The sequence below is a fragment of the Myodes glareolus genome, chromosome 26, assembly GCF_982192425.1.
Source record: "Myodes glareolus chromosome 26, mMyoGla1.1, whole genome shotgun sequence".
NCBI lineage: Eukaryota > Metazoa > Chordata > Mammalia > Rodentia > Cricetidae > Myodes > Myodes glareolus.
The window spans coordinates 23296864-23552482 of NC_142051.1; the positions used below are offsets into that span (position 1 = coordinate 23296864).

The 255619-nt window shown below is 40.0% G+C and overlaps 1 protein-coding gene across 6 annotated transcripts; it reads right to left on the reverse strand.

Annotated features, from left to right (window-relative positions):
- Positions 1–33726: 33726 nt before the first annotated feature.
- Ppp1r12a (protein phosphatase 1 regulatory subunit 12A) lies at positions 33727–147329 on the reverse strand. 6 transcript variants are annotated; one of them, XM_085683378.2, is made up of 26 exons: positions 146879–147329; positions 108125–108255; positions 94438–94556; positions 82831–82990; positions 79549–79693; positions 73938–74012; positions 73254–73342; positions 72946–73103; positions 70869–70993; positions 64578–64691; positions 63991–64206; positions 63414–63508; positions 63049–63153; positions 62070–62234; positions 61517–61693; positions 54176–54266; positions 52683–52883; positions 52291–52462; positions 51247–51368; positions 49290–49355; positions 46682–46698; positions 44937–45072; positions 44137–44241; positions 41651–41698; positions 39340–39390; positions 33727–36136 (listed from the first exon to the last, which is right to left on the reverse strand). In XM_085683378.2, the coding sequence occupies exons 1-26, from the start codon at positions 147113–147115 to the stop codon at positions 36050–36052; spliced, it is 3207 nt and encodes a 1068-aa protein (XP_085539504.1). In that variant the 5' UTR covers positions 147116–147329; the 3' UTR covers positions 33727–36049. The 6 variants fall into 6 exon arrangements, with proteins under 6 accessions (XP_085539504.1, XP_085539503.1, XP_085539502.1 ...); XM_085683377.2 differs by lacking the exon at positions 64578–64691 and adding an exon at positions 40113–40143 and having other exon boundaries at positions 146879–147328; XM_085683376.2 differs by lacking the exon at positions 64578–64691 and having other exon boundaries at positions 62070–62198; positions 146879–147328.
- Between the last annotated feature and the right edge of the window lie 108290 nt (positions 147330–255619).

Here is a 255619-nt window from a genome sequence, read left to right on the forward strand (position 1 = left end):
GTGTGCTAGCTTATGCTGGGTCCTGTAGCCTTGGGAACGGATTCCCACCGGGAGCTAGTTGCGCCCAGCCTGTTCTCTTTGGCAAAAATTAAAGTTCCCTGCATGTGAGAGCCAGGGACTGAGTTTTAAAATATTCTAAGCGGTCTCTAGTGTAGTGTCATTTAATCCTGGTGCCTAGTCTCTTTATGAAATTTAGCAGCTGATTTGCCCATTGGCCTCCAGCTCTGAATCAGACCTTTTGGCATCCATATTTCTAAACATCAAGCTTAAAGCTGGCATTGAGGATGGGGTGAGGCCATGAGCTCCCAGGGCAAGGGCCAGGGATGGGAGGCCTTCCCACCCCCACTAGAAAGCTCCGTTTTGTAGCTTTACCTCTTAAGCTTTTTCTACATAGTAATTCTGCCTCAAAAGCCTCCATTTTCTTCCATTGTTTCTCTAAACTGGCTGGGGTTTTGTTTTAGGTTTGTTGTGATTGTTGTTTTCTTCTGTTTGCTCTGAGACAGGCTCTCTTTATGTGGCTCTCCTGGAACTCACCATGTCGAGCAGGTTGGCCTTGAATTTACAGAGGTCCACCTGCCTCTGCCTCCCAAAGGTGAAAATTAAAGGTGGAAATTAAATTACAACCCACCATGCCCTGCTAAGCCAGCAATTTTTTAATAAAATGATCTTTTTTTATTTTATGTGCATTAGTGTTTTGCCTGCATGTATGTCTGTGTAAGGGTGTTAAATCCCCTAGAACTGGAGTTACAGACAATTGTGAGCTGCTATGTAGGTGCTGGAAATTGAACCTGGTCCTCTGGAAGAACAGTCAGAGCTCTTAATTGCTGAGCCATTTCTCCAGCCCCTTAAATCAGAAATTTTTAATGTTAGTTTTGAATGTACAGTGTATGTATGTATGTTGCCCAATATTCAAAGCTACCTGGGGAAAGTGGGGGGGGTAAGGGGATTCTCCTTCTGATGGCTGGTTAGATTTTTCTGTTGTCTCACCCAAGACACCCAGTGAGCCAGCCACTTTTCAATGAATCTTCTCAGAGACTCTCAGGATGGGTCTACATGTGCAAACCCAGAATTCATGTGTGTATTTACATACTTTGCGCATAAGTTTTTACACAAAGAATAGATTGACAACGAACTTTGCTTTTTTTTTTTTTTTTTTACCTAATTTAGATTCTGGGGCTCTTTCATCTTGATTCTTTCTGTATTCATTTGATAAGTTCTTCTGTAGTACAGCCACATGCCAGATGTTCAAAGGTAGTGAAGATTCAGTATTGGACAAAATCCTCAAAATGTCTGCTTGCACACAGCGTACATCCCAACAGAGGGGTGTAGGGAAGACAGACAAAAGATAAACTGTTGAAGCCCGACGGTGGTGGCGCAGCCCTTTAATCCCAGCACTCAGGAGGCAGAGGCAGGTGGATCTCTGTGATTCTGAGGCCAGCATGGTCTACAGAGCAAGTTCCAGGACAGACTCCAAAGCCACACAGAGAAACCCTGTCTCAAAATTCAAAAAGATACCCTGTGAAATATGTGGACAAATATCAAATGGTGATGAGGGAATTTTAGGGATAAAAATTTCACTTTATTGCTCTGAACAGCTCATTGATTAATGGAGGACCCTGATCAGTAATGCAATTGTCAAGCATCAATAATAGGAAGAGATGCAATACCCATGTTGCCAGTAGCATGCTAACCTTTCGGCCCTTAACTGGCCCCAAACTGCTCAAATCGAGCCTACCAATACTCAAAGTACCCTGCCGAGAAAAATTGCCCCAAGATTGTGCAAAGACTTTTGTTTTCATCCCCCCACCCCAATGCCCTAAAAATAATAGATGTTAAACAATCTGTTGAGTGAGTGATTGTTGGGTAATTAGCCTGCCCAGTGTGGTTTTCTATCAGCGAAATATGGCAGCGTCTGTGGACTAAATGATGGGTTTTAGGCAGTCTGGCATACACACCCACTTTTTTTTTTTTAATTTTTTTAGTTCATGAATGTGGGTAGTTTCAAAATGTCCTATTGCTACCAAAATATCATGTTTATAAACTGCTGAAAATTGGATTTATGCTGAAACTCTATCAACCATTATGGTTAAAATTTATTCTAGCCTCTGCAATTTCACTTTTTTTTTCCCCTTTGAAAACATCGCAAAGGCAAGACACACTTCTTAAATCTGTTATTTATTAACAGCACACATGCTGAGCTAAGGACATTTCTAATGCCCCAAATCGCTGACTTTCAGATGTTTTGGTCTCTGTTTGACTCGTCTTTGAAGTTTCAGTGGCGGGGTAAAGAACTGCATGCATGTGACATTGTATGCTACACGTGATAGGATAAGACAGAAAAGTTTAATTGTCTGGAAAAGATTATTCCAAACCAGCCCTTTCAGTTTAATTCTCCAACTTGTAGGTGGTTATTATAGATGACCCATCACAAATAAAAGGGGTTCATCCTACAAATAATAGTGAATCCTCTGGGGCTATTTTTCAGACAGTTGTGAGATGCCATGTGGGTGCTGGGAATTGAACTTGGGTCCTCAGGAAGAGCAGTCAGTGCTCTTAACCGCTGAGCCATTTCTTCAGCCCCGATACCTAGCTTTTACAGGAGTGTTTAGGATCTGAACTCAGGTCCTCGTACCAACTGAGTCATCCCCCACCCCCAGACTTAGGATTCAGTTTTGCATTAACCTTCTGAATCCTTCTCAAGGGTCAAGCAAGTGCTAGGTCTGTAAGTCTATTCCTGACTCTGTTTCCTAGGCTTTTTAGCCCAGCTGCTGCAAAGACCATCTGCAGATACCGCTTGGTTCCTACAGTTCTTCTAGAAATAAATTATAGCCCTGTGATAAGGCCCACGGTGCTTAAAGAAATAAGTTGTCCATGTTCCAGTCAACACCCGGCAACAGCTCTCAGAATGAAGCATGGATAATAGGGTTTTGTGTTTGTTTTTGGTTTTTGCCTTTTTGGTGTACGTGTGTGTGTGTGTGTGTGTGTGTGTGTGTGTGTGTGTGTGTGCTTCTAGATGGATCAGAGGTTACTCTCTCACATTTTATAAGGCAATGGCCAGTGTTCTGGGCTCCTTCTGGTTGCCGGGGAGAGCTGTGTATTCAGCGTCTGTCTGGTGGGGAAGATTCAGTGAAAGGAAATGCGAAAATGAGAAAGAAAAGAAGCCACGGAAGCAATTAAAGGCTCAGTTTGAACCCTCACCAACTACAACAGCAGATTCAGCGATCTGCCAGTTCAGACTGACTGCCTCCTCTCTCTCTCTCTCTCTCTCTCTCTCTCTCTCTCTCTCTCTCTCTCTCTCTCGTTTCTTCCTAGCTCATGTTCCATGGTATGCGTTGCCCTAAAACTTCAGAAGAAAGAAGATCTGAATGACTTTATGGTCACAATTCAGTATCGCTTTCCTCCAGAGGGTGATCCTTACAAAGTTCTAGCTACTCTATGGGTCAGAGGTATCAACTATTTATGTGATAAGAAATACATTTTATAAGTTATCTTATTTACTCATGTGGTTTTGATAATGCTTACCATAACTATATGTTGTACATTATGGTATTTTTTCTGCCATTAATCAATCCTAGACGCCCCCATTCCACCAAACCCAGTTACAAAATTGACAGTTGTGATGTGCCCAGTGGATTTCCTAACTCTCTGAATTGTGAAACGCTTGATCAGTATCTCTCAGACTTTAATATGCATGCAAAGAGCTGAGGGATCCTGTTTAATATGCAAAGCCTGGGCTGGAGCGTCTCAGGGGTAAAGCGCAGGTTGAGCAAACATGGGGCCTTGCCTTCCACCCCCAGCAGAAACCAAACAGCCACAATCAAATCCCCACCGCCCTTCTATATCCCTCATGGTTGATGACACCCCTCTTGTCCAAACCTGATTGTCTTCTCTGAAAACTGTTCCTCTTCCCAAAGGATGTTAAACCTAAGGTATCGCCATGTGAACAATACACTACAGAAAAGGAAAAAAAAAACCAACAATATTGTCAATGAAGCAGACAAACCACCATGCAGAAGATGTCCTCGAGTCTGGGCATGTAGTAAAACCTCGAAAAAGAAGGACTACTTGGAATTGATGAAACTTGTGTTGCTAGCGCTGTGTATCTAGTCAGAATCCCAGAAGCCAGGGTCATACTGGCTGCCCCCCCTGAAACTCTCAGATCTTATCTACTGCTGCCTTATCTCCCAGTTTGAAAATTCTTATCTGTTCTAGCCAGGGTCGGTCCTTTGATGTGTAAGTGGTCTTCTACATAAAAGTTTAAAAAAAAATTCAGAATGGGCCATAAGAGGTTGAGTCTATAGTTGTCCCAAACACCCCCAACTCCCCAAACCTTTTACTTCCCTCCCCGTTTAAATTTTTCCCTCCACAGTATATTTCCTCGTGACTTTCATTTTATCTGTGTTTTACTATCCCCTCTCCACGCAATGCCCTTTCTACTTCCCGTGTACAAAAAGAGAGACAGAAGAGAGTGGCCCTGCATAGCTAGATAGTGCTGATTCCAGAAGCAATGTGCTAATAAACAGAACTCTAAGACCTAGGTGTGGGATATCTCTGCAGGAGTCGGTCAGGGAGGCCCCAGATCTCCCCCCCCCCAAACAATACAGGCTTTTACTTGTCCTCCAGAATTAGAGAATTGCTGAAGGGAACACACTCTTAGGTTGTGAGATATAGAAAAAGTGAGGTGGAACAGAACTGGGAACATCCAACCTGTTGGCTAGCGGTCAAAGTCAAGGAAGGTGCTATACAGGTTTCTGGAGTATAAAAGATCCCATGGAGCTTACCTCTCTGTGAACTCTATGAGGTCTGTTCCACGGAAGGGAACCCATGCCTGGAATTGCAAGCCTATTTAACAACCATGTCTGAGGAGGTTAGAGGCCCAAGTGGGGTAAGTAAATTCACAAAGCATAGAACTGTTCTCTAAATATGTATTTTATCAACTAACTACTTCCTAAATATGTATGTTGATACGCACAGGCAAAGACTGCTCTCAGCTTCCTTCAGACTCAGGGCTATGCAAGATGCCAAGAATAACCGATAGCTGAAGACTTAGCCATAACAGGATGCTTACAATACTGCTTCTAAGGCTCAGGGAACATTACAGACGGGGGAACAAGACACATGTAAGATTGGAAGAGAGGGTTAAGGGCTCTGAAATGCCATCTTCTAGCCTTGACAAAACCATTGCTCTTGTTGGTTGTTTTGGTTCTTTGTTCTTTATTCTTTGGGGGCCCCACCACCCAGCCCCCACATACTCACACACATGGAATATTATTCTTTCTTATGAATGCCTGGTCTTAGCTTGGCTTGTTTCTTGTCAGCTTTTCGTAGTTTATCTGTCTATCTTTTGCCTCTAGGCTTTTACCTTTCTCTATTTCTGGATATCTTTTTTATCTTTTTGTTCCCTCTACTCCCTGTCTGGGTGTGTGTCTGGCCCCTTCCTTTTTCACTCCTTGCTTCTCCTTCCCAGGTTTCTCTTCCTATTTATTCTCTCTGCCTGCCAGCCCCGGCTGTCCTTTCTCCTGCCTTGCTATTGACCATTCAGCTCTTTATCAGACCAATCAGACATTTTAGACAGGCAGAGTAACACAGCCTCACAGAGTTAAACAAACGCAACATGAAAGAATGCGACACATCTATCTTTGCATCATTAAACAATTATTCTCCAGCATAAACAAATGTAACACATCTTAAAATAATATTCTACAACACATTGCAACCGTGAGCTGATAATCGTGTTTATCTTTTCTCATCTTTGTTTCCTTATCAGGGTTGGGTAACAGATACAGAATTGCATTCTGTCGTGGCTTCTCCTTCTGCCTCTTCTGCCCTGGAAACATCACATATACTTTAAGACTCAACCCAAATATTGATTCTCCAAATACACCCTTTCTCTGATGTTCTTCATGTCCACTGCCCAAGGACCGATTGCTACTCTCTGCACTTAGCCTTTACCATACTTTATAATTGCTAGCATTTCTTCACTATGAGCCACACGTCTAAGTCGTCATTCCCTTTGGCATATAGCGTTGGGCCTGATACATGAGAAGGCCCTTAGCAAATGTTTGCCAAGTGTATCAGTAAGTCATGGGGATATGAAAAAGAACCTTAGTAAATATAGGAGATAAAAAGGTTATGAAATATATATCACCTCACCTTTGAAGAGCAAAGGAGTCATGGCCAAAGGAGAATCTTGGTCTCCCATGTTCTTCAGCCCCCAGAGTAAGTTTAACGGTGAGGGGTAGGGCCCCAGTTCAAGAAGCAATCAGCTAATTGTTCTCCTTGGAAATTGTTCTTTGAATTCATCGAAGGCCAACACAGATCTTCTTTCTTTTTCACTGTCCATTTTTCTGTATGCTAGTATCTCATAGAGGGCCAGCATCTTGTAGGTATAAATACACACTGATTTATAAATGTTGAAAAGAGAAATGTACTTTGGAAAATTTCTATTTTTTTTAACCTGGGGTTTATTTCTTCCAAACCCAAATATAAACAGGGAAATCAGGGAAATCAAACTCAGTCTCTAAAGCGCTGATCCGCTGTGTCCTAATGCTATTACAAGATAAATATTGCTGGGTGAGAATGGCAGAGGCAGAGGCAGAGGCAGGTGGATCTCTGAGTTCAAGGCCAGCCTGGTTTACAGAGAGAGTTCTAGGACAGCCAAGGCTGCAAAGAGAAACCCTGTCTCAGAGAAAAGAACAAAATAAAAAAAAAATACAACAAACAAACCCAAGATAAATATCGCTACAAACAAACACAGTGATATTTAAAAAACAGCAAGTGAAAGATAGCAATAGAGGCCTACATTAGAAGGGAGGCGGGGCCAAATGTCTTACTCTTCTGTGATATTACTTTTTGTATGTAACATAAGCCTCTGAGTTTTGAAAGATTTGACCAATAAGAGATCACTGGACACCTATTTAAGAAGTTAAGGATGGTAGGAAAAGACAAATATTTACATGAAACTATAAACACTTGCCATTGCATTTTAAAAACGTCTGAGTGTTAACACAATTTCCTATAGATCAACCTAACTGCACAAAGTAAGGTGAAATGCAGGGAGGTCTGACTAAAACGGATGGTTTATGCACACCATCTTCCTGCTCTGAAGGACTCCAGGAAATGAAGCCAAGCCCCGAGCATCCTCAGCATCTGCCAGAGACTCCACAACACACTAGTTGAAGGTAGAAGCCTTTTAAGAGTGTAAAGTTTTAACTTACAAATAAACTTAAATATATTTATACCATATAGCATGTTGTTGTTGTTGTTGTTTTAAAGATTTTTTTTATTATGTACACAGTGTTCAGCCTCCATGGATGCCTGCAGGTCTGAAGAGGGCACCAGATCTCATTACAGATGGTTGTGAGCCACCGTGTGGTTGCTGGGAATTGAAGTCAGGACCTCCGGAAGAGCAGTCAGTGCTCTTAACCTCTGAGCCATCTCTCCAGCCCTCGCATGTTGTTTTGAAGGAAATATATCTACTGTGGAATGACTAAGTAGAGACAGTTACCATGGGTAAAGTCACATACTTATCATGGGGTAGGGGCGGAAATACTTCAAATCGCCTGTCTTAGCAATTTTCAAGAGTACAATCTGCTGTCCTCACACAAGGGATCCTGTGAACTTATTCTGCCTATCTAGCTGAATTTTGTGTCTTTTGACTAACATCCCATATTTTTGTTGCTCTTGTTTTCAAGAAGTGTCTCACTGGGATAAATAAATAAATAAATGGTCTCAGTATGTAGCCCCAACTGCCCTCGAACTCATTATATAGATCAGGCTGGCCTTGAACTCATAGAGATCTGCTTGCCTCTGCCCCCCCAAGTGCTGGGATTAAAGATGTGCACCACTACAACTTGACTTACATTTTGACTCCAAGATGATAGCCCTCAATCAGAATGCTCTTCGGGGATGTCTTTCGAACAGTAAGAAAAGACCAAGCAAATGTATTTGCTAAGATATACCCAGAACTTGGAGTAGAGATATAAACAGAATATGAACCACAAATGACCAGACTCAACAGTTTTTCAGCATCCGAGAAGTATTCACCTAGAAAGACACAGCGGGAGGTCCGAAAGAAGGATGGATTGGAGGATGGGATCACAGCTGTCAATTTGATGAACGGAAAGGACAACATCTGTGGTCACAGGCGAGGTGCATGTCTGTACCTTGAAATGATAGAAATTGATACACCACCTTGTGACACCTCACTGGCCAAGAATGCGTTTTCCCCGGAGCCTCCAGGGCTTTGAGGCTTTGAAGCCACATGAAGCATTTCATTGTCTTGTGATTCATAATGCTGGCCCAGCAGACATCACATGCAATTAGAGAACAGGGCCTGTTTCCCTACATCAGAGGCATGGAGGAGCAAGAAGGTGGGTGATCCAGGTGGCTGCTACCCAGAGGTGCCTCCCACAAGCATTTGCTTTGATGACAAAGAAAGAAGTCAGTATGGCAGAGTTATAATGCCACTTTTTGATCTTACACAGAATGAGTTCCCACCCAGAACCTAGTTTAGTGTACTTTAAATCTCACTCGTTAAAATAGGCCTACTTCCTACTACATTAATCACTGAAAACATCTACCACACGGTAAAAGACAAAACCATGTTTAACAATGTTCATAGGATTTAGGGACTCAAGGGATAACATTTACTACTTAGGATGAGGCCATTAAGTCTTTTTACTTCATCAGAGGTACTTGTACAATAACGATTACTTACCCACCTGATCTCCTTTTTTCTAATTTATTTGTTTTCTGTGCATTGGTGTTTTGCCTGCAGGTCTGTCTGTGTGAGTGTGTTAGATCCCCTGAGCTGGAGTTACAAGCAGTTGTAAGCTGATATGTGGGTGCTGGGGATTGAATTCAGGACCTCTGGAAGAGCAGCCAGAGCTCTTAAGCACCAAGCCACCTCTCCAGCCCTTACAACTTCATCTTAACTAATGACTTCATTTTTGTTCTCCTTAGTAGGGAGAGACTATTATCTCAAAGATGGGATTAAAAAGAACAGAAATACGACATATTTCTGAGAAGACAAAATGGACAGAGTTTACTCATCCTACTGACTATAATCCCAAACCCAATGTCATCTACACAACAAACTAAACAGACTCAGAAAGACCAGTTGTGGTGGTGTGGGGGGATGGGATGGGTAGACCAGTTAGACTGTGGGACTCAAAAGCTATCATAGCAGCAAAGTCCGCAAGTTTTCTTCTTGTTTCGTGGATCTCAGATTGTATGGCACACTTATTGGGCACACTGGCACACTTATTCCATTGGCGCCGACCATTCACTTCAAACAAAGAAACAAACAAAAAGACTGCTTTTCCCAACTGCAGGAGCAGGAGAGGAACAGCCTAGAAAGGTGGACACACCTTGGAACTCATGAAACACCACAGGGGGAGACAAAGTGTCTCTACTCCTGTCAGACAAGGAAGAGCCAAATGGAAACCGAAATTCCGTCTTCCTCAGGCTAACCGGCAGCACCTCAGAGCTCCCAACAGCATGGGGTAAGAGAAATCGAGCTGGGATTTAGGACTTGCTTTCCCCATTTGGCAGCAGTGAGCAGTGAGGTACCTGCCCCTCCCACTATGGTGGTGTTCCAGAAGGCCTGCTAGGGCGGGGCAAGCTCCTCACTGCTGCCTAGAGAAACAAGACCTACAAGGAGGAGGAGTTGCGGCTTTGAGCTATTTCCCAGGTGCTGTACCCCACCTGCCAGGTGAGGGCTGGCAGCTGTTGGCTCGCTCTTTCTTTTTTATTCCGATCCGGGTGTTCCTGGTTCTTTGTATGACTGTTAATTGTGTTGTCGTTGGAGTGAGGGCGTTTGGACTATTGGGTTGTTTCAGCTAGCTTCACTGGTACTGTTCTAGAAAGGGAAGATGGGTCATGGCATACAGTTCAATGAACTGTTACAAACATACTTGAAACAAACAAACATTGCTAGAAACGAAGTTTTTTTTTTGGGGGGGAATAGAAGCTATGAGAAAGAATCAAATGGAAATTTTAAAACAAGGTAAGAGAGAGTCCTGAGATGAACTCATCTTCTAACAGGTGAATGCGAAACACAAAATGTAACGTGAGGGCTGGCTGTTCTCATCACCCCGCCTCTACTTCCTGTCTGGTTGACCCACCTATACTCCTGCCTGGCCAATCAGCGTTTTATTAAAATATAATTGACAGAATACAGATAATTCTCCCACACCAACAAAAGAATCAGTTGAGCAGTGGTGGCGCACGCCTTTAATTCCAGAACTTGGGAGGCAGAGGCAGGTGAACTTCTGTGAGTTCGAGGCCACCCTGGTCTACAGAGAGAGTGTGAGTATCAGGACAGGCTCCAAAGCTACACAGAGAAACTCTGTCTCAAACAAAACCAACCAACCAACCAAACAACAACAACAAAAAGATGAATCAGTGAAGTTAGAACAACAGAAATTGTCTAATCTGGGGGTCTGGAGAGATAACTTAGCAGTTAAGAGCACCGACTGCTCTCCCAGAGGATCTGGGTTCAATTCCCAGCACCCAAATGATAGCTCACAACTGTTTGTAACTCCCATACCAGGGCATCCTCACACAGACACACATGCCCATAAAATAAAAATAAATAAATCTCAGATAAAAAAAAAGAAAGAAAAGGAATTGTCTAATCTGAACAGCAGAAAAAGTAGACCAAAAAAATAGACCCAGAACTGTGGGGACCCAAGCGGTTCAAGAAAAAGATTTAACATTTATGCCTTCTGATTTCCAGACTGAGAACATACAAAAACAAACAAACAAACAAACAACAACAACACAAAATAAATCTTCTGGCTTAGCCCCAGATAGCTAAAGGTTACTCAAAGAAACCAGAGAAACTGCTTCTAACCTCTCAGTGCAGATGTGCAGAGAGAAACAGGTGAAGACAACCCAGAGAGTCCTGGGGACTCAGCAGATTTTGCCAAGAAATGCTCTGACAGGTAAAAGATACCATCTGGAAAAGAGAAACTTCCACCAGATGGACTGTCCAAGCTGAATAAGGAATGCTATGATCTGAAAATGGAGGACTACCGACAAACTCAGGGAGGTAAGCAGGAAAGGGGCTCAGGCCTCTCTCTACAAAACCTCTTGATTCTGTGTGTTCTGTACAGAATTCTACTCTGGGATGAAATCCACCAGTCTGGAATTTCTCCTGAGGAACTGGCTAAAGACCTCGGGGAGATGTGGAACTCACAGGACACTGAGAAGTGGCCACACGTTACAGAGGCAAAGAGGTGCGAGAAGGACCATTGGATGGTGTAACCAAAGCTGCGTGGAGCGGACACTGAATGAGGAATGAACATGGGGCAGCGGGAGGAAGAAGAATCCTATATACCTATCTGCAAAGGAAGGAAGAGAGGACAAAAGGCAGGCAGGCAGGCAGGCAGGCAGGCATGCAGGCAGGCAAGAAAACCAGCATCTCCCCAGTGCGATAAAAGACATAAACCTACAGATTCCAGAAGTTAAGACAATGAAAAGGAAGATAAACCTAAAAGAATCCAAGAGGATATAGCGGAGTTAACTAAACTTCTGAAAGTGGAAGACAGAAAAAGTCTTCAAAAACCAAACCTAGAGGGGCTGGAGAGATGGCTCAGAGGTTAAGAGCATTGCCTGCTCTTCCAAAGGTCCTGAGTTCAATTCCCAGCAACCACATGGTGGCTCACAACCATCTGTAATGAGGTCTGGTGCCCTCTTCTGGCCTGCAGACATACACACAGACAGAATATTGTATACATAATAAATAAATATTTAAAAAAAACCTAGAAATGACATAGCATTTCCATTCCTAGTATAGCAGTTAAACAACTGAGGTGACCGTTGACCGTGCATCTGTCATTAGGAATCCCAGGGTGGGAGAGGTCTAAGGAAGTGTTGTGATGCTTTTTAAGTGGCAATGGGAAATACTTACTGACTCAGAATCTGGCACAAGGTACCCTATAGACATGAAAGGAAAGCATCAAGAGAATTGGCTGCCGATAGAACCCTTAGAGCAATGACGGACTTGACTTATAACAGTTATAATAAAAAGCTGGGCGGTGGTGGCGCACACCTTTAATCCCAGCACTCAGGAGGCAGAGGCAGGCGGATCTCTGCAAGTTTGAGGACAGACTGGTCTACAGGAGCTAGTTCCAGGACAGGCTCCAAAGCTACAGAGAAATCCTTCTTGAAAAACCAAACCAAACAAATAAACAAACAAAGTTGTAGTAAAGGAGAGACTATATGCCGAGGCCAGATGGCAAGAGCATCATTTTGGCAGTCAAAACTGGAAGAGAGCTGGGAGACTTGTGGCATACCCCTTTAAACCCCTTAACCCCAGCACTCAGGGAGGCAGAGGTGGGAGGATCTCTGAGTTTGAGATAAGCCTGGTCTACAGAGTGAGTTCTAGAACAGCCAGGGCTACGCAGAGAGAAACCTTGTGTCGAAAAACAAAACAAACAAAAATCCGAACCCCCAAACAAACAGAAAACGCACAGAGACACAGAAAGCCAATGCAGACACAAGGAAGACACAGCCTGAGTTCCATTTCCCAGTGGGATGGGATGGGGTAGAAGCCACAGTCACAAGGTAAACCTGGAGTGGACGAGCAGTCTTGGTGGTAACAGGCTGACAGTCCTATCAACAGAAAAGAAAGCCAGTTCTCACCAGCCTCAGCTCACAAACCGAGATGTCTAATGTTAGAGACTCTCCTGTGTGTTAGGCTTCTGTTGGAGGAAAAACCCACAGCATCATTTCCGGTATCAGAGTGCTACAGCCAGGCACCATCTTGAGAGGAGATTATGCTGGGGAACTGGAAACAAGGAGAAAAGTCACAGATCAGTAGCCGATGACACGATACCATGATGCACCAGGGCAAGGGAGCCACGAGATGCAGTCATAGAAAGAGCAAGCCTTGGAGGTAGACGGGTGGAAAATATAAGCATCAGAGAGCAGGAACGTCAAAGGTGTGGTGGATTCACCCGTGGGCTCCTGTGGAGACTGAGTACCGAGAACACAGCCTGCTATTGTTTGGTTTTCGGTTATTTCCCTGCCATGTGTGTTTCTGAGTCTGCTGCTCTATGGGACAGAGAGCATAGATCCTAGGTTTAACAGTGGTGCTTCCTACCTGGGAGGTTCTGAATGCACCAGAATGGTACTAAGCCCCTTGGTTCTCTCCTTTCAGCGCACAAGTTAGGTCTCTATTTGTGGCCCCTATTCCTTGGGACACAATCAGAGGGCTCTCTTCTCCTTCAGTTGGTTGTGTGATGCACTTGGGTATGCACACTGGGGTCTCTCGAGTAAAAGTGAACATGCCTAACCCACAGGCCACAAAACCGACTTGAACAAGCAGTGCCGGTCCACAAAGAAGACAGGCTTCTAAAGTGAATGCAGTTCTGATCCCGGCAATGTGCATTGACCATACAGCATACACCGGCAACCCATGGGGGCAGAGACACACTGTAATAGAACTTAGACATGGCCTGCTTCTCAACCCTTCTTCAACCCAATTCCTGATTTGTCTCTTCCTTTTTGTACTGTTTTACTGTATTTCTGAGTTGCATTGTATTATTTCAACACCCTTTGTTTTTACATGTATTCCTTTTCTTGCTTTTATCTAATTTCCTTCCATACTTTTTCTTTTTATGAATATGATTTTATTTTGGTGCCGGTGCTGCCCCAGCGGTTTGTTCTCTCCTGGGAACTGAGTCCTCAAGAAAAATCCCGTCACTCAGAAAATGCCTACATATGTCTAGAAAAGAGATGCATCACAACAGAGGCACAAATCACAGCATAGAAATAAAAATATGAAAAATAAGTCAGCCTGACTTTTCAACAGTTCCTAACTCTTCAATATCCAAAACTATAGAATGATTCAAATGTTATATGAAAACTTTCAGCATCTAGATTTAAAATGATCATTGACCTTAATTAAGATGATTCAGATAAACAGTTGAATTAAATAAAGAAGTCAGTTCAAGACTTGGATGAGAAATTCAACAGAGAAATACATTTTCTAGGTGAAAAAAATCACACATACACACAAGTGAAACTGAAAAGCTCAATAAACAAAAACGCAACAGGTAGACAAAACAATACGAGGGAATGAAGACAAGGGACACAAATTCTTCATGTAGCAATAATGAAAAGAAACATGACTAGTCCATTCGTGACTTCTGGCTCACATTTAAGAGACTGAACCTGCAAACGCAGATCTGTTACAGAGGAGGGAACTAACATACAGACTAAAGGCATAGAAAACGCACTCATTGAAGTTACAGTACAGAACTTCGTGGCTCGAAGGAAAGTAAGTAATGGGCAACCAAGTGCAAGAGGTGTTCAGAGCACAAGGCAGGCATGACCAGAGAAGTCCCTTTTCTGCATCATCTGATACTAAATGCCAGGAACGGAGAAGAACAGATGAAGCAGGCTACATCAGAAGTGCCAGATACCGCCAAAGGGATTTATCATGATAGAAGTAGACGTCATTACAAGGATACAGGAGGTCACAGGGCTATGCACTTTAAGACCAGAAAGAAAATAATTATTAGTGAAGATTAATATATACAGCATTCATCTTCAAAACTAAAGGAGAAATAAAGACCTTCCATGTTAAGTGTAGAGTAAAACAATCATGTGTGCCGTGCAATGTGGCTGTGCACAGGCATGTGCGTGAGCACATGGGATAAGCAAATGGAAACAGTACACGTGTATGAGAAATGTAAGTTCATTTCTATGGTTAACTCCCGTAGTCCCAGCCTTTCATTTTTATCGATCAAAGGAAGAGGGAAACGGTGACCTGTGGAAGAGGCTGAGGTCGTTGGCAGTGGTTCAAGAACAGAGCAAGCGCCCTTTATTCCCAGGCCCACGGGCTCTTTCTTTTCACTACTGGTCACGGTGGTTTTATATTTTTATTGATTTCCCATGATTTTAAGTTTTTAAGGGTCTCCTTAAGCATCTAGTGATTTGCCAAGTAACGCTGTTGTCCGTTGCGTAAGGCACGCTCTAATCCAATCTTGCTTATCAGATGCGTAGAAAGAGCGGCCCGGTTGAGAACAGTGGTCTCGAGTCTGGCTTTTCACAGGTGGACACAATGTAGACGAAATGTGAGTCTTAAATCGCCTTGGGCAAGCACAGACTGGGAAAAGCCTGTTGGCACCACCTAGTGGCGTAACTGAGAGGTAAGACCCTTCGTAGCCTTCAAACATTCATCCGGGCTCTCAGGCACTTTACTTCTATAGAGCCGCAGGTTTTAAAACATGCCTTTTTCTAATTAAGGGACTGACTTTTGGCTCAGCTATAACCTTATCTCTCTTCATTAAAATATTTCTTTTTGCCTGAATAAGAAATTAATTGTAGTCATAACACAGAGTCTGCAAGATGGCTCAGTGGATAAAAACACTTGCTGAGCAAGCCTGACAGTCTATGTTTGATCTCTGGAACCTGCATAAATGTTGAAGGAGAAAACAGACCCTGCAAAGATGCTCTCTGAACCTCCACATGCATGTGTCACATGTCCCTCCTAACACACACACACACACACACACACACACACACACACACAAATAATAAACAAAACAAAAAAATTTAAAAATTAAATTTAAACCATTTATTTGTTACACTTAATTCTTAGACCAAAATAGCAAGTTCTTATTGTACTGTATGGTTCGTGTAAAATTAATCACTGAGTTTCATGTACTTAAATCTACTAAGTTTTTTTTTTTTTTTTTTTTAAAAAAAAAAAAAAGAACTCACCTCTCTGCTCCAGATTTCTTTACTGAATTGGGCATTATTCTGTGAAAACATATTTGTGGTTCTATTGACTCTATCTAATACGGAAGGATCTGCAATTAGCATTAAGGGCACAATTTAATACTTTGAAGTGTCTTATGTATGTATATTTCTCACAGTGAAATAGCCTTTGCCCTAACATCAAAGAAATTATCTGATCAGAACAAACCTATCACTCCAGCTATTGAACACTCAAGTACTTAATTACATGTACATTCTCACCACCTAACGACTGTGTTTCTCTCATGAGGGGCCATGAAGGGTGTGAATCATAAAATAATTTGTTTGCTCAAGGTGTTATTAACTGTGGAAAACTGCTGGGCTTTAAAACCGGCCCACTGATCCCAGCTATTTCCAGACCGAGTATGGTGAGTAAGAACTCTAGCGCACAGACAATCCTGAGCCGACAGGGAGAGGGGACGGGAGCTTGACCGGTCTGCGCAGGGAGCCGAGATGAACAGGCTCCAAAAAGCGGCCGTGGCGGGGAACAGAGCAAGTACCAGGAAGAAACAAGCTAAGGTTTAGGAAAACAAGATGGCACTGTGGCAAAAGGGAGGGCTAGGTTGATGTTGGACCAGGCTGGACAGGTGTGACTGACACCTGTCACAATCAAGGGAAGACGAATTCAAGGGGGACCTGTTTAAAAATTCCAACCGGACGCTCATGATCTGAGTTTGATCCCCGAAGCACATGGGGGAGAGAACTGAATCTTGAAATATGTCCCCTGATCGCCACACAGATGCCACAGCAAGCATTGCCCCCTCGTACAGAAGTAAATTAATGACTTTCAACTTATGAAAATCATTAAGCTTGGGGGCTGGAGAGATGGCTCAGTGGTTAAGAGCATTGCCTGCTCTTCCAAAGGCCCTGAGTTCAATTCCCGGCAACCACATGGTGGCTCACAACCACCTGCAATGAGATTTGGCGCCCTCTTCTGGCCTGCAGGCATACACACAGACAGAATATTGTATACATAATAAATAAATATTAAAAAAAAAGAAAATCATTAAGCGTTCAGTTGTCCCATTCTTATCTCATGAGTGTCTCTCTAGATAGACAATGTATCATTTTACGTAGTCATGGCTGTCCTGAAGCTCTCTATGTACACCAGACTGACTTTGAACTCACAGAGATCTACCTGCCTTTGACTTCCCCGTGTTGGGGTCAAAAATGTGCACTACCATGCCTGGCTCATGACTAAGTTTTTAAACAATCAGGTAGAGGCATGTTTTTCAGCGTGGTAACTCAAGAGTTACTACAAAAACGTATGGATACGGCTTTTTCCCAGTGTTCTGGGATCAGAGATGAAGTCGAATACCTTAGTATCATTCATCAATCACACCAAGAATACTAAGTTCTTTGTGTCAATCTTCACCAACAACTTGCAGGCTTGCCATCTTTACAAAAGAGAGGACAGCGCGAAAGAATCCTCAGGATTATTATAATTATTTTTAAATATAATCCTGGCTGCTCTGGAACTCACTATGTGGACCATGCTGTACTTGAACTCAGAGATCTGCCTGCCTCTGTCTTCCAAGTGCTGGGATTAAAGGTGTGTATCACCATGCCTGGCTATCCTCAGAATTCTTTAGCTTGACAGGTGCAAACTGAACATTAAAGAGAAGAGGGGGAAAAAGTGGGCTCTGGAGGATATGCATAGGAGGACTTTCCCACTGGTTTCTTGAAGCTTCACAAAGCAGGGTGAACAATATATTGGACACTGTTTAGACCTGGCATTTTGGGTGTTTTGTTTTGGTGCTGGGGGTCAAATTCAGGGCTGGTGTATGATAGGCAAGAGTTGTCACTGTAGCTAGCCAACTGCATGGCTGATGCCTTGCTCCCGTCAGTTCACGAGTTCTGTTTCTTCTTCTGGAAGGTGGTGATTCTTTGGTTTCCTATAGTCACTGAGAGAATTGAACATATGCTGTACACAGAGTGGTTACCACGCCTGTCTGACAGGAGATACCAAGAACAGTTCCTTCCTTAATCCTCGTGAGTCAACATACCAGACATGCTTACTGAAGCAGCCGGTCCAGGCCTCTGAGTTCTTTCCCACACTTTGGTTTTTATATGTTCATTGCTTTGGAAAAAAAAAAAAAACCACAAGTTTTTTTCCTCCCAAAACAGCTTTCATATAAAATTCTTATTACCCAGAGAATCTATTATTATGTATAATTATAACAAGTGGCTTTTGTGCCAGTGGTGCATATTTTTAAATCTAATAATTACATGACAGGGAAACTTACTTGTTCCATGTCGAGTTGAACTTGCAAATTTCTTAGTTTGGAGCCAATGTCATAGAATTCTCTAAGTATGTAAGTTACAAAAATAACACTTCTATCTTTAGGCTCAGAATCAAATGTAAAATGGGGGTTCTAAAGATATTTGTATACCAGGACCCAAGAATATATTCCTGTTCCTATTAACATTTGCAAAGATAAAAATAAATAAACCACTTTTTTTTTTAAAAAAGGGGGGAGGGGGAGGAGAGATGTCTCAGTGGTTAAGAGCCCTGACTGTTCTTCCAGAGGACCTGGGTTCAATTCCCAGCAACCACATGGCAGCTGCCAACTGTCTGTGACTCCAGCATCTGACACCTTCACACAGACATGCCTGCAGGCCGAACACAGATGCACATAAAAAAATTTTGCAAAGGTGTGTGAGTGCAAGTGACAGTTACTAATGGTTTTACTCCAGATTCAGAACCCTGTCTAGTGTAATTATTGCGACAAGCCCCAAAACATAAAGTGCTTTCAAGAGCAAAAAGCGCGTAGTTCAAGGATCTGTGTGTCGAATATCACTTCTCACCTTTGGGAGATGAATGAGTCTTTCATAGCAGATATTCTGCATTATCAGTTATTCACAATGCAATTCATAACAGTGGCAAAATTACAGTTATGAAGTGGCAATGAAATAATGTTATTGTTGGGAGTCACCACAATGTGAGGGACTGTATTAAAGGGTCACCGTGTTAGGAAGTTGAGAATCACTGGTATAGAATATGCTTACATTGGTAGTTCCTTCTGACAGACACCCATGTAATACTGTGTTGATGAGCTTCATAAAAATAAAAGAAGCTGGTGTATTGTTAAATGGCAAGCTACGTGGGCATATATAAAGAAACAACACAATGTAATTTCTTAAAAACATTTAAAATGTGAAGTACTAGCTTTAGATAAAAATAGTACCTAAGTGTATCTATTGAAAGTATATATAGCTTTGCCATTTCAAATTTATTTCCCTTATTAAGCTATGAATGGATTTTTGTGTTCTTCTCCTAAATAAATACTTTTAAAAAAATTAGGCCTGCCATTTTGAGCACTTTGTGTGTGTGCTTCCTGTTAGCTAAACTCCTTTTGTCTGTTGATACTCACCTAACGTTGCTCTGCTTATTCAAACACTCAGTATTGGGCATTGCGGTGGCTTGAATAGGAATCCCCACAGGTTCGTGTATTTGAATGCTTGGCCTTAGGAGGTGTGGCCTTGTTGGAAGGATTGCGTCATTGGAGTGGGCTTTATGCTTTCAAAAACCTAAGCTAGACCCGTACCTTCTCTCTTCCCGTTGCCTGCATCTGAATGTAGAACTCTCAGCTGCCTCTCCAGTAGCATGTCTGCCTGTGTGCCACCCCGCTTCCTGCCACGCTGGTAATGCTCTAAACTTCTAGCTGCCAGCCAGCCCCAATGAATTATTTTCCTTTATACGAGTTGCTGTGGTCATGGTGTCTCTTCTAGCAATAGAACACTGGCTAAGGCAGGCATGTCTCACAATATGGAAAGTTTGGGGTTGCCTGTTTCTGGCATGTTCACCGAAGCCAACGAGCCAGGAGGAAGAGCTGGGAGGAAGCCACGTTCCTTAACTGCAGCACAGTTAAGGCGCTCTTTCGCTGCTCTCTTCCCAGCTCAGGGGACAAACAGTGTGAGCGCAGGAACTTCCATATGTCGGACCGGAGAGAGGACGAGTCTAGGGAAGAACCCCAGTTTCAACCACTGACACATGCAAGGGATTTCTGAGGCAATGAAAACGCAGAGGGTTTTAAATTGTTTTTATCTTCTTTTTTTCTCTGTATTTTTAATTAATTTTTTTCATTTATTTTACATACACGACAGTTTCCCCTCCCTCCTCTCCTCCCATTCCCTCACCCACCTCCAATCTACCCCCCTCCCACCTGGCACCCCCCGTCCCCCATCCACTCCTCCACAATCTCTGGTCAGAAAGAGGCAGGCCTCCCATGGACTTGAACAGAGAGGCAGGGCCAACCTCCTCCTCCTGGATCAAGGCTGTGAAGGCAACCCAGCATGGGGGAATGGGGTCCCAAAAGCCAGCTCAAGCACCACGGACAGATTCTGAACCCGCCGTTAGGAGCCCCACAGACAGACGGAGCTACACAATTGTCACACACATGCAGAGGGCCCAGGTCGGTCCTACGCAGGCTCCCTAGATGTTGGTCTGGAGTCGGAGAGCGCCCAGGAGCTCAGCTCAGCTGTCTCTGTGGGCTCCCCTCTCATGGCCTTTATTTTCATGTTCAACCGTTTACTCTCATACAATGCGCTGTGGCCATATTCACTGCCCACCCCGCTCTCTCTCATCTCCCGTTCATATTCGCTAACCCCTTCTCCCCAGTTAGCTCTCCTTCTAGCCCCCCCCCCCCCCATGTCCTTCCCTCTGCCTCCCTTCTGCCCCCTTCTTTCCAGGCCCCGTGCAGGCTGTTGCAGCTGCTGCGTGTTCTTGGTTGCAGCAGCAGACCATATCACATGTAGAAGAAAGTACCCCAACACGCTTACCCCCCGTCATTTCATCTCCTTCCATCTCCCCTTCCACCATGCTCCCTGGACCTCAGAAGTGGTGACACAGATGTCCTATTTGAGACAAACACTCAGAAGTCGCTTATTCTCAGCACTTTGCTTTGCCATGTTTTCCTCTTTGATCATTTGTCCATGGCCCGTGAAGCTTCTGCTGCAAGAATTTGCTTTGACATGCTGGCTCATTGGCAGACAATCTCTCTGGTCTGTTAAGTGAGGCACACGAAAAGCTTCCTGTCTCTGTCTCCCAAGTGCTAAGACTAAAAGCTTGTTATGAGCATGCCCAGTTTTATGCAGCTCTGGGGATGGATCCTGGGGTCTTGAATATGTCAGGCAAGCATGCTATTAATTGCGCTAGACTTCTACTCTCTTGAATTTCTTTTTATATCACCACAGCCAATATTACATCTGCTACTTGTTAGTGTTAGATCCCTTTGACTAGGATATGAGTTTTGCTACCAAAAGTCATGGCTTTAATTTGTGTACTCACATTACCATTAATGCCTAGATATAGAAGGTGTCTTAACTTGTGTTCCCATTGCTGGGAAGAGGCCCAGTGGCAATGGCGACTCTGGGGAGGAGCTGAGAGGTCTCCGTTTGGATTCACAGGCAGCAGGAAGAGAGCATGAGCCACTGGGCCTGGCTTGAACTTCTGAAACCTCAAAGCCTACCCTCCTCCTTTGCCATACTTCCTCCAACAAGGCCACACCTCCTAATAGTGCCACTCCCCATGAGCCTATGGGGGGCGTTTTTATTCAAACCAGCACAGAATGTTTCAATTAGATATCAGGAGAAGGAAGAAACCAGCCAGGGGCCAGCTGGTGGAGGACTTTGAAGACTATGCCCAAGTTCGCACAATACTGTCTAGTCCCATCAGTACTCATTTCTGAGTTGATATTCTCCAGGAATTCTTTTTAACCTTTCCTTCTCTAAGAGAGACGTATTAAAATACTTAACCTAGGGCTGGAGAGATGGCTCAGAGGTTAAGAGCATTGCCTGTTCTTCCAAAGGTCCTGAGTTCAATTCCCAGCAACCACATGGTGGCTCACAACCATCTGTAATGGGGTCTGGTACCCTCTTCTAGCCTGCAGACATACACACAGACAGAATATTGTATACATAATAAATAAATAAATATTTTTAAAAAATAAAATACTTAACCTAGGAGAAAAAAACAAAGGAAACCAAGAGATACTCATTAAATCAACAAATATTTATCAAGTACCTATTTTTGCCAGCTTCTGGAAATACACCAAAGACCACCAGGACTGGTGTGTGCTCACAGGGCTCATGGTGGAGCAGGGAGAAGACAGTGAAGCACCAGCGGCAAGTCAAGGGAGAAGAGGCAGGCTGTGTTAGAGGCTGGGATGCTTGGGCAGATACTTAAGAGGTGAGTCAGGCATGCACAAAGGGAAAGGGAAGGGCTAACAAGGAAATGAAGGGCAAAGGGAACCGAACAAAGGTGCTTCACTGGGCTGGACCTCTAGATACTCTGTCTTCTGGGTGCTTATAAACAAGGTGGCAAGAGACATTATGGATATTTGAGGTCATTAAGGAGGGTGTGCGCCTCTGGGGAAAAGACCGCTGGTTACACTGGAGACTGTAGGTCTCTTAAAAAGGAGACAAAAGCTAAGGAATGTGGGCTCATATGGCCTGCAGGTCCTCAGGGAGCCGGCAGGATGCAAGTGGGGCACGAGAAGAGCCTCGCTGAGACTCGCAAACCGGCGGCCCAGTAATGAGGTGGAAACCTAAAACAAGGACAGGGAGTGAGGGGGGTTGGTGCCCGAAGAGGCTCTTGAAGATTAACCTGGAGAATTTATCTTGATCTTGAAGATGATTTAGAGACAATGAAAACAAAATGTCAGAAAATGACCTACCGCATGGCAAATTTATTGAGGAAGCACCGTGGACAAAGCCTCTGCGTTCACGGAAGCTGCACAAAGAGAAGACACGTGGTCGGACACCTAGGCAGGAAAGCTAGCTCACCCCGAAGGACGCCCAGAGACGCATTTTGAATGGACCAAGGCAGAAGGTTTTACACAGTGTGTGAAAGCAGTAAAAGAATTGGGATTTCTTCTTTACTTTCCCACTCTTGAGTCTACACTGGAAAGACGCTCCAAAGACTTCAAAAGATTCTGCGTTCTCTGCAGCTGAACTTTGCATGTGCACATATGTGGTATATGATGTGGGAGCGTTTGTGTGTGCCTAGGGAGGCCAACAGTGAGCTCTGGGGAATCCATCCGTCTCCATCCCCCTGTCCCGTGGATATCAGATGCTTGCTTCCATGCCCGGCATATATGTGGGTGCTGGGGATCCAAACTCAGCTCCTAATTCCTGTCCAGCAAGCACTTTCCTCTCCCCAGTGAGTCTTTCAGGTTTTAAAACATTTCATTTGTTTACAAAGAATTTGTAATGATCAGAATTACTGAAAACACAGTCCCTCCGAGCTTCCCCTTGGCGTTTCACGTGTAGCTTAGCTAACCCACTCACAAGCTACGCGATAATAACAGCAACAATAATAAATTGTAACAACAGTGAATTAGAAAGCAGCCTGTAAGAATTTGTTACACGAAGGAATAGTTTGCTGGTTATTTATTTTAATAAAGTGAAGCAGACTCTGGGCTTTCTGATTATAATGTTCTTCCTATTGTTTTTAATTCTAATGTGCTTTCCTGACCAGCTAAGGGAAAAAGGGAGCGGGGAAGGCGCTCACCACAGGCATCAAGGGAATGTCTCAGGATCTACAGTTTAGCCTTCCTAGGCCTGAGGCTACCACACTGAAAACATTGGAATGTGAAAGTCATCCGTTTTGTGTGTTCCAGGGAACAATATTTTAGAGCTACCGCCTTCAGTAGTCATCTCCAAACCCCCTCAGTTACCCCCTTTCCTTCTTTTATGTTCCTCTCTGAGTCACATCTAAACGTACACACAGTAGAGTTATTTGTACATTATATCCATTTCAATGTACTGCTAATTTGGAAATTTAAAACAGTAAAATTATAAAGAGAATACGCTCAGTTCTCTATGCGTTTACTCCACAAGGATGTTAGCAGTCACTTGAGGCTGACCGCCTCTGTATAGGGTAGAGCTTGTTTCTTTATAATTCTCCAACACCTCTCCACCCTTCCATGGTCATCCTGTTCTTTGGGTCAACAGCTGACCCAAAGATGACTCACATCTTCCACGGACACGCCTTTTACTTTGCCTTGCACCCATCCTACAATACAGAACACCTTTTCCTCTGTGCTAACTCTTATCTGTCAAAATAAAGTGTTTAGTTAACACACACACACACACACACACACACACACATGCACGCACGCACACACAGAAAATAAAAGAAAAATATTACCTACAAAGTGATTCCTATTCTTCTCTGCTTTTTCTTGTTTTGAAATAAATGGAGGAAACTTTTTTATGGCATATCATGTGATCGTTGATATATGTGTACATTGAATAATGTTTAAATCAGTGTAAAGAGACTTATCTTCCCAAACATTGTCCACTTCCTTATAGTTAAAACACTTCTGCCAGTAATGTGAACTCTGTAGGGCGTTGTTATCTGTGCCTGTCCTACTGTAGGCATTTAATAGATGGCCTTTATCATATTGAGGAAGTTTTCTATAACCTGAGTGTGCTCAAAGTTTTAGACTGTGAATGGTCTCTGCATTACATTAAGTGCTCTTTCTTTAAAAAAATTTTAAAAGGTTTATTTTATTCAATGTGTATGTTTTGCCTGCATGTATCACTGTGTAGCATGTGTGTGCCTGGTACCTGCAGGGGCCAGAAGAGTGTGTCGGATCCCCTGGAACTGGAGTCAAGGATGGTTGTGAGCCACCATGTGGATGTTGGAAACCAAACCTGGATCCTCTGCAAGAACAAGTGCTCTTAACCACTGAGCCAGCCCATTAATACTTTTTCTGCATCTATGGATACGCTCACATAGCTCTCCTCCCTTTGTTAACACAGCAAACCGTTGCTTTTCACACGTAAACCAACTTTTCTGCCCCGGTATAAACTGCACTTGATCATCACTCAGGCTGATTTCTCATTTTTATCTATTGGCTTGGTAATGGGGCCAATCATCTCTGCACTCGTCTTCCTGAGGGATACGGACTGCACAGAAGCCAGCATCTTGCTGCCTGAAGACTTTCTGTAAAATTTGTACATTTTTTTTTTGGTAGAATACACTATGGAAATTATCTAGGTCTTAATATTTCTGGAGTCATATCTCTTTTAAAGACTGACCAAAAGGTATATACAGTGTTAACAGGATTTCAGACATCTATTTGTGCAGTTTTATCGAGGATTCTACTTGGCCCAAAGAGAACTAGGTGCGGGATTTGGAAGACAGAAATAAACAACAGCTAACACGCTGACCACCGCTGTGGTTATAGCTGGAGACACAGTTGCTGAGCTGGTCCCTTCTAATCTACTCAACTTCATGTACGCTCCCTAACTGCAGGGCAGGGGGTACAGCTCTAACCCCAGACTCACTGGACAAAGTACCATACTTTCCACGCTCTTTGGGAAGTTAACTTTGGGAGCTAAGAATGCCTGGCTGGGTGCTTCCCGACAAGCTCATTTGGCAAACTATTTATTTGTATTTGTATATACTTAGCAAACTGGATTTATTTGTATATGTATATACTTAGCAAACTGGATTTATTTGTATATGTATATATTTGGCAAACTGGATTTATTTGTATATGTATATATTTGGCATTGAAACGGCAGGCTCATTACTTCAGTGCAGGACTACTCTGTATGGTCAGCGCCTGCTTCAGCTTCTCTCACACTTGTGAAAAGTATTGTCACTACAACAAATTCCTTATTCCGCAGGTGAGTTTAGCTTCCATGATGATATCCGATACGAATAAAATTCCATGTCCTGTGTTTTTTTTTCTGCATTCTTTTCTGCGTTGAGTCTGGTGTAATCTCTTTGTATGACCTGTACACTTTTTTGCGGTTGAATTCTGGACAGGTGTATAAAACGTGCAATAATGCTAGGCTGACAAGTGAGGATGCTGCTATTTCTTTCACAATGATTATTTTTGTACTTCTGGCAGGGAGAAAGGGCAGAGCTGAACCATCTTTTTTTTTTTAATTATTTATTTATTTATTATGTATACAATATTTTGTCTGTGTGTATGCCTGCAGGCCAGAAGAGGGCACCAGACCTCATTACAGATGGTTGTGAGCCACCATGTGGTTGCTGGGAATTGAACTCAGGACCTTTGGAAGAGCAGGCAATGCTCTTAACCTCTGAGCCATCTCTCCAGCCCCCGAGCTGAACCATCTTACTACTGTTGAGGACTGAGCTAACCTCAGACAGTAATGACAGCTTATTGCATTTCAGGTTTGGGTGTTTCTTCTAATATGGAGCCTCTGGGATCCAGACTCAAAGCCCAGAGTTCCTTACTGTAGACAGGTGTTTTGAATCTGCTGCCCTGTTTATCAGGCTTCCCTAATCTTTGATCAGCTGGCAAAGGTCTTTGGGAAAGCAGTGCCGAATGCTGGTCTCTTTGGGATCCTGCTCTCTCTAGGCCTCCTAGGCAAATCTCGGCCACAAGGACAAATCTCTAACTGTATGAAGGAAGTCACTTGAAATGAGAGAGAGAAAGGGGACGGGAGACTGAGGTGACACTCTGTAGATGGGATCCTGACAAAGGGCAGGATGCCCCCCCACCCGAGCATCCGCCTCCCACTGCAGCCTCACCTGTGACTAATATACTAATGCCTTGGCCAAAAAAAAAAAAAAAAACTCCTTAATTCTTTTTTTTCCTAACATTTTTATTGATTCTCCAGGAATTTCACATCATGTACCATGATTATACTCACTTTCCAGTCCTGCCATGTCTATCTCCCAACCATAGTGACCTCCCCGCCCCTCCGAAAAAAGTAAAAAATAAGATCCAATTTATGTTGCCTGTATACTCCCTGGAGCACGGTTAATCTCTGAGGCCTGCCCCTCATCAGCACTGAGTCCTCCCACCCCATCCCCACCCGACAGAAGCCTGCAGAAGCCGTCAGCTGTGGAGACTACAGCTCAGTCTCCCCACCACACTTTTCAAGAGTTCTGGTGATGGCTTCCCATCTAGGCTGTTGCCTCTTTTGGGGGGTACGGTGGTCACAGAAGTCTTCCATATCCCTCCTCAACTGTGCGTCTGTCATCATCGATATCACAGCAAACGTCAGTTCCTTGTTTTTCGTCAGTGTTTTCTCTCTAACTCTCAGTTCTACTTCAGCTCGAATTATTTAGATTTGAAACCCAAGGTCAGCAGGTCTTACATTTTAGCTTGCTACAGAATCCTTTGGGAGAACCTGCTGAAGACAGTTAGGTTGTCTTCACTTTCTCACGCAAATACAATGGCAATACAGAATACCATCAGCAGTGATCCCATTATTTGGATCTGCCATTCTATTCCTGACGAATTCCTACATAATGCTGATACTGTTGGTCTCTGAATACCTAGTAGAGAATTACTAATCTAGACTCATATGCTGATAAGACCTTTTAAGATACACCCTCACCTCGATCCAAGGTGGTTATCTATGGTGCCCTGCAGTGATGAGAAAGATAGTCTGACAGATCCCAAAGCAGCAGTTCGGGTATCCTTGCTGGCGGTCAGGTCTGCCGCAGCAGTTCTGGTTTCTGGTTATCACAGACATTTGCTGGAAGCCACGTGACCGAAACTGAGCAGCACCTGGTTGGGAAAACTGGCCTGCCAACTTATCTCCCTCCCCAATCTCTGCCACAAGCCCTTAAAAGCCTCCGACTAGCAGTTCAATGGCACCCACTCCCTGGAGACAGCTCCTGCCACCCAGGAGCATAGCCGCCTCTCTCTCTTAAGTTCCTGCCTAAGAATTTAATAAACTTTCTAAAACTCACTAAAGTTTCATTCTTGAGATTTTGGGGGAGAAAAGCAGCCTACAGCCACTGATCGGAGTCCTTCCTGGCAGGCGAGTTTTCCAGAAACGGCCCTGTCTTCTGCCACTAAACTCGGCAATCCTAGGAAATCCATCCATAAACCATGGAGAGAAGGAAGTAATATTTTAGATTAGAACAGGGGGCTGTCCCCCAGGATGAGGCTCTTAAGACAATGCAGGAAGCTTGAATCTTACAGGAAAGGAACGGTTATGTTGGATTGTTCAATGCTCAGTCTGCAAGAGACCTTAGTTCTAGGTTACTGCCTCGGCACCCAAGTCCTAAGTTTTCTCTCTTAGTTTAGAAAACCTTTCCTCAGATCAGGCAGGCTACATCTTGTCTCATCAAATGAATGGGATGCTGTTTAGCTCTCTATCCGGAATGAAAAGACCCTTTCTGTTCTGTCGCTCTGGCACTGACTGGATTTGTCTGGGAGTTCTTTGGGAAGGATGTGAGAGGACGGAATGCATGATGCTTTAAACGACTGCCCATGAGTCAACATTTGATATCTGCATCGCCCAATCTCCTGTTGGCGATTAACACTGCACACCTACACTATAAGCCCTTGTAACTTAAATTTTGGAACTCTGTTTCAATTCTGAAGAGACAAGTGACATTAGCATCCAGTAGGTTTCCAACTTTGGTGCCCGAACTAGCAGCATGGGCACAACCCAGGGACTTGATGCAAATGCAAAACCCCCAATCAGGGCTGGAATTGCGACTGAATAGGTTTGCTAGCAGCTTAAACTGCGCCTACTGGAAAGGAAGGGGTAAGATAAGACAACCACTTCTGCGTGAAGAAGGTGACCACTACACACACACACACACACACACACACACACACACACACACACACGGGCCAGTGCTAACGTATCTGTTGGAACTGCGTCATACACACATGGAAACATGCTAGTCCAGATTTGCAGAGCAGGAACACATGCTCTGCACATAACTGATAAAATCACACAAGAGCAGCTGAGGAAGTGGCTCAGGGGCTGAGAGTACCGGCTGTGCCAGCAGGAGGACCTGAGTTTGACTCCCCGGGCCCTGTTGGGGATTATTATTTTCAGGTGGGACTTTTGTTTACACTGCATTGTTTACCTCTGAGAAGCTGTGTTACCGTGCCTGTCTAAAACACCTGATGGTCCCAATAAAGCGATGAATGGTCAATAGCGAGGCAGGAGCAAGGATGGGCAGGGCTGGGAGGCAGACAGTATAGAGAAAGGAGGAATCTGGGAGGAGAGGGCATCAGGGGCCAGACACCCAGCTACACAGCGAGCTATGGAGTACGAAGTAAAGAATGGTAGACAGAAATAGAGAAAGATAAAAGCCCAGAGGTAAAAGGTAGTTGGGATAATTTAAGGAAAGTTGGCAAGAAACAAGCCAAGCTAAGGGCAGGCATTCATACCTAAGAATAAGTCTCTGTATGTGATTTATTTGGGAGCTGGGTGTTGCTGGTACCCCTTCCCCACAGCAAAAAGAGTAAACCATCACATAACAAGCCCCCATAGAAAAAGTTGGACATGCCTTCACACCAGCACCATAAGACAGAAACCCAGTCTCCACGCTCACACTGCAAACTTCTGGCTCAGTGATAGACTGTCTCAAAGTAGTGACAAGGGAGACAGAGGAAGACACTCACAGGATGTCCTGGCCTGGTCTCTGTATGGGCACACATCCACATTCACATGTGTGCAACACATACCAAATCCACACAAAAAAACCAATGTGAATCAGGATTATAGATCAATGCGAAAAACTAAGAACTGGCAAGCTCTTCTCTACTTGTAATAATCACGCTCTCCCATCTGTGTAGTGTTGGAGGCTGCGTCCTGGGTCTCACACATGCTGAGCACCTCTTCCCCTCTAGCTTCTCATTTCTGGCTCGGTTGCTGGGTCCACTGGATTAAGTGCTCACTAGGAGGCTCACGCTCGGGTTTCCTAGACTATTACTCTTACCAATTGGCAACCTATAACTCAACATTTTATTACAAATCAGCTTTCCAATTTTGAGTTAAAAAGTACAAATCCTTAGGGGAATGTATATTAGCTAGGCAGACTGTAGACCAGGTTTTCTGGAAGCGAGCAGGATTCTAGTGCAAGTTTAGCAGCAATGCATGTGAGTCTAGGTGTGAGCCTGCTGTCTCCTCGCGCCGTTGTCTCACCTCTGTGACTCGATCGGTCTGACTGTTTCTCAGTACTGAAGACACATGCACCTTAAGGCCATGGTGTCTGCTTTCTCGGTCTGGAAATGCTCTTCTCTCAGAAACCAGAAGGTTTTTCTTTGTTTGTTTTTTCTCCATCTTTCTTGAGACTATAATTTTAGCTGCATTCTCAATGAGGTTGTTTCCTGACTACTTGCCCCACCGATTATAAAAATCTCTTATTTTGCTGTTTATTTCCAAAGTTAACCATACTTCTAAAATGGCATATGCTTCTTGTCATTCTGCTTCCCCAGGTAGGGCTTTACTTTTGTCCACCGATGCTAGCATGTATCCTCACCATGCAGGTTAGTGCTTGGCATGTAAGTATCAACAAGAGATTACTAAATGACTGGAACAAAGTCTGCAAAAAACAGCATATGTATTTTTATTTATCCTTTGCAGCTTTGGGGCCAGTCTCTGAGGCTTTGGACAAGCTAGGCAAGCATTGTACTGTTCGGTTACACTCCCAGACCAGCAGTTTCTACCCAATAGCTTATATACATTTAACAGCATTCTTAAAAACCTAGATGCCACCGTGGAGGGTATAAGTCACTGACAAAGCATTTAATGTATGTCAAGTCCTTGATTGGCTCCCCAGAACTGGAAACACACACACTATAGATGCAAGCCAATATTTTTTCTCCCATGAAACTTATGTATCATAACCAAATTATTTAGCTTTCACTTCCCTTAAAGCATTTTTATTTGTCTTCACCATGTATGTTTGTGTTTCTTGTTTTTCTTCCAATGTGGGATCAAGGGATCCAGCTAAGCCAGCTCTACCACCTCCTTCTTAAAATGTCCACGAAGTACCTACTGTGTGTCAGGCACTATCCAAGAAGCACCTACTGTATGTCAGACACTATGCTAAATGTCGAGATTTCAGTTCAGAGAAAAGTAAACAAAACAACCTTAAAAGAGAGAGAGAGAGGTTTAAAGCATGGCACAAAGAAAAATACTAAGATATAGCCCCCCCCTCTTTCTGCTCTTGTCCCAGTAAAGCAATGATTTGGTATCAGAGGTGCAATAAAGCAGACAGTGCAGGGTAGGAATGAGGTGGGCGGGATGTAAGCATCAGACAGAGAAGAGAGCACAGGCTAGGATTCCTAGGCAGGAGGTTACTGTGGGACAGTCTGACTGGAAGACTAACAACCCAGATGACCCCAGGATATTTTCAGCAGCATATGAAACTGAAAGGCAACTAAGCCTTTTGAGAAGCCTAAATTCACACTACAAACTTATCTAAAATAGGAAATAATGGATAGCATTTTTTTTTCTTTCTCTTGAGACAGGGTCTGTGTAGTTCCAGCTGGTCTGGAAACTCACTATATAGACAAGGCTGGCCTCGAACTCACAGAGATCCACCTGCCTCTGCATCTTGGATGTTGGGACTAAAGGTGTGCACCAACATGAGTGGTTAATGATGAAATATTAGTAACACAGGAGAGCCCATACTGCCCGCTGTGCCAGTTTGCATAAAGCAGCTATAAAAGCCTGGTACTATTCCTCGTGCATCTCTGGTGATAGCAAGCAACTGGGGTCATAAGTAAACTCACAGAGGCAGCAGGTCGGTGTTCTTGGAGTTCTTTAGGACAGATGTGGCAGCACGGGCACAGGTGCACTCTTCTTTGCAATGATGTTCAAGGAAGTCCTTGAAATTCATCTTTTCTTTCTCTTACTAGTCTCAGAGCAAAGAATGAGAGGCTCATGGTATATCATTTCAAAGTTCTCTTCCAATATATTCTAGTCAGACACAGTAGCCATCAAACCCCCTCGCACTACACGATATCTGACACTGACATTTATCATGGGAAGCTGGAATCCTCACCTTGAGCTGACTGAATTTAGAGATCCATTATGTCAAAGGGATGCACGTCAGTTCCCCTTTAAGTTTTGCAAAAGTGTTGGGACAGATTTTAGTGTTCAGTCCAAATTTGACCTGCTTAAATTGCTCTATTCTTAGATTTTATAAACACAGAAGTCAAGTTGTGAAAACTTCAAATGCATGTGTGTTCATGTGTGCACTTGCCTGCGTGTGGCCAGAGGACAATCTAAGAATCCTCAAGAATGTCACACACTTCTGCAAGACGGTCTTTCTGGCCTGAAGCTCATCCATTGGCTTAGACTGGTTGGCCACGGATCTTCCTGTCCCCACCTCTCCAGCTGAGATGAGGTAAATGGTATCATGCCCGGCTTTTGACATGGGGTCTCAAGATGGAACTAAGGCCCTCATACCTGTGAGGCCAAAGCTTTAACTACTGACCCATCTTCCTGGCCCGTACGTGTAATTATTGAGAGACATTAAAATACTAACTTATACTGTGAGGCTCTCACAGTACTTGTTTCACTGTTGGACAAGGTAGTAACACACCTAAACTTTGTACTACATTGGAAAATAAATGTAACACAGTTATTAAAGAGTACAGCCCAGGCAGATCTGCCCAGGAATGCTGTCAATCTAACTATGGCAGAGCAAGCGAAGGGGTCATGTTGTTGTCCAACGCAGCCTTGTAGAAGCTGGTTCTGAGTATGATTGGAGGGAGGCACTCTTCTATGAGCTTATAGAAATGCGCTCTCTCTTTCTCTCTCTCTCGTTTTTGGAGACAAGGTTTCTCTGTGTAACAGTCCTGGCTGTCCTGGAACTTGCTTCACAGACCAGACTGACCTTGAACTCACTGCTGCCTGTCTCTGCCTCTCAAGTTAGAGCATCAGAACACATCAATTAACAACACCCCACTTTCCCAATTGGTTTATTCCTGTATTACAAAAACAAAATCTTGTGCTTCTGGACTTTGGGTTCTCTGTCTACACACACACACACACACACACACACACACACACACACACACACACACGAGTTTAGCACTTTGCAGCCTGGTTATTTTGTAGGCAAAACAAACCAACATACCATTTGTTCTTTACTCAAGAGAAAAGGAGCTGCCATTTATATAGAAATTAGACAGCGATGCTTTCCAAAGCCAAGATATGGACTTAGTACTGAAACACAGTAGATTCCATTCTAAACCTAGTATTTTTGTGTAGGGCTGTTTTTCTGCATGCTATCCTGGGTACACGTGCACTCAGAAGACACACTCACAGAGCATCACAGAAAAGACTGAGTACCAGCTATCTTTTTTGTCTTTGTACTAGAGATTTTCTCTAAGACGGGACTGGTGGATAAAAGAGCTCAAAGCCCTTGCTCTGTATTCTGTCTCAGGGCAAAGAACACCCACAAAGCTCCATGGCTTTTAGCACATTTTTCTCCTGTAACAGATCCCGTGAGTTCTGGAAGACTAAATGGCAATACAATTTATTTTCTTGTTTGCTTATTTGAGTCAGGGTCTCATGTAGCATAGGCTGGCTTCAAACCTGTTGTGTACCTAAGAAAGATCTTGAATACTTGGCTCTTCCAGCCTCCTACGTCCAATTGCTGTGATTATAGGTATATGCCACCATGCCCAGCAATGAAAATAAAACTTCAGGTAAAAGAATAAAGAAGCCTAATGGATGAGCAAAACTTCACTTTACTTCTCATAGGAATATTCCTATGCGTTTCCTCTTGGTTTTCAAGATATCTGTGTATGAAATGTTTTTCTTCTTTTAGAAAGTTGAGAGCAATACAGATAATTCCGTGAACACAAATAGGAAAGTACTGGAAATCTGGAGAATAGAACTGAGTACTGTGTTAACTACAGGCTTACTTTACGTCCCCTACTTAAAGGTTCACATGAGAAATTAAAAATACACCTCAACCACTCTTAGCTCTACTGGTAGACTGAAACTTGGACAAATCTAAGTTGGAAAATAATGTAATGGTAAAGGGAAAAATTTTAAATTCCAGTGAAATAATATCTTCGTGCATGTTCTTAAGCCTGAGTTTACGACTAAGAAAAAAGCAGAAGCTGAATTTGTAGACACTGCAAATGTTTATGGAAATGAAATCTCATGCTACAAAGAAACTATCTTGAGTCTCAGTTACCATTATTTTTAGCCATTTGCCATAAAAAACTAGTTTTCAGATTCTGCATATAGATAGCTTTATGTAAAATACATAAACATTTGTCCAAATTGGTACACAGATTGCATAAATATGGCCATTAAGATCGCATTTACAGATGAGCATGTACATTGCTGTGCAAATTATCACAATATTACAATTTCAAAAATTATTCAAACTGGTATCCAAGTAAAGCAATTAGTGAAAAAATACCCATGCAGAATTTAAATATCTCAGAACAAAATTTAAACTGTTTTCATTAAAAGTTCACACATTTAAAATAGGTTTATTCATTTTATTTGTATATGTCAAAATACATTTTTTATTTCCAAAATAGTGGGTTTTGCAACTAGTTTCATGCAGAAACAAGGTCTGCTCAATACTACCAATAAAGTCAATATAGCACAGTAGCTGTTCAATTTTAGATACAAAGAATAAATAACCTAAATACAAAACACTAAAATATTAGAAACATGTATTGAATCATTCTTCACAGGCATCCAAACTTCACAAATAAAAACCACAGCATGCCTAACTGTTGTGCACCCAGAACGCATTGCAGTCACTCAAACTGATCAATTATCTGTGTGTTTTACCTCCTCATTAGACCATGAAATAATCTGTATTCAGACCCCACCATTCATACAGTTCAAATATAACCAAAAATAAAATCCTCACACCTATCCTTGTACCTTTAAGATCAAGAATCCTGAGCTTGGTAGTAAGAGTATTAACCTTATATCTTCATAAAACCAATCAAGAGAGAGAGCTTTACAAGTCTACTTACCAAACACCCTTCCCCAGCCCAAAGTCATCTAAAATAGGCAGTAGAACACAATGACCTTTTAAAATGAAGGGGTACAAATTCACATTTAATATAGTATACAATACACTCAATAATACAGTCAGCTACTATAAGCTTTACAATGTACAATTTATTCAAATGGCTGAACTGTTCAGTGGTTAAGGAGACAGTTATGTGCCAGGAAGATGTAATATTTTTTGCATGGTTTAATGAAAATATAAAAGTTATTTGTCCAAATAAAAGTCATTTTCATCATGGACTTGGTTTTGCTTATTTTTTTTTTCCTTTAAAAAAAGGCCACTGAAATGTATAAAATGGTCTGAACAATGACGATGGTATCAAAGCGGATGCCTCTTCACATGGCGGTAACAGTGCACTTACCATTAATCACAGACTAAGTCTGCAAATGATTTCATAGCACTACTTTGGCTAGCACAACAGTTTTAGACAGCACTCAGATAAACATAGGGATGTGAAATGGGAAGCAATTACCTTATGCAACTTTAATATGTTTGAATACTACCGAATGAAAACAAAAGTCAAAGCACTTTACAGTAGAAAAACTTGTAAAGATAGGGCTCCATAAACCGTGTCACTTTTAAGATCCTGATATCCCACTGTTAGCAAGTTCTGTTTTAGACACCATTATGGAGTAGCCTACTTTGCATTAGCAGACATTTGAACTAAGAAAATAGTCAAGCATGCCATGTGGTGGTCTAAAAAAAATCAAAACAATACACTTATTTATATATACAGCATCACTCAGTACCTGCTAAAATGAATGTGAAGATTACAGAATCTAACATCTTATACTACAATAAAAAAGAAAACAAAAGTGACCAATGAAGGCAGAAGATAGGACTTTAAAGCATTCATCTAGGAAATAAATGCATATTGCACCAACAGGGAAAGCAGATGGCCCACCGAGCAATTCAGTTCCAGGTGGGAGGCAACACATCAGCCTAACGCGTGACAAGAAGCTCCAAAGAGCAAGTTTTTTTTCTGTCAAATGAAAAGGGTGTAGACACAGAGAGACTCTGCCACATGAAGAGCTAGAAGGAAAAGGTACAAACCCAAACACAGATGTAAAGCAAAAAATTAAATATTGAGAAACTAGAAACTGTGGCACATCAAAAAAAAAAAACAAAACAACGAAACTGTTCAATAACTGTCTTCTGTGAGAGCGGAAAGTTTTGTTGACACAAAAGTATTTATGTACAACTAAGGCTTACTGGTTAAATATCTGAGGCATATCTGGCCTTGAACACTTTCTTTATTTGCTGGAGCTGTAAACAAGTTTTTTCAGTCATTGGAAAAAAAGATTCTTCTCAGCAGCTGCTTTTAACATGAAACAATGGTCTTGATAACCAAGGGGGTGGGGCAGAAAATTTAACGAAACAAAACTCCTAGATAAGAGGGCATTTGGCAGGATGTGGGAAAATGACAGTCTCCAGGGGATCTTTCAGGCGTCCTGTGACTGCCAACATGGTCCACTGGGGAGGATGTGCAAGTCCCGCTGTTGCTTGGTTCTGTCCTCCAGACTACTTGGAAAGTTTGCTTATAACTCTGATCAAGGCCCCATTCTCATCCTTTAGCCTCTGGTTGTCTGCTTTTAAGTCTGGTAACATCTATGAAGAAAAGAGAAAGGAGTTCCATTTAAATAGAAAAGGCAAAGCAGCGCTCTTCACGAATGTTATGACGTCACCACAAAACAAATGGTCAAGCTTGTCAGTTCTATGTATTCCTAATGTCTACAACATATACTATGAAGGAAAAACATTGTTTGTGAATCTAATTAGTCTAACAAATGATGGAATGAAATTTTATCTCTCAAAATGATCAACTTCTACTAAACTACTTGACTTTATGACTCACAAGCACACATTAGAGCAGCCGTGAAATGAAGCCTGTTTTTTGTTAGGATACGATCTAAGAGTGAGTCCTTTACATAACTCCTATCAACACCGAAATCAAGGCCTTTTGCTCTGAAGTCAGACAATGCTACCACTCCAAAAATGACCAGCTTAACTAGGGAATTGTGAGCATTCATTCTGAACTATTAAAATTCCTTAAGCAACTCATCGATAGGACCCAAGTCTGATGACCTAAGACAGTGTCTGATCCTAGGGAGGCACTCATTAAATAGAAATAATCAAGGTAAGTAGAGTAGTTTATGCTTAAAAGTGTGCTATACAGACACACTTAAGGAGAGGGTGGGAATGTTAGAAATTACATTAACTTTCTTTTAAAAAAATTATTTATTTTATGTGCCTTGGTGTTTTTGCCTGCATGTGTGTTTGTGTGAAGGTGTTGGAAATCCTGGAGTTGCAATTACAGACAGTGGTGAGCTGTCATGTGGGTGCTAGAAATTGAACCCAGGTCCTCTGAAGAGCAGCCAGCTCCTTACATTAACTTTCTAAGGGTAACTAAACTAAAACTTTATGTACTTTGAAATGGAACAGTTTTTATTTTGGATATTAAAAAAATGTATTTTCCAAAATATTTAATTCTCTCTTCAGTTTTCAGAATGTGCCGCGACGCTGGAACATTAGAAGAACACTAGAAGAACAACTGGAACTTGTAAAGCTATTCAACAAAGGCGCCTCTGCGAAGAGTGAAGTTTACAGGGGGCCACAGCTCAGTATTCGGAAACAAAGCGGAGAGCCAGTGGCTGACACTGACTGTAACAGACAGTGGGTGAGGATAGAGGACAATGGCTCTGAGCGCAGACAATGCTATTGAGAAAGGCAGAAAAAGTAGGCTCGATGTTCAGCTTAAAATGTAGTTAGATGGTACTCTGATTATGCTTCACTATAAATATTACATATACCTAAACTACTTTTGAAGTGAAAAAAATCTGAATTAGCTTGACAAAGGACAGACAAGTCTTTTAATTTCTAAATCATTCCCTAATTTTACTGTGGCTTATCAGTTGCAATATACAATTAGTAATAATTTTAATGTTCTGAGAAAGCATGCATAATTAAACAGTTATATATGTGATAAGCTCCAGACACATGGTATTAATTTGTAGTTGTGAGCTTTTACAAAAACACGCTTACTAACATGAAAACACCTGCCTGGCTCTACCAAGGAGAAATGGTGAAACTATAGATTATAGGTTCACAGACTGCAGCTGCCTATAGAACCTGAGCGCTTGGCTACCACTCTGGTCAAGGCCCTATTCTCAGTCAGCAGCCTCTCATTTAACTCTCTCAGAGGTTCAATTTGGTTTATGTGGTGCAGGTTCTGCAGGAATCAGAACATAAAGAAATAGGAATAAAAAATAAGAAAATACTCTAGAGGACAATAAGAACATATAGAATCCCACAAAATGAACAACAAAAATGAAATCTTAAAGAAATACTCCAATGCATTTAGAAAGGCAAACAATTTACTCCTAGAATTCCACATCAAGCTAAGCAGTACATAAACAAAATCCAAGAGATTTGTTTCTACTTCTCAAAGCTACTTAAAAATAATAGTTTGATTAAAAACAAATCCAGTGAAATGTTTAGACCTAAAATTTTAATTTCATGAGCATAATTCTGATGTGATAAAGATATCTTATAAAAGACAATGTGGTAACGGTTAATCAATTAACTACACCATTTTGTCCCTTCAGAGTTCAACATTCAAAACAATTGATGCCTCTGTCTGTCACAATCTCAGGTTAATACTGAAGATGAACGTAGGACCTCTAGGACTGTCAAGCTGTGTCCCCAGCCTCAGTAACTTTTACTTTTAAACGAGATTTTATTTTTTTATCACCTTCTATAGTTTACCATCCAAAAAAATAGTGAACGACATATAGAAATGAGCAGAACTAATAAACCTCGCTTCTTATGTAACCACTTTTTTTTTTTTTAAAATACCTGAACATCAGAAGTACCATACAAACTGATTAGCAGTTCCAAACTCATGGCTGCCAGATGAAGTGGCGCATACCTTTAATCCCAGCACTTGGGAGGCAGACATAGGCGGATCTCTGTGAGCTCAAAGCCAGCCTGGTTTACAGAATGAGTTCCAGGACAGTCACTAGATAGCCAGAGGAGACCTCATCTTCTTAAAAAAAAAAAACAAAGTAAAACAAACAAAGCAACCCACGGTCACAAAGATGGCCCTGTCAGTGTCAGTGGGTCAGAGACAAAACAAGGAAACCTGAGTGTAAGAGGGAGAGAGCCTTGGTAGGGAGGACTGAAGTAAGAGAAGGGGGCAGATGAGAGTAAGCAGGATGAATTATATATAGCCATAAAACTCTCAAGAAAAAATTTCGTAGAATTTTTTTTAAAATTTATTTATTTATATATAGTATATAGTATTCTGAGCACCAGATCTCGTTACAGATGGGTGTGAGTCACCATGTGGTTGCTGGGAATTGAACTCAGGACCTCTGGAACAGCAGTCAGTTCTCTTAACCTCTGAGCCATCTCTCCAGCCCCCTCATAGAAATTATAATAAGAAAATGATCTTGGCCTTGGAAGATGGCTCAGTGGGTAAAAGTGCTTGCCTTCAAGCCTGAGTTTTCGCTTGAGTTCAACCCCCAGGATGCACATGGAGGAGGGAAAGAAAGGACTCCCAAAAGAGATCCTCTGTTGTCAGCACTCATGCATGGCACATGTATCCACACAATATAAACATAGGATAAATAAATAAATGTGAAAACTATAACAATGTTTCAGGTTTTACTTCCTCTTCTAGAATAGTAAAACCTTGACTTAGGAAGAGAAACATGATATCGAGAATTTACAAATTGGATCATCAGAATTGAGACCAGGAACAGCAGAAGAGCAAGGTTAACAAGGCTGAAATGCACAAACAGCGTACTTACTTTGAGTTCTTCTTCCATTTCAGATATTCTTCTTTCTAGTGCTCTTCGTTCCTAGATCAATTTAAGGTATCAATAATTATTTAATTATATCCCCATTATCTTATCTGTTGTGAACTAGTGATACTTGAACATTAAAGATAAAACCAAGAGCAGTGAACGCAGACGTGATGGCAGTGTCGTGTAAGCGTTCCAGAACTGGGAAACAAACCGAAGATCTTCTAAGATTACTTTCTATAAGCAATTTCTTTACAGTTCTGTCTTTCTAGTAAGATGGTACACAACATATTCAAATTACTATTGTTTTTTAGTTCAGATAAAACTTAGGGATAGAGTGAGCCAACACTCAAGACTGAGGACTATACAGAAAAGAACACACACACAAAGATGCAATTACACTATGATAGGAGCAGAGAAGCAAGAAGCAAACATGCCTAAGATATGTGCACTTTACAATGTCAAAAGGATCCCAGAGAAATTCATTTTCTCTACTCACAATGTTTACTGTGAATTAGTTATGCAATTTACTTTACAGCTTTAGCTATATAGATTTAGTCCTAGAGTTTGACATTTTGTGTAGCATTAATGCAGTGAATATAGGAGAACACCTACAGCACTTATTCTAAACTGATTTCAAAGAGTGGCAGGCAAAGCCAACATACAACATATTACTGCAGTGCACTGTTTTATTTCCCTTATCTGATAAGCATTTCTAGAGTGTTATGCGAAAAGCAAGCAGCAGTCATTGATGAACTGTAAAACTGGTTAGGTCATACCGCCCAGAAGATACTGACTCTTGCCGGTCACCTTTCAGATACAAACCATTGACATTTAGTTTAACAACACTGAAACCATTTCAATGACATTCTTTCCCAGATTAACAATTAATGTTAATATTTAGTAATGTAGTAGTACATCTATGGTAAATGTCAATGTGTTTAGAGCAGGTGCTTTTAAAATAGGGATGGAGGCCCACTTATAGACTTTTAAGTACCATGTTAGATTCATGTAATATCAACATGCTTAAAAATTATTATAGACATGTTACTTTATAATAGACCTTCCCTCTAGCAAAGAACACAACCATAACAAATTCACACAAACCAAAGCACAATTCTAGACTGATATGTAATACTCCCACGAACCTCAATTTTACTAAGTATCTTCAAAATTTTAAGTCAATACAAGAACACCACTTCCAATAGCCTGATCCTATTAGCCCCAAAACACTGTTAAGTGTCAAACTGAAAACCATTCATATAAACTCTTTAGTACAGTGTCTGCCTTATACACAGAGAATGCCAAATAAATGTTAGCACCTCTTAACAATGATCTGTAATGTTAAGTAAAGGGTAATCACGGTCTATTACATAGGAGCGCATCAGCTACTCTGCAATTTATCTGCATGTGACAAGCAGAAACAAGGTCAGGTGAGAACAGGATATAAAGGTGTGTGTATCACTAAATTAGCAATTACCTATACTTGATAACATGATAAAATAGATGATTTTACATTCTTCTTGTGCTAAGATTTGTGTAATAAGCACTGCCTTCGTAAGATATACTCTTCAAAAATGTTGTGAAACAAATTTATTCTATTTATTTTATTTCACTACATTTTCCGTATTAATAATTTATACAGGTACAAGAACTAATCTTAGTAGTTCTACATGTCTTAGGGATAAAATTCAGTATTGTATATTATAAGATATATACCAATATGAACAATATGCAGCAACATTAAAATTTAATAAGATATGTGAATCTCAACTTTTAGCAGTTACTAGATACAGCAACCTTTAAAAAGGTCTCCAATACTATTTTTTAAAAATTAGGTGAAATCATATTAGAAGAGGAATTACTGTATAGTACTACAGACATTACCAGGCTGTTGTTTATTCTATTGTATTCTGTACCCCCCTTTTTTTCGCAAAAAGTCATATTGGTAATTAAAAAACCGTTAGAAAATAAAAACGATTCCATATCAATTGTTTGATTCCTTGACTTCAATACCTTGCTAAGATGTGCTACATTCATAGGTTTTCTTCCTACATATGGACCACTGTTACATTCTCAAGTTTTCAGTCTAAACTATAGATGCAGTCCTCTGGCCAAGTCCAGATTCTTGAGCAATAATAGCAATTGGAGAGAACTACAACTAAATTACAACAATGTAAGGGTTTTCTATATCAACATTTCTTCCTGCTTGCAATATCATACTACAGTCTACAGAAACAAAACAAAGCAAAACCTATCAGTGCTTAACCAAACAATATGAAGGGGGATGATACTGATTCGGTAAGATGGAACTTACCCTTTTCTCCATCTCCAATAGTGACCTATCAGCAAACCTTTCTTGTCTCTGTAAAAAACAAATTGAAAAGCAGTTGTAAGTACAATAATGTTGAGGGAATACAATGTAACTTTCCTTGGTGGATGCTACCAAAAGTAACAATTTTCAGGTGGCATAATACAATTCAGCTGCTTTAATAAGCAAATTTCAGTAAAGGAATAAAAATAAAAACAGGGTATGTGTTAAAATGATAAACAAGAGTATTTAAGAATGGAATGGTCTTCATAGCTCTCATTTTATATAGCTTCCTTTTTTCCTTACAGTTCCAGTTTGAGGGTGAAAATGAGCAACTCTAACAGCATGAAAACCATCCTAGCCTTCCCCCAGAAGCTCCCTTCCTTTCTGGCCCATCAGTAATGGCTAGTCTAACTGACGGATTGCAGCACTCCAGATAAGGTAGGTTTATTGACAGGTTGAATGGCTTTGTATGAAGCAGGCGGATTGCAGCAGGACACTCAGAGACTTATTTCTTGGCCACAGAAGAGAATCATAAATCTGTATATTCATGGTTGTAGAAAATATCTTTCTTTTCTTTCAGACCCAGCCCTAAACACTACTACTACTGAGCTACATACACCCTTAACACACAAAGGCACTTTTTTAGAAGCTGTGCAGTGACCTGTACAAAGGCCCACGTTCAATGGGTAATGTTCCCAGGCAGATCTATACAGGACAGTAACTGACTACTGTCAATTCTCCTCTAAACAGATCTATATGGGACAGTAACTGACTGTCAATTCTCCTCTCCTACAGAGTCTGAGTAAGAGAGGATTAATCAAAACTAACCCAACAGGAAAAATTAGGTGACAAAAGAACATATAGAAAAGGAAGCATATAGAAAGGTGAGCTCAGCAGAGCACACGGCTTAGCTGATCCACCATGTAACGACGTCACACCAGGTGAACACTGAATGGTAACTACCGAGAAAATGTGACCAAATCCTTAGAGTAAACAATGCTCAGTGGACTTGCTATGGACAACAGCCTCGTCAGTCATGTGCAACCAGAAAGGCACGCCAGCTATTTCGACTCCACACTACGAAGCATGCTCTTGTCTGCCTTTCTTCTCTAGCTTCACAGTAACCCTATCAACAGACTGTATCTTTTTAAACACTCTATGGTTCACCTGACTTTGGAATTTAGCACACCATATGTTGTGTGTGGACAAGAGCTTCTAAAACAGCAGTAGTTAGAAATCAGGTAACAGAGCTCAACACGGAAAATGAGCTTTTAGAAATAAAAAGCAGGCATAAAAACTGGCTAAGAAAAAAGCATTCAGTATTATTCAGATGTGAACAATTCTTTCTACTTGGACTCTAATAGCTACTAAACAAGCTTATTTTCTTAAGAATAAGTGCAATTCTCAGAGCACTCTATAGGATTTCAATTACGAAGTCCCTTATACTCTTTGATCAATTCTTTGTTTTCATTTGTTTGAAATGATGAGGCAAAGGAGCAGGGGATTCAGCTATTTCTATTTCCCAAAAAAACAGTGCTCCACGGGGAAAGACCTTGGGAGACAATTCCAAGTTCCTAGATACAAAATTCTGAGCTTTGTCATCACTAAGATGTCCCACAGAAAGATGTTATAAAGGGGTAAATATTACCACCCTTCAGCACTATTACATCAAAGTACTTGTGCATGTAAGAGACAGAGACATGAGAGAGAGAGAGAGAGAAAGAGAGAGAGAGAGAGAGAAAAATACACAGACATGAGCACACTTAGAGGTCACAACAGATGTCAGATCTCCTAGAGCTGGAGTTACAGGCAGCCATGAGACACTTGGGCGTTGGTAACTTAAGTCCTCTAGATTAGCAGGAAGCACCCAATTGCTGAGCCAGGCCCTCAAATCACTTTTACTTGAACAACTGGAACTGTTCATAATATAAAATTACTCTTTAAATTAAAAAACCCACATCTATATAATATACATTTATAAAACACATATATAATACCATACGTATATAATATATATGGTATGTGTATGTGTGTATAAATGTGTGTGTGTACCATGTGCCCGAGGTGCCCATGGAAATCAGATGCCTCTGGACTGGAGTTATAGACCATTGTAAGTCACCATGTGGATGTTGGGAACCAAACCTGATTCCTTTGGAAGAGCAGCCAGAGCTCTTAACCACTGAGCCCTCTCTCCATCTGGGAGGCTGCAGATGTAGCTCAGTCTTGCATGTGCAAACTTTAGGGTTCGATTTTCCTTATCACAAAAAACTCTTGAATTCGTTCCATAATATTATACTTCTGTATTTTTATATTACAAAAACCAGCATTTAGTTAATTGTTATTTATATTGATGCTCTTTTATTATTAAACAAAGCATTATGATTAACCAAACATATGTTCAGAAGTAATATTACAGAAAAACGTAAGCTTTTAGACATACTTAATCATCTCTGCTATCCTGAGACTAACAAAGAGAGAAATGTACACACCTGGGTAGCCTTTTCCAATTGCAACTTTAGATCCGTTAGTTCCATATTTGTATCGTGTAGTTGTGCCTTTAGCTTTTCATTTTCAGCTAAAATTTGTTCATAAAGCTAGAAAAATTAAGGAGGAACACATTACTTTTGTGGCTTTCCTAAAGGGATCAATGACTACAAGGTTAAAGTGGAAAAGTTAATGTAGATGTATGCTATACTCTGACAATATATTTTAATTATTTAAATAGCTTTATAAGTCATTTAATAGTAAATTGCAAGTTTGAGGTCAGTCTGTGCTAAACAGTAAGGTTCTGTCTAAAGAAGAAATGAAAAGATTATAAAACAAAATGTATCTGAATATATATGCGTATTCCTTACATTCCGAATGGCCCTTTCCAGTTCACTCCAGCAACACAGACAACAAATACAAAGCCTGGGTACTTTTCTTTCTCTCTAAGACATCATTATTTACATGCTACCTACAACTAGTTGCCAGAAACTCCTAGTAAAATAAGACATTTCAAAATACTGATTTCAGCTGGAAGTGGTGGTGCTCACCTTCAATCCCAGTACTTGGGAGGCAGAGGCAGGTGGGTCTCTGTGAGTCTGAAGCCAGACTGGTCTACAGAGGAAAAACCAGGGCAGTCAGGACTACCACATGATAAAACTGTCTTGAAAAACTAACCCCACCCCTCAAAAAATGAAACAAAATCAACTCAATTTCTGTATAAGCAAGTTTTACAGACTACACACACACACACACACACACACACACACACACACACACACGTAAAACTAAATAACCTAGATACCTTTTTGAAGTCAGTTGAGTCATCCTTTTCTAGCCTGCTACTGTAAGGTTTTCTTTCTTCTGAATAACTGTAAGAGCCTGAGCGACCCAGCAAGGAGTCATACCGATCACTCGATGACGTGGAACCGCTGTCATACCTGCAAAGGATGAATTGAAATCAAAACCTTTATTACAGGCTCCACAAATTATGTTAGTACACACTGAGTCTAGAACACCTTAATAGTCCCAAACAGTAATAGTCTTTTTAACTTGTTATCTATCAGCTTTTGTGATACATAATAAACAGGAAGTTATTCTTAATTTCTATATCTAAAATCAAAGTTAATTTCATATTATACTAAATTATTTAGATTTAAACAACCTTTTCACATTTTATCATGTTATAACTTTATAACACAATTCATTACAGTCCAACTGATGGCGCCTGTCTGTTTTTTGGTGGTATATAGTAGTGTATAAAATTAGTAGCATGTTAAATTTGATGAAATTAATGAATAAATTTCTTAAATGTCAACAATGGGTTTGTCTTAAACAGGACACGTGTGTTGTCAGTAACTGAATTCCTTGGTTATTTGGTTTGAGTTCAGATGACCTCTTCTGATGAGCGCTACTGCTTTACAAGTCCACAGAGTCATCAGGACATGAAATTTATTCTAGGTCTCACAAGGATCATGGTCAGCAGTTGTTGGCAAGAAAATTAGATCAAGATTAGAATCAAGAATTGAGTGATTCTGAGCTAGATGGTGAGGAAAAAATATCTCCACTCATGCATTTTCTTTCTTCTTTTTTCCTAAGACAGGGTTTCGCTGTGTAGTCCTGGCTGTCCTGCAACAAGCTCTGTAGTTCTGGTTGTCCTCAAACTCCACAGGGATTTGCCTGCATCTGCCTCCCAGCTGTTAGAATTAAAGATACCAGCCACCAATGCCCAGCTTTATCCATTTTCTTTTAGGAGAGAAGGTATTGAATACTTAATTCAATAAATGTCTGGCTGTGTGTGGATTTTTTTTAATCACTTTCTGATACTAATAGTGAGATGGTCAATGTTCAAATAACTTAGGAAAACATGGGAAAGCCTAGGAAAACATAACACTACTGTAGAGATTTGGGGAAATTCTTCCTTCATAGTAATTTACTATAATGACCAATTAATCTAAAGTGATATTCCTAACACAGAAAACTACTAACAGTGATTATGTCATCTTAATTCATTTTTTTTTCTTTTTTAGTTCTTCCAGACCGGTTTCTCTATGTAGCCTTGGCTGACTTCAAACTTGACCTGTAGACCAGGCTGGCCTTGAACTCAGAGATTAGAATGTCTCTGCCTCCTGAGTCCTGGGATTAAAGGCATATGACATCACTGACTGAAATCTTATGTTAATCTTTAAAAAAGTATGCCTTATAAAATTTTAATTGTGTGTGTGTGTGTGTGTGTGTGTGTGTGTGTGTGTGTGTATGCCACAGCACACATGAACAAGTCAGAGGACAACTTGAGAGAGCTGGCTCTTCCATTCCCCTATATGGGTCCTGCACACTGATTCAGGTTGCTGCCAGCAAGCACTTCACTTCCTGAGTTATTCTGCCAGTCTAAGTCATCTATAATTTTAAATTATAAATTTAAATTTAAAATTAATTTATAATTTTTATTGCCCAATTAATTCTAAAAATCTACAAAATTTATTAAGTATTCAGTAGCACATTCTTTATCAATGGTAAAAATGAGAAGAAAATCAGCAAAATTCAACATACCTAGAAACAGAATCCGTCTAGAAAGTAAAAACAAAAGATAAGATGCATATTAAATTTTATTCTTTCATTAAACTACTAATTGAAATTGAGAAAGAAAATCTAATGTAACAATGATATTTACACTATTAGAGAAACTTATTATTCATGCTTTCATTTTAGTATAATAATTTTTAGGGAAAGTGTAGAATACAGAATCACTATATTTTTGCATGGACAAAACCTTACAATTTCATTTTGAAACATATTCTGTTGAATTCCTACAAAACTGAGCATACATAATTTTTTAAATAGAAGAAAAGTAAAAAGGACTGTGAAAAATATCCATTACTTATTGTCACTCAGCAGGAGAAAGTGACAAAAGAAAGTTTACTTTACGACTCCTCAAAGCAACCACTTTACTCATCCTTGTTTCTAAAGACTTGGTATGAGGCAGACAAGTGGATATCATGTTTTCTGTGAATAGCACACACACAGTCTATCTAAAACTCTAAAAACAGCTTTATATTCCTTCCAGATTTAGCAATTAACCTATAAGAACTATAGAAAAGTTGTGGCTACACTGAAGTGCCCATTAAATGGAAATGTTCACCACGAAATGGTTACGAGGACACACAGTCATCAATTGGGATGAATGTAAGTTTTTGGGAAGGATGATATTTAGTCTCCCCTTCTATCACTTCACCTATATTTTTCTGTAAAGCAACTACTCAGAACTGGTTTTTAAAACTCTTGACTCTGGATAATTATACATGTCCTAAAATAACTGTGTTTCTTCAGAACTGTTTAATCTTTCTCAGACAAAGATTGACTAATTCTAAAGTATGTTCAAATTTCCTTTGCAAAATTAATTTTGGTCTTGCTCGTGTTTAGTTGCTTATTTTATTGACTTAATTCTTCAGTTTTATAGACATTTAACAATTTCAAAAAGATTTAAAATTTAGAGATAGTAAATTCTAAAAACTATTCAGACAACTAAATATGTACACGCCACATTTGTTACCAGTTTTGCTCACCGTTCAAGTTCTATTTGTCTTTAAGAATCTTGGTGTTACCATTAATTATTTCTTAAAGCTAAATTGTGACCCCCAAACTCCATAAAATTTACTTTCTAAATAATTTTAAATCAAAATTTAAATGATTTAAATTATGTGTAATAGATAGTGTTACATATGTTCACAATGCCATGAGATCTAACACACAACCACTCAGCTCTCTCTTCCTATCCCCTCTGGTGAGCACAATCTGACTTTCTGTTTCATGAGTCTGACACTGTTAGACACCTGAATAAGGGGAACCATACAGTACCTGTCTTTCTGTGTCTTGCTTAGTTCACTTAGCATGCCCTTGCTCCCTATTTAAATATTTTACAAATTAAAAGTACCCTTTATATATTTTAAGTAATAAGTTCATGTAAATGTCTATAGTATATAAACTTCTATGCTTTCCCATCCATTCATCTAACTCCTAGATACTAACTGTTAACTATTCTGTAACATAACACCCATATACAATACAAGTAATAGGAACTTACACACATATATTTAGTTTCTCTATTTTCAACGTTTTCTTTTACAAGGAATGCTACAATGTATTTTCTATAGATTTATCTTTACATACTTCATTTACATCTTGGGAATAAATATTTAGAAACGGAAACAATAAACTTAAAAACCTTGAACATTCTCTTAAGGCTTTTGATATGTACTTTTTAACTAACATTTTAGGATGATAATGATGATGTATGTGTGTGTGTAGGGTACATACTTGAGGACAACCCTTGGGACCTGGTTCTCTCCTTCTGCCATGTGGGCTCTACGCATCTAACTTAGGTTCCCAGGCCCATGTGGCAAGCGAGTGTATCTGCTGAGCTGAGCTCGGTACTAATGCACTCACTGTGCAGGCTATCTACCTACTGACCTAAAGATCAAAGCTTCTTTTGAGTCAAAATAGGTATACTTGGACCTAGAAGCAATGTCCACAGTTACCTAGTACATGTGAATAGAACCTTTAAATATTTTATTATCCTAGCAGAGGTATAAAAACAGCCAGGGGAAGACAGAGCTGCAATTGTACTACTGATGGGGAGGTGTCTTTTCAGAAGACCCTCTATTACGTGGTGTGATTAAGGTATGAACAGAAGAAAAACTGCTTTGGAGGATCAATTCTAAAAACATGTAAAGAAAGTCAGAGGCATATTTTCTTTAGATCACAACTCTGTCATCTTCAGGAATGAAAGCTGAATCTACGGCTTCTAGATTGTTGCCACTATTGAGTACCTTCCAGGTCTTTCCCTTGGTCAATATACGTTGACACTTCTTCAGTTTTACTTTTTCATTTCTTTTTCACTTGTTCAACTCTGAAGTTTAAGATAAACTGTGCCCACTTAGCGTATGGTTTGATTAATTCTGACAGTTACAGATCCCCTCCTGCTATCACCTCTAAAATATTCTCTATGCCCTATTTAAGTCACCCAAACCTGAGCCAAGCATCACTCACACTACCCACCATGGGTACTACAGCCTGTAGTAACCATTGTGAATGAACAGACGCAGTGGAGCGTGGTTAGAAGGTGACTGAGAAGTGTACTCAGCGGGGTAAGGCCATTTACCTGGGTCTCCTTCTTGTTGGAGCCGTCTTCTGTATCCGATTGCCGGTCCTGCTCATTTTCATCACTCTAAAGCACACGATCAAATCAAGTTTTAAAAATAGACATAGATGTTGAACACTTGATATTTTTGACTTTCTGAATTTAAAATGATTCTGTGCAGAATATACCACGAAACTTTTATATATGTTCAAACTTTTCAGTATTAATTTTTTTTTGCCCCCCAAGACAGGGTTTCTCTGTGTGGCTTTGGAGCCTGTCCTGGAACTTACTCTATAGACCAGGCTGGCCTTGAATTCATAGAGATTTACCTAACAATGCCTCCTGAGGGGTAGGATTAAAGGCATGCGTCACCACCCCCAGGGTCAATATTAAAAATTTTAAAGGAAATAAAACATACTCGCTTCCCCCCATTTTTCCTTATCATTTATGCATTATGTTCCAACTTTCAAAACTAAGCTACTTTTTTAAAAATTTATTTTTAATATTTTTGACTGTACTTCAGAAGCTATAAGTTACAATTCTGTTTTAAGGTAAATTTCTTTAAATTTAATTTCCTAAATCTTTATTTTTTTGTTTTATGGGTCTTAAGTTCTGTCTGGATATTATATTTGACTTCCCTTAAAGCAAAAACCCCGGCCGCATACATCCTTGATTACTCAAGTGTACATACAAGCATTTCATTCATACCAGACAATGTAAAGACATTAAAATATTCAACATCATTTAACATGTCCCATAATCTATACTGTCCTCATGTATCACAGCCCCTTATATATTTTAAATTGTATATGCCAATATTATTTGTACTACATGTAATCACACTGTTAATATAAAATAAAATGAAGAAAACTAAGCCTCTGAAGTTAAGTTTTTAGAAAAAGTTGACAGGAGTATGTTGTTTATGGCAAAAGTAAACTGAAAATAAAAGTTCTGAAAATTTAAAAAAAATTATGAGAAGAAAGTGCCTCCACTCCACCCTTTATGTGGAAACAGGGTTTCTCTGTGTAGCTCTGGCTATCCTGGAACTCACTCTGTAGGCCAGGCTGGCCTTAAACTCATCGATCCACCTGCCTCTGCCTCCTTAGTGCTGGGATTAAAGGTGTGTGCCACCACCACCCGGCTGTAACCTTCTGTTTTTACAATGGAGAAATGTATACAATTTAGAGATTCAAATTTTTTATAACAATGAAAATAAATGTATTGCTACATATAATAACACAGATGGTGGCTGGAGAGATGGCTCAGTGGTTAAGAGCACTGGCTGCTCTTCCAGAGGTCCTGAGTTCAATTCCCAGCAACCACATTGTGGCTCACAACCATCTGTAATGAGGTCTGGTGCCCTCTTCTGGCCTGCAGGCACACACACAGATAGACTATCGTATACATAATAAATAAATAAATATTAAAAAAAAAAAACACAGATGTACTTCCAAATCAGAACCCAGCTGTACTCAAATGCACTTACTAGCTGACTTTGAAAATGAGGACAATAAAACAGAAAGAATATGGGGGCTTTGTATCACCATTTTTATCCTGTCACTAAGCTATACATTTATTAATTATGTTTCTGGACAAACATCATACTTTAATAAAAATGTTTTTGGGATTGAGGTTGTACTTCACCAACAAAGCATTTATTTACCTAGAAAGCATGGTGCCCTAATTTGACCCTTAGCTTTGTGAAGAAATTACTAAAAATGTTATTTTTTAGTAAACTTACTAAAAAATTTAGTAAAATTACTAAAAATGTTTATTCAGGTTGTATATATATATATAAACACACATATATACACACATTACATTTACTCAGGTTCTCTCTATATAAACATACACACACACACATTTGATGACGGTTTATAAAGCATTTTAAAATTTAATACGTGGACTGATGATTAAGGATGTAACAACTCTGAGCAGCACTTAAGTATACTATCAAGCATTTTTAACAGGCTCTCACATCTTGTGTCCAAAAGGAAACTCCAGTAGACCGTCTCTTTTCTCTAGGTCGCCGTCGCTCTCTGATTGATTTAGCTTGTGATTTATCTTCACCTTCTTTTTCATCTTCTTTTTTCTCTCCTTCTATTATGGATTACATAAACCACATGGTTGCAATTTATCCTGACAATGTTTTTACAAGCATATGTCAAATCAATTCTAGGACTGGCTAGATGGTTCAGTGGGTAAATACAACTGTTGCCAAGCCAGGGGACACACGCAGTGGAAGGAAAGAACAGACTCTGACAAGCTGGCTTTCAACCTGCACAGGTGCCCCATCATCCTCCTTGCCCAGGACACACAAAATAAGCAAATGTTAAAAAACAAACAAACAAACCAACCCACACCCCAATTCTAAGTTAGCCTCTTTTGTGAAGCCTACATTTCTTCAATTAAAAATCATTTCTGCCTCCATCAGTACTGGTGTATATTTGGTATAAGCATACATTTCAATCTCTCATTGAGACACATTTCTAAAGGTCATGAGAACAAATTATCTCTACTTTCTTGCTGTTCAAAATAAAGACATTTCCCAAAGACACGATATTTGCAAGCAGAAAACAAGGGAACTGATAGGAAGACCAGGACTCCAGTTAAAATGTGTGACAGCAGGTTACACTCAATGATGCTAATGCGAGAGGAAACGAACAGAAACCGACGACGGCTGGATGGCAGGATCCCTGTACCAGCTGCTGCTTGACCACTCTACCACGTCACAGCCACTCCACCTCCATTCTAAGGACAAACCTTTCCATCTGAAAAACCTATCTATCTTTCATTAAAAGCAAATCAACATAAACATGATTTCTGCTTCCTCCTTGCAAACAGCATCGATACTACAAGAATACAGGGGTCTTTGAATGTGCCAAAAACGTAGACCCATATGGAACGTGACCGATCACATTGTTTCTGTTTAGTACACCAGTTGAAGAGTTTCTTCTTTAGTTGCACTATTAACTAGGGAAACCTACCCAAAGGATTACTTGAAAAAAACATGGCTTCTTACCTCTTTCATTCTCTTTCGTTAATCCCCGAGAGTAGGCAGAGGTTATCCCTACAAGACTGTTTGGCCTGTTTAGCTGACTTGAAGCATAGAGTGAACTGCTTACAGTAGAAAGAGAGGATGATGATGGAGTGGTTGAACTGGAAGTTGATACTGGTCTGTAACGTGTATAAGTCTGTGAAACATTAAAGTAAAAACCCATTGAAAATATTAAGTACACAACATGATTTCAAGGGACAAGTACTATCCTCACCATACCAAAGTCATTCAGATTCCAGTCAAAGCTGCCCACGTACTTCATACACTGTTTATTAGGCCATCCATACATCTCGGCACACTAGAGCCATAAGAACCACCCATGACACTTGACCCAGCTGTGCTGCCCACAGCATTACCTCATCGTACGTTCTGGAATATTTTTGTTTATATTCATCTTCTCTAGATGTTTCTGACTCCTTCTTTTCTTCTTGTTTCTCTTTATCCTGTTTTTCTTTTTCCTCTTTTTCTTTCTCTTCATTTTCTTGTTCTCTAGTTCTTGTAGAACGACTTCTTCCTATTGTTTTTTCAGCTTCCTGAAGATCAGTCAGCGTTACTCCCTGCACATCAAAAAGCATAAATGGTGAGACACATGAAAGGCCATTTACAAAGAATACTTTGCAAGCCGATAAATCAAATATGAATGTAATTTTAATATATAAAATCACATTCATTTTATGAAGAGCAACAATGATAGTAACCGGGAAAGTCATAACTAAAAATAAGAAACTGTGTACATTCATAAAGTAACAAAATACTAAGATAGACTGAAAAATCTGATTATATGTTCCTAATTTCAGAAGAAGAGCCAATACATATAATCCGTTTATATAAAACACTATATATTATATATATACTATATATTATATATACACTATATATTATATATACACTATATATATATACTATATATATAGTATATATATATAGTGTATATATAGTATATAGTGTATATATAGTATATATAGTATATATAGTATATATAGTATATATAATACTATATATTATATATACACTATATATTATATATACACTATATATTATATATACACTATATATTATATATATATTATATATATTAATTTTCACACATTAACTTGAGGTTAATAATAATATTGAATTGCTTACTTCAATAAGTAAGCAATGTTTTTGGGTTAGACTATTGAAAACAAGCTAAATGGAAAAAGTAGCTTAAGACCCAGCCAACGTAATGCTTTGAAAGACAAGTAATAATAAGGTTCAAACAGTTGAATCCAGACTATTGAGTTCCTCAACTTCAAAAAAGATCTACCATAATCAGACTGATGAGGAGGAAGTAAGACAGTAACTAGCCTGAGAGATACTGTTTGTAGATTTGTTCATTAGGTGTTTTCAATATGGAGCACCAGGCCTATTATCCATTCCTCCACCTCTACATATTCGTGAGACTTTAACAATTATAAGGCATTATATGGCCAGGTGGTGGTGTGTTTGCTTTTAATCTCAGTACTCAAGAGGTAGAGGCAGGAGGATCTGAGTTCGAGGCTAGCCTGGTCTACGGAGTGAGTTCCAGGACAGCCAGGGCTACCCAGAGAAACTCTTGTCTTGAAAAATCAAAAAGCATTATATGATTAATTCATTTTAACACCTATGAATACACTGTACCAGAAACCAAATTAGGAACTAAGGATTGAAACAATACTCAAAGAGAAAAAAGACAATGTGATATCAAAGTGTAACCTTATATACAAAAGCTATGGAAGGTTAACTACAGTAACCTTTATCTTTTCCGGTTATTCACACAGCAAAATGAAAATGAAAAGGTTGTGTACTAATTATCTCTAAGTTCTTTATATCATACGCATAAATATACCTGTGTTGACCTTCTAGACTGTCTTGCTTGTCTAGATCTTGCTTTTCTTTGGGATTCAGACTCTTCGTCCCTAACGGGAGTGAGGTATGACCTATAGTAACAAATAAAAATGGTCAGTTGGAGATTCAATATTTATAAACAGAAATAGTCACCAATGTTTGTGTTTAAAACAAGCAAGCATAGTGTTTAATGAGTTAAAAAAAAGAATCCTCAGAAAATGTCTCTATACCTACTTTGAAATTCATTAATTCAGTATGACCATTCTTATTTTTTTATTTTATGTGTATGGGTGTTTTGCCTTCATGTATGTCTGTACTAATTGCCTGCCTGATGCCCACAGAGGTCACTGGATCTCCCTAGGAGTAGAGTTACACGTGACTACCAACAGCCATGTGGTGCTGGGAACCGAGTCTGGGCCCTCTGGAAGAACAAGTGCTCTCAACCACTGAGTAAGCTCTATTTCTCTCTAGACAGGAAGCTAGTTATATTTAATACAGCATGCCAATTCCTTTCTCGCTTTATTTAATGACATAACTTAAAAAATAATGTAACTTAGTTTTCAAAAAGAAACCAGGGAACTGAAGATTATGTCTTGCTCTATTGAAAGAGACATAAGTATTTCACTAGCAAAGTGCCAACTCACAGATACGGAGAGGGTGGATCTAAGCTCTACTGAGAGACAACTCATTCCATGTCACTTCTCTAGAGCCCCACAAATCCTATTTATTAGCACTGTCCACTTAATGGACCACGTTCTATCATTTTTTTTATTATATAAAAACGGAGGGGGCTATCTTTTCTACATCTACAATATTTTTAGGTACATCTTTCTTTCCAAACCTGGTGTGGGAGGTCCTTCTGTCTCTGTGTTGCTTTTCTTGGTTAATAAATAAAGAAACTGCCTTGGCCTGTTGATAGGGCAGAACTTAGGTAGGCGGGGAAGACAGAACTGAATGCTGGGAGAAGGAAAGAGTCAGGGAGAAACCATGGAGCTGCCAGAGACAGACGCTGGGAATTTTACCAGGTAAGCCACAGACTCATGGCAATACACAGATTAATAGAAATGGGTTAAATTAAGATGTAAGAGTTAGCCAGTAAGAAGCTAGAGCTAATGGGCCAAGCAGTGATTTAATTAATACACTTTTTGTGTGATTATTCTGGATCTGGGTGGCTGGGACAAACAAGAGGCCTCTTCCTACACAAACCTGACTTCAAATTCCTTAAACCCTCCCTGTAGGCCTGCTTGTGTTTGTTTTAGCATTCTTAGATGATGTGTGAGATGTCTGCCTTAAAGTCTCTATTGTAAATGTCAGAACGATTGTATTTAGATGGGGACACTCCTGTTATTTATTTAAACTCTGAGTACAAATCATATTCTTTGGTTTTGTTTTGGAGACTGTTTCTCTGTGTAGCCCTCCCTGGCTGTCCTGGAACTCACTCTGTACCAGGCTAACCTAGAACTCCTGGAGATTACTTGTCTTTGCCTCCCAATGCTGGGATTAAAGGCATGAGCCACCACTGCCCAGCTACAATTGTTACATTTTGATCAAGGACTGAATAATCTACAAAGGGGAAGAAGACTTGCCTCTTGGGGAAGCAGCATTGCTAGGGCCAGTTCTGTCATGATCACTTTTTGTCACAGAACCCTCATCTGTCTGGAACCATCAGGAGTTCTATGGTGGGCTTAGATTATCCCTCCTGGTCTGCCCTCCAAAGTCGATCTTATTTATTCAAATGAACTTTCAAGGGGGCTCCCTGTCAGCTTTACTACTCTCAATTTGTGATTCAGTCTATCCTGTAACCGGACATTGTTCACTAAAGCACATTAAACTCCGGTGCTGACTACACTTTCATGCCACCTGTAAAACTCCAACCTCAGAGAATCTAGCAGCACATCTCATACTCAAACTCCTTAAAATCATCCACAGTCCCCCTTTCACCCCACCCAAAATTCTTTAGAGACTTTAATTCCTTTCAAACACAAAGGAACTTACTATTACTGTCCATACTTTATTTCTGACGTCTAACTAAGACTAGAATATATGACTCATTGTTCTTAGCATTCATTTTCTTAGATAAGTAACTGTCAGATGACAAGCTTATTTCTAATTATTGACTTTGATCTAAGCAGTTAGGTAAAGTTCAATGGTCTGACTACGCATGAGAGGACCGCCTTTCTTTGCTGCCTCTACTCTGACTACAGCAATGAGGAGCAACTCAGAAAAGTTAAAAAAAAATGGCAAGTTTACAGAAAACCAAAATTACATACCAGCAATTATTCTGAATTAAGCTGTTTTTATGGCCTCGGTGCTAGCTGGTTTTATGTCAACTTAACACAAGTCCTAGTCACTTGGAGAGGGAACCTCAACTGAGAAAATGCTCCTACCTGACTGGGTTGTGGGCAAGCCTGTGGTACATTTCCTCCATTGATGACTAGTGTGAAATGGCCAAGCTCACTATGGGTGGTGGTGCTGGGTGCTATGAGGAAGCAGGCTGAGCAAACCATGGACAGGAGGCCAATCAGCAGAGTTCCTCAATGGCTTCCGCATCAGCTCCTGCTCCAGGTTTCCAGGTTGCTGCCCTGAGGTCCTGACTGAACTTCCCTGGACAGTGGCCCACAAGTCATTAGCTGAAATAAACTCTTCCCTTCTTAAGTTGTGTTTAGTCATGATGATTGTTGTAGGAACTGAAGCTCTAACTACGACAGCCTGTTCAGGATACACTGTATAGGTTCATCTGGCTGAGTATCACATCTTGGTCAGGAAAATGTAATTCATGAGAGCTAAGTCCCAGAAGACGTCTTTCTGCTGTCAAGAAGCACTATGTCTATTGTAAGGAGGGTTTCTCCTGTAACCGAGGCATCCCACAAAAGAATTCCTTCTTACTGAATGAATCTCACAAAAATACTCGTTATGACCTAAATTCATAATCCCAAATTTTAATTTTTTAAAAATCTTGTTTTCTGCAACTTTAGTGTATTCTTCTAAAAGTGGAGGAAAAAACCAATACAAAACATTTTGTCTATCAACTCTTCCTTAGTTTGAATTTTTCTTACAATCTTAACTGAGATCCTGTTATACATGCTTTCATCAGCGACGCTACAAAGTGAATGATGTGTAAGTGAGTGCATCTGCGACCTGACACCCTTTCACCTGCTCTGCCACACTAAGCTTGGTATACTCATTCTACCATTGTTTTATAATGCTCATTCTATTTTCCTGGTTTTTACTTACATGTAACAGATACTGCCAATTTTTCCATTAACAATTACATAGAATTTTCTATGTCACAAGATTTGAAAAGAGGAAGAGAAAACTCAGTAATCTTGAATTAAAATTTAAGAAACGTTCTAGTGTATCATAAGGGTTTAATTTTATAGCCTTCTCTAGGACAATCACATGTAAAGAATTACAATGTGGTAAACGAAGTAACATGTATTTACTAAAATTTAAATAAAGGACATTTCCCCCTTGTTTCTCCTTTTTCTTTTTGTGTGGCACTCTACTAATGTTGCTGCTCCTCAGTCTGGGAAATAGAGCTATTTGTTTTAATCATTTAGCACATATGAGCTTTTTGTGAATTTTACCAGATAAAAAGAAAAGATGAAATCTAAAGTGAGAGCTTGTCCAGTTAAAATAAGAGTAAGACTCCAGATAGCTACATCCATCACTTCAGTCTTCATGAGCTGCTTTGTAAGTAAAGTAGGAACGTGGACTACTGAGTTTTGAATTCAGCTCTGTATGAAATATCCACTTCATTCTTTTTTTGTCTCATGTGTACATGTGTGCTCTGGTTGTATGTGGGGGGAATGACATGTTTATGCATGTATGTATGTATGTGTGCATAAGTGTGTACTGCATGTGAAGGCCTGAGGTTGACATCAGCAGTCTTTCTTGTTTGTGTTCCAACTTACTCATCGAAGAAGAGTCTCTTAATAAACCCAGGGCTAGCTCCCTCGCCACAACCACCTGGCATCTATACGGACGATGGGGGTCTGAATTCCAATCCTTACACCTACACAGCAACTACTTTGTCCACTGAGCTATCTCTCCAGTCCCACTTCACTATTTATTTTACCCTTATGGGAAAGAGCACTAACCTGTCATCCTACCTTTTACTCCAGTAAGCCTGGATTCTTTTTAAATTCACTTCCAAATTCCCACAAACATTAGTTCTTCATAACCGTTGACCATATACAGGTTAAGGAGCTAAGTTACTCATTGAAAGGGGTTGTAAAATCTGTGCACTTTAAATTTCTGTGCAGTATCTGTCTCCAATTAGCATAAAACTCTGGTCTATCAACCAATACAAAGTTTTTTTTTTTATCAAAGATTTTTTTCTAATGATTTATCTTATAAAATTTTATTTTACTGATATTTATTAGCTGAAATGCTATATTTACTTGTAATGGTATTTTAATTGGTCAAACAAATTGTATATTTAAAAAACCGAGTAACATACTTCTTATTTCACACTTAAGCTTCTTTCTTTCCAGAGTAAATATATTCCCCCCAAAATATCTATCTATCTATCTATCTATCTATCTATCTATCTATCTATCTATCTATCTATCTATCTATCTATCTATCTATCTATGATCGATCTATCTATCTATGATCGATCTATCTATCTATCTATCTATCTATCTATCTATCTATCTATCTATCTATCTATCTAATGTATGCTGCTGTTTTACTTTTGTATACTCTGTGTGAGTATGTTGAATCCCCTAAAACTTAAGTTACAGACAGTTGTGAGCTGCCATATGGGTGCTGGGAATTGAACCTGAGTCCCCTCGAAAGAGCAGCCAGTGCTCTTAATCACTGAGTCATTTCTCCAGTCCTGAGTAAATATATTTTTGTTTTGTTTTGGAGACAGGTTTCTCTATAGCTTTTTTTTTCTTTTCTTGAGCCTGTCCTGAAACTCATTCTGTAGACTAGGCTAGCCTTGAACGGACAGAAATCCACCTTCCTTTCCCCAGAGAGCTGGGATTAAAGGCATGGACACACCACCGCCCAGCGTGTTTGTTTTGTTTTGTTTTAAAATAGGGCTTTACTATACAGTCAAGACTGTCTTGTCTTGGAAATTATTATGTAAGCCCAAATTGGCTTCTATCCTGGTTGCTGAGATTACAGGCATGAGCCATTATGTCCATGTCTACCTCAGGTGTGCGTGTGCGTGTGTGCGCATGTGTGCGTGTGTGTGTGTGTGTGTGTTTCGAGACAGGGTTTCTCTGTAGTTTTAGGGCCTGGCCTGGAACTAGCTCTTGTAACCAGGCTGGTCTCAAACTCACAGAGATCCACCTGCCTCTACTTCCTGAATGATGGGATTAAAGGCGTGTCTTTTTATATTTAAAAGACAAATGGGAGAGCTATGGGAAAATGGTGAAAGAGAGTAACTATACTAAAGCAATAGTTATGTGCAAATATGGAATCATTTGTAAGACACTCCTATGCATTTAAAATTATGGTAAATTACAAACACTAAACACTGAAATATTTTCTACCATATTCTACCTGTTTGATGTAAGTGTTTCTACTTTTAAATAACAACAACAACAAAAATAATTGTCGGGGGTTCCAAAGATGACTTGTGGGTAAGCATACTTGCTGTCTAAGCATAAGGGCCTCAGCTAAAATCCTTGGTTCTCATATAAAAAATCTACATTCGGGGATCTGCAGACACATCAGGTCAGAGAGAAGGGAAACTAGGAAGGTAGGATGAAGCAGTGTGCAACGTGGTGTTGATCTGCACACTTTCCCAAATTCACCTCTCCCATGGAAACAGATGATGTCAGCAGGTCTTCATCTGTCACCCTATTTCTACAGCCAAAGGGTAACTACTGCCAACATCCAGAGACAAAGAGGGAAAGAAATCCAGAAAGGGATTGGCTGAGGTCTTGAAGGCAGACAGTACTGCCAGACAGACAGGCAGAAAGCATGGGAAACTAAGACGAAGGGTCTGAAAACCAAATGAAAACCTGGAAAACCCGGGAGTGGCAGTCTTTGCAAATTCTCTGTGAAGGGCCCTGGTTTTACTTCTACGTCTTTAACTGACAATCCTTCCCAAGTAAAGATAGCATTATATTGAAATCACTCTTTTTAACACCCTTCATTAAAATTAATACTAATTTTGAAAGCCACATGTCAATTGTCTCCTGAAAGGCCATCAATAAACCTGATGTAAGAATTAGTCTGAAAGCTGAGTGCTGGAGAACTCCCCTGGAATGCACAAGGCACTGGTTTTGAGCCCTGGCATGGAGGGGAATGGGAAGGTGGGAGACACATTCATACTGAGTTCTGAAACAATGGATGATTCTTGGGGCGGGGGATTTTCATTACTGGGAATTTTATTTAAAACATGGAATGTTGAGGCAGAAAAGATTCTGGAAGTTAAAAAAGTATGTATAGTAACGACCTTTTCATATAAGAAAAAATTCTGACCTAGAAATCATGATTAAGACCCGAGTGTCTATTCACAGTGTAACTCGGTGCATTTGACTCCTAGTGGAGAATAAAAGAGGAAGAAGGAAGCAGAAGGAAGGAAGAACCTGGAAAGAAGGAGGAAAAGCAAGACTAGGAAGGCAGTAGGAGGAGGAGTAAAGAGTGGGCCCAGGACTGGCGAGCGAAGCGTTGGCTTCATCATTAAGCTACATTGCCAGTCCAATAATGTTAAGGTGAAAATTAAAAAAATTTCAAATACATTTTATTTCCTTTGCAAAGAGAACTATAAATTTTGATGTGTTCTCCTAAGTAACTTTAGGTCTTCATAACACACACATGTGTGTGCACCAACACACAAAGAAGGCAACTGTCTGGCTTTGCCTTAGATTATCCCAAACATCAGTTCTTTCAGAGATGGGTCAACAAGCGTAACGGTTAAAGCTGCTAGCTCTGTCAATTTTCCTGGCTGGAGCTGATGCATACTTTCTCATTTGTTAGCCTAGTAGAGACACAGTCTTGTGTTGGATTGAATGACAATGTCCCCCTTAGGATCATGTACTGGAATAATTGGCCCTCAGCTGGTTGGAGCTATTTGAGGCAGCTTTGGAAGTGTGGCCTTGTTGGAGGAAGTATGTCATTAGGGGTGGGCTCTGAGATTTCAATGTGGCCTAATGCTCCTGGTGCTACCCTCAGCACCCTGTCATCATGGAATCTCACTCTCTGGAACCCTCTTCTATAGTGGCCTTGGCCACAGTGTTTTATCATAGCGACAGAAAGGAGCTAATACACTTACCACATCTCTGGGAATAACAAAACAAAACAAACAAGCAAAGAACACAAATACCAAAAACTCGGCAAGCATATCAGCAGAACTAGTACTGTCAGGACCTTTACACACCTGCGTCTCTCCCTGACCTCTGATGTGGAGGAAACAGTGCCAGCAGTAGTTGTAGTCAGGGTTGTGGTAGAAGCTGCGGCATTTACAACAGTTGGAGCAACAGGAATGGTCACTGCGGTAGGAGCACTGTCCTTTTCTTTCTCAGTACTATCCTCAGCCCACAAACGATCTGAGGCACTATAGCATCATAAGCAGCAACACAAAAAGAGAAAAGGAAAACAGCTAAACAACGAAAGCAATTTCTAGAAGCTGAAACATGTGACAACAGGGATGGATTTTTTAAAAACACAAGGTAAGACTTCTTGCAATTAGCAATCAAAAAGCTCAACCAGAGCTGTCGAAGAAATTTTTATTTTAAGCAATATAATTCAAGACCTTAGGTTTATTTTTTCCCCAGACATGCATAATTGCTGGTTTTGGAACCAATTTTTGCTTAAGAATAATTTTAATAAGGTAAATAAAAAAATCCAGAGCCCACATTCTTCTACACAACAATGCATGCACGTACATAAGCACACAGTAGACCTGAACACAGACTGTCTCCGGGACTCACCTGCTCTGTGTGCCTGCGGAGGACCCCGTGGGAATCTTTGCAGCAGTGCTTGTGCTGGAGAGCAGGCTTTTCTGAAGCCCAGCTGCAGAGGTAACTGTTGGTGTTGATGTGGTGCTTGGAACACTAGAACTAATCAAATCATCTTGTCTTCTACCAAAGGAGTAACTAAAGGAGAGAGTCATTTCTATATAGGATGTGTCTGTATGTGTATTCTATATTCACTATTGTATACATCACACAATTTCACACTCTAGGAAACCAACTGTGTTCCTAATCATCACCACCAGCTCCAGCACCAAGAGTTGCACCTACAACTTGCTAGAGTATAGATTAAATTCACTAATTTGATAGTGTAGAACTTTATGCCTTCTCCAAATGCCTTCAATAACAGTCAATACTGCACATTTTTAGAATATGCTAGACCATATATGATCACGCAGGCTGGCTCTAACAAATACATGGAATGGATTCATTTAAGCAAAATAAAGCATTTGGCATTTGTGAAGAAAAGTTTTTAGCCATGGGATAGATCTTTAGGAGTGACCCATGTCTACATTACATGTGCTCACATCTTCTCCTTTCTCAGTTGAGAATGAAGTTCTTTTTTAGTTTAGTTCTCTCTCTCACTCTAACACCAAGATTTTAAATGGAAATACTTTCATAGCTCTTAGTCCAAATAGCAATGTTCCAGATCATAGACAATGGCTAAATCAATTATGACAATGATCTATTTCTTAGTCAATCATAAGAAGTTCTTTAGAAGTGTTAGACTGTAAAGGATACTTCATAATATACCAAATTTAATTAAATATATACACAGAGCAAGTTCACACCATCTTTACATATATACTGTGTCTCTAAATTATAATTTAACACACAAAAAAAGATATGGTAGTTAAAAAAATGTGTATAACTGATATTAAATTGAGGGCTGTTTTTATAAGAACATAGAGAAGCTACTAACAAATGACATTATTACCTTCTATGGTAAGTGGATCCTTCATTGATTGAACTATTCTTTTTAAGATCATCTTCCCATTTTCTTCTTGTGTAAGAACTACTTGTTCGCAAACTTGAAGAGTCTCTGTGAAAAGAACACCCTTCAGATTCTGGTAGATGCTGCATTAGTGTTGCCTCTTATTTGGCAACTTTCCTTTCTCTGGTCCAGCAACAATGCCTGGCTATCATTTACGAACACACCAAGCCTGTACACCCTTGTCACTCAGGGACTGTGGAGCCAGTGTTCTGTGAGGACCACATAGTTCCAGTCCTCACCTGCTAGCACCACTGGAAGCTAATAAAGATTCTGCAGGGAACACATAATATAAGCCCTACTGCACATACCTGTTCTCTTTCTCTTCAATGTCAGATGTACTGGCTAGTCTCCTTGGGATTGTAGGTGCGACATACGCAAGTCTTGTTCCTTTACTATCTTTCTCCTGACAACAGGAAAAGTCACGCATGAAAAAAAACTGTGTTGAAAACCTTAAGAAAAGGTTTTTAATGAGGTATACTTATACTGCCACACAATTTCCTGTTCAGTATTTTCACAGTTTAGTTCCTGAACTTTAAAACTGATACAGTCAATCAGACACTACAAAAGCAATGAAGAATAGCTGGCTCAACCAGTTTTCTTTTCATTTTCCTTAGGTTAAAATTAAAAAATGCATAGCAAATAAAGTAAGTAAATCTAAAACAATTATTGAAAAGAATTTTCAAAAACTTAGTATTCTCCCCAAATTTAAAGTTTTAAGTAAATGCAACTGACCTTCCTGGAACTCACAAAACAGGTGCATTCTACAATATAAAGTTTGTGAATTAAGTTGATACCTAGGGTCTAATGATGCTTCATAAAAAATGCATCTGATTTGCAGATGTTATGCTCCTGAAAAAGCAGTTCCAGTTTATTGAAATAGATTACCTTTTCTTTATTGTCCAAAGACGATGAGAGTCTCGGACTTGAAGCTGAACGTATTACACCTGCAGTGTCTTTTTCCTTCTGGGCCTCTTTAGCTGCAGTGATTTCCGCCAGTGCACCATAACTGCCTGTCTTTCTAAGTCCTAACCTCCAGGACGCAGGGGACTCATCTTTTCTTTCTTCTTCTTTGGGAGAAATTTTTGTAGCTGACGTTGGAAACTGTTTTCATTTCATGAAGGACAAAAACAACAAGTTATCACAGCGGCCCTCAGTTGGAAACGATCAGCTTACAGACAATGTCTAGGATTTTAAGTGGCAATTTCAGGAGAAAACATTTACTAAGGTTAATGTCTTAAGGCAAAAATACAAAGATCTAAACCTTAAAAGAGTAAACAGACCACCTTTCCAGAGGTTAGCATTACAAAAACACACTACACACTTCATATCACACGGAGAATTATGATGCAGATACAGAAAAAAAAAATGAGCACACCGTAAGGACTTAAACCATGCATCTTTCGAATCAACACTCATACGAAGCTTGTTATGCTGTAACCCAATATACATTCTTGCACATAGAAATGCCTCACCATGGATTTTTCGCCCTTACTGGGCACCAGCACAATGCCAGTTTTGCGCAAGCCCTGCCTCCATGATGCAGGATCTACTGACTCCACAGGCATGAGAGAAGCAATGAAATCAAACTAAAGCCAATTAAAATAAGACAGGTCAAGAGATATAGATTGAAAGTATGAAAAGAGAAAAGGGATGTTCAAAGAAAAAAAAACACAACACTTTTTTCCTACATTTCATCTTTATAATGAACTGATGCACAATAACTGTGTGGCGGCCTAACCTCTGAAAGACACTGAAACAAACTCCAGCTTCAGCAAGAGGTAATGAGGAAGAATCTAATAAAGGAAACTCCAAACCACTTAATGTCATACAGAGTCATACAGCATGAGTGAACAAGTTACTGCATATGAATTTTGTTTTCAGCGAAGTACACACCCTATATTATTTCAAATATAACTTCAAGTTTACTGTTGAATTTTCCTAATGAACATTAACTTCAACATTTTAGTTAAAAACTATTTTTAGGCATAAAACTCTACTTTCAGGGGTTTTCAGCGGTAGTAAAAATATATTAGTTATCCTTAAATAGTTCACTGTACCAACTTCACCTTATCTATTTGCAAATTATAATGTTCAATGTACAGAGCGAAGAGTATAACAACTAAATGTAACAAGGTCTTGCCTTTTTATTCATGGTCCAAATTTGCTAAAATCTCTAGGTTAACAATGTTCAGTTATACTGACAGATGCTAGTGGACCTTTAACATTCTTCTGGTGTATTTTGTGATTAATTTCCATCAACAGTCTAGTTAGTTCACACTTCTCCAAATGCACACTGAATTATTTCAGGATATGAAACAAAGAAACAAGAACTCTAAGGACAAGTACAGTAACATCTCCTGGACACAACACAAGCTGTCATGATCTTATTTGTACCTAAATACCTAATAAACAAAAAAAAAGAGCAGTCCCTATACCCCTTTTGGACACAGCATTCCAGGATGCAATTCAGGCTGGCTTTGATGTGACAATCCTTCTGTCTCAGTCTCTCTAGTGCTGGGATTCTAGGAGTATGCCCACATGCTTGGCTACAAATAGCTATGTAATTCAGTAGTACACAGATATGCATGCACGCACACGCGTGCACACACACACACACCAGGTCTGAGACTATGGTGATATTCTATGCAGTGTGTTAGGCACTGAGTGAAATGTTTTTTGATTTCTGTGTTAAAAGTCTACACTTTAAGCTTTGCAGAACGCTGATCATAAATGAAAGAATGACCTATGCTCCAACAAGTTTATTCAAGGGCGATGAAATTGTGTTGTGTCACAAGTGGTGTATTAGATATTTTCTCCAAGTATTTAAAACTGTTAAAGCTATTCTTTGCTTGTTTGCTATGTAAAAATAGGCAGTGAACTGGCATTGGCTTACCAGACATATTTTATCAACCCCTGCTCCAACTACATCTTCTGCAAAATGAATTTTTTCCCACATGAGAAAGCAGACAGACAGAAGATAACATTTACGTGTACAGCAGAGGCCAACATGTAACAAATGTCTGCTCCTGTCTAGCTCTAAGCAAAGTTCTGTGCATGAGTTACTGTAACACTTCATGCACACAATGAAATTATTACTATTACTCATTTAGACTAGACACAAAGAGAGCAAGAATACCAATTCTGAAAATGACATCACTATATTTTAACAGCTGATAAACCTCCATATTAAAGATCAAGGATTTAGAATCAGATGGTCCAGATGTTTAAAAGTACCTTTCATTTTGAGCTGGTACATGAAGAAACCTACTGAAATATTTAACTGTAACTACCTTCTGGAAATTTCCTTCTCTTGTTTTATAACAGGACACCATGTCTCCATTCTTACTCCTTAGACCACTTTGTTTCTCTCTGGTTGACAACCTGATTGTGTTTATTCTTTCAACAGAAGATCTCTAAGAGTTAGCTTCTAGATATTCTTTCTTTTCTTCTTCTGCCAAGGGTTGAAAAATAGCTTTCTATTTCAAGGCAAATATTGAATTTACTAAGCGTATTCTAAAATTTGTGCTTTTCTAATTCAGTTCAACCTTTAAATTCCTAGTCTTTTCTTTTTATTAAAAGATTTTAGTTATTATGTATACAGTATTCCGTCTGCATGTATACCTGTGAGCCAGAAGAGGGCACCAGATCTTATTAAGGATGGTTTGTAAGCCACCATATGGTTGCTGGGAATTAAACTGTGGACTTCTGGAAGAACAGCCAGTTCTTTTAACCACTGAGCCATCTCTTCAGCCCTAAATTCCTAGTTTTAAATTAATTAATTTCTTTCCTTCCTTTTTTTTAAATTTTTTTTGAGACAGGGTTTTTCTGTGTAGCCCTGGCTGTCCCAGAACTCAACTTTGTAGACAAGGCTGGCCTTAAATTCACAGAGATCTTCCTGCTTCTGTTTCTAGAGTGTTGAGATTAAAGGCATGTGCCAACATGCCCAGATTCCTAGTCTTAAATTTCTTAATTTAAAAAGTCCCTCTTTTTCTCCCTCCCTACTTATCTACCTAGTTACCTACCTACCTGCCATGTGTGTACATGTGTACCATGGCATGTGAGGAACTCAGAGAACAATTTATGGGGTTTAGTTTTTTCCTTCTAATGCATGAGCTTCAGAGACTGAACCTAAGTTTCCAGGTTTAATGGCAAACGTCTTTACCCACTAAGTTATCTTGCTAGCCCTCGACTTAAATCCTATTTACCTATAGAATGGACCTCTTAAATTGCATTTGGAACTTAAAACCTAACATGTATCAACCAAATGCTTTTCCTTCCAAAATATCCGTTTTCTATTTCTAGTAAAGGCTCCAATGTTATCTCTTCAATGTCCCCTGTTTAAAACTTTGCAATCATGTTATTTTTCTGTCATTCTCTTCAATCTACAAATCAGGGACCATGTTTCAAAATTCCCTTCTGTCTTTTAAAAGTCCACGGCTATGTCCCTATTTATATACTTTATCACCGTGGGCAATCTTTCCTCCTTCTCTCATCATCATTAAATATATAGGGAATGAACTCTCACAGCACTGCTCACATATTTCCTGTGATCCTTACTATTAAACAAATTATTACCCCAGAAATCAAGGCATTCCATAACTTACCCTCATTTCCTGTTTTACTCTGTATATAAGTGGATGAAGCTAAAGCGATCAATTCAGTTCCCTATTATATATCATGCCTGGCTGTTCACTGTTTCTTGTCAGTCAAGTTATGCAAGCTTTTTCTCAATGCAAGTGCTGCTTATCCATCTCTCTCAAATGCTCTGGTTACATCCTCACACCGAATGGACTTTCCTCACCTTTACACTTTCATCTACACCAGTACACTAACATTGACGTACTGTACGTACCCATAGCACAAATGTCTTCATAAAATTATTGTTTTGCTTGACAAACTCTAAATTTTCACTATCTAGTAAACAAATATAGTTCACACTTCCTTGGTTCTATGAATTGCTGGAATTCCAATAGCTATTTTGACTAGAAAAAGTTCCGTAAGCTTATTTATTTAATTAATTATATTATTAACTACCAATTTAAAGTCTGAAATTAAAATGATGGTTTATGTATTTTCTAATTTCAGTTCTTTGTGGGTGTTTTTGGGTGGTGACGGGGTAAGGGCTGAGGGTGAAAACCTAAGCATCACACATGCTAGGAAGAGCTCGCTGCTAAACTGCACCCCTAGACCAAGCTGAGTTTCAAACATGAGACTCCCACAGATTATCATGTGGCATTATTCATATGCTTTTGCTCTTTTAGTTTAAGGATCAAAACTTAAGTCAATAAAAATGAACACATCTAATCGTTAGCTAATGGTCTTCTATACTAAAGGACTATAAAGTGACATTTAATAACACGCTGCTTGCTTCCACGTGTGAGTATTCCTTGGAGTGAGTGCACACATACAAATCCATAGTCTAGGCTCTGATAGACAAGGTTGAACAGTCGAAAAAAACTTTGTGTCAATACTAATGCACTTTCAAATTAATTTATAAGTAAATTTGCATTTGTTAAGTCTCTAATTGTTTATAGGCAAAACCTTTAAAAAATACTTAAAAACACTAAATGCTAAAGTAGATAAAAGTCTAAATACTATATATAAATTATGCCATACTGTAAGATTCTTCTATCATCAAAAATGTTCAGATTTTGAGTAAATTATGTCTTTATGTTTTGTCCAAATTGTTTATAAAATCTTAAGAATAAAAACTCAAACAATATGATCTTCAAGTTAAGTTACATGAGATTTTTCAAATATATAAATTATAGATGTGCAATGTTTAATTCAGTTTAATTACAGAATCAAGACTAAGATCTGAATTAAGCTTTTTTTTTTTCCTTACAGGAACGATATTTTTCCACTAAGGTTACACAGATACAAAGTACTTTTCATTAGTGTATTAGGTGTCAGCTAAAAAGTAAGCTGTGTTTGAGAAGGAAAACTGAACACAGGAAGTCTACTGTAACTTTTTCTACATCTTTATGAAAAGAACTGCTTAGTTAAATTATCAAAAAAGACATAGCTGATCTTGCCTAGCTATTAGCAGTGGCATATGGGAACTTGAAATAATCCTACGGTCTTAGTAAACAATAAATCAAAATACCTAAATGAAAGAAACACAAATTTAGTATTCTTGGAAGAAGCACATGACAGATGTAGAAGTGAAATAGAATATAGCTCAGTCAAACTCTGCTAATGCTAGTTAATTAGCAATCTGACAGCAATGTTCAAAATGGAACCAAAGTTTAAGAGCATTTCATGTCATGCATATGTAGTTATAGTCCTAAGAACTCGAGTTCTAGGAGAATCCAAGAAGCACTCAGTCCTAGAGCGGTAAGGAAACAATTCACCCCACCAGTGTCCTGATGCGCTAACTATGCACCAGTGACACCCATATATTTCCAGCACTGAGAACTGATGTTCTTTTTTCTCTTAGGCTTTTCTTAGGTTGAGTTTTGTTTATTTTTCCCCACTATCCAGACAAAGACTCTACTACAAAGTTATAGCCCCATCAGTCAGGATTTCAGAAGAGTTATACTGACTAAGGAGGTTAAGAAAATTCTTATATATACTATTAGTGAGGATTTAAAATCAGTCCTCAAGTCCCCTCAACCCAAACACTGCCAGATACACAACAGAACACATCTCAAGACTGAGATACAATAACCAAACACAACATCCAAGTTGTCCAATTTCTACCCAGACAAATCAATAAAAGGTATTACTGAAGCACAATCTGGAAAACCTGCACACACACATTAATTAGCACAGATTATATTATTATAAACTGTGTATTGCATCAAAGTTAACTCTCCTATGCATGATTATTTTTACTGTGGGAATGAAGGATAACAGGTCCTAAGAACTGACATAATCAGGGTAAAAGTTAATGGTGACTGCAATAGGTACATTTTTAAATGTTCTGGAGAAGGCACAAACAAGTGAGCTCACTACAGGTAAGTAAGGGCTGCTGAGGACAAGCATGTATGAAGAATCCCGAAGGTTAAGAAAAGCACATGGGAAGCTCTTCCCATTACTCTGCTTAAGAGCGAGCAGCACACCACTAGGAAAGAGCTTTGAGCTTTGGTGTGGAAGGGAGGGGGCAACAGAAGAAACGAAGTTTTGGGATTATCCTTCATCGCTGGTCACGCTATTATCTCTCAATTAATTTTTACATTATTAATTTTATTTATCTTGGTTTTGTTTGGTAAGAAAAACAGTAATTTACCCAAAATAAAAACAAGTAACAAGTCTGGTTTTTCTAATATGCATTTACTGGCATATGACAGTGGCATGCCAGGTCATAAATTGGAAAAAAAATTAGATTATTGTTTTTTCCCCTGACTTTTGGGCCTTATTTGACTTCTCATGCTGTGCTTTCCAAGGTGAGTAATTATCATTATATGACTCTAGTTAAAAGAGACAAAAAAATAAAAACCTGAGTTTCTCGAAAGAAAAGCTTATTGAAAATAAAAACTACCATTCCTGCCAATTTATATATTATAAAAGGTTTTGATTTCCTGCTATACTTTATTAACTTTATATACTTTATTATCAATATAGTATCAATCAACTTACTATCAATTACAAAAGGCAAAAACACCCCTCTATGCCACAGTTCAGAGGAAATTACATATTAAGAGCAGAAAAATATGGTATGTTTTGAAACAACTATAAACATTGCAAACGATTTAAACCAGGTCCTGCAAATGGTACATAAACTGAATACATGTATGTTTCAAAACTGAGTCTTGGCTTACCTTTTTAATAGGTGACGTAGGGGTACCCTGACTGGAAGACAGTGTAGGCGTCGTTGCAGCTGCAGGAGCTGCTTGTGTGCTGGAAGTGTGAGCATTAGTTACAGAAGCCATTGCTTTTGTCTTATCTATGAAAAACAAACAAAAAAATTAAGAGTTGAGAGTTTACAGGAACGAGGCTTCTGTAGCTCTTCCCCTATTGCTATCACTGTGTGTGTGTGTGCGTGTATTTAATGGTTCTGTGAATGTATGTTCACATGCATGCAGAGACCCAGTCAACATCATGCAGTTTTTCAGTGAACCTGAAGCCTACTAACTCCAGATAGTCTAGGATCTCCTGTCTGTGCCTCCTGAAGGTTGGCATCCCAAGTAGCCAGCATGTCTGCCTAGCTTTCCTATGTGCTCTGGAGTTAGGAATTCTGGTGCTTACACTTTATCTGTTGAGCTGCCTCTCCAGCCCAGCAGTAGGTTTGAGAGGAGTTTCTAGAAATCGGTCTTTATGGATGCGGAACTTTAAATAACATTAACAAACAAACGAGGGCACAAATAGGACCTAACTTCAGTAACTTAAAACTAGAGCATGGTTTTCACTCTGTGGGTCACAACCATTGGAAACCATGTTATTTCCAACGGCCTTAGGAACTGAAATACCGTTCAGCGGCAAAATTAGTTCTGAAGGAACAACGGAAATAAAAGTATGGTTTGGGTTACTAAGACCATTGAAAATATGTGTTTCCTGATGACTGTGATCCACAGGTTGAGAACTGCTGAACTAGAGGGAAAATCTTAAGTAAACTTAAAATTTGAATGCTTAGAAATATTAGTAAAAAACCTATAACAGTCATTAATTTTCTAACGAAGTTACTAATATTCAACATCATTATTCCAGTAAATCTTAAAAAAATACTTTTGACAACAGTTTATAGTCATATCAATATGGTTAAATGTCCCAGAGATTATGACTTTCTTGCTTGCAAGAAATCTGAAGTTAAATATACACAATTTCATTTTTTCTTGAAATAATGTACTTAACTTATAGAGTGTCATTCAAAAAATACCCACTACTTCTATATTTCAACTGTTGTAGGCACAGGAGATAAACCAACCAAAGAAAGTTTCAAATATTGCATGACGTTTTCATTCTATGAAAAATAATGAACTCATGTACAACCATTCAGCTTATTAAGTAAATTATCAATATTAAGACCCTGGTATTATAGTATAGTTGTCATATATTACTTGCGTGTACTATAAGAGTGTAGACACAGTGCCAGGAGGTGGTGGTGCACATCCTTAATCCCAGCACTTGGGAGGCAGAGGCAGGTGGATCTTTCTGAGTTTGAGGCCAGCCTGATCTACAAAAGCTACAGAGAAGCCTTGTCTTGAGAAACTAGAAGACTAAAGATACGAACTAAAAGATTATTGAAAAAATAACTCATGGCTGCCTTTTGAGAGGAAGAAAAAGAAAGCTAAGGAAGATTTTAAAGGCAGCTGCATATAATATCTGCATTTTACTAAAAAGAAAATTTGAAGTATGATTGAGCTTCAAGAGTTATTACTTCTGAAATCTTAGTAGCTAGAATATGAATGTTTATTATATTATACTTTGCCATATCTTCAAATTTCTCAAAACAAACCAATTCCTCCACAGCCCCTCCGCTCTTTGGGAGAACCTGGGAAGCTGACAGAGTCAGCCTTCTAGATTACTGAATCACAGTGAATCCCTGTATTCTTGAATGCTGGGAAGCCGCTCAAACTTTATCCATACGATCCTCTAGGCCCAAGGACACTCTGAGAAGCCTCTGTACCACCTTCGGCTGGGAAGCCGCTCAAACTCTATCCGTACCATCCTCTATCTAGGTCCTAGGACACTGTGAGAAGCCTCTGTACCTTCTTCAAATCTAAAGACACATCAGCAGTGTGGAGGGGAGCTACCACCTCCTGACAAGCAGAAAACAATAAACTAACAGGTTATCAAGATAGACACAACAGGTAGCAAGCCTGTACAAAAAAGCAAAAACTGAAGCCTTTCTTACATAAGAACAGTAAAATTAAAATGAATGGATACTCCCAAGCTTACCGGCCTCCCCTTCGGACTCTGAGTCATCTTCCTCATCTTCCTCGCTGGAGCAGCTCGACTCATCCTTCTTTCCTTCCTCCTCCTCATCAGCCTTTTCTTGTTCCAGAGACTCAATGCGAGATGCATTTTTCTCTGGCTCAATAATCAGTGTTTCTTTGCTGTGAAAGGAAAACAAACTTCAATTGATTGTAAACATCAAAGGTCCAAATACATTATCAGTTTCCCTCAGACACACACCAGTAGCTTCAGTGGCCATAGCATTATTCCATTCCTAGCAGAAATAAACCCCTCCTTCATCAATTACTCACTTCTTAAATGTCTTCTGGGGCTGATTATTTTCCATATTTGCTGTTGACTCGATTAGTGGAGATTTCTTATCCCGTTTTTCACTATGAAGCTTTATCCACAGTTATGCAAGGAAAGAAGCATAATATCAATCAGCACAGTACAGAGTATAAAGAGATGAAGCTATTAAAAATGTCACTTTAAAAAGATATCAATTTTAACTACAAAGAAAAGCTTGAAAACCAGTTGGTAGTTTTAAACACAACAAACCCCAGGAATTCTAATCAGCAATAAAAAGAAAAATGTCAATCCTTCTGTCTTCAGCTCACGGAAGTCAGGGTCCACTGTCTACTTATGATGGTGACTGACAGTAACGTATGTAGACTCTATCCCCTAGTTATGGCATTCCCTGCTTGTTTGGGGCCTTCTATTATAAATGCAGGGTTTATGATCATACCTTTTAAGCATATTGTCTTAGGAAATTAGAAAAACATGTTTTAAGTACTCATTTTGTAAAAGGCAAGACACAGAAATAGGTAACCAACAATATGGGTGACCCAACCCCACCACCCCTATACTCTAGATCATTGTCATTTGTGATTATTAAGAGTAACTATAAAACAATATAAAATAGTACCACAACATCTCAACTGTTCAAAGCTATGGCAAATTCATTAATATAAGCAATTTTTAGCTATCAAACATACCAGATTTTGTTTCTTTTGCAACTCTTCTAGATATCCTAAAATGTCTTCATCTGCTACATCAAAGGCTGTCTGGCCCTAGATAGGAAATGAGAAGCAGTAAAAATTCAATAAATCACAAATTTTGATAAATATAAATAAATCACAATTTTGAATAACCACTTAGAAATGTGAGCACACACACATTTCATGTTCATGTTGGTATATATGCACGTGTGCGAGTACCGATATGGAGGTTAGAGGGCACTGTTGGATCTGTCCTCCAGAGTCTGTTTCTTACAGGCCTGAAACTCAAAAGTAAGCTACACTGGGCCAGTGAGCACCAAGGACATAAAAGTTCAAGCTACCCCACCCAGCCTTTTATAGCGTTCTGGGGATTGAACTCAGGTCATAAGACTTGCAAAGGAAGCACTCCAGTGACTAAGCTAACTCTCCATTTCCTGGAAACAGGTATACAAAGAACTCCAATGCTACATGAGAAATTCATGTGTGAGAACAGTGGAACACAATACTTTCCTTACATTTTAGTACCAGAATGAGCCAATGTTATTTTGAGTATATTTATAGCAGTAACTTCACACTACAATTTTAGAAACTTTCACCACCCTCAAAAGAATAAGCATATCCTAAAGTGTCTTCCTACCTTCTTCCCATGTCTCCTAACTAAGGCAATCACTAACCTACCTTGTATATATATTTGCTTACGCTAAACATTTTACATGAATCGAACTATACAAAACTCCTTTAGATAGGTTTGTTTCACTTTATATGCTGCCAAGATTAATTTATGTTATAACATGTATTACTAGTTCATTCCCATTCACTGAAAAATGAACACATGAAAAATGTACACATTGTTCTCTGCCTATAATAAGAAGCACTACTTGGATGAAGAGCAGGACTGCTCCTGCGGAGGACCCAAGTTCAGTTCCTTGCATTTACACTGGTGTCTGCCTGTAACTCCAGTTCTGGGGGATCTGATACCTGTGGCCTCCATTCAAGTGCACCTGCATTTAAAGTGCATATACTCACAGATACATACACATACAAATAATTAAAATAATAAAAATAAGTCTTTAAAAAGACACTGCTATGAAGACTGTCGCACAGTTTGTGCGTGTGTGTACGGGGGGGGCAATTTCCATGTTAAAAGTGAAATTAATGAGTCATGTGGTTACTCTAGGTTTTGAAGCCTTTTAATTCGATTATGTCCTAAAACTTAAACATGTTTGTGTGTGCACGCACACACACGTGTATGCTTATGCAGCAGCTTCAAGCATTGCTTACTTTTAAAAATGAGTTCAAAGGAACACTTGTTATTTGTATTCCCTGTGGAATAACATTCAAGGTTTTAAAGTCACCTTTCTCAACCAAACCAAGGGGTGAAGGTCTAACATCTCTCCTGACCAATTTCAGCCTGAAGCAGTAAAAGCTAAGAATTAAACTGACTTCAAAAAACAAAACAAACCCCAAACCAAGATCTGTAATAAAATAACTGGTTCAGAATTTTAAGACAGAAATTCAGTTTTGATACAATGTACTCTTTGTATTCTAAAATGTTTGAAGCTCTATATTTTAATGCAATTTGTGTTTTTAAATATGTCCTTATGTTCAAATAACTCACTGATTTCTTAAACACTTATCAAATCCTATGAAGAAAATCCCATTAAGAATTTTATGAATTGTAATTATATTTGAAATATAATATATTATATATTATATAGTTGAAATTTCTCTTTTTAATAGCTAGAAACCAGTAACTTTACTAACTAATAACCCTTCTTCTCATTTTCTCCCGTGATTAATGACTCTGCTTTGCAAATAGCAGCAGATAGAGAATGAAAACTAAAGTAAAATGTGGGCTATAAAGAGAGAAAACATTTCAATGTAAAAAGCACCCCCACCACCTATCAACATGTATCAGGAACACAAGCACGGGCTGCACGCAATCTGCAAGACACGGAGTCTGGGCATTATGAGACTTGCAGCTATCCTCACACGCCACTGGCGTTACCAATAGAATGCAAGCACAGGAGCACACAGCTTAGTCAGGTGAAGCAACTGTGCACGTCTAAGGACACAGAGATGAGATATTGAAAAGTAGGAACTTGTCAAATCAAGGGAACAAAACAAGCTGCTTGACAAATCAGTGCAATACACCTCCTCACAGCGGAGCCACAGATCTGCCAAGGCCATGGTTTGACTCTAACTTCATCATCTCTTCATTTTTTTCTTTCTCATTCACTTTAAATGAACTGCTTTTGCAGACAAGATCTCTTTAAATCTTTAGAACTAGCAGTGAAGTGGGTTCTAGAAACTGTTGATGACTTTCAGTGTTCAGACAAGAAAGCCTGAGTGCTAACAGCAGGGTCACGGAGGTGAGAGAAGCAGACGTGGGGACAGAATCCAGGCCTGCATGCATATGATGTGACTGCACAGTATGCAAAAATGAGGTCAGGCAGGATTAGGATGGGAAGAATACCCGTGCCACTAGCAGCAGAAATACTGAAACCTGTATGACATCAAGATAATAATATGCTCTAACTGTTGTGCAGGAACAGAAATTCCAATAAGAAAACTATCATCAATGATATTAAAGAAGAGACAATAGGTACATTCTAGTAATTATTTTAATAAAAAGCAAAATAAAAACTTTTATATTTAAAATCAATATTAAGAGTTAAAATGTTTTACAGTTTGTAGACAAAAAGTTGAGAAAAGTTTCTATCATTTCTAACATAGACTTTTATAGACTTTAAAGGATTTGTATATTTTCTATACTAATATTGTTTTCCACATGTTATATTTTTATTTTTTAAAAAATCTTTCAAGTGTACGGTGTGAACATGTGTATACATGTTGGTATGTGTTTGGGCCCTAAATCATGTATTTTACTGTCAAGACATGTAAACGCTCACAGTACCGTAAGAGCCTTTACTTGACGTTTTAAAGAAAACAAGTACTCATAAAAGGGCCCGAAGACATGGCGCAGAGGTTAAGACCTCTGACTTCTCTAACAGGGGAAAGAAGTTTAATTCCCAGAGCCCACATGGTGACTCACAACCATCTACAGAGCTCTAGTTCTAGAAGATTCAACTTCTGGCCTTTGTGGGCACTTTACATACACGGTGGAGAGATATATGCAGGCAAAACACCCAGACACATAAAATAAAAACAAATTTTTAAAAAGTACTAATGAAAGAAGGAAATAATATGATAAAAGTCACATAGCAGGTTTACACAATTGGTACAAAAGGATTTGCTCTAATAAAGCATAAGATACGCCAAGTGCAGAGGCTCTATAATTCTGGCACTACAAAGTCTATGGTAGAAGAATCAAGAGTTTGAGGTCAGCCTGGACTACACAGTGAGTTGTGGATAACCTTGAACTATTATAGAAAGTACTTTTACAAAAATAAAAAGGACCCCTGATTGGTGCCACACACCTGTAATCCTAGCTGGGAAAACATAGGCAGGCGGATCTCTGTGAGTTTAAGGCCAGCCTGGTTTACACAGTGAGTTCCAGGATAGCCAGGGCTATAAAAGGAACCCTGATTCAATACCCCCCTCCCCCGAAAAAAATTCTTGCTGCCTGGGTTCTGGGGTTCTGTCCCAGCATCCACATGCTGGCTTACAGCCATTTGTAACTCAGCCAGTCCCAGCGAAGCCAACAGCCTTTTCTGACCTGTTCAGGTATCAGGCATGTAGGCGGTGCACATTGCAGGTAAAATACTTACACATATTTTAAAAAATTAAGAAAAATATAACAAAAAACAGAGAACACAGCTTGACCCACATAAGAAAGTCATGTAACTATTGAATTTTTAAATAAACCTAAAAAATTATGACTAAATATGGTATAAAAGCATTTAGAATTCTGTCTATGTGATGCCTATTAAAATGTTTTTAAAGTCTTGCATTTTAAAAGAAATTTTAGTAGAAATAAGAAAAACACATTGTAGTGAAACAATGGAAAAAAGAAACCTAAAGAAAGAGAAAAAAAAAAGAGAAAACCTTAAAGTGAGGCTTTAGGAAAGTATTCAGCTTCTCTGGGCACATCCCTAAACCTGCAAACACAACTCCTGAGGTTGGTGAAAGGGTAATGTTAGATAATGCATATGAAAAGGCAGGGCATTAGAGACTATAAGAAAAAAGTCACTAACATAACAGAATAAAGAAAAATTAGAACAAATCTATAGAAACAAAAGAAGTTGCTGTAATAGTGATAAGAAAATTCAATGTTAGAAAATAAAATGATTTTATTTTCATGTGTAAATATGTATTATATCTAAGAAGAAGATAATTATAGGCCAAATGCAAAATTAAATTCTTCTCATATAGATTATGTATTACATATGTCTCAGAGAATACCAACCCAGCCAGGGAAACATAGCACGTTATACTCAGAAGTTACATTATCTTTTTGGAAAACTGTTTCAATTAAAAAAAAATCTTCTGGGGCTGGAGAGATAGCTCAGCGGTTAAGAGCATTGCCTGCTCTTCCAAAGGTCCTGAGTTCAATTCCCGGCAACCACATGGTGGCTCACAACCATCTGTAATGAGGTCTGGTGCCGTCTTCTGGCTTGCAGACATACACACAGACAGAATATTGTATACATAATAAATAAATAAATAAATATTAAAAAAATCTTCCTTTCTAGTCTTTTTTGGAAGTCACCTTTACTAAATAAATCAATTATTGATACTACTCATGTGAGCAGTAAGTGGCCTGTAATCATACTGGAAGAAAGCTGGAACGCAGGCAGACCAGAGCTCATATAACAGAACACACACTTTAAGCTTTCAACTGTGAGTACGTGAAACCTGTCTATCAACATGGAGTAGGAGACTAACTAGCAAGAATATTGTGTTCACTGACAAAATGACAGTATTTGAATGGGAAAAGTGATCCAAGAAACCTGGTAGCTTTATCTCCATGATTTTGTAAAAACATGATGCACAGCATTTATTTTTTTCCCCATTTCCTATATCCAATTATGGATCATGAAGTAATTCATTACCCACTGAACAGTTTTCTTGTCAGGGCTCTATCTCAGCAATCTCATTTCAGAATCCAATGTCACTAACTACTGTGACAGGCTAGTAAGATTATCATCAGCCAGCTGAGGCAGTGTAAGCCTGCAATCTCAGTACATGTGAGGTGGAAGCAGGAGATCAGTCTCAATATAAACCTCAGTGACATAAAGAACCAGTCTTATATCAGACACTGTCTCCGAACAAACAAGCCCTAGCCTTAAAGATGATCAGTCAAAAAGAATGAGAAACACCCTAGTACACTGTTCTGACTTATACTGACAGCAGTAAACGTTTAAACACATAATTTCTGAATATATGAGTATCTAAAAATATAGTAGCTATGCAAGTCTTCAAATGTTCTGTACATGTGTGATAAAATAATTACTCAAGGAGTCCTACTCCCTTTTCCACAGAACAGAGCACAAATACCTCATTTGGAAGCAATGACAAAAACAACTTAAACGTTAATAAATAGATTAATAATGGACAGCAGATAAAGGTCACATAATTAATAATCTTGGATTATGTTGTGGTTAGAACTTTGTTTCTAGTGTTAAAATATGTTTAAAAGGCCTACCACTTTGTTGACCATCTCCATATCACACAGATTGTCCACTAAAATTCGACATGCTTCTTCTTTACCCCAATGAGCTGCAGCATGAAGAGGTGTCCAGCCATCATAATCTTTAATATTAACATCATAGCCTGCCTGTATTAAAAGTCTAAAGAAATTACAGTCAATTAGATAATCATTAAAATCTAGAAATTAACAAACATGATCAACAGCCTTCTATCATGCAATTTAAGCACAATTAGCAATTTAATTCTTTTCAGACTTCCAAGTCCTCCTCCTCTTAATGAATTAACTAGGTCAAATGGAAAGTAACTTAAAGAAGACACTTGAGTCATTGCCACAATGAGCTTTTAATTAACGCTAATGATCTTAACTCTTACAGTCTGATATGACACTGATTAATTCTTGTTAGTATCACTTGTAAGTGAAAATTTTCACCAAGAAGCCCAGTTTTAAAAGTAAGATTAAGCACAATGGATCAATCTGTGCATAAAGCTTATTTGCTGCTGCAAGAGCTATCTTTAGATGTCCAGATGATACATCATCTCAGGCCAAATGTGGCCTAAAAATATATTAGAATCCAAGAAGCTTATTTTGTAACGCTTAGCTGCTTTGTATTTGAGGAAATGGTTTATGAAAGCTTTTTGAACCTTTATGATCTACTACAAAAATTTTCAAAAGAAACTGATAATCTGTTAGGAACAAACAAAGCGAAACATGAATTTCAAGGTACTGAGTCTTCTATTTTGCATCAGTAGAAAGCAGATATTCCAATCACTAACAAGCTATAAAATAGAAATACATTTTTAAAACAATGCAAAGAGTAATATAAATTAGCATGCCCTTCTAACTGCACAGTGACACCGACCTTCGTTTTATTCAGAAATTATGTTCACATAATAAACCTATAAGTTGCATATAGCACAGCCCAACACACAAGCAAACAATGCTTTACATCAGAAATCTAGTATACTTTTACCTGACTCTCCAAGAAGGTGAGCTTGAGAAGGGCTTCTTTTTACCTATAGGAGGTGGTAGTGACAGCTAATGTATAATCACCTATTTGTTTACTGTTAGAAGTGGTGGTTATGTGTAAATGTTCACATCTGTAGTCACTGCACTTAGGTGGCTGAGGCAGGTGACTGCTGCTAGTCTGGGTTAAAGAGTGAGATTGTGTAAAATAAGCTAAAACATAAGAAATATAAACCGGCCTATTAATTATAATATCTAGCTATAGCAGCTATTTCCAAACTTAGCTCATTACCAAAGCCATCCTAAAATCTTGGTTTAATAAAAATTATTCTCCAGGTCAACTATAGCACTATTGAATCAGCACATCAGGGCTGTAATTATTAGGGCTTTGTCCATCCAAATATATTTTGTTGGTTTTGAGACTATCTTACTACACAAGACAAGCCAATGGTGAACCTGCCTCAGTCTCCTAAGTAGAGGGACTGCAGCACGTGCCACCATGTCTGCTGGCCTGGCTGTTCGTCTATCTCCATTCATCCCTAATTTTACATACAGGACATTTGTACAAAAATAATGCTTATTATAATACTCCTATACGGTTCTTATAATACTGCCTGGTTTTTGTCTGCAGACCGGTATTTAAAAGCAATGATCTAAAGAACAGGCTAACAGATGTAAACAGATCTCCTTTATTGTACATATGACCAGAATTTGTATTAATAGAGGGAAAAATAACACTAGACTATTAGATAATAAAAACATATTCTCATTAGGCAATATGAACTTTAACAACATGAAATTATAAATACTTGGGAGTGGGTGTAGAGGGAAGACTTTAGCAGGAAAATACATCTTCAACATAGTTCTCTAAATGTGCCAGGTTCTATGAGGACGCTTAGAAGAAAAAAAAAAAACAAAACAAAAATTAAAAGAAGATAAAGAAGAATAAAGAATAAAGAAGAAGAAAAGCACCCACACTCAGAGAGCTTCTGACGGGCAGCAAATGAGAAGACAAAACCCAGCCCCACAGACAGATTCTATGGGGATGCAATGGCGGCAGAGAAGGAAAACCATCAAAATCACACTGAAAGGAGCTGTGTATGATCACAGGGAGAGAAAGCAGAAGGCCTCATTTGGAATAGGTTTCTTCTTTTCATTATTTATCTTATTTACCTATTTACGTAAGTACTAAACACACCTCCAAACACACTACAGACCATACCACATACAGAACATGCACACACATACAACACACACACACACATACACACCCACAAACCACATACACAAATATGCACATGCAAAAATACAATGGAAGGATATTATCCCAAGTTGTACATTGCTAATTAGTTTACAATACTACAGATTTTGACAACTCCATGAGAAGGTACATCTACAAATCTAATTTTTAATTTAATACTTATTTCTTCACTTGATTTTGATATTTCATAACACTAATATTCTTTCTATAATACAAAGGAAATTTTCTCATTTATGTTTTAACTGCTAGAGTCTTCCATGGAAACTATGTACCATCATTTATTAAGCAATTCTTCTATTCTTATTACAAATTATATTGCCAACACATAACTTTCTTCTTAAGTGAGATCTGTAAAAAGCTCCTAGAAGTAGAACTGCTGAGATAAAGAATAATTATTATTGCTTGGTAGCTCACTACATTCACATTACTTATAATGGAGTTGAAAAATACAGAAAAGCTTTAGATTAGAAAGAAACAGGGAAAAACAAGAAAACAAATTAACCACGTTACTATTCTAAGAGAGACCTACATTATTGAAGGTGTAATTAAAATGGTCAAGAAATCTGGAAAGGGCTCCTTTATTGTTTTTATTAAGAAGTCACACACACACACACACACACACACACACACACACACGAACATTGCTGCAAGGAAATTAGCTGATCAGCACACAGTCTTATAGTCACTGATGTTTATGGACTAATACTTAATATTATAATATCAGCAAACTGAATTCTAGCGTTTCTATAGAAAAAAGAAAATTATTTACATATTGTTTTTATTCTCAACCTCTATCAATATGGAACTCTCCAATGACTCTAGCAACTGATCAGCCTGACAGACAAGATATAATGCTTGGCTTTTATTTTATGAGAAAACTGCAACTGAAACAAAAAACATAAATACTCAGAGAACAGAAATATTAAAAATTTGAGAAAAGAATTTTAGAAACAATCTGTTTTCCTCTGAGAACAAATATTTCTACAGTCTGCTTCAAAATAACATTTGCACATGTTTTAAGAAAATGAAACTCTGTGAAAAGTAATACATACTTTAAAACTTCTGTATAGCCTTTGGCAGCTGCCACGTGGAGCGCAGTACCTCCAGATTTTGCATGCCGAACATCACTGATGTGGCCACTATTTAACCACTGCCTTGCATCTCTGAGCATTATCCGTTCTTCTTCTTTTCGAGCTGCTTCTATATCAACACCTTTTGGGGGAAAAAAGTATACTCACATTATTTTCATTTTTCTTACTCAAGAATACACTTCCCATTTCTACACAGTGTAACAAGATTACAAAAATTAATGTTTAAGTGAAAACTAATAGTTACGCAATGGTTTTGAAAAATGGCTGCTGATTATAAAGGACAGTGAAATACAGTAGATATTTCATTAGCCTTCACAGACAAGTATTTAGCTTTTGCCCCACAATATTATTCTGGTTATATTTTGTTTTTTGAGACAGTGCAGCATTGGGTAGTCTGTAACGAGCTTTGTAGACCAGACAGGCATTGAACTCCTAAGTGCTGGGACAAAGGTGTGCACCACCACATCTAATTTGGTAATCTTTTTATCTTTTCTGGCTACTTCTGTTTTTTTAAATTCAAGCATCCTTTGTACAAAATAAAATAATTTTGAACAATTATATATAGTTAATTCTTATGTACATAGATGTATATTTCTATTCATAGATGTACATCTCCAAAACAATACACAAATGAAGTGGACCTCGTTCTGTCACATGGAGAAGTGTGAATGCATCAAGCCCTACCTGCTTTCTTTTTTCTCTCTAAACACCCTTTCTTTTCCAGCATAGCATATTCTCCATATGATAAGGACTATCTAGTTACAGAGAAAGTCTTTCATTTAAAAGTATTATAAGCACTGTCTTGGCTAAAGTGATAAGAGCAGAACAAATATAAAAATGAGTAATATTTTCTCGTTCCAATCTTCAAGGAGCTCTATACCATGAGAGAAAGTATTTTTAAATTAGTAAAGATAATGGGGAAATTTCTAAATGATCTTATCTTTTCTTATAGGTTCAATTAATGGTTACTTAATGACATATGACTATTTATAAATTATAAATAAGTACTGTACTTCAGAAGAATGAGCTTATCAAAAGTAAAGATATTCCCTTATTTTATAACTTAATCATTTGACAGAATATAGGTAAACTTAGTGGTAAAGAAATATAGTTTCTGAGGGAGTAAATAAATGATTAAAAATATATATAACAATATATAATACAACCCTTTTAATCTCTTTTAGCTAATATATTTTCATAATCTATATGTATATATACAACTGTCTGGCTAGGCTCTTTCCATCCGCTCACCCTCCTCTCCGCCAGGCAGATAATGAGTGTCTACATATGAGACGTGAAGCTGCTTTTATTTATAAGGCAGAAAGTGTTATACCTGAGAAAAAAAATAAAACAGGACAAAAATGACAGATTAATGAGGAGAAGCTATTCTATAGGTTGGCAGAAAATAGTCTCTAATTAAAATGATGCCATCACTGTTTAGAAAAGAGGGAATGAAGTACCAGTTGGCTCCTGGGTGGGAATCTACACAGAATGTTCTCTTTATACAGGGCGTCAAGCTTTCTATAGAGGACAGTGAACTGCGTGACTCAGTCATCTTAATTTAGAAGCATCACTTCTGCTGAAACGTGAGACATGGAATAGCCGTCTCAGTATGGAGGCTACTACAGTGACTCAACCAGGAGACAGAGGTCACCTTAACTAGAGTGGTACTAGGAAAGGCAGAGAGGTGGTCCATTCTGGATGCTTCACGGTAGAGCAATCTCTGCTAGTTTGAACACAGATATTAATTTAGATACAGAAGAGAAAACGTCACAGACACAAAATAGTAAAGCATATTTAAAAAAGAGATGATTTTATTTTGAATTTATTTATTTGACAGGGCCAAATAAAGTAAGGCAGGTTTTCCTTTTAAACTTAGGGATTTGTTGGTGTTGACCTTGGAGAAGTTTTACTTTGTAGAAACTAGTTCTGCTCTTACGCTTTCCAATTTCCATCCATCGTTTTGTAAGTAGTTTCATATGCACAACTGTCCTTCCTCATCCAAACCTAGTTAGAGATTAAGTAACAGCTTGAGAAGCAGAAACACACACACACACACACACACACACACACACACACACAAACCCCACACACAACCAATGCAGTAGAACACCGCCACGTGTATCTCAAACTCAGTAGTAGAAGTTTAGCAACTTCCCTGTTGCTGCAGCTCCCAAGTATCTGTGGTCATCCAGAACCCTGGCAGCCACTGTCCCTTAACCATACACATACTCTCTGATTAGCTATAGATTCTGAGGCCATCTCCTAGACTGTCCTCTGATAGTTCCTGTCACTAGTTCACGTCACACTGGACTCTGATCGTAAACTGAACTTATCCAATCCTTCCAGTTCAAAACCCCTACCACTGCCAGATGGGAATAGCCCAAATTTGGTCATTGCGTCTCTCTAGAATTTGTCAATGGCTGAACATCTCTTATGAGACAAAGCTAGACGTCTTTTAAGTAGCAGATGGTCTTAGATGACTTGCACTTTTAACTTCATCTCTCGTCTTCCTCTTCCACCTTCAATAGGTGTGAACATCTAGGGTCCCAAATGTGCCGTGCTGTTTAATTATCTCCTACACAGATCATATCTTCATTTTGCCTGCTTGGCAAATTACCACTTCCCAGGACACAGCACTTTTTAGAAGTTTTTCAACTTTCACCACCTTAAAGTATTCAGACTCTGACTTTGGTGTTTATCTATCTTTATCCAATTACAAAGCAATCAGTCCCAGCAGTCTTGGGATTGAGGCATTCTTCTGGAAGGCTCAGGAGACCCAGGAGGTAAACAAAATGTCACATAGCTGAAACTTGTAAGATTCTCAAAAGTCCCTCCTCAGAGAAACCCTCTCTCGAAAAATAAAAAAAAAAACAAAAATCCCTCCCCAGCCGTATAGAAGGAGACTGACCAAGTGGGAAAGGGTAAATTATACAGAGAGCCCCAAGGACACAGCTTAAGTTCATTGTCACTCTTGTTCAGACAGGCTTCTCAGTGAGACAGCTGCACTGGAGTCATCCCTGCTCCTGGAAGCGACCCCTCACCCATACACCTGTTGGAAACGCCAAGAAAAGCTCACTGGCGCTGTTCTGACTTCAGTTTGTCAGGGGCTCCCTCTCTGAAGTAGAAAGGTGTGTTTCATTACCCTGGGAAAAAAAGGCGCTTTCTCTCTCTCTCTCTCTCTCTCTCTCTCTCTCTCTCTCTCTCTCTGTGTGTGTGTGTGTGTGTGTGTGACTCTTGTAGACCAGGCTGGCCTCTAACTCAGAGATCCGTCTGCCTCTGCCTCCCGAGTGCTGGTGTGCACCACCATGACCCTACCTCCAAATCTTGCCAAAACAATTCAGGTATGCTGTAAAGGAAACCTTATAGAAAATCAGAAAAGAAAATCCCTCTCATGTTTTAGGTGCATAGGAGTTCTGCCTGCACAAATATACATGTACCACCTCTGTGATGCCCAGGGAGGTCAGAAAAAGGTATTGAGTCCCTTAGAACTGTAGTTAGAGATGACTGTGACATCATGTGGGCATTGGGAATAAACCCAGAACCCTGGGAAGGGTAGCTAGTACTTTTAGCAACTGAATCATCTGTCCAGACCTCTCTTCCTTTATTCTTAAAACAATTTAACGCAACTAATATTTAGTTCATAAAAAATCTAAAATGAAATAAAACTGTCAATAAATCATGTAATTTATGTTAGTAGACCTGTTTTAAAATTTCAGAGCTTTGACAAACTGACTTGTGGAGCTGAGAAATCCCTAATTTATTTGGCTATTAGTATGACTGATTAAGAAATAGAACTGAACCCAGTCTGGCTGACACTGAACCTCTGACTTGGTACTCACTAGCTGTATTACCAAGGGAAGATAATGAATACATGTTAGGCTTCAGATTATTCATTTGTGACTGCACAGAGTTATTTTGAAGATTAATATATATAAAGTTTTAGAACAGGAATAAATAAAAGATGTTAGCAATTAGCAACACCTCTAAAACTCTGGTTCTGCTTTTCTTTTTTTTTTAAATTTATTTATTTTATTATTATGTATACAACATTCTGTCTGTATGTATGTCTGCAGGCCAGAAGAGGGCACCAGACCTCATTACAGATGGTTGTGAGCCACCATGTGGTTGCTGGGAATTGAACTCAGTACCTTTGGAAGAGCAGGCAATGCTCTTAACCACTGAGCCATCTCTCCAGCCCCTGGTTCTGCTTTTCTTTTATTACCTTATTGTCTAAGAGGAAAAAAAACCCCTTACTATCTACCTAACAGGTCCTTCAGTCATCTGCTATAGTTCTAACACCTTTAAACAATGCACATAGAAGATAATTGAATAGGATATATTCAAGTGATTAGACTAACAACTGTCATAGTAAGTTACACAAAAAAAAATGTAGCAAATCTCTCAGTCATAGTAAGACAGCAATTTGGTTAACTAAAATTAAAAGAAAACCCTTATCTGTGCCTGGCAGTGGTGATGCACACCTTTAATCCTGGCGCTTGGGAGACAGAGGCAGGTCTGAGTTCAAGGCCGGCCCGATCTATGGAGTCCCAGGACAGTCAGGGCCACAAAAAGAAAGTCTGCCTCAAACAAACAAAGACACATGTAAAAAACCAAAAATCTGTAACCTAAGCTTAAGCGTGGGCACATGTACTAGCGCGCATACACACACACACACACACACACACACACACACACACACACACACAGACAATATGAAGCAAAAATTCTTTTAGCTTCTGCTTAATCATTACTAATTTCAAAGACCATTTACTTAAGCATAACTATTTACTACTCAAGTATAGAAGAATAAGAAAGTGAAAGGCCAGCACTCAGAAAGCTGAGACAGGAGCATCTAGAATTTAAGGCCAGACGGGGCTACACACCATGTGAGTTATAGGCTGGCATGAGATACAGAACAAGACTCTCTTTTTAAAAGAGAAAAAGTCAAAGGACTGTTTAACAACAACATGAGGCTGGAGAGGGGCTCAGCTGTTAAGTGGTACTTGGCATAGTGCAATCCCGGCAGGGAAGGCTAATGAGTCCCTCAGGCTCCACAGCCTAGTCAGTCTAGCTAACCTGTTTGGTGAGTTCAGGACAGCAAAAGACCCTGCATTACAATCTGAGAGTGCCTGAGATATAACACTGAGCTGTACTCTGCCTTCACCTCTGTGGACACAGGGAGAAGTGCACCTGCATACAGATATTTAAACATAAAAACTCTTATACCAAGGTAATGTGAGCAAGGTATGCTGGTATACATCTATAATTTCAGTGCTCGAAGTCTGAGGGAGAAGAATCTGAATTTAAGGTTAGCCTGCAATATAGGGCAAGAGATCAGAGGTAGTGAAGGATAATTAAAAAAATTTCTCTAGTAAAGATATATTAAAAGTGTTCCATTTGAAATGATTAAAATTTGAACTTTCCCTATAATTGTTTCTTTAGAATTAAGTTATTTTATATAAACACAATTGCCATCTTAAGAATAAAATGATACCAAAAAGTACTTTCTAGAACACATTCAATAAAACACTGTGTTACAATGACTGAATATAAGTTCAATGTATCTTTTGAGTGTTTATTTTTTTTTTTGCCTGGGCGGTGGTGACACACACCTTTAATCACAGTACTCAGGAGACAGAGGCTGGCGAATTTCTGTGAGTTTGAGGCCAGCCTGGTCTACCAGAGCTAGTCCCAGGACAGACACCAAAGGTACAGAGAAACTCTGTCTTGAAAAACCAAAAATAAAACAAAATGAAAAACAAAAACAAAAAGTTTATTTTTATGTGTATGGGGTGTGCCCCAGGAGGCAGTTCAGAGCTGCCAGACATGGGTTCTGAGAACAAAACTCCCATCTCTAGATGAGTAGCAATTGCCTTTAACCTGCTGAGCCATCTCTCAAGCCCCAAATTCAACCTGTCTTGTCACATTCTGGAGCAGAGTTATAGTATTATTACTTCTTTCTGCATGAACTTGGCGAGCAACCAAGCTTCAGTTCCTCATGTGTAAAATGGGGTTGACAGTACTATAAACACCACAGAACAGTGATGATGAAATCAAAGAGTACGCATGAAGTTCCACACCCACTGTGCAGGGCCTTTGTATACCACTATCAGTCTGTCTTTTCCTGCGGATTTCTCATCTTGACAATTCCATCAGTGCTATCTGGATGTCACAGAGCATACTACGAGCCTAGTACATTACAAAGTCAACTATAACAGTCCCAGAATCAGTTTCTGCCTCGTTCCATTTTCCCCTGTGAGCTATGTAAGCATCACTTCTTCAACTGCAAACTTCAGTGATTGCTTTAACTAACATGTCAACTCTATAGTCAGTTTCCAACTGTATCACTTTATCTCTGGTTCTTAAACAAAGTCCCACCTTTTTCTTTCTCAAATAACTAAGACTTTCATTTTCACTCAGACTACTTAAAGAATTAAACTTAAAAGAACGCCTTCTTAAGGAATACACGTTTCCTGCGTTGTACAGTTTCATTCTCCACATGATAATCTTTTTCATTATAAAAACCTAATCTAACCAAATGAATTTCCCACAGACAGAGCTTCCCATCTCTCCAATGTCTCCAAAAAAATGTCCTTTGCCATCCGGCTCCAGTCTATCTTTTCAAGACTCACTTTTAACTACTTACATCTTAATTCATTATTTAAATTCCCATAGCCATCAATGCTCTACATAAACTATGGACCCATTTCCTTTACTTGGTACATATCCCCTTTCTGCCCAGACAAACTGCCTCCAAACACTATCCCTCTGAAATGTTTCCTAGCTATGGCAGTTAGTCTTAGAACATGCTGTCCTCACAACATATTGTACACATACACACGATGTTATGATGCTCAAATGTTTGCTATTTTTTTCCTAGACTGAAATCATTGAGAAACAAGATTCTCTAATTCTTTTGTTGCTGCTATATTTAATACTTAGAACAGCTGTCAGTACATTAATCAATAGTACATGAATCATTACAACTAAAACTGGCCTTGATCACAGCTATACTAACAACTTCTTTCTTCTTTTTAATGTTTTAAATTTCAGACAAAGCAGAATCCAGGTTGGTCTGGAATTCATGTTCTAGGTTCCTTCCGCTATGGGTTCTCTTGGTCCCAGCATAATAGGCCTGCAGTACCAAGACCACTTGTACCTACTGTCCATAATAACTGCTAATGTTAAATAAATAGCAGCATGAAATTATTTACAGAATTATCAGTGTTTGGCAGAAAATTATAGCTTTCCATCTGAATACACATCATGGCAAAATACACGATAAAGTTATTTTTCTTAACTGCATACGGCAGCACACGTGTAATCCCAGTACTCAGGAGTCAGGGGTGGGACTGTGAATTTGAGGCAGCCTGGGCCACAAGGCAAGGCCCTTATCTCAAAGAAGCAAAACAACAGAAAGGTTATTTATTATGCACCCCTCCTTTCAGATTCCTCAGCTTCTAGAAAATCCACCACAGTGGAAACACTCCTAAAGCTTTCCTGTGCGTTCCCGTTCTATAACTACTTTTATACCATGGGCTACTTCTGGGCTCTGGCTGCCTTTTAGAATCCTCTAGTCCTACTTCCGCTGCTTAAATTATTTCCTTAGAAATGGTATAAGCCTACAATGCCCTTCAACAGATGAACAGAGAATGAAAATGTGGTATATATACACAGTGGACTTTTATTTAGCTGTACTGAACAGTGACATTATGAAATTTACAGGAAAATAGGCAGATCTGGAAATTATATTAAGCTTTGAGGTACCCTGGATTCCAAATAGCAAATATCACATGTTCTCTCTCACTTGTGCATCCTGGCCTAATTCTTACATGTATAATTGTACAAGTATGAGTCCTGACCACACAAGAGGGAAAAGAGGGTCTTCAGGAAGGAATATGGGGAAGGCACAGAATAAATGAGGTGAGAGTGAAAGGCAGGAATGGAAGTGTCTTAGTCGGGGAGTCACAGCAAAGTGTCTGGGGGTGCCCTAAGAAGACCCATTGCTTTATGCTCTAACTCAAAGGGATTCACTCAGTTGTGATACCTGCTCATTTTCAGCAAACCAGTAGTCACATGATCTCTCTAGCCCTAAGGATCAAGAAGATTCCATTTTCCAGAATTTTACCTAGTTTCTACACCTTTATAGTCTTTATTTTCTAACTTACTGATGAAGCATAATTTAGTATAAGACTACTCTTTAAAACAATACTGCTTATCTTTCCTCAATTATTTAACTTTAGTAGATCAGACTGTTTGCCTGTATGACCATAGCCTAAGTGTGGAAACCATACACAGTAATTTTATAAACACACATTTTAAGTTTAAAAAATTAAATGTTTAAGGCAAAATACACATAAAAGTTTCCTGATGTGGTATTCTCCTCTGTATACTGTGAATACCATTGGTTAATAAAGAAACTGGCTTGGCCTGATAGGGTAGAGTAGAGCTAGGCAGGAAAACTAAACTGAATGCTGGGAGAAGGAAGGCAAAGACAGGGGAGAAGCCATGGAGCCACCACCAGAGACAGATTTGATGAAACCTTGCCAGTAGGCCACAAACCCTATAGTAAAAATATAAAATAATGGAGACGGGTTAATTCTATATGAAAAGCTAGTTAGCAATACGCTTAAGTAATTGGCCAAGAAGTGATTCAATTAATACAGTTTCTGTGTGGTTATTTTGGGAGTCTGGGCAGCTGGGAAACGAAGAACAGGGGGCCGGCCTCCTTACTACAGTTGTCATCTTGAATATTTTGTCTTCTGTTCTGCAGCAGTGAGAACTGAGCACAGAATATTTGCCATGCTAAGTGAAAACTATCACTCACTACACTTCCATTGCCTTTTTGGTTTAGATGTATTATTTTTTAATTCAAGCATAACACAAGGCAGCAGATATTTTGTGTACAATCGGGAAAGTTTTAATAGATACACATACTTAAATAATCATTACCACAATCAAGATAAATAACAAAAGTTTATCACTCAAACTTCTCCATGTTCACCAGAATTTTCCCTCATGCCACTGCTGATATTACCCAGTACTAACCACCGCTCATTTGTAGCTTAGCTTGTACTTTAGAGAATTAGCTTTTCTCCTTCCCATAACTGATATATGGCCATGCTACAGGTACCTCTGATCTCACTTTTAAAATAAATATACTCAAATATTCTATTTAGTTATCTGAAAAAAGTTGTAATTGTCAACCTAGTCATAATTTTTGAATAATTAATAATTTCTCTATTGCAAAGCCTGGAGCCATTACAATAAAGAAATAATAGTTTATGGTATAACATGTGAATCACTACCAAAGCACATAGGCAACAGCCTTGAAGACCTGATAGTTACATGCTTTCATAATTTTTAAATGTATAAGATCAAATGTAAGTTACCTGAACATTGTAACATATGTAAGAAAGATTATAAGATATAATGTCCATACATATACAGACTGCATCTTAAAACAGTTTGGCAAGTCTTTTCAACTTAAGGAAGGCTATGAATTGGATGGAAACTCAAAAATATACTACTTTCCTGAACTAGTGATTTGTGAGCAAAATTCTATTCTCATGTAGCAACAGCGAGCTGTAGGTCCTAGCCATTACCCCACATGGGTCATCTTAGTCATTTTTAACATGTATTCCACGAGTGAAGTATATATAACAGCTATTTAATGAACCCTAAACTTCTTTTATCTCGTAAGACTGAAATTCTCTTCCCATTAAACAACTCTTGGAAGTATCCTCCTCTTAGACCTTGTTTAGCATCTTCCTCCTTTCCTCTTCCTTTCTTCTTGGGTAGTCCATGTAGGTAGTTCATGTGGGCCTGGAACTCAAAATCCTTCTGTATCTGCCTCCTAATTACTAGTTTTACAAGAATGCACCCACGCATAGCTGTACTTTCTCCACAAATCTGACTATTCCAGGTACATTGTATAGGTGTCATTATACAGTTCTTGTCCTTTTCTCTGTGGCCTCTATCACTCCACATGATCTCTTCTAGGTCGACGAGTATGTTAGAAGGTCCTTCTTCCTAAGGCTTTAGTAACAGACCACTACACTTATGCACTGCTTTTTGTTTATCAGTTTTCCCATTGGTAGACACTTGGTTTTCTCTACTTTTCAGTTATTGTGAACAAGGCTGCTACAAACATGAGTGCACAAATTTATCTTTAGGGACTTGTTGTTTTGGGACATACTTCCAGAAGCAGAACTGCAATATCATATTATATATGTGTTTAAAAAATTCCTCCAAGAGATATGGCATATTTCATTTCTAGTATATAGTTCAGCATTTTTAGAAAATCCTCTGTGTTGTGCAACTGTCGCTACAATCAATTCTGTAATCCCCATCACTACTGAAAAGAGCTCTGTCCCCATTAGCAACCATTCTCTAACACAAAGAGGTTCCTCTAACCGTCTATCTCCATCTTGTATCTCCAATTTCACATATTCAACTGCCTATCTAACGGGCAAAACAAACTCAGCATGCTTAAATGAACTTCTGATCTTCTTCTGAAACAATTCTTCTCACAATCTTTCTATTTCAAATGGAAACAATTCATTCAACCGTTCACTGAAAGACCCTGAACTCTTTTTTCCTTACATACCCTTTCTTATCACTCAATACTATTCTGGGTCAAGCTATCAAACTATACTCACAATCCTCTGATGTAGACATGATGACAAACACTTGTAATCAAAGCATTCAGGAGGCTGAAGCAGGAGGACTGACTGCTGCAAGTTTAAGGTTGGTCTAGGCTACACAGCAAAAACCTGCTTCATCCCCCCATTACTACATATATGTAGACACACACATCCCTTCTAGTCACTCATGTCTAACTCCACTGTAACTAGATTACCACAATTATTTCCTAAATATCACACTTTACCTCTTCCCTTCAATCTATTCCTGGCATAACAACCAGAAACTTCTAAACATTCCATTCCATTCATTCTTCGCCTTGATCCCTCCAACAGCTTCCTAATTTACTAAGGTTTAAAAGCCGGATTCCGGAGGACCTGTGGCCTGCTGTTACTGCCCAGCTTCACCTAGCAATCTTATCTTTGCTTTGCCACTTTGATCCTGCTGGTCTGCTTAGTGCAGTTCTGCCTACATCAGGTGCTTCTCACCCTTACATTCATCGCTTCCTGTCTAGAATGTTCTTTTCCCAGAGTTGCATGACTCACTCTCTCTCCTCATTCAGAGCTCAGATCAAATGTTCCCATCAGTAGGCATTTATGACCATCTTGTTCAAATATGCAAGGTGACACATCTATCTTGTATGTCCTTTTGCTTGTTACTACACTCTGAAGTTATTGTATATACTTTTATGTCCCAAGTCTTATGATACATATTCCAAATTTTTAAAACAATGTAGAGAGGAATTACTAATTTTTTCAAATAGAATAATTCTATACATAAAATCGTTAAAACAACTGTTAAAATTTATTCAAATATGATTGTCCTTCAATGGCAACAGATACTTTTATCAGGGAAGTCATGTATGACATTCTTTCTAAAAGAGTTCCGAACAGGTCCCCCTTTTATTGCTTTTTATATTACCTTGCCGATTAACCTCATTTTGAAGTAGCTCTTCCATTGCTTCCTCCTCTGCAATGTCTAGAGGTGTGTCTCCTTCACTGTTGACAGCGCCTACATGTGCTCCTTGACCAATCAGAAACCTGCAAAATCAAAAAAAGGCTAGCTAAAGGAATACTGCTGAAATGAGACGACGTGCATCCAATAGAAAAGTTCTCATGTCAGGACAGCAACAGGGACAAAAATAATAAATATGTACATTATTTAAACAAAAATTATCACAGAAATTTGAAATTTGTAATTCTTAAATTTTCTACAGATATACTTGCTTTACTAACAAAATTTCAAGTTTTAATAAAAATTAGAAAGCCTTTCATATCATCATTTCGGACTGCCCATACCCCACCCCCAGACATCCACTTCTTCCACCTGGACTGGTTTTCTAACTGAGCTTCATGCTCCCTATGTCAATTTTACGAGAGGTAGGCTTTATTCTGTTGAGCTTTCTCCCCCTGAGACGGTGTCTCACCATATGACTGGCCTTGAATCCTGAGTCCTGCCTTATCTTCGCAGCTACTACAATTTCAAGTATGTTCCACTATAATGAAGAAAGGTTTTGTTAAAAATTATTACTTAATAACAAGCAATAATTTATTGTCAGTAATAATCATCTGGAACAGAATTCACTAGGCTCATAAAAGTCAATTGACTTGTTAGACTGATTAAGGGAGGCTAAGAAAAGAGGACTGCTACCAAGTTCAAGGCCAGCTTGGGCTACAATGAGACCCTGTATTAAAAAAAAAGAATAGAGAGTGAGTCGTGCTGCTCGGCAGTGAGCAGATATTAATCAGAGAGGACTAGAGTTGGCTTCCTAGCACCAATGTTAGGCAGCTCAAAACCACCTCTAACTAGCTAGATTCAGAAGATCTAATGTCCTCTCCTGGTCTTGAAGGATACCAGTACTCTGCACATATTCATACATGGATACAAGTAATTAAAAATAAATCTTGACGGCTGAAGAGATGGTTCAGGGTTAAAAACACTGGCTGCTCTTCCAGAGGACCCAAGTTCGATTCCCAGTACCCACATGGTGGCTCACAACCACATGAACTCTATCTAGTTCTAGGGATCTGATGACATTTGGCCTCCAAGGACATGAGACACACATGTAGTATACCAATATAAACGTATGGAAAACACACAAATTAAAAGATTTTTAAAAGTTTTTAAAAAAATTAGGGCTGGAGAGATGGCTCAGTGGTTAAGAGCATTGCCTCGTCTTCCAAAGGTCCTGAGTTCAATTCCCAGCAACCACATGGTGGCTCACAACCATCTGTAATGAGGTCTGGTGCCCTCTTCTGGCCTATAGGCATACATGCAGACAGAATGTACACACAATAAATAAATAAGTAAATAAATATTTAAAAAAGTTTAAAAGATTATATTTAATGACTATTATTATTTTAAAATCCATAGTAGTCACCAGGATAATCACTATGAGGACACTTTACTGATCATATTAAAACAAACAGAATGGCAACTACAATACATCTTGGTTTTCTATTACTTCGGCAAATGGATTATAATGTTTACACTTGTGTATTTTATGTAGCTAAAATGTGTTTTTTAGAAAATTCTCACAGGAGTCCTAAAACCTGACAAAGGAATCTAAATGCAGAAATATTATTAATTCTTTTCACTGTATCAAATGCATACCTCACAGAATCATTTACTCATTAACACTCCTTACAACATTATCCATCTTAAACCTTTGAACAGCTCACCGAAAAAGTATGAATGCCCTTCAATGACTTACTGCTGCCTTTTTATTCAATGTCATTCTTCTTGTCACATACTTTGTTTGTTTGTGTTCCACATATAATTGGGCCTTTTTCTCTGTTAGGATAATCTTTTTGTAAGATATGTCTCTTGTCCTTCCTCACCTATCTAAGACACTTTCTGATTGGTTCAATAAGGAGTTGAATGGCCAGTAGCTAGGCAGGAAGAACACAGGCAGGACTTCTGGGCAGAGATAGGAACTCTGAGAAAGAATCTGAGGCAGGGGATTGGCTAGCCAGATGTTGTGGCAGTGGGACTTTGGTACTGAGGAGGAAGGTAACGAGTCCCGCGGTGGAAGGTAGATTAATATAAATGGGTTAACTGAAGCTTGAAGAGCTAGTTGGGGACAAGTTTTTCTGATGAAATGCTAGGGATCAAACCAGGGCCATGAGCATACTAGGCGAGTGTCCTGTCACTCAGATGCAGCCCTAGAACCATTAGACAAGTACAAGTCTATAGTGGGGAAGGGGAAAACCCCACTCATTTTCCTTTGTCTTCCTTCTTTCCCTAAAGATAAGCACCATCAACAGCACAATTTTTTTAGTATCTTAGATATGAATTTGTTACCTTTATTCAATAAAATTAATAAAACTACTCTAAGTGAACTAGAATGTAATTCTTCCAAATAACTTAAAAATACATCCACAGTACATTAAGATCATGTCTGTATTTAATATTAGCCCTTTAAAGGACATGCATGCTCTTTCTGCTTTTTCTTTTCTTTATTATTATTATTATTGTTATTATTATTATTATTTTGTTCATCTTACATAACAATCACAGTTCTCCCTCCCTCCCCTTCTCACATCTCCCCCCCCCCCACTCCAATCCACTCCTCAGAAAGGGTAAGGGGAGTTAACAAAGCCTGGCACATTAAGTTGTGGCAGGACCAGGCCTCTCCCCCCTGCATCTAGGCTGAGGAAAGCATTCTACCACAGGGAATGGGCTCCAAAAAGCCAGCTCATGCACTAGGGATAGACCCTGGTCCCACTGCCAGGGCTCCCACAAACAGACCAAACTACCTAACCGTTGCCCAGTTTGGTCCCATGTAGGCTCCCCAGATGATAGAGATGCTCTTAAATGGTCACTTGATGTTATCAATCTTTAAAAAAAAATTGCCAACATGGAGATATAATGCCTTGTTTTTTGCTTTATTTGTATTCTTAATTACACAGGAAGCGGACAGTTTCTACTAGTATTTGTACTTCCCCTTTGTGAAATGTGTTTACATATTTTGCTTGTATTTTTAAGGCAGCCAATAATTTAAAAATTATGTTGGGCTGTCTACTCTGCTACATACCAGAATTATAATAATAAACATGGACTGTTCTTCAGAGAGCTCACATTCTAGTAGGAGTCAGACTAAATAACACCTAGAAATGAAGACCTGGCTTGGCAGTGGTGGTGCACACCTTTAATCCCAGCATCAGGAGGCAGAGGCAGGTGGACTCTGTGAGTTCGAGGCTAGTCTGGTCTACAAGAGGTAGTTCCAGGACAGACTCCAAAGCTAAAGAGAAACCCTACCTTTAAATATCCGCCCCTCCATCCCGGAAAAAAAAGGAAATACAAAATTGTCTGTAATCCCAGAGGCTGAGGCAAGAAGATGGTAAATTCTGGCTAGTCTTGGCTACATAGCAAAGGAAATAAACAACATTAACAAAAAGAAAAACTGTGTTAAGTATCGGAATGAAGTGTTATTTAAAGATACGATGAATATTCCTTATCCAAAATGTTTGGGACTAGAAGAGTCCTAAATTACATATTTGGGATTATTTTTTGAATAATTGCATATACTTAATAAAGTATTAAGACAATGATCTTAAGACTAAACACAACATACAGCCAACATCAATTTATATAATACTTTTAGTATAACTGCTTTGACTTGGCTGGAATCTGAGGTCAGATGTGAACTTTGCACTTGTGTCAGGCTTTTTTTTTTTTTTTAAAAAAGAACATTTTGGATTTTAGATTTTCAGATTAGGAATGTGGTAAGAAAACTGATTGGAAATCAAGAAAAGATTATCTGATGAATGTGTAATTTCATTTCAACAAAATGAAGCGCGCGCGCACACACACACACACACACCCCAGAGGGACAATGTATCCTAGGTAAAAGGGACAGAAAGAATTTTGTCTCAGGGACAGAAGAGGTTTCCTTAGAGTAACTGAGAAGACTGATCAGACGCTACATCTCCAACACACACACACACACACACACACACGCACGCACGCACGCACGCACACACACACACACACGACACAGAAACAGAAAGTAGAGAAAGACTATGTGCCACACGGAGAGACTATGCCTAAGCGGTACATTTAGGAAAGATCTGTATCCGCTGCTTTGGGTACAGATAGGGAAAGATCCTTTTGTTATATAAGCTTTCTGTAATATGTTTAGCTTTTAAACAAAACATTAACATACCAGTCTAAACCTTAATAGTTTAAACTTATTCATGGAACTTCTATAAAGAGAAATTATACTTGAATTGTGGCATATAGCTTTAACATATGTAACAGAAAACTAAAAAATATTCTTAAATATTTTTAAATATTCCAAACAGATGAGTCTAAGGCAGAAAAGATGCAAAACTGCTCTGCTTCAAGACAGTATGTAAGTCAGCCTGGAGGACAAAACTCAGAGACTACATTGAGAATGCGTCTATTGGGGTGTTAGAAGTCACTCAAAAAACATACAGATTGAAAACAAAGTACACACCTCAGAGCAACGGCCGTGGTCGAAGGGTAAGTTTTATGAAGCGAAATTTCAAAGAAACACCCATCAAAGCCAAACAATCCAAAAGCACACAAGCATGACAGATGCCCGAGAAATGGAAGAATGCCAAGTTCTGCAACTGCTGAAAAAGCTCAAAGTCTAGGAAGTATGCATTCATGCATTCAGCATATACTTGATAAAACTATGTAGGATTCTAGAGTTATCATTTATAACTAAATATTTTATAAGGACATACAAAATTAAACAGAATCTCACAGCATCAATTTTAATCTATAACTCAAAAGTAGGCTGGGCAGAGACAAGAACTACTCTTTATGTTCTGAAGAATCTGAGCTGAGCACTCACCTCTAATATCTGGTTGACATTCATTAACTTGCTAAAGTCTCTGGTTAGTTCCAACAATAACCACAGTGACCACCCGCCATTTCCTAAGGTTTTTGTGTGCATACTCAAACACTGGTCCTAACAAAGCAAAAGGAAGTAGAAGAACAAGACCATGCAGCATTAAGCCAAACTGTAACATTTGTCGGCACAGATAACAGCACTACGAAGAAAAAAATCCTTTGAGCTAAAAATAATCCTGCATTAAAAATGTTATGTTTTAACTGGCAAAGAATACATTGAATTAGAAGGACAGAATCTTAGACTTGAAGAAACCCACGATGTATATTATAAAACTGTATTCTGGTTGCTACTGAACCTTTCCCACTGGTACCCCAAAGGAGAGTAACCAAAATGAACTTCTAAACTTAAATAAACTTGACCATATAATTCTCCCAATTATAAAGGCAAGAAAAGAGGCATAATCTTGTTTGGGTTGAAAATGCAACTTGGAAAGCTAGACTATCTTGACTCAAATACTAGCTCTGTCATTTCCTACATGTGATTTTTCTTTGACTTGTTTTCCTCATTTATTAAGACTTATTAATATATCATTCTTCATCAGAATCTAAATTTCCTATTTCAGAAAATACAGAATAAGTTACATATTCACCAATTTGAGGCAGCATTCTACAACTAAACTCATATTTCTATAAAAAGGAAATTTATAATCATATGAGATAAATAAAGACTGCAACATTTTTGACCAAGTTCTATTTCATTCTAGAACTACACCAAACCTGTGAATCACATATCACATTCTCTGGGGTTTCAGGAGTTTGGGATTATACACGAGACAACTATAGGATAGTAAAATATATTTTCATGTGATTATAAAGAGCTGAGATTATGTTAAGGACTGAGAACAGTGAAAAGGCACACAGTAAACACTGGGTGGATGTCAGTTATTACTGTCACCACTACAAGTACCTTTTACTTTTCCTGCCTACTTTAATGCCTTAGGTCAATGAGTCATTTTTTTTTCCTTATTACCACTGTGAATCTCGCTGCCACTGCTCTAGTTTCCTTGTTCCTCCTCCCTGGTCTGTCAAAGACAGTCTACCTAACAGAACAGACCAAATATGTGCCCCCACCAAAGGACAAACTCAGCACGGCACAGAAATCTCTGTATGCTATATCAGATACTCTCTCCACAATCTAGTGTCTGCATGAAAATACTAGTCCAAAGAAGCCCCTGTATCAAAACCAGCATTTGCATTGTTAACCCGTTCCCCAAACCCCAGTGGATCATAAAACACAACACATATATAAAACACATTTCCTTCAACACCAAAAAAGATAAATTATAATAATTTTCTCATCCTATATTGAAGACCAAGCATTTGGATGTTTCTAATATCTGTAAGTGTATGGCAAGCCACACCTGTAATGCTTTAGCTATGCATTCAAAGCAGATATTTCAAACTAACAAGCAAAGCAATCTCTATGCATAATCTAGTTTTTTCTTCCAATCTTTTAGTTGTCTCAACATCTACTTATGTAACAGTAGGACTTGCCTTTGAGTCTTTCCCAAGTATTCATCTTAGTTATTACAGTGAATTTCATTTTTAGCATGTTTCATCTACATGAGACTATCCAAATAAATTATATAATGTAAATATAAATAGGACCTTAGTGACTAAGAATACATAACTGATTTTTGAAAAATTAGCAATCTAACTGAGCATGGGGTCTGACCTGGAATGTGGTTGATATACAAGTAACTGATTGTTTGTGGGTGAAAACTGATTTTTCCTTTGCTGGCAGGAATCAAGTGCAAACAGCTTCTTGGTTAGGGGTGGAACCCCATGCCCATTTCCCCTCAGGGCTGAGACTCCATCTTGCTTGTACCTATATAGGTCTGAGCATATCACATGCCCAGGGGATGTTGGACAACACACACATAAAAAAATCTGAATGTTATCTTTATTAACTTTATTCTCTGGCAACATTTTTCTTATTAGCTTTTGATTGCTTGATTTTCACTTCTGTGTGGATTTTTGTTTTTGTTTTGTTTTGAGGGGGTAGGGCGGGAGGGGAAATATAAAGTTATGGAGTTGTATGGTGCCTTAGGGTTTCTATTGCTGTGAAGAGACACCATAACCATGGCAACTCTTTTAAGATAAACATGTAATTGGGGCTGGCTTACAGCATCAGAGGTTTACTCCATCATCATCATCATGGCAGGATATGACTGTGGTAATATTTTGTTGTGCTCTAATACATAAAGTTTGCCTGAAGATCAGAGGGTAGAGCTAGCCACTAGTTAATTATAGAGGTCTGGAGGTCTGTACAGACAGACAGACAGGACATGATATGGTTAGGCGAAAAGAGGACTATAAGCCAGGAGGAGACACGAGGTTGGTTCTTTTTTGGCTGAGGAGTTAGCAAGGTAAGAGTTGGCTGTGGCTTGCTCTTTTGTCTCTCCGATCTTTCAGCTTTTGTCCCAACATCTGGCTCTGAGATTTTATTATTAAGACCAATTAGAACTTGTACAATATATGGCAGCATGCAGGCAGACATGGTACTGGAGACAGAGCTGGAGCTAAGGGTTCTACATCATGAGCACAGGCAGCAGGAGAATACCACACTGAGTGTAGTTTAAGCATATATGACCTCAAAGCCTGCCTCTACAATGGCACACTTCCTCCAACAAGGCCATAATCACTTAAACACACGAGTCTATGGGGGTCATACCTATTCAAATCACTCCAGGTGGGTAGGATCTAGGATGAGTTAGAGGAGAAAAACACGATCAAATTATATTGTATAATATTTTAAAAACTAAAACTAAAAATTAAAAAAAATACCAATACTGAATTTTAAACAAAGAGACTGAGACCATAAAGAAGATGTCTAGCTAGTCTAAAGGCTCAGCAAGGAGACCATAATAGGTAGAGAAGAATCTAGAAAATGGCCAAAGAGAGTCAGAGAGTCAGAGTGGTGAATGGCAGACAAAATCCGACTCTTGGAGGTCACTGTCTTTCTACCCTGAACACAGCATAAATGCACTGGAGGCTCTGAGTAAGTCTGTGATGTAGTTTGAGGTACAGAAACAGCATCCTGTCAGCTACACCAAGGAAAAGAGGTGGAGAGGAGAGACAGTTTGGTGCAGGAACTATAACAACCCAGTGTAAAGCAACAGTGCCTAGAAGCAGAGAAAATAAAGGAGACGGTAAAAAGTAGTTAGGCAGTGGACATATTTTGCTAGTGAGTCAACAAAAGTTTTGTGGACTTTGGTAGAGCTTATGGATCAAAGTCATAAAGAGGAAAGACCAAACCATAACTAAACCACTACAAACATTTTTAAAGTTATATCCTGAAATAGCCAAGTCTCTAATGACCAAGTGACAAAGATATGAAGTCTTTTTCCATGCACTATAAATAAGACCATGGAAAATGCTATTGAATGCTACAAGCCTTTTGAGATATAAAATCTTCAATACTGCTCCATAAAAGAAGATACATTAGAGTACCAATTAATCAGGCTATATTCTATGAGACTATATATGGCTAACCTAATATAGGATTATTTTTTTAATTATATTAGAAAATTTTATGGCTGATGTGGGATTTCCCTCTGTATGCTGTGATTACCATTAATAAATAAAGCAACTGTTTTGGACCTATCGCAGGGCAGAACTTAGGTAGGTGGGGAAAACTAAGTTGAATGCTGGGAGAAAGAAAGGGGGAGTCAGAGAGAAGCCATGTAGCCCCGCCAGAGACAGATGCGGGAACTTTAGCCAGTAAGTCAGAGCCACGTGGCAATACACAGATTAATAGAAATGGGTTAAATTAATATGTAAGACTTAGCCAATAAGAAGCTAGAGCTAATTTGCCAAGCAGTGATTTAATTAATATAGTTTCTGTGTGATAATTTTGGGGCTGAGCAGGAGGGAACCAACAAGCAGCCTCCTCCAACATATGGCTACTCAAGATAAAAGCATTCCTTAAGCATTTACAATGGAAGCTTAAAAGGGGAATATAGCAATGAAAGTAAAATACAAAGAAGAACTTTCAGTAACTAAAACATTAATTAAATCACTCAAAATATTTTTGAAAATAAACAGTAATCCCTATATTTCCTAAGAATTAAAAAAAAGACAGTTGCTAAGACTAGAGGTATAATTATTTAACTAAACAATGTTCACTGATTAATTAAGTGGGACAGGTAAAACTGTGATATACACAGGCATATACATAAAACAAACACACACCTATCTCTATACCTTAATATGAGTGGCCCTCAGAACAGCATGTCAATTTTAAAATATAGAGTGGACGAATATTTTTGCTATTTGTCACTTATCTATAAAGGGAGGCTTACTTGTTTTCACTAATACTTAGATTTAAAAATTCAATTAGGATATTAGTAGAAAAATTTTTATAAATGGCTATCTATAGGGTATAGGAGGAATTATGTGATTATTTTACCACTTAATTTTTTAGGTAAAATTAAGAGGTATTTTACCTAAAAAAAATTTTAAATGGAAAAGAATCTAAAACTAAACTTAACCAATGAACGACATGGTACTGTCAACTTGGTAGCATCACTGAGAACAAAGAATTATTCCAGCTTGGTAAAGGGTGCATGCCTATAATTCTGGGCTGAGGGTGGAGAGTCATTAGTTTGAGGCCAGCCTAAGTTACATGTCAAGTACCAGGCCAACACAGGTGGTATAATAACATCGACCGCAAAGAAAAAAACAAAACAAAAAAATCATTCAACAAATTCACAAGTCAAATACCCTAAAGACAGAAAGAAAATACAAAAACAAAACACTGTCACCAGTATTGGACACTCGGGAATGTACGTGCAATACATGACAAAGCTGATAAGCAATGGTGTGTCATTTTGATTCTATAATGTCTGGCCATGAAGAGAGGACTAAAGAATAACACCTCTACTGATTATGAACGGAGAAATTACCAATCCAGTAGCAATGTACACTCTTGGAACACATTACAAAAGAGTAGGGCTTTCCAAGAATTACAGTATAATTTGTTAACCAAGTAAAGGCAACTGTCATAGGCTGAAGTACATCAAATGTAAATGTATGAACTTCAAAAGATGCTTAACTTGAAAAATAATTAGTACATTAAAATCAATACAGAAAAACAGTAAACCAAGGAGAGGAAATGATTGGGACATAAGTAGAAAATGAAGACATCAAAGCCTTCTAACCTGTAGATGACTGGTTCTAAAAATAAAGAGGGCCTAAAGACCCAACCAGAAAACTCTTAGAGCTGATAAAAGCATCAGCAGAACAGCAGGATATAAAAGTCAACACAAAAACCAACAGCTTTACTATACGCCAATAATAAACATTTGAGAAAGGGGAAAAAAGTTTCATAACTGCCTCCAAAAATATTAAATAAATATAACCAACAAACGTCTCGGTAATACCATGAACTATATCACACTAAACCTAACAAAGGAAGGGAAAAGATTCTACAATGAAAACTGTACAAAAGTCATGAAGGAAACTGAAAAAGACATCAGAAGATGGAAAGATTTGCATACTCATAGACAAGAAAAATGTATATATACCACCAAAAACAATCTACAGATTCTACACAACTCATCAAAACCCCAAAGTTATTTGTTATAAAAAAACATCTTAATACTCACAAAGAAGCATAAAAGACCTTGATAGTCAAAGCACCGTTGAACAAAAGCATAATGCTGGAGCTATCAGCATAACCTGTTGCAAATTTTATCACAGAGCCATGGCAGAGCAAGGTACCAGCACGAAACAGACACGGAGATCAGTGGAATAGTAGAGTCAAGCCAAATGTAAACACATGTAGGCACCTGACTTTAGAAAACATGTTAAAAATATACACTGAAACAGCCTCTTCAACAGACAGGGATGATGGTAAAACTGCACAGCCACACATAAAAGAATGAATCCGGATCCCTATTCCTTACCCTGTATTAAGATCAACTGCACAGGATCAAAGATCTAATCTTCTGAACTGTTAAAATGAAAATAGCAGGGGCAACACCTAAATGGGAACAGGAAAGACTTTCTGAACAAGACTCCAGTCTCACAGGAAATGATGCCAACAACTAACAAGGGAAATTTCATCAAACTGAAAAGCTTCTGTTTAGTAAAGGAAATATTCAAGTAAAGAGACAGCATATAGAGTGAGAGGAAAAATTTTATAGCTTGTATTTTTATATAAATTAATATCAAGAACATACAAGGACTTAAAAAACTAAAAAAGAAATCAAACTCAATCAATAAATGGGATAATGAAATGAGAACGTTCTCAAAAGATAAAATGACAGAAAACATTTTAAAAATGTTCATTTTCACTACAAGAAATGCACCATCAAAGAAATGCAAATCAAAACTACATTGAAATTCTATCTCATCCCAGTAAAGACAGTCATTAAAAAACAGCACCAAATGATGGCCAGGACATGGCAACAGAGAAGTCCGCCCCGATGTTAAACTAGTGCAGTCACTATGGAAGGCAGAAGAGAACTGTCTCAAAATAGATTTAAAAGTGTATCTACCATATAACCCTGCTATTCCACCAACTTCTGGGCATTTGCGCCAAGAATTCTAAGCCAATGGTGCTGGCTAGTTTTATGACAACCTGACACAAGCTAGGGTCACCTAGGAAGAGGGAACTTGAGTTGAGAAAATGCCCTCATCAGATTGGCCTGCAGGCAACCCTGTGGAGCACTTTCTTAATCAGTGATTGATTGGAGAGGGCCCAGCTCACCGCGGATCACACGGTACCACTCCTAGGCAGGTGGTCCTGGGTTGTGTAAGAAAGCAGGCTGGATAAGCCATGAGCGAGCAAACCTGTAAGCGGTATTCCTCTAAGGCTTCCGTTTTGGTTCCCGCCTTGAGTTCCTGCCCCGAAGTTCTTCCATCACAGATGTGACCTGAGAGTTGTAAGCTGAAATAAACCCTTTCCTTTCCAAGCTGCTTTTGCTCATGATGTTTTATCACAACAGAAACCCTAAGACACTGATATATCAAAGAGATAACAGCACACCGATGCTTACTGTGGTATTATTTACAATAGCCAAATTATTGACCCTACTTACATGTCAATCAGCAGAGAAGTAGACAAAAAAAGTGATAAATACATACAATGGAATTTTTTTCAGTCATAAAGGAGTTCCTATGAAATATAAAGAAAATTTCTACACCTGACCCATTTTTAATTAAGCTCTTAGATGTGAATGTATGTATAAAGCCACAGTTCTCGGACTGTGGTAATAATCTTGTGAACAAGAGGAAACACGGCTAAGACTAAATCTGTAAGTGGAACATTCAGAAGAAAAACCTGAAATGGTTCAAGTCCTTGCTGATAATATTAAATAGTTTAATAAATCTGAATGAATGAATGAATAAATGAAGCCATTCTTCAAAACTACATACTATTGGATAGGACAAATGTCCTTGCTAACAAGTTGTTTTAAATTTCAAATTCTGTTACATATAACTGAAGGCATGACAACTGACTCAGTAGGTTTATGATTCAACCGAATCTATGCAAAGAAATGATATATATAAAAAAAAGTCAGGCATGGTGACCTGTGAGTTTAATCCCAGTGCTGGGGGTGTGGAGCTGGGTAGATCTCTTGCACCTTAGGGGTCAGCTAGCTTCATCTACTCACCTAGTTCCAGACCAGTGAGATACCCTGCTTCAAAACTACGTTAGAAAGCATCTGATAAACAACACCAGAGCTGCCCCGTCCTCCAAACACATACACACGTGCATGCACATCTGTACTCACACACAAACACCTCACACATATCTACCAATACTTCTTTAGTTTATAGCAAATAGTTCAGGCCTCAGAGAGAAGAAATAAACCTCTAACAGATTAGTGACAAACATAAAATAAAGCTGAAGTAATACAAATCTTCCTGTTTCTAGGCCAGGCCATTTTTTATTACACTATATTGTTTCCCCTTGAAACATATATATTCAATTCCCATATACATGCAGAAAATAAAAACCACAGTGAGATCCACAATGAAGGCTTACTAGAAGTTAATTATAATAGTCCCTTCTTGCTGCCAACTATGGTCTGCAAACAGTAGTTGGTTCCCCCGTCTTAACTCTTTCACATGACTTTTATGAAAGTATATCAAAAGTGCTCTACTTTAGCAGTTCTTATTCATTTTACTGTGCTTAACATATTCAGTATTTAGTACTTGTTAAAATCTGATGTAAGAAAATAGATTATACAATGGTTTGCATAGTAATAAAAACTAATTTAACAGAAACATTTTAATATATCTATATTCACATACTAAATGTTTGAACAAAGTACTCATACATAAAAGGCAGTTGAGAATACACCGACTCTCACTAAATATTCTACAAGATGTACTTCCAGAAAGTGATCTTAAGAAAAGCTAATGAGGTCAACTGGAGAATTATGCATCATTCTTCGTCTAGCAATGGAACTCAGTTAAGAACTGTTCCTTTCTGACAATTTCATGATTACACAGTAGACAAGATTGCATCATTCAGTCAGACTATAGCTACACTCAAAAGAAAACAAATGGACAATGTATGCATTATTGATTTTAATACAAAATGCAAAAGGCCCTAGCAGTAAGAAACTTAGTATTTGGATGCATAAGAATTGCTAGCTGTCTTTCCTGGGAAGAATTTTTAGGAATTAAGGCAGCAGGATTAAACATTCACAAGGATTTTTATAAAAGGTTTTTGATATTAGTATAACACTAAAACACAGAACTGGCTTACTCTGCAATATCAAGATATCCACAGGAAGCGGCTGCATGGAGTGGTATCCAGCCTTCATTGTCAGGTTGATTGATATTTGCTCCATTTTCTACCAGAAACTTCACCATATCAACATTGTCATCAATGCAAGCCTGAAAACAAAATAGAAAGCATGACTAGAAAAAAATTGAATCAACAATCTGAAAAACAAGTCAACAGAATAAAACTTCTGCTTTATGCATCTTTAAATATATCCTCTGTAAATTATTCTGTAACAATCATGACTGTACAGCCATCAAACAGTACAATGACACTAGATTTTGTGAGTTCTCCCTTAAATCCACATAATAGTACAGCAGGTGACTACTCTTTATGCCAACCCAAGCAGGAAAACCAACATAACCCACTAAAATGTAACAAAACAAAAAAATCAAGCCACACGTAAGTACACATCTGTAGTCCTAGCATCAGGAAGACAGAGGTAAGTGAATGCGAACAATTTGAGGCCAGCCTGATTTACACAGTGAGTTCCATAGCAAGGGCCTGCCTCAACAAAACAAAAGCCAGATATACTTAGCAATCAACATATTATAACTAAGTAGTAACACCTTTACTGACTACAGCAGAGATTTCCAAAAGGTGGTTTATTAGGAGATTAGGGAACGGAAAGGATCCAAGATCCTTTTAGGAAATTACCAAATCATTTTCAAAATAAAATATTATTTCCCCGTACTTTGTGACAAGTACACTTGGAAAGCAAAAACAATAGTGATAAAGATGTAAACTGTATCAGATCTCAACTCCTGGGTAGTGTTCATCTAATACACTACGGCATAAAGTAGGAAGTATATATTAAAGCCCTTTTCTGGACATGACAGGTGTCTTCAGAAGCATTTATACAAGCGGCTTGTTACAACTAGCTACTTTCTAACGGGCATTACTTTCCCCTAATGACAAGCCACAGCATGTATATGTTGAATTTGATTTCTGGAAATTTGATTTCTTGAAAATGAACAAAATCAGTCTATCATTTCAAGAATAGCAATTAATACCAAAACATGCAACTTATACATCACAATATGAAACTCAAGTTCTTAAAAGAAAATAGTTTTGATTTTAAAATATTCTTTATGTAACATGAGAAAAAATTAATCAATGTATTATTACTGTATGCATGTGGGTGTGTGGAGAAAAGAGAATAGTGGAGTCAGTTCTTTTTTTCCACCTCTATGTGGGCACCAGACAGACCTCAGATCATAAGTCTTGTAGGACAAGCATTTACTTGTTTTGATATCTCATAGATCAGAAAAATTTATTTCTAAGTTACTGTAATTTTATTTGATATTTTAAATCCTCATTTCTAACATGTGACTCTGTAAATATTAATGCAATCTGTAAGAACTCATTGGATCTTCAAAACTTAAGAATAAATAAGGAAACCTGGAGAGGAGACAGGAGAGGTGGCACAAAGGTTTAGAGAGCTCCTGTTGCTTGCACTGAGCAACCAGGCTCAGTTACCAATAGTGACACATGGTGGCTCACAACTGTCTGAAACTTCAGTCCAGGAAACCCAATCCCAGAATCCCTCAATGGAGAATGGAGAGATAAGAGCACCATAAATAAAGCCAACCAATGCTACAAAGGGAGATCCTATCCTAAATAAACATAAACAAACAAATACCTAACCACCTCTCTTATACTTAGGAAAAGAAACTATCTTCTAAAACGAAAACAACAACAAAAAGATTTGAATGGCAAAACTGATCTGAAACAGAAAGATAAAACACACAGCTCCTCTTTTCTGTGCTATCTACAGTAAACTTCATTTTTGCTGACATTTTATTTAACATAATTTCATAGTTAGTTTGTGCTCAAAATAACCAGCAAAAGCATATACATCCTGTATTTCATCATGAGATTCCCCCTCAGTGTTCTGAGCAAAACCATGGGGTGTCAGTGTCCCCAATGCTGGTATCTAACATTTTATCTGTTGCTACAGAAAGTAGAGAACAGAGGTACACAAAAATCAAAACTGCATGAGGGTATCAGTATCAATAAGCTCTTAGATTGGAAACTCACGTCTAATGGGTTGTAATTTTAACAGTGCACCCTCCCTCCAAATTAAATGTCATTTTGTTGTTGTGCTGTTTAAGTAAAATGTCAAACTGCTTAACTAGGGTGCAGTTAGCAGAAGTTCAGAGAAATTTTCAGCTCATCAATCCAAGTTGAGACGTGACTACTATGGAGTCGACTCAACATACGAAGTCTAAGTTTGCAACCATCAGCAAAATTGTACCTATGACTAAAAGATAGTATATTGTTTTCCAGAGCTGTAGAATCGCATTCCCAGAATTTAAGACAAGGTCCCTCATGCAGCTGGGAAAACAACTCAAATGTTCCTGAATTGAGACGCTGTCACACCCTCAAGTTCACTAAGGCCCCAAAGAGGAGGCCGACAGTCAGTGACTGCACACCATCTGCTTTTGGGTGGTCAAGGATTCCAACAACAGCCACCAGTGTTGCATAGCCAAAGATAAATAATGCAAAGGCACTCACTTTTGAGCCAATGAGCTGTTACAAAAGTCTTTCTCCTCAAAGGAGACCACACCAGGTCTGTATTCCTGAAGGTCTACCTGCTCAGACTCTTTTGAAGGTCTGAGCAGGTAGAGCAGGGCATACAAACCATATAGTGAAGTACAGCAGAGAATGAGCTCCCCCACCCCCAGTCAGGGTGTGTGCGCCTGCGCCTGTGTATGATAGTGTATGTTCAGTCATCCCCACAAAAGAGCCTTGTAAAGACCATTTCAATGTAAGTGAAAGCAGTTTGGGGATGACTGATGTCAGAAATAACAAGAGTCTTTGTCTAAATGTCTACTTTCAATTAATTAACTAATTAATGTGTGTATGAGTGTACACTTGGCAGAGCCCAGAAAAGGGTGTTGGATCCTTTGGAGCTGGAGTTATAAGCTGTCGTGAGATGACTAAAAGGGGTGCTGGAAAATTCTAGTTCTTTGCAAGAGCAGCAAACATTCTAACTGTTCAGCAGTCTCTTCATTCCTAAGCAATTACAAAAAATTAGTTTCACAGATTTTTGGAGGTGGGGATGCGACAGTGGTTTGGGAACAGATCCCAAGCTCTCATACATTCTAGGCAAGCACTAGTGATGAGCTCCAGGCACCAGCAAATGTCAGCTTTTTGATAAGGTCTTCATAGAAAACTCACACACTCCTGCCCTACCATTTTTCTCCTGCATCACTTATTCTACAACATGTCACATATTTTTGCTTAATTGCTCACCACCAATTATCTTAACTGCTAATACAAAGGTTTAATAAAAAGAAATTTTTTGATAACCGAATACTTTGCATGGTATTTGGCATGTGAAAGGACACACTGAGTGCTGACTTTAAAAGACCTAAAAGGATTTACAAGTTTGAAGAAGTAGCATGAGTGACAGTCTGGACACTAACATAGTTGTCTCTGATTCCACAAAACGTACTTTCTCCAGAAGCAAGACAAATGCTGTTAGTAGCATTTCTCTGAAAAAGAAAATCACGAGGGGCAGAAGAATGGCTCAGCTGGTGAAGTGTTTGCTGCACAAGCATGAAAATCCGAGTCTGGGTTCCCAGGCCTCATATGAAAAGCTAGGCACAGATATGCACCTGAATCCCAGTACTAGGCAAAGGGAGCCAAGAAGATCCCAGGGGGTTAAAGTGACGAGCTCTAGGTCACCAAGATCCTGTCTTATAAGAGCAACAGAGAAAACACTGGACATCCGCCTCTGGCTTCAACACACACACACACACACACCCATCGATCATCATTTGTGGCACTAGTATTTTAGTATTTCCAGTCCAGGGAAGAAGCTGACATTTACATATCGCTAAAATTCTCTAACATGTTAAAATTCATATACATTTTTGACTCCCCTTCAACAATTTGTAAGTCATGGAAGGGTCCAAAGTACTTAGAACATATTCTGAGCATGAGATCAAAAATCAACAGGTAGCAGTTATTTTTAATTTAAACTTGTGGCCTTTTGTGGGCAGTGGTTAAAGGTAAAATAGTTATAAGGGATTGGCGACCACAGCTATGTAATACGGAAACAAAGAAGTGACACAAAACGTGACTGTGCTAGGAAGTACTCTACAGAATGCTATGTAAAAGAAAATGAAACTTCATGCTAACTTACTGGAGAGATTTCTAAGCATAATAATCATTTTCCTAAAAGAAAAAAAAACACTTGAGTTCTTTTCACTTTTCAACCTTTGTTAATTCTCATAGACTCCAAGAAAGTATTCTAATTATCATCAATACAAAATATAAAATTGCTCAATGAATGTTTACAATGCAAATGCAATTATGGTTTCAAAGACAAGGCAATCAATCATACAGGAGGCTTTTTAGAAAAAGATGCACCACGCTCCTGCAGTAATAGTGGCTCAGAGTAACAGCAGTGAGAAACAGAAGAAATCAAGGTAGGATTCAAGATGACATTTGAAAATGCACAGTTTTAAAGCAGAGAAATTTCAAGATCCCATCAGGATCTCAATATGGAGAGGAATGGCTATCTTCATCATTCTAGGAGTGGGCAGCAGCAGCAAATAACAAGGATGGAACTATACTAAGAAAATTTAAGTGACTTACGAGAAAAAAAAAAACAACAAAGTCACACTTTGTAGTACTGGCTAGCCTGAAACTTCCTACATAGAACAGGCTGGCCTAAACTCAGAGGACCACCTGGCTCTGCACCCTGGGATTAAGGGCTTATGTTGAAACTTTGAGAAACTATAAGGTTTAATGAAAATTAAGGATAAAGGGCAAGGAAAAGCCACTTATGGGGATGAAAACTAGAGTTTAAAAGTGTAGATAGAGGGGGAAATATGGTGATTTTATTAATTCTGAATATGTATCTAACTTGTAAACTTTCAACTTTGGCAATACATATAAACTAGGAAATTACCTACACTGAGGTAATTACTTAAAATAATGAGATCTGAGGAGTGAAATGACATAATTGTATCTTAAAAGAAACAAATAAAATAATGGGACCTGAAATTCTTGAAAAACTGAAGGAAAGTGATTGTAAAATCATAAATAAGAAGTACGCAATGGAATAACCCTTATGATCACTGTGAATACGTATTACTTTCATTGGTTAATAGAGCTGACTGGCCGATGACTTGGTAGGAGTTTTGGTGCAGAGAAAATGCAGGGAAGAAGGGCAGAGTCTCAGGATTCTCAAGGAGAAGCCATGAGATGCAGAGCAAACAGGATGGGCAGTACATAGATGAGGTAACTGAGCCTTGGGGCAGCACACAGATGAATAGGAATGGGTTAATTTAAGTTATAAGAGCTAGTTAGTAACAAGTCTAAGTTATTTGCTAAGCATTTATAATTAATAATAAGTCTCTGTGTAGCTATTTGGAAGCGGGCTGGTAGAACAGAAAAGTCTACCAATAGAAGTAAATTATGATCAGCATACTTTGCTTAGAATAAAGACATCTATAGCATTTTATTCAATTAGCAAAGGAAAGTATGTTTTAAATAAACATGAAAAACTTAAAAATGAAAACCCATCACACACCAAAATTAACCTTACCCAAAGTCTATACATCTTAATAAACTTCTATACAGTTAGATTAGCCATTTGACACAGAATCCCATTTTCCTACAGGAGATAAATACCTGAGTTTAAAGTAAAAATAATTGGGTAACAAACCCTTGTATATAATAAACAACGTGAAATAGAACATGGTAAAGATAAAGGTGAGTAGGATCCAGAATAGACTTAGTTGCCTTCTAATGAAAATGTTTAGGAGGAAGATGCATTTTTCATGTTTCTTCATTTGATGAAGGCCAATAGGAAATATCTAGTTTACAATAAACGAAGCTCTGCATTTTAAATATGTGTAAGTTTAACTTAATATAATGCAAAAATAGCACAAATATGTAAAATAATGCTAAGTATGCTTAGTTCATAAGTTGTAATGTTTTAACATGAATTAATGCTAAAAGCCCTATCACAAACTTGTATTCTATTTACATCTTAAATTCAAGGTATAAATTGTTCAAACTGTTCTCCTGCACATTTACAAGCCACACACACACTGGCAAGGCATTCTCATGGAAAATGCTGCTGCTAGAAGAATCAGAAGCTAACACATGCAGCACATTAAGAGACATGTGACTTGCAGACTTAAAAATACTTGACTAAATTTGGTCAGTTATTGAGCCATACAAGGTAAGAAACAATGAATCAAATATATTTCGAAAATCTTAACAGACATGCTTAAGTTTTTACTGAATGCACATCCAGGGCAATTATCAACAGTAAATGGCAGTGGGAGACATCTTCATCCTTTAATTTTAGGTCCAGGCAGCACATTAATTTGAGCTGCAAACATACTCAACAAACTGGTTCAAGTACGTAAGATTTCTGTTTTTATTATCTCACGTGTGTGCACAAAAAAAAATACTGAAGTGCGCATAAAGAGGCTACAAAAAAAAGCTCAAAGCAGAGCCCAAAGACAAATTCTGTATTGAACCTGTTTAGCTTCGACAATCATTAAACTGCAGTCCTAAAATAGGTCAAAACCAATATGTTCAGCATCTACATAGTTTAATTCGGCAAAATCACAACTACAGAAACAATAGTACTTAAAATAAGTTCTAATACTGTTCTAGCCCTTCCCAAAGTGTTTTTGTTAAAAGCATACTCTCGAGGCAGACTGTCTGGGAGGACTGCTCACCTGCTGAGACAGAGCTTCTGGGAAGATGACGATAACAACAGTATCCAGCAACTCCCAAGTTTACCATGAGAGGTACATGAATTAACAGCAGACAGCAGTACCCATCAAATGACTGTTTTTCTATAACTACACACTCAGGTGCTAAATCCTTCCCACTTAACTCTTTTCATTTTTAATATTTTTAATCTAAGAGTAAACATTTCCCCTCTTTAAATTATAAAACAATGTTAAGTGGAGAAAAACTGTCAAATAATTCCTTTACTACACTGTGTAAGAGATCCACCGACAAATGGATAACAAAGTTTTAGATGATGCACTAATGGTATCTTGAGGATCCCAAGTCTCCTTCAAACAGCCTTCCATAAGCTTAGTCATGCAAATTAGATAAGATGCAAAAAGCACAGCAACTGGAAAACAGCAGTTGCATATGAACGTAATTATAGCAATTTAGTGTGAAAATTTAATTGCCAGCAATAATTAAAATGCTTATGCCTAATCATTAGTACCGGTTATTGGCATGTAAAAGACAACATGAAAACATAAACTCTGTATGAGTCTTACAAGGAACAAAGTTCTACTGACAGAAACAACAATCTGTGCATACACTAGGAAACAGTCCATACACCCCTGTAACACACATGTTGGTATGTCAGTCTGTCTTAAGAGGAACTGAAATGTCAGTGTCCAAATCATGGTTTCATTCCATTTTAAAGTGCAGCAAGACATTTCAAAAGAGGAATTATAAGTGTGAGTTAGCTAATAAGGACTCTAAGCAGTATTCTTACGCAAAGTAACAAGCACCGTGGTCTTGCACTAAGGATTGCCTAATAAATAAGCATACGCCATCTACTCTACCTAATTATGAAAGCAAGGAACACTTCCACACTGCAGAAGGTTTAAGCTTTCTACTGTTCCACCATGTAAGCAGGTGTATGGAACACAAAGCCTGCCCTTCAAAAAGCATACATCCAAATGATAAAATGACCAGAGCAGTCCAAGACAGATTCAACATAATTATGACTCCAGAAGGAACTCCTTGTTTCAGAAAAGGAAACAGCTTACATCTGTGCTAACACGTAGACAGCGTCTTTTCTCTGACAGTAAAGAAGACACTGTATCTTTATTAGCTGGATGAACTAGAGATGGTAAATAGACTATTAAAAAATAATAAACATGACAAAATTTTGTAAAAAACTTAACTTCTATGGAGAAAGTTTAAGCATTGCTTAAACACTCACTTAACTTAGTGTATTTGAATAAAACATCTCAAAAACGGAAACAAAATAACCAAAGATTAAGACATATTCAAATCTACTCATAGTTTTTTCCTTTATTGATAAAGCTCTAGAAAGTGGAAGTTAAACCTAAATTTTTAGAGGCTACACTTTCACTTAGGGACTTAGAGAACATTTCTTCTAAAGTTTAAAATTCTTAGAATTATGAAATGATTCAAATTCTAGCATCATTCTCTCATAATTTTTACTAATTGTCCACTCTGTACAATCTATCAAATCATGAATTTTGTAGAGGCAAAGACCAGCACTAGACGGCACATTCTCCTTGATTTCCTTTGCCATAGTGGCTGATCCATAAGTACATAATACATAAGAGACATGAATCAAAACACTAACCTCGCATAAAATTTTATTTAGTTATATATGAGACATGCTATCTTATTACATATTTATAATTTATAGTCTTTATTATCAACTATGGTTCCTAAAAAACAAAAACTGTCTATTTATTACATAGTACCTAAAAATGTTATTTCAATGATTTACTTGACAAGGGACTAGAAATCACTTACTTCTGTCTTCAAGATATAAATTTTTAGTTAAGAAAAAAAAAAGCAAAGCCTGAGTTTAGCAATCATGATTACAAACTCAGACATAAGAGTTTAGCAAATCAATTTACCAATGAGAAAACAGCGTTAGTTGAAGGGAGGAAATAAAGAGGGCTGAGAATACAGTCTAGCATTCATTAAGTCCTAAGTCAATTCTTAGCACAGCCCAAAATTACGCATCAAGATGCAATTCTTGCCCTCGATTTGACAGATGAAAATAAGTCGGAATGCACACCAAATTATTAATTAACAGACATCTTTAAGTCACTGATTTGTTTTGCCAAAGTGTCTTCTAGCGAGGACATTAAAGTTCTTATGGCTTTCCAAAACAAATATATCATAGTTTTTATCATCTAGTAGCTTCTTCAAGGTTCAGCAAGTCAGATAGTCATAGAGAACATGGTTTCTACACCAATTCAACAATTATTGAGTGTCCACAGTGTTGGCTGCTAGGAATACAATGGTGAAGAACACAGACAAGGTTTCTGCACTCACATAGTTTATAGTCCAATAGAAAGAAATATAAAATAAAATATATAAAAATATTATTTATGAATATAAGATATGTTATATATAATATAAATATAAAATAAAAAGAACTATTATAAGATAAATTGCATGGACTAAAGTACTAACAGATTTGGAGGCACAGGTGAGGTTAAAAAACCTCTCATAATGGTTCCAGAATTTCTATCTTAAGGAGTACTTAAATCTACAGTGGTATATTATTTGTGTTTTAATAACTAAAGCTTATCTGAAGATCAGAGGGCAAAGCAGCCACACTAGTCAGCCATACAGAACAGGGTGTGGTGGCACACACCTTTAATCCCAGGACTGCTAAAACAGAGGCAGAGGGATCTCTGTGAGTTCAAGGCCACCCTGAGTAACTCAAGATTGAATTTATCTAAAAGAGAAACATCTCACACAAAGGTGTGATCACAGGGCTTTAATACCAGCACTAGGGAGGTGGAGACAGGAGAGACATGGCCGGGCGGAGAGAGGCATATAAAGGGGGAGAGACAGGAGCACAGTGGAGTGTGGTAGAGTCTGAGGTTGGTGGAGAGAAAATCAAAGCAACCTTTGATTTTCTGATCTTCAGCCTGAACCCCATTATCTATCTCTGGGTTTTTATTATTCTTGCTACATAAATCTATTCTATAACATAGAGTCTTACTAGATTTATAAGCACTGCTGCCCATGGTAGCTGATCTAGAAGAACAGATCATAAGACACAAATAGCATATTTAAAACATACTCAGAGAAGTTTATGTCACAGAAAAGACAGAATCTCCAAAATGGAAAAAAAAAAAAAAAAAAAGAACAGCGGCTGGAGAGACGGCTCAGAGGTTAAGCGTATTGACGGCTCTTTCAGGCAATCTACGTCCCAAGACCTGGAGACCGCATGGTGGCTCACAACTAGCTGTCATTCCAGGGTATCAATCCTATGCCCTCTCTGGGCCTCCTTGGCCACCAGACACAGACATGGTGCACAGACATATACGCATCCCACAATAGCCATACAGATAAATGGTGCGGGAGAATTATCTGTATTCTGTCAATCATGTATTTTAATAAAACGCTGATTGGCCAGGCAGGCAGTATAGGCGGGAAAGCCAGACAGGAAGTAGGGGTGGAGCAATGAGAACAGGAGAATTCTGGGAAGCAGGGAGGTTCCTCAGCGATTCCTGCGCAGACCACCGAAGAGACAGCATGTAACCTGCCCAGCTGAAAAAGGTACGGAGCCATTATGGCTAACATAGATGAGAATAATGGGTTAATATAAGTTATAAGAGTTAACAAGAAGCCTGACCTAATGAGCCAATCAGTTTATAATCTTATGGAGTCTTGTGTGTGATTTTCCTTGGGACTTGCTGGCTTGTTGGGGTACTGGGCGGGACAGAAACCCCAACAAGCCGGCCCTCATACTACAGATAAAACAGCAACAAAAAAAAAATCACAATCAGAAGCGTTACCCTGAAGAGAAAGAAATAAAGAAACCAAGTGGATGCTCTAAGCAAACAAAGAAAATGGGAACAAAACTAAACAAAATCTTGAAGGAGGTCAAGTGCTTTGAGTTCACACTTCATTGAATTCCAAATAAACACCAACCTTTCTATTCCACTTCTGAATATGCTAGAAACTGTTTTAAGTGCTTCACAAGCATTAACTAAATTATCTCCATAGCAACCCAATATTTAAGAACTACTATCATATCATAATTTAATAGCTGATAACAAGTAAGACTGGGTTTATAACTCACAAGTCTGGTTCTACTACCTGTGTCTCTAACCAACAGGCTATAAAGCTGACTAAACAGTAGTTGCAGCACAATGTACATTAATATTCTTAAATGTGTGCTCCGGGCTACTATCAAAACTTAAAATGCCTATGGCTTCTGGTCAATACAACTTCATTCAAGAATCTTATTCTGTAGATATGCTCACAAAATTATCCATGAAAACCTGGTAAGTTTAAATACTTTTAAATAATTAATTCACAGACTGTCATAGATTTTTTTTTTCAGCTTGATACAGACCTAAGCAAACCTGGGAAGAGAATTTCAACTGAGAAAGCACTTCCCTCAGAATGCCCTGGAGGTATTGTCTTGGTGCTAACTGATGTGGGAGGGCCACGGAAGCAGTCCACTATGAGCAGTGCTGCTCTGAGGTGTAGGACATATAAAAAGATGTAGTGAGCAGGCCAGTAACAGCATTCCTCCAAGGCCTTTGCTTCAGTTCCTAAATCCAGGTTACTGCCTTGGTTTCCCTCTCAACCATGGTGCTCTGTAAGGCAAATAAACTTTATCCTCCCCAAGTTGCTTTTTCATGGCATTTATCACAGCCAACAGAGAATCAAACTAGAACATGGCCTAATTGTCATCAATGAAGAACTAATTTATGGAGAAATATGGAATAAATTTATGGATATTTTACCAAGTGAAAAGCAAAAGTGTAAACATGAGTAAAGTGTTAAAAATAAAAACAAAGTAATTAATACAGTTATATATAAATTTTTCACATATCATAAATTATGCCTGAGAAAAATATCATTACAGTAGGTTATAGCTAGAGCAACTGTAGGCCATATAAGGTGGTAGAAACTCATAGGAAGGAAAGGCTTTTATGGTAATATATAATGAGTGGCACCTTCTTTCTATTTTCCTCAGCAACGTAAGAGTTCCTCTCTCAAGTGAGCCAACATGATCCCAGCATACAAAGAACCCCGAAGAAAAGCCCATGTGGTGGCGCATACCCCATCCTTGAGAGATGAGGAGAGAAAAGTCAGGAACTCAGCGAGACCCAGACAGCGAGTCTGAGGTCACTCTGGGCTGTACCAGACTGTCTCAAAACCTCAGAAGATGAACTAGAAAACTATATATCCTGTGTTTCTGCTGGTTTATATTCTTTAACTATTTGCTTGCCAGTTAGGATCTAGTATTTGGCATTTTTCTAGCTATACCCTCATATTTTGGGAGGCTAAATAAAGCCTTTTGGAACTCATTCATGGGTTAAAATTTGTCCTATTATAGTGTTTCCTTAGTATATCTTCTTACTATTAAAGGAGATAGTTTGGCAATAAAGAAAATAGCAAGGCCTGGAAATAGACGCCTGTAATTTGGTATCACTTGGAAATGGAGGCAGAGAGATTAGGAATTCAAAGTCATCTTCTGCTACATAGTAAGTTTGAAACTAGTCTGGGCTCCATGTTAACTTGTACAATAAGAAAAAAAGTTACAAAGAATACACCAAAAGGGTTTCTATAGAAAGATTCTGAAATGTTTCCTAACAGATTGATGGATACATGAGAATTACTGTTGCATTTTAGCATCAATTACAGAATCTAGATCAACACTAAAAATGGTTAAGCTTTGCTTATAATAAGCTTGGTCCATCACACATAAGAGTACCTAAAAATGAATTTGGAAACACTACTCCCCAGAAACTTATCCGTATTACAATACAATGAATGAGCTGAACACTGCACTGTCAACTCTGAACCTCTGATACAGATAACAATCAATAGTTCATTAAAATTCAATGTGGGGAAGAGAAACTTTGCATACAAATTGTACAAACCACTGACTACACAGAAGTTATTATCCAACTACACATTCAATGATTAAGTAAAATTACAGTTTGCATATTTATGGAAGCAGTCTCCCATTAAAAGGTTTAGCACATGCACAGGTTTCTCTGTTAGAAAGTTAAACATTATAAAATTCTGCTAAGATAACTTAAGTTCTTAAACAAAAATCCCATACTGAAAACACAAAAGCACATTCTTAGGTTCTGTTCCAGTTTGGCTACAGCCTGCGCATCTTCCTCAGGAAGACTGGGGACTGGTCCTCAGTGTGGTAGCACCTTTAACAAGGTGTTCTGACCACAGTCACTGCCTTCCAAGATTAAGGTAATTCTCTTTCCTACAAATTCCTCTAATTGGAAGTTCAAGGGAGAAAACAGTTGGGGGGAGGGTCTGCTGCCCAGAACTTACAATCATTTCCGTCCTAGGAACGAATGCAGTTTAGAACTTGGTAGTTCTTGGAGGAAGACAATGAATGGACGCTCTTGGGCTTTGCTAAGAAGCAATAGTTAAGGCACTGGCATATACTCCAAATTGCTCAATTTCACCTTCTCTTAGGTGAATAAATACTCAGCATTCATTTCAGCATCTTCTCCAGCTTGTATAAATGTTGCTGGGATTGAATGACTGTTTTCTGTGACATTATGAACATACCTGTCCTAACACACTTAAAACAGCGCTGTAATTATTTACTCCGCTCTGCCATTTTTCTTCTTCTTCTCCCTTGTCAGTCTCTACTATACATGGAACCCTCAAAATCAAGGCCCTACCTTAGTTGTCACTGTCCTGACAGTATCTAGAACACATGAGACAGTAATCAAGTGCTGAATTCTGTAGGAGGAGCCTACAGAATGATGTGGCTTCACCAGTAGGACTCAGTATATAAGATGGCAATCTTGCTCAGCAAGATCACGGAAATTATTTGAGTGTGTATGTCATAGACTGACTTACTATGAGAGAAAATAAGCTTCTCTTTCCTAAATGGTACAGAATTGTCAACAAAATATCAAACTGCCTTACAGTTAAAGGTATAATTACGTGATACTACTAATTATTAAGGGAAAATGGTAATTCTGCTAAATGTGAATAAGAAGCAGTGAAGTTGAAATAAGTCATCCAACAGCATGCTGACTAGGTTTCTGTCTGCTCACACCCTTTCACGTGTCCTCTGTTCAGACAGCAGCAATACCATGGCGGAAAGACCCCCAAGTAGCAATTTCTATTTCCAGTTTCGATAACACTGTACCATCAACAAATTCTGTATTTCCTAGGTGTGACACATCAGAGACTGCAAAGCCCCTGTATTTACGGTAAGACAAAACAACCAGAACAGCTTTGTAATTTATTTTTTAAAATTAAATTATATTCCCACTGCCATGTACAATTTGTTAATGTTAGTTCTAGCATAGAAATACCACCACAAAAGGAATTTCTTCCCTTAGCAAGACGGCGACTAATGCAGCACATAAGGTTCTTAGCAATTCAGCTACTGTGGTAATAGAGGCAGCCAAGAACACTGAAGACAAAGTAAAAGCCTGCCTGCATTTTTTTTTTCTTTTTGGAATGGTGCCTTGCATTTTACTGAAAGTCTGAAAGCTAAGTCTTGACCATATAAGGTTCTGGGATTCCCAAGGAAGAAAGAGCAGAGGGTTAAAGTTAAATTTAAAAACCTGAAAACACAAGAACATAGGTACCAAATGACCATGAGAGCGTATATATTTTATCCTAGGATTTCGGACAATCTCAGAAATGCAACTGAAAACAAACAAGCAAACACACAAAATAAACTCAGTGTACAAAGCTGAGTACATACGGAGTAGTTCAGGTTCCTCTGGTGCAAATCTTCCTTTTTTATTTCCTACTCTTTCTCATGTTAATCAAACACCGAAATGGAATTTACCTTTTCTTTATCAATTCACTCTGACATCAAAGATCATCTCTGATGTTACTATATCACTAATGTATGCTTCTATAAGGATTCAAAAGTTTACACTTATATAGTTAAAATGAGCCTGATCACGTTTCTTGGAAAGCATGCTTTCTGTTAACAGGGTTTACTATTTTCAAGCTTGCTTTCAGCTACTACCTTTTAAAACAACCTCACAGCATCTTACTTTCCATTCTAATTTATGGCTCTTAATTTACCAAACATTAAAAAACAAAAAACAAAAAAAGCGGAGCCTAAAATAACAGTACATAGGAACAGGTGAGGTCATCTGTGCTGTGAAAATTCTTTTTCAATTCTGTAGTAATACTCCCTCCCCTACTTATATTTCAGGTCACAAAGTTTCCAACACTGAAAGAAAGTTACTAGGGGAATTAATTACAGTGTATACAATCTAAAGGGGATAAACAAAGAATAGCAAAACTGACCACTACTGGAAAAAAAAAAAAAAACCTAACAAAAGCATTAATCTTGCTCCCTTAGTATCGAGGTGATTTAGAAACCCATAGAAGCAATTCATACAGCGGATTTCTGAACTCCTCTGAGAGAATACAAAACCAAAAAAGCGAAAGCTCAAAGGAAACACAGACCCTAAGCCAGCACCCCACTGCCCTGTCTCTGACAGGGTTTTACTCTGTAGCCCATACTAGATTTTAATTCATGATCCTCCTGCCTCAGTCACTTGTAAACTAGGATTACAGGCACGTACACCCTGCCTGCTAACTCTCTGCATTATTTATAACTTATTTACAATTTTACATACTTATGTACACTGCGACAAAAAGAGAGGAAAGGAAATAAAAGAAGGCCATTTTACAAATTCAGTAATGTCTAAAATAAAGTTACAGCTAATAAAAAGTCTTATCTGATGCAGCTACTCATGTCACTATGAAAGCATAAATAAGATATGCAGGTGAGTCCGAAACCTGCTTTTCCTTTTATTGTAATAAGCCATTTCTTCCTGAACAATCCTTCAAAAGACCAAAAACTTTTTTTCTTTTTTTCCTGTTTACTTTATTGTCCTTCACTACATTGTTCCATTGTTTACTTCTTTTCAAAAATTATTGGGCACCAACCATTTCCTTAAGCATTTGATGGACGTATAAAGACAAATTGTAACTGATATTTCCAAATGAAGGAATATCTTTCTCTAGCATGGCAACTATCATACTTCTTTGAGGAGCTCAGAAAATGGGCAGCGGCCTAAGCAGTACTGGGGCTTCTAGGAAACACAATGTAAAGTTTTAAACAGTAAGATGGCAGAGGTTAAAGGAGGAAGAAAAGAGAAGTGTATCAGATCCTGAACATTTACTATTGCCAAATGGTCATGAGTTAAAGACAGGAGAGCAATGACTAGAAAAGAATTAAGCAGACAGAAGAGGAGAGGGCAGTTGTAACTGATTTCATCCACCATGCGAAGAACCCCAAATTTAGTCTGCACAACAGACTTTTCAAAAATGAGTAAAATACAGGGCTCTTAAAAATTCTCTTAAAACTGGTTGAAATAATCTCATTATATTATTTAAATAAATGTCAACATAATCTTAGGCATCTGTATACATGTTTTGGGCAGAATACAATAAAAATAAATGTTGACATCACTTTACATGTAAAAGGGTCAGTCAGAGATGTCATTTTGCTGAGACCCATCCCTTCTTACTACAAACATGACATTTTTATCAGAGCCACCCTGGTTCCTCCTCATTTGTCTATGACAGTAAATCTATTTGTAAATATTCTCAAACAAAAGCAAATACATGGATCTGAAATTAAGAAACAGCCATTTATCTATCCACCTGACCAATTGTGTTCATATATTTTCCTCCCCTAAACCTCAATTAGTAAAACATACACCCTAAATTGAAAATGAAGAGAAAGAGGCCTGAATAATGCTTCCAAATTTTCATGTTTCATGAGTAGGTGGTGGCTAAGGCCCTCGTCTGCGTCCCAGGCACCAGGCACACAAATGGTGTACAAACACAAGCAGGCAAAATACCACACATAAAACAAAAATAATAAATCCTAAAATTAAATTCACTATCTTGTTGTCTTGGGTAAATGTAAAAATTGGAATTCTGTGGTGTACAATGACTCTTTTTAGAAACTCCCTGACATTCTCCTAAAGTCATCTCACAACGTCATCCACAGCAGTACGCCATCACCTGACAGGTTTTGTCACGTTAGCCTTTGGATTAGACTGCACTCTTCCCTGGTGGGGACAACTGGCCCTGCACTGCACCTTCTGTCATTCTGCACGCTGTTACTTATGTGTAAGTCACAGTGGCCATTTCCTTCTGCAACATCTACAGTGAAGGGTTTTGTAAATCAAGCAAATTGTTAGTTTAACTGAAATATTCAGGAAAACTTTCTTACTTTTTCTATTCTTAAGCTGATTCCTTTCCTTAAATATCATTATGGATTTTTACAATAGTGTCATATCCATTCGTCCACCATTCATCTACACTATAAAACATAAGAAAATGAATAGAGGCTGTACATAAGAATGTCCGGGATTTTTGATGCCTCTACGTACCTACTACCATTTCAGTGACTATACAGTTTCCTAAGTGTGCTGTCAACAAATGGTAGAGTACTTAAATCCTGATCAACAGTGTCTCACAAGCACAGCTTTTAAAAGGCCAGGCACAGTACTCACAAATCCTTCCTAGAGAATCAGGTTTCAGAAATATTTTCCAGGAGGAATCCTTGCACGGTGTGTATAATCATCTCTGTAACTTAAGGACATGGTGTGGTAGTTTGAGTGCAACTGACCCCCATAGTCTCAAAGGGAGTGGCACTATTAGGAAGCATGGCCTTGTTGGAGGAAGTGTCACTGTGGGGTGGGCTGTGAGATCTCCTGTGCTCAGGATGCTCCCAGTGTGACGTATGAACCTCAGCTGCTCTAGCACCACGCCTGCCTGCACGCTGTCATGCTCCCTGCCGTGATGGTAACTGTAAGACACCACCACAATCAAATGTTTTCTTTGCAGGATTTGCCATGCTCACGTTGTCTCTTCACAGCAATAAAACCCCTAAAACATGTGGCTTCTGGGTGAGCACACTGAATTTCAACAGGAGAGTATTTCTAAATAGTCAGCAATGCTGAACCAAATAGGCTCAGTCCTCAGATTGTTAGGTGCCAGAGTACAGGGTCATCTGTTTCTTAAAACATCAAGTTTTGTTCCTTATCTGGCTGTCTATCTGCATACCAAATAAGCAAGGAGAATTACTTTGTATTTATTTTAAATATTTAATTTAATTGTCTATGTATGCGTATTTTGCTTGCATGTATGTCTGTGTACTACCACATGCATGCCTAATACTTGTAGAGGCCAGAAGAGGGTGTCAGATCTCCTGGACCTGGGTTACAGAAGGTTATGAACATCCATGTAGATTCAGGAACTCAAACCCAAGGTCTCCCAAAAGGCAGCCACTGCTCTTAGCTGCTGAGCCATCTTTCTAGAGATACCCTGTAAGCAATTTTTAAATGATAAATTCCATTTTAAGTCTTTAATATGAAGTTTTTGAAATGACTCATTATGAAGAGACTCCTTCCTATCTGTGAACAGTTCGTGCATGTCTAGTGATCTATATTCTTAGGGGCCGTGTTCGGTACTAACACCGTGAAGACAAGAATCAAGGAACTTCTATTTTAGTGGAAGACAACCAGGAGGAAAACCACAGAACTATTAGACACAGTAGATGTATGTTGATCAGAATCCAATTAAGATAAGCCTTTTGGCAGAAGCAACTACTTAGATTGATTACATAAAACAGAAAAATGGTGGCCATCCATAAAGGAAAATTTTCATAGCTATCATGATCAAAACACAACTTTTAAATAAGAGTTTTAATTTTAAAGTTAAATAAAAGCTAGATGTGGTGGCTGTGACCCTAGCACTCTGGAAAGTGAAGGGAGGACTGTATAAGTTTGAAGCCAGACTGGCTACTATAGAGGATCCTACTAGTGAAAAAGCCAACCAAAAATAAAATCCACACTATACAGTTGTTACCATTTAGTCCCTGTCAGTAATTATGCCAAACCCCCATCAATTGTGGAATAAATTTATACCATTAAAATATTTGACATACTCTACTTACAGCAGGTTAAATACTAAAACTCATTCCCATCTCCATACTCTGCTAAAGCAATATGCAGCACAAATCAAGGACATGGCAAAACAGACTACTATTGCTAATGGGAACTTAAAAGTTGTGCGACCTTTTGGGGCAATCTGGCAATGCTCCAGGGATTAAATATTTCCTTCACTTTGACAAAAATAAATAAAAATCAGTTCAGAGAATTTAAAAAAAAATTAGTTTCTTATTGAAAACATCCCTCTGTATCAAAATGTTCACCAAATTTTTGGTATGAAAGTGAACAATTGTTTAAATAATTAAGTTAGAAAGAATGAAACCTGGAACAGAACTATAGGTGTAAATTTTAAAAATACTGAAGCTTTTTAATGATAAAAATGAAGAAAATCAGCTACTCATTGAGATAAATTGTACACCATAATCGGAAGTATACAAATACAAGTATACAAATTATATAAAGATATACACAACACACACAGAAACAGGACAGTGGGCTGCAAGAAAATATGTCTATATTAATGTATAGGGAAAGGCTATAGTCTTTCACAGTTTAATGTATATAAGACTGATCACACTTTTTCAAATCATTAAATTAAGTTCCTAGAGAATAACACATGGCTAAATTTTAAAGTGGATTTCAGTAACAAGCAATGAGGTTGTAACAGCTCTGGTTGTTCTGCCACAGGTCAATGGGTACTTTAGTATGAAAGGCAGAGAGGGCTGGAGACTATGACTGCCACCCACAATAAAGTCCCCGAGGAAAGGATACACACAAAAAATTAAAATGTCTTTGATGAAATTACCCCATACTGGGGCTGGAAAGATGGCTCAGCAATTAAGAGCACTTGCTCTTGTGAAGGACATGTGTTCAGTTCCCAGCCAGCACCAGCATAGCACCCTACAACTATGTGTGACTTCAATTTCAGGAGACCCAATGGTTCTCTGGCCTCCACAGGTACCAGGCATGCACATGGTGCACATACACGCACACAGGCAAAACACTCACATAAATTCAAGTATATAAAATAAAAATACATTATATATATAAGTTAAAAAAATCTAATGATCCTTAACATCAAGTCATATCCTTCCCTTAGTTTCAGAGAATTCATTTGCTACTTTTTCAACAATAAGATAACTAAAAAAAAAAAAAAAAAATTGAACTTTAGAGCTACCTTCAAGGTAGGGTGAAAAAATGAGGCAAAAAGAAAGGTGAGAAAAAAGAGATACTTAGCCAGTTCTAATAAAAAGCATCAAGTCAGGGGCTGGAGAGATGGCTCAGCCTCCAGCCCCCACATCAGGTGGGCTCACAACTGCTTGGAATTCCAGTCCCAGGACATCTGACATCTCTCTGTGGCCTCCTTCTGCTCATGCAGTGCACACACATAAATAAATAAAAAGAAAAATTTTTAAAAAAGGTTAAGCAAAACAAAAAAAATTAAATCAAATATTGTTATTTCTTTCAGAGAAGATTAAAAAATAAGACAATGATAATAACACACACCTATAAAGGAGGCTAAGCATTCTTTCTGTCATGTACTTCTACTAACGGTAGAGTTCCCCTAATTTTACTACTATCTATAAAGATAGATTATTCTTTGTTAAAGTACAAGAAAATTAACACAGTTTAGAGTTGTATGGCTTAATACAACTTTCATAGCATTTTTAATGGACTGAAGTCCATTATCAACCTAAAAAGAAACCAGACTACTACTGGCAACAGTAAATTTCTGAAAGAACAGAATACTTCTTTATACAAACATGTCCAAAGGCCTGGAGAGATGGTTCAGTGGTCAGGAGCACTGCTGCCCTTCCAGAAATTGGATCTGATGTCCAGCACCCACATGACAGCTCACAATCATCTGTAACTTCAATTCTTGGAGAACCAACACCCTCTTCTGGCATCTGCAGGCACTCACATGGTGCAGAAACATACATATAAACAATATATAAATATAAAAACAATTTAAATAGTTCTCAGTGTTTAATTAGGAGTTTTAACAATAGTTATAATACTAACTCATAATTGGTTTTCCAATAAAAAGCTTTCTCTAAGCAATACAAAGTCTTGCAGTGTCTTCAGAGTAATAATGCATCTTTCCTGAAAATTCATTTCTACTTTCAACAAGTAATAGCCAAAGCTACATACTTAGTTATTTCCTATCTTCCAAGAGTATACTACTATAACTGTCTCTGATAACTACCTTACCTAAACTAGGCTTTAGTTCCACTTTATTCCAAAATAGGAAAAGAACAGTTAATAATAGAAAAAAAAACTTAACAATTTTTTTTTTTTGCCGAAACTCAGAACTGCTTGCTTTTCTTGCTGTCTCGATTTTGTTTTTATCTCCCTGTCATCCCCAGTCATGTAAAACGTAAAAGTTCTAAACTTGGAATCAGATTATCCAAAAATAACAACCAAGCTTTAGTAATGGAAAAACCGACAGAATGTAAAAGCAAATGTTAGCGGAAAGCAGGTACACTTCCATTGGAAGTGAAAAGGCACTTTCCCTGAAGCCTACACGATGTTCTCTGGGAACAGAAACATCTTAGCAGAGCCTATGCCTTGTTAGTTCTATGCTGCACTTTGATCGTTGTATGTTAACACTCTTGAGGTTAAAGGGAGAAGCAGGGCTATTATAAAAATTAACCGTACAGCAAAGGACACCCTAGTTCTTGTCCAGCATAAACTAAGAGGTTCCAGGACAGCACAGGACAAGCTATGCCTTGAGAGTCCTCTGGCTCCGTTCAGCAGTTTCTTCCAGAGCTCTTTGGTTCAGTTTCAGGAGATAACGGACCAACTCTGGCCTATCTATCAACTGTCTATAATTAAGCCCCAGGGATTCCTGAGGTTACTTTACTACAGTGATAGAATCTGGTTCAAATAGTCGAGAGCCACTACAGAAAAGTCTAAGTCCAGTAGTGTTTAATCACTACGTTCATATCTCAGCTCTGCAATACAATCAATGTACCTCACTTTGTTCACTGGGATAATAAAATAATCCTTACACAAGGGATCAAATGAATGTAACTGCCTATAGCAACATGTACACATTTGTGATACACACAAACATTAATATACAATTGTCTGTTATTCATTATTTTAAGCAGGTCCCTGTAAAGATGCAGCTACTGATTTTCCCATTTGTTTAAGAATGCAAGACCTGTTATAATCGAAAACTTGACAACCCAAATGAAGTCTAGTTTCAATGTCACGTTCATTAAAAAAAAAAAAAGAATAACTTCTTACACTGACAAATTTATTTATTTATTTAGCCCAGGTGAGGTTAAGCAGAAAAGTTTATAGAATGAGAAAGGCTCTGTATGAGTTGTCTAAAAGACTGTGCTCACAGGTCGCCCAGAGCTCCCTGGTTATCTAGTTTAGTTAAACAGTGACTTCTGGATTTAGAGAGACTGTCTCAAAAATTAAGGTGGAAAGCAACACAGGAAAGGCAACCAGGGCTGGCCTCCATCTCTGCACACACTTGCTTCTCATGTCTGTCGAGGATTTCAACCTACATATGGAAATCTAGAAATGCAATTTTATGTTAATATCATCATCTTTCATCTTATTATTAAAACCCACTTCTACATGCTTTTAACTGTCCCTGAGCTGTGCTGACTAACATGCCAGCTAGGACAGGGTCAAAAGGAAGAACCAAGGAGTCTGGATCAACAGACACAACCACCCATCAACAGACTAACATACCCACCGTGAGACAGCCAGGTGCTAGTCCACCTGGGCCAGGCTACTAGCTGTCACAGCCCTTTGTCATGTTAACCACAAAGGCAATATGAATTTACCCAAATTCTGTACTAGATCTCAAACCATACTTAGCTGGCAATATTCTCCTCATTTGAATTTACAAATCTTGTCAAGACAGATCAATGAGATGGCTCTGTGGGTAAAGTCACTTCCCCCTAAGCCGCAACTTAGACTTAGAACCCACACAATGGAAGAAGAGAACCCACTCCCACAAGCTGTCCTCTAACCTCTAAAGTTGCACTGTGGCATAAACACACGTATGCACGCACGCGCACACACACACAATATAAAAGAGGCCAGCCTGGTCTACACGAGCTACTTCCAAGACAGGTTCCAAAGCCACCTGTTTCGAAAAACAAAAAAACAAAAAAAACAAACAAACAAAAAAGTCAACAAAACTTGTTTAAAAAAACACTCAAATGGACATCTAGTAACCAAAAAAACTTCTTCCAAATTTACCATTACAATGGATATTAGAATTTACAAGCCATTTAAAATAAATATACATATAAAATTATACATATAAATGCCATTCTGTTGCCTTCTTCCTATTTTTGTTCTAATTTGTAACTTATTTTTTTATTCTTTGGCAATTTTATACACATACGTAATGAATTTCACCATCTCTGCCCTTCATTAGCCTGTCTCTCTCCCTCTCTTGCTGAAGTCCTTCTTCCCTACTTTCATGTCCCTTTGGAGTAGGACCCACTGAGTTTAATCAGTGGTTGCTTGCACAAGCACAGATGGGGTTACCTATCTAGAGCGCAGAAAATCTGTTTAACATCACTGGAGAAAATGGCAACCCTTCCCATCAACCACTAACTGCTCAGTCTCTCAGTGAAAGGCTCTCACACAACTCTCTCGTTTGTGGGTTTCAACATCATTCTTTCATAGTCTTTTGTGTGTGTGGTGTATACATGTTCATATGTTGCACACACGTATGTGTGGAGGCCAGAAGTTGACACAGAATTTCTTCTTCAACAGTTCAGTAGCTCTCTACTTGATTTTCAAGAAAAAAATCTTTCCCTGGAAGCTGGAGTCCACAGCACTGGCTGGGCTGGCTGTAAGCTCCGGGATCCTCGTGTCCCTGCCTCCCCTATGCCAGGGCTGCACCATGCTGTCACATGGGAATCTGAACTCAGGACCTGAACTTAACCAGCATTTTCTTTCATCTGCTTCAAAAATATTTCCCAACAATTCATATCATTCTGAACTTAATACTCCCAAAATTTTTTTAGAAATTTGAGGCCATTTTCCAACTAATTCTTAAAATGGATCTTCATCACCAAATACTTTTTATATTCATAGTTTACAAAGTAAAAAAGTTCATTGTATAAAATTTGCCTTATGGACTTTTTTCTTTTGTCTACATCTTTCCTGCTGGAACTGTCCAAACTGCTAGAGTCCAAATGCTGTCTCTGAAAATATGGTGTCCTCTGAAAAGAATATGCATTTTTAGTAATTAACTTGTTCTGAACTTTCAGGATCCACTTGCCAATAGCTACAAAATATACCTAATGCTATCTTCCAAAAAAAAAAAATCACTTAAAAACTCTCCTGAGGTATCTATCACATTACCAATCCTTTCCCCAGGAAATAGAGCACGAAGAGATGTGTGCAATACAGAAACAAGCATGTACCATCAACACTAACCCTTAACAAACTAGCAAACCAATATTCAGTTATGTCCAAGTATCTATAGTTAACACTCAAAATATTACCAGAAGTACTCATTTAGGTGTTTTTTTCCTTGTCCAAACAAGAGAAACTATTTATAAAAAAACATTAAAAGATGGCTTAATTTAAAATGTCTATTTCAGTCACTGTTAACCAGTGAAAATGATTTCCACATTTGTATCCTACACAAATGCCTTGTCTCCAGATGGTATAACATACATAGTGTCTCTTTCAAGTAGCATCTTTACATTAAAGTGTCTTTAGAAAGGGCAATTTACAAACTATCAGTTCATGTCACACATCACATTACACACACACATAAGATTAAATGTCAAAGGTAGGTAGAAAAGAGAAAACTACATATTAAAAGTCAGAATTCAATATAAGATAACTACTTCCTGGTTCACTTAGGTTGAAATAAGACTACTGAGCTTGCTGCAGGTTAAAACAGCTCACAAGGTTCTGTTTAAGAGCTGTTTTCCTCATTACCCGTGTAACAAAAAATTAAAATGTCCAAAGAAAAACTTCAGAAAACAAAAGCATGCCTAGTTATATTCTGAACAAAACCATACCGACATATTGCACGTAAGAAAAGCCTAACCAGCTTTTTTTCTTTGCTATAGGAAATGTTCCTCTTCCCTGAAAGCACTATTGAGTAAACTTAGAAGCTGAGGGAAGTTGCATGCAGTTGGAGAAATTCCTAAGTGTATGATTCTCAGGAAAACCTACCATGTTCCCAGCACTGTCCTCTCGGCCGCCTCCTGCCTCTGAGCTCACTTTCCCAGCGCATCATCTCAGCAGAAGGACCTGACGTCACCACTCCACTACTCTTCCCACACTTCGGCTTGCCACTCAAGCCACACCCCCAAACACTGCTCCCAGCACCTCCCAGCAATCACAAGGTATCCTAAAACTGAAATGTACAGGAAGAGTTAAAGAGAGAGGATTTATTTTAGGCATATGGATTCTTGTGGTTTTTCTAGAACTTTGTTTTGTTTGGTTATCAAATTTCCAGCAGACAGAAAAGGCCCCAGAGAATAGACTAAGTACAACTTCCCTCCCCCAATTCAATATATAACATATAGTTAGGAACATATGTAACGCTCATCTCCACTAGTCCAACCACATACCCTTTAGAACACTGTTCACACTCACCTGTCACTTCTTGATTCATACTCCCCTCTTTAGACAAGCAGTAAGCACGCGATATAGATCCCTCATCTACACGCAAACAACATCAGAATACAGGCCACACAAATCTTTGACTTTTACTGTCAGGACAATCTACTACTTTTAGTACCTACCAATTCTTTGTCTTAACTATATTTTAAGCAATCTATTTCCTAACTCAACTGCTATAAGTTTGCTAGCTATAGTTAGTTCTTATAGATTACTCAGCTTTGAAAATTATTCCCTTGCCCAGCTTTGAAAATTATTCCCTCTGGCCTTCTTTTCTCAGTACACTGTCCACTTCTGTTCACAACCAGGTCTCTGAATATGCTATTCTCTGTCTCTGAAGGACTGTTCCAAACACTGCTCTCATTTACAATCTGGGGTGCCCTGACTCTAGTGTGGATGTGCCTCCCCAAGCTTTCATAAGACTCTGGAGTACAACAACTCCAGGTCATTCATTACACATAACTGATGGAAATCTATGACTGCTCATATGCTTACCTATACACTCTAGCAGACAGCAAGTCGTACTAAGGCAACACAGGCCAACTTGTTTGTTATTAACTACACCAAATAATGTCACATTTAGTCTAAGGTTTAGAATTGCTAGAATTGTCAATGCCTCAATTCTTAGTAGTAAAAACAATTTTTCTTTAAAATAAAATAATTTACCAAGACAGAATTCTAGAATATATAATATATATACACATAAATACATACTGCGCACGCGTGTGTGTGTGTGTGCGCGCGCGCACACACACACACACTGCGAAGCCATATAGAGAAATAAAATTTTTTTAAAAGTAGAGCTGCTGAGATGACTCAGTGGGAAAGATGCAATTATTCCCTTCATGCAGGCTCCAGTCTTTACATAATCTCTTACACAAATAAATAAAATTTTAGTAATTAAAAACATGTTTTACATTACTGCCAACAATGCAGTAGGGTTACAACTTCCACATATCTAGTCAACATGTTCCTATCCATTTTATTACCGCCATCCTCAAGGCTGTGAAATGGGTAACTCACTGTGGTTTGACTTGTATTTTCCTGAAGCCTAAGCAACTTCATTTCATTAGAGAGTACTGTTGGAATTTGTTTTACAAAAACACATCTCTTTGAGTACTTAGGAGCTTCTGGAACTGTGCTGGCTAGTTTTATATCACTTGACACAAGCTAGGGGAAGAATTCTTAACTGAGGAAACGCCTCTGTAAGACTGGCCTACAGGCAAGTCTGTGCTACATTTTCTTAATTAGTGGTAAATAAATGTGAGAGGGCCCACGCCAATGTGGACAGTACGACCTCGGGCAGGTGGTGCTGGGTGTTGTAAAAAGCAGCATTGCTCTATGGCTTCTGCTGCAGTTTGTGTTTCCAGGTCCCTGTCCTGGCTTGACTAAGTGACAATTTAACAAACGGAAGGTCAAACAATTGCTCTCCTCCCTTATCTTTTGGTAATGATGTTTATCATAGCCAGAGAAACCCTAACTAAGACTGGAGCAGACTATACTGCAGGCTGAAACTGCTGGGGAAGAATAACTGTATGGAAGAAGTGAAGAAGAGAAAACAGATGAGGGCCATCAAAATTCTAGCTTTGTAAGCTGAAGAATGATGATGCTAAAAAAAAGGTATGGATAATGTAAAAAGGAGCTCAGATTTTCTGGAAACAGCTGAACTACAGCAATGAAAGAAAGAAAGAAAAAAGGCACAAGAGTCTTAGGAACGCTTGTCCTTAAAAAGTAGATCAGAAAGAAAATGAACAAAAACTCTAAGAAGAACCAGAGGGAACAGGTTCAAAAGTGGTTATGACATAAATTAAATAAATTTATAAATTTATTATCCAAATAGTTTTTTTGATATTCTGGGCTTAGTCCTTCTCAAAAAGAATAATCTAACCCTGCACCTTTTCAGTTACTGAACTGTTATCATTTGTTAACAATGTCAATCAAAAGCACACTAAACACTATATGATTAGTAAAGTGTCAAATGTGATGATCTAAGTATTTGTTGCATGAAGAAGTTAACCTCTAATTTAAGTGGATAGTGGCATTATACAAATATAGATTAGGTCAACATTTTAATAACATACATTGCAAACTTTTAAAACACCAAATTAAATCTTTTAAAAAATGATGTACTTCTTTTTAAATTAATTGTTAATTTGTTTTTATGTGTATGGATGTTTTGCCTGCGTGAATGTTTGCCTGGGGTCTGTAGAGGCCAGAAAGGAACTCTGGGACTGGAGTTACAGACAGTTCTGAGTTCCCAAGTAGGCCTTGGGAATTGAACTCTGGTCTTCTAGAAGAGCAAGTCAGATATGTAACATAGGCCTCTGAAATACCAGTGTTTCTTCCTAAGAGGACCTGAAAGCAGAAACAAAAGAATCCCTAGAAACTCACAGGGATTTAATTAGCTTGGTGTGTTCACTGGGAAAACAAGAGTCCCCACCCCAAACAAACAAGATAGAAGGTGAGCACCGACATCCAAAGCTGTCCTTTGACTCTACACGTACATTTGCGGATGTGTATGTCCACGTTCTGTTTGTCTGTCTGTCTGTCTCTCTCCCACATACAAACACACACACACACACACACTCTCACACACATGCATACATACACATACATATTCATACCAAAAGAAAAAAAGGAGGTGGGTGAGGAAGAATATTTTCATCCTGTTTCTTTTCCAACTACTTCTTTCGGTGAATACAACAAATTTTACACATTCACATAAAGTAAAGGAACAATAAACTAATTTTTCTTTGGGTGACTTATGGACGATGACATCATCGTACGAGTCATCGCAGGTGTCATCTTGTAGTCTGTTCAAGGTCAGTTTTCTATATTTCATATTAGAAGCTTCACTGAAAAATATTTTCTATAAACAAGGACAAAAGCAACACAACATTTGAGCAAAACAAAACTTTAGGTGACATTTTTGGGAAGCAATTCACAGAATACAAGTTAAGATGAACATAGTCTAATATTTGTATGCTATATCATGAAAATGTGGAAAAGATAGTAAACATTCATCAAATTAGAAAAATAATTTTAGACACATAAAGTGAAATTCCATAAAGCCATTAAGGCAAACTGTGTATCAACACTAATCAACAAAGGTTATGTATAATCTAAGTATAGTCCCATTTACAGGTAATCACATACTTGTTTTAAAGTGAGTTTAGTAGACTTTTAAGGGGCTATTTTCAACCCTGGATCTTTGATTATCATTAAATATCTTCTATTTTTTTTCTATGCAGTTTTAATTACCGAGGCATTTCTATTTGCAATAATATGCATATATAACAATAAGCATAAATATAAACAGTGTTAAGAAATAAAAAGGAGATAGAGTCTGAGGCAAGAGGATCAGGATTTCAAGGCTAGCCTGGACTACACGAAAGCCTGTCTCAAAAGCAAACAACAAAACAAGCACAGAAGGTATTGAAATCTTAGTAATTACTTATAGCTTTTCACACCTAAGGTAAAGGCACTGAGATTAGACTGTGAAAACGGTGGCTGAAGGGATAATGCTGCAATAGACATTTTCAAAGGAAAAGACAGATACTATGCTGTTGTGTGGTCTCCCAATGTACTTTGGAAGGATATAGCAATTGCTGGACATGCAATCTGTTAAAAATTTTGAGAAAAACTTAATTAAAACTGATTAATTAACATGCTTTTAGCAAAATACAGAATCCAAGTCTGGAGACAGCAGCATCAAAACTTTTATTAGGAACAAAAACATAAATACACAAATATTCAAACTGTCAGGTTTAACAATGACTTGTCATGGAAAACCTAGAACACAAGCAAGAGTGTACTAGGTTCACTAAAGAGAAATTCTGAAACAACTTATACCCAGTGTCAAAAATGTGCAAAGAGTTAACTGAAATCTCAGAGTCTCTTTATGACCATGTTCTAATTAAAAGTAAGCTTGTAGTCTGCTCCCCAAGGTAGAACTCATGCCTGGTACCATAACAGTGCCAGAAATCCATGGTTAGATAGGTCACGGGCCTGAGGAAGAACCCGGTATTCTCATCCTGCTGAGTGGACATAATTAACAGCTTCCTAACAACTTACCTTTACACCCATAAATGAGCGCACCTTTCACCCCTCCTTTTGCAAAGAAGGCAATTCATAGAGAAGCCCACAATAGGTCAAAGTGCAGAGAGTGAGAGACTATGGTGGGACAGCTATCACATTCCCTCCTCCCAAGGCTCAGAAGAGGAGGGAAAAAGATTCTAAGCACCAGAAGGAGTGGATGACTATGCTGAGACAGTATCTTCATGCTGTGACATGCCAGAGGCACACATGAATTCATGGAAGCTACACTGCATCACATGGCCTGTACAAGATCAACCCAGACAAAGGCTTGTGGATGAGGGAGGGGGTCACCAGGTTCCACTTCTAGCTGAAGGGCTATTGACAACTGGTAGTGGCTTGAGGAAAGAGAATCGGGGGTGTTTAGGGATGAGGCCACCACACCTATATTGGCAACTCTGAGCAGACTTGGTGGGTTTCAAAAACAGAACATATGAAATTGGGAAGGAATAGGGATGGGATAAAGGAGGAGAAACGCATTTTATCAAAATACGTTTCATACATGTATGAAATTCTCAAGCAATAAATTTTTTAAAATAAGCTTTGTAGAAAACATGCATTTACCCATGCTATTTATTAATGATACCATGCTTATTATCACAATCTACCTATGCACCAGATACAACTACAAGTAATCAGCATTTTCAAAAGGTAACTTTCCTGGATATATTTTAATAGAGAGGACATCAATAAAAATGTTCTAGAGCTGATACTCCAAGAGGTCTACAAATGTTCCAAAGCACAGATATTTCCATCTAAAATAATCTTGAAAGTTATACAGCCTTCAAAATTATCTTACGTACTGATATTATTTTATATAAATATTATAAACATAAAACCTCAATATAAGGATAATTCATGAATGTGCATGCATACTTGGGTATTTCAACAATTAGTTTATGAAGAAATACTTTCCTATATGGCTACCAAACTTGAAGAAGTAATTAATTCACACCTCATTAAATCCAATCTCCTTTGCATTATCTAACACTGCAGAAAGTGACAGCTTTCTTTAATTCTTTAATTTCTTTAATTCTTTTAGGAGACTACACTAATCCAAAACACAACCAAGTCAATATGAGGTAACAGTCAAGCTAGAGCTTTCTATTAGGTAAAGCTCTCTCCATGGACTCTCTTCTCACGATGCACATAGCATTCTTAGATTACTAAAACGGTGACAGCTGAGAAATGCTTTCACTGCTTTCCATGGTTTCTAGTGAATGTCATTTCAGAAATGCCTACATGACACATGACAATGTGGAATGTCTCCACCCCTGAGAACATCTGAGTCAAGCAGACACTGAGGGCAGTAAGACATAAGTGACGCCTGCCTTTTTATGGCTAGCCAGCACAACAATGAGAAGATAAGCAACCAAAACACAAGTGAGGTCAGAAAATTGTGTGTATGAGGGATCCATAATGAAAACATTCAGCAAAGAGTCTCTAATTAGCATCACTACAATGAAGGTACTGCTTTTATTGTGTGCTACTAAGGAACCCTTTCCTAAATGGATACCAAGGATTTGTTTAAGATATTCATTTTCAAAATAAATTATACAAATTTGGCAAAATTAGACCTGTTTTAGTAATCAGCAATATATTCTATTTTTAAGTAAATATAAAATAAAGGTTATTTTACTGTAGTAAATCTACTTAAACATAAATCTATTTATTCATTCATTCGAGATATGGGCTTCAACTATAGCTCTGCCTGTCCTGGGACTCACTATGTATGCCAGGCTGGCCTCAAACTCCCCAGAGATAGGCCTCCTCTACTTCCCAAGTGTTGGGATTAAAGGTATGTGCCACAACACCCTGCTTCTAATACATGTTGAATACTATAAATACTGTCATATTTGCCCAGATAATTTATCAGTTCATTTCCTATTAATTTTGCTGTTAAAATTGCAATTCTTTAAAAAAAATACCAATTGTACATCTACTGAATTAAAATGCAGACAAAGAAAAATTAAAAATATCTATGTAAAGGAATTTTCTATTTTGTCTGAAGGTACGATATACTTTTAATAACAGTATATATGAATGCTAAAAATATGGCTTGGAAAGTGCAGAGAATCATTGTGTACTCCAGTGGTCAAGACCTCTCTCACACTCTGTGCTTTGAGCTGTGCCTTACTAAGAATAAGCTGGGAAATACACTCTCCGGGATAACAAGAAGCACAAAGACTTATGGAAGCAGGAATATGGAACCAATGGTCCCAAACAAAGGCTTTCATCAATTTCCCCAATCCCTTCAGATAAATTCTTTCTTGTTTCCTATTAAGTATCCAAGAGCTGCAGCGCTTAAACTCTGATGATACAGAATGCCACAACATGTACTACCATGCCCTGGCAAAAGCAGAACACATAGCATAGTCGTGGGATCTGGTCAGCCTTGGCTGCAAATGTACTTTCACCAAAGCACAAAGAACACCTGTATCAATCTTTTAATAATTTTCTAGATTAATAAGTGAATCTTAACTGCCATTTATTTTGGTGCAACATCCTTCTTTGTTAAAATATTCCATTACTTTATAAAATGATGAAGCTACCAGGTGATCAAACTACTTGTTTTAAATTCCCTGATGGAGCAAGGGGGAAAAAAAAAAGATGTACGTTTAGTTACTGAAATAAAGATGTTCATGTAAATAAAATCCAGAGCAATAACAGGTAATAAATAAATAAATCATATTTTGTATTTTTATCAAAATAAAAAAATTCATCCTTTTCAAATTAAGACCTCAACAGCAACTTGGTTACACTTTGTAAATCATTTCATGGAATATATAACCTGATGTTTCTATTAACAAAAGGCAAATCAAGCAGGAGTAACACATAAAAGCCATTTTCCTAGCTCAGAAGCTACATTAGCATTTTGTGTAATATTCGATGTCCTGATCCAAAATATCAATGATCACAGTCTACAAAGTAAATTGAAGAAATTATGCTGCATGGTGATGACAAGCTGAGATTATTTTTCTTTTGACACAGGACCTCACTATGTAGCCCTGGCTATCCTGAAACTCAGAGGTCTGCCTGCCTCTGCCTTCCAGAGGATAAAAGGCTTGTATCGCCATGTCTAGCTGAGATTGTCTTCAGTATCTCAGATATGAGTCTGCCTGCAGTTTGTCTCCAAGAACAGAATGAACACTTAGGTATATATATAAAAAAAAAACCACTGAAATAAGTACATACTAAATGTAGTAATAAAATTGCTACTAGAAGAAAAATGAAAAGAAAAACTAATTCTATATTCTGGAAAAAAGTATTTTGTAGTAATTTCCTTTGTAAATTATAAAAAACAAAATAAAGAAGTCACACTATCAGGTATTCTTCAATTAAAGATCAGCGAAACAATCTTGGCAAGTTCTAAAATTTAGAGCAATTTTGAATTCTAGATTAATTTTAAATATATTACTATTGCACTTTAAGTACCATCAAAAGATCTCAAATGTTCTTTGAAACAAAAGTACATTTTTTTAAAAAAATGTACCTGTGCAGGGGAAACTCTCAAATACTATTCAATACAATCACAAAAATGATTTAAAAGAGTTTCTTCTTCAGGCGTAAAATAGGGCACTGGGCTGTGGTGGCACACCTTTAACTCCAGCACTCAGGAGGCAGAGGCAGGAGGATCTCTGTGAGTTTGAGGCCCGTCTCATCTACACAGTGAACTCCAGGACAGACAGGAATACATAGAGAAAGAAAAATGTTGTTTTTGTTTGTTTGCTTATTTGTTTTTGTTTTAAAAAGTGGGTACCTAGACTAAAGCCTGGGCTCTGGACTCGGAGCTACTTTAGCGTTCCAGTTCTGCCATTCCTCCTACTGACAACCTTGAGTCCAGGAAGGAAGCTGTGAGAATTACAGTTACACTGTTTCTAAGACACTTGTAAGTCATGGCTACTGGACATGCAACCCTAACAAAGTAAACTTACAGCAACTCCTAGAGCTCTCCAAATCTCTTCACTATGATTATGGAAACCAGCAAAATCTCAAGAGAAAGGTATAATAAAAGACGGCTCTTATTAAACAGACTCTAAAGCAATGAGAACAGCACCTTTAGGAGGTATTTATTACTACAGTAGCAATCTAATCATGTTTTGTCTTTACGCCTATTAAGGTTTCTAAAAGCCCTTTCTTTCTTCAAGATCATCTGGACTCTGAATGTGTTTCTTTTACTGAATAGAACATGGAGAACATGGTAAGAGAGCTGACGAAAGCTTCCCCTGCTCTGCCCAGTGCTGCTACCTGGCTAGGCTAGAAAATGCTCAGTCACAGCTTGCAATCACACTGGAGCTAAAGCCCAGGAAAGATAGTGTTGGTTGTGACACTTCAAAGTCAGACCACAGAACTGCTGCCAGGAAGCAGAGAGCCAGCAAGTGCAGAAAGCGCTCTCACAGCAGCAGTGTAGGCGCTGGGCTGCACCAGCACACCCCATATATGGCTACATTGCCCATTTACTTCGGTGAAGGAAGGGACCGGTCCGGGCTTGGCAACTTGCTTAATACATTTGAAAAATGGATTTTGGAGGATTTCAATAAAAAGTTTATTGAGTCATCAGCATAAGGTAGAATAGCTTATCTAAAGGAAAGCATGCAGAAAAATAATTTTCATGTACATTCTTTTGTTTTGTTTTGTTTTTAGAGACAGGGTTTCTCAGTGTAGCTTTGGAACCTGTCCTGGCACTAGCTCTTGAAGACCAGGCTGGCCTTGAACTCACGAAGGTCCACTGGCCTCTGCCTCCCGAGTGCTGAGATTAAAGGCGTGCGCCACCACCATTCAGTCATGTACATTTTTAATAGAAATTTTAATACTTTTTATAATTGATCCAAAACCTTAGCATTTCATTGAAAAAACAGAAGAGGAATAGGTTACAAAACTATAAATGTATTCAGCTTAAAACACATATATAACACTTGAACTATTACACGACAGGCAATTCAGAAATCTTCTAGTAGTCTAACACTTTGCTTCTTAAGGAAAACTGCACTACACCCGTGCTACATTTTACGAAGAAGCTCTCAACGGATCCCTTACAAACTGACGAAACTTGTATTTAAGAGCAAAATGATTCAATATTAAGCTTATCTACAAGTCTGTCTAGTTGGAAACAGGGGGGGCATTACTGTAAAATTACCATCTAACCTTGGGTTTCACTATAGAATCTAGCTTTGGAGCCTGTCCTGTCTCCTGAGAACTCGCTTTGTAGACCAGGCTGGCCTCGAACCCATAGAGATCCACCTGCCTTGCCTCCCGAGTGCTGGGATTAAAGGCGTGCGCCACCACCACCTGGCTCTACCTTAGTTTCTTATGAGGTCCTCAACTAAGGTCTCTACTGAACGTATTTTCTACCACTCAACCAAATTTGGGGTTGGTTTAGAACTTCTTAATAGAAAGGGAGCATACTTAGAAATACTTTAAATCTCAATTAAAAGAAATGTACCAAACATCTATTACAAAGTTTTTCATTTATTTCATAAAAACAAATTTTATAATAAAAAACCTGGATATGCAGGCTTCAAATATATAGTTCACAGTATACGAATAACCAACCATAAGAATTATTCATGAAAAGAAATACAGAATACAATTCAATAAAAATTTTTAGTGAGTCAGTCTATGGAAACATATCGGGTCCTGATTCTTTAAAAGTTTGGAAAACAAGCTTCCAAATACTACCCAGTAAGATGTGCTTTAATAACAAAGATGGGCAGAACGTAAGTACAGGGCGTCCGTTAGAAGAGCGCGTGTGTCTCCGCTACCACGGTTATAAAGGAAGAGTCCTTCTAGTCGGCAGCTGGACGGGACCTTGAAGGAAACTAATGTGGGCTGGTAAAGAAAGGAAGGCTATTTTAGTAAAGAGATGACTAAAAGTATTGAAAAAAAATGTAAAGATACAGTCCCAATGAAAACGTTTACCAATTTCAGTTACTAAGCACAGGCTAATGACAACGTTTCAAACCTACAGTAAGAGGACAGGCACAACACAGCACTGTTAGAGTTTCTGAAATCGGTATGTATCCTGGACTAAACCATACATACATACATGCATGCATGCACATATAGAAATGGGAAGACAAATTGCTCCTATAATACCAGGATAAAAATGTAAGTGCATGGAACAGCTTGATACTCAAACTAGCAAGGAAAAAATGAATTTGAAGGTAACTCTGAAGGACAGGTGGCTGCCTGGACATATGTACACTGGGAGCAAGAGTAAACTAGGACAAAAACGGTTAACTTTATCTTGAGATTGCTGACATCATTAACAGAAATAGAGGCGTCAATGAAAAGTCGTGCTCAGTGAGGATCGGGGTTTTAGTCTCCATTTTCATCTGAAATCATGATGATTTAAAACTAAAGCTGAATATTCAGATTGCATAAAAAGGATTCCATATAACGTCAAGACATGAAAAAATAATGAAACAAGTGACAAAAACAGATTGTAACTCAATTACCAAAAAGTCTTCTGAACAGGAAGAGTCCCTGAGAGAAATGTTTCATGAAAACAAAGTTGCTGTCAACCTATGGCAAATAAACAGATCGGAATAGACACGTCTACTTAACGATATATACTTTTGATTAAAATTACAATATATAGGTATAATTCATTTTATAACCGAAAGTTGAGCAAGAATGTTCTATAAGAATGGAAACTGGAAATTGACTTGAAAATCACTGGCACAGAGAAAAAGTTAAGACTTTGTAGTTAAAATAAAAAAGTTAAACTACAAACTGACACTCCTGCATTTTAGGCGTATCAGTAAGGACTGGGATAGGGCATCCTATACATAACCCAACAGATCCTGAAACTGTTCACCAAGCATGCTAAAATACAGGTATAATCGCACACTATAAACAAAGCTCTGCAGGTGAATAACTGCACTCTAGACCTTGGGTCTAGACAAAAAGTCAGACAACCGTATCCTACACTTGAAAGAGGAAGGCTTCTCCAGGGACAGGGCAGACGCTTGCCTTCTCTCCGTACAGTCGGCATTTCTACACCAAAGAGATAAAGAACAGCAGCGGAGTTTCTTTCATTGCTTTCAACGAGAGTTCATCCGACCGATAACTACACCTTAAACTGCAAACCACTTCCATCAGAAAGGTAAGGAAAAGGCCAGAGTTAGTGTAGCCGTGGGCTGGGAAGTACCACAGCTTTTCTCCTGCCAAACTAAAAAGGTGAGCGAATACGTGAACAGACTCCAGAGAAGCTAGGCTGGTCAAATATTTCAGTTATTTTATGGTCTTTAGAGTATTAAAATATTCAAGGACTGGTCACCAAATCAGCTATGCAAATGGCATAAACTCAGAAACTTCTCGTGTGCTTGCCAAGTCAAACAAAATTCTCAATAAAGACTGTATGTACATTCACCAAACAAAGCACTGAATTCAGTTAGTCCAGAAGTTATCAGTAGATCCAGCCTCTTAAAAGAAGTGAAACACAAGTCCTTAAAAGCCAATTCCATGTGTTTTCTCCCTTCTAAATCACTATTGCAATATTTTTTTTTTAAAAAAAAGTGGGAATTGCCTTCTTCCTCCAAGCCAATACAATTCTCCATAGAGAAGCAACTTTACAGTTCTACTTAGCAGTTTCAGAAAATGCACTGATATGAACCATTATCCAAGCATTCTGACAAACAGTCACTGTGTTTTAGAAACAAACTCACATTAAAACTTGCAGGGGCATTTGAAAGAAAACTTTTAAGATTTTTCTTCCATTTTACACAATTACAATTTTGAATACCAAAATTGCTTTCCTTCTCAAAACCATGTTTTTTGAACTTTGGTTACACTATGCTTTAAGCAACTGAGGTTTGCACCACATGAGAGAAACCAGGCTGTATTTTTCACTTGGGGGCCATTCTGAATTCCAGATCTGTCCTGCCAATTGTCAGTCATTTCAACCCTTCCAGTCAGCTTTGTAAACAAAGGCTTAATGCCAAGTGTGATATGCGAATTTGATTAAATGAAACTTAACATGGTCATCACTTACTAAAGCAGGGAGCAACATAAGGAAAATATACCACGTCGTTCTAAAAGGTGTAAAGTTAAGAGTCACAAACTATAGAGTTCTGATACAAAGTGTTAAGCCTTAAGCTCCAACCACCCAAACGAGTTTTTACCACAGTATTATTCAAACCGAAGCTGATTTCCCACACAACCAAGACGAGTTCGAGATAGCCTTAAGAAAAGCCTTTTTCATTGTAAATTTTCTAGTTGCTTAATATGAAAATAGAAAGAATCTATGCCATGGCACCTATTACCAGCACTTAAAAACTTGCTTTTCGAGCAGGACTCTAAGGGTTTTGTTGCTTTTGGCTTGTTAAAGGCAAAGCAACACTATCTCTGGATTGCCAATAGTTTCTCCTTATTTGGCTAACACCGAGAGATCCCAATCGGACTACTATAAAACTTTAACATGCACAAAGCATCCATTTTGAGAAAAGATTGGTATTAGCTTTCTTTTTATTTTTTTTTTACCCCCCCAACCCCAAAAGGAAAAGCAAAGTTTGGCAACTGTCTTTGTGGAGTGTTTATTCTTCTCTTTCTAGTCCCGGTGCACACTCGGGAGCCAGGGCTCAGGGATCTGTGACATTGCGACAAACTCTTCGAGACCAGGAATCATAGATTTCAGTGACGAGGTGGGCAAGCCCACTTGGGCAGGCTTCCCTAGCCGATACCCTACCAGCCCCTCTCTTTCAGCCACTGCAGATCAGCTAATTACACCCCGTTTTCTCCTCCCCAGTGACCAAGAGTAATAAAGGAGAAAACAGGAAATCGTTCGCGCAGGGCACCCGGCTCCGGCTCTTGATTACTATTATTATCGTCATCATTGGTAATCAACTCCGAAAAAGTACACCAAAGCCCATGTCCACCTCCAGGCCCAAGGGGGTCCCCTCTGCCCAAGTTACCAATCCCTCTTAGTGGCTTTCAACCACCCTCCCCCGCTATAGTGGATCAGTGACACCGGGCCTCGGCACAACCCATTACACTCTCCTGCTCGTCCTGACCCAGAGTCCCAGACACATGTCCACAAATGGCCCTGGGGTCCCCCACCTACCCCAGAAGCCCACAGCCCCATCTTGCCCCGCGCCTAGGAAAGCAGCCGGCTCCTAACTGCACCGGCAAACCGGGGGTCCGAAGGGGGCCTGGAGCCCCGCGGCCAGCCTCCCCCGCCGGAGCCGCCCCCTCACCCGCAGCAGGGAGGCTCCCGCCACCACCACCCCGGGGCCTCAGGACCGGCGACCGGAGAGGCCCGGGCACGAGCACGACGTGGGCCCGGGGGTGGGGTGGTGGGGGTGGGGGGTCGGAGTGCGTGCGGCGGGCGCCCACAGACCTGGTGCAGGGCGGTGAGTCCGTCCACATTGGCGTAATTGATGTCGGCGCCTCGGTGCAGCAGCTTGAGGACCTCGTCCGTGTCGCCGCTGGAGCAGGCGGCCAGGAAGACGGCGCCATCGTCGAACTTCACCTTGGTCTTCTGGCGCTTCACCACCGGCGGCTCGAGGTCCGTCTCCGAGCCGATCCAGCGCTTCAGCTGCTCGTTCCGCTTCTGCTTCGCGTCCGCCATCTTCATCCCCCTCTCCTGCCGCCGGCTCTTCTTATCGCGAGCGGGGGGGAAGGGGGCGGCGGCGAGGGAGAGGCGAGGGGACGCGGGGGGTGTGCGACCGTGGCGGCCACCGAGCCGCCGGGAGCCGAGCTGCGAGCCGGGGAGGAGACGCTCGAGACTTCCAGTATCCCACAGAGCACTGGGGCGAGCCCGGCAGAGCTGGACCTCTCTTCCTCCCACAGACGCCCTCCCGCCCCCCGGCACGGCCCGCCCGCCCGCCTGTCCGCCCGTCCGTCAGCCGCGGCCCGGCTGAGCGTAACTTCGCGAGATCGCGGCCGGGGAGGCGCCCTGCGGCCTGTGCGCATGCGCGCTCCGCCTCCCTCCTCCCCTCCCCCGCCCCTCCCGCCCGGCCCCAGGAAGAGCGCGGCCGCAGAGCGCGGCGGGGGCGCCACCGGAGGGAAGCGGGTGTGGCTGGGACTGCCGGGGGCTGGGACGATCCTGGAAAGGGAGGGAGGAGGCCGGGAAGGAAAGGTTGTCCTGCGGGACCCGGGACTCAAGAGGCCCGCCGGTCGGCCGGGAGAGGCGGTCCCGGGGTTTTGACCTGCCTCCGGGGCTCGTCCGGCCCGCGCGACGCCGTCGGCCCAGGGCGGAGGGTTTTCCTATTGGCTGCGTGATTTGAACGGAGTGGACCCAGGTCGAGCCTTAGGTGGTTGCTCTTTCCGAGCAACTCGGGGAAACCGGGCAGCGCAGTCTTGCTGGAGAGCGTTTAAAAATAAAAAAAAAAGTGGGGTGTGAGTCGTCCCTAGGGCCCGGGTGGCGGTGACCGAGGTGATCGCCTACCGACTGACAGGGGGAATGATGACCTACGGTAATTGCGGTCGCTTCCTGCTAACACCCACAGCAGAAATGTCTTTCCTCTTAGACGAGCTTGTTATTGTTGTTATGTTTTTTCTGACTCTTAAGCCTGTTTTGATTCCTCTTCCTTCATGGCTTTCGGCCTGTGTGGCACTGCCCAGGAGGTTAGCTCAGCCTTGTTAACTGGTCCTGACCTTTTAAGGGCTTTATGGTTCCAGCTCCATTGCTTTCTATGGAGTAAAGACCCGGCTGCGTCTAGAATTCAAAAGGACTGTGGATGAAGGCCGTTAATTCGACCAATATTTATCGAATACCTGTCTAGTAAGTCGTGACTTCCCTGGGCACTGAACAGACAATAAATAGGATTTCTTTGAACCCGTTTCGTAAATTCACATGCTGTAAAAGACATTATTATAAAGGGGTTTTAACTCTGCCTTTTCCAAACACTCTCTCGCACCTACCCACCTACATTTTAGGTCCATAATAAGCCATAAACTCCTAACTCCTACCATTGAATGTTTTGGGGTCCTCTAGAGTCTTCAGTCTGAGACTGAGATTTCCCCCCACAATAGAAAACAGTTTCAATTATGGATCAGACTTGCAGGGACTGCCCATCTCTGTGCCCCCCCCCCCCCGCCCCAGTGCCAGGCTTACAACCGTGAAGACTTATTTTCTTATTCTCAGCATGTTGCCCTTCTGGTAGACTACATTAGAATAATTAAGTAAAGTCTGCTCAGGAAATCACCTTCCTTATAGAATAGTCGGAATTTCAATTTTAGGAATTGCAATAGAATCTAAGATAGGATTAAAAAAATACTCCCTTTGAAACACAGAACAAGTGTGCCGCGCATGAAATACACCATGGTGTCTTCATAAAATGTGCCAAGGATCATAGCATCAGCCCTTTACATAACAATGGTAATAATGGTGTTGGGTTGTGAATTTTCCTAACACTAAAATATAAAATCCCTCTGTATGGAACACAGCCCTAATAATAAAAGAAAGGAATTGTGGATAGCCTTGTCAGCTCCTCTGTCTCCCTAGAAAAACGATTTTCCCCCCCTTGTTTTCTAAGAACAGTCTGGTCTATTTATTAGCTCTTAAAAGTGCTCTTGGAATATATGTTGGTATCTCAAATTTTCCCTTGGGCAAGAGGGATTTGATTGGAGGTATGCTGTTTCTGATCTAAGCACTTATTTCAGGTGCTTATTATTATATTGTATTATTATAAAAAATAATACAAGAACGAAACAATAGTCTATTAATAAAACATAATTGAGTCCAATTCCCCAAATCTATCAATTAAAGAAAATTAAACAGAAACCTCAAACCTTGGGCTGTTTACTTGTCCAAACTTTATGGAATTTAGCTTTTCTTTATAACTTTTAAGGTCAGGCAGCTCTTCCAATTGCCACCTGCTCTGTCTTTTTAGAATACATATATATATATACATATATATATATATATACACACACATACACTATGTGTGTATATATACATACATATATGTGCTATGTATATATGTGTGTGTCCATATATATATGTCCTGTATATATAATGTGTATATATACACTGAAGACCTATAGTTAACTTAAAATGAGCATAAATTTTTATTCGCACATATAGAAAGCAACCATTTCATATTATAATTACTGAGTCATTGGCCTAATCAGAAGTTGAAGAAATACAGCTATTTCCATTTCATAATGACCTGTATGCAAGATAGAAAATGAAATGTTAAGAGAGGAGCTCAGGTGTAGTCTGAGATTTGGTGGAGACAGAGGCAGTTGGGAGATGCAGTCTGAGGACAGGATCGCTCCTTCAGTCTGAGCATTGGTAGAAGTAAAAGAACCCTTTAGTGACTGACCTCTCTGCTTCTCTGATCTTCAGTATTAACCCCTATATCTGACTCTAGGTTTTTTATTAATATCAATTAGAATTTGTATAGCATATCTGCCTATTTCAGAGTATTGAGACAACCACTGGAGGGAAAATTTATATGAAAGTACTTATGTGCTCTGGGAGAAAAGCTAACAGAAATTCTGGAACTAACTTCTAGAAAGAAAATTTAAGTGCGTGAGCCCTGTTTGAAGAAACCAGTATTTATTTAGTTGAGGGACCCATCAATTGTTTTTTAACTTTGTTTGTTTTTGAAACAGGGTCTCACAATGTAGCTCTGGTTGTATTGGAACTCACTATGTAGACCAGTCTGGTCTTGAACTCGAAGAGGTCTGCCTGCCTCTGCCTCCCGGGGTTAAAGGTCCTGCTCAATTGTTCTTCTAATTAAGTCCCAGGGAAAGCTTCTAAATTCCCCAGGGTAAGATACAAAGAAAAAAAAAAGCAGTGATAACACACAGGGCATTTACTTTAAGGGTATTTACTGGGTCTCAGTTTTGGTAGGTGGGAATAATACTAGCTCGGTCATCTTCAAGAGCAAGGAAGCAGTACATACGAGAATGAAAAGGTTCAGGTTTTCGCATTCTTCCGTTGGCTCCCTTTCTTCCCCTTACTCAAACACAGAACAACTCTGCTTCCTTGCCTGAGCACCTTTGTGTCTGGGGGTGGGGGCGGGGAAGGAGAAGTGACTTTCAAAACTGTTTCCTTCCTAGCTTGAAGTGGCCCTCCCCCAATTTCTATTTAATAAGAATTCAGGGCCATTAATGTGGTTGCAACTCGCGTATGAGATGACTAGGAACCTATGGGACGTACATTTGCATGCTGTTAGATTTCAGTTAAAATAACGTTTTCTAAATCTGCCTTGTCTCACAAAAAATGCTGATCCATAGTATCATGGGTTGTTATCTTCCGTTAAGATGGAGAAGAGAAAACCAAGCAGAGGGGCTTTATCTAAGCTGCCCTTGGTTGTTAACGGTGAGAGCAAGTTTTCATGGAGAAGAGAATTTCTTGTCTAGACCCATTAAGATAAGAGAGAAGCTTGTGGTCCCCCGAACCTGGAGGTACCTCTGTGAATGGAACAGACTCTCAATGCAAATGACTGAATGCTTCGGAGAAATTGGGGTGTAAAACGTCCCCCAGACATACCTGTGCCATCACAGGTATAGAGAGTAGGCAACAGTTTGGTGGATCTGAAGTTGGCCCATAGAGTCACTGTGATTGACCTATTGTCAGTCATTAATCCTATGTTCCTGAGTTCATTCATTCTAGTTGCAGAATGAATAAAATAAATAAAGTACCCTGCCATCAGTAAGCTTAGACTGGAGGACTCCAAAGCAGCACTCACCACAGAGCCTCCAATCAAAATCAAGCATTCTCTCTCTCTCTCTCTCTCTCTCTCTCTCTCTCTCTCTCTCTCTCTCTCTCTGTGTGTGTGTGTGTGTCTGTATGATGGAAAATGAGCACATTTTACATTGGGCCTCCCACAGGAACACAGTTTTTGCTTTATCTTGGCCACAAGCTGAGAAGCAATTGCGAGTGCATAGGAGTAGCCACTGCTGGACGCCTTGGGGAAGGCAATGATATGTGAACTAATTCACTGGAGCAGAGATGGGCTAAGTGCAAATATGATAGTACATGTGGGGGAGGGGAGCATGGGGTGGCGTACACGCGTAAAAGCATGAAAAGAACAGCCAGGGTCGGAGCACACAACAGGGAGGTTGTCACAGGATCCAAAGCTTGATAACCTGATCACTAGAAATCTTCTATACAAAGTAGGTGACACGTTTGCCACAATGCTAGGAATGATTGTGTGTGTGTGTGTGTGTGTGTGTGTGTGTGTGTGTGCATGTGTGTGTGTGTGTGTGTGTGTGTGTGTGTGTGTGTGTGTAGGCAGCTCTGGATAAAATGTAGAAGCTTTATTTATGGAGCACTTTGCTCCTTGATAGTCATTCATTCTGTGACTCCTGCTTGCTATTAGTGAAATTAGCTAATCACTGGCAAAAATTGAGACTATGATGTTTGTTAAAAAGGGCTTAAAGTATGACCCATGTCATTTTAAAACAAAATTCTCAAAGGCTGAAAAGTCATTAGTGCAACGATAGCCCCTGATGTTTGTACATTTCAGTGGGAGTTGCCTTTTCCCTGTCTGGAAGTCAGGCATGGATGGTAGCTGAAGATCCACCGGAAAGCTAATGGATGATGATGGTTGTGTGTCCTCCTCCTCCTCCTCCTCCTCCTCCTCCTCCTCCTCTTCTTCCTCCTCCTCCTTCTCCTCCTCCTCTTCTTTCTTTGTTTTCTCTTTTCTCCATTCTGATAGACTCTTGGGACACTAGAAATGGCCTAGTGGGTTGTCCCTTTTGTGTTACAGCCAAATACTTTGAGTGGGCTAAATGACCCAAACATTCTTGAAAACGTACAAGGCATACTTATTTCTATCGTGCCAAATGAATAGTCAAGGATTCAGAACACCCTGTTAAGGAATCATGGTGACTTATGAGTAGAAATTGTTCACGACTCTTTGAGGCCTCTGGGCTGTCACTTCAGCTGGGAAAGGTGATAAAGTAAGCCTGAAACTCCAGCGCATGGGAGGCTGAGACGGGAAGATCATGACTTCAAGGGCAGCACGGGCTGTAACACAGGAAGACACTACCTATCTCAAAACTACAGCAGAGAAGCTGTCCTGTAGGCTGGAGGGATAGCTTAGCAGTTTAGCACTTGTTGAGACTATGTCAGGATCAGGACTCAATTTCCAGTGCTACAAAAATTAAAAGCAACAACAAAAAAATGTGTTTAAAAAGCCTGGAAGAATTGATATAAATTAAATTCTAATATGCATGTGTGAGCGAGTATGAATGCATGTGCACATGTGCAAGCACACACACACACACACACACACACACACACACGCACACACACACACTGAGATATATAGCTGACATCTGTTTTTCGTTTCTCTAAATGTCACCTGTCTGGCATCACTTCTACTTTCTATTAATAGTAGGATAGATGTCTGCTCGCATAGAATCTGGTGGTATTTCTTGGGATTCTTTGCCCAATACGTCCATGAACTAGTTGGGGTTCTTGATTGCAAATAACAGACAATGATACTGCCTTTGTTTTCAGCTGACATGTGAAACATGGCCACAGAGATGAAGGTTTAAAACCAAACAAAATTTAAACCCACAGTTTCCCTGTGCCGGGAGTATGTGATACATCAGCAGCATCCAAGAGTTCGTGATACATCAGCAGCATCCTCCGCTCAGCATCATAAGGGGCTGAGATCGGGATGCTGGTAGGTACATTCTCTCTGAAGGTTTGTTCCAAGTCTACTGTTGTTGCTATTCTGTTTCATGTAGAACTGAGGTCCCATTTTCTTGCTGGCTATTAGCCAGCCACAAGCTGTTCCTAAGTCTTTGTTGTATGGTTTCCTCCTCCATTAGGCAACTAGCAACACGATGTCTGTCTTTCCAGACCGGTAGGAAAATCTCTGGGAAGGATGGATCCAGTCTCTATTTTAAGAGCTGTCCCTCAAATTCAAGTGCATTTGAGATACTTTCCCTTTTCACTAGTCATTGTTAAAATGTACAATTTTAACATGTTAAAATGTCTTTAATGTTTTAAATTTTAATTTAAATATGTTTTTTAACATATTTAAAATGTTAAAATAAAATGAAATTTATCAGTTAAACTTATTTTTTGGTGTCACTAGAGGTGTGAGTCAGAGCCTCTTGCATGCTAGACAAGCATGATAGCACTGAGTTACAATCTCACCCCAGTCATTTTGAGCCACTTTTAAGTGTACAGTTCAGAGGCAGTGGTGCAGTAGTGTTTGGTCCATACGTTGCCAGCGTCTGTTCATAGAAGTCGCTCACCTTGCAAGGCAGAAACTTGGCGTATAGAGCGGAATTCTGTTTCCTGTTCCCTCCAGTCCTGAGCAACCATGAGTCTTGTTTCTGGAAGTTTCATTACGGAGTACTTCATAAATAGACTTACATAGTATCTATCCTTTTGTGAACAGTTGATTTCCCTTAGCCTAACGTCTCCAGATTGTATCCATATAATAGCACATGCCAGAATTTCCTCCTGCATATGAATATGGATATGGATGTATCATGCTTGACGTATCCTTTTACCCATTAATAATCATTAGGCTTCTTCTACATTTAGGCTGCTGTTATAAATAATTATGAGCATCTGATCTCACTTCTTTGGTATAAATACTCAGGAGTAGGATTTTTGGATTATATGGCTATTCTAGCTTTAATTTGTAAAAGTCCACCATACTATTTCATTTTACCTCCAACAATTCAAAATATTTTACTCTTCTCACCAACACCCCTGATTCTCAGGATAGAACCCAGAGTTTCATGAATGTTTGACAAGTGCTCTATCTCTGAACGCACCCTCTACCCAAAAAGCATTTTTTGTTTTTTTGTTTTTTGTTTGTTTGTTTTGTTTTTGTTTTGTCTTTTGAGACAGGGTTTCTCTGTACTTTTTGGAGTTTGGCCTGGAACTAACTCTCGTAGACCAGACTGACCTCAAAGTCACAGAGATCCACCTGCCTCTGTCTCTTGAGTGCTGGGATTAAAGGTGTGCACCACCACTGCCCAGCGAAACTTTTTTACTTTTTTTTAATAACTAAGAATCAGCAGGTTTGGAGCATTAATTACATTGGTCAAAATTCGTTCTTTTGGTTTGTGTAATAATGCCTTATTATGGAGCTGGAACCCTTTACTTTCCCAGGCCCTCCCAGTCTCCAGTGGAGAGGATTATATGTGCTATATACACCAGAGGTAAGAATTTTAGGGACCAACTTTGAATTCTATTTACTGTACTTTCATGGGCAAACACATTTATGTACAGGCTAATGACTGGCTTCAGAGTTAGTGTGAAGGCTGCTAATTAGCCACCGTAATCAGTAGAAAAAGATGTGAGGAAGATAATATCAAGCAGATCACTGTGTGTGAGAACCCTGAGGAATGGCATTGTTGGTGCCACTGCTCATGTTTCCCGGGACAGTAAAAAACCCACTGTAACTGTTCCCCCCCAACCCCAAGTTCCTTCCTCCTAGCATTCACCTTTCCACAAAGCCTTTGTCTCATTTCTGTGTTGCTCTGCATGACCGATAGGTCCAGCAAACGTAATGATCTGTTGCTTCCAAGATGAAGAAACAAACATTGTGACCTCAGTCTTGGATCTCTATCACGTTGGTGAATCACTGTCCCCAGGAGCATTCTGCTGGCGTGTCTGCAGACACTCGGGTAGCCTTACAGAGATGCTCACGTAGCAAGGCACAAAAGCCTCCATCTGAGTGTGTGAGCCTTCTTAAAAGCAGACTATCCAGCCCCAATTAAGCCCTCAGGTGAATCATTATAGCTCTGAGTGCTAGCATGCTAAAATGTTTCTTTTTGTTTGTTTGTTTGTGTCTAGGAGTTTTAAACAAAGATGAACACAGAGTAGGGAACTGTCATAATGAAACTATTAACCACAGTTAACCGCCCAGTCCTTTTCAAATGGACTGTTGGCTCCACTGTTGCAGATGAGGCTTGCTGACCCTTCCATTATGGCTACCAAAAGCAAACATGAGCTATTCTACTTTTTTGTTTTGTTTTAAAGACAAGGTTTCTCTGTGTAGTCCTGGCTGTCCTGAAACTCTGTAGACCAGGCTGGCTTTGAACTAAGAGATCCCTCTGCCTCTGCTTTCTGAGTGCTGGGATTAAAGGTGTGTGCCATCTCTGCCTGGCTGCTGATTCTACATTTTTACATTTTTCTCCAATCCAAAGTCCTCTGATGTGGGATGCCCCTCTGTATGCTATGGGTATGTTTTATTGCCATTGGTTAATAGAAAAGCTGATTTGGTCAATAGCCAGGCAGAATAGAGCCAGGTGGGGAATCCAAGTAGAGAGACAGAGAGAAAGAAGGTGGAGTCAGGGAGAAGCCAGCAACCTCTTGGGAAGCAAGATGTGTGATAACAAGTCGTGAACTTTGTGGTAAATATAGAATAATAGAAATGGGTTAATTTAGTTATAAGAGCTAGTTAATAATAAGCCTGAGCTAATGGGCCAAACAGTTTATAATTAATATTAAGCCCATGAGTGGTTCTTTGGGAACTGGTGAGTGGGAAAGAAACATCCAGTTACAGTCCTCATCATGAATGTCCAATTAATGACTAGGTGAAGAAAGAATTCCTATTCCAGTTGGGCATCAATAGTGAATGACATTGTCCTTCCCAAACCTCTGAACTTATGGACATTTCTCAAAATGTCAGGTAACAAAAGGCAAACAAATTATACACCTCTATCTAAAGCAATTAGATGGACTCTCTTTATCATTGCCAAAGTCAGTTTCTACTCTGGTGTCTGTACTGCTTGATTTTTTTTTAACCTTCCTTCAACCCGCATACAGTTTTGGGAGATACCTATTTTTCCAACACATTCAGTTTCTCTAATTACAAGAGACAGTTTCTATGATAGGAGCAAAAGAAATCTAGTAAGTAACAGATGCTCAGTAGTTTTTCCTTTAGCTTAGTCTGCAACCAAATACTCTAAACTTCTGCATCAAAACCCAACTCTATTTTTTAGTTATTAACGAAGATAAGGCCATTTATCTATTTATTCATCTAGCAAAATACTATTACACATTTCCCCATGAGTCAAATCTTATGTAGACTTCAAAAAATAGATGGTATTGTCTCTTCAAAATGATTCAAAATAAGAAAATTTCCCTCAAGTGTTAGATAACAAATAAGAAACAACTCAATCTAAATCAATAAGATTAACTTAAGCTTTTAACAATAAAAACACTCATTTTGTGTAATCGCCAATGTCTAATGGACAGTTCAACCCCTGCAGTCAAGCACAACACCACTAAAAACAGAGTAACTTTTATGATGTACTTTGGTATTATTTAGGATGCTTTTTTCTAATATGGATATCCTGAGCCCCATTAAGACTTCTATACCAAATATACCTTTCTAAGAAATATAAAGAATAGAAGAACATTTTAATATTACCAAAAGGATTTAATTAGATACACTCAAACACACTCAGAATGTAAAGTAGTCTATTAGGACAGTTGGCATGGTATATTAATAAAAGACCACGTTGTGTTTTATTTTTATTTAAAAAATGATTTATTCCTTTTTATTTTTGTACACTTGTATTTTGCCTGCATGCACGTACGTGCAGATCCCCTGGAGCTGGAATTACAGACAGTTGTCAGCTGCCATGTGGGTGCTAGGAATTGAACCTGGGTCCTCTGGAAGAGCAGCCAGTGCTCTTAGCTGCTGAGCAATCTCTTCAGCCATAATTTTTTTGTTGTTGTTGTAGTTTTGGTTTTTGGCTTTTGGTTTTTGGTTTTTCAAGACAGAATTTCTCTGTGCAGCCCTGGCTGTCTGAAACTCACTCTGTATATCAGGCTGGTCTCAAGCGCACAGAGATCCACCTGTCTCTATCTCCCAAGTGTTGGGATCAAAGGCATGCACCATCATCCCCCAGCTAATTTTTTTAATTAAAAATTTTTTTGAGATTATAATGTAATTGTATCATTTCCCCCTTTCCCTTTCTCCTACTTTTCCCCCATTCTCATTAAAATTCATGGCCTTTTTATCTTTAATTGGTGGTGGTGGTGGTGATGTGTGTGTATGTGTATATATAAATACAACTTTCTAGTCTGTATAATGTTACTTGTATGTACATATTTTTAGGACTGACCGTTTGGTATTCAATAACAAGTTGGTATACTCTTCCCTGGGAAAGACTATTTCAGAACTCCTTAATTGCCTGCTATCTTTGTCTAGGATTGGGGTATCATGAGCTTTCCCTGCTCCATGTTAGCATGTCTATTCGTGTTGTCCATGTTGAGGTTATTTTTAGATAATCATGTTGATGAGTGTTTACGGGTATACCGTCTATAACATATCTAGGAGACACAATCTCAACAAACTTCCTATTTCTCTGGCTCTTGCAATCTTTCCATCTCAAGCTTCCTAAGGAGGGATGGGACTAAGTGTCCTAACCAGCTGTGGAACCTATGACCAGTGTGACAACTATAGCACAAAGGGTGTCATAGTGGCCTACGTAGGGCCTACAGCCAACTCAACAAGAAGGAAATCATTCTGGAAACATAGCCAGCTATCAGAGGCTTGTGAAGTTATAGGTTTTGGAGAAGAAAATATAACCACTAATTTTCTAAACCAGAATAATCTCTAGCTACATTCTAAATATTTATCCTTATATCCACAAATAAGTGTGGTTCTCACCCTTTATCAAGGAAACTTCTACTTATAACAGATGGAGAACATCACAGAAAACCGCAGCTGATAAAATAATAATAATAATAATAATAATAATAGCAGCCTAGGTCAAAAGAGAAAAAATATAACAAAATTGCTTGTGTAAATTTTATTAGGTTATTGGAGAAATTTGAAAACTGGTTGCATTTTAAAATGGTATAAAAGATATTTCCTTTTTGTGCTCAAAGATATGGTAATGATGTGATCGTATAGGGATTTAAGTGGATGGATTTGTGGCCTTTTAATGATGTTGACAATTTCTTTTCAGATGTTAAACATAAATAAAGACGAGCCTGAGTCATGTGAGGCGAATCTGGCAATGTCTGAATCTTTGCGTGCTTAGCAGGTATTTGTATCAGGCTTCCGTTTGGGCCACCAACCAACTCCCAGATCATGACATGGAGATTTCTTATTAATTACGAATGCTTGGCCTTATCTTATGCTTCTCCCACTAGCTCTTGTACCTTAAATTCACCCGTTTCTCTTCATCTGTGTTTTGCCTTGGAACTTTTTAACCTTTCTTTCATTCTGCATGTCCTACTTTGTGTCTGTCTGTCTGATTACTGCCTGGCTGGCTATGGAAACCCCTCCCCCTCTGTCTCTTCTCTCTTTTTTTTTGAGCCTAGGTTCCTCCTCCTACTTATTCTTTCTGCTTTCCAGCCCCGCCTAGCTCTCCATTGCCTCGCTATTGGCCATTCAGCTTTTTATTAGACCAATCAGGTGCATTAGGCAAGCAAAGCAGCACGTCTTTACACAGTTAAACAAATGCAACATAACAAATGTAACACATCTTTGTCTAGTTAACATAATATTCCACAGCAGGTATCCCAATATATACTATTCTTTCAGTTTTTCTGTTTGAACTCCCTCCATCCCCAGGGCAACCGATAATCACAAGACCTTATACACATTAGGCAAAGTGCACTACCATTGAGCTATACACCTGACCCCTGAAAATTTGTTTGTCTTCTCCTTCTTTTCATGTATATGTGTGCATGTTGTGTATGTATGTGTGTGTGTTTGCATGTGCATAGTCACATTTGCATGTACAGATGCTTGTATATGTGTGTGTCATGTGGGTACTATTTGCTTTTCTGTAGCTGTAGTAAATATCAGGCAAAAAGTAAGTTAAGGGCCAGAAATGGTGACCAATACCTTTAATCCCAATGCTTGGAAGCCAGAGTGAGGCAGATCTCTGAATTCTGAGTTCAAGGCCAGCATGGTCTACATTGCGATTCCAGAAAAATCATGTAGTGATACCCTTTCTCAAACATAACAAAACAAACAGATAAGGGTGACACGGTTTATTTTTGTTTATGCTTCCAGGCAGAAAGAGCCACGCTTGATCTTTTAGTTGGCTAGCGTGTCAACTTGACACAGCCCAGGTTTTTGGGGGAGGGTACCTCTATCAGATTAGCCTCTGGAGGTGTCTGTGGAGCACTTTCTTTACTGTTAAATGATTCAAAAGAGTCCAAGCTACTGAGAGTAGTACAGTCCCTAGTCAGGTTGGCCTGAGTTCTGTAAGAAAGGTTCTCTGCATTACTTATTCTTTTTTTTTATTTTTCCATTCAAAAATTTACACTTCCTTCCCTCCTCCCAATCCCCTCCTGCTCCCCCACGCTCCCTCCCTGCTTGAGAGAGGGCAGGGAACCCTGCCCTGTGGGAAGTCCAAGGCCCTCCCCACTACATTCAGGCCTAGGAAGCTGTGCATCCATATAGACTAGGGTCCCAAAAAGACAGTACATGCTGTAAAAACAAGTCCCAGTGTCTTTATTGATGGCGTCTCAGTCGCCCCCCCATTATCAACCACGATCAGAGAATCCGGTTTGATCACATGCTTGTTCAGTCCCGGTCCATCTGTGTTTGGTAAGCTCCCATTAGAACAGGTTCACTGCCTCAGTGGGTGGACCAACCCCTCGCATTCCTGACTTTCTTGCTCTTCTCCCTCCTTCTGTCCTTCAACTGAACCTTGGGGGCTCAGTCCCTTGCTCTGATGAGGGTCTCTGTCTCTATCTCCATTCATCACCGGACGAAGATTCTATGGTGATATTCGAGATAATCATCAGTGATATGCATCTGTTATCCAAATCACAACAGTGAATGTGGAGGACTGAGCTTAATGTTGGGAATTTTTTCCCATTGCTCCCCAATTTATTCTTTTTGAGGCAAGATCTGTCAGTCAGAGCTGTAGCTCACCAATATGGTTATCCAGCTTCTCTGGGGGTTCCTTCTCACCGCTCTCAGATGTTGGCATTACAGGTGGACTGCCATAGCCATTCTGCATGTATGCATATTCTATAGATCTGAATTCTGCATGTATGCATATTCTATAGATCTGATTTCTGCATGTATGCATGTATGTTCTATAGATCTGAATTCTGGTCGTCTTGTTTTTGAAGCAAGTCTATTCATCTCTAAGCTGTGTTTCTATCACCTCACCTCCCGCGTAGAATTTTAAAAGAAAAATGGTGGTGAGGGGAAGAATGCATTTGAGGAGGCCATTGGACTTCACTAATGGTGCATGTCATGGCCTGCATGTCATGGCCTGCGACACATTTGAAATGTAGATAAGGTTCTTTGTAGTGATCAGAATGAGTGTGATACATTACCCTGTTGTAGTGGGGAGGCTGTAGGAATTCTAAATCATGCGTAATTTCTTGGGATTCTCCAAACCACCATGGATTAACTTTCTCCAAATGCCAATGGCTCCTCCGGTGACGTATTGATGACCTCCGCTGCTTACTTTCTCAGCTTCCCCTTCGCATCATATTTGATTCTCCAAACATCATCCCGTAGAAACTGGTCTTGTCAGGATGAATGCTGATGTGACCACACAATGGGAAGGATATTTGTTAGTATTTAGCCGTGGTTTCCATCCCTCCTTTGAAGGAGATGAAAAGAAACCACGATCTTCCAGTTTTTCTCCCAACTCCGCCATTGTCTTTAGGAGTCCACAATAGGCATTCATTTTTCTCTTCCATCATCTTATGTCCACTTTCTTAATATCCATGTAGCTTTTCCTAGACCCCAAATTCAACTTCAGATGTAACACTGATGTTCCAGAATTGTATACGTATACAATCATGTGCTTGCTTTTTCCTTTTCTCTTCCTCTGGGAAAATGCTTTCAAGTTCCACTGGACAGTTATCCAGTGAGAGGAGGGAGAAGGAAAGGTGCGCGTGGCTTCTGGGGGAAGGTGCCACTTCTGTGTGCTAATTTATCGTGGGGGAACTGGCTGAGGTGTGTGGAGAATTATCAACGTCTGCCTAAGGTCGGGAGTAAAACACAGAATCAAGTTATGCCACCCCTTGAAGTGAAAACAATTCAGACTCGAAAGACACATGGTTTTTTTTTTTTTTTTGGACGGGAAAGGACTGGCAAGAGAGATGGTCAGAAAGGTGGGCAGGAAAGGAAATAAACCATTCCGAGTCATTTTCTGCCATGCTTAGTAATTTGAATTTAATTCTATCAGGTTTTAGTCCACCACCTGATTATGTCCTGGCTTCCAGGAGTGTTTTGTTTGGCTCATACTGTGCTTAAAACATTGAACTAATTATCAACATTTAAAATATGAAATTTTATTCCCTTCTCCTTTCGGCTAAGATCAAGTGTGAAATTAGAAAATTTCACGTAAAAATCAGAACCTTTTCCTACCTCACCCAAATTTATTATCTCCTCTTTATTACTGTTATATGTATATAGCTATATATGTGTATATATGCACATATGTTTATGTAATCTACTGAGTCTGTGAAATTCTCAAAAGAGAGAAAGAAGGAGAGAGAGAGAGAGAGAGAGAGAGAGAGAGAGAGAGAGAGAGAGAGAGAATAAAAAAAGAAAAGTTATTAAGACCCAAACAGAACTTCTGGCCTCTCTGAAGAGCTGGGGTTCTGAGTATTCGCCTGCCTTTTACAGCATCTATTGTGACTTCGCTGAGGGATTCCCTATCTGATCTGCTTTATTTCACTGTCTCTTCTGCCACCTGTTCTGCTGCAGTGGGCTTTGGCAATTGCTATTTTGGTTTTGGGCGATGGGGGGTCATTTAAGACCTCTTAGCAGGAGATTAATTGCATCAAATATTGGCATCGAAAAAGGTCATTCTGGAGGGAAAAAATTGAGGTCGAATTCTGAGAAAGAGAGAAAACAATGCTCTAAAGAAATGAATCCGAGAATTCTGTAGCAATGCTGTAGGCAATGTCTGGAAAAGGGGAGCAAATATCTGACAAAGATTGTAGGAGGCAGGACTGCAGCTGTATGGGAGGGACCGTTGAAGACGGCCTTCGCTAGGTCAAGGGCAGGACAGGACAGATGGACAGGAGGGCCATCAATTAAGCTGGATTGTTGACAGTGACTGGAACCAGAAAGGATGCGTCATCATTTCCGAGTGGGTGATGGATGGCAGATTCTGATTTTATCCGAAAGCTTCATTGTTCACTCCGCCTATGGACAGGTCCCTTCTGCGTTTGTTGTATAGATTTCCACCTCTCAGTTCGTCAGGTGGACTTTCACACTTGCTAGTAACTAAAACTCATTATTCTTGAGAAAACGCCAAGAAGCTAATGAAATGCAAAGTAAAATGGAAGTTTAAGAACTTTGTGCTGCTAAGAATGTGGTTTTTAGGCTTGCTGGGAACTGGATGTTGTGCTTGCTAGAAATGTGGTTTTTGAAAAACGGGCCTTGTGAAACCACCGTGTTGCCTGGTTCACGATTGCTATGCAGCACAATTAATAAAAGCTCAGAGACAGAAATTGAGGTTCAACCCGAAGACCAGAAAAGTAAAACAGTCAGCCACTGGCTCTTACCACATCCTCAGTCTGAAGTGGCGATCCTGCCTCCAGGTATTTCAGAAGGAGACTGAGCCTAAGAGCTGTCTCCTCTTGTTTTATAATTGTCTCTAGTTCTGAGATTAAGGGTGTGCACTACTACCATCGGGTTTCTATGGCAAGCGAGTGTGGCTGTTGGAATGAAAGGTGTGTGTCATTGCTGCCTGGTCTGGAAGGCTGGCCAGTGTGACTATTTTACTTATCTGATCTTCAGGCAATCTTATTTATTAAAATATAAATGAAATGCCACTACATTTCTGTGCTGAGCCTGTATTGTGAGGAGGGAGAATCTGAAAGATGAGGTATGTGATTTTCACTAATTTTCAAATTGTGAAAACTCTGTGTTTGCCCTGAGCATTCTTCACATTTTGCTAGTCTCTCTTAGTTTTATTTTTCGATTTAAGAAACTGTTCCATTTGCTCTTCAGTCACTAATGTGGTGAGCTGGCATTTTCCTCTTTTGCCTTCCAGGATTTTGACACTTCTAGTTTCCAATGACTATGTATATATCTTACCTTTGACTCATTTTCACACACACACACACACACACACACACACACACACACACCCCACACTTATTCTCTATAGCTATTCTATATGAGATTTTGTTTTTGTTTTAATTTAATTCCAATTAGTCCTTTTAAACATTGTCTTTACTGACCTTATTTTAATTCTGTAACTAAAATTATGTAGCCATGCCAAATTTATTTCATGGCTATTTAGTAACTATTGTATCACTACTAGAGTCTGACAATATAAGAAGTTCTATGTTTCATTAATACTCAAGAAAGTTGAAAAATGCTTATAGAGTGTAATATTATATATTTGCCACATGTTTGTAGCTATATAAAATATGAATAACTTAAGATTTTAAGTTATATTTGCCACATGTTTGTAGATATAGAAAATGTGGATAACTTGAGATTTGAAGTTATATTTGCCACATGTTTGTAGCTATATAAAATATGAATAACGAGATTTTAAGTGAGAATGACTTCAGTTTTTTAAAGGCAAACAGGCAAGATATTTATGTCTGGGAAAGTAAATGATTTGTACATTTCTTTTATTATTCTTAAACACGAACCTTGGCATGGATAAGACTCTTTCTCTCTACTGAGACAAGATCTCTATGTAGACCGGGCGGGCATCAGACTCACGGAGTTCAGCCTACCTCTGCCTCCTGAGGATTAAAGCCATGCACTGCCATGAACGGCTTCTTCTCTGTCCTCAGATTTATTTTTATTTACTTATTTTCCTATGTGTATTGTGTGTATGTGGTGTGTGTGTGTGTGTGTGTGTGTGTGTGTGTGTGTGTGTGTTTCTCGGAATGTATACTGCAAAAGTGTTAGGAAGCGGAAAAGTGTGCCAGATCCTACGGATCCAGAGTTACAGGGACTTTTGAGCTACCTGACATGGGTGCTGCGAACTGAATTCTGTTCCTCTGGATATGTGCTCTTAATGGCTACGCTCTCTCCCTGCCCCCCCTTCATCTCTTCACTTTCATGAAAACCACAGCGATGCTCTAGTCTCTCAGGAAGAGGACTATTAGATGCCATATCATCACAGCCCTGGTTTCCGAGAGAAAGGAAAGTGTGAACACGTGTCCTCACGGCACAGTCCTTCTGCTCTTATGGCCATCTTTTTTTTAACCTTCACACTGTGATACTTTCTTTGAGTTGTTTTATCTTCACACTTCTCTCACATCTCAACACTACTTCATTTCTAGAGTTGACCACTGGTATCATGCAGTTTTCTCGTTTGTTAAGATTTCTCACATGCCAAGTTAATGCCGAAGACAAGCATTTCCTCTTGCTCGAACAAGAGAAATAAAGGAATAAAATGGATAAAGAATAAAGTGTCATCTTTCATCTTGATCATGGCGATAATTATATGGTGGTGATTGTGGTTTGAATAAGAATGGCCCTCTTAGGCTCATATAAAGAGAATGCTTACACAGTGACGTTATTTCAAAGGATTAGGAGGTGTGGCCTTGTTGGAGGAAGTGTATCACTAGGGGGTGGGCTTTGGGGTTTCAAATACTCAAGCCAGGACCAGTATCTCTCTGTTCCTGCTGTCTATAGATACAGATACAGAACTCTCAGGGACCATTCTAGCACTGTGTCTGCCTGTGTGCCACCATGCTTCCCACCATGATGATAAAGGACTAAACCTCTCAAACTGTAAGCCATCCCCAATTAAGGGCTTTCTTTTTTAAGAGGTGCCGTGGTCATGGTGTTTCTTCACATCTATAAAATATTAACCATAACAGTGGTAACAGCACCTTAATTTTATAAAATTATGGCTAAAAAGAACTGAATGTATTGTGACTGACGTGTACTTCATTACCAAACAAGACAAGGACAGACTACTTAATGCTCTAAGATGTCAGTGTATTTAGGAAACATGTTACATTCATATTCAAATGATACTTTTCCTGTTACAATATTCAGCATATTATAATAAATGGTAATCCTCAGTATAACCCAGTTTTGCTTATCCTCTTTTTTCAAAATTTTAATCAAACTGCTACAAAATAAGAACAGTGGTTAATCCTGATTGTCACCATGATTGTATTAAGAACTAAGGAGGGGCATCTTTCTGTGGTGCCTCCTAGTCAGCCTCATCAGTCAAGATGAAGCTGAATCTCTGCTTCCCAGCCCCTGGCTGTCAGAAACTCATGAAGTAGCTAGTGAATACAAACTTCATGCCCTTTTAAAGATGCTCATGGCCACAGACATTGATGCTGAAGCTCTAGTTGAAGAATAGAAGGGTTATATGGTTCAAGACGTGATGAGAAAGAAAGACCAGGTATTCCTATGAAGTAAGGTCTTGACCCATGCCAGAGTGTGCTTGCTATTGAATAAGAAGCTTTCCTCTTCTGGATCAAGAAAAACAGAAGAGAAAAATAAAAATCTATTTGGTGTGCGTTGTGGGTGCCAATTTGAGTGTTCTCAATCTGGTTATTATTGAGAGGGAGAGAGGGGGAGGGTATATTCCTGAATTGACAGATAGTACTGTGCCTCAGCAGTTGGAGTCCAAAAGAGCTAGCAAAGTAAGTAACCTCAGTCTCTGTAAAGGAGATGATGTTCATCAGTATGTTGTCAGAAAGCCCTTAAACAAAGATGGTAAGAAGCCCAGGACCAACATACCCAAGATTGTTATGATATTTTGTTTGTGTTCTGATAAATAAAGCTTGCCAAGCTTACCTGGAGATCAGAGGGTGGAGCTAGCCACTAGTTAATCATCGAGGTCTGGAGGTCTGTACAGTCAAGAGAGAGGAGCTCAGCTCTTTTCGGTCTGAGGAGTCAGAGAGGTGAGAGGTGACTGTGGCTGGTCCTTTCCTTCTCTGGTCTTTCATTTTTTTTTATGTCAATATCTGACTCTGGGCTTTTATTATTAAGACTAATTAGGATTGTGCTCCACCGGATTGCCTCATTTTAGGCCAAGAAACAGCCAAGTGACCATGGACTGACATCTTCACCCTGCACCCTGGTCACTGTGGTATGAGCTGTCCTGTTCATCACACCCTTCATCTCATGGTGTGTGCGATGAACCCTCTGAAACAATGAGCTAAAATAAATAAGTCTTCCCATTGTATTGTTTTTAGTTTTTTGTTTTTTGGGGGGGGGTCACAGTGACACAAAAGTAACTCAGGGTGAAAATGTAGATGATCACCAACCTCCTCCATGGTCCCCCGTATGATTCTTACCTCCCTCATGTCCATATCACAGTAGATCAGTCATGCCCTTGAGAAAGCTTGATCTACATAACCAATAGAAAAGCAAAGCTATTCAGAGTCATTTTCTAGCCTAGGCCACAAAAGCACGAGGGTTTCTGTCCTGCGCTTTCAAAATTACATACTTGCTCCAATACAGTGGTTCTCAACCTTCCTAACGCTGCGACCCTTTAGTACAGTTCCTCATGCTGTGGTGACCTCCAGCCATAAAATTATTTTCATTGCTACTTCATAAGTATAATTTTACAGAGGAACAATGTCTCAATTGCTAAGACCATCAGAAAATGTGGTTTCTGATCATCGTGACCCACAGATTGAGAACCTCCTCAGCCCTGTGACCCTGAAGAGGACGCTGTCATATGAAGATTTTCCAGTTCCAAGAAAAGCCTTTATGTGACTGTGTGTTGACTGTGACCAAATAGATCTAGAGCTGGAGTGGTCTATCTAGTTTGTTCTTAAAGTTCTGACCTGTAGACCCGGAGTAAGGATTATTTGGCATTGCTTTCCAGGGCTAAGTGTTAAAGGGGGGAAGTTATTATGTAACAATATGCAGTATTTACTTGTTTTTCTTGAAATGGCACAGTGCGATTGGTAATAAAAGATTCAGACTAGCTTAATACAAAATATACAGCTTTAATAAACAGAAGAAAGGAAACTTACAAAAACCAGGGTTCCAGCGATCCAGGAACGCAGAGGGCAAAGAGGAGGGGGCAAGTGCACCTGGATCTTTTATTTGTTTTATATGGCCCTAGGGGGACACACCCTAAGCAGAATGGTGATTGGCTGAAGTTCCCCATCATTTTCTAAAATATATTAAGACTCAAATAGTGTAGGTCATACTACCACTTGCAGAATTTTAAGGTAGAATTTTAAGCAGTGATTTGAGCACATTGCAATATGTAGAATGGCATGCAGTGGTCAATTGGTGTGATGATATGAGAATATTTAAAAAATAAGAGCCTATTTATTTGTAGAGCCAAGAAAATCAAGATAATCAAAAGAACTTGATGAAAACAATTATAAAAATAGATAAAAGCCTCACAGAAATTATACTCAAGAGGTTTTTTTTTGTCTAGGCCCAGGGAATTAGACATTTGAAAGATGGTATGTTAGCTTTCTATTATTACAGCCAAAATATTTTGAGACAGTCAGCTAATGAGTTGAAAAGCTTATATTGGCTTACATTTTAGAGGGTTCGGTTAATGACCCACGGGTCCTATTGCTTTGGCCTGGGCAAAGCAGTACAGCATGGCATGAAGTATGTGGCAGAGGGAACTGCTCACCTCTCTGTGACTGGGAGCAGAGACAGGAAAAAGGAGTAGGGTCCTTCTGAAGGGGCTGGTGGGATCATCCCCCTCACACACACCCTCAGTGATCAGATCTTCCATGCCAGCTCACCTCTCAGGGATTACACTCCCCCCCCCCATAACCCCAAGGCAGGAACTAAGATTTCAACACATGGGACTTTGATGAACATTTCTTATCCAAATCACGGAGTAGTTGGTATCCCCCTATATCGTCTCTTTCTTTTTGTCTCTATAGTCTACACCCATGTTTGTGCTTTTATTTGCCTTCTTCACCCTCCCTGTCACCCTTAAGTCCCCTTCTCTTTCTGTGTCGATTCCCCCACCACCCTAACTCCTGTCTACTTTTCTTGCATTCCTCTTCTTCCTTCCCTGTCTCCCATCCTTTTTAATATTGCACTATTTCACTTTCTCTTCTGGTCCCTCATTCCCTCAACTCCCCGCTTGCCTTTCACTTTCTTCTTTTTCTCCTTCTCCTCCTCTTTCTCCTCCTCCTCCGTCTTCTCTATTTTTTAATGAATATATTTTTTAAAATCTCATTTTATACTCCAACTCTAGTTCTCCCTCTTTTCTCGCACTGCCCTTGCATTCCCCCCAGCCCACTCCCCACCCGCTCCTCTCAATGGTTGAGGGCTCTGATAGGGAGTCAACAAAGCTTGACATTAAGTTGGGGCTGGACCAAGCCCCTCGCCCCTGCATTAAGACTGAGCATAGTGTCCCACCATAGGGAATAGAAGCCAACAAGCTAGCTCACGCACCAGCGATAGAGCCTGTTCGCACTGCCAGGAGCCCCTCAGAAGCTTTACCACATACAGAGGGCCCAGGTCAGTTTCATGTAGGCTCCATAGTTGTTGCTCTAAAGTTTAAGATTTTCCACAAGCTTGGTTCAGCTGTTTCTATAGATTTCTCATATATTTCCCTGGCCCATATTTTTCCTCCTCCCTCTTTTTGGTTGGATTCCTGGAGCGAGGTCTGGTGCTTGGCTGTGGATCTCTGCATCTGGTTTCATCAGTTATTAGATGAGGGCTCTAGGATGATAGTTAGGGTAGTCACCAATCTGATTACAGGGGAAGGCCAGTTCAGGCACCCTCTTCACTATTGTGAGGACTCTGAGATACCATCTTACATCTGTCAGAATGGCTAAGATCAAAAATACTAAGGACAGCTTAAGTTGGAGATGATAGAGAGTCCGGGGAACACCCCTCCACTGCTGGTGGGAGTGCAAACTTAGACAGCCACTTTGGAAATCAGTATGGTGGTTTCTCAGAAAATCTGTTATCAATCAACCTCAGGACCCAGTGATACCACTTTTGGGCATATACCCAAAGGAAGCTCAATAATACCACAAGGACACCTCCTCAACAAGGTTCATAGTAGCATTATTGGTAATGGTAGAACCTGGAAACAATCTAGAATCCTCAACTGAAGAACGGATAAATGAAATGTGGTACATTCACAAAGTGGAGTATTACTCAGCAGTAAAAAACAATGATATGAAATTTTCAGGTAAAGGGATGGAACTAGAAAAAAAACTATCTTGAGTAAGGTAACCCAGACTCAGAAAGACACACACGGCATGTAATCACTCATAAGTGGATCTTAGATATACAGCAAAGGATAACCATACAATCTATAGCCCCAGAGAAGCTAGGTAACAAGGAGGGCCCTAAGAGCGACACATGGATGCCCTGAGAAGGGGAATTAGATGAGATCTCCTGGGTAAACTGGGGGCAGGGGTGGTAAGTGGGGCAAGGGGAGGAGAAGGGGATGGGAATATGAAGGAATGGGATGGTGGAGATGGGGAGGGATGGAGTGGGAGAGCAATGAAAGAGTTATCTTGATAGAGAGAGCCACTGTGGGGTTAGTAAGATGCCTTTCACTTTCCTTCCCCCTTTCGCTTTTCCTCCTCTCTTCTCTTCTTTCTTTACTGCTTCTCAGCAATCTCTCCCCAACGAGTTTATCTACATGTTTGTCTACACGTTCTCCCTACCTTTATTCTCCTCATTGGATTTTCCTTCCCAACTTTAATCTTGGCCTTGAATAATGGTTAATCTTTATTTTCAACTCGATTGGATTAAAAATCCCCTAGGAGGTTAGGATGTATCTGTGAGGGTGCTTCCCCAGGCATTAGCTGAGAAGAACAACTCACCCCGAAGGCGAATGCTACCATCCCATGGCCGAGGATCCTGAAACAGAACAGAAGGTGGGAAAGGAACTAGGCAACCGAGGGTTGGCATTTCCCTGTCTATTCCTCTTGGCCTATCACGGCATGAGTTACTTTACTGTGTCAGGCCCTCCCTGCCATGGCAGAGCAAACAGAACTGCAAGCCACTTTAAATCTTTTTTCTTTAAAAGTGTTTCTGTCTGGTATTTTGTCATAGTGACAAGACAAGTAACAAACACACCTGGCATCTATTTTAGCTGTGCTCTTAACTGACCTGAAAAGTTCAGTTCCCCTGTGTTTGATTACAGCTGGTTCACAAACTGGCATTTCATAGCCGAGTTTGGCTTGCAAATGTGTTTTTGCTTGATTTAATCTATGCTTCTCCAAATGTCAAGTGTCTGTCACAAATCTGAAACACGAGGCTCACAGATTACATCAAGCAAAAATATTCTTATGCCCTTTCGTGGTAATATTTCCATGCTGTAGATTAGTCTCGTTGTGGATAGTCATTGTAGTACATTGAGGAAAATGTAAAATCTTATTCAGATATTTAAGAAGAAAGGAACACTTTTTATAGATATTTTAGTAAAATGTTAATGTTTAGGGGCTGGAGAGACGGCTCAGTGGTTAAGAATACTGAGGGCTCAGCCAGAGGACCAGGTTCAGTTTCCAGAACCACATTAGGCTGTTAGCAACTGCCTGCAACTGTTCCAGGGGATCTGACCCCTTCTTCTGACCTCTACAAGGCACTTGCACACACATGGTGCACATACTTAGGTGCACACACACACACACACACACGCATATACACACATTAAATAACCGATCTGAAAAGAAGGCTTAAATTTGAGCTCTAGACTATTAGAGAATTTAGATGTGGGGACTGTCACACTGTCCGGTTTCTAGTGAAAGATTTCAAAGCTGATGCCTTTACAGTCAGTGTGTCAAGCTGTGTAAAGCACGTGAGAAGTCAGCACCAATATCGTCCTAGACACCAACAAGGAACTAGCACAGAACATAGTAAGAGATAAACCGCTTTCTCCCCATGACTGTTGTGTTCTCCTGGTTCATAGTAATAGAGCCCGATGCCTTTGTTCTCATAGATCATCTGGGGAAGATTCCATTTCCTCTATTCTCCTGGACAGTGAAGCATCATATTTCTCAGAGTTCACATGCTGGGCAGGGGCTGATAATGAATTGAATTGCATCTGGGAGCCTGTCCAAAGCTCTTTTCATATGGGGTATATACATGAACACTGCGAAAGTCCTCAGGGCAAGGACCACAAATCAACCCCTCTCTCTCCAAATATCTACCACTGTCGTTATTGATAGCTTTTGTTCTCTGATTATAAATTGATATCATTGCAAAATTGTAAGAAAATAATAACAAAAGGAGAAAACAATGTCTCTTGTAATTATATTACACTGATCTGCTGACATTGTGGTATTCAAATTATATTTAACATACTCATGAATACATACACATACCCACCAAAAATTTTCATCTTTTGCATATAATTGACAAAGAACTTGTCTATAATTAATTTTATAGCTTGACTCTTAGGCATAGGCTTACATTGTGATCTTATTACCACAATCAAGCTGCTTAACATAGTCATCAAACTCACATGGTTGCCTTGTCTGTACGGTAAGGAATCTCTTAACAGATTTTGCACTGAGAATGCAGGCTTGTCAACTGTGATCTCCTTGTTGCACCTTAGAGCTCTAAAAGTTCCTCATCTTATAACATCATCACTTAGGCACTTTACCCTCTAATCAATGCCTCCCTTCACTCTTCCCCTCTTGCCACCATTCTGTTTTGTGCTTCTGTGCCTACAACTGTTTTACATGGCACACATGAATGAGCTCATATGGTACAGATCTTTCTTGTCTATTTCATTTAGCACATGATCCTTCGTTATGAAGGTAGGATTCCCTTTTCTTCCGAGTCTAGATACTATTTCATCCTGTGTGTGCAATCTCATCCCATCATTCATTGACTTTGTTCTGGATATTTTAGTATCTGCACACTTTGCCTTCGTGAATAACAATGGAAAGAGTGTGGAGATGCTTGTTTCATTTCCTTTGCATGTATACCTAGGTGTGGAATGTCTGGATCCTGTGCTAGCTCCATTTTTCATTTTTGAAGAAGGTTCATACTATTTTCTATAATGTCTGCCCCAATTTGTATTCCCATAAATGATGTGCAAGCCTTTCCTTTTCTCTATAGTCTCTCTACCATGTTATATTTTGTCTTTTTTATTCCAGGCATGCTAATAGGTGTGACATAATACTATGGTTTGATTTGCATTTACCTGATAATTAGTGTTTTTTTCTTTTTTTTTTTTTGCACCTGTCCATATACATAACAATTTAAGTATCATTTTTGGAGTAATGTGCAACTGTCTCTAAAATTTGGGTTGTTTGGTTCTTTTGAAATTCGATTTCTTATATATTTTATAACTTAGTCCATAAAGTATACAGTTTGGTTTCTATTTGTTTTTTGTTGTTGTTGTTTGATTTTGGAGACAGGGTTTTCTATGCAGCCCTGGCTGTCCTGGACCTCGCTCTGTAGACCAGGCTGGTCTTGAACTCAGAGACCCACCTGCCTCTGCCCCTCCACTGCTGGTATTAAAGTCATGTGCCATCATGTCTGGCTAAGGTATATAATTTGTAAATATTTTAAATACTGAGAATTGAACCTAGGCCTAAGGCAAGTACTCTACAATTGAAGTACATCTCAGCCCTTGTTTGTTTGTTTTAAAACAGGGTCTAGCTCTAGAGTTTAGGTTATCTTTGAGTTTGTTATGCAACCCAGACTTGCTCGGTAACTGCAGCATCGTCGGCAGGCATTTTCCTTTTGCCCTTGAGTGACTGATTATTTAGTTGGGTTTCAAAGAAAGGCTTTAGGTGAATTTATATTCAGACAAATTTTTGAGTTTTTGAGATCTTTTTCTGTAAGTCAGTCAACATAACAAAGTTGATGCCGTGGTTCAGGGAATGCCGAGTTTGGTATTTGACATCTGGGATGGAGTTTCACAGTTCTCTCTGCTCTAGCAACATCTTGGAGCCTTTGTTTTCTCGTTTTCAAAAAGAAGACGTTCTCTGAGTTATTATGAAGGTTAGGCAACTTAATATAATGTAGCTGTCAGTGGTAAGTAATCAAAAAATAACCAGAAGATCCCAGTTATTATAATGCTGCCTTGCTTCTGTATTGTACACATTCATGCTGCAGACATGCTGGAATACACAAATCAACACGGTAACAGTAAGAATGGCCAAGATCAAAAACACTGATGACAACTTATGCTGGAGAGGTTGTGGGATAAAGGGAACACTTCTGCATTGCTGGTGGGAATGCAAACTGGTATAGTCCCTTTGGATGTCAATGTGGCAATTTCTCAGAAAATTAGGAAACAACCTTCCTCAAGACCCAATAATACCACTTTTGGGTATATATCCAAAGGATGCCCAATTGTACCACAAGGGCATGTGCTCAACTATATTCATAGCAGCATTGTTTGTTGTAGCCAGAACCTGGAAACAACCTAAAGGCCCCTCAACCGAAGAATGGATAAGGAAAATGTGCTACATTTACACAATGGAGTACTACACAGCCGAAAAAATTAAGGACATCTTGAATTTTACAAAAAAATGAATGGAGCTAGAAAACATTATTTTGAGTGAGGTACTGAGACACAAAAAGACAATTATCACATGTACTCACTCATAGGTGGTTTTTAAACATAAAGCAAAGAAAACCAGCCTACAAACCACAATCCCAGAGAACTTAGGCAACAATGCAGACACTAAGAGAGACTTACATAGATCTAATCTACATGGGAAGTTGAAAAAGACAAGATCTCCTGACTTAATTGGGAGCATGGGGACATTGGGGAAGGATTAAAAGGGGAGGGGGAGAGGCAGGGAGAAGAACAGAGAAAAATGTAGAGCTCAATAAAAATCAATAATAAAAAAAAAAACCCAACAGTGAGCATCACATTAGATACTTCCCTTACTATGAGTACCAAAACCCAACATATTGAATTCAGGGAGAAAGGGCTTATTTCTGACTCACAGTCTGATGGTGCAGCCCACCATGATGGGGAAGGCACGGCAGCTGGAGACCGCTTGTTCACACACTGCAGCAGATCAGGAAACAGAGAAAGACGAATGCTCACTTTTTGTTTTGTTTTTGTTTTGTATGTTTGTTTCTCATGACAGGGTTTCTCTGTGTAGCAGCACTCACTGTCCCAGAACTCACTTTGTAGACCAGGCTGGCCTCGAACTCACAAAGATCCACCTGCCTTTGCCTCCCTAGTGCTGGTATTAAAGGCGTGTGCCACCGTCCCCTGATGAAGGTTTGCTTTAACTGGCTTTCTTCTTCCCCATTTTGATTTAGTCTGGGACATCAGCCCATGGGACAGGACTGCCCACATTCAGGATGGTTGGTGCGTCTCCTAGGTGATGATTCTGAACCCAGTCGAGTTGACAGTGAAGATTAACTCCAACAGCCATTTAACTTTGCTCTATATTAAACTACAACCTTTTTCTTTTAAAAAAATTCTATTTGTTATTGTGTGAAGTATTATTTTCTTTTGAAAAAAATTATTATTTTTCTTCTCATACATTACATCCCATTGCAGTTTCCCCTCACCCCACTCTTCCCAGCCCCTCCCCCACCTCCCCTCTCCCCCAGATCTACCCCTCCTCTGTTTCCCTTCAGAAAAGAGCAGTCCTCCCAGGGATGTCAACCGAACAATATATAACAAGTTACAATAAGACAAGGCATAAGCCCTCAGATCAAGGCTGGATGAGACAACCCAGTAGGAGGAAAAGATGCCCAAGAACAGGCAAATGAGTCAGAGACACCCCCACTCCCACTGTTGGAAGTCCCACAAGGACACCAAGCTACATGACAATAACACACCTGCAGAGGACCTAGCACAGACCCATATGGGCTCTCTGGTCGTGGCTTCAGTCTCTGTGAGCCCCTTTGGGCCCTGCTTAGTTGATTCTGTGGGCCGTGTTCTTCTGGTGTCCTTGGCCCCTCTGTCTCCCACAGTCCTTCCTCCCAGTCTTCAGCGGCATTCCCTGAGCTCCACCTAATGTTTTTCGATCTCTGTGTCTGCTCCTTAAGATAGAACTTTAAAAACTTATGTGTATAATCTTATAAAGACACGGTCACCCTGTTGTTACTGATTGTTGGAAGAAAGCTTGGATTATTTTAAAGAAAAATGGAACTTTCGAAAACTGAGGATAGTCTATATTAACTATAAGTCTGTTTAATAGCTATAAATAAACAAAAAGAATCGACGATACATTCTTTGAGGGAATGCATTTTGCTATATACGTAAAACGGTGCTTTTTCATGTATCTGTTACTAGTAAGGTATTGTATACATCTAAACTCTTCCTGCACATCCCATTCATGTAAGTTAAAATGTTTGTTCCCCCAGATCTCCATAAAGAGGTGTGTTCTACTCAAAGCTAAGGACAAAATTTGGTAGCCTAGATTTTAAAAGTATTTTTAAAAGTATAGTTTGACTCATTGCGACTTCTTTTACCATGTGAATTGTCTTTATTGGAAAATCTGGATGAGAGAAAAGTGGGAATAATCCAACACCGGCCTGGAGGCCACTTACTCTTTCATTTTAAACCTGACATCTAAAGCAATGTTAGACTTGAACTAAAACATTGTAAAGCAATGTTTTCGAGACGCTGGGGGCAACTTCAATCTAGCTCAGCTGATAAATATTAACCACGTATTATGAGTCCAGTGTTGAGCTGGAATACAAAGATGAATTTAATGTGGGTGTTGATGCTGGGGGGAGTTCTGCATAATTTAATGTGAGTCCCTGAATAGACGGAGAGAGAGAGAGAGAGAGAGAGAGAGAAATGAACAGCCCCGAGAGATGCCGTAGCTTTACCACTGTGAGCAGAGAAGCAGTGGAGCCAAGACGAGAGCATTTCTCGCTTGCTATTCCTTGCATAGCTTTATACTCCCTGATCAGAAGTTCTACAAAGGTGCAGTTTTTATATTGGCTAGAGCGCTTGTGCCCGGACTCTCCCCACAAAGCAGGTCGGGAACATTTCCACGACAGTCAGCATCTCAAAATAGCTGCTGGTCACTGCAGCTTTGTTCCTACCTCTGGAAGTATGAAAGAAATCCTAATTATACAACTGGCAATGGACAAATGGTCCCCCTCAACACACATTTGAGTGCTTGCTATGTGCCTGGCTGTGTGTTATACCCTAGGAATATAAAGTAGACCCCAGCCAGTCCTTATCCTCAAGAAACTAATGATCTAGTGTGGGAAATAAGCTTGGGAAGCAATATTTTAGTAACAGTTCACAGCTCAAGCTGATGCCTAAGGAAATGCATTCCAATTCTCCTCTTAAAAGAAGTGTTTGTTAATTGCTTTTTATTTGAAACCGCTTTCGCCAGGATCTAAAAATTTCCAGATGCAAACTCGATACTCCTTTGAGAAGTCGCTGTGGTTGGAATATGCAAATGGAAAGCCGCGGTCACTCTCTGAGCCCAAACCTCAATGCAGAGCTACTGGAGTTTTAGGAAAGCAGCCATTTCTGCATTCACGTGAGCTGAAATGGCCTTAGACAAAAGCCCCACCTCACCCCCAAGTTTTCCCTCGAGATTTTTATACTAGACCCTCGTGGAAGAAAATTAAGTGAGAAAGAGGGAGAGGGGGGTCGGGGTGGAGAGAGCAGAGGGAATATGAATGAGTTGGCTGGTTTTTAAAGTTGTCATTCTGGACTGACTCAGTTCTAGCTCTCCAACGGCCAGGAAGGAAGAGAAGGAAAGGGACCCCTTACCCTGGATCATCACACGTGGGAATCTCAACCATTGAGTAGGGCCAAATCAGTGACTTCAGACCTACACAACTCTTACTCATAACCCTGGTGCCCTTGGTGCCCTTGGTGCCCTTGGTGTAGACATTGTTCCACCCCAATATGCTTTTTCCTTCATGATGCCGAGGGACACTCTTGGAAAAAAAAAAATCTGACTTTGACCTAATTTATAACATTTTCTCTTCTAATGTTGTTGGATTTAAATCAGCAGCTTTCTATGGAAGTGTAAGCCATTATTTGAAGTATAATTTCTGCATCTGCTATTTGCAAGTGTGGCTGACATTGGAAACACAGTAAAAAAAAAGAACGCCTATTCTAATTAGCTCTTCCGAGTCAGTAGGGATGCTGGACACCCTTGCAGAGGTTTACTTATTCTGGGAGGGTTCACAAGAAGGGACAATATTTTGGATGAATATATGCCTCCAATTCTACTGTCAACCCACTGTTATTTTAAAAATTCCTTTGCCCCGTTTGTATTACACCAGAAATGGACAGCCTGACAGAACATGATGAGTGTCTCACGAGGAAGCACACATACAGGAAAAAGCAGCCGCTTTGGTTTTCATTCTTATCTTTCCATAAATATGATCTCGGCAATCCATAATACATGGTGTTTGCTTTCTTAGCTTATCACTCCTAGGGACATTGGACATGTAAGTTTTTGCAAGTCAAACTTCAATGGCGGTTCCATGAAAAAATAACATTTTCATTCTGTCATGAAAAAATACATTTAGCCACCCCCTCCTGATTCTAATTGCTCGAAAAGTTTATCTTTTGATTTGGGTACTCAATGTAGTTCTACACAAATCAATTGTGTACTTTCATGTGCTGGGCCCTTTGCCAGGTGCTGGAAATACAAAGATATCAAACACGCAGTTCCTGCTCCCTTTAATTCACAGTGCATTAGAGTGAATGCGCTCTGTTAGTTTTGATAATGCATTCAAAAATGCTAATAGGAGCAAAAGGACCACAGTACTGAAGAAGGACGGAGAATGGAAGCATGATTAAAAATGTTTATTTCATTTTCAGATATACATACATATGTACATACACATTGTATATATATATGTAGTGTGTATATATAATGTGTATGTACGTATCATCTATCTATCATCTATCTGTCTGTCTGTCTGTCTATCTATCTATCTATCTATCTATCTATCTATCTATCTATCTATCATGTGTGTTTGTGTCTGGGTTTGTGCATGTGCGTACACACACATATAGATCCCAGACAGCCAATCCTCTTGGAGCTAGAGTTACAGACAGTTGTGAGTCATCCCACCTGGGTTCTGGGGATCGAACTCAGGTCCTCTGCAAGAGCAGAGGGAGCTCTTAATCAATGAGCCACCTCTCCAAGTCCTGAAGCATCTTGTATCCTAGGTGAAAGAGCAGTACTGGAGGAGAGCAAGACTTCATACTGTTGCCACTACAGCAGCCAGTGTCAGCTGTACCCACGTGCACCACAGAGACCTGCTTCTCACGTAGAACGGCTCTCCATTCTCTACTTACTCTCCAGCTTTTGTGAACTGCATCTGCTGATAGCCTCCAGAGAAAGGTAGACAAAAGTAAAGCTGTGAAACTATTTCAAATATCTCGATTCTGCTGCCACGATTGGTTAGTTTGTCGGAATATATTATTCTATACTGACAGCTATTTTCTGTGGAGCAGTGAAGACATTTGCACGGGGGAGTGTGGCTTCTCGTTTGTTGTAGACAAGTTCAAAGTTTTACCTTTATCCTGTAAATCTGGGCCTTTTTTTCCTTCTCCTCAAGCTTTCCATGTCCCTCTGAAACTTGATGTTTGATTGTCGGGTGTCTATTTTCATCCGTTAGACTGAGTGCTTCTTACATACTTCACACCTCACTGGTGCGCTGAGGTCTTGCGTTACACCCTAAGTAGATTATGGTAGAAAGGAGAATATTACAGACTCAACTGAATGTATGAATGTTGGGACTCTGAGAAAAAGTCAGTGACGACAACACACACACACACACACACACACACACACGCACGCACGCATAAGTGAGGGAATTGCACAGACAAAGATGTGTTTGTGACACAAAGTCAGCAAATCCAGGATGCTGTCTTGGGAAGGCCTGACCTTGTTACCTAAATGACCTGAGTGACGGTGATCCCATTTACTATTCCAAGCATGTAATTCTTGATAAAGAGCTAGGTGGTACGTGCAGTTTCTTGACATCTCAGTAACTTTCACACATTTTAAATAAAATGCGAAAATGTCTAATTCAGCGGGATCTGGAAATGCAACTGTAAATATATTTCTTTCTCAAAAGCCTGGAGAATTTGTCCACTTGCAGAGAAAGTGAAGTAGAAAGAAGAGAAACCATTTGTCAGCAAAAAGTGAAACTGCTTAAGTTAGTATAGGCGCCTCTCCTATGTATTTATGTCTTGTCAGAAAAAGAGTCATAAATATGAAACTAAAATTATGAAAAATATCTTTCCTTGGCATTTCCTGGTGTCCAGAATGTAGCCACTGAATTTCGCTCTGGAGGAATCAGGTTTTTTTGTTTTTTTGGGTTTTTTTTTTTTTTTGGAAATGGATGATTCCCAGAATGAGGCAGTTAGGTAAAAATGGCAATTGCGATACCTTGTGCCAGCAAGCAAAGCAAGAAAAGGTGCTGCCTTTGGAACCAGCTTCAAGCAGTTTCTACTGACCATTTTCAGAGCAAATTAAATCTCTGTAAAGAGGAAATGAATGATCACGAAAGACTTGCTAAATAAAATTTCATGGGTTCTGAAGGAAGAAGGAAAAAGAGGGAGAGGGAGAGAAAGGGAGAGAGAAAAGGGGAGAGAGAGAGAGAAAGAGAGAGAGAGAAAGAATGAATATAGGGGAGAGAGGGAATATGAATTTATATTCGAATCTTATTCCGAAAAATAAGAAAAAAATCTTTTGTTCATGCCATCTTTTGAAAGAACTATTAAAATCATTTATTTGTTGGAATCACTGAATCTGGCAAAGATTACCAATAGGAGGCAGAATCCTTGAAGGGGAAGCTGATTGCGAGAAGGATATTCATTTAGTGTGTTCAGCGTCACCCCAGAGAATATCTGTTCATAGCAAAGGGGAAAAAAACCCTTCCCTTTCCAATGGAGACAGCCCAGCAGTTAGGACTGTGATTAAAGCCAGGGTCACTGGCAAACAATCAAAGAGCTGCTAGCTTAGCTACTCTGCTACAGTGTCAGTGGGGGTAGGGTTCACACCCAAAATTGTTGACTTAATCTAACGATCTTATCTGATCCTGCCTTTATAGGAGGGAGGAGGATTTAAAAAAAGAAGGAAAGAAAAGAAAGAGAAAGAAGGAAGGAAGGAAAGAAGGAAGGAGTAAGGAAGGAAGAAAGAAAGAAAAGAAGGAAGGAAGGAGGAAGGAAGGAAAGAAAGAAAAAAGGAAGGAAGGAAGGAAGGAAAAAGGAAGGAAAGAAGGAAGAACGACACCAGAAGGGAACAACAGAAAAGTGACTCTGATTTCAACAGGAAAAGACAGTTTAAGTTTGAGAACCATTGAGGCATGCTTAGAATCGGGCACTCTTTTTATGAATACAAATAAAAGATGGTTTTTGACTAAATATGGACACTGGGGTTGCTTGATTCCACTGATCTCTTTGGCTGCTGGCTGCACTAAACTCTCAACGGATGTGTTTCCTCTTTACAGTCAGAGTAAACTTGTCTCTAGTGTCGATTTTTTAAAAGAAGTCCTTTTCTATAATCCTAACTGTACCCGCTGTTGGTGCTGCTGCATAGCTAGGGCCCTTTGGACTTTAGCAGATGATATTAGAGTCACATCATAAGCTGAAGCAGAAGAGAGAAGTGTTTGAGTCATCTTCAGGCTTCCTGGTATTAGAAGAGAAAGCCGTGGGTATGGCGGAGCAGCTGTGCCCTGTTTCTGAGAGAGGAGAGCCTTCAGGCTCATCCCTTTGGAGCTGTCTGCCGGGCAGCATTGCTGTGAGCAGACTACCCTGCATTATGCCACTGGCGACCCCACCCCTGGAGGCTCCTGAAATGCCCTCCAGTTTCCCCCCACTTTTCGTTGTTGTTTTCTTCTTCTTGTTTTTATTTTTATTTTTCCATTTCTCCCCACTTTTCAAACCTTTGGCACAGTCACTTCTGTTAGATGATAACTAGATTTCCCTGTACAGTTGGAAGAAGTCCATGTATTTTCCACGTTGCTACTTTCTGGCAAACACTAGATAGATTGCCTGTCTAGCCTTTTTTTGTAGCGCGGAGAATAGCTAGGCAACAGCTAGAATTTGAGAGTGGTAATTTTCTTGTGTTGGTGAACAGAGCACTTTATAATCCCATAATAACTTGCTCTTTTGATCTAGGCCAGTGTTTTTCAAGGTGTTGTTTCTGCATAAGAAGCCCTTGGAAACCAGTCAACAATGCAAGTTTGGGGACGCTAACAATCAACTTTCTGGATAAAAAGTTGGGAATGGAGCTTAGGCATCTAATTTAAGAAACCATCCGGGTGATTTCTCTTGCACATGAATATTCTGGAAACACTCGAAGCACCAGGATTTCCCAAATTCCTTTATTGAGTTTTCTGAGGACCATGATACACAGAATAGTAAAGAACCACTCACCTAGGATGGTTACAGAATGCCTAGGGAGAAGCGTTTACAGAGAAAAACATTACTGCCATCCTGGCTGTCTGTCTCCCCTTCTGCTGCGAGTCCCTACATTAAAGTGTGTAGTAAAAGACTTTGACGTCAACCAACGGCAGGAGGATAAGCATGGTTCAGCTACAGAGAAGAATGGTATCTTCACCAGGCGGTGGTGGTGCACGCCTTTAATCCCAGCCCTCTGGAGGCAGATGCAGGTGGATCTCAATGAGTTCGAGGCTAGCTTGGTCTACAAAGCAAGTTCCAGGATAGCCAGGGCCACACAGAGAAACCCTGGCTCAAAAAAAAACCAAACAAATGGCCGGAAAGCTCAATGAGCCAGATACAGAAAGAATAGCATTGTGCATTCCTTTTAGGTGGAAAAAAAAAAAAGGTTTACTTGAAAACAGGGATTACTAGGGACTGAAGACTCTGAAGAGAACAGCGGTTGGGGAAGGGTGGACGAGTAGATGGGCTTTTATGGTAATATCACAGTGAGTCCAGCAGCTTGTACAGCTAATATATATTAAAAGAGTGTGTGACTCACAGGAACAAAAGGAGGCCCAATTGACATGTATTTACAGAAAAGAAGAGTAGAACAGTAACTCCTAGTATGAAGACAGCATGTTTTTACACTCGACAGTACGAACAAAGGAAGCCTTCCATTTTCATATTCAGAATAAAGAGTTAATAAAGAACATTGGAAAAGGCACGAGAGAGGGCAGAGCAGAGCGAGATGATCTATTTTGAAGGGGAAACTTGGTATGCACCGTTTGCATAAACACCACTATCTGCCTTTAGCCTGTTGACTCAGCTGGTTGGAATTCGAAGTCACAGACTGAGTTTCCTACAGGGAATGGAGAAATTATTCTTGCACTGTGGGCACAGTGTGTGTTCTATATCACAACCTACTGCATCACTTCCAGACGGAACAAGCAAGAGGCAAAGGACTGAGCATCATTTCTCATTTATCTCTATTTTTGGGCAATAAATAATAAAAAATGAACAATAAATAATACATTTTCTACAGGTCTTCCTCCCCTAAATCTTTCATTGGCGAAAGTTTTTTTTTTTTAAATCTTGAACTGAAGAAAGAACAGTAATATTTTCTTGTTGTTGCATGTTTTTGAGTTGATAGTGTACACTTGCACAAAGATGATAATTTTAACATTCAATAACATGTGGAATGTTTCATTTGGTAAAATTGCTTCATTAAGTATTCATATCAACATATAAACATGCAACTTTCTTATATTGAACAGGTCTCGAAGACACTCTTTAAGACTTTGGGGTAAATCTGTTAAATCCATAAGAAGACACAAATGAAATGTCCTTGAAAATACAGCAGGTCTATTTGCTAACACTAGGGACGTCTCTGTGCTTCCATGAAGAACCTTTTCTGCCTCAGGCCCTTGCCCCAAGGAAAAACCTGAACAGCGTGACCCATCTTTTGGCAGACTGCTTTGTCAAGATTCTGAATGTTGTTCTTTTAAAAGGACACATGTCAGAATCGTCACAAACTGCTTTCCCTCCTCTGTCATTTGCAGAATTCGGAGAAGTTTCGAGGAGATATACAAAGTGCTGAAGATCGGCAGAAAAGAAGGCGTGTTCTCTTTATATCTCACCACGCTTCAACATGAGAAATGTCTCCTCCATTGCTTCAGTGAAATTCTCCAAAGACTGCAAAAACAACAAGCTGAAAAAAATGCTTTTTTATGAAAAAAAAAAGAGACACATGCAAATATATTTTGAATTTCTACAAGCTGATGACCAGCTACCTTGATCTTGAGCTACCTCTGAAAACATGTTTTACATAGGGGGTGATGTTATTCAGTAGCCATCATTAAGATGTCGCACTAATACTGGGGTAGATAATTCTAGGGAGTCTCTTCTCAAAACTGTGTTTTAAAACATTTCAGGCAAATACCTCCTGAGTAAATTGGGAGTGTGGGGATCATGGGAGAGGGCAAAACGGGGTGGGGGGAGGGAGAGGGAGGGGAGCGGTGAAAAATATATAGCTCAATAAAAAACAGTAAAAAAATAAAAATGGCAAATAAAGACTTCATTTTTCTAGATAAGTAGCCAATGGGGGAAAAATTCTTTTTCTTTAAAGGGTTATAAGGCGCTTACAAAGAATGTGTTTGAACAACGCTAAGAAAGAATGTCTTTGTAAGGGTCCTAATAGTCACTGCAATGGGAGGAAAAAGAAAAAATAAAACCACAGTGAATTAGTTTACCAGGTCATTACAGTATCTTCTCTATGAAACCCAGAGGTTGCAGAAGCCTGGCAGGTAATACAAACAGCAAACAGTTTGGAGTATGTGTAGCATGGAGATCATTTCTAACCTGCAGGGATCACATCTTCTGATGGAAGCAACGGTCCTCAGCTCAGGCCAGAAACTTATGTGAGCCTTACATTTCTCCACCTTCTGGCTCTTTATGGAATCTCCAAATCTAGATTTTTTAACAGAAAATCATCAAATTATTGGATCTTGGGAAATTCTTGAAGGTATTATTCGTCAATCCAAATAATACATCCTTCCGCAGGATGGGATTGACTCTGGCCCCTCCCAGGTGCTCTTCTCCATTTGGAATTACAATTGTGCATCACCTGTCTCGACCTCATAAAATGCTGAAATGCCAGACATAGATAACCGCGTGAACTGTATCAAAACACTCCTATTCAACGCTTGGTGAACAAATTAACAAAATATGCATTTTATAGGGTCAAGGCTACCCCAGTGCCCTCCCCCACTGGCATGTGACATGTGAACCTGTTTCTACGAGATGAATGAGATAGGAATGTTAATTTTACTGATCCAACACCCAGGGAATCAGTGATAAGAATCTCAGTCTCTCTGTCTCTATCTCTGTCTCTCTCTCCGTCTCTCTCTCTCTGTCTCCCCCCCCCCCCCCAACACACACTGGGTAGCATAAATCAATAGAAATCACTGTGTAGTTGTCTATCTGAAAGTCCAGAGTCCATATCCTTATAGATTAGCTCTATATAGCGTCAATCTAGTACTTATGTCTAGTAAACAGTAAGTGGTTTCCAGGGCTTAATAGATTATGCCATTCGAAAGTGACAGAAATTATGCCTGTGTGACTCTTATCTTTGCTAAGGTCCTAAGCACGTGAAAATTCAATACGGGTCGTCGGTAGACATAAGTAGCCTTTGTTGCGCATGAATGAGCTTGTTGTAATGAGTTATGGAAATTCACGTTGAGGAAAAGATAAAAGTTGTTTTAGCTTTTTTCAAAATGTGTGCACTGTTATAGTATGTGTGTGTTTGTGGCAGGTGTACGTGAATACGGTGGAGGGCAGAGGAAAGCTATCAAGAGGTCAAGAGTTGAGTTGGCCACCTCCTTACATTGTGGCTCCAGAGATTGAACTCTGGTCGGCAGATTTGCATAGCTAACCACAGACGTTTGTACACTCTGAAACATCTCTCCAGCCCACATTTTACTTTTCTGTGTTTAGAATGTCACCCTCTCAGTTGACACCAGTTAAATGTGTTAGATGTGAATTTTTACAGGATTTACTTCTGTGATTACTCATCTGCAGGACTGTGCATTTCTTTTCTCTTCTGTGTGGCTGCCTTCAGAGGCCAGAAGTGGGTGTCAGATACCCGAGAGCTGGAGCCCCAGGTGGTGTGAGCCACTGACATATGAGCTGGGCAATAAACTTGGGTCTTCTTGAAGAGCAGCAAACACCATTAACTAAAGTAATCTTTTAACATTTAAGTGTAACACACTCACAGATGGTAAATTAATTAATAGATTTCTTTTGTTGAGAACATTGTGCGTTATTTTAAAAAGTCAAGGCTTAATGTCTTATTGTATGTATGTGCATATGTGTGTGCATGCGTTCGTATGTGCACATGTGTATATATGTGTGTATGTGTATACATAATACATAGATGTACATGTATGTGGTCAGAGGTTGATGTTGGGTATTTTTTAAAAAATCATTCTCCATCTTATGAAGTAAGGAAGGGTTCCTTACTTGAAACTAGAGCTCACTTAGCTTACGTGACTAGCCTAGATAGTCCACTCGCTCCAGGGATCTCCAGTTTATGACTTCCAATGGTGGGAATTATAGGTGGGTTACCAAGCACTCTACTTACTGAGCCATTTCCCTACTCCCCAAAGTTTAGAGTCTTTTGTAATGATTTAGTTGCTTTGATGTATTTGCCTATTTTCAAAATGTTCCTATGAAATAGCATTAGCTCCCATTTGTACATTTAATGTTTTTTAATCCTTCCTACTCCCACATCTGATGAAACTTCAGATCACTCATTTCTTCAAACTATCCGTCACCTCCACTCTATCACACAGTATCAAGGGTCTAAGCAAAGTGATCAGGATTACTTCTAAAGTTTTCACTGGAGTTATTAGATGAACATCCTCTAGCATGACATTTTGTGAAAATAAAAATATCACCTTAAAAGGGGTATTAGTCATAGTATCTAAAAATATATAGACAACATAGTTGCTTTCACCTTTTAAAAGCGATAAAACTGCACTTTCTTGCAAAAAAGGGTAAAGAGGTGGCACATTAAATTCTTGTTAAAGCTGGATTCTGTCAGAGACTCAAGTAAGCAATTTTACTTTAGTGTATACACCTATAATCACGTTATGTAATGTGTCTTGTCTGAATAGCCAAAGCAGGTCATATATCACAATCAAAACAGCGGTAAACAAGCATGGTAACCTAGAAACGTGATTAAAAATTTCATTATGTTACATAATCAAAACACTTAAGTAGGTGAACTGAAATGGTCACATGTGAGTGAGCCTATCAGTCTTATAAGAAAGCTTACTGCTTGCCTGTGGTAAGAATGCCGGGTTGCTAACTCGGAACTTCTGTTTGATTACTTTAACAGGTTAGACTATTATGATAGTGTTTCCCCGATACCCAGAGATCCTCTGGATTTTCTCCAGCATGATGGTATAAAGGAAGTTCTCTATAATTACAGTGGAGGGAAGACCGCCCGAGTTTGGAATGCTTTCTTTCATCTTTGAATATATAATATGCACATTACAGAACCAGAGGCCATTGCATCGGCAAACTGCTGATGAAGGCGTATCGTGGACTGAGCAAAAACATCCTAATAAAGCACAGTGTTCTTGCTGAGCATGGTGACAAATGCCTACAATCTTAACTTCTGGGAAACTGAGGCAGGAGGATCTTGAGTTCTAGACTAGCCTGGGTTACAGAGCAAAAGCTGTTTCAGAAAAGATGAAGTTCCTCTACCGCGTTCTAATTTGCTATCTCCTGCATTTGTATCTGACTCAGAAAAAGTCTAAACGATTGCACCGTACATGCCAAAGTCTAACTGGTCATATCCTGGTCCCAATGTGAGTGGCAGGAAGTGATGTTTGGAGCGTGGCATGTGATTCACCAGGGACTGGAAGGAGTCACCAGGCCTCATTATACTGAGTGCATAAGACAGCATACGTGCTCTCTGACTGGGTCACTCTCTAGTCAGTGGTGCAAGCATATAAAGCAATATTCCAGTATGATGTTGGAATATCACGTGAAAAGTTGTTGACGGAATGCTACGGGAAGACAGAGTTGCGTAGACTACTGTAGTCTTAGAACTGTGCATCACCGTCTAGGGAATGCCAGAAAGGACAAACGGAGGACTCCGCACAAAGGTGATGACAGCCTGGATCCTGCCAACAGCTTGAGGGAAAGGGAAGGAACCTGGCAATGTGTAGGATGTATAATAGGCAAGATTAGGTCACCGAGTAGATAAGAGGCAGGAGTGGATGGAACACACATATATGACTACACACAGAGACGTAAGAGGGAGATTTCTACCTTCATCGGAGGTACTGCTTATCCTCACTCGTGAGAAAATAATAAAATGGTGTGAGCAGAGGAAGGTGGGGAGTGACGTGTGATCCTGAAGGTCAAGTGTCCATGGGGTACCTTTGCAGCTGTAGCCATACGACTTTAAAATATTTACTCTATGTGTGTGGAACCGGGCGGGGGGGGGGGGGAATGGGCCCCAGTTTATTTGTGTGTGTGAAAGTCAGAAGAAAAGATTTTCAGTTTTTCTCCTTCCTCTTGGCTTATGAGGCAAAGTCTTTTTTGTTATTTCTAGGCACTTGATACAAAAACCAAAAAAGTGGATTCTCTTGTCTGTATCTCTCATCCTGCGGTGGGAGTGTCCTGGGGTTGGGATTTACCAATCCACACCTGGCTTTTGTAACACAGGCTTTAGGGTTTGAACTCATGGTTGCTAAGTAGGTGTTTACCCACTGAGCCGCCTTACTGGCCTCCATCACAGAGTTTAATAGAGTCTGAACTTCGATGACAGGCACAGTGTCGTTTATAGACAGCGAACGTGTCCCTAGGATGGCACTCGGAAGCACTGCTCCTGACATCTTAAATACTCCTCCACACTCTGATTCAGTTTCGAATGCTACCCCGTCCTCGATTTCACCAAAAGCAATTATGTTTGCACTCGGGGAAGTGTATGCGAACTTACTCACACACAGTCTGGAAGCTGGAGCTGTTTTGATGTCTCCTTGCTTGCTTCAGTAACAGTTCCTACTATGTTGGCTCACAGCTGAGTCACGCTCCTTAGTAACCCGAATCAGCGCCCAAGCTATCCTGCGTTGCCTGCTATCAGAGCTCCGGGATTTCATGCTTAGGGCTTGCTGGGAGGTGATCTGAGTCAGCCAAGCCCTGTCGAGCCTGGGCTACTTCGTCTTTGTGGTGAACATCTACCTTCTATCCATCACGGAGTTCACACTCCTTCTAGGAAATATCCTTAATGCGTTTCACTTTGGTGGTCCCCTTCCTCTTCCTCAGCTCTGCTGGTTAGGGTGAAGCAGGCGCCACTCTACCCTCCAAGAGGTTGGACAAGCACATGCTTTCCAAATCTCAGCTCCAATTAGGGGCTCACAAAATGATGTCGTTTGAGTGGAAGCCTTGTAGTAAGCAGTGCGCTTCCTAAGATTCATGTACTTTGAAAGATTCCTTCTCTTTCCTGTCCCCCTCCCTTTTCTTGAGATTGCAAAAGTACATAGCTTGGGTAGGTGTTAGTGACCTAAAAATGAAGTCATCTACAGGAAAAGACAGAGAGACCACATCTTCCCTGTATATGTAAACCACTGGGATTTTTCAAGTTGAGTTGTTTTGGTATAAGAATTATTTCTAGTTCTTGTCCTTTTACTGGGAAAAAAAAGCCAGTTGAGGTTGATTCATTATTCACTCAGTTAAATAATTACCGAGAAAGTATACAATGTCAGGACTAGTGAGGTGTGGCTACGGCAAAGTATGTATTCGAGGCAAAGGTCTTGGCCCTTGTGGCTTTCACATTGATTGGAAAACATCCTTGGATTTCCTTAATATTACTTAATGCCTTCCAGGACTTTGCTCAGTCCTTAGTGACAGATACTCCTGACTCTGTGTTTTGCTTGCCAGGTGATTCGCAGAATCTCCAGCACTGAACATGTATCCCTCTTTCCTCCCTGCGCGAAGAGCCTTATATTTTATAGGCGTTGGTTTTGCGGGCAAGTTCATTCAAGTATCTCACCAGATTGGGAATGGCGGCCACTGCTGGTGTTCCCCCAGCTGTCTGATCTCCGTTACCGCAGATCTAATGCTAGACTGTTGATGAGTTCATTAATTAATTAGTGCTCGTACTTTGTTTTGTGTGCTGATTTTCAAATGTCATAGAATAGGAACTGAGGGGGAAAAATCTGAAGTCAGATGGTGAGAAGGAATGTGGGGGCTGTGGAGAGCTACTGAGAGCTCAGTACACATTTGCTCACAAGCACTGTCACGCAGCAGTGTTTCCGAGGCACTGATCAGAGAGAATGATGCTGGTCCCAGCTAGCATAGCCATCTTTTACCTTCCTTCTTACTTTTCTTCCTTTATTCAGTTGAAATATGCATTAAGTTGCTATTTGGAACTATTTTCAAGGTTGAACTGCAGCATTAAATCCATCAAATCCTCGTCTTTATGCATCTGGTGTCCTACGGGAATAAGCCATGGAGTTTAGAGCCTGCATGTAAAATCCCATCTCAAACCTCACAGTTCAAGAGGCAGATCAAAGAATGAGGGCTGGGCACGGTTATGCCACTTGTCCAAAATCCGAATGAGGGTAGAGAGAAGATCCAGTGTGTTTGATGCTGGATTCCTGGGAGTAGCAGAGACAGTTGAGGAGGTGGGAGGCACACAGTGTTCGGAGTGAACCAGTGAGGTGACATCTGGCAAAAGATACTTGTGAAAGACAAGTTGAGTACATTCTGAAATAGAATGCCGAGAACCGTAAAAAGAACTCGGGCAGTTTTCGAGTGAGATGAAGATTGAAAAAAAAGAAGAAGAAAAAAATAAAACAAACCAACAAAATATCCATCAGGGGCTGGGGAGATGGGTCAGTGGTGTGAACTACTGGTTACTCTTAAAAAGGACCCAGGGTGGATCCCCAGCACCCACAGGGTGGCTTGCAAAACACTCGTGACTCCAGTTCCGGGGGGTCTGGGGCTTTCCTCTAAGCTCTGTAGGCACCAACCTGACACATGGTATGCTCACACCTGTGAGCAGATAGTCTTTCATACACATGAGATAAGGAAATACATTAGGAAAGATATTTCAAAGGTTAGAGTTTTCACTTAGCTAATGTTGTGATAGTGTTTTGAGAGAGATTGTTAAAATTCCCTCCCACGAGTATTTTAGGTTTTTTGATAAGGGGAATGTAAAAATGATCAGTGTATACATATGCATACACACACATATATGTCCATACGCATAGATACATATAAGCATACATGCACGTGTTCTATAAGCTACTTTTTTTTTCAACATAAAGGGAATCAGTGGACTGATGATATCAGAACCACCTACTCCTTAGCAAAGCCATGGATTACTTGTCAAAAATACTCATTGATGATCCCGTCTCTTCGGGACTTTTAAATTTGGAAATCTAGTTGGAATTTCGGACTCTCTGTCTTCAAAAGACTTTCTAATAGTACTCAGACTCCGGAAGATCTGTTATTGCTTGTAGATTTCTGCTGCAGATTTCTTGTTGTCATTAGACAGGAAATAATTCAGCCATGCTCTTGACATCCTTCCTTCACCAGTCAGATCTCTTCCTGTTCTAATCGGGCTGTACAAATGGTGTGTTTCTATTGAAGTTGCAGTCTTCAATCAGAGGTAGGAAAGTGTGTTGAAGCTAAGGAATCGCAAGAGGGGTTTTAGCGTTAATCTCATTCTTTTCCTGACAATGTCTTATGTAGCTTTACTGTAAACTCACGGTGTAGGCAAAGATGACATCATGTAGATGGTCCTTCTGTCTCTACTTTCCAAGTGCTGACATTACAGGTGTGCACCTCCACACCCAGATGATTAATTAACCGTGGTTTTTAATCTCCTAGGTGTTTGTTAGCCTATCAAGAATTTTCTTTCAGATCATCCAATATCTGTCAAGAGGACCTAATCTATACTAGTAGATATTTTTTGCCAGGTCCTTATGCTATAGTCTAGTTGTGTGTTAGGCTGAGATCTCAGCCACATCATGGTACCATCTGACCAGGTCTCTTCCTGTTGCAACAGAAATGATCCAAATCACTTTGATTTGGAAAGGGGATTGGTTCAGATAACTAACCAGTCTAGCCGGTGACTAGGTTCCCAGGTATGATATTAATAATCATGAAAGATTTGTCTCTATAAAAGCTGGAGGTGAGAAAGAGGTTGGCTAGCTTTATGGGCAAAGTTGGTTGTCTAGTTTGTTTTAGTAAAACACCCTGACCCCCCCCCCCCCCCGCCAAAAAAAAAACCTGGGGAAAGAAAGAGTATGCTTGGCTTACATTGCTGGGTCACAATCATCACTGAGGGAAGTCAGGCCAGGAAGCAAAGCAGAAAACACAGAAGACCACCACTTACAGAGTATCTCTTTCTCTCAGACAGCCCAGGACTATCAGTTTAGGCATGGTGATGCCCACAGGAAGTTGGGCCCTCTCACACCAATCATCAGTTAAGTCCTCTCATATAGGCATGGCCACACGTTATTCTGATGGGGACAAAATTCTTCAGCTGGGGTTTCTATAACAAATCTTTTTCTGTCCTGCTAGCCAGTTCCCCAAAAAATAACAGGGAGATTTCTTACTAATTGTGAAAGATTTGCCTATAGCTTTGGCTTGTTCCTAAGTAGTTAGCTCTTAGAACTTAAATGAACCCAGTTATACTAATCCGTGCTCTATCTTGTGGTGTTACCTCTCTTCCATGTTGTACCTCCTGTTTCCTCTCTGCATCTCCTGGCTTCTCCTGTGTGCCTCGATTCATCCTCTTCTTTCTTTCTTTCCCTGGGAATCCTACCTATCCCTCCTGCATAGCTATTGGCCATTCAGCTTTTTACTAGGCCAGTCATAGCAATACACCTTCACACTATGTACAAATATCCCACAACAGTTTCCTGCTTCCCAGAGGGTTCTAAGTGGTGTTCAGTTCACCACAAAAACTAACCAGGACAGTGGGAACTAACTAGGCCCCAGGAGGCCTGGACTAGCTGAGGTGAGGCTGAAGAACTTAGCTACCAGGAGCATCATTTGGGGTTCTGTCCAAGCTGACGCACAGGGCTGAAGAGAGGAGGGTTGAATTTAAAGCCAAATAAAGCAGGTGGAGACACCCCAAAATGAAGAGGTTGCAAGTCAGGGTCATGATTAGTGCACGGGAAGATTCCGAAGGCCCGCACCAGATACTCTCAATTCAGTGAACTCAGGCACTGGAAGGAGGAGCAAGACTGCTGATTTGTGGGCTCTGTGTCACATGATCTTTGGAGTTTCCACCATACTTGCCATTGCTGACATCTGGAAGCACCTAGCTTCCTGCCCACCCCTGGCTACATGTTTTATTTTTTTAATTCATCTGTTTATTCATATATAGGTACATGTGCATCACAGCATACGTGTGGAAGTCAGAGAATAACTCGAGAGAGTCTGTTCTTTCCTTCTATCCTGTTAGGTCCTGGGTGCTGATTGAACTCAGGTTGTTAGGCTTGGGGATGAGTTCATTTACCCACTGAGCCTCATCCCTGTCCCTGAGATCCATTCCTTTACTCAATAGCTATTACTTAATGCCCACTAAGCATTGCTTGAGGTACTGGAGATAAAGCAGCAAGCCAAAGGAAACCTCAGCCCCAGGGAACTTATATTCTGTTGGAGAGAGCAGAGTTTAGGAAAATGATCATCTTTAGCCTTAGGGATATTGAGAAGCATCATGAAGGGAGCTAGAGCAGGGTATGGATAGTGGGAAAGTTTTGTTTTGATTTTTCTTTAAGTTTTTTTTCCATGCAATACATTTGATCATATTTTCTCCCCATCAACTCCAACTCCTCCCAGACCTACCTCACCTTTCTACCCATCCAACTTTGTGTCCTCCCCCAACCCTTTTCTCCAAAAACGTCCAAAAATGAAAATCAAAGCAAAAAAACCCAACAGCAACAACAAATCCCAGTGGAAAAAAAAGTAATACCAAAGCAAAACAAAGCACATACAAAACCATGAAGTTCATTTTGAGTTGACCAACTACTCCTTGGCATGGGACCTGCCCTGAAGTGTGGTTGTATTTCCCAACAGGCAACACTTGCAAACAGTTCTTTGGTTAGGGGGCGGGACTTTGTGTCCGCTTCCCCTTCTCAGCGCTGGGATATTGTTTAGTATGACCCATGCCTGTCTCCTATGTGCTTCTACAGCCTCTGTGAGTTCATATGCGTGTCAGCCCTGATATATCCAGAAGATGCTCTTTCCTTGGGGGTCATTCACTACTTCTGGCTTTTCCAATTTTTCTTCCCTCTTCTTCATCACAGAGTCCCGAGTCATGAATAGAGCAAGGCTCTAAACCCACGTAGAAAGCTCAAGGACAAGATTTGCATGCCTAGGGAATCTGTATGTGCAGCCTGAGTGTGCTGCGTGTGTCTGCAGTCCACAGAAGGTCGTCAGTGGCACAAGGAAGGGAAGGACTGCAAGAGGGGCCCCAGGGGGAAGGATCTTCCAGCTCTCACATGGGGCCCTGCATCAGATGATAATTGCTTCTGATCCTTCCGAAACACCAGCTCTTTGTGTTCAAGGTCCAGAGGGTAGAAATGGAATGAATCAGAGATAGGGCTTGGAGAGCCCAGGGTGAGTAAGGCAGAGATAACCGTGCTCAGGCCCTGGCCACACTGAATCCCAGAGGGCTGCCACACCCCGTTTCACATTTCATCTCTGTCTTCCAGCTGCAGTCTGAGTGGAGTGGGAGTGTGGGGTCATGCAGCCTCCCTGGCAGAATTCCCTTCAGATCTCTCTGCACTCTCTGCCGGGATGATGAACATGGAAGACTGGCACACAGGGGTATGAGGTCAGAGAACTAGGGAGCTGATACTGTGTTTAAAAGGAATGTCCACATTTTTCCCTTTCTTTAAGGTATCAGGGGATATTTCTTCCAGTAAAAGGACTGACACGCAATGTTGCTTCCCAGATTTGGTCTTCATTTGAACTCGAATTATGTTAGGTTGTATACGTGTATAACTCAAAGACACAGAAGACACTGTGTAGTGACATCTGCATGTGTCTTTATTATGCACCTTAAAGTAAAATTTTCTGGAAAAAAAAACACTATTTACTTTAAATAATGGGGCTGACAGTTGGTTTTTTTTTTTTCTCCTACACTTTCATTGTTGAATGGAAATGTATTTTAACAGTGTTTTTCTGTGTCCTGGGACTTGCTCTGTAAACCACTGTAGACCAGACTGGGCTTGAACTCATAGAGATCAGCCTACCTCTGCCTCTCAAAGGCTGGAAGTAAAGGCGTGCCCCACCTCTGCTCAGCTGGCCTAATAATTCTCTATGAAAAATCATGGGATAATGGAACAGGGTGAGAAAGTGAATGCCCGTACTTAGATTTGTGGTTTGTAGAAAAGAAGACTAGGGTCGAATAAAACTAAGCCAAATATTTTGGGACCTTCTCTGAAGAACATTTGTTGAAATTCTTTGAACATGCTTTGCAGTTAATACTGATGTTTTTTAAAAAAACATGAAATCGAGAAAGTTTTACTTGAGTTTGAAGTTTGTCATTTAAACTATACAATAAGTTTTAAATGAGATTTAAATAAGTTTTTCTTTCTTTTTAACTTTTGGTCTTCTTTGTTCTTTAACACATTGTGATTATGCCTTGCATGATATGGATCCTTATTATGGGAGAAATGACACATGTTGGGTTATAGCACCTTGGGAGAGTTGGCTCATCATCTGTTTTATAGATCGATGCCCATGTCTCTACTTCTAAAGAATTAGTTATGGTCTTGGGACCCAGCAAACTTACACACAAATGTGTGAAACCAAAATAAAAATGTCTTCTTTCTCTTGTTTTGTCTCCTTTATTTTTCCATACTGTTTCATTTCCATTTGCTTAATTAAAATACATGATCTTGACCCATTGAGATGGTTTTATAACCCATTTGAAAGTTACAGTCCACATGTAGAAAAGGAAACACAATTTTGGAAAAAAAAAGGCTCTTTTGGATTGAGAACTAAAACATAAGCTCTTAACCAGTGAGGAGATGCATGTGGCTGCGGAGGGGTGCTGGAGATTATCTGGGAGTCTAATTCCTGGGTTAGGGATTTGCTCTCTTACATCTTGGATTTCTAGGCTTGGTGACTATGTGTGGCTGTCTTGAGTTAGGCCACAGATATCATTTGTTTCCTGCGATGCCTTCTGCCCTGTGCCTCTAATTAACTTATGTCACCTAGCAGAACCAGCGAAGTCGTAAGTTCTCGAAGCACCTGCTATCTATTCATACAAAGATTTGCTGTAGCTTTTATAAGTCTAAGTCTTGGTAACTATGGAGACGGGAAAATTAAGCGAGAGCAAAGTTCCTTTCTGCAATTACACCCGAGACTCAGTCATTCATCCAAAGGTCACTACAAAGCCTTTATGGGCTACGAAGGTTTCAGTCTTGTCCAGTATATTTAAGTTAACACGCATTGCACAGAAATTAATTATCAGAACATCTATTGCTGAAATCTCTCAGGAGACATACTTTATTTTAAAACCCATTTTGCGTTAGACAATGGTTAACAGTTAACTGCATCGGCTGTCCAATTTCTGACCTTGTCTCTTGGCTTTCTTCACCTTGGTGTAAGCTTCGGGAAGATGGGACCAAATCTACATCTCAGAGTGTTCCCATTTCTCTGGTAAGGACACATGCAAGTCTAACCCCTGGATGTCCCTTATTTATTTATTTAGCATTACCACAATACCGAATATTCTACTCTTCTAGGTATTTTCAGAGGCTGAAGATGAAGGGACTCCAGGGTGTCGGTCCTCATGTCCCGGATTCATCTCTGATCAATGTTCCGCAGCTCCCTCTTCTGCAACCTCCTGAAACTTATCTGAAAGATTCCCAAGGGACTTGAGCCTACTTATATCCAAACATCCAAGTCTAATATGGTATCTTGTTCTGGAAATGGTTATGAGCCACCATGTTCATCTGAAAACTTCAGTCATTTTCACGGCTGCCTTTTGTGTGTGTGTGTGTGTGTGTGTGTGTGTGTGTGTGTGTATGTGTGTGTGTGAAGGAGTCGGAGACTGATTGACAGAATGGAAATGTGTACCTTCCTAGCTGCTCTAAGTGACAAAAGTGGGAAGAATGGACCTAGGCCTTCAAAATTTAACATAAAATAACATCAGGTTTTCTAGTTCAAGAAGATTTAGTGGAAACACTAAAGTTTTCATTTTGGTGAGAACATTTTTTGGTGTAATCAAGTAACTGCACATCTTTTAATATGTATACTTTATCTACACCATGAAATACACTTCAAAACATAAAAAAGAAAGAAAAAATGAAAGAGAGAGAGAAAGAGAGAGAGAAAGGAAGAAAGAAAGAGAGAAAGGAAGAAAGAGGGAAAGAGAGGAGGGAAGGAAGATGCTTTATACTTTCTGAGTGAGTTCTTTACCCAAGTAATCTGAATACTATTATTCACTTGGGAGTTTTATTTTGAAGCCGTTAGAAATCAATTTAACTAATATTGTCACGTGAAAAAAAAAACACTCTGAAAAAAAAAGCAGGAGAAAATAGGAGGTTGTTTTTCCTTCTTTTTAAAATAATTTCTTTTCTTTTTTTTAAAGAAAACACTCTATCTTTTTTTTCATTTTACATACCAAATCCAGTTCCCTCTCCCTCCCCTCCTCCCATTCCCTCCACCTATCCCCCACTCCTTTACCCATCCACTGCTCAGAGAGGGTAAGACACATTGTTTTGGGAAAGGTCCAAGGCCCTCTTTACTGTATCTAGTCTGAGCAAGGTATCCATCCAAAGAGAATAGGTTCCCCAAAAGCCAGTACAAGAAGTAGGGATGAATCCTGGTGTCACTGCCAGTGGCCCTGCAGTCTGCTCCAGCCACACAACTATCATCCACATTCAGAGGGGCTAGTTTTGTCCTATGCTTGTTCCTTCCCTGTCTGGCTGGAGTTGGTGAGTTCCCATTAGCTCAAGTAGACTGTTTCAGTGGGTGAACCCATCATGTTCTTGACCTCTTTGCTCATATTCTCACTCCTCCCACTCTTCAACTGGACTTTGGGAGCTCAGCCCAATGTATTACATTTGGAGTCTGATACTTTAAAGTACTTATGTGAGCAATTTAGGTATCAGAGAATAGAAACATGCTGTTTCCATTTCTCTGAAAGGACAAACACTATTGAAAGTTTTACAAAGAGTCCTTTGTGCGTGTGGTGACGATACTGGGTCCTTCTTTACCTATAAGCTTAGTAGCATTTGTGACCTTGCACACAAATAATTTATTCTGTGCCCAGTCTTAATAAAAGAATCATCAGCGAGGGGAATAATTCAGCATGAAGACACCATTGCATGAAGTTACGATGCAGGGCCAGTTACTGTCGAATGTCTTTATAGGAAGCCTTGTGAATGGGTGACATATTTGCCTAGCCTGCTTTAGACACTAGAACATTAACAGTCTAAACATGCATTGAAACAGTTCAATTTCAAAAGTGCTTCTTCTGCCAGTATGAACACTTAAGGTCAGATCCACAGCACCCGTGGTAAAAAGTTAGGCAGGTGGAGACAGGAGGATGGAGTTCTGGGGCTTGTTGCCACCCAGCCAAACCTAATGCTCTATCCATGGAACCGTCCTTCCTGTACCTCCCTTGTGATGTAGGATGTGTTGCTTTCATTGGTTGAATAAAGAGACCGCCTTGGCCTTTTGATAGGATGGAACTTAAGTGGAGTAGACTGAACTGGATGCTGGGAAGAAGGGTAGAAGGGCGGATGCCACGGTTCTCTTGCCCGAGATGGATGCTGGCTAAACTCATGCAGGTAAGCCACAGTCAAGTGGTGATACACATTAATGGAGATGGGTTAAACTAGTGTGTGAGAGTTAGCCAATAAGAGGCTAGAAATAATGGGTCAGGCAGTGTTTAAATAATACAGTTTCTGTGTGATTATTTCAGGTATAAGTTAGCCGGGTGGCCAGAACAAGGGGCCCCGTTCCCTACTACACCTTTGTTTTATGAGGCAGGGTCTCTTACCGGCCCTGGGGCTCCTAGGTTAGGGATCTGGAGGTATTTGTCTGTCTCTCCAGAGTAGAGGTTAGAAGTCTGTGCCACCGTATTTGGCTTTTGATGTGGGCGCTGGGGACTGAACTCATATCTTCATGCCCACAATACAAGCCCTTTATTAACTGAGCTATCTCCCCAGATTCTTGCCAAAGTGTTTTGTTTACTTTAAAGTTTGTTTAAAAGGTGTTTTCATACAATATGCATCAGTCATGTTTTTCCTTCCCCCAACTCCTTTCAGATCCTCCCAGCCTCCCTACCAACCTAACTTTATGTCCTCTCTCTAATTCTCAAAGAAAAAACAAACACCACCAAAACCTGAAAATAAAAAATGACAAAAACCAGTAAAACGGAAAACTATTAAAACAAAAACCAAAACCCCACAAAAGAACCCCATAGAGTTTCTTTTTTGTTGGCCAACTTCTTCTGGGCATGGGGCCTGTGTTGAAGTTTGTTTGATATACCCAGTGTCTCTCTGTCCTAGTGGGGATTACCATTGCTGTGATCAAGCACCATGACTAAAGCAATTTGGGGAGGAAAGGATTTATTTCACCTTACCCTTCCAGGTAGCAGACCATCCCTGTGGGAAGTCTGGGCAGGAACTCCAACAGTGCAAAAGCTGATGCAGAGGCCATGGAGGAACACTGCTTTCTGGCTTACTCCTCATGTTTTGCCTTGCCTGCTTTCTTATAGAATCCAAGACCACAAACCTAGGTATGGCACCAACCACAAAAGACGGGGTTCCTTCTGCATTGATCACTCATTAAGAAAACGCCTTCCAGCCAGATCTTATAGAGGCCTTTTCTTGATTGAGGCTTCCTCCTTTCAGATAACTCTAGCTTGCATCAAGTTGGTGTAGAACTGGCCAACACACATTCCATTGGAGAAAACTGATTTTCCCTTTCCCACCAGGTATTAATTGCAATCAGCTTCTTGGTTAGGGGAGGGACTTTGTGTCCAGTTTTCAATTCTCCTTGCTTGAATTTTGTCTGGTTTGAACCTGGGAAGGTCTAGTGTGTGCTGTTCCACTCTCTGTGGGTTCATATGTGTATCGGTACCATTTTGTCTGGAGACACTGCTTTCCTGGAGTCATCTAACACCTCTGGATCTTACAATCTTTCTATACCCTCTTCAGCATAGATCTCTGAACCTTGAGCTAAACAACTAAACTGTCCTGCTTAGGACTGAGCTTTCCAAAACTTCTCATTCTCTGAACATTGTCTAGTTGTGTCTTTCTGTTAATTCCCATCCACTGCAAGCAGAAGTTGTTCTGATGAGGGCTGAGTGATGTGCTGGTCTATATAGCAATATGCCACGTTCTCAGTCATTTTCTTGCTTTGTTCTATAGCAGAATAATAAATAATAGTAGGTTTTCCTTTAGGCCTATGATCTATCTTGGTTCTTGGCCGCTTTAGCAGTGTCAGGCATGAGTTCCATCTCATAGAGTGGTCCTTAAATGCAAGCAAAAAGTGATTGGTTCCACCCATAATGGTTATGCCACTATTGTACCACTATACCTTGAAGGTAGATATAGCTTGTATACACCCTACAAACTATAAGGTTTGTAGCCTAGTGATACCGATGATTGCCTTTCTCTTTTCTTAGCATAAAGAGTACCTTCCACCACCATGGATACTGGTTAGTAGGTAGATACCTTCTCAGTGTCTAGTGGCATAAGTGCTGTTCTCAGCAATAGGGTCTTATTAGATATTGGAAAAGAGCCAATAGCTTTTGCAATAGCCTATGGTGTTTTGAGGAATGTTTATGGGACCCCCCCTGCTTTAGTCAATGAGTCAACAAGACATAAATCATTCCTGGTACTGGATGTTTTACTTGGGTGATATGGGAGAGCAGGGTAAAGGAGGGAACACAGGGAAGAACAACTAACACTAGAGATCTTGTGAAAAACCGTGCAAAAATATACAACTGCAGAGGCTCCTAAAATATATACATATATGAGAAGAATGTAAAAGGAGCCACCATATAATGAGATGACAATGCTCCAGCTAGAGATCGCACACACTGAGGATTTTGAAGAGGAAATCGCTGCCTTCTGGATCGTTGTGTCTTTCATGTTATATAAACTCAGCTAGTTAATCTGTTAGATGTTCCCTTTATCTCCTGTTGCCATTCCCCCACAAACCTGCACAGCTTCTCTTTATAGCTCGCTGGTTGACAGCTCTCAATCCTTCTCTTAAGCTATGGGTGATGACCTTTGCCGCTTACACTGCGATGCCTGGGCATGCCTCTTCTGTGTCTTTCAAACTAGGTGGTCAACAGCTTCCTCCTGCCCATCCATGACTATGTTGGCTTTGGATATATGACCTCCATGTCTTCTAACACTTACTTGGGCCAGTTAGATGGCCCAGCATCTAACAAAATGCCTGCTGTGCAGTCCTGACAGCATCAGTTCAATTCCTAGGACTGACAGTGGAAGGAAGGACTCAACCCCTGAACGTGGTCCTCTAGTCTCCCCTGGGCAGTGGTGCTCATGCACCCACTAAACTTTCATATACAATAATGTAAGTAGAAAGTAATATCCAGCACTTATTATATTAGGAATCTACCTCCGGGAAGTAAAGAGCAATAAATCTCATTAGACATAGACCCTGTTGGTCTAGAACAGGTATTAATAAAAGATAACTTATGGACTAAATCCAGCTCATTGTCTGACTTTGAACATAAAGAGATGTGTGTGTGTGTGTGTGTGTGTGTGTATGTTGCAGTACTGGAACTTGCACCCGGGGCACTTCACATTTCTGGCATGCAGTCTACTCCTGAGCTGCACAATAATCATTTAATATGAAGTTTTATTGAACAAATTTTTTTCATTTATGTGTTGTCTATGGTTGATTTTATGCTATAAACCATAGGCTCGTACAGTTGCAATATACTATGTAGCCTAAAAATGCCCCAAATAATCACCATTTTCCTTTTAATAAAACCCCATATCTCTGGCCCAGAACTGTCCTTTTGGAAATACATGGAATGGGGATTATTTTAAAATATTTTAAAACATCTAGTATGGACAGATACATTTATAGGTGATAATGAAAATGAGTGACAAGCAAAACAAAAGTAACAGACACCCCAAAATACAAGCCCAGATAACAGCGCCTAACTGCTGTAAAAGTTTCTAAACACAACCTTAGTTTCTGTATTTACCTCCTGGTGGGTGAGTGAGAATTTGCCCATTAGAACTGGCTGATGGGGAAGCTCAGCCAATCACATTTGGCTAGGGTGTGGCCACCTGGATTCCCAGGTCCTTGTTCCTTGGCCCCAGGTGGCCACCCCCTAGCCAAATGTGATTGGCTGAGCCGGCCAGCACGCCACACTTCAAAGAGTGTTAGCATAGACGTGGTGGCAGAAGCCAATCAAATAATAACACAAATAAAATTCTCCATCAAATTTTATTGAGTTAAGATAAAGTGAAAGAAGTCTTTGCTGTAGCGTGACAGATGATATTTTTGTTTGTTTGTTTGTTTTTACTCTTCCATTCAAAAATTTACAGTTTCTCCCCTCCTCCCATTCCCCTCCCTCTTCCCCACTCACTCTCCTCCCTTCCCCTCACTGCTTGAGAGAGGGCAGGGAATCCGTTACATCCAGGCTTAGGAAGCTGTGCATCCAAATAGACCAGGGTCCCACAAAGACAGTAGTACATGCAGTAGAAATAAGTCCCAGTGCCTTTATCAATGGCTTCTCAGTCAGCCCTGATTGTCAGCCACAATCAGAGAGTTCAGTTTGATCACACGCTCATTCCGCTGGATTTGGTGAGCTCCCATTAGAACAGGCACACTGTCTCAGTAGGTGGACCAACCCCTCGCGGCCCTGATTTCCTTGCTCCTCTTTTCCCTCCTTCTGCTCTTCAACTGGACCTTTGGAGCTCAGTCCGTTGCTCTGATGAGGGTCTCTGTCTCTATCTCCATCCGTCGCTGGACGAAGATTCTATGGTGATATTCGAGGTAATCATCAGTGTGATAGTGGGGCAAGGACAGTTCAGGCACCCTCTCCTCTGCTGACCAAGAACCTAACTGGGGACATCCCTGTGGACACCTGGGATTCCCTCTAGAGCCAAGTCTCTTGCCAACCCTATAATGGCTCCTTTAATGTAGATATCTTCTTTCCTGTTCCTATATTCGCCCTTCCTCCATCTCCACCCTCCCATTCCCCTAAGCTCTCCTTAATCTTTCCCTTCTCCCTTCCCTCTCCCCCCTCCCCTTCCCCCAATCCCACCCCCATCCCCACGCTCCCAACTTTGGCCCAGGAATCTTATTTTCTTCCAATTTCCAAGAGGATTCATATATGTTTTTCTTTGGATTCACCTTGTTATTTGACTTCTCTATGCTTGCGAACTATAGGCTTAACGTCCTTTGTTTATGACTAGAATCCACTAATGAGTGAGTACATACCATATTCATCTTTTTGGGTCTGGGTTATCTCACTCAGGATAGTGTTTTCTATTTCCATCCATTTCATGCAAAATTCAAGATGTCATTGTTTTTAACCACTGAGTAGTACTCTAATGCATATATATTCCACACTTTTTTTTTATCCATTCTTCCATACTGAAAACAGCTTGGTATTGGCATAAAAACTGTTCCGTGGTAGAGGTGGAATTGAATTTCAGATATTTGATACCACGGTCTCTGCTTTCATCTATTGTGTTAGACTATCCTTCTCATGCTAATAACCTATGACTTCATCCCTATAGTGTATGCCACTAGTTCCTAACAATTCTAATCTTGACTTCTTTGGCAGGGTTAGAACACATAATTAGTGTTATTACATTTTCAACAATTTTCACTGAGAAAATGACTGTGGGGCCAGAATATCCAATCCAGTTTATTTCAAGACCATTTGCAACTTCTCACAAACACTCACAACACACACACACACACACACACACACACACACGCACGCACGCACGCACACACACACACACACACACAAAATGAATGAATTAAAAGCATCAGAATTAGGCTTATTTATAATTTATAGAAACCCTAGGCAACTGCCTCTTGACGATACAAACTTGCGTCTCTGTCATATAGAACTCCAGGCAGCTGTGGCTCAGAACTCCATTCTGTGAAGCCACAAAGATCCCTCTGGCCTCCATAATCAAGCCATGACTCAAGGTGTACATTCAGGGTCTGCTTTCTTTCTTAGGGCTACAGTAGTGGGGCAGCCCACAGTGAATGGTTTGCAACTGTGGTTCCTATTCTCACAGGCTGGAAATTCAGATCCACCTGTCCAATGGCCACGCTTGCCCTGAAACCTGTTGGTGGAAATCCTTCCTGTCTGTTTTCTGGAACTGCTTTGTGCTGCTTGATTTGCAAGCCTGTCCCTCTGATTTCTGCCTCCGTCACCCCGTGTGCTGTAGTCTCGGGACCTGCCCATGTGTCTGCCCATGTGTTTTCAAATGACATGCTCCCTCTACACATTTCCCTCTCCTATTTTCAAATGTATTAGAATAAGGCCCCTCAAAATGACCTTTGTTAAAGCTTAGATAAATCTGTAATGGATCCACATCCAAATTTATAGACAGACAGTGGCACTTTGGACTTCAACAATTCTCTTTTAGGGTGAATTTACACGCTTAACTCATGATAGTTTCCAACATCATGCTTATATTGCAAATTGCAGAGGCAGAGAAGAGAAACCAAGCCTCTTATTTGTAAGCATATATTTTAAACGTCATGTAGAAAATTCTGCTTCAGCTGGCCACAGCTGGGTGCAAAGACACAGGTGACGTCGTGCTCCGTGAAAGTGGATGCTTTAACATGAAGACGCAAAGGCGTCTGTACTGAATAACAGAAGCAGCTCCAGAGATGTGGTCTAAAATTGCTTGTCAGGGATTCTACACAGAAGACAATTTCTGAACAGACAGTATCACATGAGCTGATGAAAGAGTCGCGCTGCTGTTAACCTCCGTATAGCTCTGGCTATCCTGGAACTCACTCTGTAGAGGGCTCGAACTCACAGAGATCCGCCTGTCTCTGCCTCCCGGAGTTCTGGGATTAAAGGCGTGTGCCACCACCCCTGAGCTGGGGTCTTAATATAGAAACTGAGCTTGTGTACTAAAGCGTAAGTTTTGGTAGGAGTCAGGAAGTGGGCATGAAAGCATCATTATAGTAATCTGAAAAGCTACCTGTCATTAAGAGACAGTGAAGAATTGCTCTGCACAGTGGTTGGGAAAGCAGATTAAATGCTGATGGCCCAGGGCTGAAACTTCAAGAGAAAATGTTAAAGAAAATGGTGGGACGTTTTAAGTGGTGCTTCCTTCGCTGAACTTTTCAAAGCTGATAAGGGTCGGAGGAACTCCTCGCAAAGTTGGAAGACTCCATTTTCCTAAGAGGAGCACTGGATGTCCTGGAATTCACCTGTGGACCAGGCTGGTGGTGAACTCACCGAGATCCACCTGCCTCTGCCTCCCGAATACTGGGATGGAAGGTGTGTACCACCCATGACTGACATTGTCTTTTAAACTTAAATGTTTTTAAGTTAGCACACAAAAATGACTTTTTTTAAAAAAATTTTTTTTAAAAATATAAAAAATGAAATATAATATAAAAACATAATAAATTATATAAATAATTTATATTTTTTCATATAAAAATGAAATACAATATTTTCATGCATGCATACTGTACCTTGTTTATATTTAATCTCTATTATTTCCAGTCCTCCCACTGTTCCCACTTCTCCCAACAGTTTTTTCTCTGCTTTCGGGTCATCTGTTTCACACTGGGATTGCATGTTTGCTATTATTTAAATCATGTGGAAACAAATTTGTAACTAGATTGCAAGCTAATTGAGAGTCTTTATAGAATCTTAGTATTCTTTAATTGTATATGCAATCAAAAATCTTAAGATCACATTCACGTTATGGCAGCTAGATTACCTTGTGTCAATGTCTACATTGAGAGTTACGGGCTGTCTACTGCTCCTGAGCCAGCAATGCCCTTGTTTAGAATTGCTAGTAACTCTGGATGCTGTACATTGTCTAGGGAGCCCAAAGAAATCAGCGTGGAAGAGATTAAGTTTTGGATTTGGGTATAATGGATGTGCTCTGCAGTTTAAATATAAATGTAACATTAGGTCATTTGAGGTGAAGAACCATGCAGGAGACAGTAACAATGTACCTCTTTTTTCTTTCTCCCTTTGATGAAGTTCTTTCTTTCTTTCTTTCTTTCTTTCTTTCTTTCTTTCTTTCTTTCTTTCTTTCTTTCTTTCTCTTTTTTCTTTTTTCTGTCTCTCCCTCCCTCCCACCCTTCTCCTTCTCTCTCTCCCTTCCTCTTTCCCTCCCTCCCTTTTCCCTCCCTCCCTCCCTTCCTTCCTTCCTTCCTTTCTTTCTTTCTTTCTTCTTTTTCATAAAAAGGTTGAAAATATAGTTTTCTATTTTTTCCATATTTGATAGTGATACAAGGAGATAGCCTTGCTGAAACAGTGTTACTCCACATAACTCTCTTGTATCCAAAGCAAATACTAGTTTCTAATATTTTGTATTTTTTAAATAGGATTGTGCAGGTCTGGGTTATGAAGTGTATTCATTCTGTATAGCTAGAAGGCTTGGCAAGTGAGTTCCAGTGAAGCACTCTATACCTTATTAGGCATGCTACCTTTTTTATTTATTTTTTATTTTTTTAAACAAAAGAGAACAGGGAAAAACAAGCTCATGGAATGTTTTGAAAACATTTTATCTTGATTTTTCTAATAAGGGAAAAAATTAAACCTGATCAGCACAATGACCACTTTTTCAGTTTTATGGGCAATTTGTTTTGGGTTAACGAAATGGTAGCTTCTCTCTACAGAACCTTCAATATCATTCAAACTGACTGTTTTTATTAAAGCCTGCTATGAAAAATATTAATAAAGTATGGTGCAATCTATCTTCTAATGGATATATTGATTTTGATATTTCCTAAAATTTCCTGTTGAAATAAGAATGATAAAACTTGCATTTATTTTACTGGTGAATTTGAATCTACCCAGACATAACAAATCATTGTGAATATTCTTTCTTTTTTCCTAAGTAATACTGATATTAGTAGACTTAAGGGCTATTAACTTCTTCTCTGTGTCCAAACCAGAAAAATCCCCTGCTCACCTTCACTTCCATCTTATAAGTAAAGCTAGTACCAGATATTTCTGGAATCTTTGCATTGCTCAGTCATTCAATAATGTCCCTACTCCTTCCTTACCTCCCACTGAATAGAGAAAAAGACCTTTACATCTTACATGTTTCTACTTAGAAACTGCCTTTACATTAGCATCTGTTGCTTGTCACCAATCAGAGAGGCACTGTCATCCGAGGTCTCTGATCTCTGCCATTCACAGTCTTTATAGATGGAAAGTCAAAAGGATCATATTTGGTCAAAATCAAATCAGATCAAGATAAAAATCAAAAATAGTTGCAAACCCCCTGTCTGAGGTCTAACTTTTTTGGGATCAGAAGGCGCCGTGCAAACTTCCAAAGGAGGGAAACAACCCACAGTTCTCCCAAGCTATGATACCCATGAACCCCAACAGTGACCAGCATGGCATAATAACACTAAGACTGCAGGGGTGGCACACAACCTTGATGGCAATCAGAACTCTCTAAATGGGCTTAAGACCTGCTTAGTAAGAGGAAAACCATGCCTGGTTGGAAACCCAGGGCTAGTGAAATCCTGTATCCTGGGGGAGGGTCAACAATCACCACTCTACTAAACCAGCAAATCTCCAACTGCATTCTGAATATTTGTATTTACACCCAATGATAAGTATAGTCCTCACCCATTGGCAAGGAAGCTTCTCCTTGCAACAGCAGAGACCATTACAGAAAGCCACAAGCAATCAAAATACACAGTTGTGAACGCCAGTCCCAACCGATGCATCTATGACACAATTCCTGCACATGAAACTCAGGGAAGATGACAGAAGAAGGGTCTGAAAAATGATAAGATCCAGAGAGGTAGGTAGTTTTCTTTTTTGGGTGACATTATGTTTCCTAGTATTTTCGGAAGCCACACCCATAAAATCTCACTACCACGACTGCCTAAAGGTGAGCTGAACGAGGCCAGTACTAATAGACGTGCTGCTAATATGGACAAAGGAAAGCTCACGAGGCCTCATGCCTTGCCTCTACAAAAGATGACAATCAACTAAAGGATGCGGAGAGCAATAGGAGAAATAGTCTTCTCCAAGAAGGAGTTACACCAATTAGTTATTCAGTATCAAATGGTCAGCCCTGAGAACATATGTACAAGTAACGTTATGCAGACCGAGCAAGTTGTACTTATTTATTTAGGACTATATACACACACATATAAAACATGCACATGTATATATATTATATTTACATAAATACATACATATATATAATAACAATGAAAAAAGGGCATGAATTTGAAGTAGCAAGGAGGAGTGTATGGGAGGAAAGGGAAGGGAGAAATGATCTAATTATGATATCACCTCAAAAAATAAAAGAATTTTAAAAGGTTGTAGTGCAAGAAAATAACAAATATGAAAAAGGCCTCAGAAGGTGCCGCTTGCCCATGCTCACTATTCCTCCCAGGGCATGAGGTTTATGGAGGCAGGATGTGTTTTTCCAGCACCCGTAGCCCCTTCTACCTCTGTTTTGGCTCTAGAAGCCAGTGCACCTGTCTTTCCAGGGCTGACCCCTCTTCCCTGAACCCATCTCTCAAGCCTTAGAGCCCAATGCACCTGTCTTTCCAGGGCTGACCCCTCTTCCCTGAACCCATCTCTCAAGAGCTGACGGTCTCACGGGTGCGCCCCTCAGCTGCCCGGGGAGAGTTGTATGCTAAGATTGTGGTTGGCTGAAACTTCGGTGTCTATGTATGAGCAATCAGTGGCCCATAGCTGTACTTGATGGAAAAGGGAAAAGGCCACATAGCACCTCTCTTTCAAAAGCCACTTTCTTTTTTTTTTTTAAAGTTTATTAATTTATAAAAGTTTCCATTTCCGCCCCTCCTCCCAACACCCTCCCACTCCCCCCACTCCCTCTCCTCCTCCCTCTCCATCCCTAAGAGCAGTCAGGGTTTCCTGCCCTGTGGGAAGTTCCTCACCCCTCCCTCCAGGTCCAGGAAGGTGAATATCCAAACAGACTGGATCCCAAAAATTCAGTATTTTGGGATTCCTCATATGCAGAGGAAACAAGTCCCAGTGTCATTGTCAATGGCTTATCAGAAAGACCCCGTGCCAGCCACATTCAGAGAATCCAGCCACATTCAGAGAATCCGGCCACATTCAGAGAATCTGGTTCGATCACATGCTCGTTCAGACCCAGTCCAACTGGCCTTGGTGAACTCTCATTAGATCAGTCCCCTTGTATCAGTGGGTGAACGCACTCCTCATGGTCCTGCCTTTCTTGTTCATGTTCTCCCTCCTTCTGCTCCTCATTTAGACCTTGGGGGCTCAGTTCAGTGCTCCAATGTGGGTCTCTGTCTCAATCTCCATCCATCAACGGGTGAAGGTTCCCTCTGGTCTTGCCTTCTTTGCTCACGTTCTCTTTCCTTCTGCTTCTCGTTTGGACCTAGGGAGTTAAGTCCAGTGTTCCAATGTGGATCTCTGTCTCTATCTCCATCCACTGCCAGATGAAGGTTCTATGGTGATATACAAAATATTCATCAGTATGGTTATGGACCAAGGCTGGTTCAGGCACCTTCTCCTCTGTCCAGAGAACAATCTGGGGATCTCTCCTTGGACCTGGGATCTCCTTTATAATCAAGTCTCTTGTAAACCCTAAAATGACTCCCTTAGTTGGGATATATACTTCCCTGATCCCATATCCATCCTTCCTCCCTCCCCCCCATCCCAGACCCCCGAGCTTTCCCCATTCCTCCCCTACTCCCTTCTCTCTAACCCTCTTCCCTTCCAACAACCCCCCCGCCCCCCCATGCACCCGAGGTTGCCTGGCACTCTTGTCTACTTCCAATCTCCAGGAGGATAACTACATGATTTTCTTCAGGTTCACCTTCTTAATTCTGAACAGTCCAGGGTTTCAATTTTTCAAACATTACTTATCATGTGACTATAGAGTATATTTGTCAAAAGATCTGTACCATCATTCCTCTTATTCTTGAACAACTGCTGGTCACTGGCAATTGTAGTGTGATGCTTAGACCTTTCAGTACAAAAGTAGGGATACTCCCAAATGAGTCACCCATTATTCTTTCCCATTGTGTAACCACTCAAAAGGGCCCAAACCGAATCTTTTTTTTTTTTTTTAAATTCTCTTGGTTTTACTTGCTTTTAAAGTATTCCTGCTGGGACACAACTTAGAAGCTTAAGAATAAAAGCTCCTTTGCTTTCCAATTGTTCAGACTGGCTTGTTGGTCACTCCATAAACCCAAATGAAGGCAGCTTTTTGAAATGCAAATGATCAAAAATCATGCACGCAGTTCCTGCTGTGTATGATCCACATGGGGGCACTGTATAAAGGGGACCGTTTGGTCATGCGGTTCCTGCTGGGTACAACACACACGGTAACACTGTATAAAGGGGACCGTTTGGGCATGCGGTTCCTGTTGTGTATGATACACACAGTCATACTGTATAAAGAGGACTGTTTGGCTTGGCTGAGACTTGGCTCTGCTGTGTGTGGAGGAAGTGGAGCCACTTGCTGCACCTAAAGGGCTGTGTTTGAATGTGCTCACGTGTGTGTATATGGGTGCGTGTGCTTGTGTGTGTGTAGGTGTGTGTACTCACACCATGGTGTGTGTAGAGGAAAGAGGACGGGGCAGTGTCTATTCTCTATTTCTACCATGTGGGTCTTTGGCATCAAACTTGGTAGCAAATGCCTTTGCCCTCCTACCTATCTCACCAGTTCCCAGAAATTTTTTCTGATGTGGATTTGTATTAACGTCATCACTTAGCAGATTTATTCTTTTGTTTCTTTAAAATAGTTTACATAAGGAAGGAATTACCTCTTCCGTAAAGTTTTGGGAGCACACGTGCTTGAGGAAGTGTTTAATTATTTTGATTTGCTCTATGGTTGTAACATAGTCATGTTCTCTATTTTAATTTTGCACCTATTATCCCTGTCTAGATTTGAGGATTTATTGGCATATAATTTTCATAATATTTTCTAATCTCTGCTGTAGTGATAGTTGCTGGTATGGACTCTTTTGCTTTGTGTAATTGAAAATGGGTAGCTCATTCTTTACCAAATGCGGGAGGAAGATCAACGACAGGGTATAGGATGCTCTGGATTCATTGTGGCCATAGGACCTGCTTCGAAGACATGGAGCCAAAGCCTCTGCTGTGGTTGGGGGTCTGAAATGCATCCGATGTGTTGGCTTCTTTTTCAGCATTCCTCAAGGTAGCCACCTAAGCAAACGTCTCTTCTTCCTAAAGAACCAGATAATAGACGTTTTAGGCTTCTGCAGGTCTTATGATTTCTCTTGCAGCTATATTGCTCTGCCGCTGTACTGCAAAAACAGCCACAGGCAAGCATATTCATGACTGCTGTGATCCAATTCGTCTGTTTTAATGGTCGCAGAGATTTGAATTTCATGTGTTCTTCACATGCAACAAATATTCATCTTCGGAAACAAGTATCGACTCTTTAAAGAACAAAAACAAAACAAAAACAAACAAACAAACAAAAAACCCTAAACCAGTCTTAGCTCCCAGGTCAGGCACAAGTTGGCAACGGGCCAATTTGTCCCACAGCCCAGAGTTTCAATTCCTTTTCAGATGGAAGCCACTTCAAAAACCTGATTCCCAGAGGGAGGTACAACAGAGCAAGCCTCAGAGTGACCCACAAAGGATATCCGGTGTTTGGAGGGGGGGGGAAAGAAAAACTTATTTTAAATCACTTTAGTTGCTTTCTAAATTATACCCTCACCCGGTTCAATCTAATACACCAATTCTGTATTAAAATGATAAGACCGTAACATAAGTCAATGGGATGAAAGGGAGGGACTCTGAGAACCAGCCAGGGGTTAAGACCCACAGTTAAAGACCTCATTAAAAATTCTGACACTTCATCCATTCTGCTCAGTACAAACTTTCATCTTTAAATCCTGAGCATCCATCCACCTACACGTTTAATAATGTACTTATTATTCCTCCTTGGGGGATTTTGGAATGTTGATAGTGAAGAAAAAAAGCCATGGCAGAATTTTAACGTAGATCTGCAGCCCTCTTCAGAACGTCAGCGAGGCCCAAACAAAGAGATCTGTTAAGACATTCCATCAACAAAAATATCTCTTCCCTCCCTGCCATGGCAACTCCAAAATAGTAAAGAATATGTAATATGCAGTATCCTTGTTTGAACCGGGATGCCGACGCTCACGCAGCCAGCAAGTGTCTATTTCGGTGGCAAGAAGAGGCCGTTGCTGAAGAGAGATTGTCGGGCCCCGTAGCTTTTGTTGAACGTGGTCATTTGTTAGTGGCGGAATTGAGATATGGGCAGTGTACTCCCTCTCCATGGGCTCAGGACTGTGCAGTCAGGCTGTGTATCTGTAAACTGTGGGAGCCTTGATTTGTGCACAGTTTGGCGTTTGTTCAATAACCTTCCCACCCCTGACTCCCTAGGTGGGCCAGAGCAGGAAAGAAAAGAGATGGTGGTACCCCAAGTCATACATGTTGGAGCTTCCTGTCCTAGAAATATTGGTGGGAAAACAACCCTTATTTGATCATTTCTGGGGAGAAGGAAAGGAAAAGAAGCTGTGTGCAGAATCTCTCTAACTCCCTCGGGGCAGCTGAGTGGGAGAAAGGAGGCTCTTTGGAAAACTTACAGTTTATTCTTGCAAAACAATGTAACCCTAAGAAGTCGAAAACATTTGGAGAAAGTACAGAAAAGAAAAGCGTTATTGTGTGAAGTTCAAACTCAGCGGGTAAGAAAAAGGTGTTTCTATAAAAAGGCTTAGACTTTGCTTTTTGCCTTGGAAATCCTCTGGGCTACAAAATGATTTGTTTAAATATGGCACTTAAATATTTAAATGTAGCAGGCCCTATGTGTTTAGTTTCTTTGTTTAACTGGCGCATAGTTTCCCAGCTGTGTAGTGACGAGTACGAAGAACGTGGCTCTTCTATATTTATGTGGTTCGGTTTTCCAGAGAATTTGGAGCCCGGCCTTAAGTATGTACAGTGTTGTTCTTTTGCAGTAGTGGTCACAGATCCTCATATATGTGTCTTATTTTATATGTGTCTGTGTATAGTGTCTGTATGAGGACATGTTTGCATTTGTGTGTACATGTACATATATGTGCTTGCTTGTGGATGCCAGAGATCAACCTCAGGTACTCTTTCTATCACTCTCCACCGTATTTATTTATTTATTTATTTAGAGACAGGGTTGCTCAATGAGTCTGGAACTCAACGATTGGTTAACTTGCTGCCCATCAGTCTCTGCCCCCACCACCAGGCTGCCACTGCTAAAGATACAGATGCATACCACCATGCTTGGCTATGCATGCATATTGGGGATATGAACTCATGTCCTCATGCCTGCATGGCAGGTACTTCACTGACTGAGCCGTAACCCCAACTAAAGATATATTTGCTGTGGGATAATGTTCTCGTACACTGTAAAGATTTGTCACTCATATTTGTCTAATAAAATGCTGATTGGTCAGTAGTCAGGCAGGAAGTATAGGCAGGGCAACCAGACTAGGAGGATTCTGGGAAGAGGAAAGGCAGAGAGATGCAGCTATCAGTCAGATACAGAGGAAGTAAGATGAGAATGCCTTACTGAGAGAGGGTACCAAGCCACATGGCTAGACACGGAAAACAATTATGGGGTGATTTAAGTTGTAAGAGGTAGTTAGTAGCAAGCCTGAGCAATAGGCCCCACATTTTACAGTTAATATAAGCCTCTGTGTGTTTCTTTGGAACTGAATGACTGCGGAACCAGATGGGACAGAAACTCCCATCTACGTATGTTAATATTATATACTCCAAATCCACTTTTCTCATACACAATTAACAATACAAAATAGATACAATCAGCATTTACTTTACAAAATTTCAGAGATTTCAGAGAATTCCAAGTAACATCTCTCTCTCTCTCTCTCTTTTTTTTTTTAAATGTGGAATTTCTGCAGCTACTGGGCAAATCTTTTAATTATTTATATTTTAAGCAACAATTCTTTCAGCATATAAATTCTTTGTGCAATGCCAGTATGTAATCTAATACAACAATTGTCATTCAGTAACATGAAGCAGCCAAGAAAAAAAAGATTTAAAAATAATTGCTTTGCTGATTTTGTTTTAAAAAACAATGAAAAATGTTTTTGAAGAGAAAAAAAAAACCCTCAGTGTTATCCCCTAGTGAATGGTTTCACAAAGAAATGAATCTGTTGTCTAACAAAGTTTGGCTATCCAGGCACCCTGTCACACAAATACATTGGATCATTCTCAAGTAAAGAGGGGCAAATGTGGATTCCATGGGTCGGTCAAGACATCACTGAGTACATGGGACCTTTCCCTGGGGTGATCATTATTGAATCGAGGCCAGTAACAAGAATTTGGCCTTGAGGACATCATGAGTTGATGAGAAAGCAGAGAAATTGAAAGGGTGCATCGTTTTCTTTTCCACCAACCAACCTTTATTAATCTCTAGGAAGACTGTATATAATTTAGAGAAAATAGTTTCCACTCCTGGGAACTGGAGCCCACGGCAAAAGCAAATGAAAGAATTTAAACAAAACAAAACAAACAAAACCAGTCTGAGAGAGGAAAAAAAAAAGCAGGAAAATGTTGATTCCATAAAGCACAGGCTGGATTCCACACTAGACAATACTCCAATTTGATATCATTTTAAACCACGTATATGTTCTTAGGATATAAGGAAATCTATGGCTCTAATCAGGAAGCTCTGCAGATCTTAGAGTTAATATAATAGGCTCTAATGCTGCTATTATTCCACGGGAGATCATTAATCTGAGAGATTCTGTGCAGTGTCTCCTAATGATTAACCTAGAAGACTCTGGTTCCTAACAGACCAACTTGTGGCTATTGCTGCATCAACATTTAGAGCAGACTAGTGCTGCTGGCTGAATTGTGGTCCCATTCATCTGTCGAAGCCCTAGTCATAGGACCTCAGAGTGTGAGGGGTGGAGGTGGGGTCTTCAAAGAGTCTTCAAAGAGTCTTTAAAATGAGACTTCTGAATTTTAAGACTATCAGTGAAAAAGCAACAGCACACCTCATGCATACACACACACATACCTCATGCACACACACACACACACACACACACACACACATCACACAATAGTAGGAAGGTTGGGAGGAAGGGGATGACTAGAAGTGGGAGGGATAAAGAAGCCTGTCTGGGGGTGAGAGTAGAATTGCAATGCATTGTATGCAAGCAAAAAGTGTTCAAAACATTTACCAAGCATGATACTTCCGGTCAAATTAATTATGAGAGGTGTCCCACCAAGAACAATATAGGTTATTGCAATCGTTCTTGGCTGTCCACAAAGACATGATGGTCTGACCTTATTGCTCAAGGTGCCACACACATTGGTAACAGGGCATGGATGGGGAAATGAAGTTGGTATTGACCAGAAAGCTTCCTCCCCTGTTGCTAGCTTGTATAATACTTGGAGGTGCTTTGTTGGGAGAGAGGTGGTCACCAACAGTCTTACCTAGCTGTGAACTCTGTGAACTCCAGTAATAACTAATGTGGCAAGGTATGCCCATAGATGAAATAGTGGCATAAATATTACGGAGATAACCAACCTATTTCTGATTGTATTTAAGGACTGCTCTACAAGAGAGAACAAATGTTTGGTTGTGTAATTCAGGCCAAAAACCTATGGTTGGGTGTTCACAGGCCCTGGAGGTGGGACCTACTACTATTTTTCTGTTAAATGGACATAGTATCAAACTGTTCTCTAAATTAATGTCTCCATACCTATTGATTAGTGTGTAGTTCTCAGACCTCCTTAGAGGAGTTTCTCTGTGCGGTGGTGGTAACAAATGCAGAAACTCACATTGAGTCAAAATGAAGAGAACAGATGTCAGTGGAGTGCCAAGCCACAAACGAGACTACTGTATTATACCCCACCTCCTTGAGGCTCAGGGACCACCCTGGAAGAGGGGTGGAGATATTGTAAGAGTCATAAGCCAGGATGGAACACAGTGAAATGGCGTCCTCTGGACATGACAGGACCCCTGGACTCAGGAACTCATGACAACTATGGTTGTATGCTCAAGACATGCACAAGACAAAGCCTAACAGTCCAGTATGGGGTGGGAAGGGGTTCACGGATCCTCACTGTAACGGAGCAGCTATGGACAGTTTACGGTTTTGAGGGGAGGAAAAGCCAGTTTTCTTCAGAGGTGTGGCTCTTAGTAAGTCCATGTGTGGATGAGCCCATACCCATTAGTATATGGGCCACACAATTGGATTCAGTGTGTTATTAAAAAAAAAATAGAGGACACAGGTTGCGGGTATAGAGAGGTGAGCATGAACCTCGAAGGGGTTGAGGGAGCAGTAGGGAGTGACTGTGACCAAAATATATGAAGTTCTCAAAGAATTAATAAAATATTATACTAAAACTTTGGGAGGAATGGAGAGATGATTCATTCAGTGGTTAAGAACACTTGCTGTTCGTCCAAAGGAGCCGAGTTCAATTCCTAGAACCCTTATTAGGTGATTCACAACTACATGAAACTCCAGCTCTAGGGGCATCCAATGCCTCTGACTTCTGAACACACACACACACACACATACACACACACACACACACACACACACAAGCACACACACGTAAAATAATAAAAATAGATCGTAAAAAATTAAATTTTAAAAAGAAAAACATCCACTGCTTTGCTCTGATTATAGGAGAAATAAGTCAATACTTTAAATTTAAATATTAGTCCTTCGGACAATCTAGTATCCCGAAGACCACTTATTCTATACTAGTATCAGGGCTGCTAAAGGTCAGGTGACCCATCCATGCCTGTGATTCCAGCAATTGAGAGGTGAAGGAAAGGTCACTATTGAGGGCTTACTTTGGGCCAAATTGCTAGTTCAAGGTCAGGCTGGGCTACACAACTAGACTCCATCTCAAGGGGGAAAAAAGGCCTTTTAAGGCTAATGGGCCTTTATTTGTGATAAATATGTTAAAAAATACTCATATATTGTGACTTCATGGTGCTATAGCTATATTTTGCATTTTAAATATATGGGGAGGGGCACACACAGCTTACAAAGTTGTCTGTGATTCCACAGGCCAAAACCTTCGACGAGGCAATACTTCTGAAGTTTTTCTTTGAAGATTTGCTTTGGTGTATTTGCTGTAGGAGAAGGGCTGGTGGAGATGATGCTCTGGAAAAAGTTATCTCACTGCAGAGGAGGTAGAATCAGAACACAGGCGAGCCTGCAACAGCCTGTAAGGGGTTAGCACAGCCTGGTTCAAAGCTGTCTGGAGCAGTCACCCAAAGCCAGAGGATTTTTCTAAAGCTGAATTTATGATCCAATCACACACCAGATAGATGCTTCTGATCTGTGTGTCAGAGATCTAGGGGTCACTGGGGTGGTCCTACAGCAAGACAAGATAGTGTTGGCCAAGCAGTGAAATCCAGGAGTTGGGTGAAAGGAACCACATTCCAAACTATACTGACTCGATACTGGTAAAAAGAACAAAGGCTGAGTTATATCAAGATCGTAGGATTACTCACGCATATGTTAAGGGGGCAGGGGAGATGGCTTAGCTCCAAACATGCTAAGACATAGAGCTAACTTTTCTGCGATTGAAACTCACACCCAATTTTGAGCATTTGTCACACACAAGACTTGAAATACCATGCATGGTGTCATCAAGCCCTCCGAGCTTGTGGTCAATGTCCAGCACCCTTTGTGTAGCGTCCATGGATCTAAAGGGTTGCGTGAGACCTGGGTTATGCTAAGTGAGTCACTCAGGAATATGCTAGAATTTACCTGGTCCTATTTATCAGTCCTCATTGGTTGTATGAAGCTGTCTGCTGGTTTGGGAGAAGGAATGTTCCCTTGCTAGTGATGGTTTCTGTTGTTCCCTTTCTCCTCCTTCCCAGGGCTCATCCAGACTCCCAGGGTCCAACAAGTTTTTTCTTGCATTTTCTAAATCTCCTTCTCCTTGTCCTCCCCCTTTCTCCCCTTCCTCCCTTCCTTCCCCTCCCCTCCCCTTTCTTCTCCTCTTCCTTCCCCTCCTTTCCTCCCCTCCTCCCTCTTGTCTCTTCCATTCCCCTCCCCTTCCCTCCCTCCCTCCCTTTCTTCCCTCCCTTCCCTCCTTCCCTCTACTCCCTTCCCCTCCTCTCCTTCCTCTCCTTCCTCTCCTCCCCTCTCCTCTCCTCTCCTTTCCTCTCCTCTCTTCTCTTCTCTTCTCTTCTCTCCCCTCCCTTCCTTCCCCTCCTCCCCTCTCTTCCATTCCCCTTCCTTCCCCTTCCTTTCCCTCCTTCCCTCTATTTCCTTTCCCCTTCCCCTCCCCTCCTCCCCTGTCCTCTCCTCTTCTCTGCTTCCTTTCCCTCTTCTCCTCTCCTCCCCTCCCCTCCCTTCCTCCACTCTTGTCTCCTCCCCTCCCCTCAATGGCCTCAGCATTGGCTCCTGCTTCCAGGTTCTTGCCCTGTTGGAGTTCCTGTCCTGACTTCCTTCAGTGATGAACAGCAATGTGGAAGTATAAGCAGAAAACAAAGCAAAGCAAAGCAAAGCAAAACAAAACAAAAACCTTCCTCTCCAACTTGTTTATCTGGTCATGGTGTTTGCTCGCAGCAATAGAAACCCTAACTAAGCTCCTTTTCCTTGGGATGGTTGAAATACGTTTCTTTCTGGTCCCTCTCCTAATTCTGCACATAGGTGATGTAGTCAAAGAGATGATTATAGTCAGCCTTGGTTTTGAAATACAAAGAGATGCCCACTGTCTCCCTTTTTGCACAGAATTTATTTAATTTCTGTTATTGTAGAGCAACACTGCCTCCTCAGGGTTGGTCCTACTGAAGCGTGTCATGTGCAGCATCTTTTCTTCAGCACCATATAAGGTTATTGGGGATGATTATTTTATGAATGCGTGCAATGGTCTCTGATTGTTTCTATTCACCTTCCTTTCATAGTCTCCCCCCGATTCCCAGCCTCTTCCCTGATTATTCTCTTGTGCTCACACCCCCCCATCATTGTCGTCATAGCAATAGTACTAATAATAACAAAGAACAAAATAAGTGCTTGTGATTGTGTTATTTATCCACTTCGATCCATTTTCTTACAAGCATAATCTTGTTTATGGAAGGATTATATAATACATAGCATTTATTATATATATATATATATATCATCTTACATAGTATTTAAAACACATGATATAAATCATACTTTCTTTATTCATCCCTGGATAGGCATCTAAGCCAGTTCCACAGCTTGGCTGCTGTGACTCGTGTAATAAAAATGTTATGCAGGGCTCTTTGTTGTATGCTTGCTTCCATTCCTTCGGGATTAAACCCAGGTATGCAGTGTAATATCTTATGTAGTTCCCTTTTTAGTATTTCGAGGGAACTTCATTCCGACTTCCATGGTGGCTAGATTAATTTACTAACAGCATTAAGTGTTCCATTTGCCCATATCCTAACTAGCACTTGGGTTGTTTGTGGTGTGTGTGTGTGTGTGTGTGTGTGTGTGTGTGTCTGTGTGTGTGTGTCTGTGTGGTGTGTGTGTGTTATTTCCTTCATGGTAGCTGTTCCAACCAAGTGAAATGATGAAAAATCATGTTTTTTTTTTTTCTTCCTAGCTCTGTGAAGAATATCACTGGAACCTTAATGGGAATCACACTGGAACTTAAGAGTTCTGTTGGTAATTTAGCCATTTCACAAAGCTAATTCTGTCAATCCATGAACACAGGAGAACTTTCTATCTTCTAGTGTCTTCTCTTTAGTGTTTTCAAGTCTTCACTGTTCAGTACTTTCTCTTTGGTTAGGTGTATTCATGGATTTCTTTTTGAAGCAATTGTCAATTGGTGTGCTTCCCTGATTTTTTTTCCCTCAGAGTGTTTTCCATTAATGTAAAGCTGTTGCTTTTATATATTGATTTTTTTCTTTCCATTTTGCTCCAAGAGTCTAGAATAGTCTTGGCATAGTGCGCTATTGTGTACAAGTAAGGGTGGTTTTATGTCTTTCCTTTTTCCTTCCATTTTGTGGGTTTTTTTCGTCCCGTCCCGTCCCGTCCCGTCCCGTCCCGTCCCGTCCAGTCCCGTCCCCTCTTCCCTTCCCTTCCCTACCCTTCCCTTCCCTACCCTTCCCTTCCCTTCCCTTCCCTTCCCTTCCCTTCCCTTCCCTTCCTTTCCCTTCTTCCCTTCCCTTCCCTTTCCCTTTCCCCTTCCCCTTTTCCTTCCTTCCTTCCTTCCTTCCTTCCTTCCTTCCTTCCTTCCTTCCTTCCTTCCTTCCTTCCTTTCTGTTTTGTTTCTCTGGATAACAATTCAAACAATATTTTGAATAAGAAGATAAAAAGTAACCATTGTTGTCTCCTTCCTGATTTTAGACGGGAATGTTTTCAGATTTCCCCATTCAGTACAATGCTAGCTATGTGTTTGCTACACATATATTTTATTATGTTACTAGTTACCAGTCTTCAGGGCTTCTTTTTTGAAAAGTGGTGTTGATTTTATCAAAATCTCTTTTGTGTCTATTAAGATGATCATGGGTTTTGTTTTTGTTTCTATTCATGTGCTATATTATATTTATTGGCTTGACTATGCTGATCATCTCTGTATTTTGGGAACGGAATAAAATTGATTCTGATAAATTATCATCTTATTGTGTTATTTAATTCCATTTCAAAATATTTCATTAAGGAGTTTTGTATCTATTTTCATCAAGGAAATCACTCTGTAGTTTTCTCTTTTTCATGTTACTAATCAAGTTTTCTGAAATATTAATTTCGTAGAATGGTTTTGGTGGTGTTCCTTCTTGTTTTACTCTGTGAAATAGTTTGAATATGATAATTTTTCTTTAAAGAAATTTAAAGGTAAACCATTAGATGGTAAACCATTAGATATTGCACTTTTCTTCAACAGGAAAATTTATTACTGTTTCAATCTCATAGATTTTTATTGATCTGTGATCTTCTGATATTCTCTTGATCCAAATTTTGTATGTCAGATGTATCTAGGAATTTATCTATTCCTCGATTTTCATACTTATGAAATGTAAATTTTCACAGTATTTCTTAATGGAAATCTGCTTTGTTAGGTTTCTTTTGCTGGCAGTACCATTTTCAACCGTTTTACTTTCAGTCAGAGTGTGCATTTGTCAGTGAAGCTTATTCTTGCAGCTGTGAATGTTGGGTTGGGTTTTAATTTGATGAGTCATCCTGAATCTTTTCATAGGAGAGTTAAGACCATTTACACCTAGTTATTTTTGAAAGACATAAGCTAACTTTTGCTTTTTATTCTTCTGATTGTTTCAAACACTCTGCATGCTTCTCCCTTTCTCTCTCTCTCTCTCTCTCTCTCTCTCTCTCTCTCTCTCTCTCTCTCTTTTTTGTAAAAGTTTACTGGCATTTTCAGTGAATAACATTAGATTAATTCCCAATTCTTATTTATTTTTCCACTAAGATTTTTGTTTTCTGAACTTGTGTTCTATATCCCTTCCTTGCTTTTCTCTGTGTGGTATTCCTTGAAGTATCTTTTGCAATGTTGTCTGGTAGCCACAAATTGCTTTATGTTTCTATTTTTTTTGGAAGGTCTTTGTGTCTTCTTTGACTTCAATGGGTAACTTCACTGGATAGATTTTTTTTTTTGCTATTTTATTTTAGGACTTGAACCACATCACTCCTGGGTCCCCAGGGCTTTCGGGTTGCTGCTCAGAAATCTTTGATGGTCTTGAAAATGACCTACTGGTTTTTCTCCTACAGCTTTCTTGGTTCTGTACCCTTCACACCATAGCATCACACGACAATTTATTTTTCTGGTCATGTCACTTTATAGATCCGTATGCCTTCTGACTTTGTGTTCACACATGTCTTCCTAGATTTGGAGATTCATGCTACTATTTCATTGAATAGGTTTCTATATCTTTAATCTGCATCATCACCTTCTTCTATACAAGCAACTTCTAAGTTTGGCGTCTTAATCATGCCCCAGATCTTCTTTACTCGTATGTCAATACCATAATTCTCTGTGTTGATATTTTGTTTCTACTTGGATTATTCTATTCATGATGGTTTCCACTGAATTTTGGTTCATTCACTAAGCTTTACATGTTCAAGAACTGAAATTTTCAAGAATTTTTCAGAACTCCTCATTGCTGAATTTTAGTGTCATGACTTATAGTGTCTTCTTTGATTCACTCATCTATTTATTTATATCATGTTTGAAGTCATTGATCATTTTTCAGGTAATCTTAAACTATACCTCATATTTCTGGCATTTCATCTACTTTGGTATCTTTGAAATTTGTTAAAGAGTTACAACATTTTGGAGGGCTTATGTAGCCTCTTATTGTCCTTATATTTCATATTCCTTTGTTGGGATTTATGTATTTGGAATAGATGGCTTTTCCACATTTCTATGAGAGTCTTCTGAACAAGCAGTCTCCTTTTCAGGGCTCAGTCCTCAACACCATTCAGGAAAACATCGACTGTTATACCAGCCATAAGGCTAGAACAAATGGTTATAGAGACACAATAAAAAGCTAAGGAGACTAGATGCCTCTAGCCTGCAATCCTAGCACCAGGGAGGTGGAGACAGGAGAATCAGAAGTCCAAGGTTAGTCTCAGCTTTGGAAGACAACTCACATCACCAACAACCAAAGAAAAGAGGGGCAAAGGTAATATAGACTGAACTCTGAATAATAACGGTAAGTAATAAAATGGTAAAATAATGAAGATTTTACAAAGGAGAGGGAAAGGGCAAGCAGCAGCAAGGTTGAAGAAAAGGGGAAAAAAGGAAAATATTATGAGGAAGTGGAAGAAAAAGATGGGAAAAAAATCCAATTTAAATTAGCAATTACATATGTAAAATTATATAAGGTTAGGAGGAATGAAAGACAAAAATTAAAAAATAGCAATAAAAACTTATCCTAAAAATCTAAAATCACAGGGCTTAAAGAAAAAAAAAATAAAAAGAGAGGGAAAAAAAGCGAAAGGTTTTCCTTGTTCTTGGCTCTTCCTTATATCCAGGCTGGCGCTGCTGTGAGCTGCAGGGCTGAATTCCCTCTAGCGAATTCTTACTTGCATACCAGAAGCCAAGGCTGGCTCTACGAAGCCTTGCCTCCCAAGGACTGGCAAGTTCCCGCTTTCTCCAGAGGCACCTGGACAATGTCCAAACCGTGGATATCCTCAAGAGATGGAGGAAAGGGGTATCCAGGCAAAGCAAGGAGCTCTGCCCTGGAGGAGAAGAATCCAGGCCATGCAGCACTGTGCTGGCCTTGGGTTTCAGCATTTTCAGGTTGCACCTGCTGCAGGGAGAAAGTTGCAGGAATCCAGCGAGCCATTAGACTCAAACTCGAAGCTCTTAACTCCTGTCTTGCAGTCACACACATCTGCAAGGGAGTAAGCTTCAGAGACCAAGGGATTGGCTGAGCTCCGAGAGCGTGGAGCTCTCAGTCGCTGAAGTAATTTGCAAGAGGTAGGGTTCCCCTTGGAGGCAAGGGCTACCTGATACCATTTTACAGCCCCAAGAATTTGCTTCTTAGTGGGTCGGCGTATAATTGTCCTTTTCTCCGTTTGAGCCTCTTATCCCCTTGGAAGGACATAAGAAATGTTTATAGGCTCTCAGACTTTATTCTTCATTTCAGTTTCTTATAATGGTACTGTGTGAGTTAATAGTGAAAGTACACACACACACACACACACACACACACACACGCAAACACATATATAATGTCTCCCTCTCTCTGTGTGTGAGAATGTACCTATATGTGTGTGTATGTATCTATATGCGTGTGTATGTGACTGCACCTGTATATATGTATGTATGTACATATGGAAATTTTTCCTCTGAAAAACTGAGGTGTCCTCAGGTGCCATGCACCTTAATTTTTGAGACAGGGTATCTTATTGACTGGGGTCTCAATGGCTAGGCTTGTGAACCCCAGAGATCCACTTGTCTCTACTCCACGAGCACGGGTATTAAAATTGTAGGCTACCACATCTGATATTCTTCCCGTGGGTTCTGGAGGCTGAGCAGCTCTTCATCCTTGACTGCGAACACCTTACTGAATCAGGGACGTCATCCTTGACTGCGAACACCTTACTGAATCAGGGATTGCTCCAGCCTTGGAGGAAACTTCTCATCTGCAGCTTTGCTCAGGGACTCTCTCCTTCTTCACTTTAGCTCATACTTTACAAGGACTCAAATGAGAGATTTAGATTCTCTAAGTCTCTGCCTATTGTATTTAAAAAATGAATTGTACTGAAATACAATAGTGGAGGGTTTAGCCGGAGCTGGGTGAGCTGGGAGTCTGACTCCTTATTTCTGTGTGTGTACATCTGGGTAGTATTTTTGCAAGTAGGTTTTGGACTCTGGAGGCCTCCAGAAGCCTAGGGGGCATCTTAAATGATGGTGAATTTATTACAAGAATCTGAGGCTCCGACAGACTCACTGTAGAAAGCCGTATCTGTGCTTTATGAAAATATGAAAAATGGTTTATCAATTAATAGAAAGGATTGGCTCTCTCAAGTTCTTGGTCTTGGTTTTGCCTTTCTTAGTCATGTGGCTGTGTAACTCTGCTTGCTCTGAATGCCTGTTACGTTTGCCTTCTCTCTGAAATCTGGTTTCTTGTCTCTGATCGTCTCAGGAACATCCAGCAGTAACCCGACACAACCGCGTCTTTGAAACTCTTGCTTACCATTGGATCTGTGATCACTCAAGCTCTCCGGGGGGAGATGTGATGGGACCAGCATGAGGGTTAGTTGTCTAACTCTGAGCCAGTTAGCTCCCTGCCAAGGAGGAGTGACGGGTCTTATAAAAGCCCGAGGCTTGGGAGAAGCAGCTCTCGGAGAAGAGGGCACGGGCCGAGCACCCTAAAATGAGCCAGTGAGGAGCAATATGAAGAGTGTCCAAGAGAGTTCTGATTCAGAATGTTGTCGCTGAGGAAGGGTTTAGTCGGTGAAAGTCTCTCTCTCTCTCTCGCTCTCTCTCTCTCTCTCTCTCTCCTCTCTCTCTCTCTGTGTTTGTGTGTCTGTCTTTCTTTCTTTCTCTCATCCTTTAATTTACTAATGTTTTCTCTTTATACTTTTTTTTTCTTATTTGTGCTCACATAAAAGGCCAAAAGGCTGCAAATCTGTGCAAGAGGCTCACTCACATGGCGCTAAAGCTCTACCGAGAGAATGATAAGAACTCCTGTTGTTACACACACCCTCCTCGAACCAGAGATTTTTTTTTCTTCTAATGTCCGTATTCTTCCAGGGTCCAGTTTTCTTCATCAGAATATTTTCTACTCTCCAATCCTAGGACACACGCCTGTGCTTAGAGCCATTTTTAGTGTCTAGATTAGTTTCTGTCTTGTTGGTGCCTGTTTTCTACATTCTATCTCTCTGTCTCTCTCTGTTTTTCTGTCTCTGTCTCTCTGTCTCTGTCTCTCTGTCTCTGTCTCTCTGTCTCTCTGTCTCTGTCTCTGTCTCTCTCTCTCTCTCACACACACACACACACAGGAGAGAGAGAGAGAGAGAGAGAGAGAGAGAGAGAGAGAGAGAGAGAGAGACTATTACTGTGTTTCAATGGAATACATTTTAACCAGTTGGAATAAAAGCCTTTAGTGGAGGCAGGCTGTTCACCACCTTCTTAGAAAATGTAACACTGTCCCTGGCTCTTGAACACAAAGATCCTAGGGAGAGAAGCTCTGAGGAAAAGACTGCAAAGCCCAGGACTCGAATTCGTTTTTTGGCCACGTACCCTAAAATAGACATTCAGCCAATGCACCATGAAGCGTAAGTTATTGTCTTGAGAGTACACTATGTAGCTCCAGGATTCCGAAATAAGGACAATGCAGAGAACAATAGAAGAAAAAAAAACCCTGTTAAGTAACAGTGACTCTCTTCAAAGCCAACCGCTCTTGAATGTTTTCGTATTGAGTTGAGAAAAAGATGGTACTGTTTTATTGTTATAATCACAGCACTTTTTTTTTTTTTAAAAAAAAAATGTCCGGAAGCCGAATCAGAGCCAACATGTTGCCTAGCAACGAAAAGAAACAAATAACTTTATTTCTTAAGCTGACATTAAAATACTACCCAAGATTCCTAAAAATACCTGCTTTGGAGATCTGTTCTCAGCTAATCTTCTCAAACACGCTTTCCTGCACCCCAACACGTGATGTTAAAAAGTCCGGAGAATTACTTAATTAAGGAAATTTGCTGCTTATCAGCTTCTCTCTCTCTCTCTCTCTCTCTCTCTCTCTCTCTCTCTCTCTCTCTCTTTAAATCTTGAAATGGATCTCTATATTATTGAAGTTACCTCCCGCGTTGGCATTCTACAGTCACAAATCAAGTGCCCATAAACAGAAAGAGCCTCGCAGGTCTTGGGGCCTGGAATGTAAAGGAGGAGGCATGTAGGCTAGAGGTGCTGGTGCCACAGGAGTTCCAAGGCATTTACAAGTGAGTTCCCACCGACTGGGCTCCTCGTCCCGAGAAACAAGTTCCTGGGGCCGGGAGCCAGTCTGTTTATAGCTCCATCCCCGAGCTGTGTCCTCAGAGCGGGATTATAAAAAATTATGTCTTCTACAGCGGGGCCTTGCCTAATTAGGAAGTCTGGAAATCACCTGAACCAAGACTTGGCGCGGTGACTCCTGAGGGCAGTTACTTTATATTCTGGCAAGTGATAATATCCTAAGTCCCCCCCCCTTTTTTTTTTTTTAAAAAAAACATGTATTTTAGAAGACACTCACTATTCCAGCAAAGACAAATAACAGAAAGTAGATATATCAGGTGAAGAAGCCGTGTTGCGGCTAGACTAAATAAGTAAGCGTTTAAATCCAGAAAAATAGGAAGGATGCAGCGAACAGTACAGGAGCGGTTCATCAGCCCCATGTGACCGCAGCTGCCTAGCGCTCACCTATCAGAAGGCCAGTGCAATCACTCTAAATATGTAAGAGCTCATGGACAGGAAGCTTAGGGATTCTGCCCCAGGTCGCATATAGAAAGTGGCAGAACCGTCTCTAATCCTGGTCATACTCCAGGGTCAAAGTATTTTCGGCCACGTGATTTCATGATTTGCTCGCTTCTTGATCATCATTAGCGACTGATCTGCCGTGATAGTTTTCACCCTGTTAGGTTGTAGGACACGCAAGAGATTAACAGAGGTTTTGGAAACCAAGCTCCCAAACAAATCTCCCCGAATTTAATCAAGCTTTGAAAAACAGAACGTGCCCCAATGTGAGCGGAGGCTGTCTGTGGTCAGGGGTTGAGTCGTTACTCACCAAGCGTGAGGCCCTGAAGCCATGCTAACACTATGCGCTGGGAATGTTGCTCAGCAGACTGCTTGCCCCGTTTGCCCAAAGCTCTCTGTTTGATCAGCAGAACAGCATAAGCCAGATGCAGCCCACACCTACAATCCCAGCATCCAGGAAGTAGATATAGGAGGATTAGGAGCTAAAGGTCATTTTCACCTATAGATGGAGTTTGACTCTAGCCTGGGTTACACAAGGCTCTGTTTCAAAATGCCAAAGATAAAACACATGTAATCAATAACTTACAGGAAAACCAACACATGTATGCTTTACGGCAGCTTACCTTAGATTTTTTTTTTCTGTTTTGTATAATTCTTATAATGTTATCACCCGGAAACCTCAATTCAGAGCCTTAAATAAATTTAAATGCTCAATGTAATGTTGTTGGTTGAGTGACTACAGTTGATCTAAAATTCTATTGGTCATTTTTTTTTCAGCCTTTGCATCTTTCAGTCGGAGTCGATTTTGCCAAGATCTAGGTATAGCCACACAGAAGCCTCAGGAATCCCAAGGACCTAAAAGCACCCATAGTGCTTTGCAGGACTCTATTTATATCACTTGATGTTTACAAGAAGCTTGTGAGGTTAGTTTTGACGGGACTATCTTAAAGATGAGGGACCAGCGGGAGAAAGTGGTTAAGGAATTGTCCATGATCAGAGAACTTTTACATTCAACAGATAATATTCAACCCTAGGCTGTCTGAACCAGACTTGTAATTTACAGTTTATAACTTCGATAGGGTCAAAGGAGAACTGAGTAGTGAGTACCTGGTTGGCTGAGCAGCAACAGGCTGCTATCTCCTTCTCTTATTCTTCATTTAAACTGACTCTCTCCACCATGTCTGCTCTGATTCTGGACCTTACTTCCAAGAAGAAATCTATCTTGGGTGACTATGTGACTCACTTTGGGAGTTTATGACAAGAGCTACAGACTGAATGGCTTGTTTCAGAAGATACACAGGAATGAGATTTTTTCCCTTTCCTCCTTATTTATTTATTTATTTATTTATTTATTTATTTATGAGACAAAGTTCCTTTGTGTAGCTCTCACTGTCTTGTAACTTGCTCCGTAGACCAGGGTGACCTCAAGTACACCTGAGTGTTGGGATTAAAGACATATGTCACCACCGCCCGGCTCTGAGTGGCTTCTTTAAACAACAATATTATTTCTCCTAGTTCTGGAGGCTGCAAGTCCAAGGTCAGGGTGCAAATAGGACCGGATTCTGTGAATCTTCTCTTAGGTTTCACGCTGCTGACGAATGAAGGTATCCTCACATGGCAGAAGAGTTGTGTGGACCTTCCGGGTTTTTCCTGTGTGGATGCTAATCCCACCAAGGTAGCGCCAATGCAAAGAGAAAAAAAATTCAACATACAAATTTATCTGTGAGTAGAAATATTCCATCCATTGCAGCAATCAAGTTCTCATTGTACAGAGAGCTTTCAAGAAGACAGGACAATTTGACAGGCCTTATCAGTAAGCTTTGTTTCACACTTCACATTGCCCTGAAATTTGAGATTTAGGGTCACATTCATATGTCTCTCCCTCTGTGTGTGCGCAGGTGTGGGTGTGGGTGTGTGTTTGGGAGTCACAAAGTTGGCAGTTTCATCAGACTCTATTGAAGAACATTAATCTGGTTCCAGGAGTTGGTTATGAAAAAAGAGGTATATATATCACCTTGTGCTTTCATATTCCATACAGGGGCGTGTGGGTAAATCTGTGAGATAATCTTGGAATGGATGCTTGGCCCAGGAGTGTGAATATTTGTAGCTATGACAGGCATTTCAAAATCACACTCCAAAGAGTTTAGCCAATACCCTTTCTCACCGAGGTACATGAGAACGCTTGTTCCCAATGCATTCGCCAGCGGATTGCGCAACCAACACTTTGGCTCCTTGCCTATCTGATAGGTGAGAAATGAGGCTTCAGCGTGGAGCTTGTTTGCAGTTCTCTCATTTCATTTCCTTTTTGATGAATTGTTTGTTTGTAATCTTTCCTATTTTTTCCCTCGTTGGATGGATGCCTTAGCTACTTGAGGAGTTTTAACCCGTGCGTCATTTCTTTTGTGATACCCGTCGAAAGCACATTTTTTCAAATGTCTTTATCCTTCACGGACAACTGCTTTTTATTTGCAGAATTTCTCTTTCACAAGGCTATTTTTTGTGTTTTCTATTATGATTTTAGGTTTTGAACCCCGCATAGAAAGTCCCTCATAACGTATTATTGCACGTGGTTTTTTTAAAAAAAATACTTATTTTTATTTACATGTATGTTTGTATCTCTCTGTGTGTTTCCTGTGTCCTCAGCGGTCAGAAGAGGATGTCTGACTCTCAGAGCTGAAGTTACAGGTAGTTTTGAACATCATCCTGAGGTGGGCACCGGGGCTCAAACTCGGGGCTTCTGCAAGGTAGCAAGTGTTCTTAACCATAGAGCCATTTCTCCAGCCCCAAGACTCTAAACACCCACCATGGTTCCTTTTGTAATGTTTCGTATTTGATTTCTTGTGCTTTGCTATTGATCCGTTTGAGATTTGTTTTGCCTAAAGATGCCACAGATAAAATCAACTTGTTTTGCAGATCATGACTAACCAGTTTCCCAACACCATGTGCAAACCCATCGTTCCTTCCCAATTCATAATGCTATTTGTCATTCAATCCTGACAGGGGCTGGGTTCATTTCTAGGCTTCTTTTTAGTGATGTTATACAGATTAAGCACCAGTCGGTTCTCTCTTCGGTCACATGTAGGTACAGACTGTTTGGATTGTGGCTTTGTAGCAAATTCTAAATATCTATTAGTCTAACAATCCACTTTATGTCTCTTTTTTAGAATTGTTCCATTCTATTTTCCTATGTCTAATTGCTTATCGGTTTCATACATTCATGTAACAAATTTTAGTCCTTGTCTCTGTCATGCCAGTTGCTTTCTCACCGGCATCTTTCTCTTTCCTTTGCCCCCCTACCTACTTCCGTGTAGTCTCTCTCTCTCTCTCTCTCTCTCTCTCTCTCTCTCTCTCTTTGTGTGTGTGTGTGTGTGTGTGTGTGTGTGTGTGAGAGAGAGAGAGAGAGAGAGAGAGAGAGAGAGAGAGAGAGTGAGACCTATTGAATTTAACCAGAGTTACCCGCCCAAGTGTGGGTGGACGTTATTCAGTGGAGCTAGGGCAGTTTATCAGCAGCTGCACCCCCTTCTCCCACAATCATTGGTTGGCAAGGGTCCCTCTGGGAGAGGTGGGGTCTCCTGGGGACTCTGTCATCCATGATGAGATGCTCATGAGCCCAATCTTGTGTAAGTCTTGTCAGCTAACCACCATGGCAATAAGTTCACCAGAACAACAGCTACATTGCGTATAGAAGACATCTTTTTGTCGCACATCTCCCCATCTTTGGTTCTTCCACTCCTTTTGCTCCTTCTTTTGCGATGTTCTCTGAGCCTTGGTTAGTGTGTTAAAGCTGCCTGAGTGGGGTCGAGCACCCGCCATTGCTGTTTCTTGGGCTTTGGCTCCATATGGGTTTTTGCATTAACCCAATTTTTAAAGTTGTGTGCTTTACATTGTGTGTTGGTAAAACCTAGGATGGTAGAAAGGTCCCACAGGGGGTGGGGTGGGGCGGACAGTAGAGCACATCAGTCCTGTGGGATTTTTTTATGCATTTGTTTTATATGTGGATTTTGGAAATAGCTTGCCTAGTACAAAAATGTCCTCTGGTCATGTTAAAAAGAACATGTTAATTATATAAATTATAGTTGAGAAAATTATTATTTGTTTTACTATTTATTACTATTTGTATGTAGATTTAAGCATAGGCACTAAGAGCTGGAGGAAAGCCAGGAATGGCGACACATGCCCTCAATCCCAGCACTTGGGAAGCAGAGGTGGGTGTTCAATGCCAGCCTGGTCTGCATGCAGAGCTCCAGGACAACCAGGGCTACATAGAGACCTTGTCCCAAAACCAAAATTTAAAACAAACAAACAAACAAACAAACAAAAAGAGCTAAAGGGGGAGAAAAACAGGACCGTAGTGCATTTCCTAGAGTGGGTGTGGGCTTTCTCAGAAAATCCACCGTGCCATACACTTCTATTCAAGAACATGCCTTTCTACCTTCCCATGTCTTTTTGGTTCATCTATACAATACTTAAAACATTTTATTCATGAATGTATTACAAATTTTGTTATGTTCCTTTCTTGGAATTTTGTCTCTTACTGCTATTAAACATCGGACTTTTTAAGTAAAGATGGCTGAGTGTTCAAAAGTGTCAGACTCAAACCCAAAACCATGTATAAAACCATCTAGTTCTCTTCCCCCAAAGAATGCCACAGTTGTCCCAGTGTCACTGTGCAGGGTTAATATTCACAAGCACAAGGTTATATAAGGATCCAGTGAGAACAGCTTGCACACACGTCTGTCTGTTGCCTTCAAGGCTCTTCTCCTATTTACAGTTAGACAGTCTCCATTTTATCAGTAAGGATCTTCTTCTTCTTCTTCTTCTTCTTCTTCTTCTTCTTCTTCTTCTTCTTCTTCTTCTTCTTCTTCTTCTTCTCCCTCCTCCTCCTCCTCCTCCTCCTCCTCCTCCTCTTCTCTTCTCTTCTTCTTCTTCTTCTTCTTCTTCTTCTTCTTCTTCTTCTTCTTCTTCTTCTTCTTCTTCTTCTTCTTCTTCTTCATCATCCTCTTTCTCTTCCTCTCCCCCCTCCCCCTCCCCCTTCCCCTCCTTCTTCTTCCCCTCCTCCTCCTCCTCCTCCTTTTTCTTCTTCTTCTTCTTCTTCTTCTTCTTCTTCTTCTTCTTCTTCTTCTTCTTCTTCTTCTTCTTCTTCTTCTCCTCCTTCTTCTTCTTCATCCTCTTCCTCTCCCCTCTCCCCCCTCTCCCTCTCCTTCTCCCTCTCCCTCTCCTTCTCCTTCTCCTCCTCCTCCTCCTTCTTCCTCATCCTAATCCTCCTACTATTCCTCCTCTTTCTCCTACTCCTCTTCTTCTTGCCAGCTGGTTAAGTCATAAGAATTCTACCTTGTATTTGTTGGCTTTGCTTCTATCACCTTTTTCTTGGAATATCAGCTATATTGGTGACATCAGCTGAAGGATTCCAATCTCTTAAAGGAAAATAAATGAAATAGCAGAAGGGATAGAGAGGAAACCAAACCAAACAAAACAAAACAAAAACCTCTACAAAAAAAAAAAGGCCCAGCGTTCACTATTCATATTTGGCTCCGCCGTCCCTGAGGAGAATTAGGAAGCCATTTCTCTGGGATGTAATTGTGCTGCATTTAGAATACATTTACTTACTCAAATCAAGGAAGGGGGACACTCTCTCTTTTGGTAACAAATGTGTTTTGCCTCATTAATTACTGAAATAAAAGCAGGGTTGTGTTCAGGCCACAGACCTGTCTTCTTCCTTGCAATTATCTTGCTAATACAATTTTGCCAGTCTCTTCAATAATCTCTGCCTGACTCACTTAGATAAATTTTGCCTTTCTTAGTGACTGGACTGATATTGCTACCAGAAGGAGCAGTGTTGGCACATAAGGAATATACACGGGGCTGTCAACTAGCAGAACAATGTCGTTCTCACTTTTTTTTTTGTCCTGACTGAGTTTGACTTGGTTTGGTTTTGACCCTCAGAGAACTTTTTATAGTATTTGAGGAAAACTTCCTTTAATAAGAAGAAATAACCATAGTGGAAGAGTTCCTACCCTCACCCTCCAAAACCTTTGTTATGATTAAGTCCTTGAAGATAATTTTAGAAAGTCATTTCAGTACCACAAGAGAAGTTTTGCCCCTATTTTCTGACAGCCCAAAGTGTTTAAGATGGAGACCTCTCTAAACAAGTGGCTTAATGTGAAAATGATTTTAAGTGTTTGGAAATTCCACGCTGGCTATGTGGGGAAGAAAGTGTCACTGTGTTAGGAGGTGAACGCTGCTGCTGCTGCTGTTGAATGCATTCCAATGTCTGGTAAAGGAAACATTGATGGGGCACAAGTGAGAAATGCGATTAGGATGAGATTTTCTAGCCAAACAGTACCCCTGGTGGCCGTCAAAATCAAACAGGCCTGAATATGAACCCGGCTTTACAGTATACAAAAGTCACAAACTTGTGTGCTTGCCTTAATCTCTTCAGACCACAGATTTTTCAAGCATTAACACAAACTCTTCCCCCACCCCGTGCCTACCTCCCGTGAATGTTAACTTTTTTGAACTAGCTAAAACATAAAACACCGAAGGGCTTTGAAATAGTAGAGATGGTTTTTAAGCTTAAGAAGGGCTGCTGTAAGAATGTGACAAGACTCATTTAGAACCTGATTATAAACATAGGGTCAGAACACAATAGGATGGGCACCTCTAGCCCCAGCCACTCAAGACACTGGAGTAGGAGGATTGTTCGAGCCTGGGAGTTCTAGGCCAGTGTAGGCAACACAGTAAGACTCTTATTAAAACATGAAACAAGGTGCTAGAGAGATGGCTCAGCTGGTTAAAGTGGAATACCAACTGAACCTCTGAGTTTGCATCCCCACCATGCATGCTGGGTGTGACAGTGCACTCCTATCACCCCAGTGCAGGAGATGCAGACACAGATGAATCCCTAGAGCTTCCTGGCCACTCAGCCTAGCCTAATCAGTGTGCTCCAGGTTCAGTAAGAGACTCTATCTCACAAGTTAGGTAGAAAGACATGGGAGAAGACACCTGTCATGGACCTCTCCGGCCATCCCATTTGTGTGCACTCTTGTACAACTAACTGGTGTAGGAGGTTCTTCTGTCTATGTGTTGCTTTCATTGGTTGAATAAAGAAATTGCCTTGGCCTTTTGATAGGGCAGACTTAGGTAGGCAGAGTAGACACAACTGAATGCTGGGGAGAAGGGAGAGAGAGAGAGAGAGAGAGAGAGAAAGAGAGAGCCGCCATGGAACTGCCAGGCCAAACATGCTAAATCTTTCCTGGTAAGCCACAACCTTGTGGTAAACAGAGATTATTAAAAATGGGTCATATCAACATGTGAGAATTAGCCAATAAGAAGTTAGAGATAATGGGCCAGGCAGTGATTTAAATGAATACAGTTTCTGTGTGATTATTTCAGGTGTAAGCTAGCAGGGTGGCCAGGATGAAGAGCAGGCCCACTCCTCCTGTTACAACTGACACACATGCCCACACATATGACTACATCCACATACATGGACTACATAGACACACAAACAAAGCAAAATAACAAAGTGAAACAGTTCAACCCCCAACAAAAACTCAAAAGGCAATTTTACACCACTACATGGAGCTGGTAACAGCAACAATGAACTTCTGGTGTCTTCAATGCAGAATACCGTGGGGCCTCTTAGGAACAAAGACTTTGAGTAGTGGTAAATAAGAGGCAAACAATATCAAATGGTGACAGCCTCCCTAAAATCTCTGTCATAAACAAATGTTTACACATGGATTTTTGTAATTATATGAAAATATCTCCAAATTCTAGTCATTCAGTCTCTTCCCCAAGGAGGTTACGACCTCATTGACTTTGTCTTTGAGGGAACTCATCATGCCCATAATTAGAGCAATAAAACTCATCTTCGTAACAAACCAGATTGTGTACTAAGGTAACACCCAAATGAAAAGGGTTCTTGCTCAGATACTGGGGTGGCTTCTGTTGGTTGGAGACCTCGATTCCCTTCTCCATCCACTTGTGTGGGAGCAATAGGACTTTCCCCATCGGAGTCCTAGAACTGTAGAAGGGATTTGCAATCCTTATTTCCTTGTTTGCTCTGTACAGTTTCCCCAAGTTCATTATCTTCCAGGGATGGACCAATGACCCAACTTTAGCTCTCACGGGGATTCATCATAGACAGAGAGCGTGACTCAGGTCCAGTTCCGTGGCACAGTGCCCTGGTTTCCGTTGTTGCTGACTCTTGGCGTTGAGCCAGGTTCCTGCCACACTGTCAGAGTCTGAAGTTTAAGTGCTCCTACTCTCTAGCCCTTGCTCACTTCATGTGCCTATTTCGGTCATGAGAATGATGACTGCATGTGCCATTTAAGTCTGAGTCAGGCCCCTCTCTGTAACAAACTCTAGAAATACTGCTTTGCGGCAGATTCACCAAAGAATTAATTGAAAAGAACCCAAATCATCAACAAATCAAGAATATTATCTCTCTCTTTTTATAGTTAGTCATGGGGTGGTAGTGTTCCTATTTCCTGGATTCATGACTTGGATGACTTAGTTTTGTTGTACCCATTTGCTGTAAATGGGGTATAGGATATGACACTTCTTACCTAAGAGATAGTATAGAGTAATAATTAAGAAAGTGTCTGTGGGAGAAAAATTTCCTGCAGATTCTTTCTTTATCATTTACCTGCTCAAGGTCTGTTGTGTTTTTAAGCAGATTGCTTCATCTCCAGACACAGTAGTTTTCATGTTTTTAAAATGGTGATATTGTGATGTCATGTTTTGATCCTTAAAGTTTCGTTTACAGAATTTCTATTTCCCAGTGGAGCGGCACATGAGAAGGGACCTTTAAGAGGTAGTTAATGTTCAAAGGAGGCCATGTGTGAGGAGTCCCAGTGTTGGGATTAGTGTCCTCATAAGCAGAGAAGGAGATTAAAGTTGGTTTCTTTGCCAAGTGATGAGGACAAAGCTGGTGGTGTCGCAGAGGAGTAGGCTCAGCAGAGTGAGTCCACCATCCGTGTAGCAGAATGTTGTGGGATATTTGCACACTGTGTGAAGATGTATTTGCTGTGATTGGTGCAATAAAAAGCTGAACGGCCAATAGCTAGGCAGGAGGTATAAGCAGGATTTCAAGGGAGAGAAAGGAGGAGGAAATGAATCTCGGTGTGTGCAAGACTCCAGGAGACACGGAAGAAGTATGATGGGTGGTATGATATAGATTAGTAGAAATGGGTTAATTTAAGTTATCAGAGTTAGTTAAAAACTAAGCTAAGGCCTGGGCCTGCCTTCCTTCCTTCCTTCCTTCCTTCCTTCCTTCCTTCCTTCCTTCCTTCCTTCCTTCCTTCCTTCCTTCCTTCCTTCCCTCCTTTCCTCCCTCCTTTCCTCCTTCTCTTCCTCCCTCTCTCCCTCCCTCCTTCCCTTCCTCCCTTTTTCCTTTCCTCCCTCCCTCCCCCCTCCCCCTGTCTTTCTCTTTCATCTGATTACGCTGTCTAGGACTTCCAGTACTGTGCTGATTAAGAGAGGACATCCTTGTCTCTTTCCACACTTTAGTGAGAAGGCCTTCGGTATGTTTCTGCTCAGTATGTGTTAGTGCTTGGGTTATTATATACAGCCCGTATTACAGTGAGGCATTTTCCCCCAGTACCTAATTTACTCACCACTTATATTAAGAAAATATTAACTGTTCATCATTTCTGTGACTATTGAGACAATCTGTGGTTTGTGCTTTTCATTGCGCTACTACATTCATGGATTTATTTGCTTTGCATGGTCTCTGTGTCTTTGAAAATGGCTTTGAAACTGAGAGTCCATGGTGCTGAGAGACTTAACATTAAGTGTTTTCTGTGGCTGCCATATTGATGCTACTGTGCCGGTCATGTCACCATCACTGTATCATTAATGTAAGTATCTGGGCAATGGAAAAGTCCAATAATGTGTAATAGTATCCCACATTCTTAGATCATATTTGAGGATCGGGAGGGGAGGGCGACCTGTTTGGAGGGTGCCATCAGATGAAATTGAAGACGACCTATACATATTCTATAAAGCAGAGTTTGAGAAACCAAGCCTTACCCTGGTCAGTTCATCATACTGTATCAAAGTACCCCAAGGTAGGTATTTTTTATCAGTGATGGAAGTTCATTCTTTACTGTTTGAGGTCTCATAAGTCCTTGGTTCTGACCAGACTCAGAGACTGGTAAGAACCTCTCTTCTGATTTATAGATGGTGCCTGCTGTCTGTGCTATCACGTGACAGAAGAGGGCAAGACGTATGAGGCCTCATTTACAAAGCTTAACGTTTTAAATCAGCGCATATTAATTTTGCACAGCAATGAACTTCATTATGATGTTTTCACACACAATATTAGAGCACAATCATGTTCACCCACTTGATACGTGTTTTTCCTTCCTCACTCCGACCAGTCCCCTCCCTCTTGCCAACGAAGCTCTTCTACGCTCCCTTCTTTTTATTTTCATTTATTTTGCTGATCCAGTGACTTTCATGAGGGTCGCTTGCCACACAGGCATTTTAAAAGATGACATGCTTTGTTTGATATTTCGGGTGCATTTGGGTGAGTTGCCCATAAGTATGGCTCTGCGCCATGTACATGCTAGGTGCCCGTGGAGCGCAGATGAAGGTGTCAGATCCCCTGAGACTGGAGTTACACATTGGTATGAGTTGCTGTGTGGGGACTGGGACTTGAACCTTGATTTTCTGGAAGAGCCAGTGACTCTAACCACTGAGTCATCTTTCCAGCTTCACAGGAACACGAGTAGAGTTTTGTTAATAGGAGCCTGCATGCTGTAACAATAACCATGCCACTGAAGAAACGTTCTCCCTGTCTCCCATCAATCATAAGCAACACATAATCCCTCTGAGAGGGCTGACGACCCATGAGATTCTCTCCTTCCAGAATAGGGTGTTGATGGATCCACCAACCTTTTTACTTATTTATTTTTACCTCCCTTCACCAACTCCTTCTGTGGCCACTCTCCCTATCCTTCCACCCCCTTGCAACCCACTTTGAGATTAATTTTTTCTTTTTTCCTGCATGGGTCCAGCTTATGCTGTTCAGCTTTTCTTGGGAACAGAGCCTGCACTGGCATGCGGCCAACTTATCAGGGGACACATCAGCATACAACCGCTATCAAATGCCAATAGTTGCTTGGTTAGTGGTGTGATTCTGTTGCCACCTTCCCACCTCTATGCTGGGATTTTTGTCTGACTGGAAGTTGTTCGGGACTTTTGCATGCCGTCACAATAACTGTGAATTTGTGTGTCATTGCCTTCCTGTGTCTGGAAAACAACTTCCTCGATGTCAACAACTGCCCCGGGCTCTTACAGTCTCTTCACCCCCTCCTCCGCATAGATCTCTGAGCCTTGAGGGAAGGGATGTGATGTGAATGTTCCATTTAGGGCTGAGTACTCCCCGGTCTTTTATTATTGTCCTCTGTGATGAACCCAATCTTATAGAGATCTTAGGCAGGTAATTACAACTGCCTTGAGTTCAAGAGTTCAATAGCCACACTGTTCCTGGAAGTCTCTCTCTTGTACACCGCCCACCACATTCCTCCAGGTCCTACAGTATTTATGCCCCTTTTGAGACATTTCCAGAGCCTTGGTAGGGGTGTCATAGATGTCTTACTTACATCCGGGCATTCGACAGTCACTTATTCTCCATGCTTTGACCAATTATGAGTCTCTACAATCATCACTTATTATTGTTTAAGCTTCTCTGATCAAAGCTGACAGCAATACTAATTTAGAGCCATAAACAGTTATTTAGAAGGCAATTTGACAGACACATCATGTCCATTTAGTAAAACAGCGGTAAGTAGTTTTGTTACTAGGGACTATGACATTCTCAGCCATAGGCTTTTGACCAGGTTTATAATACCAGATGTGAATTCCTTCCGGGGAAATCGGCATCAAGTACAATCAGAAAATGGCTGGTTACTGCTATAATAGACTTGCCACTCTTTCGCCAGTGGGCTCATTTTTCCTGAGTGATTGATTGGTATAGGCACAGGGTCCACAGGAGACTATGAGTCTTGATGCCAGGTTCTCAAGAGGTCTGCACGTCACCTTCCAGTGACCACTCTCCTGTGAGAGCTCACCAGCAGGGAAGAAACCTCTAGACGGATTCCAGCTTGGTCCCTCTGGGTCCTAAAACCAAGGTATGTGGCTTTCTCAGCAATAAGGTCTTACCAACTAGTTCTGGAAGATTACCAACAATAGGAGTGATTTGGCTCTATGGTTTTGAGGGAGTCTCATGTCTCTATGACCAACAACAAACAAGGAAGTAACCCAGCCCTATATTTTCAGTTAAGGAACAGTGGTTTCTTGGAGCAGCTTTATTTACCTAGACAGGAAAACTCCATTCAGCCCTCAACTTTTTTATGAGCATACCAAGTATCAGAATGATGTATGGCTTCTTCATACACACCATTAGTTTTGGTTGACCTCACCTGCTTCCCCACTCTCCTTCATCTCCCTGCTTCCTTGTTTGCTTAATCCTTTCTACACCATGTATTCTTCCTTCCAGTTTCATATTGAATACACTTTATTATCCTCTCCTGTTTTTTAAAAAAATCTCTTCCCACATCATGGGTCTCTCCTTACTTCTTTATGCTTCACACATACTAATCCTAGCATAGATGCACATATAAAAATGTTAGGAGGTAGGATCCACATATTAGAACATGAGATATATGTCTTTCTGAGCCTGAGATACTTAACTGGATGTGGATATAATATTTTCCAATCTAATATATTTCCTGTATGTTTAATAATTTACTTTTTCTTTATGAATGATCCATTATACCTACAAACTTCATTTTCATTATCCATTTTATTTCCTTGCTATGATGAAGAGAGCAGCAATAAACGTGGATGTGCAATTACCTTTGTGGTTCCATAGAAATATGGAAATATTAGAAATATTATGGCATACAACCATCATAACAACCATTTAAGAAAGTTTTTTATTTATTTTCTCTTTTGCCAGATGAGTACACCAAGTCACAAGCTGATTGGGGAAGCGCTACACACCGGAAACACACACACACGAGAAACAGCGTACAGACTGAACAGATCGTATTTATGATTTAGGAATGCACACATGAATATATAACAGCCACTAGCAAATAAAGAGACTGTGAATTTTAAAAACAATGAGGGGTTTATGGAAGGGCTTGGGGAGAGGAAGGGGAAAGAGGAAATGATATAATTATAATCTTAAAAATAATAAATAAGAAACCCACAAAATTGGAGTATGAGCCATTGCAGACTTCGATCTGAACAACCAAGTCACGAGCACTGACGTGTCTCCATTCACCCCAACAGCAGATGGAGATCTCCACAAGGCAGATCATTTAATTGTAATTTTCTGCATTCAGGTTCTTAATATATATGCAAACATATACCAGGCATATATAGTTGAAAATTTCAAAGACAGCATAGAATTTGTGTCCCTGCCATGGTTTCTTTCTACCAATATTTGTATGTCAGATTGCTAAACCTGGAAGTAATGGTATAGTGGTGAGGCTTCTGGAGTGCGGAGGGTGACGTGCAGAAGATCCATGAATGGTATGAGAATTCCTACAAAAGAGGCTCTGGACATATATATGCCTAAGTACTTTATAACTTTACATCCCATTTTCTGCATTTTTCAGACTAAATGGATTTCTTTAAATTAATTTCAGAATTTGTTTCTCTAATTACAATGTTTTTATAAGTCCCTGCTCATGAACTTTTTATGGAGAACATACTGAACACTCCTTAATATGACCACATTCCTTCTTCTGTATTATTCTTACAAATCACACACTATGGGTCTCCTATTTTATTTCTATCACTTCATTTAACATGTTTCTTTTAAAGCACACACACACACACACACACATATGTATATATGGGTATTTTTCTATTATATTTTCCAGTGGATTTTTATTGAGGCTTAGGAATATGATATCACCTTTTTGTTTTTTCAAGTTAGGGTTTCACTGTTTAGCTCTAGCTGTTCTGGAACTTGCTCTGTAGACTAGGCTGGCCTCAAACTCACAGAGATTCACCTTCTTCTGCCTCCCGAGTGCTGGGATTAGTGGCACGCACACCACTGCCTGGAGATATCACTTTTTATACATCGTTTTAATCCACAAATCTTAAATCCTTAAAAACGGCAACAGATGCATATGAAGAACCTTGAATTTTCTGAGTTGACAACTTTAAGTTTCACAAACGATAATCAGCCGAATGGTGCATTTTGTAGTATGTGAATAACATTTCCTTCAAAATGATAAAAAATAATCATGGATGAGTTAAGCTTTTCTGCCTTTTCTTCACATATTTGCACGCATGGTTGAGTTTGGCTTCTCTACTCTTACACTATTTTTAGTTTCAGAACACAGATAATCTGGCTTTCTTTGAAAATCAAATATAAGTACATGTGCCTTTAGAAAAATTCTGTGTTAAACAAACAATTTTGCTACTTAGACAGTTTTGAAAGAAAAATTGCATACTAATGAGATGGATACACTTATTTTCATATAAAACATTAAAGAGTAACCCAACATTGGATGCTGTAAAACATAGGGAATCCTTGTGCTTTTAAGGATTGATATCCCGATTTTGTAATCGTCAAAGCTAAGGAGGACCTTTCACATAAAAACATAATACAAAATGGCAGAAATATATTTAGGACCCTTTTAGAAATTGTTGAAAATTTTGTCTTAAACCCAAGCCATCATTATTTTAACTATTCTTTTATGAAACTCAATTCAGAAACTCACCCAGCGTTTAAAAGCCAAACCTTTTAATGTAATACAGTACAAAGACACACTAATTCAATTCTTAAATAAGGGAGAATGATGGTAGGAAAATATTTAAAGTCTTTGGTTTCCCTCAATTACCCCATTATGTTTCTAATTATAGCACTACACTTCTCTAAAAGCAGATAATATTGCATATTCAGCAAAATCACTGCAGCTCATCATATCTTCCCCTGAGTCTGAGATGTTAGACAGAAGATACCATGTCTCTGAGCCACAGAAAATGAAGAAGTCAAGCTGGTATGCATCTAGCTTTCAAAGTGCCGGAAGGTGCCATTGTATGCTATGGGAGGAGAAAAGTAACCATCAACTATCCTTGAGAGTGCTGTGAGCTCCAATAATGACTGGTGTGGTACAATGTGCCACAGGTGCTGTTATATCCTGAACAACGTTGGGACAGCTAGTCACTTTCTGATTGAACTTAGGTCCCACTTCACAAGATGAAACCCATACTTGGCATCATTATTAGGCTAAAAACCTTTGGCTTGACAGGTCATAGACCCTTGGCAAGGACTTATTATTGTGCTGTTTAATGAACACAGTCTTAAACCAATGTCTAAATAATTTATTTTTATACCCATAGAGCAATGATTCTCTCAGCCCTCATTGAGTAAGCGTCTATTTGCAATGCATGGTGATTAACATAGAAATGTTTTTAATATAATGTTCAAGGAAAACCTCTGATTTAAAGAGAAGCTAGTGGCCTCACATCTCACATTTTTAGAACTTGCTACCAGACTCTTTGCCAGAATGGTGCTCCTTTGGACTTACTAAAGTATATATATATTTAAACCTTAATGACATACAAAGATTACTACTCTTTGTATTGAGTAGAGGCAAGCAACAAGCCCTGCACACATTCAAGGGGTGGGATTTTACAGGCTGTGAAGGGTAAGAGTCAAAATCCATTTCTACTTCCTTCCACACTTCTAATCTGTTTGTTTTTTTTTTAACCCTGGATTCTAGGGCTCTATTGTTTGGATTCTTTTCTTCTTTGCCTACTGTGTTGGGGGTTCCCCATCACCCTCTCTATCTTTGTTTTAACTTCATCTCTTTTTTATTTTCTACATGTATATGATCTGAGAACAGGTTCCCTTGCCTCTGCGTCCCTGCTTGGGGGTTGGAAAGAGTATAGCATGGTTATTTATTACTTTGGCCTCCTGGTCAATGGGTTACTTCCAATGACAAGGGTCTTTAGATCCAAATAAGAGGAATCTCTTAGTTAGTGACCTTCTCTGTGTTGTCAGTAACTCCTTTTTCCCTTGAACCATTTGAACTGCCCATCTTGAGGACAGTGCATTACTTAACTGTTACTCTAAAATTTGCCACACTCTTTAAATAGGTGTTTTTCAAACTCTCAAATCACACGCCCAGAACAGCTACTTCACTGATTCATGAGTCTGCACACTTTTCTTTTTCTGACCTCATCTAGTGTCTGGTTAATTTAAATTGTGCTATTCCGATTCCTTGCCTTCTCATCTACAGCCTGTTCCCCTCCTTTGGCATTCTGACTAGAAGTTTCCACAGGATCATCTTCCGTAGACTTCATACTTGACACATCTCAAACCTTCAACTCAAATTCTCACCTACCTTCCAATCGTCACCTGCCCACACACATTGTAGTTTTCGTAGGTATCAGTGTCATTCCCGCAGCCAGGAAGTCATTCTTGATTCTCACCCTTTCCTCAAGTGTGGCATCTGACAACAACCCTGCCGGCTCCTCCCCATATGAAGTGGCTGTTACCACCTTCCCTGACCTCCACTGTCCTTATCTCAGCCTTCATCTTTGTTCTGGGTCACCCAGTCTCCCCAGCACACTTAATTTGTCTCCTTGCTTCTGCTTCTTCTTCTTCTTCTTCTTCTTCTTCTTCTTCTTCTTCTTCTTCTTCTTCTTCTTCTTCTTCTTCTTCTTCTTCTTCTTCTTTTCTCTCTCTCTCTCTCTCTCTCTCTCTCTCTCTCTCTCTCTCTCTCTCTCTCCCTCTCCTGACATTTTACTTCAGGTTTTAGTATCGAGGCTGCGAGGATGAGCATTTCAGTCTCTGGGCCACACTGTGTGCCTCCTCCCGTCAAAGTCACCCCAGGGTTCTCTCGCCACATGACGAGCAAAAGGCAAAGATTGTAAGAATGTTGAAACCACAGAAGTAGAACATGGAATGATAGTTACCAAAGACTGGGAAGCTGGGGAATGAGTGATCAATTGAGCTATCGACCAAACAATACAAAATTAGATAGGAGAAATAAATTTAAAATTATGTTGGGGGGGGCAGCAGAGAGACGTCTCTACAGTTATGAGCCCTGACTGCTCTTACAGAGGACCTAGGTTTGGTTCCTAAAGCCCACATGGCGGCTCACAGTTGTCTGTAACTCTAATTTCAGTGAATCTGATGCCTTCTCTTGACCACTGTGGGTACCAGCATGAACATGATTCATATGCATAGATGCAGGCAAAACTACTTATATATATAGGATAAAATAAATGCATCTAAAAGAGAACTCTTTTGTATAAGATGATGACCATAATTAATGATGATAGAGTGTACCCTTCAAAAATGTCAGGAGACCCCATATCAAGTATGCTCACACAAAATGATGACGATGGGAGATAACACCATTTTAATTTGCTATATATGACAGTCCTGTAATGTATGTATGAATCAAAATATATGACCTACGATAAATAATGTCATTTGTTCATTGAAAGAGCCATAAAGGCTCTCAAAGTTGATCCTTCTGTGGCACTCTGGTGTTTGCTCTGACCCTTCTTCTTTTTTTTTTCAAAGTTTATTAAATTATAAAAGTTTCCATTTCCGCCCCACCTCCCAACACCCTCCCACTCCCTCCACTCCCTCTCCTCCTCCCTCTCCATCTCTAAGAGCAGTCAGGGTTTCCTGCCCTGTGGGAAGTTCAAGTTCCTCCCCCCTTCCTCCAGATCCAGGAAGGTGAGTATCCAAATAGACTGGATCCCCAAAATCCAGTATATGCAGAGGAAACAAGTCCCAGTGTCATTGTCAATGGCTTTTCAGAAAGACTCCGAGCCAGCCACATTCAGAGAATCCGGCCACATTCAGAGAATCTGGTTGGATCATGTGCTCGTTTAGTCGCAGTCCAACTGGCCTTGGTGAACTCTCATTAGATCAGTCCCCTTGTATCAGTGGGTGATCGCACCCCTCGCAGTCCTGATTTCCTTTTTCATGTTCTTCCTCCTTCTGCTCCTCATTTGGACCTGGGGGGCTCAGTCCGGTGCTCCAATGTGGGTCTCCGTCTGTATCGCCATCCATCGTCGGATGAAGGTTCCCTCTGGTCTTGCCTTCTTTGCTCACGTTCTCTTTCCTTCTGCTTCTCGTTTGGACCTAGGGAGTTAAGTCCAGTGTTTCAATGTGGGTCTCTGTCTCTATCTCCATCCATCACCAGATGAAGGTTCTATGGTGATAAGCAAAATATTCATCAGTATGGCTATGGGCCAAGGCCGGTTCAGGCACCCTCTCCTCTGTCCAGAGAACAATCTGGGGATCTCTCCTTGGACCTGGGATGCCATTTATAATCAAGTCTCTTGTAAATCCTAAAATGACTCCCTTAGTTGAGATATATACTTCCCTGATCCCATATCCATCCTTCCTCCCCACCCCATCCCAGACCCCCGAGCTTTCCCCATTCCTCCCCTACTCCCTTCTCTCTAACTCTCTTCCCTTCCAACAACCCTCCCACCCCACCATGCACCCGAGGTTACCTGGCACTCTTGTCTATTTCCAATCTCCAGGAGGATAACTACATGATTTTCTTCAGGTTCACCTTGTTTAGCTTCTCTAGGATCATGAATAATAGGCTCAAAGACCTTTAACTATGGCTAGAATCCACTTATGAGTGAATACATATCATATTCCTCTTTTTGGGTCTGGCTTACCTCACTCAGTAATGCGTTTTCTATTTCCATCCATTTGCATGCAAAATTCAAGATGTCATTGTTTTTTTACTGCTGAGTAAAACTCTAATGTGTATATGTTCCACACCTTCTTTAACCATTCTTCTATTGAGGGGCACCTAGGTTGTTTCCGCTCTGGCTCTTCTTTGGCTCATTTTTTCTTGTGTCACATGACTCTCTTGCTATTCTTTGAATCTACCACACACGCTGCCCCCTTCAGGCCTTTGAGTTCCCCGCGCCATCTGGTTCTGTAGCTGGATCCCCGAAGGGTCACCTTCTCATGGGGTCGTCTGAACCTTCATCGGTTTCATCTGAGTGCCCTTCTTCACACTTCTACTTTATTCTCTATTTTCTTATCACATTGGCTAGTTTCTTTCCCCTAGACTGCTTATCCTCTGACATAGTGTTCATTTATTATCTGTCTGTGACTTGGCTCCCACACTGGCCCCTTACCAGTCAATTAAAGGCATCCTCAGTAGGAAACAGGCCTCTTGGTTGCCCATTTTCCCCCAGTACTTTATACGCTGTCTTATGAGAGGTATTGAAAATTCAGTGGTTGAATAAATAGACAAATAAAAATCTTTGCATCCTTAAGGTATTATCCTTGTCAAAACTGGCTTTAGTTGTCACCTTTACACACCTGGGAAGGGGGAACTCAGCTGAGGAATTGCCTCATCAGAGCGCCCTGTGGACATATCTATGGGGGTGCTCCCTTGATTGCTAATGGATATAGGGAGGCCCAGCCCACTATAGGAGGTCCTATCCCCAGGCAGAGGGGCCTGTGCTACATAAGAAAGGCAGCCGTACATGAGCCTGGAAGCTAGCCAGTAATCAGCCTTCCTCTATGGTCTCTGCTTCAGTTCCTGCCTTTAGATTTCTGTTTGAGCTCCTGATTGGGTTCCCCTTGATGGTGAACTATATATAAGTTGAAATAAAGTTTTCCTTCTCCCAAGTTGGCTTTGTTCAGTGTTTTGGCACTGCTATATAAAGCAAAGGAGTTTTGAAAAAAAACAGCCATTACATCTGCAGAACGGCATTGGGGTGGGGGGCACCCCATTCATTGTATATTTAGAGTCAATATATTAATGGCGCTTGAGGGTCCTTGGGTTAGTTCTTGGTCTTAAGGCTATGCTGTTCTTCTTGCTCAGGTCCAATATTTCCAGTTAGACCATATTCCCAGCAGTGAGTGGATTGTTGCTTAAACTTCCTCCATGTTTACAGAAGTCTCAACTTGGCTGTAGTTGCCAGCAGGCTGCCTCGACCTGGCCACTAGCCTTTCCCCACTGCCTTGGCTCCGCGTTCTGTTTGTGGTTCACGGAGATATTTATCTTGATTTTGTACCCAGCTAATGTCCTAATGCTTTTATCTTCTTTATATAGTTCCAATCATGGCTGAATGTTTCTGACAGAGAGGGTGTGGCAATTTACGAACTCAGTGATCTCTTTTGATTAGAAGTCACCCTACATTTCTAAGCAATAGTTGAGTCGTTGCCATGTTGAAAAGTCCACGGGACAGCACATAAAAATTCAGATTTACCGTTTAGCATGAAAATTGGTAACATCTGGCAGCAGGAGGCCTCTGTTTCCATGTGTGACAACTGCTTGGAGGTGAGTAAACACCGCGAGAGACCGGGGGTCATGTCCTCTACCGGCTGCCAAGATCTCACGCTGCATACTTTCCTGGACCTGACAGGGTGACTTCACTTTGTTGCCTTATCTGTGTGACCTCTGAAGGTCTTTTAATTTGTGGTCCCTATTTTGAGTACACCGTGAGCTGAAGCATCAGGCGATTTATTAAAAAGGTTAAAAATAAAACCTGCAAGTCAAAAAAAACTTAGTCTTTCTTTTGAACAGGAGGGAGAGAGAGAGAGACAGAAAATGAGAGAAAGAAAGAAGGTGGGCAGGATAAGAGAGATGGAAACAGAAAGAGAGGGAAAGACGGTGAAATTATGAGAGAGGGACCAACCAGGAAGGGGATGTGCGAGGGTGGGAGAGAGGGATGAGAAACAGAGGCAGGGAAGAAGGGCAGAAGGGGGCGAGGATGAGAAAGAATGTGTGTATATGTGTACACATGTGAATGCATAAGAGAGACAGAGAGGGAGACACAGAGACACAGAGAGACAGAATTTGATGTTCCTCCCCCGTCTATGAGTACAAAGCTTCAAACCCTCCCAAACCTGCATCGTTCCCATTTTAGGTGAGAATATGCCATTAAGGAATGTTTTCCCCATAAAAATGTCACATGAAACTTTATATCAAGGGGTGCCCTGAGATAGAGGGAGGTGTTTGCACAGAGAAGAGCTGTAATGTGTGTTCTTTTTCTGTCAAGGTGAATCTAACTCATCCAGACAGAGCCGACTCATTTCATGATACTGATAAGTTTCTCATCTTAAGTGAAACTGTGAACTTCTGATGTTTTTAAGAGTCCATACCCTCTAGGTCATCAGCTCCTTTTGTACATGACTACAAATGTTTCGTGGTAAATTGTGACGTCTGCCCAATGAAGTATCATTTTTTTTTTTTTTTTTTTTTTTTTTTTTTTTTTTTTTTTTTTTGCCGAGGTGAGAATGGAGTGGACATTTGCTGGGGGTGAGCATGAGGTAGACGCTTGCCACTTCGTGTGTCGTGTGCAGCATCAGGACATCCTGCTTCTTGCCCTGCTGGTATGTCATCATGCCAGAGGTGACCACGTTCCCCATTTCTTCAGTGTAATGTTATGAAGCGATTGTTGAATAACAAGTACATCCTCCTAGGCTTGGGGTGGTTTTCCTATGGTCAGAGCATCCAGGCTTGCACGGGTAGTTTACACAGCACCGCTTACCACGTCCTGGATACTTTCCCTGGAGACTCTCTGCCATGACTTTCTGCTTGCATAATTTTTCCACTTACTTGTGCTCTGATAAGGACACTTATTCGCGGTCCGGAGGGTTTATTGTGAGAATTCATGTCATTGTAAATGGTGCTATGTTATATATAAGCACCCATGCATGACACATTGGAGCTATATGTTTGAAGTTGTAGCTGTATCTATTTTCTGTTTTATCAATATTTCCCCCTATCTAAAATTTAGAATGCTTTCCCCAAAAGGGAAACATCAACACAGGGTTACCCGTTTCGAAGGCAGAACCACTGCATGGAAGGTACTTAAAGAAAATTAAGCAGCAATTAGAATTAAAGTTGAACAATAAAACATCATGACTCTTTAATAGCACAACCTTTTAGCCCAATCTTATTTTTCTCTGAAACTTGTCACAAATATTTTAGTTAATCATTAATTATAGATGTTGTTATTTGTCATTTTCGTTTTGTTGTTGAATTCAAGCTCCAGGGGTTGAGTCGTTCAGCGTTTGATCTCTCCTTAAGAGGAAAAAAAAACTTTAGTTAGCTATTTAAGAACTAAAAGTCAAATTACCGTGTTTTGAGAAAGTTTGGTTTGATGGACAGAAAAATGTTTTTGTTGTTGGTTTGTTTATTTGTTTGTTTTGTTTGGTCTTTTTGATCTTTCTGTATCATTTGACTCTAAGGTGAATTAATCCTTTTTGAGTAATCTGGACTTGTTCTTCCTCTTACATCAGAACATTTCTTCCCTGAAGTTCTGGCCGTGTACATTGCCCTGCTTGACTATTCTCACGTATTTAAAGACCTCATCCTCAACCTCCTCCAGTTTGGCTGCTGATCCTAGTAGGTTACAAGGTGTTTTTTTCATCCACCGCTTTACAGATTAGCCTTGCTTGCCCTCCGGAGCTCTTGGGACGCACTGGAAGGCATCTAGTTGACCAAGACACCAAGGTGTTTGTTTCCTTTCATTAGACTTTCCCAAGTCTCTAGGACAGGGCTATTCAGTAACTTCATGTGCTTTGGACACTGACAAAGGCGCGATAGACATGGGTACTTAGTGAAATCCACTTTAGCATTCAGAATTCATCTACTGCGGTTCTAGGGACCCAAGAGTGATCTCACCTCTCTCTCTCTCCTCAAATTCAACAGTATGTTTGATCTTATTTGGATGTCTAATTTCTTACTCCCATTAAGTCTGATATGTAGCCAGCACTATCAGTATTTCTTGGGAATGGTCACACATACAGACTCCCAGATCTCTCTCTCAACTCAAATCTTTTTCCCGATACTGTCAAGAACCCCAATCCTTGAGAAACACAACCTTAGTATGCTGTTCTAGCCTCTCTTTTACCTCTCCCATCTCTTTCCTGTCCCCTTCCCCCTCCCAATCTCTTCTCTTCTTCCCCCCTTTCTTCCTTTTTTGGGACAAGGTCTCATGTTCCAAGGCTGATCTTGAATTCACATTATAGTGGAGAGTGACCTTAATTTCTGGTCGTCTGGCCATTATCTCATCTGTGCCAGGATGTCAGGCATGTACGATGTGGTTGGAACCCAGGCTCTCATGCAGGCTGAGTAAGCCCTCACCCGACTGAGACTCATCTTTCCTTCTCCTTATCTTATCATTTATCTGGCTTATAACTTACAGTCAATTGTGCGAGATACTCTCCACTCCCAATGACTCATCAGCGTGCCTTCTTGAAGCCCACAGCCGAAGCTTCCTGGAACAGCCACAGATACCACTCCTTGGAGCAGATAGGTGCCAATGCACTCATCCCAGGAAGCCTGTCATTGTCCGGGTCCCTGGCAAGTCCCTTCGTCTCCGTGACAGCTGTTCTGTGAAAATTCTGCACTCTATCCAAGCCTGGTACTTTCTCAGCTCCCCATTTGAAACAGATGAATTTTTCCTCCCACTTCCCGCACAACGCAGAAGGCATCAGATGGGAACCCCCTCAACTTCTTGCAACCGATTCCATATTGTTCCACCCGGGCCCACGTTCTCTACTTCCTCTATTTTTGTATTTGGATATCAGCTGATCTCACCATGTGTTTAGAATCCCGTCCCTCTCAGCTGAGACGCTCACTCAGTTCCTCCTTTTCAGTGATCCTCCACACTGCTATTTACCGAGCATCTCCGATTATTCGCAGTTACGTAGAAACCTACGCACTCTCCTTCGATCTCAAAACAGCTCTTTCTCGAAGACCATAGTCTCTTCAAAACTTCCTTTGTCTTTTCCTCCCAGGGTTTTCATTATATAGTGAATTTCTTGTCTCATCTCTAATTCCTCGACCTCATCCAACTTGGCTGTTGTTCCTAGCTAGTACCAGTGCTGGCCAAAGTCACCAGAGACTCCCATGATTTAAATACAGTGGACACCTCCAGTGCTTTATTTCTGGGTTCCCACCATTTTTGTCCACTCTTCTCTTTTGTGTGTGACATATGTGTTCTGTTTTCTTTTAGCTTCTAAGACACCATGCCATCTAGCTTTCTAGCATTTCCTCCTCTATTACTTTGTTGAGTTCTCTTTCTCTTGCAATGGTAGTAAGCACTTCGCTCTTTCCACTCTGTCCTTTATTAGGTTACTTCTCTACATCAGTTGTGATCGAGGTTAAGTTTTGAGTGCCTCAGATTTCTTTCTTTCTTTCTTTCTTTTTTTTTTTGATTTTTCGAGACAGGGTTTCTCTGTAGTTTTTGGTGCCTGTCCTGGAACTAGCTCTATGTAGATCAGGCTGACCTCGAACTCACAGGGATTCGCCTGCCTCTGCCTCCCGAGTGCTGGGATTAAAGGCGTGCGCCACCACTGCCCGGCTCTCAGATTTCTTTTAATCAAGCCCCAGCGGGGAGGGTACAGAATGGCTCAGTCCATAAGCACTTGCCTTGCCCATGTGAATCTGATTACAGAGCCCACGTAAAAATGCCAGGTGTGATGGTGTATCTCTGTAATCCTAAGCCCGGGGATGTGGAAAATGAGCATCTCTGGAGCTCAATGACCAGTGAATCTAGAGCAATCGCTGAGCTCCATGCTGCTGAGAGATGCGTTTCAAAAGAGGTGAATGGTATTCCTGAGGATAACCCCTGACGTTGTGCTGCAGTCTCTGTTTGTACATGCGTGCACACACATGTGATTCTGCATACACATGCACCCACTCTCACATAAACACACACCCATTCCTACACACGATTGTGCACACAACCACATGCATTAAAAAGCCAGTGTCTGCGCAAAGACGACTAGTAAAGGAGAAGGAAGACTAGTAAAGGAGAAGGAAGACTAGTAAAGGAGAAGGAAGACTAGTAAAGGAGAAGGAAGACTAGTAAAGGAGAGAGAAGACTAGTAAAGGAGAAAGAAGACTAGTAAAGGAGAAGGAAGACTAGTGAAGGAGAAGAAAGTTGAATTTGGAAGCAGGATCTGCAAAGCTTTGGTCAAAGCGGCAGGTGTCTAGAATCACCTGTCTGTCCCTCACTAGACTGAAGTGTCTTTTACATGACTGCCTTGGCATTTGCCAGATGTGGGTGCCTGCAAAGGAATTTCCTGTAAAGAGGCTCAGATAAGGCAGAACTCAGAGCTGGAGACTCTACTAATCTAATTCTTGTCAATGTGGGCATCAGAACTGATGTAGGTGATCTGTAGAGTGCATTGCTTTATTGATCATGTATTCTATTTCATATGGAATTTTTTATACCTATGGCCCAGTGTTTATCAGTTGTCTGAGAAGTCCTGAATCTACACTCAGACTCATGTGTTCTTCACCCTTATACCCAACTGTCTATTCCCAACTGTCTATTCAAAATCTTTATCTTTGTCTGGGCATCTCAAAGGATGCCAGGATAGACTTATCTAAGCCATACCAATCAACAGAGCTTGCCAGATTTTTCTCTTACAGTTCTGTGAAGCCATTAACTTATTTTATTCTATTGACACCACTCTAGCACACACCACTACCTTCTCTAGCCTGGACTTGTGCAAAGTTATTCTATTTGATTTTCCAAGGTCCCCATTCCCCGCTTCTGCAGGTTCTTCTACTGTGACCACACAGTGCTTTCGAATGAAATTCTGAGTCCATTGATTTTTTTTTTGCACCTAAAATCTCTTCAGTGCCTTCTCAGGATTATTTTTGGAGAGAGGCTAAGATAAATTTGAAAGAATTATCAGTCTGTGTTCTGTAACCATTTCTAATTTGACTGCTCTTTTGCTCAGTTCCTTTATTCCAGTGACAACGTGCGTGGCCCCCAACCCCTGGGAAAGGGGGAATTCTCTCAACCCTATTTCCTTTGTTAGAAATAATTGCCTCTCATTCTTCAACTGGCAGCTTTTCCATCTCCAGCCTCATTTCTCAGGTAAGACTTCAAGCCTGACTCTTGTGGCATTTTGTTTTATTTGTTCATAGTACATATGTTAGAATGCATATGTATACATACCCATGATTATTGAAATAATGTTTGACTTCATATAAGTACTCCCTGTGAGTATAGAAAACCACTTCTGTTTTAAAGATTTTCTCAGTGCTTAACACTGACCCACAATGTGTCTCAATATTAAATTAATAAAACATCCTAAGAATACCTGAAAGATTTGTTATCCACCATTCAATATGAAGCTTAGTGCACAAGACTTCTATCCTAAACTATTTAATAGGCTCTTAATTCAGTCTATCCATGATGAAGTCTGAAGAAGCTCACCCCATGTCGATCTTGCGTTACAAGGTAGATGTGGTTTGTTTCTCAGAAGGTTGATGTAATGGATCTTAAGTGTATGGGAATCTTTTTTCCACTTTAGGTATCTGACGGATTATGTATATCGATTAAATGACACTATCAGTCTCTGATGACTATAAGAGGAATAAAACCTGTTTGTATACTGTTTCCTGGGCTGGCTACAATGCCGTTCTAGGGGCACAGTTCTTAGCAAGCAAACCCTTGCTAACCTCCCGTTAACTACCACTGAGCAGAGTTGTAGGAAAGCTACTGTAGGAATGTTTATTATAGCCGAAGACTGCAGAAACATTGAAACATTGAGTTCCCATAAGCCCATGAAAACTGATGGATGCATTTGATGGAAAAATTCTCAGTGTCATTTGCCTGCACAAAGAAACTTCACCCAATGAGCCAGGTCTAAGGCTGCAGCTGGTGGTAACTGTTTAATGCAGCACAATAAACCTTTCAAAATGCAAATGCAGAGAAGTACCTTATTCATCTGCAGCTTCAGGGGAAATTGAGAAAGCCAAATGCAATTATGCAAATAGGGCAGCTGCCAAAGAAGGAGTTGGCCAACATCTTTAATTTTGCAAAGAGGGATGTTATCAATTTATATATGCATCTATCTCCATCTGCCCCTGGAGAGATAATGAGTTCTCCAGGGAACAAAGTGAAGAGACATTTTTCATGGAGAATCACTGATATATAAACAATAATGTGGAAGCCAAGGTATATATAGCATCCGCTATTAAGCAGACACAATTATGCATTATGCTGTATATAATTAGACAATGTTAAAGTATTTGGTCATGGTCTAGAATTTCATTTATAAATGAGTTTTTATTTCTGCATTTTGAATACAGGAGTTCAAGGTCAGTCTTGATTACCTAATGAGTTCAAGGCTGGCCTGGACTGTATGGACTTTGTCTCCAAAATCTAAAGCAGAACAACAAATGTTAATACATAAATTGATTGATTCCCTTACTGTAGAATCACTTGCTTGGGTACTAGCAGCATACTGGGTGTTAGGTATACAACCACAAGCCCAGTTCCTAAACTCTTGGAGTTTATGATGTAATAAACATGGCAGAACTTAAACAAACACACAAAGAACTTTAAAGCCATAGATATAGCAAGGCATGTCAAGGAGATGTGCCCAGCGCAGTTGCATGAAAGAGGAAATGAACTTCAAGTGTTGGATATAATTAGAGAGGTTGGGGTGGGGTTTATTTGGAAGCTGGAAGTTTGAGCAGGATAAGAAACAACTTTGATAGGCAAAAATGAACACTGGAACTGGACGTTGCCCTGTTCATGGGGAAGAGCGAAGGGAAGACCGGTGAGGTTACAGAAGTAGCGACACACAGAAGTCAGCCATGACTTGGGCCAGCAACAGTTATAAATGCTGTTAGTGATGTGTTCATATATTTGGCTTTCCTTTTTAGAGCAATAGAAAATGACAAAGTAGCTGACTAGAAGGCAGCCATGCCCAATGAATTGCCATTAACTCCTAAGTTAATGCCAGTTCAGTTCAGACTATCAATATATACTTGCTAAAATGTGAGTAGAATAGCAGATGCACACGAGACTGGTGCAGATTTTGCTTCATTTCACATCTCTGTACATAAGAGTTGTTGTTTTGCTTGTTTTTGTTTTCTTGAGATAGGATCTTACCTGACCTTATTTCCACAGTCTTACTTTGATTACCCCAGTAGTAGAATTACAAGTGTGTATCCTCCATACCATAATTCTCATAATTGAAGTATTTCAAATGTTTTCAATATAGGTGAGTAAATGGCATGCTCCCAGAAATAGAAGGAAGGACGGGGAGAGTCTCTCTCTCTCTCTTTCTCTCTCTCTCTCTCTCTCTCTCTCTCTCTCTCCCTTTATCTATCTATCTCTGAGAGAGAGAGTGGAAAGTATAAGGTAAAGTTTGGATATTCCAAAATAATAAAATAAATGTATGGTTAAGTCTAGGAGAAAAAATTGTTTAGTCTGAATTCCAAAGAGATACTTGGAAATAAAATGAAGATAAGTTTTAGGTTTTGATTCCCCTGTTTGGTTTTGTCAACCCTGCATATCTCTATCATAAGACAAAAAGAAAACCAAAAGTCACTCTACTCCATGTTGTTGATAGGGACTGGCTTTCTCTCCCAGTTCTGGGAATAGCTGATCAGAATACTCCATTTCCTATCCTGCATCAATTGACTTAGGGCTAAGAAGGTACGATGGGAGTCATTTTTGAAATAAGTTCTGAAATGAATAGGAAACATGTATTTCTTGGGGGTGGGATGAGAAGATTACTCTGTTACAAGAAATTAAGATTCAATTGTATCCCTTTGCCACCAAATAAGACATTTCCTGAAAAATGAGCAGACAGAAAAAAAAGAGTCAAGAAACAGAGAAGGAAAACTTGCCAGTGATGAAGGCCCCTGAAACCATGAATACATTAAGGTTCCCACTTATATAACACTAACCCTTGTTGTCCTTTATGTTTAAGATGTTTTGAGTTCAATTTCTGACCATTGATTCCTCTCTTGCATAAACGTTGCAAGAAACTCATGCTTTATTGAGTTTACCCATCTTTCTTCTCTCTGTATCGATGTCATAAGAAGTTTCTATTTTCCCTTCCTTGGAAGATCTCCCCTTTGTCTCTTATTAGCTACCTAACCTCTGTGGTTATTCTAATTGAACATACATATCTGGAGCTTAAAAGATAAGATTCACGTATAAAAGAAAACATGCAATAATTTGTCTTTTGGCATCTTAGTTACCTCACTTTTTCTCTCCTCTCCTCTCCTCTCCTCTCCTCTCCTCTCCTCTCCTCTCCTCTCCTCTCCTCTCCTCTCCTCTCCTCTCCTCTCCTCTCCTCTCCTCTCCTCTCCCCTCCCCTTCCCTCTCCTCTTCTCTCCTCCCCTCTTCTCTCCTCCCCTCATCTCTCCTCTCCTCTTCTCTTCTCTCTTATCCTTCCCCAGCCCCTTCCTTCCTTCCTTCCTTCCTTCCTTCCTTCCTTCCTTCCTTCCTTTCTTCCTTTCTTCTTTCCTTTCTTTTTTCTTTTTTGAGATTTAGGATTTCACATAGTTCAGATTCGATTTGAACTCACTAGAAAGCTAGAGCTGGCCTCAAACTCTTATTCTTCCTGCC

Coding starts and splice junctions, on each gene's coding strand:
- Ppp1r12a (XM_085683378.2), bottom strand. CDS start 147,115: ATGAAGATGGCGGACGCGAAGCAGAAGCGGAACGAGCAGCTGAAGCGC. Junction 70,994..72,945: donor AGAGTCCGAAGGGGAGGCCG/GTAAGCTTGGGA, acceptor TGTTTTTCATAG/ATAAGACAAAAGCAATGGCT. Junction 52,463..52,682: donor ATTCCAGAACGTACGATGAG/GTAATGCTGTGG, acceptor AATGTTTCACAG/ACTTATACACGTTACAGACC.